This window comes from Giraffa tippelskirchi, chromosome 13 (assembly GCF_054371585.1).
Source record: "Giraffa tippelskirchi isolate mGirTip1 chromosome 13, T2T-mGirTip1v1.2.pri, whole genome shotgun sequence".
NCBI lineage: Eukaryota > Metazoa > Chordata > Mammalia > Artiodactyla > Giraffidae > Giraffa > Giraffa tippelskirchi.
The window spans coordinates 99,446,482-99,732,989 of record NC_137287.1 but is presented as its reverse complement, the minus strand read 5'-3'; the positions used below and the strand labels follow the sequence as shown (position 1 = coordinate 99,732,989).

Sequence of the window (286,508 nt, the reverse complement as noted above, 5' to 3'; positions counted from 1 at the left end):
CCACAGGCTGCAGTAAGACCATCAATCCTCCTGCGAGTGGAGCTGGTAGGTGCATCCTATTTGCTCACCACACCTTAGGGGGATGCAGAAACGATGACGGAGCACTGGGTGGTGTGGACCCCAGAAGCAACTCAGCTACAGGGTTGCTGGGAAGGACTTCAGCTGAAAAACCCCAAGCAAGGCCCTGTGCCTCAGTTTCCCCATCTGTAAAAGAGCCAGATGGACCAGACAGCCCTTCTGGCACCTTCACTGGGCTTCCCCCCTCATGCTCCCCAAATACAGAGGGGTGGTTAGGCATCAGCTCCCTCTGGGCCCAGAGATCCTGGCCCCCAGGCGGGTGGTTTCTCACCTTACCTCTTGACACACTGTCCACAGGCTGGGCACGGGGTGGAGGTTCTCCCACCTGCCTGGTCCCCTCCCTGTGCCTGCCCCACCCCCACTCTTCCTTCCCAGACTTAGCAGTGTCCTTTCCCCCCTTCTCCCACCACCTCCAGCCCCAGGGTGTCTATGTCCTTGCATGAGTTCATCTGTCCCTTTGGAATCTCATCTGCAGCATCTCCCGAGCACTCGCCCCCAGCACAGTGCCCAGTGCAGAGCAGGCTCGCCGTCAGTGTGTGTTCAATGATTAAATGGACATAGTATGGCTCTTAGGCCAGTCGTTCACAACCTTCCCAAATGGGCCTCGACTATCTCGTTGAGATAGCGGAGATTGCACTAGCTGGCTTTTGCCAGACACAACACCATTGTATTTTGATGGCTCCTCTGACAACTCTCCTTAGAGAGAGGAAGGCAAATGCTGGAGAGGTGAGAATTCAGTCCCTCCCTTTGCCTGGAGCCCTCCTGTCTGGCCAGGAAGAAGCTCCGGCTCCAACAGATCTCACCTGCGTGCAGTTTGAAGCACAGGCGGAGGGTACGACCCACTTCAGTTGGTATATCACTTTGCAGACCACTATCACACACGCCCAGACCGTGGAAACACGGGATGAGAAGGGGCGTAATGTGGAATAGGGCAGGTACAACATCCAGAGGATGTAAAACACGGAGTTCATCAAGGAAACCTACAGGGAAAGTGTTGAAGTCTGTGAGCACCTTGGCTTGGCTCTTATTTCCTGCCCGTGATCAGAGCAGCTCAAATTAGAGGGAAATGGGAGTTAAAAATACACCCATTGGACCTTCCCTAAGAGGTCAACAACATGCAGAAGAAAGAGAAGGGTCTTATAACCTGAGGGCAGTGGTCCTCCTGAAAGCCACTGACCTCCTGCAGGGTGAGCCAGACCACCACGGGGGCCACGAGCTTAATGCTGTGTGTTTCCAGCACACGCCTCAAGAATGCTTGAGTTCCAGTCACCATTTCTAGAAGCTTCTGAAAGCCAGCAGTCAGCTTGTCAACTGCCAAGTCCCAATCACTCGTTTCCTCCTCTGGGGGAAGAGAAAGGCTTTGACCAGATGTCCCTGGTGATGCCCTGGGGTCTGGCTTTGTTGTTGAAAACAATGGGAAGAAGTCTACATCTCAAAGGAAGCCAGAACAAAGCAGAGAAAACTAGGAAGACAGTGCTTTTTTTTTTTTTTCCTAAAGAATGCTGTTTTCCAATAATACCGAGTGCCTATGACCAGGCCCTTCGTCCCCACGCTGGCTTCCCTCCTCTCTGCTGCTGGAGCTGTCTGTATGGCCTTCTGTCCACATCCCAGGTGCCAGTAAACAGTCCTGTTTCCCCTCTACATCAGGGCTGTTTCTATAAAGATTAGTGCACATGTGTGCTCAGTCACGTCCGCCTCTTTGCGACTCCATAGACTGTAGCCCGCCAGGCATCTCTGTCCATGGGATTTCCCAGGCAAGAATAGTGGAATAGGTTGCCATTTCCTCCTCCGGTGGCTCCTGCATTGGCAGGTGAATTCTTTACCACTGAGCTACCCGGGAAACCCCATATCGTAAATATTTCAGACTCAGGTCATAGTGTCTGGGCCACACACTCTTGCAGCACTAAAGCACCTACAGGCCATATGTAGATGGGTGTGGCCTTATCTGCAAAGTCGGTCAGATTTGGCCCTGGAGCCACAGTTCGTTGACAGGGCTTTAGGCTGTGAGTTCCTTAAGGGGAGGGGAACCAATTATTTCCCTCTGTCCCTTCAATGCTCAGCACCTTGCCTGGCACACAAAGCACCCCTCCATCCCCCTACCAAATGCTCAGAGCCATGGAGCATGAATGAATAAAAAACAAACTGCCCAAGGGGTGTTTAAGCGTGTACTTTAACAAAATGAAAGACACTAGCATGGGTTGAGCGCTCAGAATATGTCAGGTGGCATGCTAAATGCCCTCCCATCCCGTTTCTTGTTTCTGTGCAAACCACAAGTGGAATCAACAAGCATGGCCCCCGATTCCTTGTAAGCAGTGGCTTCCCAGGTAAGCAAAACAGACCCTGGGAACCTCAGTCGCTTGTAACTCAAATACTGTGTTTTAATTGAAAATAAAATGCCAGCCGTCTGCCCAGCAGCTGTCAGAATCTGCAGGTCCAACTGATGTGAATGGGCTCCCCATCGGGCATGGGAATGAACATGGGCAGGAGAAAGCAGGCAGATGGCGCAGGGCCATGACATCCCAGCTCCCCTCACACCTGGGACATTTGGCCTGCCCCCAAAATAAAACGCGAAGACAATATGCTGAGATCATGTCGAATCAGGGAACCAGGTCAACAATCTGGGTGGATTATTTTTTTGTTTTAATGAATCAACCGTTTGCCTAGGTGCCCAGAATTCTTGGCAGCTCTGGAGAGGAGCCCCCGGGCAGCATCATGCAGGGCTTCTAGGGGAAAGCGGCATCTCCCACCTGCTGGCGCCTTCCTCCCCAGCCTTCCAGACTCCTCCACCTTCCACTCGGAACTGCTGGCTTTGTTGGCACAGTTCTGAGTGGCCTCCTCTTCCCTGCTGCGTCGTAACCTGAAAACCAAAGGGAGAGAACTGAGGGACTTTCAAGCAGGGGGACTGGGTACCAACTCATTAGCCTGTGTTATCAAAGCCCATAAGCGCAATGGGTCCATGCCATGAGCAGACACGGGTAGGGGACAGAATCAAGGACTTGACCATAAGGGGAAGGTTGTGTTTGACGTGCACCATCAGAAATCACATTTATGCTTTGCTCGGGGCACAATTGACTCCAGAAATCAATTTCTGGAAAAGAATGCATTTTCTCTGACTCTTTAGTTCTTACCTCTTCTGAAGTTTCCCAGGTATAACCTTAAGCCTGAAAGAGACACACAGAGAGAGCTCTATTTATAAAAGTATTCCTTTCTTATTGGATTTATTTAAACAGCAAACTCTAATAAATGTTTAAGAGTTTACTCATTTGTTATACTGACTGGACAAAGCACCGTTGTTATTGTTTAGATGCTAAGTTGTGTCTGACTCTTTGCGACCCCATGGACTGCAGCACGCCAAGCTTCCCTGTCCTTCACTATCTCCTGGAGTTTGCTCAGATTCATGTTCATTGAGTCCGTAGTTAAAAAAGTAATTCAAAGGGCGCAAAGGGTACACAGTGAAAAGCAACTCTCCTTCACACCTCTGTCTCCCTCCCCAAGGCAAGCACCATGACAGATCTCTTGTGCATTCTTCCAAAGATGCATACTTCGTATATTCAATAGAGGCCTGTGTGTGCAGGTATCTTTTCTTTGGACAAATGGGGGCACATTCTATATACAACGTTCTGCCCCTTGCTTTTGCCACTTGGCCTTCTAGCTTCAATCTCACTCCAGATCAGCACACACGAGGCTGCCTCCTCCTCCTCCTCTCAGAGCATCCTAGATTCTGAGACACACGGTCATTTGCTTAGTCAGTCCCCTAGGGATGGGCATTGATTCTCTGCTGGAATTTTTGTAAAGAATGAGATCAACACCTGAATGCTCAGGGAACAGGGCAGCTGAGCCAGGGGCAGCTCCTCTGGTGCACCCGACAAAGGGCATGCTCCCTGGGGAGAGCATGCCTTGCAGGAGGAATTTTAAAAAGAGGCACTCACACGTCTGGCAGGAGATGCACGTCGGTTTCCTTCCTGTTGCCGGGGGAGACAGATCACAGGGTGCTTAGGTTGGAAGTACAGCGGGGGCTGGAGCTCATATTATGTTGCCATGGCAACCCAGTCCCCAAACATCATCAGCCACCTCTGAAAACCCTCACCCCTTCACGCCATCCCAGTTGACCCAGGGAGGCCTAGGGGCCTCAAAAGAGAACCTTTCTCCCCAAGTGTTCTCCTCTCTCCACAGCAGGCATCCTTTCCAAATTATACATAATTTCGGGGATGGAGGGCAGGGTGCAGTGGAGGAAAGAGCACCCTGCTCACAGGAAGGGCCTCCCAACCCTACCCGGGGACCAACAGGCTCCCAGCACCCTTCCTTTTCTCTAAAGCTTTCACATCCCACCTTGGATACAAACAAAGCTGAGTAAAAACCAAAATCAAACTGCACGATGTTGACAAAAAAGACTATTTTACAACCCCCGGGGAGAAAAAGAATCAAGCCGTGGTATTTTGTGTACTTTTTCACAAAACATGTTAGGAGCATGGCAGAGCTTGATCTGAAAAACAGATGCAGGCCTTGAGGCCTTGAGAAGGCCACAGCCTCCCACCTAACTTTTGAGTAAGAAGGCAAATTGCTCTGGCGACGCATTGCCTTCTAAAATAAGAATTCTGCAAAATATCCTATCCTATTAGTGACTCAAATTTTAGAAAGCCTTTAAAAGCCAAGTTTCACAGCCAATGTCTTAATTTAGTTAGAGGCCAAAACGGTAAAAACGAAAATAAAACAGACCCTCAGGCCTGCAGACCATCCAACAGGCAGACGGCGCTGACCCAGAGAGTCGCAGCAAAAGCCAAGTGCACATTCCCACCCAGAAGCCCCTGGTCTGGTCTGTAGACCCTCCAGAGACACACAGAGTCTAACTTTCCCCACCAATATTTATAGAACAGCTATAGATGGATGACTCAGTGCACCGGCCTGACTCTGAGTCTGCCACTAGCACAATCTCCAAAGGCTGCCCCAGGGACAGTGGTACCTGTCAGATGAGCCCCTCCTTGTAATGGGGCTATTATGCAGGCCGGTGGTCTTCCTGAGATCTTCATTACAGTAACGACACTGGAGGATGCCTGCCAGCAGGAGCGCGGCAGGCAGCAGGAGCTCAGAAAACAGTGTGGCCGTGTGGAACTGCTGCAGGCCCCAGTCTCGGAGCCTGGAACGGATCAAGGTCGATAGGCTGCTGTTCCCTGTGTCCTGCCTGACAAAGATGCCTTCCTTGAGGGGCCTAACTGCGTTTACTCTCTCTCTGTCTCTTTTAAAAGACATATTTATTTACTTGGGGTGCTTCCCTAGTGACTCAGATGGTAAAGAATCTGCCTGCAATGCGATAGACCTGGGTTTGATTCTTGGGTCGGGAAGATCCCCTGGAGAAGGAAACGGCTACCCACTCCTGTATTCTTGCCTGGAGAATTCCATGGGCAGAGGAGCCTGGTGAGCTATACAGTCCATGGGATTGCAAAGAGTCGGACATGACTGAGAGACTAACTCTTTCTACTTCTTTCTATTGATTTACTTGGCTGTGCTGGGTCTTAACTGTGGCACACAGGATCTCATTTGTGCCATGTGGGATCTGGTTCCCTGACCAGGGATCAAACCCAGACTTCCCACATGGGGAGTGTGGAGTCTTAGCCACTGGACCGCCAGCAAAGTCCCTCCACTGCAGTTTGTCTTCATCAGTTCATTTCAGTCGCTCAGTCATGTCCAACTCTTTGTGACCCCATGGACTGCAGCACACCAGGCTTCCCTGTCCATCAGCAACTCCTGGAGCTTGCTCAAACTCATGTCCATTGAGTCGGTGATGCCATCCAACCATCTCATCCTCTGTCATCCCCTTCTCCTCCTGTCTTCAATCTTTCTCAGCATCGGGGTTTTTTCCAACGAGTCAGTTCTTTGCATCAGGTGGCCAAAGTATTGGAGCTTCAGCTGCAGCATCAGCTGCAGTGAATATCAGTCCTTCAGTGAATATTCAGGACTGATTTCCTAAAGGATTGACTGGTTTGAGCTCCTTGCAGTCCCAGGGACTCTCAAGAGGCTTCTCCAGCATCACAGTTCAAGAGCATCACTTCTTCTGCACTCAGCTTAACTCTCCCATCCATACATGACTACTGGAGAAACCATAACTTTGACTAGATGGACCTTTGTTGGCAAAGTAATGTCTGCTTTTTAATATGCTGTCTAGGTTGGTCATAGCTTTTCTTCCAAAGAGCAATTATCTTTTAATTTCATGGCTGCAGTCACCATCTGCAGTGATTTTGGAGCCCACAAAAATAGTCTCTCACCATTTCCATTGTTTCCCCATCTATTTGCCATGAAGTGATGGGACTGGATGCCATGATCTTAGTTTTCTGAGTGTTGAGTTTTAAGCCAACTTTTTCACTCTCCTCTTTCACTTTCATCAAGAGGCTCTTTAGTTCTTCTTCGCTTTCTGCCGTAAGGGTGGTATCATCTGAGTATCTGAGGTTATTGATATTTCTCCTGGCAATCTTGATTCCAGCTTGTGCTTCATCCAGCCCAGCATTTCATGTGATGTACTCTGTGTATAAGTTAAATAAGCGGGGTCTTGATAAGCAAGTGATATTTGATTGTGAGGGGTCCTGGAGAGCCTTGTTGTTGTTGTTCAGTCAGCTAACTCGTGTCCTGAAGAGGGGTAAGAACGTCTTAAGCCCTGGGCTGATGTATGGGGAGGGGGCTTTTCTACTTGGTTCTGTGCTCTCTGGGCATCTCTGTAAAGCTCCCGAGCCCCTCCAGGTCTGGGGAGATGCCTCTGGCAGCCCAAGTTTCAAGATCAGAGATCTTTGCGACCCCATGGACTGCAGCACGTCAGGCTCCTCTGTCCTTCACTGTCTCCCAGGAGAGTTAATGATGGCTAAAGTCCTGAGGCAGCTGGCTGTATAACCCCACGTGGAATAATTGTAACAGTGCTACTCTGGGTATAGGGAGAAGCAATAGGACAAAAGTTCTCCTGGATTACGGTAGACGTGTAAGACAGATGATCCAGAGAATTTTAGATTATCAGCAGGGCCTGTGACTCCTAAAATGAAAACATCATGTGGCCTATCCACAGAATCTTTGTCTGATCTAGGAAGGAGACTTCCCAGGTCCCTGGGACAAAATTGGTCATGAAATGCCTCCCAGACGTTGGTTGCATTTATGATCGAGAGGAGGCGCTGTGGACAAAGAACTCACTTGCCACACCAGGAAACACAGGATGCTGGGGTCATCAAGCTTCAGTCACGGCAGCCACCCTCTCACCCCTGCTCCAAGATACACCCTGAGGGGATTCAGTAGGGAGAAAACAGGGTGCTAGCCCTAGAATCCAGCTCTGGGCCACAATTCTGTGGCAGGTGGGCTCACATGACCTGGGGAAGCCCAGCGCCCTCACGGGAAACTCTGGCACATGTGTTCTCGGCATAAGCTCAGACTCGCAGCTAAAACTCAGGCTGCGAGCTGAGGACGGGGTTTGCCTGAGTCTGGTGAGATCCCAAGGTGGGAACACCCTGGGGTTTCATGTCCATGGGTCCTGAGACCCCGATAGAACAGGAGGGACCTGGCAGCAAAATCTCCAGGGGCTCCTCTTTCTGGGCTCTGATCTTGAAACTTGGAGCTGCCAGAGGCATCTCCCCAGACCTGGAGGGACTCGGGAGCTTTACAGAGATGCCCAGAGAGCACAGAACCAACTAGAAAAGCCCCCTCCCCATACATCAGCCCAGGGCTTAAGACATTCTTACCCCTCTTCAGACAGTCCTAGGATTTCATTGAAAAATCTAGAAACAGCTTGAAACTGGAAAGTGCAGACAGTGAAAAGGACCACCATGGAGTAAGAGACCACGACCATCCAGAAGCACTTGGAGCTCCTTCTCCAGGAATTATAGTGTATCTGTAATTTAAACATAGTCCTGATAAAGGCTAGGCAGGGTTTAGAGAGGTGAACAGGACAGGGGTGGCCATGACCAGAAGGGCCACAGGAGAGTGTACAGGGACCAGCTCCCTGTGCAAAACTGTTCTTTCCAACAGAAATCTTTGCTGCTTGAAGCCCAGGCTCATTCCTTATATACACAAATACACATACACATACACGTACACGTACACATACACATACACATACAAATATATATACATATATGGGCTTTCCCGGTGACTCAAATGGTGACGAATCTGCCTGTAATGCAGGAGACCCAGGTTTGATCCCTGAGTCAGGAAGATCCCCTGGAGAAGGGTATATTTACCCACTCCAGTATTCTTGCCTGGAGAATTCCAAGGACAGAGGAGCCCGGCAGGCTACAGTCCACAGGGTTGCAAAGATTTGGATATGACTGCACAGCTAACATTTTCACTTTCATATATATATATATATATACACACACACACATATATACGCACACTCACACATATATATATACACACACACACACATATATACACACACACACACATATATATATTAATTTATTTGGCTGCATCGGGTCTTAGTTGCGATGTGTGGGATCTTCAGTTGTGGCATGCAGGATTTAGTTCCCTGACCAGGGATTGAACCCAGCCCCCTTGCATTGTGAGAGTGGAGTCTTAACCACTGGACCACCAGGGAAGTCCCCAAGCTAATTCTTATATGAGGGTCTAGATAAGTTTTAATGAAGTTCACGCAAAGTGAACTTCACGCAAAGTGAAGTCAGAGGTCCAGGCCTTCAGTTAAGTTTCCTGCAGAAAAGCAAATCTTAGCATTGGGAAGGGTAACCCCCTGCCCCGGCCCCCGCCCCCGGACAGTCAGGCATTGGGAGTTCTGTCTGTATACTGAGCAGTCCAGGTGGTATTGGAAATTGATCTCTCCCTCTGTCTGTGGCTCCCATGTTCCACGCACTCTCTCTCCACCCATGTGTTGGAACTGCTCACGTATCTGGAGGCAGGGTTGGTGCGTCTGGTCATGGAGCAGGCTGTGTGGCCTTATTGATAAGTGTGAATGGGCACCCAGGTCAGAGGCTTGGCCGAGCAGCTGCGGGTGTGAAGCCTGTGAGCTTCGTGGTCCCCCCCACCCCACGAGGAGAGTACCAGCCCCGAGGCAACCCCGCGCAGCAGGGCCAGAAGTCAGAAAGCAGAAAGCGGAAGCAGCCTGGGGCAGAGAAGCAGGGCAGGGGCTGGGGGCTTGGGGTCCCACTGGGGTTCACCTGGTTTCAGGCCACCCAGAACAGGAAGAGGAGGACACAGACGACCCTGTATACCACCACCCTGCGACAAAGCTGACAGCAAAGAACAGGGCGGCACCAAGGCAGACCCAGTACTCGACTAGGAGACTCTTGAGGATGGTGGCAGGAACGCTCAGCAGGACGCTGCCAGGCCCTGTGCAGGGGGAGAGGCAGGAGAGCATTCAGATTTCTGGGATATCAGCCAGAATGTTCCCCTGTTCCCTTCCAACAGGAGCCTGCAGGTCTAACTCCACTGAGACACAGGCTGGGGAGGTGATATCTCCAGGCCTGGGACCCTGTATTCTGAACCACGAGGGCTCAGAGAGCTTCCCCCAAAGACCCCTCCCATCCAGGGGCATCACTCTGCTCGGGAAGGGGCTGTTGCTCATATCCCCTCTGGGGCCAGAAAGTTCTAGATCTGAACTCTTGAAGAGCAAAGCCTTGTTGCTGGGCACCTTCTGGATCACAGGCTGCCCTTGCGCCCTGCTTTGAGTTTCTGGGCGTGACCCAGGTCACCTTACCACTTGCTGTGTGTCCTTTGAGAGCCAGCAGGGGACCAGCTGAAGGCAGACCAGAAACAAGGGCCTGGAGGCTCCTTTTACCCTAAGATTCTGGGATTCCTGGGGGAAATGGTTAACTTCAAACATGTACACAAATGGCCTGAGAAAGGGCAGGAGCCAGTCCATACAGGGTCCTCACCGCTCATGTCCCCGAGGTCCCCCCTCCAGGCCTCCTCCTCCGCCGGCCTCCGGCTCTCGGAGACCTGCAGCCACAGCAGCAGCCAGAACGCGGATGCACGGAGACTCTGCAGTGGAAACACAGGCTTCCTTTACGGCTTACCCTGGACCTCCCAGAAAACAAGCGATGTGTCTCCCTCCCACCACAGGGGCTGGGGCTGGAAACAGGCTTCTGTCTCTCAGAGCCCTGTCGTCTAGGGTGCAAGAGCCGCAGGAGCTCCGTGGAAGGGGGCATCAGGGGCTGGTGCACCCTGGGCTCACATCACCGATGCCCCTCAGAGACAATGGGGGTCAGAGTGGAGGTGCTCATGATGTTCCCCCTGCATCTTGTGGAGTGAAGACAAAGGCACACAGGGTCCCCCGGAACCGGGCGCTGAGCCAAGGTGAACCCCCCTCGCCCTGCCTCCTCCTCCGCCCCCGTGCCCCACTGTCCCCAGCCCTCAGCTGCGGTCTTTTCTGAAATGTTAAATCCCTTGGCCCCATCCCCATCCCCAGAGCACACCTTGGCACCCAGGTGGAGACATGGCTGAAGGTAGGGTTTCAGGTCCAGGTCGGCGAGGAGCCAGCGGGGAACAGCTCCTCTCAGGACACATGGAGGCCCGCCACAAAACAGGACGATCAGGAGGTTGGCGTAGCTGACCGGGAAGGGTGCACTTCACAGGGCCAGGTGGCGGGGGTCCCGGGCCATCCAGATGACACAGGCCCAGAGCAGCAGCAAGCAGCCTGGCCAGCCTGTGAAGCAGATGCTCCACACCTGCAGAAAGGCAGCTCCTCTCAGAGTACATCTCAAGGACCTGGGGCTCTGAGCCTTCTTAAAACTTCATTTCCAAGGATTCCCTGGTGATCCAGTGGTTAAGAATCTGCCTTGCAACTCCAGGGCCACAGGTTTGATCCCTGGTCTGGGAAGATCCCACATGCCGAGGAGCAGCTAAGCCCGTGCGCCACAACTACTGAGCCAGTGCTCTAGACCTGGGAAGCTGCAACTACCGAACCCACGTGCTGCAACCACTGAAGCCCGGTCATCTAGAGCCCATGCTCCACAACAGGAGAGTAGACCCTGTGTGCTGCAACTAGATAAAGCCTGCATGCAGCAAAAAAGACCCACCACAGCCAAAATTAAATAAATAGATAAATCTTTAAAAAAAAAACAAAACACAAACTTCATTTCCAAATTCAGCCCCCCTCTACACCCAGCAGGAGCCCCCGTTATTTGGGCAGATAAGCAGGGCTTCTTCTATGCAGAAGCCATTAGTATGGTCCCTCTCTCAAATCCACTTTGGAAGTAAAACTTTGGATAAATGCATTTGATCAACAGCCAGAGATCCCTTTTGAGCAGGGTAGTGGGGGACTCAGGATTTCCAGCCCTACTGCCCATCTCAGAGCCACTGCAGGGAGTCACATCCCAGCACAAGAGGAGGGCTGGTACAGCACAGCCCTCCCCAGAGACCCTCTATAACCAGGAGACTTGTCCCTTACAAGAGGTGTTTCCTTCCCTTGTAACAGTGATGCAGGCTTGGCTATCCCAGTGATAAGGACAAGCAGCATTTTACCACACACACAAAAAAACCTCTCTGAGAAGGACACATGGGCCTCCAGCCCAACCCCTCCTGCCCTCAGGCCCCGATCAGGACACCCCCAGCTCACATGGGATCTTTCATCAAGTATGCCAAGTGCTTTCCAGCTCTCTGAGCTTCATTGCAAGTGCCAGGACCCGAAAATATACGATGTAGAAAAGATAGTCCCTTTAGTAAGTGGTGTTGGGAAAGCTGGACAGCCTCGTGTAAATCAATGAAATTAGAACACTCCCTCACACCATATACAAAAACTCAAAACGGTTTAAAGACCTAAATGTAAAACATGACACCGTTAAACTCCCAGAAGAAACACAGGCAAAACATTTTCAGACATAAATCGTAGCAACATTTTCTTAGATCAGTCTCCCAAGGCAAAAGAAATAAGAGCAAAAACAAACAAATGGGACCTAATCAAACTTAAAAGCTTTTGCACAGCAAAGGAGACCATCAACAACACAAGAACAACCTACAGAATGGGAGAAAATATTTGCAAATGACGCAGCCAACAAGGGCTGAATTTCCAAAATACACAGCTCCTGCAACTCAATATCAAAAAAAAACAACTCAATCAAAAAATGGGCAGAAGACCTAAGCAGACATTTCTTCCAAAGAGCATGCAGATGGCCAAAAGGCACATGAAATGATGCTCAGCATCACTAATTATTAGAGAATGCAAATCAAAACTACAATGAGGTATCACTTCACAGTGGTCAGAATGCCCATCACCAAAATGTCTACAAATAAAAAATGCTAGAGAGGATGTGGAGAAAAGGTAACCCTCCTACATTAGTAGAAATGTAAATTAGTGCAGTCACTATGGAGAACAATATGGAGGTTCCTTAAATAACTAAATATAGAACTACCGTTTGATACAGTAATCCCACTCATGGACATATATCTGGAAAAGATGAAAACTCTAATTCAAAAACATGCATGCACCCCAGTGTTCACAGCAGCACTATTTTCAACAGCCAAGACACGGAAGCAACCTAAATGTCCATCAACAGATGAATGAATATGTGGTATATATATATATATATATGTATGTACGTGTGTATATATGTATATATGTGTGTGTATATATATATATGCACCTAGTCACTTCAGTTGTGTATCTGACACTTTGCAACCCCGTAGACTGTAGCCCACCAGATTCCTCTGTCCATGGGATTCTCCAGGCAAGAATACTGGAGTGGGTTGTCATGCCCTTCTCCAGGGATCTTGTCCACCTAGGGATCAAACTCAAGTCTCCTGCAGCTCCTGCACTGCAGGTGGATTCTTTGCCATTGAGCCACCAGGGAAGGTCTCTCTCTCTCTCTCTCCATCTATCTGTATATATATAAAGGAATATTTCTCAGCCATAGCAAAGAATGAAATAATGCTGTTTGCAGCAACAGGGACAGACCTAGAGATTATCATACTAAGTGAAGTAAGTCAGACAAAGCAAAACAAGTATCATATGATATCACTGATATGTGGAATCTAAAAAGAATGATACAGGTGAATCTATATACAAGACAGAAATAGACTCACAGACATAGAGAACAAACATGGTTACCAAAGAGGAAAGGGAAGCAGAGGAAGGATAAATTAGGAGTTTGGGATTAACAGATTCAAACTACTATACATAAAACAGATAAGCAACAAGAATATACTATATAACACAAGGAACAATAATCAGTACCTTATAATGGAAAATCTTATAATGGAAAATAATCTGAAATATGTATGTGTATCACTGAATCGCTTTGCCATACATCTGAAACTAACACAACATTATAAATTATCTGTTGGTGTGTGCGTGCATGCTCAGCCTCCCTCCCCAGGACTCACCATCATGGTGATCAGTGCGGGGACATGGCTGTGGCTTGTGGTGCGGTAGCCCAAGACCGAGGCGCAGCTCAGCCCCGACTCTGTAGGGGTTGTGGTGGCAGCATGTCCTGTAAGCAAAGGGCACCGATACTTCTGGCGGTAGTGGAGGGGGGAGCTGTGGCAAGATAGACACATCCAAGCCTGTAACCTGCAGGGGGGCTGTCAGAGGGTCTGTCCTCAGCGCAGGAAGGGGTCAGATCACCCCACAGCTCCTGTGCCCACACAAGAGCAGCCTGGCCGGCCTCGGCCCCACCACCCACCCACACCTTCCCTCCAAACAGAGAGCACACCCTTTGAGTCCTGCCTGGATCTATCCATGAGCCCGTTGGCACCTTTGCCAACACCCTGAAGCCAATATGGCAGATGTGAGTGCCTACTCCTAGAGCCCCTGAGGACCTGGCAGGTGGTTGGTTCTCAGTGTATATTTCCAGAATAAGTGAACTAGATGGATGTCTCCACTGCAGCAGCCCAGTGCAGGTTTATGGATTCTCTCTAAGTGGTCCACAGTATGCCATCACTCAGGAAGCTATTATTAGGTGCCTTCTGTATGCCCAGCACAGGCTAAGCAGCATCAGCCCCATCCTCCAAGGAGTTAAAACCTAGTTGGACAGAAAGTCTTGGGAACTTGTTGGAGGACCAGGGAAGATGGCTCTTGGTAGTGAGTGTGTCTGTGCTGCTGGTAACCTCTTTCCCAAAAGGAGGTGAGGACAAGAGACAGGAACCTACCTGCACTCACAACTCAGGTCATCACGGCCTCGTGAAGGACACTCTGGAGTTCTCAATCAAGGGTGGCTTTGCCCCTCCCCCCGGGGGACACTTGGCAGGGTCTAGAGACATGCTGGCATGGGGGGAGAGGAGATGATGCTGGTGTCTAGTGGGTAGAGGCCAGGGAGGCTGCTCAATATCCTACATGGACAGAACAGCCTCCTGCAAAGAAGTATCCTGCCCGAAATGTTGCTGGTGCTGAGGTGGGGAACCGGCTCTTGGCTGGATTAAGTCAGGATTGAGTTAAGAGCAGGTGTTTTAAGTCAGCCAGACATGGTTTCCTGTGCGCCGGGGACTTAAGCGCTATGATCCCGTTTCCTTCTCGGTAAAATGAGCTGGACAGTAACACCAGTTTATGAGGCCCCCTCCATCCAGCGAGGACAGAATGAGGGGCTGAGCGTCGAGGGCCCGGGGCTCGGCTCAGACATCAAAAAAGTTGCCGTTCTCGTCATGATGATGGACCTAAAAATTGCCAGACTTGTTTCTGTTCAAGTCTGGCAGTTTTTAGGTCCATCCTGCCCAGTTTTTTCTGCCCAAAGAACGTTCCCTAAGCAAGTGTGAGGCGTGGAGTGGCATCTCCTGCGTCCTGTCTGAACTCACTGGTTTGTAACCCAGGTGGGTGAGCAGTCCATCTCCAGGGTGAAGGCTCCCATCTGACCGTCCCCCCAAAGAGGCCTCCTGTTTCCATGTTGTCTTGGAGATGATGGGCTTTGCTGCAATGTACCTAGGACCTGGGGTGCTGGGGGGTCGGCAGGTCCTCGTCTGGGATGTGGGTCTCTTACCTGAGCTTGTCTGACTCTTTTCTGGCACAAAGGATGCTGGTAGATCCAGGCCCAAGCATTGTCCTGGGGCTCCACGCAGAAGGGGAAGGTCCTACCAGCTCCCACTTGGGAGGGGCGTCACCTGCAAAGGAGGGAGGGCCACTTGGGGGTTCCTGGATGGAAGGCTGGAGGTCACAGGCACCCCGGCGCTCCCTGAAGGCCCCAGGTGAGCCCAGAGGAGACAGCATGAAGGCCAGCTTTCAGTTAACTTTCCGGCGACAACTTGTATAAAAGCCAGGTGAGACTCCGAGGCACGTGGGTGTCACACTCGAGTCAGAGTTGGGGTTTCTGAAAGCCCGTTTCAGACCCTGAACCTCCTCTCCACCTTCCCTTGGACTCCTGAACTTGATTTGACCTGAAGGATGGCAGCGACCTCTTCACTGCTCTCGGTGCACTTGACCTGGTCTCTGGTGTCACCTGCACTTCCCTGAGCTTCCGAGGAAAGAGTCCCAGAGTGTCTGCTTTACATCACCCCTCCCCAGCAAGCCCACCCTTGGCATCAACAGCCCCCAGCCCACCATGCACTCCCCACCCTGTGTCTGCATGGCACTGTTTAAACTCTGGGCTACTGCCAGGCCTCATGCATCCATCCTTTCCAGAACCTGTCATGCATCGCAGGCACAGTGAGCAGAACTACCCCGTTCCTACACCCTCGCTTTGTCCAGTGTGATGGTAGAGACAGCAGAGACCCTCACATGTAAAATGACAGCTGTGTCAGGGCCACAGCAGAGGTGCACAGTGGTCAGAGCAGCCTGGGTGGCTTCGGAAGAAGGAAGGAACAAGGGGATCACTGAGCTGGTGGGGGAAGGCAGCCAAAATGAGCCTGAACAACACTGTGTAGAGGAGGGCCGTCTTGAGGAAGGATCCTGGGGGGCTGGAGCCCAGAAAGCTGGAAGACCTGAGAGGTCACCCAGGATCCCAAAGGCTTGACCAAGTGCCTTGGTGTTTATTGCAAGAGTAGTGGGGAGACAATGAGGGCTAGTGGGGTGGGCAAGGCAGAAGATTAAATTCACTGGAAAGAATATCTCCAGCTGCCATGCAGTGAATAGACTAGAGGGGACAAGCGTGCATGGCAGACCCAAGGGGGCACTGCCAGGGTCTGGGGAAAGCAGGGGACAATGCACTGGCACGGTGAACTGATCTGAGGGGGGAAATGAATGAGTTTGGAGTAACTTAGGACAATGCAGAAGCACCTTTTTGGTGCATTCGATATGGGTTGAGAGTAGAGAGAAGACTTGCTTGCAAAATTTGGATGGACGGAAGTACTGTTCCTCAAAGCAGGATGTTCCCAAAGGAGACCAGATTGGGCAAGGTGCCCTGAGCCTTGTTTGGGGCAGGCAAAATTTGAGGGCTTTGAGGACATTCTTCCCCCTTTTAGCCCAAGCTCGTCTCAATCAGAGAGCTAGTCATACTTTTGTTGTTTAGTTGCTCAGTTGTGTCCAACTCTTTGCAACCCCATGGATTGCATACGCCAGGTTTCCCTGTCCTTCACCATCACTATGTCACACTCAATGGACATGAGTGTCCTTCACTCATGTCCATTGAGTCAGTGATGCAATCAAACCATCTCATCCTCTGTCACCCCCTTCTCCTCTTGCTTTCAATCCTTCCCAGCACCAGGGTCTTTTCCAATGAGTAGGCTCTCTGCATCAGGTAGCCAAAATATTGGAGCTTCAGCTTCAGAATCAGTCCTTCCAATGAATATTCAGGGTTGAATTCCTTTAGGATTGACTGGTTTGGTCTCCTTACTGTCCAAGGGATTCTCAAGAGTCTTCTCCAACACCACAGTTTGAAAGCATCAGTTCTTTGGCGCTCAGCTTTCTTTATGGTCTAAGTCTCCCATCCGTACATGATTACTGGAAAAACCATAGCTTTGACTATATGGGCCTTTGTCAGCAAAGTGATGTCTCTGCTTTTTAATACACTGTCTAGGTTTTCCATAGCTTTTCTTCCAAGGAGTAAGTATCTTTTAATTTCATAATTGATACTTATTTCCCACCAAAATATATAAGCTTCACCTGGGATAGTCCCCTAACCAGAAATAAACTTACCACCAGCTTCCTCTATAGAGACCCAACCCACACTTCCAAATGAGCACTTCTTCTGGCTCCTACCCCAGCCCCTGGTTGAGGCTATGTTGAAGTCCCAGGGAGGCCCAGCTACCATCTTCCAAGACCACAGCCAACAAGTATCACTTCCCTCTCCAGAGAGGGTTCCAAGCTTGCTTCTCCTCGCCCTGCTTTCCAGCTAGTCACACGCATGCCTCAGCACCCTTCCTGGGTGGTGGGTTCTGGAGGACAGAAACCCAGCCTTGTGGTCTCCATAGCCGCCACACCCCCATGCCTGGGGTCCAGCCTGGCGCTATTCCCAGCCTCCCCTCGCAGCCTTGGTGGGAGACAGCCACAGAGCCATCTCAGGGAGTACGTTCCAAACAGGCTGCAGGAGACGCTTCCTAGAGCGCCATTCCATCCTGTGCGCAGAGCCGAGGTCGAGCAAATGCCTCCACGTAGAAAATGCTTTTTAAAATGCATAACGTGCAGGGGCTTAAAGTGAGGCCCGGTGTTCAGTGAATTTCAAAAAGGAGCAAGTGGGTGATGAATGGCCTTGGCTTGCTACCAAGCTAAGGAGCGAGGGGCTCTGTCTGTGGTAAATAAACTGTGGACATATATCACCTGTGGAGCCCTGCTGGAGGGAAAGCCTGTTGGACAGGGAAGTGAGGTTCCTGGTTCATCTGAGCATCACACGATGAGGCTCTCGTTTTGGGTGAATCATGAAAGGAGTCACAGTGGTGGTGGTGGTGGTGGGGGGTCCCCTCACCCACCATGGGAGGAGGCAGGGTCTCAGCTTCATGCTCCTATGCAGAGAGAAACTTCTGGGAGGCTGCCTCAAAGCATGGACAAACGGTTTTGATTGCTTTTTGGTTTTTTTGCCTTTTAACTAGAGTCTATATTTGAACTTTCCCATCCAGGACAGTGCTATGAGATGGGTCTATGGGCTTCCCTGGTGGCTTAGATGACTGTACCATGGAAAGACCAGGGTTCAATCCCTAGGTCAGGAAGATCCTCTGGAGGAAGTAATGGCAACCCACTCCAGTATGCTTGCCTGGAGAATCCCATGGACAGAGGAGCCTGGTGGACTACAGTCCATGGGGGTCACAAAGAATCGGACATGACTGACCGACTAACACTTTCACACTTCAAGCCAGTTTTAACCTAGCCTAGCTTAGTGCAGGGGGTGGGGAATAAGAGTTTATCTATAGGATATTAATACCATTCTTTAGTTTCCCCATCTGCTGGAGCTCTGAGAGACTAAACCAGTGCGAGCTATGAGCATCAGTTATACACCATTCCCTGCATCTGGAACACTGGGTTAGGCACGGTGGGGAGAGGAGGAAGGGTGTCAGGGGGTCTGTACACACGTGCTTCCATGAAGCTGCACAGCCCCAAGTCCAAAGTGACAGGCTCGACCTGAGAAGATGAACTCAGGAAGGAGCTCAGTCCACAAGTGACGAGGCAGAGTCGGAAGATTTGTTCTTGCTTCAGGGACTACAGCTGGCTGTTCGCAAGTTTCTTTTTTTTCTGAATCACAAATCTGTCCCCAGGGTTCCTCTGGGCCCCAGGGAACTCGGAGTTGTCATGGGGCTGCACACAGACACAGAACTGAGATAAAGGATGAGCCCATCCCGCCAAGGTGAGCGCAAGTCTAATCACCCTGAAGCAAGTGATGCGGGCAATTATTCATACAGACAACTTCTGCGAAGATGGACAGCTTCTCATTGGGGATGAGGAGGCTGGGTTGGTGACCTTGGGCAAGTTATTTGCTTCTGGGATCCCTCACCCGACACCCTATCTGCAGACGAGAGGCACATGCCAACCAGTGCCCGGTGTATCTGAGAACCCTCACCATGCCTGCTACTGCAGTATTCCTACCCACGTCTGTTACTCGAAGAGACAAATGATGCATGGGTGTCAGGCTTCACCCCGTGCAGATGGGCTAGCCCCTTACTCAGCTCCCCTGGGTGAGCAACACTCACCACTCAGTGTTTGCAGGCCAAGGCAGGATTTCTGGCTGTGCTGCCCACTGGCACCATCTTGGTTTGCTGAGCTTGGGATTTTCCTGGTGATTTAACTCAACTTTGTCACCTTTTTACATTAAGACAGAAGCTCTGGTGTTGCATTGCCTGGTTCGAATTCCAGTTTTACCACCTAATACGGGCATAGGGAGTGACATCCCCTCTGCCTCAGTTTCCCTGTCTATACCAAGTGCTTTCAATGTAAAGCACTTGAAATGGCACCAGAGGGACAGCCCTGGTGATCCAGCAGTTGAGAATCTGCCTTCCAATGGAGGGGATGAGGGTTCAATCCCTGGTCAGGAAACTAAGATCTCATGTGCCACAGGACAACTAAGCCCACTAGAGAAGCTAGCACATTGCAAGAAAGAGCCTGTGCAGCCAAAAAAATAAAATTACATTTAAAAAGAAAGAAATGGCACTGGACATGGAGGAAATCCTAATAACTTCCCTTCTTATTGTAGCTGTTACTGTTATCTTGACACCATGTGATGAGGCTGCCGCAGTGGGTGTCCCGGAATGGGGCAGGGAAGGGTCTTACCTGTTCCTCCTCACTGCCTGAGGTCCACAGAACAGAGCGCAGCTCCTGGTGTTCACCTCTGCTTGGCGACCTCGTAGGGACCACCTCCCTCTCTTCCAGCTTCTGGGAGAAAACATAGCTTTCAAATCTCCAGCCATCAGCTAAATCCCATCTTTGAGACTGCTGGGTACCTAAGATGCCCTCCCCCCACAGGAAGAAGAGGCCTCACTGGGCAGGGATGGGGGGGGGCGGTGGGGGAGTTGTTCAAAACTGAGACTTTCCCCAGACTTTCCCTCTTCCTGAGGTCTCCAAGACCATTGGGTAGGAAGTGAAGTGTTAGTTGCTCAATCATGTCTGACTCTTTGCAACCCCATGGACTGTAGCCATGGGATTCTTCAGGCAAGAATACTGGAGTGGGTTGCCATTCCCTTCTCCAGGGAATCTTCCCGACCCGGGAATTGAACCCACATCTCCCACATTGCAGGCAGATTCTTTACCATCTGAGCCACCAAAGAAGCCCTTCCCACGATCCCCCCCAACTCTACTCAATGCTTGAGGCAGCGGCTGCTCTCCACCATGGCGGGGTGGGCATGAGCCAGGTGCTGTTTGAAACACACAAACACTACTCTCTCCACAGGTGAGTGGTAAGGAGCAAGAGCTGACACTCCTTTTGCCGTAGCAAGTTTTATCCCAATCTGATGCGTGTTTTTCTCTTCCAGCATATTGCAATTTAGATGCTAAATTTTCGTTGGAAGTACTCGATCTGTATTTAGATTTCATAAAATGTAAAGTGGAAAACACAGATCCACGCACCCAAGTTGTTCCAAACAAATTTCAAGTTTCCCAATAACCGAGTCGAGTGTTAGTTTTTAAATTTTCATTTTAATTAAGCAAAATGAAACATCTGCTTACCCGGTCGCAGGAGCCACAATTGAAGTGCTCAGAAGCCACACGTGGCTGGTGGCAGCTGGTGGGCTGGACGGTGCTGATGGAGAACGTTCTCTCCATCATCATAGAAAGCTCTGTTTACTGGACAGCTCTGCTCTAGATCAATGCCGTGGGGGCCCCTGGGAAGTTGCAGACCCCGACAGGCAGGTAGGGGGTGGGTGCCGAGAGTCTCCATCACTGACAAGCTCCTGGCCAGATTCACAGGCCAGGCTTGGAGTAGTGATGCTTGGGGGACACCCATGCATCCTGCTTCGGCCCTGCCTCCTAGTAAAGCTGTCCACCCCTCCCTCACTTCCCTAGGGCTCCTGCCCCCTTCTAGTCAGGGCCACGCCAGCAAGGTCTCCAAGAATTTCTGTGAACAAGTCATAAGATAGGAGGGCTTGGGACCTCCCTGGTGGTCCTGTGGTTAAGAATCTGTCAGACAATGGAGACAGTGTGAGTTTGATCCCTGGTCGGGGAACTAAGATCCCATATACCGCAGAGCAACTAACTTTAGCACGACAACTAGAGAAGTCGTCCACAATGAAAGATCCCACATTCTGCCAAAAAGATCAAAAATCTCGAGTGTAGCAACTAAGACCTGGTGCAGCCAAATAAATAAATATTTTTTCAAAAAGAAAGAGAGGGCTTGTAACAGGTGATTCTCAGTGACCTGTGCCTCCATCAATGAGCAGCTGTAACTTTTTTGCAGTCCTTTTGCACATTAAACTGAAAGATGCCTCTTTATAACTTATACCCTCCCATCTTCCTTCTGTTCCCTGGAGCTGAGTGGAGCCAAGTTGTCTCAGCTGCACAATAGCCCCTTAAACCTTCTAAGGTAACTATCACATCTCCTTAATCTTCTCTTCTCCAACTTTAAACTATCACAACTTGTCTGTTTAGGACCATGGGAGGAGAAACCAGTGAGCAGCTATCAGTCATTCACACTCTAGTGAGAATTTGCTCATCTGCTTGCTTTCCTCTGTATGTCTGGTAGGTGAACAAATGGTCCCAGTTCTCTGGGGACAACTTACCCCAGGCTGCAGGGCCTGCTGTTGCAGCAGGACGACCAGTGTGTAGTAGGACAGCAACAGAATCAGGGGGTTTACAATTTCTGGCCAGCTGAGACCAGGATGGAGGTGGAGCTTCCAGAACTCTGTGTGGTTGGTCCTGATGAGGGCAGTCATCCCCAGGAGCCTGCATGCACAGAGCCACCAGGTGCTGCCATGGACCTCCCAGGTTGGGCACCCCTTCTGGGAAGCAGCTACACCTTAGCCTTCTCTGCTCTGTGGAGCCCTTTCCCTGGGGGTGGGGGGATGATCACACTCAGGGTGGAAGGTGAGATAGGGCACTCCGTGGGGCCCTGGCTGCCTTACATCAAACCTGCCTAGACGGCCTTTCTCCCCACTGTGCCCCAGGGCCAGACCAGGAGTCCCCCTTGTGTGTTCCCTCAGCCCCCTCCCCAGCTGTGGGACTCGTCATGTTGTCCAGCAGCTCATCTGCCTCCCCCGTCAGATGGTGAAAGCCATCTGCCTTGCTTGTTGGCCCTAGGGCTTCACTGACCCCCCAGTTGTCAGTCTCCATTCTTCTGGAAGGAACTAGAAGCCCGTCTATAGGTGAAAAATCTCCGCAAGGCCACATCTCTCTTGTTTGTCCCTGTATCACCCAGGCCAGCACCTGGAATGCTATAGGACTTGATGAGGCTTGTGGAATGAATGATTGACAGCAGGCAGCCAAAAGGGAGGTAGGTGGGGCTGCTCTCTTTTTGAACAGAGGCGACTGTGGGCACAGACCTTAGATTCCCACCTAGGCGTGGTTTCCTCCCAAGCTGGCCACGGTCTTAGCATCAGCCTTCAGAACAAGGAAGCTGATGGACACCTCCTGTCTTCACTCTCTCTCATGTGGTCAAGAAGATACCAGTGGGAGAAGGCTTTGCTCGCCTGAACCTAGCCCTTTTTAGGGAAAGGAAAATGCAGCCGTGGCCATCTAAAGGGCAGTACCCACCCCCCAAGGGACGCTGGACCCTCTGCCATCCATGGTGGGGACAGTCTGGTCAGTACCTGGCGTAAATGTCGTTGGGAGGCATGCAGTTCTGGAAGAAGGGTAGCTGGTAGAGGTACAGGCCCCCCAGGTGGCTGGTGGTGAAGATGGCCATGAAGACACACAGGGTGCTGAAGGCCACAGTGCTCAGAGCCTGGCCGCACGCCCACCAGGAGCCCAGGCCCAGGAAGGCCCCAAAGTACACAGCCGAGGTCATGGAAAGGGAGATCATCCCTGGGGAGACAACCCCCACCCACATCATGGGCAGCGCCGCCTAGCCTGGAGCCCCAACCATATGATCCACGACCGAGGCCTAGACTGGCCACCACAACCACAGGCCCCAGAGAGAAGGGGAGATGCTGTAGACCCCCAAGTTTGTGTTTCCTTGGTGCGGCCCAAGCTCTTGTATCTGATCAGCAGTGGGAGTTGATAGGCCACGCCCCCATGGACATTCCACAGAGCCCGGAGCTGTGGCTCTCCGTCTCTCTTCTGCCCTGGAGACCCACAGTCCAGTCCTCAGCTGGGCCTCTGTGTCCCCTTCCTCTCAACAGCTGTGGCCCCATTCTCTAAATGCTCCCAGCCCACCACAGCCGCCCCAGGGTCTGTCCTCCCACCACAGGGACCTCCCGGTACCTGCTGCACCCAGAAGAAGGGTCACCAGGACCTTCCACGCGGCGAGGAAGAAGGGCTCTAAGACAGCTTTCAGGCCTGATGTGAAGGCAGCAACTTTTAGGACCCACTCCTCGCTTGTCCCTTTGGCCTCCGTAGCCTTCTCGTCACTGAGCTCAGAGCAACAGCTGGTGACATTGCCGTCAATATTGCTCTCACAATGCTGGAAAAGTGAAAGGAGAAGCCAGAAAGAACCACGGGGTCCTTCCCTGCCTGGCAGATGAGCGGCTCTCTGACATGGAAGAGTTTGGATCGAGCATCTGCGGTGCAAGGAGCCCAGAGACGGGGAGTAACTTGCTGATGGTCACTCAGCAGGTTCCCACTGGGATGGAAGCCATGCTCCTGGGAGCCAGTCTCAGCACAACCTGCACTCTGCTCTTCGCCTTCCTCTTCGCCCTCTCATGGTGATAACCTGACTGTGAGGACAAAGCCTTGCTGAGAGGACTTCTAGCAAATTCCTAAACCTGAGGGTGGCCTTGGGAGCTCTCAAGAGGTGTCGTGACCTCACCCAACTCCATCCTCCACCTGGGCCTCTGTTACTACCCCAAAGTGAGGAATAAAAGTCAAAAAGTCTCCCGGTCCTTCCAGAAACGTGTGTTCAGTCACTCAGTCATGTCCAACTCTGTGATCCCAGCCCACCAGACTCCTGTCCATGGGATTTTCCAGGCAAGAATACTGGAGTGGGTTGCCATTTTCTTCTTTAGGGGATCTTCCAAACCCAGACATTGAACCCACATCTCTTATGTCTCCTGCATTGGCAGGCGAGTTCTTTACCACTAGCGCCACTTCCAGGGATATCTGCCCTTAAATCGCCTCTGTGTGTGCACTCATATTTCAGCTGAAAGAATGAATCCCTAACAGTGGAACTTCAGTGGTGTGGGGAGAGTCAGGGAGCTTCAGCAGCTCAGGAGGTGTCCCTCCCAGGCCCCACCCTAAGGACCATGCCCCATAAAGCGGGCTTTTTGGGTGGCAAGGGAACCCCCCAGGCCAGTTCCCTGCTGCCAGTTCCAGCCTCATTTCCAGTGGATGCTGCTCCTCCTTTGCTACTTACTGGGCAGCTGGTCCAGGCCTGCTTTGCCCAGGTGCTGGGACACAGAGCTCAGTGGACAAGCTGCTGCCTGGGGAGCCACATCCTCCCGGGAGGGTCAGGGTGCCTATCTGCCTCAGAAGTGCTGACGAAGCCTGCAGGGTGGACCGTTTTTAACTTTGAGGAACTCTGCATTTCTCCTTTTTTTGTGGGAAGTGCTGATAAGGCCTGCGGGGCTGACCCTTTTTGAGGAACTCGGCATTGTCTGTCGTGAAGGCCACTCAGCATCTTGTGGGGCGCGTGGTCCCAGCCACCTCCTGGCACCACTTCTCCTACCTACCTCCATGCTGTCTCTCTCTCCCGCCGTCTCGTCCTCCTCGTGGTCCATGGTATCGAAAGGGGAAGGTGCTGTGGTCCTAGGAGGCCTCGCCAGCTCATGGCCCAGCCTGGAGGTGACCAGGCCCACAAGTGCCATCGCAATGTCCGGGGCCAGAAGGCGCGCAATGTCCATCGCATCCACCCGGCTGAACCTGAGTTGGGGTGGGGGACTGAGAGAGTGTCTAGCCTGGTTCCCTGCCCCCTCCCACCCCCAACCCCCACCCATTACAGTCTTGCCCCTCTTCCAAGAAGGGTGACTGTGTCCCACCTATCCTAGGAGGCTTCCCTTCACCTCTCACCAACTCCCATCCCTTTCTGGATCTCCCTGTCACTTGGTTATCTTTCCCAGATATGGGGCCCATTTCCCCCCAGGACTCAGGTCCTCTGGGGAAGAAACCAGCCTTGCTCTGCTGTCTGTCTCCAAATGCTTGCTTGGATGTGGGCATCTAGACGCTTTTCAATCAACAGGGGTCAGGGGTCTGAGTTTTCCCCTGCAGCCCACCCTTGTGCCCGAGTCCCCCTCTCCTGACGACCCCCAGATGCTGGATGGCCTCCTCCCAAACAGCACCTGAGGAAGACACGGTGGCTCAGGCTCCAGCCTCCAAGGTGCTCTGGGGGCTGCAGGGACACTGGGCAGCCCAGGCAGGGCTGGCCTCTCCCCTGGCCACCTTGGCACACTTAAGGACCTCGGCCCTCCGCAGGAGGATGGGGATGGCCTTGTCCACATTTCCTCCTGGTGCTATGGGCAGGTAGGGGAGCATCATGCCCTCATCTCTGCCCATGACTGGCTGGTTCTTGCTGACAGTCAAGCACAGAGTCAGGCATCACCCAAGGCCAGAAGGGGACCCAGGAGGGTGAGTCAGCATGGGTCTAAAGTGGGGGCAGGCAGGGGCACCTCCAAACTGAATCCTGAGGAGAAGGGTGGGGAATCACCTGGGAAGTGGTGGGGTCCCAGAAGCCAAGTGTCACCCCCGTGGATGCTGTCCCAGACAGGAAGTCAGAAATGGCCCCAGAATCATGCTCTTTAGAAATGTAGGAAGAAGGGGCTAAAAGCACAGATTAGGAACCGAAGGGTGGGATAAAGGACCATCTCTTTTGTCAGGAGCAAATGGAACTCTTCAGATTTTCAATTATGCATGTGCATTACTTTGATAAAAAGAAAGAGCTAGAGCTGTGCTAGACTTCCTGGATTCACGTGATGGGAGTAAGAGGTTCTGAGATGCCGAGATATGCAAGCAGGTCACATCAACTGCATCTGAGGGTCATTACTTACAGGCTGGTGAGACCATCAGTTGAGCATGCTGCTGCTGCTGCAGCTAAGTCGCTTCAGTCGTGTCCGACTCTGTGCAACCCCAGAGACGGCCGCCCACCAGGCTCCATACTAGGCAGTTAAAAAGAACGAGGTAAATCGGATCTACTGAACTGGAAAGTTGTCTCCAGTGCCTCACTTCCCAGAGGCTGATGGACTTAGCGACATCACGCCTAGGCACAAGCATGGGAAAACACGGAGGGTCCTACCCACACAGCTCAAAAGGGCCATGTGGTACCCAAACGGCCAGATCATGGACGCTTTTCCTTCATTTCTTACCCATTTCATCCAGGGTTTAAATTCTTTACAGTCAATGTAGATTTCTGTGGAATCAGAACAGAGCTTATGTCATAAAGAATTATAAATGATCAATTCAGGGGAAATAAATGTAATGTCTTATTTTGACTAGACCACCACGTGACTCAGGAAGCACTGGGGGTGGGTGGGTGGGAGGCAACAGGAGAGACGGAGGCACCAGCTTGGTGGTGAGGGAGGGGCTGTGAGAACGAGATGCTTAGGGGGCTGGTCCCCTGTCTCTTCCCATCCTGGTGGCGACCCACATGTCCCACCAAATCACGCTGGAATTTCAGATGAACAATGGGTAAGTTTCGGTACGTGTCTGTCCCAGGAAATATTTGGGACATCCTCATATAAAAGTGTCTTTCTTGTTTATCTGAAATTCTGATGTAACTGGGTGTCCTGTGTTTACATGTTCTAACTCCGGTGACCCTGTGACTTGGGAACCTGGGCTCTGGGAGGACGTGATGAAAACCGTGCGCCTTCCTCTGAACAAATGCCCAGCCCCCACTTTGCAAACAATTCCAGGGAGTTGACAGAACCCTTTGCAAACCCATCCACTGGTTTGGACCAGGACTCAGGAAACTTATTCTATAAAAGCACCCGATAGTAAAAATCTTTAACAAAAGCAGCGACAGACAATACGTGTACCCCGCCGGGTGTGGCCGTGAACCGATAAAACTTTATGGGAATTTCAAATTTCAGTTCCCGTAAATAATTTCCGTGGGTCAAGAAAAATATTCTCTGTTTGACGTGTTTTTTCTTTTCTTTTCTTTTTTTCTTCCCAACCATTTAAAAACGTAAAAATCATTCTTGGGACTTGACCCTGGGGCCATGGTTTGCCCACTCTGGGTCTAGAGCCCCCAGCTGACTCCCTCCTTAGCTCCCACGCCCTCCATGTCCTGCTACAGCCCTGGTACCCCTGAATGGAGAGGGCATGCATGGTGCCCCCATGAAGCGTGAGGTCTTCAGAAGTGGCAGGGAGGGCTTTTAGGGAGACAGTTGTCATGGAAGGAACAAGAGCTGGTACCACTGTGATCTTTCTAATGATTAAATCACTCGTGGGCTCACAGCATGGGGGTCCTTGCATCCAAGATGCTGGGGGGCAAATGGGAAAGTGGTCTTTACCTTTGGGTCCCAGGGAGACAAAGGCGACCTGTAGGGCACCCTGCAGCAGTAGGAAGAGGACACTGGTGGCCCACACAGCTCACAGGAAGAGCTTGGTGCTCCCTGGAAGAGAAGAGGAGTGGGGGAATACAGGGTGAGGGTGCCAGGCAGCCTGGGAAGGCCCAAGCAGCTCTCTTTCTGATGCCGGGCTCTGCCCTCAGCTCTCACTGGATCCCTCGTGATGCGACCCCAAGCAGGTTGTGGCTTAACTGGGGTGTTGAGGAGAAATGAAGTGGGCCGCCCCTCCTATTTCCTACCACTCCGTCTGCTGAACTGTAGGACTCACAGCCACTTTGCATCCAGCCCAGCCCCACTGGACCCCAGCGTGGGGCCATATTGGATTTGTGACCGTGCACATCATCATCTAGAGACACGTGACTTCCCTGTGCGGGTGTTGAGAGGGAGGGCACAGACTTGCTGGTGAGCACAGCAAAGCGTCTCCCAAAGTCAGTCCCACTCCTCAGGGACGTGAGCCCAGTGGCAACAGTGAGCTTTTCCAGAGGCTGGCCGTCCTCGGTTCAAAGGGTGGTTGTTGCAGGCAGCCGGACCTGGTTTGCCCTGAGTCCTGAGCACCTGGGAGGCGCCCGGAGAACACTGGTTGAGCGAATACATTATTTAATCAGGCCTGAGATTCAGTCCTTCTTGTTCAGGTCGCCCTCAGGGAGCCCAAATGCTCTTTCTTTTACGAGAAGTGGCCTGAGAAGGTAACTGCTTCTTAATGGCCTTTCCTGATGAAATAAAAAATGGCACTCTCCCCTCTAAATTTTTTTTTTTTTAACGGGGCTATAAAATCCCAAATCTGGGGATTGGTGCTTTAAGTGAAGAGTAAGAACAATCTCCCATGTGTTCGTTTACTGGGAAAGAGGATCCCTAGCGCCCTGGGAATATTCCATATTCATCCATCGCTCCCATCACCTCCGAAGGACTTTCTGACACAGATGCCTTGGTCCCTCCACCACCTTTGTAAAACAAGGTATCGAAGAGTGTTTGATGTTGATCCCTGGGAAGATACTGAGGAAATTCTCTGGCTGCAGCCAAGACACATTAAAAGGCTATTTTTTTTAAAGGCTGGACGACAGAGTCCATAAGTATGGCATGTGATTTTGTTCACCTCCCCTTCCCAATCTACCTGCTTGCCATCGGGGTCGGCCTACCTCTCATGCAACCAGCCGAAGGTGCCCCCAGCAGTGGGCTGAGCAGAAGAAACACCAGGTAGACCACTGAGAAGCCATTGTACCTGGATAAAACAGCTGAAGGAGAGGGGGAAAAGTGAGCTGGGTCTAAGGTACCCTAAGAGCCCCACAGTGGAAATGAAGACAAACAGGAGAGTGAGCAGGGAACAGATGTGCTGAAATCTCATTAAGGAGGTCTTGAAAATCAACCTGTCAGGATTAGATGCTTGTTCTTTCCAAGTGTTTTTTTGAATCCTTTTTTTTTTTAAGAAAATAAATAATTCTATAGATTCTTCTCCCCAATCAGTTGCCTGCCTTTGAAGTTAACCATTTCTCTGGCTCTCCTTCTGATTGGGATCTTGTCCCCCTCAGTCTTTCTGAAGTGCTATTGTGCCAGGCGCGATTCGCTCAGCCACACACAATGTAACTTTGAAATGTGATGGGAAAAAAATTAGCATTTCCAGTGAACTGGAAAGAATGCATCTGATTTCAAAATGTGTACTTAAAAAAAAGAAAAAGAACACCCAAATTGATTCTACCAACTATGGTGCTTTTTCTGCCAAGCCAAATCTGAAGTGCATTTTTGCAAAGGGACAACTTTATTTATGATTTTTTTTTTTTAGAGGAAGGAAATATGAAGATCCAGGCACAAGGAGAAAAAAAAGCATCTTGAGGATTTAATATAGCTTGGATTAATCAAAGCGCCAGCTTTTAAACTGTGTGCCCCCATGGAGGGGTGAATTAATGAGCGATTTATGCAATGAATATATTTTTTTCTTTAATTATCTAGGTATTTCAGATGAACCTGCTTTTTCTGACTTGAATTCTCCAGATACTTCTCTGAAATTTTAGCTTCACTTTGCATGTATAATTACAGCCTCAAGTTGTTCAGAGAGCAAGTCTCCAGGTGAAGGGAAACTTATTTGGCCCCCCTACCCTCATGCAAATCAAGCTGGTTGCTCACCACTCAATCTCAACTCTCCCTTGAATCCTTCTGCAATGAAGAATCCATTTTGAAATTATCTTTAGATCAGGGTTTCCAAGGCTGGCTTGGTGGGGAAGTGAGGGGAGGTTAATCAGAATCCAGGCGCTGGACCCCATGCCTGGAAACTCAGAACCAGTAGGTCTGGGGTCGGGCCTGGAAACATGTATTTCTAAAGATCCACCTAGCAGAGTGGTCGATAACCCCTTCCTGCCTCTGCACTCACACACGCAGCGAAAGCGAGAAGAAAATGCTCAGTTAGACAAGCTCGCTTGTCTGCTGCCTTCCAAGGGCAATCGGTAGACCCAAGGCTGAAGCTGAAGGCTGAGAAGATGGATTTTCCCCTCTCACAGTGCAAACTCAGTTGCAATTTAGATCTCCAAGAAATGGGGGGGGTGGGGAAGTGGATGGACTGTGGAAGCAACTTGTGTTTGCAGCCTGTGCGGCTCCCTAACCACACTGGGTCGTCGTCCTGCCTTCCAGGAAATGGGGAGGGGGCTGGTGGCACATAGTGGTAGAGTTCCCAGCCCAGGCCCCCTCAGGGGTCAAGGTCAGCCTTATCTCCCCTGCACAGCTTTGCCAAAATGGACGGCCCAGTTGTGAGAATCAAGGGAGGAGGACCACCGAGGCTGCTTGAGCTACCGGGAGCTCAGGGCGGCAGTCATTCGCCAGGGGGATGTCCCTTCCTCCCTCAGAAACAACCGAGCCATCTTACCTGAGAGCAGGGAACACGGCAGCGGGACCTGGAAGAGAAGCCTGGACATCAGCTCTGAGGCCATAGCCTCGGGCCGCCCTGCGATGCCCGCATCTCTGCAGGGCGCCCTGCCCATCCTCTCCTCGGCACCCTGCCCAATCCAGCCCGTTTTAAGCCAGAGGAGGGGAGTCTGGGAAGGGGTGGAGATCACCCTGACCCCAAAGTGCTCGGTCAGTGGAAAGAATCGATCCTTCTGCCTTCTCCCCTCTGCCCCCTACCCCCGCGGAGTCCAGAGGCTCCACGTTGATGCCCAGCCTCACTGCCCTCCACTCTGCCCCCCTTCAGAGCGGAGGAGGGGCCTGGTTCTGGGATGGGCCAAGATGGATGCTCCCGGCCAGCCTCTCTCTCCTCTCCCCACCAGAGAACTTTCGGGAACCAGAAGCCTTGAATTCAGAAACGTCCAAGAGTGGCCCCATCTCCATTAGCACCAGTGTCTCAGCCTCCAGGGCCTGGGCAGCTTCCTGGCTTGGGTAATTATTTTTTCATTAGTTCCATTCATACTCACCTGCAACCTTCACTAGATCCTGGGGCATAGAACAGTCATCTCTGAGCACACACACGACCACCTAGGTGCATGGCTCTGTCTGCCCATCCTCCACCCCATGCCCACTCCCCCACCACGCAGGGCAGGCATCTGGCCACAGGAGCCCTGCACATCCGCCCCGGACGCCTCCTCTGACGCCCCCGGAAAGGCCCCCGTGACCTGGGCATTGCGCTGGGTTGAGAGCTGCTGTGTTCCTGGGCCTGGGAACGGGTGTGGAAACATTTCATGGTTACGGGTAGCTGCTCCCCCAGCCCCAAAAGGCAGCCAGAGCATCTTCAGAGTCTAGAGGGGTCTGCCTCTGGGGCCGACAGCCTAGAGGTCAGTGTTCTAGATGCTGAAACACCACCTGTGAAACACTCACTCACCAGCATTTATTGAACACCTACTTTGTGGTGGGCACTGTTCTAATGACTGGACTTCAGCAGGGAATCAAGGAAACCCGTCTATTCAGTGATGACATGTGCTGCTGCCAGTCTTCAGTGGTTTTTGACCCATGAGGCCAGCTACCAGCCCGCTGATCCCCATCCTTGGCTCTCCTCAGGTGCCCTCTCAGGACAGCCGTGGCTGGCCTGGCCCCTTTCCCTTGTCTTGCCTCTCGGGGTGGTCCCTGCTCCTCTGACTCTGGAGTCAGACCTGGATTTGAGTTCCATCTCTATGATCTTGGTCTGTGTGGATGGGAGCAAGCTGCCCACCTTCTCTGAGCCTCTGTCTGCCTGTCTGTGAAAGGGGATCATTCCAGCACCTTTCTCGTGAGATCCAGTGGGTTGATGTGTGCACACTGGTGGTCCACACTCACCATGATGCCAGCTGGACTTATTCGCTGTTTCCAGGGATGAGCTGGAGGCCCCCTGGACACACTCCACTCGTGTCTGTCTATGCCCAGTAGCCTCCAATACTATCTCAAACCTCAAACACCTGCCAGAAACTTCTCCACAAACCAGCCAGACAATCTAGCTCCCCAAGAACCTGACTTTCCTAAGTTCAAACCTAAATCAAAGTTGTTTTCTTTGTTTTTCAATCTCTAAGTTGTGTCTGGCTCTTTGTGACCCCATGGACTGCAGCATGCCAGGCTTCACTGTCTTTCACTATCTCCCAGAGCTTGCTCAAACTCATGTGCATTGAGTCAGTGATGCCATCCAACCATCTCATCCTCCATTACCCCCTTCTCCTTAGGCCCTCAATCTTTCCCAGCACCAGGGTCTTTTCCAATACATCTACTCTTCATATCAGGTGGCCAAAGTACTGGAGCTTCAGCTTCAGCATCAGTCCTTCCAATGAATATTCAAGGTTGATTTCCTTCAGGATTGACTGGTTTGATCTCCTTGCTGTCCAAAGGACTCTCTCTAGCACCACAACTGGATTAACTAGGCTTCAGATAGAAGAAAATAACCAACCAATGAGGAGATGACCATGAGCTCATGCACAAGGACCAGGCTGTAACCAGCTCCAAGTGAGCGGGCACTTGGGGGTATTCTGAAGGTAGACAGTGGACTGGGGTCCTGTGAGACACTGTTTCTGTGTAGCAGTGACTCCACTTGGCACTCTCAGCCCGCCCTGCTGAAATTCCAATTGGGAAAAACCCTTAGGACCTTCTCCCTTAGAGCCCTCCATGGGTTTCCCAGTGTGATTTAGAGCTCACCTGCATTTAAGAATCCTATAAAACAGTATTGCCATCTCACTGGTTAACCAGTTTTTAGATCTTCTTAAGGCAGCTTTATCCCAGGACCCATGCCTGGCCCTAGCTGTCTGCACTGTCTCTGAGAATGAGCTGCAGGCAAGTGCTGATCCAGCCACATGCTGGAGTTCAATAGACTTCCCTTATCAGCTGGAGATTTGCGGCACTTAGACGTCAGAGAGCAGACAATACGTTCTAGGACAGAATGGAAAGTACCTTCTAAAACAGAATAGAAAGTGAGGGTCATCGTCTTTGAACAGAGGTGGACAGACCCAGCCAAAGAGCACAGTGTACTTTGGGGAGCCTGCCCTACCCACCTAAGCACAGGACACCTGGATTTTCTCCTCAGCACAGTAATTAAAATCTCACTGCAAAGGCCCGTTTATTTCCTCTTTTCTTGATCCTACTGCATGAGAGTCCAGGAGACCAGGTCATCAAACGTCAAACAGATTTGCAGAGGAGAAGGGGCCGTGTTGTACAGAGCTGTGTGTCCCCAATTTCAGTGCCCAGGGATCTAGCTTTGTGATTTGTGCTTTTATCTACAGGCTTAGCTGTGCTATTGTTTACTCAATACTGCTTTGCTCTTGCGTAACTTAAATTATTTGAAAGGGAACTTTGACACTCCCATAGTGGATGGAAAAATCTATACCACTTGCCACACATAGGAAATATCCATAAAAACAAGTCCATGCTTATCAGCCTAATAACCTAGCCAGATATCAGCCTAATAACCTAGCCATAACATATCAGCCAGAAGCAGGTTAAGGGGGTTGAGAGTTCTAGAACAAGTCACCACCCACGACTGGAGGCTGTTGTAGTCAACACGTTGTAATTTGAAGACATCCAAAGATCACGGCGTATTAGCAAAACAAAGTGTCTTAGAAAACAACTGCAAAATGAAAAATTCCAAGTTCCAGAGAGGGGCCCAGGTTTGCCCAAGGCGATACACTGGAGTTGGTTTCATAGGAATTCATCATCCTTTCCGCGTGATATGTTTTTCAGAACAAATTAGCATGGTGTGTGGTTGTTTTCTCTTTTTAAAGGAAACTTAATTTTATGTATTTATTTCTGAGCACTTATTTCTGGTTCAAAAAATCAAAACATAGAAAAGGGTGTGCGGGTAGCACGTCCTGTGGGCTGTCTCTCCTCCTGGCCTCCCCCTTCCCCTCCTGGGACCCAGCCAGCCCGATTCACTGGTCTATACAGACTAGGTATATACAAGCCAATGCACACGTGCATATTTTTTCCTTTCTTTATAAACACAGATGGTAGCACACTATAAACACTGTTCCCCACCGGGCCTCAACAATGTGACCATGATGACGCATCTCCTCTCACTGTGCAATGCATCTCCGGGTCTGTTTTTAGCGCAACATGGTAATTCCATGGGCAGGGGAGGAATGGGGTTATTTAACTGGTTCTCTATAGCGGGCATCTACGTGGTTTCCAGTCTGTTGCTATTACCAACCGATCCTCAATGAATAAACCTGTTTATTCATCATCGCCAGCCTGAGCGAGAGGACAGCGGCAGAACAAATTCCTGGCAGTCCAATTAGCATGTGTTTCAGAACGCCGTTTTGCAGGTGTTTGTAATGTTCCGTCCCCGCAGGATGGAGACCTGGGCCAGGGAGGTCAAGACCAGGGGACATGAGGGCCAAAGAGTTGCTTTTTATTTTCTCCATTTCAAGAAATTGTCTCTCCCAGCCAAGGTCTTCAGAGAAAAAAAAAAAAAGGATAATTCAATTTGAGCTGCACACCCCCTGACTGGGTTCTCTATGAATTATGGATTTTTAAAAAGACAGAAAGGGAGGTGAGATATTGAATTTCCAAACTGGTTTTATCTTATCAATTTAAAGTTCATCTCCTGATTCTTGTGTAGGTGCTGGCGTGCCAAGTGGCCACAGAGGCATGTGTCCCAGCGCTCTCCCAATTAGTCGGGGGCTTTGTACAGGGCCAGCAAACCCCGGTTTGCCCTGTGGTCACTCGGCTGGAGCACAGCCTGCCCGCCTGTCATTATTTTTTGAGAAATTGGAGCCCCAGGCCTCACCACCTCCTGGTGGGGCTCATCCAGGGGACTCCAGGGCCTGCAGACCATCGAGGGTTCCCTGCTTGGGTGAGGGGCTGTGTCTCAGATTGGAGAGCCACAAAGGGAAGACTTTTGAAGATGGAAAACACGAGCAGTGACTCAGAAATGCAGCAGACAAGCCTCCTGAGCCAGGAGCCTATACCACTGCTCTGAGGCCTTCTCGTTAAAACACCAGGCATGCCTGGCCAGCCCAGTGGCTCTGCACCAGCGTGATCTTCGCCCTCCCCCACTGCACCGTTTGTTCTTGGCTAGAGACATTTCTAGTTTTCACGGGCTTGGGGGAAGGAGGGGTGGGTGCTATTAGTATGTCGCTGGCCGAGTCTGGGTTTGGGGGTGCTGCTAGACACCCAACAGTGTCTCTGCCTCCCTCTCCATTCTCAGAGCAGAGAATTCTCCCACCTGAATGTCAACAGTGCCCCAGTGGAGAAACCCAGCTCTTAGCCTGGCCTTGAGATGAAATCAAAATGATCTGGGTGCTAAATGCTACCTTGGGAAGGTGGGAGCCCCAGTTCTGCCCAGCCTGATCATAAGAGATTGTGGACCCCACTCTATTTCCCAGTCCTGGGCACATAGAAGACCCTCCCTGAATGCCAGTCGCCTGAATTTCTAGGCTGCAAAAATGTACACATCACATCAGATGGAAGACGGATACATGGGAAAAGCAATAACTCAACGTTCTCGACAATTCTTCTCCTCTGGGCTCAGAGAGCCTCTTTCCAGGACACTGTTACTTTATATTCCTACAATATCGCTCAGGAAGGATTGTTCTTCTCAGTTTCCAGATAGACATATTTTCCAGAGAGCTGTTCCTGACAGCTAGTTAGTGAGGCGACCGAATCAGAATCGATAAGTCCTGGATCCCTTTTTCCTTTTTTTTACAAAATGAAAACAGTTTTTCTTCTCGGATTATTAAAATGATACATGTACCTCGTTCCTTACAAAATTCAGACAGTACCAAAAACACGAGGAAGAAAAATAAAAAATTACCCAAACCTGTTCACCAAGAGATAAACAAATGTAGACATGCTAGTGCTTATCTTTCCAGCCCTTTTTCTGAGCCTGAGCATATGCATATATTTTTACTGTTTTACCCACATCAGGGTTTCCCCACCTGGATGCTGCTGACATTCTGGGCTGGATAATTCTCTGCTGTGAGGTGTCCTTGCATCGTAGGATGTTTAACAGCATCCCTGGCCACCAGATACTAGTGGCATCTCCCCACCCCTGGGCAGTGACAACCAAATCTGTCTCTGAAAGTGAAAGTGTTAGTCACTCAGTTGTGTCTGATTCTTTGCGACCCCAGGGACTGTAGCCTGCCAGGCTCCTCTGTCCATGGAATTCTCCAGGCAAGAATACTGGAGTGGGTTGCCATGCCCTTCTCCAGGGGATCTTCCCAATCCAGTAATGGAACCCAGGTCTTCTGCATTGCAGGCAGATTCTCTAACGTCTGAGCCACCAGGGAAGCTCAAAACTGTCCCTAGACATTGTCAAATGTCCCAGAGGGCGAGAAGGAGCCAGACTGCCCTGAGTTGAAAACCATGGACATCAATGGAATCCTGTGCCCAGTGCTCTGCATACACGCAATGTTGGGAGAGAAAAAATGGTGAGGTTTATGACTTCCGTGTTCTTTGGCATTAGCGTCAGAATTGGGCATCAAAGTCCAGCTCTGGTATTTACGAGGTAAGAGCTCTAGGAAATTAGTTGGCTTCTCTGAGCCTCAGTTTCCGGTCTGCAGACTGGGACAGGATTAGGACATTGTGCCAGGGGTGATCCCGAGGGGCCCAACCACAGACCTCGTCCAGCTTGGTCCTGTGTATGCCTCTCCCTGCACTTCCTGCCGCAGGGACCCCAGGACCAGAAGAAGGCTGGCCCCCAGCCAGGAGGGGGAGGCAGGCTGAAGGGTGATTTATTGCAGGCACCTAGGTGAGGGGAGCAGTGAGGGGCCTGGTGCAGACGGCGTCATGAGGTTCTGTTTGTGGGCTTTGTGTTTTAATTCAATTCTTTTGGAAAACAGATAAGCGCACGTCTGCTTCAATCTAGTATGCTAGGTTTTTTTCTTTTCGTGTAAACTTTGGTTTCTTTTGAGCTTCAGATATTAAAAAAAAAAAAAAAGACAAATGTACTAGATCAGTGGAGGTTTAAGCAAATTGGTTTATTTCACTGCTGGGGGAATTGGGCTGGATGAGTCACTATATCCTAGACTTGTCGGATTCCTACCAAGAAGTGCATGGTTTCCATGCTGATGAGGAAGATGAGGCCTGCAGCCTCCTGTGGGCCGGGGAGTCAGGCCCTGAACCCATGGGCCCTTCGGGACCCTCCTTTCACGACCCCCAGTGGTCTTGGCTGGGCCTCTGCTCGCTCTGGTCTATGGTTGTGCTAAGTCACTTCAGTCGTGTCCAACTCCTTGCGACCCTGTGGACCATAGCCCACCAGGCTCCACTGTCCATGAGATTCTCCAGGCAAGAATACTGTAGTGGGATGCCATGCCCTCCTCCAGGGGATCTTCCCGACCCAGGGATCGAGGCTGTGTCTCTTACATCTCCTGCATTGGCAGGCAGGTTCTTTACCACTAGTGTCACCTCCCTTGTCCATAAAGTGATCCCGCAGACAGACCTGATTGTGTCCCACCCCCTCCCTCTAGCATCAGTGCACCCTCTACTTTCAGAACACTAAGCTTGTCCTCTCCAGGGGCCCCAGAGCCCTGAACTCAGCCCTGCCTGCTGTTCTGCCAGCTCACCTGGCTTTCCGTGAGCCCTGCCTGCACCCTGGTTTCTCCCTCAAGGGGCCTTTGCACCTGCTGTCACACAGCTCTGCAGGCGGAGCATCCCAGCTCTCAGCCTCGAATCACCTCGTTGGGTGGGGGGTCTGGGGACCATCCTGGCATGCACCCTCATGTGCAGTGGTCTGGCAGGTGCTTCTGCGATCAACCAGTCTGTCTCTGATTCCGACACAAGCACCCTCTGCACCGGGGGGCTGAGATTCCGTCTAGTTTTGTTCTCTGTGTCATCACCAGTGTTTCACACGATGCAGGGCACAGTCAGTAAATACAGCTGGAAGGAGGGAAAGTGACCCTCGCATCTTTGAAAAAGAGATTTTTCTTTTTTACCCTCAACATCTCACTCTTCCACATTCAAGTGGGACTTGTAACATGAGCTCTCACCATGCCCCCTGGGCTCCCGGGCCCGAGGTGAGCATCTCCCATTAGTGATGGGGAGCCGCATCCATTAAGCCACCTGCGAGGGCCGGCGGCCGCCAGCCGGCGCGTGGGCGGAGCGATGACTCAGCGCTTCCCGGCTCGGGTGTCCACGCCGCCGCCCGCCTTCCCGGGGAGCCGTCCTAGCCAGTAATGGAGAAATTATGTGAGGCGTAATTTATAGTAAAAATCAAATGAACATTAATTCTGGTGAGTCACCCATGCAGAAAGGGCACCGGCGGCTGTGGACGTGGGCTGCGGGTGAGGACGGCTGGATGTTTAATCAGAGGGAGGAGAGACTGTGCTGCTTGGTACCTAAAGTTTGGGGGGAGGGTGGGGATGGGGACTCAAGCCCCTTTCGGTGACCACAGTCCCACATCAGCACCATCTCCGGGCTCCTGGACTCGGAGGGGACGTGGCCAGTAGCCTTTCCAGCTCCCTATTTGACAGGTGAGGACTCCAAGACCAGAAGGAGACCCCAAACTCATCAGATGTCTGGCCCCAAAGCACCCTTCCCGGCCTCGCCCATCTCTGCTGTCTCCTGGGTGGTCCCTCTCAGCAGCCCCCACGGTCAGGGCTGCCTCTGCCTCCCTCTCCCCTCCTCCTGGCTCAATGCTGCCACCTCTCAAGGGGTGGCTCCAACAGCTCCTCCCCCCACTTGTGTCCCAGCTTCCCCTCCGGCCTGAAATGGCCTTCTAGAAGGAACTTTCCAAAATGCAAATGGGTTGTCAATTGTCTGAAGCACTTCGGTAGTTCTTTCTTCCCCTACCCCTCAGTCTAATCCAAGCTGGGGGACTTGGAGGGGGAGCGGCTTTGCAAGGTCAAGGCCGTCCCACTCGCTGCCCCCTCCCCCATGGGCACACTTTCCTTCTACCTAGTCATCCATTTACCTAGTCATGTACCTCATCTCAGGTACATGCCACCTCCTTCAAGAAGCCCTCCTTGCTTTCTCCTGGCCAAGACCCTGCTATTCCCATGGCCAGGGTCTGTGTCAGACCTGGGCTCTACACTCCATGAGGACAGGCTGATGCCTCCCCTGTGTCCCTGGGGCCCAAGTCAGAGCCTGGCTTGCAGTGGGTGTGCTTATGTCTTTTCACACTGTCTGCAGGGAGAGGTGGGTAGTGACTGGCCACAGAGAGCTGGTGATGGTGCTGGGCACCCCCGCTGTTCTTCTGCCTAGAAGGGAGCTGGTCCTCAGGAAAGTTGAGGGGTGCCTTTGCTCACATTGACACCCCCTGCCCCGCCATCACAGCCCCTCCACCCGGCAGCAAACTACACCCTTCCTCCCAGCCTTCCTCACATCCCAGTTAGATGTGAAGGAATAGGTCACAGATGACTGCGTTCACAGGTGGGTGCAAGTGCCCAGGACAGGGGCACGAACTCTTTTTATCAGGATGTCACCAGTCCCAAGTCAGTGAGGAGAACATCCTGCCTCTTGAGAAAGGGGAAAATTCAGGGAGGGGGGATATTGGAGGCAGACAGGGCCTCCCCTAATTTCCTTCTCCAAGCGTGTGCTCTGAGTTTTGTTCATCTTGTGGAAACTCCTACGAGCTGCCAGGAAGCCTGGCCTGATGCTGACCAGGAAGGCTCTACAGCTAGTGGTTCTGGCCCAGTGGGCCTGTGGCCTTTCCCCCAGGATGTCCTGGTGGGCATGTCGGGGGCACATGGAAGCTTCCAGAGTGCAAAATCCCGCCACACCTGTCCTGTGCTTTAAACACAGAACCAATGGCCACCCCTCATTTGCCCACTGCCTGTCTTTGGTGCTGAAGCCTCAGGAGCCTCCTGTACCCTGACTTCCTCACTTCCACCCACAGAAACCCCCTCGTAAAGGACTGTCTCCCTCACCTCTTCTACCTGGATGTCGGCTATGCACGTGCCGGGTGCCACTGCACCTGGGACTTGGGCAGAGCAGGGCTGAGCCCCACCGTGCCGCCTGCATCCTGGCAGAAAAGGACCCCCAAGCCCTGTAAACAGGCGAACTTTGAAGTGTGATTCAGAGACAGAGCAGCAGGAGCCGATTGGAGTGCAGGTAGGGTGAGGGCCTCGGGTGGTTCTCTCTGCAGCGCCTGGCTCCATCCAGGAAGGCCTGCTCCTTTGTCCCTCTTTCTCATGAGGCTGGGCCCAAAACTATCTCCATATGTATATACATATATATATATGTATATATGTATGTAGGTATGTATATTACGGTGTCATCTAATTTTATTTCTGTATTGCTTTTTTAAAAAAAAAACATTTTGAAGTGCCTTTATCTTTTCTTAAGATTTTATTGCAGTATAATTGATTTGCAATGTTGTGTTAGTTCCAGGTGCACAGCAAAGTGATTCTGTTAGATGTATACATATATTCATTCTTTTGCAGATTCTTTTCTCATGTAGGTTATCACAGAATAGTGAGTAGAGTTCCCTGTGCTCCACAGTAGGTCCTTGTTGCTTATCTACCTTATATATAGTAGTGTGTGTGCGTTCATCCCAAGCTCCTGATTTGTCCTTCTGCCTTTGGGAAAGTTTGTTTTCGATACCTGTCAGTCTGTTTCAGTTTTGTAAATAAGTTCATTTGTATTATTTTTAAAAAATTAGATTCCACATAGGAATGATATCATATGCTATTTGCATTTCTCTGTCTGACCTACTTCCCTTAATATGATCATCTCTAGGTTCATTCATGTTGCTGCAAAAGGCATTATTTCATTCTTTTTATGGCCGAGTAGTATTCCATGGTATATATATTTTATATATTCCATTTTATATATATTTTTTAATCACTAAGTCATATCTGACTCTTTGTGACCCCATGGACTGCAGCACACCAGACTTCCCTGTCCATCACCAACTCCTGGAGTCTGCTCAAACTCATATCCATTGAGTTCGTTACACCATCCAACCATCTCATCCTCTGTTGTCCACTTCTCCTCCTGCCCCTAATCTTTCCCAGCATCAGGGTCTTCTCTAGTGAGTCATTTCTTCGTATCAGGTGGCCAAAGTATTGGAGCTTCAGCTTCAGCATCAGTCCTTTCAATGAATATATTCAGGGTTGATTTCCTTTATGACTGACTGGTTTCATCTCTTTGGTGTCCAAAGGACTCTCAAGAGTCTTCTCCAACACCATAGTTTGAAAATATCACTTCTTCGGAGCTCAGCCTTCTTCATCTATATCTGTACATGATACTTGGAAAAACCATAGCTTTGGCTTTACAGACCTTTGTCAGCAAAGTGATTCTCTGTTTTTTAATATGCTGTCTAGGTTTGTCATAGCTTTTCTTCCAAGGAACAAGTGTCTTTTAATTTCATGGCTGCAGTCACCGTCCACAGTGATTTTGGAGCCTAAGAAAATAAAATCTGTCATTCTTTCCACTTTTTCCTCATCTACTTGCCATGAAGTGATGGGACCAGATACCATGGTCTTAGTTTTTTGAATGTTGAGTTTTAAGCCAGCTTTTTTCACTCTTTTCACTCTCCTCTTTCACTTTCATCAAGAGGCTCTTTAGTTCCTCTTTGCTTTCTGCCATTAGGGTGGTATCATCTGCATATCTGAGGTTACTGATATTTCTCCCTGCAGTCTTGATTCCAGCTTGTGATTCATCCAGCCTGGCATTTTGCATGATGGACTCTGTGTATAAGATAAACAAACAGGGTGACAAATATACAGCCTTGACGTCTTCTTTCCCAATTTGGAACCAGTTTGCTGTTCCATGTCCGGTTCTAACTGTTGCTTCTTGGACTGCATACAGGTTTCTCAGGAGGCAGGTAAGGTGGTCTGGTATTCCCATCTCTTTAAGAGTTTTCCACAGTTTTTTGTGGTCCACATAGTCAAAGGCTTTAGCATAGTATATATTGTATATATTCACTGCGTCTTCTTTATCCATTCCTCTCTATATTTCTTTTTTTTCCTTATTGACGTATAGTTGATTTACAGTGTTGTGTTAATTTCTGCCATATGACAGAGCTATTCAGATATAGATATGTAATGGAAAAGGATATGAAAAAGAATGTATGTGTATATATATTCTTTTCCATATCCTTTTCCATTATGGTTTATCACAGGATATTGGATATAGTTCCCTGTACTATACGGTAGGACCTTATTGTTTATCCATTCAGTATTTAATAGTTTTCTGTACACTTGTATTTTATCTTATTTGGCTGCACTGTGCAGTTTGCAGAATCTCAGTTCCCTGTCCAGAGATTGACCCAGGACAATGGCAGTGAAAGGCCAGAATCCTAATCACCAGACTACTAGGGAGCTCCCTGTACACCTATATTTTAAGTAAACTTTGTATTTTAGAAGTTTTAGACTTACAGAGAAACTGCTACTGCCACGTGCTCTGCCACTGTCACATGCCAAAGTATTAATAATTCATCACAACTAATGAGCCAGTGGGGCTTCCCAGGTGGCACTAGTGGTAAAGAATCTGCCTGCCAATGCAGGAGACATGAAAGATGCAGGTTCGATCCCTGGGTCAAGAAGATCCCCTGGAGGAGGGCACGGCATCCCACTCCAGTACTCTTGCCTGGAGAATCCCATGGAGAGAGGAGCCTGAAGGACTCCAGTCCATGGGGTCACAAAGAGTCAGGCACCACTGAAGTGAGCACACACACACACACACACACACACAGAGAGACACACACAATGAGCCAATACTGATACATTATTATTAACTGAACTCCACCCATTATTCTGATCTCACTAGTTTTTCACTCATGCCCCTTTTCTGCTCCAGAATCTTCTAGGGGACCCTACATGACACTCAGCTGTCATGTCTCCTTAGGTTCCTCGTGACTGAGACACTTTCTTGCATTTTCCTAGTTTTTGATGACCATTTTCAGGGGTGCTGGCAGGTGTTTTGTAGGGTACCCCTGACATTTGGGCCATGGGTTTGGGGGAAGCCTTCTCATCATATCCCTTCAGTTCCAGGCTCTCAATGCGGCCTTGCTACTGATGGGGGAACTCGGCTTGGATCGTCACGGTCCTCGTCCTCCTTTCTACAATGGACTCTGGGAGCAAGTCCCCTCATCCTGCCCAGACTTCAGGGCTGGGGAGTTGAAGGGGCACCTGCATGAATTCTCTGGAGTTACTAACATCCGTGTGGCCCTTGTAGATGTTGGTTTTATACATTGGGTTATGACCCAATACTACTTGGCTAGTCAGATGGTCCTAGTCTGGGTTCTACACTTATCCTGCAGTCCTGGTCCCAGCCCAAGAATAAGCTCTTTTTTGCAAGGAGCCTGGTTCCTTTTATTGGAAAATGGAATTAGAAACCAAAATCTGAGTGTAGGGTGTGGTTGTTGCTACTGGGTGTCATTACTTCTCAGAGTCCTAGATAGAGCTAGGAAACCTGTGTTTGTACACTAGCTTGTGTTGACACACCAGCCCCTGTAGACATACTGCTCTGGGACCATCTCTTCATCCATCAGTCTCTACATTCAGCTAAACATCCTCAATCATCAGGACCCTCGAAGGGCTTTTTTTCAACTTTTTATTTTGTATTGGGGTATAGCCAATTAACAGTGTTGTGATAGTTTCAGGCAGACAGTGAAGGGATTCAGCCATACATATACATGTACCCGTTCTCACCCAAATTCCCCTCTCATCCAGGCTGCCAAAGAACATTGAGCAGAGTTCTCTGTGGTCTACAGTAGGTCCTTGTTCATTATTCATTTAAATATAGCAGTGTGTGCATGTCCGTCCCAGACTCCATAACTATTCCTTTCCCTGGGCAACCATTAATTCGTTCTCTATGTCTGTGAGTCTCTTCTTATCTTGTAAGTACATTCATTTGTATCATTCCTTTTTAGATTCTACATATAAGGGATGTCATACAATATTTCTCCTTCTCTGTATGACTTATTTCACTCAGTATGACAATCTCTAGGTCCATCTATGTTGCTGCAAATGACATTATTTCATTCTTTTTAATGCCTGAGTAATATTCCCTTGTATATATGCACCACATCTTCTTCATCCATTCCTGTCAATAGACATTTAGGTTGCTTCAGTGTCTTGGCTATTGTAAACAGTGCTGCAATGAACACTGATGTGCATGCATCCTTTCAGATCATGTTTTTATCTGGCTATATGACAAGAAATGGGATCGCAGGATCATTTGGTGGCTCTATTTTTCGTTTTTTAAGGAACCTCCATACTATTCTCCATAGTGGCTGCACCAATTTACGTTTCCACCAACAATGTAGGAGGGTTTTAAGGGCATTTTCTTTACAACTCAGCTGCCCTGGGGCATTAGAGTCTAGGTCAGGTTAGAAGCAACCTAAATGTCTATTGACAGGAATGGATGAAGAAGATGTGGTACATATATACAATGGAATATTACTCAGGCATTAAAAAGAATGAAATAATGCCATTCGCAGCAACATAGATGGACCTAGAGATTGTCATACTGAGTGAAGTAAGTCAGACAGAGAAGGAGAAATATTGTATGACATCCCTTATATGTAGAATCTAAAAAGAAATGATACAAATGAAGGTACTTACAAGACAAGAAGAGACTCACAGACATAGAGAACAAACTTCCAGTTGCCATATCAGGTTTAAACAGGGCAAGAGCTGATGTGCTAAATTTTTTATTCTCTGCCAAGCAGGACAAGGTAAAATTTGTTTAAGCTGCTTGTGCAGCAGTAGTTCTCAGCCAGGCATGAATATCCCCCAGGAGGACATGGGGCAGTGTCTGGAGACGTTTTTGGTTGTGACAGCTGGTGAGGGTGGCATCCCAGGGATGCAGGTTGGGAATGCTGCTCAACATCCCACCGTGCTCAGGATGGCCCCCACCACAGAAGATGATCCAGCCCCAGGTCTGCATATTGCAGAAGGTGGAGAAGCCTCAGCGCACAAAGATGCAACTGGGGAGGAACACTTGGGGGGCCCCCATTTAAAGTCATAATCTGTTTTCTTTCTGCTCATGAAATAATACTTAAATGTGTAGAAGTGATGCATTATATTTTCTCATCTATTGTTATGATTCTTTTATTTTTATGTTTTAATTTTTTAAAATTCAACTATAGTTAATTTATTATGTTAGCTTCAAGTTTACAGCTTCAGATTGTATTTCATTATAGGTTATTACAGGACATTGAATATACTACCCTGTGCTATACAGTAAATCCTTAGTGTTTAGTTATATATAGTGGTGTGTATATGTTTATTCCAAACTCCTAATTTATCCCTCTCCCATTCCCTCCCTTGTAAGTTCATTTTCTATGTCTATAGGTCTGTTTCTGATTTGTAAATAAGTTGATTGTATTGTTTTTTTTAAGATTCCGCATATACATGATAAATAACATTTGTCTTTAACTTACTTCACTAGGTCCATCTGTGTTGCTGCAACTAGCAAGAATTCATTCTCTTTATCCATTCATCTGTTGATGGACACTTAGGTTGTTTCCATGTCTTGGCTATTGTAAACAATGTGAAGAACTGAGTCATTGGAAAAGACCCTGATGCTGGGAAAGATTGAAGGCGGGAGGAGAAGGCGACAATAGAGGATGAGATGGTTGGATGGCATCACCGACTCAATGGACATGAGTTTGTGTAAGCTCCTGGAGTTGGGACGGATAGGGAAGCCTGGCGTGCTGCTGTCCATGGGGTTGCAAATAATTGGACACGACTGAGCAACTGAACTGATGAACATTGGAGTGCGTGTATCTTTTCACACTCATGTTTTCTTCTTTTGGGTATATACCCAGGAGTGGGAATGCTGGATCATACGGTAGCTCTATTTTTAGTTTCTTAAGGAAATTCCATACTGTTTTCTGTAGTGGCTGTACCAACTGACATTCCCACCAACAGTGTAGGAGAGTTCCCTTTTCTCCACACTCTCCAGCATTTATTGTTTGTAGACTTTTTGATGATGGCCTTTCTGACCGGTGTGAGGTGATAACCTCATTGTAGTTGTGATTTGCATTCACCAATAATTAGCAATGTGGAGCATCTTTTCATGTGCCTGGTGACTATCTGTGTGAACTATGTGGTCCATACAAACCACATTTGGAAGAAATGTCGATTTAGGTCTTCTGCCCATCTTTTAATTGGGTTGTTTGTTTTTTTATGATTTTTTTTAAACTTAAAATTTTAATTTGTATATATATGAATCACTTTGCTGTACACTTGAAACTAGCACAACATTGTAAATTACTTATACATTTTTTCAGATTCTTTTCCCTTGTATGTTATTACAAGATACCAAGTGTAGTTCCCTATGTGCTACAGTAGGTCCTTGCTCTTTATCTACTTTTATATAGTAGCGTGTCTGTATTAATTCCAAAGTCTTATTTATCTTTTGCCCCATCCTATCCCCTTTAGTAACCATAAGTTTGTTTTCTATGTCTGTGAGTCTATTTCTGTTCTGTTAATAATTTCATTTCAATAATTTTTTTAGATTCCACATATGATATGATGTTAATAATTGTCTTTCTGACTTTCTTCACTTAATGTAATAATCTCTAGGTCCATCCACGTTACTGAAAATGGCATTATTTCAATTTTTGTGGCTCAAAAATATTCCATTATATATATGTACCACATCTTCTTTATTCTTTCATCTGTTTATGGACATTTAGGTTGCTTCCATGTCTTAGCTATTGTAAATTATGCTGCTATTGGTAAAGAATCTGCCTGTAATGTAGAAGACCTGGGTTCGATCCCTGGATCCAGAAGATCCCCTGGAGAAGGGAATGGCTACCCACTCCAGTATTCTTGCCTGGAAAATTCCATATTCAGAAGAGACTGGCAGGTTACAGTCCATGGGGGTGGCAAAGAGTCACACATGACTGAGTGGATGGCACTTTCACTTCCATGAACACTGAAGTGCATTTTTGTTTTTGCTTTTTTTAAAAAATTATTTTATATTATAGTATAATTGGTTTACAAAGTTGTTTTAGTTTCAGGTGTACAGGCTTCCCAGGTGGCACTCATGATAAAGAACCTGACTGCCAATGCAGCAGATTCGAGAGCTGTGGGTTCGATCCCTAGGTCGGGAAGATTCTCTGGAGAAGGAAATGGCAACCCACTCAGTATTGCCTGGAGAATCCCATGGACAGAGGAGCCTGGCGGGCTACAGTCTATGGGGTTGCAAACAGTTGGATGACACGACTGAGCACACACACACTGTACAGCAAAGTGATTCAGTTATACATATACATAAATCCATTTTTTTCAGAGTCTTTTCCCATATAGCTTATTTCAGAGTATTGAGTAGAGTTCCCTGGGCTATACAACAGGTCCCTTGTTGATTATCTATTTATATATCATACTGCATATATGTTAATCCCAAGGGTTCCCTGGTGGCTCCATGGTAAAGAATCTGCCTGCGAATACAGTGCATGAGGTTGCAAAGGAGTCTGACGTAACTTAGCAACTAAACAACAAATATGCTAATCCCAACTTCCTTATTTGTCCCCCCAAAAAACTATCCCCTTTGGTAATCATCAATTTCTTTTCTAAGTCTGTGAGTGTTTTTCTGGTTTGTAAATAACCTCATTTGTATCATTTCTTTTTAGATTCCGATGTAAGTGATATCATTTGTCTTCCTCTGACTTCACTTTGTATGGTCATCTCTAGGTCCATCCATGTTGCTGTAAATGGTATTATTTCATTCCATTTTATGGCTAATACTCCATTGTTCACATGTACCACATCTTCCTTATCTATTCATCTGTTAGTGGACATTTAGGTTACTCCCATGTCTTGGCTATTGTAAATAATACTGCTAGTTTTTCTCTGGATATATGCCCAGGAGTGGGATTGCAGGATCATAGGATAGCTTTATTGTTAGTTTCTTAAGGAACTTCCATACTGTTCTCCACAGTGGCTGTGGAGGTTACATTCCCACCAACAGTGTAGAAGGCTTCTTTTTTCTCCAAACCCTCTCCAGCATTTTTTATTTGTACTTTTTAATAATGGGCATTCTGACCAGCGGGCAGTGATACCTCATTGTAGTTTTGTTCATTTATTTATTTGCCCCAGATCTTAGTTGCAGCACCCAGGACCTACTTCCCTGACCCAGGTCAAACCTGGGCCCTCTGCAGTGGAGCACCAAGTCTTAACTGCTAGACCACTAGGGAAGTCCCTTCACTATAGTTTTGATTTGCATGCCTCTAATAATTAGTGATGCTGAGCATCTTTTCATGTACCTATTGGCCATCTGCATGTCTTCTTTGTTGAAATGTCTATTTAGGTCTTCTGCCCATTTTTTGATTGGGCTGTCTTTATGATATTTTTTAAAACATTAAAAAAAATTTTATTCACATAGACACATGATTCACTTTGCTGTACAGTTGAAAATAACACCTCACTGTAAATTAATTATACATATATATTCTTTTTCAGATTCTTTTCCATTATAGGTTAATACAAGATATTGACCGTAGTTCCCTGTGCTATACAGTAAATCCTTATTGTTAATCTATTTCTTCTGTAACTAAGACAGCAAAGAGAGAGGATTTATTATATACATGTATTATATATACATTCAACCACAACTGAGAAGAGAGCTAGTCAAGAACGAGAATGTCACAGGTCCAGGGCAAAGCCAGGTGGCTCTCCCAGAGGTGGCTGAGGTGATCAGAACAGCCATAAATGTTCCAGACCCACTGAGACAAGTTCTAGTTAGTAGGCAACAGTTTGTGCCGTGCCCCTTGCCTGTGTCGCCCCTGTTTCTGCCCCTGTGGCTTCCACGGGTCCATCAGTCTCCTCGGGCCTCTGCCTCATCTTTCTTTGGCATTTCAGCCTTGCATCCTCCTCTTCCTCCACTTCGCTTTCTCAGCGTGGAGGTTTCTCAGATGACGCTAAGGCGGAGAGCTATCTGTTTTATATATAGTGGTGGGTAGCTGTTAGTCCTAAACTCCTAATTTATCTCTCTCCCCCTTTTCACCCATAAATTCATTTTCTATGTCTGTAGGTCAGTTTCTGATTTGTAAATAAGTTGATATTACTTTTTTAGATTCCACATATATGTGATACGTAATATTTATCTTTCTCTAACTTCATTAGGTCCATCCATGTTGCAGCTAGTGGCAAGAATTCATTCAGTTTTATGACTAATATTCCATTACATACATATACACATATATATGTATATATACCACATCTTTATCCATTCATCTGGTGATGGACACTTAGGTTGCTTCCATTTCTTGGCTGTTGTAAACAGTGCTGCTATGAACAGTGGGGTGCATGTATCTATTCAAACTAATGTTTTCTCCTTTTGGATATATACCCATGAGTGGGATTCTGGATTATACGGTATCTCCATCTTTAGTTTCTTAAGCAAACCCCATACAGTTTTCTAGAGTGGCTATACCGATTTACATTCCTACCAACAGTGTAGAGGCTTCTCTTTTCTCCACATTCTCCAGCATTTATTGTTCGTAGACTTTTTGATGATGGCCTTTCTGACCAATGTGAGGTGACACCTCATTGTAGTTTTGATTTGCATTTCTCTAATAATTAACAATGTGGAGCATCTTTCCATGTGCCTGTTGATCTGTATGGACTATGTGGCCCATACAGACTATATTTGGAAGAAATGTCAACTTAGGCCTTCTGCCCATTTTTTTCATTGGCTTGTTTTTTATATTTTAAAAAGCTTTTTAAGTTTTTTAATTCATATATATATAAATCACTTTGCTATATACTTGGAACTAGCACTACATTTTAAATAAATTATACATACACATTTTTTCAGACTCTTTTCCCTTATAGGTTATTACAAGATATTGAACCCTGTGGTCCACAGTGGGTTCTTGCTGTTTACCTATTTTTATATAGTAGTGTGTGTAGTCAAAGCTATGGTTTTTCCAGTATTCATGTATGGATGTGAGAGCTGGACCATAAAGAAGGCTGACCACCAAAGAATCAATGCTTTTGAATTGTGGTCCTGGAGAAGACTCTTGAGAGTTCCTTGGCCAGCAAGAAGATCAAACCAGTCAATCCTAAAGGAAATCAACCCTGAATATTCATTGAAAGGATTGACACTGAAACTGAAGCTCCAATAGTTTGGCTACATGATGCAAAGAGCCAAATCACTGGAAAAGACTGTGATGCTGGGAAAGATTGAAGGCAGGAGGAGAAGGGGATGACAGAGGATGAGATGGTTGCATGGCATCACTGACTCAATGGACATGAGTTTGAGCAAGCTCCTGGTGATGGTGAAGGACAGAGAAGCCTGGCATGCTGCCATCCATGGGTTTGAAAAGAGTGGGACACGACTGAGTGACTGAACAACAAAAGTGTGTATATGTTAATTCTAAACTCCTGTTTACCCCCCACCCCCAGCCCCGCTATCCCCTTTGGTAACTGTCAGTTTGTTTTCTATGTCTGTGAGTCTATTTCTGCTCTGTAAATAATTTCATTTCAATCATTTTTTTAGATTCCATGTATGCTATCATATGATAGTTGTCTTTCTGACTTTTTTCACTTAATGTGATAATCTCTATGTCCATCCATGTTACTGTGAGTGACATTATTTTATTTTTTTATGGCTTAAAGGTTTTCCATAATATATATATAAACAATGTAACATATCTTCTATATCCATTCATCTGTCAGTGGACATTTAGGTTGCCTCCATGTCTTAGCTATTGTAAATTATGCTGCTATGAACATTGGAGTGCATGGGGTTTTATTTCACTTAAAAAAATTTATATTGTAGTATAGTTTATTTTGGAATTCCCTGGTGGCTCAGATGCTAAAGAATCCACCTGCAATGCAGGAGACCTGAGTTCGACCCCTGGATCAGAAAGATCTCTGGAGGAGGGCATGGCAGCCCACTCAGTATGCTTGCCTGGAGAATCCCATGGACAGAGGAGCCTGGCAGGCTACAGTCCATGACTTAGCGACTAACACTTTCACTTTCATAGTTTATTTTGGAGCAGGAAATGGTAACCCACTCCACTATTCTTCCCTGGGAAATCCCATGGAGAGAGGAGCCTGAAAGGCTACAGTTCCTGGGGTTGCAGAAGAGTTGGACATGACTTAGCAACTAAACCACAACCTAGGTGATTTACAATGTTGTTTTAGTTTCAGGTGTACAGCAAAGTGATTCAGTTATACATATATCCATTCTCTTTCAGATTCTTTTCCCATATAGGTTATTTCAGAGTAGAGCTCCCTGTGCTATACAATAGGTCCTTGTTGATTATCTATTTTACATATGCCTGCATGCTAAGTTACTTCAGTCATGTCTGACTTTTGTGACCCCATGGACTGTATAGCCCACCAAGCTCCTCTGTCCATGGGATTCTCCAGGCAATACTGGAGTGGGTAGCCATGCCTTCCTTCAGGAGATCTTCTCAACCCAGTGATTGAATCTACAGCTCCTGCACTGCAGGTGGATTCTTTACCACTAGTGTATATATGAATCCCAACCTCCTTTTGTCCCTTCCCCCCCAATCCCCTTTGGTAACCATAAATTTTTTTTCTAAGTCTTTGAGTCTGTTTCTAGTTTGTAAGTAAGTCCATTTGTATCATTTCTTTTTAGATTCCACATATAAGTGATAACATTTGTCTTTTTCTGACTTCACTTAGTATGGTCATCTCTAGGTCCATCCATGTTGCTGTAAATGGCATTATTTCATTCTTTTTATGGCTCATACTCCATTGTACACATGTACACATCTTCCTTATCTGTCCATCTGTCAGTGGACATTTAGGGTGCTCCCATGTCTTGGCTATTGTAAGTAGTGCTGCTACCAACATTGGGGTGCCATGTATCCTTTTGGATCATGTTTTTCTCTGGATATACGCTCACGTGTGGTCCTGCAGGGTCATATGCGTGTGTGTGTTAGTTGCTCAGTCGTGTCTGACTCTTTGGACTGTATCCCGCCAGGCTCCTCTGTCCACGGAATTCTCCAGGCAAGAATACTGGAGTGGGTAGCCTTTCCCTTGGTAGCTCTTCTTTTAGTTTTTTAAGGAACCTCCATACTGTTCTCCGTAGTGGCTGTATCAATTTATATTCCCACCAACAGTGTAGGAGGGTTCCCTTTTCTCTACACTTTCCAGCACTTATTGTTTGTAGACTTTTTGATGATGGTCATTCTAATCAGTGTGAGGTGATACCTCATTGCAGTTTTGATTTGCATTTAATTAGCAATGTGGAGCATCTTTTCATGTGCCTCTTGGCTATGTATATGGACTATGTGGTCTATATAGGCCATATTTGGAAGAACTATTTAAGTCTTCTGCCCATTTTTTGATTGGGTTGGTTTTTTGTGATATTTTAAAAAACTTTTTAAATTTGTTAATTCATGTATATATGAATCACTTTGCTGTACACTTGAAACTACCACTGCATTGTAAATTAATTATACATTTTTCAGATTCTTTTCCCTTATAGGTTATTACAAGATATTGAATATAGTTCCCTGTGCTCTAGTCCTTGCTGTTCACCTATTTTTATATACTAGTGTGTATATGTTAATTCCAAACTCCTATTTATCCCCTGCCCCCTGTCCCACTATCCCCTTTGGTAACCCTAAGTTTGTTTTCTATGGTTTTCTATGTCTGGGAATTTGTTTCTGTTCTGTAATTTTATTTGTCTTTTTTTTTTACATCTCACACATGATATCATGTGATAGCTGTCTTTCTCTGACTTTCTTCAGTTAATATGACAATCTCTAGGTCCCTCTACACTGCTGCAGATGGCATTATTTCATCATTATGGTTCAAAAATGTTCCATTATAGACATGTACCACATCTTCTTTATCCGTTCATCTGTCAGTGGACATTTAGGTTGCTTCCATGTCTTAGTTATTGTAAATTATGCTGCTCTGAACACTGGAGTGCATTTTTTTCTACTTTTTAAAAACATTTTATATTATATTGTAGTATAGTTGATTTACAATGTTATTTTAGTTTCAAGGGTACAGCAAAGTGATTCAGTTATACATATATCCTTTCTTTTTCAGATACTTTTCCATATAGGTTATTTCATAGTACTGAGTAGAGTTCCCTGTGCTATACAGTAGGTCCTTGTTGATTATCTATTTTATATATGCATGCATGCTAAGTCACTTCAGTCATGTCCAACTCTTTGCGACCCCATGGACTGTAGCCCGCCAGGCTCCTGTCCCTGGGATTCTCCAGGCAATACTGGAGTGGGTAGCCATGCTTTCCTTCAGGAGATCTTCTCGACCTAGCGACTGAACCTACAGCTCCTGCACTGCAGGTGGATTCTTTACCACTAGTGTATATATGAATCCCAACCTCCTTTTGTCCCTTCCTCTCCCCATCCCCGTTGGTAACCATAAATTTTTTTTGTAAGTCTTTGAGTCTGTTTCTGGTTTGTAAGTAAGTCCATTTGTATCATTTCTTTTTAGATTCCACATATAAGTGATAACATTTGTCTTTTTCTGACTTCACTTAGTATGGTCATCTCTAGGTCCATCCATGTTGCTGTAAATGGCATTATTTCATTCCTTTTATGGCTCATACTCAATTGTTCACATGTACCGCATCTTCCTTATCTGTCCATCTGTCAGTGGACATTTAGGGTGCTCCCATGTCTTGGCTATTGTAAGTAGCGCTGCTACCAACATTGGGGTGCATGTATCCTTTTGGATCGTGTTTTTCTCTGGATATACACTCACGTGTGGGCCTGCAGGGTCATATGGTAGCTCTCTCTCTAGTTTTCTAAGGAACTTCCATTCTGTTCTCCATAGTGGTTGCACCAGTTTACATTCCCACCAACAGGAGAACATTCCCCTTTCCTCCACACTCTCCAGCATTTACTGTTTGTAGACTTTTCGATGGTGACCATTTTGACCCGTGTGAGGTGTTACTTCATTGTAGTTGTGATTTGCAGTCTCCATTAGCAATGTGGAGCATCTTTTCATGTGCCTGTTGACCATCTGTATGGAATAAGTGCTCCATACAGACATTTGGAAGAAATGTTGATTTAGGTCTTTTGCCCATTTTTTGATTGGGTGGGTTGTTTTTATGATATTGAGTTGCCTGAGCTGTATATTTGGAATTTAAGCTCTTGTCAGTTGCCTCATTTGCAAATATTTTGTCTTGGTCTGTAGTTTGTCTTTTCATTTTGTTTATGCATACCTTGTTTTCTTGTTTCTCTTAGCCTGCTTCACTTTTCTGCAGAATTTATCAGTTTCTAATGAGGCTTATCTTCAGTCTTACTCTTGACCTTCCCCAGAACCCCTGGCCTCCCTGTCCTGTCCACCCAAGGCCCTTTCTGCCTGATACCCTGCTGTGAGGGCATCAGAACCTGGTTGGTATTAACTCCTGGAGCAGAAGAGGGACAGCCATCTCCCAGGCAAACCTCCAACATGAGGTGACTGGAGGCCTGCAGTTCCCCTTCAGCTCCCCTTCCCAGCCTGTGGAGCCAGGCCACACCCCGCAAGGTTTGTGAATGGGCACCAGGGCCACAGGAATTGTACATCAACTCCAATTGCTGTTGTGACTGGGGGCAGGGGGCGGTCAGTTTCTCAGAGGAATTAATTTGCTATACTGGGAACAGGGTGTCCTCCTCTTGCCTCTGCTCAGATTGCTACATCCTGAGCCATCTCTCGCCCCCACACCTCCCGCCCCTGCCCACAGTGTCCCATCAACTGTCAGGAAACCACTCTGCACTTGACACAGTCTTCAACTTCGCTGCCTTTTGCACATCCTCAAGTGTCTGAGTCTGTGTTCTGTGCATCTGTTCGTCTGCCAACCCATCCCTTCATCCAACCATCACCTCGGTGCTTACTCTGCTTTAAGTGTGCTCCTGGGTGTAGTGTTAGGCTCCACGAGTTAGGAGCACCTGCGGGAGGGCAGACAAGGATGCGTGTGCACACGGGCTTGGAGGGCTCCCATGGGTGGGGCTGCGCTCCATGCAGAACGAACAAAGAGAACCAGAGACCCATCTACTCGTTCTAAACAGGTTTATTAGGCACCTACTGAGTGCCACGTGTGGAGAAAGAAGCTGGAGGACCATTCAGTTGGCACAGCAGCTCTGGCCATCCCCTGGCTGCTCATCCAGAAGAACTAGAAGCCATGGGCAGCAAACAGCCTTCGGCAGAGACACCAGACAAGAGAGCTGTCATGTCCAAGGAAGGCTGGACGGTCAGAGAGGCTTCCCAAGGGTGAGGAGGGCTGGCTAGGCCAGGTGTGCAGCTGGGGTGAGGGAGAAAGACCCCAAAGGGGGGCGCACAGGCAGGTGCAGACTGGCCGACAGCTGCAGGCTAAAGAGTGTGAGGGCTGATGGGGAGCTGCAGGTGCTCAAGGCCAAGGCTGGGGTCGGGGGGCCTGCACTCCTGGGTTTTCATCTTGATGCTCACTGGCCGCCACAGTCAGACCTCCATCAGGGGAGCAGGCAGACACGCAGCCAGGCCAGGCTGGCCCTCCCCTCATCCAACCCCCTACGTCCTAGCTCCTGAGTACACAGCCTGTGGGTGCTGCTCTCTCAGACCCTTCAGGAAAGCCTCCGCCCAACCCTCTGAACCAAGCACAACAGGATTGGGGGGGGCCCTCCGGAAGGGTCCTTCATGGTCACTTTCCACAAGGCGGTGCCTGACGCCCCCTCCCAGCCCTGCCCACGTGGGGCCCAGGTAGCACCCAGGTGGACATGGACCCCTCTCCCCACCCTAAGTTCTCACACAATCATAAACCAAAGAACCCCTGCCTCCCTTTCAAATATGCACATGGAAACGGGCCTCCCAACTGCCCGCTTCCCCTCCCAGCTCAAAGGCGGCACCATTAACTTTGAAGAAACAGCCTTTGAACGTGGGCTTGGCAGCAGGCTCAGGGCACCATGGGAAGCAGAAGAACTTGACCGTGGCTCTGCCGTGGCCTCAGCATTTCACTTACAAAGGCTTCTCTGGAAAGGTTCTGTCACTGCCTTGATCTGAATGACGGGTGGTGCTAACGATGTCGTCCTGTACGGTAGGGGGAGGGAGAGCCATGACTATGCCCAAGCCCCCACCCAACCACCCAGTGCTGTGGCAATGGACGGAGACCCTGCCCCGAACCCAACAAAAGCTGCAAATCAAATCAGCGCTGGCAGCTCACCCAGGTGCCAAGCAAAGGCTTGTCCTTAGTGGTCACAGGAAGCCCTCTTCGGCCCGTGTTCCTGGGTCCTGCCCTGCAGGCTGGCCTCCACGACAGGTCCATGAGACTGACCACGAGGACTCTCAGGTGATGGGATGGACATCCTGCTGGGAATAGTCTCTGGGGTCTAAAGAAGAGTTAGAAACCCTCAAATGCAGCCAGACCTGGACGAGGGGCCTGGGAGCAGCTAGGGCAAGAGTGATGCTGGCTGTTGGGATAGTGGGGTGGTGGTGCTCTGCCTTCCACAAATCTGGCACCTCGGATGAGAGGGATGGAGGACAAGCCCGTGGCCATCTCAGCCGAGGTCACTGCATCCAGTGGGCTCGTTTACTATGCAGCAGTACAAAGTGTTAGCTCTAGGGCTATGCCGCTGTTAATTTTTTATTTTTATTTTTAAACAGATGGTCTGGAGTTTCCTGCTTATCAACCGATACAGCTTGGCAATAAACTGGTACAGTAAATCCTCTTGTCTCGGGTGGCTATGGGTGGGGGGGGGGGTACCATGAATTAATCAGGCCTCTTAGAGAAGCCCAGTCATGAACCTAAGGTCAGCTGTGATGAGGTTATTTCTAAGAGGCCCGTCACTGGGCCAGACAGGACCCCAGTCTAACTGATATCTGCAGACCCTGCAACACGGAGACCCTTAAGGATGGGGGGTTCTATTGGAGGGTGAAGACCACACCTTACCTCCCAGGTCTCTATTTTCTGAGCAAAGCTCTCCTTCAAGGGCAAGGTGAGATGCCCATCAAGAAAAGGTGGAAGCACTAAGATTTCACAGCAAGGAGGGATGTTAAGGAGGCTCAGTGGTACCACACAGAGTAGTGTCAGGGCTTTGTGGGGGACACAGCTGCTGATGGCTCCAAGGACACTGAAAGCACAAAGGCTTGGGGGAGAGAGAGAAAAGGGGGCAAAGTGTTAACAGGATAAACAACCCCCTCACACACCACAACGTGCCCACAACCCCCAAGGACACAACTGGATGGATCTTCAACTTCGTGTCCTTCTTCCATTAGCCAAAACAGCCCTCAGTGCAGCAGAAATTACGGGTGATCTTCAGGCTATTGTCTGCTGATTTAGAGAAGTAGCCATGATTTTGAGAACAGGCCCCTTCTCAGGTGAACGCGAGCAAGATGTAATGAAATGGGCCGAGTGGAGCTCTCCCAGGCCTCCAACATGATCTCAGACAGATCACTTGTGTGAAGTTAACTCCTGCGGGCCTTAGCCCTTCTACTTGGCCAGAGGAAGGAGTCGGAGTTGCAAGGCCCTGCTGATGCTGTGGAGCAGGGGTGGGGTGGGGAGCTGTACGGCGTGGCCTCCTTCACGATGGTAGGAAATAAGCTGTGGAACCCGTGATGCCTCACCCAACCATCATGCAGACAAGGAGACCCACATGGGTCATAACACCTACCTGAGGCCACAGGTCCAGAGCAGGTCCAAGAAGTGTCCAGGGTGGGGGAGGGCAGGCGGGCAAAGGAACCTACCCTGGAGAGTCTCCTGAGAAAGCGGCACCACCTGTTGGTGGGGGCCTGGGGCACTTTGTGCCAAGGCTCTAGTCCCGGCAAGGTCAATCACCCAGAGAGCAGTACTATGGGTGGGGCTCCAGCGAGATCATGGGGGTGTCCAAGAGCGCCCATCATAGCGGACACACGGCACCAGGCACTCACCTGCCCCCCCAGCTGACCCCCAGGTACCTGCTGTTCCCATCAGGACTAGAGAAGTGGCTCTCGTACTGATCTCTCTCTAGAATCACTTTCCTTACTGGTCAGAAAATCCGGGAAAACCTGTATCACCCTGTCTGGAAGATGAGGATGAGCGGCCTCCTCAAAGGGGGCCAGAGGAGGCGAGGCACTGCTGGTGTCCATAAGGTCAGTGGGGACACCCTCCCTACCACGTGGGCTCCAGGCCCCAGGGAACCAGCTGTGAGGACAGACTGAGCCCTAAGAGCTGAGGAAGGGCCCAGAAGTAGAGACCCTCTACTACACAGTCCATAGAAGGTCTCAGAGGGAAAGCCTCCCAGACACTGGCCTCTGGAATCCACCCCAGCTCCAGCCTGACCCACCACCTGAGTTCAAATCTGGGCTCCTCCACTTTCCAGCTGTGTGGCCCCAGGCAAGTTACCTGACCTCTCTGTGCCTCAGCTTCCCTACGAGACTACTGGGAGAGTGAGTGGATGTATTCTCCTGGGAGACAGCAGGCACCACTTGCTGTGTGTGCTCACTTGTGTCCGACTCTGTGACCCTCATGGACTGGAGCCTGCCAGGCTCCTCCGTCCATGGGATTTTTCACAAGACTACTGGAGTGGGTAGCCATTGTCTCCTCCAGGGAATCCTCCCGACTCAGGGATTGAACCCATGTCTCCTACATTGCAGGTGGATTCTTATACCTGCTGAGCCATCAGGGAAAAGACTCATCAAATAAAGAGGAACAAACAAGGCAGGAGGAGAGCTTCTCTAGGCCAAGCTCCTCAAGGAAAGATGACCTCCCAAGCCCCCAGGAAGGTGGCCCTGAAGGCTTAGCAGTAGTCACAGCTGCCGTGGCTCCTCCCCAGGGCCTGGACAAGCAATAGCGAAGTCGGAACCAAAGAGGACTAGGAGGAAATTCTGCACAGGAATAGAAATTACTCAAGGGCTGCCCACAGCCAAGGCCCCGAAGGCCCCAAGGGACCCCCCAGCGCAGCCCCCTCCTCCTCTCCCTCCCCTGTGCCTTGAGCCACACCCAGGCTTCAGCCTCGCCCCAGCCTCCTTGGTGCCTTCCTAACCATGGCTGAGAGGCCCAGAGCTGCACAGATGTTGGTGTAGCCGTGGTCACTACCCTGACCCTGTGGAGCCTGTTCAGACTGCTAAGCGGCCACCGGAGAAAACCAGGCCGTCTTGCTGGCCCCATGGGCCCAGTGAAGGCCCAGGGAGGGCTCACTGCCCCCTTCCTCACTGCCTCCTCGCCAGGGCAGGCCACTCCAGATAGGTCCATGAGCCCAGGTCTCCCGGCCCAATGTCAAGGCAAAGTCAAGGAGGCCCTGGGCAGCCACTCAGAGGCTAATTCTGATGGCCCTCATTCCTCCTGAGATAATAATAGCTCCACTTTACTGCAGGAGACAAGTGCAGATGCCTACAGAGGCCAGGCCTGCTCAGCCTTGACTGATGGGGCCAGGTGGCAGTGGGTCTGTGGCTCGCCGACAGGGGGCGGCCGCCCCTCAGCTTCGGGGCCTGTGGACAGTGGACCCCAGACATCCAAAGGCTCCCTTAGGCCCAGAAAAGTCAAATCTCCAAAGATTTGGGAAAATCTCCTATGATCGAAACATTCGTGGCTAACCGAAGTCAGACTTTAAAAAAATTTGTGTGGATGAAACACATCCTGGGTGAGTTCAGGCCTAGGGGCAGCGTCCAGCTCCCCTCTGGGGTGGCGGGCGTGCACAGATGAATTTCTGCTGTTAACAACAGCGGTGCGGGCCTGCGCGGGAAGGGAGAAAGGTCCTAGGCAGAGGAACAGTTGACCAGGGGGCACCGGGTCGGGGGCTGAGGTGGGTGCTCAGGTTTGTTCTATAGCCAAAACCAGGGCCTGAACCAAAGCTGTATCCCCACTCCTCTCTGAGCTGGGGGTTGGGTCCTGCTGACCTCCCACCTCCAAACCTGTCCCTCATCGGCGGGTCCCCTGTCCCCAGCACCCACTCAGAGTCCTCACCTGCCCCCCCTCCGCTTGCCAGGGCCTTTAGCTCACTCACATGACCTTCCCGCTACCTCTTCACATGCTGGGCTGCTTCCCAGACCTAATCCTGCCCCGCTCTCCTGACCATATCTGGCCATGGCGAGGCGGCGGCCTCCAAACCCCCCTGCCCCTCTACCCTGCCACAACTGGGCTTCCGTGTGTCCTGGGACATTAAAAATATCTGTGCAGCCTTGGCACATAAAAGCCCAGTGCCCCCAGCTGTTGGAATACAGGGCCTCACTGGCCGGCACATACCACTGCTTCCAATAAACGCGTTAGCTGACCTGGAACGCGGCGGCCAAGCCCTCCACCCCATCTCACAGCTCTTAACTTGGCTCCTGTGTCAAGGGTATTGTCAGCCCAGCCCATTCCCGACCCTACAAGGAGAAGACAGGTGCAGGCTGGGGGCCTCCGTGCCATCTGTGTGCCCGAGACACAGAGCACATGCCCGGAGCGTGGTGTGGTATCCACCACAGCTGTCCCTCTGCCTGGCTGCCGACCCCAGTGGGCCCCATGGCCCTGGGATTAATAGAGCACAAGGGGCCCGGCAGCTGGCGGGGGCAAAATCTTTCCACACGGACGGTGACAACTGACATCACGCTGATTTGGGCCCTGTAGGCTCCATGTGTGCATTCTTTTGGAAAGACCACAGCTGCAACCTGCCTGCTCACTGGAAATGTGTCCACTTTGCTGGGGGAACTGGGGACATTTCCAGTGAGCAACTGGGGGCCTTTAAGAGGGAACCCATATGTCGGGTGGTGACTTTGGGAGACTCAGGCTCACAGGAGTGAGGTCTGCTCCCCAGGCCAGGTCCCCTCGGTCTGTGCCAGGAGCACACATCTTGTGGGGAAGAAGAAGGGAAAGCAGGTTCATGACCTGACATGCTCACCCCTGGGGGCTGGAGGGAGAGGGTGGCCTCAACAGCCCCCAAAAGAACTCAAAAAGAGTAGGGGTGAAATGAGATGATTTCTGGAATTGAGATCCTTTAAAGTCCACCCAGAGAAAAGGTAGAGACAGCTGAGGGAAGGAGGGCACCGGGGCTGATGGCCATGCAGACGTGCTGGGGCCCTGGCCCCCTCTCTGCCTCAGGGTGCTTGGAAACTTCCATAACAAGTTTAAAAATATACAAGTCAAAAAAGTATTCAGCAGAAAGTTTGCTGAGGGCCTAGTGTGCGCTGGTACTCTCCGGCAGAGAAGGGAGTGGGGCCTGGCAGGTGACGGAACATCGGGTCCCCTCCTCGCGTGCCCCAGATTGGTGTCAGATGTCCCATTCCATGACGCATACCTTTTAAATTCAGTGTTTAAAAATACCACAATGAGCCTTATAACCCTCCAGCTGACCCAAGAAAGCACAGGCGGTAACCTGATCGACTGGACCCCCTGCTCCCCTGCCCACCTTCTCATGGAGGCAGAGAAGACATCACACAAGTTGATCTGGGCTGACCGTGTGCTGCTCATGAACAGCACTTCGCCTTCATTGTGCATAGACCGCTTGCTTTTGAACTTCACTATGTCTGAATACGGCCTTTCAGGCACAGGCCCGCTTTCCTGGCATTTTCTGGCAGTCAGTCAAAAACAGCGTGATGGAAGACCCCCTCCCCCACCAAACCCCTGAGTGAGAAGGGCAGCGGCAGCCCTGCCTGGGCCCGGGGGCGCTGCTTGTGAGGCAGCTCTGCTGAGGCCACGGGCATGGGGTGAAGCCCCCTGTTAAGCCTCATTCTTGGCTGTGTCTGCAAACGGAACTGAAGTATGTGAAGTGATGGCAAATGTCATGGTAAAAGCAGAGCAAGACAACTGCGTCTGTTGATGTATTATTAGAAGGCAAGTGTCGTTGAAAGCAGACCCGCCCCAGCCACTGGGTCCTGGTGAGACTCCACAGGGCGCTGCAGTGTGGGAAGAGAACTCTTCTCACTGCATGTCCACCAGGAGAGGCCTTCCCTGGTCCTGGGGTCAAATCTAACCTGTCCCCTTTGATGGTGAGGGATACAGGAAGACCACCTGTCTTCACAACCACTCTGGGTTTCACACGAGTATCTATTAGGGAGGAGAGGGCGCTGGTCTGGATGTAGGCAGTGTCTGGGCTGATTTCCAGGGACGAGGACCACCGCTATCTGTTTTAGGAGCTCTGCATTGATCTTGGCATGTATTTAAGAAACATTCAGCAAGGAGCTAAGTGATGGTGGTATAACTGTCCTTTAAAACCAAACTCATTTATGTAAAGAAAGCAAGTGAACCTAAAGAAAACCATTCCATGGCTAGAGTGTGGCAATATGGCAAAATTGTGAAGCTACAACAGCAACAAGTTTGAGCACAAATGATCTTGACACTTCTAAGAGACTGCAAAATCTTCTCTAATTTCTAAGCTACTATTGAGCTCAGAAAGTTCTGACTATGTTCTCTGCCTAGAAGTGGCCATTCCACACAATAGGCAGCCACCCTGGCTGGACTGAGCCTGAAGGAAGCCCCCAACAACAGGGCTCAGCTCTTGGTCAGGAACCCCAAGGAACCTCTTAGAAAGCTCCCGTTTTTCTCTCCTGAGTTTGCTCTTTGCCCCAAGTTTCCATAGTGACTTCAGAAAGAAAGAGACAAACACATTACTCTTCATGCAGGCGGTTCACCCAACTCCACAAGTGCTCTCAACCGCAGACCCTCTCTCATCACACACAAGCCTATTTGAAAAATACTTGGAGATGGGAAAGACTTCTTTTAAACATCGTTAAAAATAATTATATTATTAATTGTATTACTTCCTTTGCTTATGTATTTTAGTGCCACATTACTAATACTATTTTTAAGGGAAAGCCAGGGTTTACCTGTCATCTCAGCACCCTCCTCCTCCTCATTAGCACGGCCTTCCAAACTCAAGTATGGCCCACTTGGATGACAGATGACACAGTCACCCTAGTTGTGCACCATGGCGAACTTGTCTATGCCTGCAACGAGTGGCTGGGTAGGAGCAGGGGGAGGACAGAGATTCAAAGGGCCAAAGAGCATTGTTTAAATTGTGCCCATTCCCAACTTAAACTGTCCAGATCCAGGATTAGAAACAGAGGTCTACTGCTTGGGTTCAAAACGATCAGCTGCCCACTGGTAGCGGCGTGAACAGTGCTATTTCTACAGGAGCTCAGTTACCTTCAAGAACTAAAAGCGGCCCTGACCCCAGCAGACACGGCCTCTCTCTTCTCAGATCTTTTATTGAGGTTTTCCCACCCTTTGTCTTCGTGGCAGACTCTGAAATAAACTTCACTGAAGTTCAATATTTTTTCTTGACCCATTAGAGACAAGAATAATGAAGGCCAGGTCACGACCCCACAGACCCAGCCCGAAACCCTCACTCCCACCCTGGGGAGGTGTGGGATCTCCAAGCCAGAAGAACAGGGTGGTATGGAGAGTGGAGTCACATGTGCTGCTGGGGATAAAACTGTTGGCCTTGTATTGAAGGGCAGCTGAGCCAAGGCCCCGTGTCTACCTGTGACCCAGGTAGACAGTTAGATCTTCCTCAGCAGTTGCATTGCCTGAGATGAAGCCCCTGTGAACACATACACAGAAGCAGGTGCAACGACAGGGGTGATGGTCTTCTAACAGGGATCAACTGCATGGGGTGGGGGTGGAGGGGAACTATCAGCATCTTCTATTCAGACAGAGACGATGACTGACAATCTAAGAGCCAGGCAGCTTCCATGAACCAGCCAAGGGTCTCCAAGATACAGGGCCAAGTGAAAAGCCACTGAGTGGCATAGACATTACTTCTATTGTTTTCTTAAAGCAATTTTGCTGTGGAAACTGGCCAGTATGTGAAGTTGGTAACCTCAGGGGCATTCGAGAGATGGGTTATGGAGACGGTCACAAGCTGAGGTTTATTAAGGCAGACTTTGGCCTTTAGCTCTAGTTAGTATTTTAAACTTCTAGTTTAAGTACTAGTTCATATATTCCACATGTAATTAAACATTAAATTTTTAAAGTAATGCCAGGGAGGAGCTGCTGCTATGTCACAGGTTTCATGGAACAGACATCTTGAGAAAACTGACTTGTCTTTCTTGTACCTAACTTCCATATTTGGGGGACAAGCTTTAAGCAGTAACAGGTGCTTTTGGAATTGCGTGAATTTTTAAACAACCGGCAGAAAAAAGTGTCACCAAATTATCTTCACTTTAACCTTGCCCAAGCCTTTCCTGGCTGCTGGGTGGACTCTGCCAGGCTTGATTATTAAGGGCAGGTATAGTTCTATTTCTAGCTTCCAAACCACTTCTGGTCAGTTCTTGCTCTGCTCTTTAACAAGGAGCCAGCAGAATGTCAGTTCTAAAGTCATCAAGAAAAGAATGTGAAGCTGGGAACTGTCCATTTGGATGCTCACAAAAAGTAGATCTGATATCAAGGGGCTGACATCTGAGCCCTCAGCTCACGGTCTGCATCTCAGTGAAGATGCCTCACTTGTCAGAATGAACAAGGCACTGAACCTGAATTACAAAAGTTCTCATCTAAGAGATGGCTTTGCCATTCCTAGCAGGTCCCACCTCTGAGCCTCAAGTTTCCCCACCTATACAGCCAAGGAGCTAAGATTTCATCTCTCGAGGCACATGAAAACATCACTAATTATTAGGAAAATACAAAACAAAACTACAATGAAGTATCATCTCACACCAAGAGTTTACAAATAACAAATGCTGGAGAGGATGTGGAGAAAAGGGAACCCTCCTCCTACACTATTGGTGGGAATGTACATTGGTGCAGCCACTACGGATAACAGTAGGGAGTGTCCTCAGAACACTGAAAACAGTTACCATATGACCCAGCAATCCCACTCCTGGCCATATATCAGGAAAAGACAAAAACTCTAATTCGGAAAGATACATGTTCCACTATTTACAATAGCTAAGACATGGAAGCAATCTAAGTTTCCTTCAAGAGATGAATGGATAAAGATATGGTACATAAGAGGCCACTAAGACACAAGACCCAACTTGATTGGCTGCCCCAACTTTCCATTAGGTTCTTCCTGCCTCTCTGGGAGGAGCACCATTGCCTTCCTGCTTCTTGGCCTTTACCACCACCACCACCACCACCATCAACTGAGCTACCATCAATTAAGCTATCAATTCAGCAGCTCAACACCAGTTTGCTTGCTAATTCCTTTCCTCATTTGATCACCTTCAGAACCCTGGAAGGTAGGTTTCTTTGGACCCTAGAAGGACCTTATTTTGCAACTGTGGAGGCAGAAGACGGGACGGGTAGTGCCACTGGTTAGCTATGAAGCAGGAGGCAAGATGTATCTCCAGCCCCAGCTGTTTCCAGTCCGGTTTCTTGTCTCTCATCCTAGCCTTTCTGTTGAGTTCCTCTCACAGGATACCATCTTATTTCCTTTTATTTTTATTTTATTGTTATTTTTGTATACTTTTGGTCATGCCACACGGCATGTGGGCTCTTAATCCCCTGAACAGGGATGCATTGGAAGCTCAGAGTCTTAACCGCTAGACCATCAGAGAAGTCCCTGTTTCCTCTTAAAACCCACCTAAGTAGTTTCAGAGAAAAGACATTGAGAAAATCACTTTAAACAAAGAAGCACAGTGAGGATGCCCCACTGCACCCATCTCCTCTAGAAAAGAAGCAATGACTCCTGTCTCTCACATAGTCTCAGGAACACAGCAACACACAAAGGAAGGGTGAAGAAGCCAGGAAAAGAGGAAGGAAGAAATAAAAACACAAATCTAACTACATGACAAGACTAACTAGAAGAAGACAAAAGGATAAACCAAAAGTTATTTTTAAATTAAAAAAAAAGCCCAATAACACAAAATAACCAAATAACCAATAACCAATTAATCAATTTTTAAATTAAAAAAAAGCCCAATAACACAAAATGCCCAATAACACAAAATACCAAATAACACAAAAATACCAAAATATCAAATAACACAATAACACAAAATAACCAAATAACCAATTTTTAAATTAAAAAAAAAAATCCCAATAACACAAAATACCAAATAACACAAAACTGTGAAGTTCAAAAGAACATGAGTTGGAAGTTCCTGATTTTGACATTTCAGAAAATGCTAAAATGTTCAAATTAATATGGAATGCCAACTTAGGTTGCCAACGAGTTTTTTTTTAATATGCTGTCAAGTCATTTAAAAAACTAAATAAAAACCAAATTTTAAATAAACTTCTAAAAAGTCCTCTAATATCTTCCAACAAAAAGCCCCAAGTTGCTATTAATTGTCATCCAAAAAGAAATGACATTGAAATACCAAAAGGTAGGAAGCTTTTGTAGCCTCCATCTCAAGGACAGTCCCTTCCCGGAATACATTTAACCTGACAGAAACCCCACAACATCATCTTTATTTCTCTCACTCCACTGTGCATTGGCATCTGGCAACCAGTGACTTAGCGGGACTCTCTCCTACCTACAGGATTCTCTTCTACAAACCTTCCCACAGCCACCTCTCAGCATTTGCTGGAGCAGCTACTGGATGCCTCATAAATCAACCAGTTCTAAAGGGAGCAAAACAAGAGAAAGCTGCACAAAAATCAATACCATTTCTATAAACAATAATCAACAACCTGAATATAATGATAAAGCAGATTCTGCTCACAATAGCAACAAACATATATCAAACACTTGGGAAATACTTGATACATATTCATGTATCAAACTCCACAAAGGATATATTAGAATTATATAAAGAAAACACAAATCTTTAATGTGAGAAATAGAAACTCAAAGAAGAAACCAAACTTCTGGCTGAAGGCTTAACAATGCTATTTCCCAACTTAATTTATAGATTCACTCAAATTCCAGTCAAGGCATCACCAAGGTCATGACAGAATTTGGTAAGAATGATTCTTAAATTCTATAGAAAAATAAATGGGCAAAACCATCAGAGGATTCTGAGAGCACACAGAAGATTCTTGCCCCAGCAGATCTTAAACTATAGTATGACATGATAATTGTTAAGGCTATAAACCACCTAAAACACTGGGGAAAGAGACCACAACTTAATACAGCAGAAACAAATTCACTACCAATAGAAAAATACACAGGCCCCACTACTGTCCCCATAGTCTGAAGACAGAGTGATAGTTTTCAAAACCTTCTTGTCTCAATTTGGAACAGGACATTTTAGAGTTTCTAAGTATTCTTGCCTGGAGAATCCCATGGACAGAGGAGCCTGGCAGGCTATAGTCCATGGGGTCGCAAGAGTCAGACACGACTTAGCAACTAAACCAAACCAAGCAATACCAGAAAATTTCAAAGTGACAAAGATGACGATTTCTTGGCAGTCTCAGAAAAAAAACCTTTTGAATTCCTGTGTGTTTCCCTAGGGTCATCTCAAGCCCTACCTCCTCATTCCTAGGCTGAACAAATCACAATTTAAAATTCATTAGATTCATCTTGTTCTCTAATTGTGAGTGTGAGGATGGGGTGGCAGAGGTGCTGGCAGTGGGCACCAGAGAATTTTCCAACTTCTTTAGTCAGGGGCCCTGGCCCACCTGCCTGGCATCCAGCAGGCCCCACGCAGCCCTCGACTTCCCAACTACACAGATTGTTCCAGAAAGCAATTAGGAATTCTCCAAGTCCTCACTTGCCACAAACCAATCAGACTCAGACATTTGGAAAACAAGTCTTGTTTTTCCTTCTCTCACCAGTGAAGAGCTCGGGGAGGAAGTGTCGGCTCTTTCAGGAAGAAATTTCTAGACCAGCAAAGGGAAAACCTCCCAATTTACAATGACTTTTAGGCTTCCCCCTCAAAAAAAAAAAAAACACCCCAAAACAAAACACAGATGGAAGTGAGAGGGTCCAGAAGTCATCACTAGCCAAGAGTGAGTTTTCACTTCTGATCTAAGGCCTGTTCTCTCATCCTTCTAGTTCTGTGACATTTTCATTAACTCCAGCAGTTCATGTCTAACTGTGGGCCTGCTGAGACCTGTATAATCCTGGCCCTGGAAGTGACCTTGTCCATCCTCTGGCCCAACATCTCAGGACGAGCATGCACGAGGGAAGAAGGGGAGGTAGGTCTCCGACAGAAGCAGGAAGCAGAGGTCGGACCCCAGCAGGCCATGGACCTGCTCACAGGGAGCTGGTCTGGAGCACCTCCCACCCCTGCCTGGCTGACAGGTCCCACAGCCTACAGACCCTCGCATCTGTGTGGGTAGGACGCATCTGTGTGGGTAGGACGGCTCTCCCCTGACTCCCTTGGGGAAAAACAAAGCCAAGTGCAAATAACAAACAAATACCTTAGAATCCTCCTTAACTCAAGCACCACCACCATGAATGAGGCTGATTCCCTAGTTATCAGAACGGACTGATTACAGAGCCCAGCGTCATTTGCCTGAAGATAATTGCCTCAATTCTCCACTTCACTTTGCCCATATAGAAACAGTCCCAATCTACCCGAGCCTCAGTGACTAGGCGTGTAAAATTGGTCTAATCATGTCTTGAAGAGCTCCGGCTCAAAGGACGGCTCCGAGTGCCAGCCTGAACCATGACACCAGCAGACTCTCTCCCTCCTCCGGCCCGCCACTGCCTCACCCCGCCCCCTAGCCAGGACCAAGCCTAGAGGGGTGAGTCAGATCCTCAGCAGAGGAGAGAAAAACAACTTGGAGGCTCTCTGTTAATGCCAGTGGCCGGGGTACAAGGTGGGAGTCAGGGTGAGCTGAACAAAAGCAAAACGGCTGCCGAGGACACTCCTGACGGCTGAGTGTCCTCTGCCATCAGAGGTGCTTTTACCCACCACCCACCATCCCCACGAGGGGCTGCCACACAGGGCAGAGGGTGCAGCTCAGACTGCATCACCTGGGCCGTGGGCAGCGCTGGCCATGGAAAAGCACCAGGCAGGCTGGGGCAGGGCAGGTGACTGAGCCCAGTCCCCATTTCTCCAGGACAGAGCAGGCAAAGAGCCAGAGTCCAATGTGAACCTGGGACCACATCACAGGAAAGCTGAGAGCCAGAGTCAAGGCAGAGAAAGGAGGCGCCACACCCCAGGAGGCCCTGGCCACCCAAGCTTACACCCTGCCTGGGGGAGGGGCCTTCCAGACACTTCCTGTCGGATCAGGAGCCTAGAAATTGCTCCGCCCATGACAGGAGCAGGTGGGCAGTGGGTGGATGTAGGGTTGGTGGGAGAACCTTGAGAAAGCACAAAGCCAAGGCGAAAGAAGGCCATTCGTGAGAGGACGACGCCAGCAGTGCTGCATGGGGACACACAATAGAGAATTGTAATCCCAACAACAGAGCCAGCCAGGTCAAAAAGATGATGATTTCCTCCTGTTGTCTGCTTCTGCTCTGGATGTGAGTGCTCTCAAAATCACAAAATCAGGGGCCCAGACCTGTGGCCCTTTCTACTGGTGAGAGCCAGTCAATGCCAGTGCCGCTTGAGTAAGTGACATGGTGCCCAGAGAAGCGAGATAAACCCAGACCTCTGTCGGGGGCAGGCAGGAGATCTGATGCCAAATTCCCAGGGCTGGAGGGGTTGCGCCTTCTGGCTGATTGCCACAGTCAGGGGTGGGGAGCACTTCAAACTCCCTGAATTCATTTCTACCCAGAGGAAAGTTTGAAAAGCTCTCCATCTTCAAAAATAACCTTTTCGAATGATTGTCCAAAAAATATGTTGAAGAGTGATTGTACCCACTCGCCTGGAGGAGCAGAACCAATCTTTTATCTTCCGTCTCATCTTGGAAAATGTGCTGGTGTTGAGGGGACCTGTGACAATGGCCCAGCAACCCTTCTGAGAATTCCTGTGAGTCATCTGTCTCCCCAGAAGGACCAGAGCAGGGCTTTGCACACAGTAGGCACATGGCTTGAAAGCCTTCTAATGGACTTCAAACAAGAGAGAAGAAAAGAAAGCCTCAAAGTTGGATGAGGAAAAGAGCCCCCCTCCTGCAGAAATCCACCAGGTGGACACTCCCTGACATAACCACCGCCCGCCAGCTTCCCCCTCCCTGGTTTGACCATCTGGAAAGGATTGAGGACTTGCCACCTGTTGGCAATCCACTCTCTAATAATTGGGGGCATTTCCCACTGACGTGCATATTGCCGGATGGCAGGGCTTGGTCCCCTCTCAATCACCTCCATCTCTCCACGAGCCCTGGAAGACTGTCCTGGTCACAGAAGTAACTCAATGTGCAATTGCTATACAGCTAATTTCATTTTTAATTTCCGAGACAGCTCAGGGCAGGGAAGCAAGGAGGCCCAATATAATGAATAGACAGACGGCTGATTTCTCCGCCAGTGAGTTGCGGAGCAGAGAGCCACAGAGTCCCACCTTGGTTACAAAAGGCCCACCCACCATTGGCCAAGGCTCCCCGGTTAACACCTGTTTGCTTATGTCCTGAAACTGCCACCCAGACATTCCTTCCTGCCACTGAGCCACTTGCACTTTCAAATGCTTCTGAAATAGAAGCCGAGTTGGAAGAACACGTCCATTGATAGAGCCCCCAGCTCCTCTCCCAGGGCCTCCAGGCCCCTTTCATGAAATCAGATTCTGACTTGAAAAGAACTCAGTGAGCGTGGGGTTCTAATTCCACCCGGCTCAGGAGTCCTGGGGAAAACATCTCCAATATGTGGTCCTCTGTCCTTTGATTTAATGCTGCTCCTGACAAAGAGCCAACCACCTCCTGACAGCCGTTCCATTTCATAGTCCTAATTGTTCGAATACTCTTCCTTGGACTGAGCTGTTATCTCAGCCTGTTGGAACTGTGTCCCGTAGGTTCTAATTCTACCTTCCCAAGCCACATAAAAGACATCTTAGTGCCTCTTCCCCAGGATGATCCTGTAAAGGGCTGGAGACAATATTCTTCATGATGAACTGGGAACTGCACTTCCCTATCCCATGGGCTCAGGGGCCACCCTCCGGCCGAGCCCCGCAGGTGATATACATCTGCACTTTATTTACCACAGACAGACAGCCCCTCGCTCCTTAGCCTGGTAACAACCCGAGGTCGTTCATCACCACTTGCTCCTTTTTGAAATTCACTCTGCAGCAAGCACTTTTAAAGTCATACACGTAATGCATTTTAAAGAGCATTTTCTGCACGGAGCCATTTGCTTGGCCTCGGCACTAAGTGCGAGATGGAACAGTATTTTAGCGTGGTCCTCCTGCTCTCAGAGCCCGTGTCAAATGAACGCCAGAAATGTACCTGTAATTATACATGACTGGGGCTCTAAATGCGGTGCTTTGTTAAATGTTCATTTGTTGATTAAAATGCGTCTTGCAAAGAAACTGCATTTCTAATGCAGACTGTAGTCCAAAACTATGTATTATGTAATGTACATTTTTTAATAATGCAGGCAATCTAGTGTATCTGTATTAGTGGATCGGCTCTGAGCTGCCATCTCCATTACAGGCAGAAAGCACTCCTGCAAAACGAAGTACTTTCTTATGTCCACTAAAGAATCATAATCCCCCTCATTGCTGACAGCTGGCATTTGTCTCCATTGAAAGGGCATTCAGCAGCACCCACATCTGCCTGATTTTTTCCCAATGTGCCCTGAGAACCACTTGAATGATGTCTTTATGTTCCACTCACTGTCAGGGGGGCTGCATTGATTGAAAGAAAGAAAGCAGATGGGTCAATGTGAGCAGAACCTTTGGAAATGTCTCAGGTGGGGCTGAGAGATCAGAATTTGAGATCTATAGCTCCAAAGGACCCTGTCCCCTGTCCTGTAATAACATCCATATGTGATTGGTGCCATCTAGACATCTGTGACAGTAAAACCCTTTTGGTCCCTCTGGACCGAGGAGGAGGAGGGCATGACAAGAATGCAGACATGTGCCCTTTGATGAGGTTTGCAAATTGATCCCACTTTATTAGACCAATCAGTATTTTAATGCTACAAACGAACTCAATGAACTCAAGACACAAGACATGCACTGCCGAGAAGCCAGGTCAGGAACATTCAAGACCATTCACAGCCAAGACACAGATACAAAACCTCCACATGTCCAAAACAGTGGCTAGGATCTCACCAAGGTCTTAATTCTGGGCTTGACAGCTCTAAGGGGTACATGGAAGGAAAGGGGTGAGGGTGTGCCCCACCATGCTGAGGAACCACTGTGGGTGCAGGGCACTCTACTGTGGACTACCACAGAAGGTAAAGCAGAATCACCTCATAGAGGAGAGACTACCCTGATGGTCCCATGGTTAAGAATCTGCCTGCCAATGTAGGGGACACGGGTTCAATCCTTGGTTCGGGAAGATCCCATGTGGCATGGAGGAACTAAGCCCATGTGCCACAACCACTGAGCAACAGAAGCCACCACAATGAGAAGCCCAAGCACCACAACGAAGAGTAGCCCCTGCTTCCCACAACTAGAGAAAGTCCAAGTGCAGGAATAAAGACCTAGCAGAGCCATAAAGAAAAGAAAAGGCATTACCTCGTGGACTCTTCAAGTCTCTGCCACGTTGACTCAAAGACAAGAAAAACCACCTGTGCCACCTGGAAGCTTGTTGGTACTTGCACAGACTTGAGGAAGATGGTTTTGCTGAGTTGTACCACCGGTGGACCTGTCCCTAGGGCAAAAGGGATGCTCCGTATTTGAACGAGGTGGGCAGAAGCAGCAGTCAAGTTGCAACTAGAACCCCCGAGCTTCCAAAGTACCACCCTTTCCTGAGCAAGGACCACTCCAGGGACCCCCTTAAGGAGAACATGGAGCTTGTTTGATTTTCCAGGGCCAAGAGATGGTCTCATCTCCTTTGGGGTTCAACGATATGACTTAGGGGGTCTAGCTGTCCCCTAGCCTTAATACTCTGGTTGATCCAGTAAATCTTCTCAGGTAGAATGCATACTGGATTAAACAATGCTGATGGGTAAGGAGTGAGTCCTGAGTGGTTTAATGCTTTGATTAACATAAGATTAGTCCTAAAGATTCTCTCCTTAATATAAGATTGCCTTTCCTTTCCTCTTCTTCCTACTCAACTACCTTCAGCACCTAGAACAGAGGTTGGCAAGAGCTAGGCATTCAATATTTGTTGAATGACCGCACTTTGTTGAAAACCTGTTTATGAAAAGAGCTGTGAACGGTACCTGGCGGTTTCCTTGATAGCCGGACGCCCTGCAGCGCCCTCCAGGGGCGGCGAACTAGTTTACACCTACTGAACATCAGCACAGATCTTCCTTGAGGGACGTTCTGGGCAAAGAGAGACTTTCAGCTCGCGTTCTCAGCTAGAGCTCAGGGTGGCCCACCAAAGGGTTTAGGGACGTAAACCATCACCTCGTCTGTCTGTGGGTGTCCTTCTTAGCGAAGATGCTTATCTAACCCTTCCGTAATTAATTAGTCGCTTCAGATCGCATTGGAGAGGGGACTGGAAACGTCTCAAATTACAGTCTCTAGCCCAAATCTGCCAAAGTTGTCTCACGATTAATGATTGCCTGAGATTACCCTTTTCCAACTATAATATTAAGCCCTCGGAAAATGCCCTGGACTGGATAGTTAATAGTGATGTACAGATGCTCATTCCTCCAGAAAACAAAATATCTGCAAATTTTTTAGCTGCTTCAGGCTTTGATCAATTTATCAATAACCCTGGAGAAGCTGGGGAGGGGTCTGGACCCCATGGAGAACCCATGCCCTGCTGCGCAAACACTCTAACCTGTGGCTCGCTGGCTGGCTCGCTCGCTCCACGGCACCCGCCTGGTACCCCCGCCGCTCGCGTCGTCCAAAACCTTTCAAACAAGGTTCCCTCCTGCCACCTGCCGGTCCACTAGGGTCTGAGCCTCGGCTCCGCGCCACCGCGCAGCGCGCGGGGAGCCGCCCCCGCCTCCCTACTGCACATGCCCGGCAGAAGTCCGGGCGCGCAACTTTGCAGAACCTCTCAGCCCCGTCTGTCTTCGCCTCAGTCTCCTCTTTCCTCTCCCAGGCGAGAGGACCAGCGGAGGCACCTCTCCGGAGTCTTAGGCTTCAGAGTCTAAGACTTAGAGAGAGGGGCCCCGGAGGAGACGGACTTTCCCACCTCTTTTCCCATCCCTTCTTTCTGCCCAGAGAGGCAAGCAGAGGCGCGGAGCTTTAGAAAGTTGAGTGGTCAGGAAGGTAGGTGCTTCCCTTTTTCCCTGCGAGCCGAGGTGGGGCTGGGACCGCCGGACCCAGCTTCTTCCCTCGCGAGGGGCACCTTTTTCGGCTCTAGCGGCCGATGCGCTTCGGAGCTGCTCTCTGCAGAGCCAGAGGGTGGGTCGGATTCGCCGAGTGTGCGTGAGGATGGATCGTAGATCCCGACCTCAGCTAGGGCGCCGAGCTCGCCACAATTACAACGATCTGTGCCCACCCATAGGCCGCCGGGCAGCCACCGCGCTCCTCTGGCTCTCCTGCTCGATCGCGCTCCTCCGCGCCCTTGCCACCTCCAGCACCCGCGCCCAGCAGCGCGCGGCTGCCCAGCGCCGGAGCTTCCTAAACGCGCACCACCGCTCTGCAGCCCAGGTATTTCCCCAGCCCCCTGAATCTGACCACGAGGACACAGACCTCGAGCCCTCCCTCCCCGAGTGCCCAGAGTACCAGGCAGAAGAGTTCGACTACGAATCCGAGACCGAATCCGAGTCTGAAATCGAGTCCGAGACCGAATTCGAGACCGAGTCTGACACCGCCCCTACCACTGAGCCGGAGACCGAGCCCGAGGACGAGCGGGGCCCCGTGGTGCCCAAGCGCCCCACCTTCCACCAGTCTCTCACCGAGCGTCTCAGCGCCCTGAGGCTGCGGAGCCCCGACGCCTCCCCGAGTCGTGCACCGCCCAGCACTCAGGAGTCTGAGAGCCCCAGACAAGGGGAGGAGCCCGAGGACAAGGATCCGAGGGACCCCGAAGAGTCTGAGGAGCCAAAGGAGAAGGAGAAGCAGCAGCAGCGCCGCTGCAAGCCGAAGAAGCCCACCCGCCGCGACCCATCGCCCGAGTCCCCTTCCAAAAGGGGGCCCATCCCCATCCGGCGTCACTAATGGAAGACGCGCCCCGGATTCTCCTTGTGTTCTTTGACCCAGGTTGGTTGCCCACCGCTAAACTGGGGAGTCTGGGGTCGGTGCAGGACCGGCGGGAGGGAGGGAGGAGAGGCAGGTTAGAGGGAAAGAGGGAAGAGAGCCGGCTCAGTGAACCAGCCCCGGGGGGCAGGGGCACAGGGCCAAATGGGAAGGGCTCCCCAGATCTCCCCCAGGGTGCCAGTGGGCGCCCAGGTGGCCAAACGCTTGTTGGACGGTGGAGCGTCTTTGCGCCCCTCTGGAAACAGCCAGAGGTCTCCGAGCTGGTGTCCAGGATGCGCGACTGAATCCCGGGCGCACCCCAGGTTTCGAGCTGCACACCCAGAAGGCACGGTAAGTCACTTATTTTACGTGCTTTTTTCCCTCCTAGAGAAACTAGTCTCACACCAGTTGGCCTCGGCGGGTGCCAAAAACGTGGTTCGGAAGTGCTCGCGCCAACTTTCGGAAAGCAGAGCCGCCGCGCTGTAGCGACACTGTTGCAATGTGTGAAAAGTAACCAGGCTGGGATTGGGTGAGAACTCCGGAGACTTGCCTGCTCCCGGAAAGTCTCGCGCGCGCGCGGCGCTTAAGGCGCTTGGAGCCTGGAGCCCAGGACCCATCGCCGCCAATTTAGAGTCGCGGGCCCTCGGCGCCAGTGCCCCTCGCGGCTGTGCGCCAGTCCTGACCGCCACCGCCCGTCCCCGGGCACTCGCGGGGCCAGAGACCGCCGCAAAGTGCGTGCGCACCTGCCCGCGCGCTTCGGAGCCGACCTCTCCGAGCCAGCCGGCGGTTCCCCACGAGTCACCTGTGCTTGGAGGGCAGGCAGAGGAGGTACGGGAGTCTTGGGAGGTGCCCGACAGGCCACCAGGGTTGGGAGCGCGGACGTGATTGTGTGGCGGCATCGCCAACCTTTTGGCGCAGCTGGTCTGATGGTGAGGCTGGGTACACCTTGGCTGGAGAGGTCCTGGGCTTTTTGCGCAGCTGCCTAGGGATGTTAGATAATAGCTAAAAGGTCAGCGAGGTGGTCGCGAGCGGAAAGGTAAAGCGGAACAAAGAACAGTCTGGAGACGGAGTCGCGCCTATCGTCAGGGTACCCCACAAGGCACCCCCAAAGAGCGCATAGCCAAAGAGCGCATTCCGAAACGGCGCAGCACCCGCCGAGCTGGGGAAAGGTGTAGGAGCCGCCGCAAGTCCCTGGGCGATTAGTTGAGAGAAGAAAGGGGCCGGAGGCTGCAGCCTCTGGGAGGGGAGGGCAGGCGGCGCGCACCGGCCATTTTTGGCTCAGGTGGGGCTAAGTTTGGAATCTGTAACCTGAAGGCAAAGCTGGAGCACAGAAACGGCCGCAATCCGGTAATGCATCTTCGGTGCGTCAAGTGTGCCCTTCTCGTCAATCCTGGGGGGAAAGACTGGTTAGTGAAAATGTATTTTACAAAACCTCCCCCGATTTGGAAATTGATCTTTTCTTGGTGCGTGGGCGTCTCGTTTGGTGCCGGTTTGAGCTATTCTGACGAGAAGGATTTGGGGGGAAAGTGAGGCGTTTGGAGACTTGAAAAGGCAGGTCGGGTTCTTAGATTGCTAAAATAAGGTTTCGGCCTATATTCAGAACATATCTTAAGGGGTCTTTCTTCCCGGTCTCCGCCCGGGGGAAGGCATCGCGCCGCCCCAAAACTTAGCTCTGGTGGGCTGCGGCGCTGACTAATGGCTCTTGGATGCTGCTCTGGTCTTAACTAGTAAATAGCGGTTAGGGGCAGCGGGAGAAGTGTCCAGAAGTCTGGAGGCTGCCTAGGACTTGGAGAGGGGTCCGGCGTGCCCTGTCTTTGGCTTGACAGCGTTAAACTGCCTAAGTGAAATGGGGCTCCCCAAAGCTGACATTTATACTTAGCGTAAAAACGGCGGCGCAGTGTTCCTATCGGAGGCATTGAACGTGCTGGCTTTTTCTCTGGTGATGTCTTGGCAGCCTGAGCTCACCCAATAAAAGGTCTCTGGTGAATAGGCGGCTGCGGTCAGGATGCCCTTGGCTTTTCAGTGTGGGGGCTGCCCTCCCAGGTTGGAGAGTCTAGGGGGACTGTTTTCCTGCAGAGCTGGGTTTTGCATTAGAGAAACTACCATGTTGCTTTAGCATATACAAGTTGAAAAAAAAGTCCTCAGTGCGATGCCCACACCTGTCACCCCAGTCTCGGGCTGTTTTTTAAACAGAAGCCTGCGCGGGAGAGGGTGGCTTTCCTAACTATAGGCATTATACCAGGTTAGTTGGGGGGGGTCCCCCCTTCCAGGAATTCACTGTTGGCCATCTTTCAGACACTCCTCCATGAACTACCTGATTGAGAAAACCTGTTACCCTCCCCCACTCAGTTCCCTTCCCCCACCCCCTCCCTGCTTTCATCCTGATTCCAGGGTGGAAGAGTCATTAGGAACATACAGAACACCTGAGGAACATACCAAACCCCTGTGAGGAGGACCCCCACCCCACGGAGAGGGTCTTTTGCTATACACACGATTCAGAAAGCCCTCTTTCTACCTATGGCACTGGTGTTTAGCTGCCTTTCTCTCCCAGAGCAAGTTTCTGGCAAGTTCTCCAAGCATTCCCCACTCTCTAGTCTCCCAACTAGCCCTTTGTCTCGCCCTGCTGCACTGAGGCATTAGCATTTGAATGGCCTTATTTGCCCTCGCAACTTAGGAAATCTCCTCCCAAAAAGCAGCCCTTAGAGTTGACCACAGGGGTGAATTACCAGCCAGTTACAAGGTTTCGATTGGAGAGGAAAAGAGGAAGAGGAGGGGAAAGCTAGTCAAATAAAGCTGGTTAAATGGTCTGCTCCAATATTCAGCATTTTTTGTTTTGCTACATTAATCATTTGCTTAATAAAAATGTGCATTTTCTTGGACAAAAGCGTTCTTTGAACTGAACTTGAGTTGGAAAATCATGCATCAGTGTTCAAATACTGTGTGGTGTCAACAATCTGATGCAGGTTTACTTCTAAGGTTTGGCAAACAAAACATTTAATATGTGTTTATCAGAATTCGGGAATTGGGAATTTTAAAGTTTGGAATTGTTTTAAGATAATGTCTATTTAACGCACTAGAAACTTTTCCCCTGGAGCTGCTATCACCCCTTTACTCTTTAGCCTCAGTTTTAGCAGCTGTGACAGAAGGTTTAATGAGGAAGAAAGCTGAAACTTCAGTGTTGGTAAGAAATGAGCTTTAAAAAAAAAAATGCATGGATTTTACTCAGTTTTTCTGTATTATCACTGCGCTTCATGTAAAGGGAGGCTACAGAGAGGAAACTGAGCAAAAATCTTGGTGGCTGGGAAAGTATGTCTCTTAACAGAAAGGTGACCAATTACAAACAAATCACTAGAATCAAATCAAGCTTCCAGAGTGATGTCATATGCCAACTCAAGGACTGCCCTTCCCTTAAAAACTGTCCAGCAAAGAGGCAATGAGATTCTCAAATTACATCTTTAATCCCGTTTCAGAATAAGGGCTGGAATCCCTCATCCTGTTCTTCGGGTTTGCCATTAATGACGCTGTTTTCTAAATTCTGATGCCCCAGAGCTGAACAGCCAGGTCTAAGACCTCAGGCTCATCGCCCAGCCCTGCCCGCAGCCTGAGGTCAGGCCCAGCAGTCTCTGCCTCAGTTTCTTCATGTGGAACATGAAGGAGCTGAAGAACAGGTCCTACCATCCCTTTCTGCTCCCAGCACCTGCAGGGTGACTAAGTAAAGCCCAGAGGTGCCCAATTTGACTCAGATCAATGATTTTAATGCTCAAGGAGCCTCTCCCCGACTCCCCAAAAAATGAAAGGTTGATAAAATAAAAACACCACTTGTGAAGAAATCTTTCTGTTTTGTGTTTCTCTAATTTGATTTTCTCAAATCTGGTTTTGCATTGGGGCAAAAATGGTGTAGAAGCAAGTCAGAAAAAAAAAATAATCCATAAATAGGATTTAGAGAATTCAGGCAGACAGAGAATTCAGAATTCCACCACAACCTCTTACTAACAAGGATGGGGGGGTGGGGTGAATGGCCTTCTGAAGAGCAGCTGTTAAGCTTAAGAGTTACTGTTTGCTCATCTGCCCTCCTTCATCGCAGGGTCAGAAGATAGGCTTTTCAGGGTGGGGGCAGGCAGCCTGGAGATGCTCGCCGTTTTGGGAGAGAGCAGACAAATGCTCCCACCATCAAACTGACCACAAGTGCTGAGTATATGTTCTAGTAACACTTACAAGTGCCCTGATGAGGACAGACCTGAAAAATTGGCTCAGAGGCTGCAGCTAGTTAAGATAAACCAGTTTTCAACCTTTTTTCCCCTTCATTATCGCTCCCTCCCAGGAGCCTTTTCAGACATTTTTTTTTGGAGTAGTCCTCACTCATGAAATGTGAATACCACAGAGTCAGAGATAAACCGTGTGTCTGCCTCTCTATTGTGGGCTCTCGGAATAGCTAAGGTTTTTTGCACTCCGCCCGAAACCAATCTTACCTCTGTTGCAAATGCATGATGTTAAAAAAAAAAAGTGTTTAAGAAAAACTAATTTAGGTCAAATTAAGTGATTTAACATCGCATTTTTGTTTGTATTTTAACCTTTGGGGGGCTACATATGACAAGGCTATACATAAGAGGAATTTTACTGATGTTTGTTTTCTTTAAATCTCGTGTTTTTTCCCCCAAGACCCTGATACTAGTGCCAGTGCCTAGTGAATTCACATGGCAGAGAAGCCCGAGTAAGCAGCCCAGTGACTTAGTTCTCCCAAGGCCAACAATGTGCGGTGCAGGGCCACTGTCACCTGCTGACAGCGCTCAGCCAGTAAAGGCAGGACATCCGAGAGGAGCTGGCCCCACGGCACCCCCACCTCCCCATTCCAGGGCAGGCAGCGCTGCGATTCACTGGGAGCAAAGTGTGGGGGGAATCACAGCAAAAAGGAAAGATGGAGGGAGATGAGACACCTGAGAAGAAAGGAGGCTGAGGTTTGGAGATGGGGTCACAAAACCTGTGTTAGGGCTAGAAAGAACAGGCTGAAGCAAGAGATTTGGGGAGGAAAAGGTTTAGGGGAGCCTCCATGGCAGTCTTCAACATCAGCTTAGCATTAGGAAGCGCATTTTTCACAGGTGAGGATGACAGTGGATTAGTCACCCTACAGTCACTGTCCCCCTGAGTCTTTTACAGGCCTGGCCCAGAAATTTCAATTTCATAGGTGCAGTCGAGTTGTCATATATATACCTCAATTGCTTCAATCAAATGAGAAGATTTACAACCTAGGAAACCTTGCTTTATATGGTTTAAACCCTAAATCCTGGATTCCAGTTCAGGGAGAGTCCCCGAATCTCAAACTTGAGGGGTGTGAGGGTCACAGAGTCCAAGACTGCCCCCCACCCACCCCCCAAGCTGAAGAAGACAAATTTTTCCTCCCCCAGGCGAGAGCTGGCTTCTGAGTGCCCTGGTTTATGTTGCTGTCTCAATTAGATTTCATTAAGAGACTTTGCTCTGGGTAATTGAGGTTGTACACAAAGGTGAAATATACCATTCCCCTTACAAAGTCAAGGGGAATAAGTCATGCAGCCAAGTCCCTGGGGGCCTGGAATTTCCACCAAGAATTACCGAAATTTCAAATAGAGCTTCCACTAAAGCCAAATTTCTCTTCTGGGATTTCCTCCCATCATTCCTGCCCCCAACTTTTGCCCCCTCTTAGTCCCCTTCCCAGGTAGCATTGTTCCTCTAATCTGGAATAGCCACTTCCTCCCCTGGAATTCTCGGTTGCACCATCAGCCACCCTAGAGGAGGAATCCACAGCTCTGTCCAGGTGGCTGTAGAGAATGTCTGGACCCACCCTACAAACACAGGGGGGTCAGGTGCCAGCCTCGTGTCTGGCTGCAGAATGGGGTGGCTGTTCCAAGATGGGGGCCACCAAGGACAGCTAGTGAGCTGAACGAAGGGGCTAGCTGAACGAAGAGGTCTGGATTCATGGTGGGAACCCTTGTCCCTTGGGGCTTTTTAATCTGAGATCAAGTCTTTTCACACCTCTGGCTGCCACTGTCTGTAACGTCAGCTCTGTGCCTGCTCCTAAGCCTCATCCACTGGAGGCATTTTCCCTGCACTTGGCATTTGCTGAAATAGCCTGGTCACGCAGACCCTTCTGCAGACAGCAGTAGGCTGCTGCTGCCTCCACCGGCTAAGGCTGGCAGAGGAGATGCTGGGAGGTAAAAGGATGGGCGCAGCGAGTCCTAATTGAACAGTAATTAATTGAACAGCATCAAAGTCTTATTGCTACTCAGTCAGCACTCAGAAAACATTTGTCACTGGGAGGCTGAGAAACGTAATCATTGCCTGAATTCTCTTCCCTTTGTCCTCTCATTTCTGCTTTTGCCTTTTCCTCACAACTGGTGAAAAGATTCTCCTTTTCCTCACCTGACAGTAACCCACTGCCAACTAATGACACATGGGGGCTGCAGAGAAGGCTCTGCAAACTGCCCCCTGCCACCTATCCCCCCAGCCCCCAGGAGGAAATGCCACCACCAGAGGAAGAGCGATCGGTTTTTTGTCCTGGTTTCTGCTCTCTTCTCTCTTGCCTACCTCCCCTCCCTCTCAAGGGACCCTCTTCCACTTTGCTCTTTATTGGATTCAGGGATGAACTAAAACAGAAAGCTGATAGGCAGCTACTTACAGTCTGGATAGGCCATGTGCCTTTAGCAATGAGTAAGAACCTCCAGACGTAAGTACACTGACGATCGTTCACTGATTATGACGTGTGCTGCCATGGAGGCGTCAATAAAGCAGAAGACTGAGTTGGGGGGGGGGGTTTGGCAGGGAGTCATGTGGGGCTGCCAAGGAAGGGGGCCATGTCCCTGTAGGTAACACTAGAGCCGTTCAGAGTCAACAGTGAAGAAATACTGTCTTTCCATTTGGGGTTACTTCTTTACAAAAAGCCAGCTGATCACTCCCTGTGGCACCTGGGCTGTCAGGTCTGAACAGACTGACTTCCTTAGAAGTGCAGTGTTTGACTGAAACATGCGTGGTACTTCCCATTCTTTCTCAATGCATGAAGTGTAGAAACCCTATTCTTTTTAAGTAGTTGAGGATACACAATTTTCAAGAAACCTCCACCTGGCTTCTGACAACCCAGCCTTTCCTCTTCTCAGAGTACCATTTCACTGCAGACCCTAGCACAAGCCCTGCTGGATGGGTGCCAAACCCCAGCCTGCAGCTTCACCCCAGCTCAGTCTTGCTTCAGGCACCCTGACTAGTCTCTGCCTTCCTCTTCTGGGCCACATGAACCCATTAACTAATGTTCCTTCCCCCTTTGTGCTCATTTCTAGAAAATATTTACCTCTTCCCTGATAGAAATCCATCCAGAATTGGAAATCGATGCCTAAGGTAATACTTTGCAATTATAAAATCATAATGGCAGATCTTAAAAACTGTGCCCTCTGGCCACCTCCATCCAGGTCAAGGCCACATTTCTGTCTTGGCCAACAAGATCACCAGCCCTGAATGGGCTCGCCAGACAGTCCCACCAATCAGAGTGGCCACCAGTTAGCCCCTCAGCTGATCACCCCCAGCTCTTACCATACTGGTTTCTTGGGTCCCTGTGGCGAGGCTACCCAGCTGCCTTTCAGGTTAGCCAGCTCTTCCAACATCTGGCTACCCTTCTGCCAGTCTCTTAAGTCCCACTTCTGATGTGTGGTGAAGCTTCAGCTCTGATCCCCACTCATCCAAGAGATTTGGGGTTTTCAGATTCTGGTAGCCAGTCACTACAGTGAAATAAACACGAGTGGACAAAAGGGGGACACTGGAATTAAATGCTGCAATCTTTTCTTCCTGATCCTAATTTACCTTTAAATTAAGGCAATTGCTACTTGAGTCTAAGGGTTCTTTCTCAGCCCACAGCAGTGGTTTCAACTAGGGGCAGTTTTGCCTCCCAGAGGACACTTGGCAAAATTTAGAGACATTTTTAGTTGCTACAACGAAGGGGATGCTACTGGCATCTAGTGGGTAGAGGCCAGGGATGCTCCTAGACATACTCCAGTGCCCAGGACAGTCCCCATAGCACAGAACTCCCTGGCCCCAGAAGGCAACCAGTGCAGAGGCAGAGAAACCACCATCTAGATGAGCTATGCTGACCAATTCTTAAATTCTTCCCTCTAGCGTACTCCTACCCTGCCCTTCCTAGGCCCACCACTCTCTCCTGTAATGTCCTCCCTTTTCCTCTCCAGTGCTCCAAGTGTTTGAGAGTCTATCACCAAATTTATTTCTCCCCTTGAAGATTTTATCTGATCGAGTGATTTCATATCCTAATAAGGATAATTGTCACTTTGAATTTGGGGTCTTGTCTTGACTTTGGTCCCATCCTCCTAAATAATAGGCTGAAAGAAATCTCCCCCCAGACTGTACCTCCTTCTCCCCTCTGTCAGATCCAAAACCAGATTGGCTAGGCACCATGCCAGCTTTTCTCCAGGTCCTCCCTGACTTCTCCATCCCAGGTGCCAGGCTTGGGCTCCCCTGCCCCTTGCATGTTGCACCAGGGAGTTGCTGGAGGGTCCTCTGGGATCCCTCTGAGTCCCTCCCTCCAGCCTTCTTGCTTCCTTCACTGTGCCTATTTCTCTCTCCCTTAAAGGTCATGACCAGCCAGGGCCTCCTTTGTTCTCTTCATCAGGGCCATCCTCCACACTGCCTCAATCCTGCCCTAAAACTAGGCTCAAATCCTCACTTGCAGGATTAAAAAAAAAAAAAAAAAAAAAAAAGTTCAATATCTGTTCCATTTCCTACGAAAGAAGCCTCCAAACTGCTTGCCCTGCTATTCCATGGCATTCTCAGAAAAATACTATCCAGTATTCCCTCCTTTCTCTCCCACTGCTCCTCCCAGGCCCGGCCGGGTGACCTGTTCTCTTTACCCAGCCGTGTGCCATGTTTCTTACTATTGGATCTTTGTTCGTGGTAGGCGGACGTCTCCCATCCCCCCACTTTTGCTCACAGCCTAAACATCCACCCCTCCGTGGAGACCCATCTGCAACTCCATTTTCTCCAACAAGGTCCCCCCCGCCCCAGTTGAGGGGTCTTTTCTTTCATTTTTATGTTGCTTAGCCTCTAGGAGAGAGGATGCTGTCGGCCCGATCTTCATCCCATCAGTGCGTGTGCTCTCCTGGCAAATAATCCAGGTGCTACAGGCTACTGGGGATGTAGAACAGACTCTCTGCACCCATTCCTTGTTGAACGGTGCTGTGGGAAAGAGCCTGGGTGACGTGGGCTGCGCGCGAGGCCTGGCGAGTGTAAACCGTCCCTTTAGGGCCCCCATCGCGGCCTCCTTGAGGCTCCAAACCGCGACGCCTACTGACCTTCCACTTCGGCAGGGCTCAGCATCCCCACGACCTCAACTCCTTATCCATCTGGGGCTGCTCCTCTGCATCGGGGCAGTGAGCCCCCTCTCTCCTCAGGGTCTTGGCCCTCTACCTTCAGGCCCTTTCGCCTCCTCCTCGCCTCGCCCTGGCAGAGGATCCCTCTTAGGGGTTTGCCCACCGCCATCAGCGAGAACGAGGGCTGCTCCTTGAGAGACCCCACCTCCCCTTTCAGCCTTGGTGACCTGGGGCGTCAGGAAGTGACCCCACAGCGCCAGCCGGCCTCGTGGCGGCCCAGGCCTGGCCGCCATACGCCCGCCCACCAACCGCTCCTAACCACCCCAGCGGCACAACCTCTTAGGGCGTTCCAACGCGGCGCCCCCTATTGGACCTCCCACTCATATCCGGTTTCCGGTCTGACGCCCCCCGCTCATTCGCTAAGCAGCCTTGATTGGCATGACCCCAGCCCAATGGCTGACCCAGCGCTGGGGTCGGAGGGGAGTGAGTAGACTGTTGCGACCCAGTTGGCACATTCCGTGATGCCCAAAAGGTTGAGCCGTTACGCGTGGGGGTAGTTGTCCAAAGTTTGATCCAAAGTTCAGTGTTGGTACTTGGAAGTGTGTTAACCCGAAGAGCTGAGATGATACGCCCTTGGGGGGACTTCAAACGTTACCCGGGGTCCGACTTTGTCAGTTTTCCTCGGCGCAGCTCATCCACTTGGGTGGTGGTTTACGGGGGCAGTGATGCGCCGTGGCTCTGACCTCCTCGTTCAAAGAGGGATGTGTTAGGTTTAACAAGGTGGGAGTGTGGGCGTACGTGGTTCGCCTGTCGCTCGTAGATTCAGCGATCCAGGCGATGCGATCTAAGCGATGCGCCCCGCTTGCCGCAGCCCACCTTGCACATACCCCGCCGTCCCTCCCCCCGCCCTAAGGCCAAGTGATCACCTCCTTCTTGCCCAGCTACCTTCCACCTAAAAGTGGCTCATGGGTCCATGTCACCCACTGGCGAGACAGATATGATGCCTGAGTCCCGGGTCTTACGTGAACCACACGCAGCAAATTTTTCCTGGGGCTCAAATCCCTCCTCAAACCCCCAAACTTTGATCTGTGTGCATGCACACGCCAAGCCCACCCAGGTGGTGTTGGCACTTATCCCTGCCGGCTCTGAGCCCACCACGCGCTACAGCGACGGCGATGGGAGCTCAAGCCGGGCGACTGCCGGGTTTGTGGCCGGACTTAGTGCCGCCTCAGAGGGCTCAGGCATTGGAAAAGTAAAGCAGCTGCTCTGGGAGACCCATAGCGAGACGAGAACTTGAGGGGGGCTGGAGAGGGGCTAGAGGAGCTGACTGACCGACCACGCAGCCGGTGCCCGAAGCGGGCAACAGCGCACCGCGGTCGCAGCTGCCCGCACGGCACGGTGTGTATCTTTGGATTCGGTGCGCACGGGGTTTTTCAGTCTCCGAGACCACCTTAAACCGGCCATAAATCTCAACTGAAATTCCATTTAGCCCTTTCCCAGAACAGCAGGACCTCTGGAACTCTGGGGCCTTCAGTCTGTGGGGTCCCTGTGTGCGTCCCGCAACCCCAAGTTCCGTGCCGCGGCAGCTACCGCTTGGAGGGTCTTGGTAGTAAATACCCAAGACCATCTTACTCTCTTGTATTTATCATCGTCCCCATGAACGGGGAAGAACCCTGCCTGCGTCACCTAGGCCACTGCAGAGACCCCAGAATGTGGTGGGCATGGGGGACATTGATGTGCTTTGTAGGAGCCAGCCTCGGCAACCGGCAAACAAAAGCCGCAGAAGCGATGTAAAGTGCCCCCAACACATTTTAAAAACAAATTGCGTGCTCACACTCGTCAGCCCCTTTCCCCTCGCCACCTATCTGCTCCGCCGGTGGTCTCACGACCACCTGTCGCATCCCCGCGCGCTCCTGCACCCCCTTCGCACGCACCCGAAGCCTTGCGCTCCAGACTCGGGACTTAGGATCTGAGGCTGCTCAGGGCTGGGGGCTGCGGCTCAGGGGTTCAGGGGTAATTTGGGGTTACGAAACACTCCTGCAGTCCCCCCTCCCCCCGAGGAGAGTCTGTTGGGTCTGGGAGGGAGGGGTTCAGCTCCTGCGCTCCCGCAGCTCGGGGCCCACGTCTTGCGTCACGTGTCCTGCAACGCAGGAGAGCGCTCTCCCTGACCAGGGGAGAAGAGAGGAGAAACACTCCAAATCAGTCAGGGAGAGGACTGGAAGGAGCCAAAACGTCCCTGCGAGGCCTGCGCTCATCAGCCCCCTTACCCAAAGTCTGGGGCTCCCGGAGCCTGGCGCTGGCTCCCACAGCCATCTCAACACTGGACCTGCGTCCTCTGGTGGCAGAAAAAGAGCACTACGAGCGATTTTCGGACCGAATCGGCGCGCTCCTCTGATCCAAGCAGGCGGGGCTGGCCTGGGACTGAGCAAAAGAGAGAGGAGGGGACAAGTAAGGCCAAAGTTGGGGTGGGGGAGGCCAGGGGCAGCCTGAGGGGATTAAAAAGTGACCAGAAAGAAGCCAAAACTCAACCACCAAAAATAGACTTGTTTTTGCCATGGTCTTGGGTTCGAGGCCTTGAACCCCTGAACCCCTAGACCTCACTAGGGTTGGAAAGTGAGGTCGGAGAACTTTCCAGCTGGTACTTTGATTTATTTTTTGAAAATATTTTTTTTCACCCTAGTTCGGTTGGGTGCTCCGACTCAAGGGGCCCCAAGTTTATTTTAAGAAGCCGCCACCGTGTTATGGGCGTGCGCAACTGCCTCGACGGCAATAATATGTCAGGACAACGCAATAACCCCCTTGAACTCGGGGAACAGCCCGAGCAACCACCTTTGGAGGCCCCAGGGGCAGCTGCCCCCAGTGCTGGGCCTGGCCCAGCCGAAGAGATGGAGACCCCACCGCCTCACAGCGAGCCCATCCCCATCGAGACTGAAGGTGAAGCCTGTGGACCCCCAGAGGTCTCCAGACCCAACTTCCAGGACCTCAGCCAGGCCATCAAGGAAGCCGGAGCCCATGGAGGGTACAGCCCACCTCCCGAGGAAGCCATGCCCTTCGAGGTCGAGCAGGCCAGCTTGGGAAGCTTCTGGCCTACCCTGCAGCATCCTGGAGACACCACTGGGACCAGTGCAGGCCTTGAGGCCTTCAGCCCACCGGTCATGGAGCCCGGAGCCTCCTGTGAGGCCGTTCCAAGCCTGGGAAGCTACAGCCCTCCACCAGAAGAAGCTATGCCTTTTGAGTTTGAGCAGCCTGACCAGGGAGACAGCCAACCTCCCTTGCAGGTCTCAGACCTTGCTCCAGGAGGCCCAGGTTCGGTGGTCTTCAGGGCTCCTCCCGAGGAGCCCCGAGCCCTCAGACCTGCAAACGCAGACATCAGAGGAGGATGCAGCCCTCCCCGCGAGGAGGATCTGCCATTCGAGTTTGATGGAGCAGCCTTGGGGGACGACAGCCCACCCCCTGGGCTCCCCCGAGCTATCCCCCAGACCGACGGCGGTGGGGGCAGACAGATCACGACAGTCGCGGTCTCGAGTGCGATCCTCCTCGCTCCCGCCGCGAACGAGCCCCCCCTCTGGGTCCCCGGCATCATCGGCAGCCCATCTCGAGAGGCTATCAGAGCTCCTCCACACTTCGCAGGAGACAGCCCCCCGATGGAGGTCTCCAGACCCCCGCGCGAGGTTGGCAGCGCCCCCGTTGGGGTCGATGACGCTCCCGGCGACATGGACAGCCCCCCAGTCGCGCTTGACGATCTGCGCATCGAGGTCTCCGGAGCTCCCGTTGAGAGAGAGCAAGCAGAGGGAGAGAGACCCCCAGCTGAGGGAGAAGCAGCCGAGATGGAGGGAGGCTCAGCCACCACTGCCGCGGAGGGAGGCAAGGTCCCCGATCCCGGGGACCGAGCCCCTGCCGCCGCTGCCGAGGCAGCACTGGCCGCTCCAGCCGCCGAGGCAGCCTCGGCTGCTCCAGACCCCCCCGCCGCCGGAGCAGCCCCTGCCGCTCCTGCCGCCCCAGCCGCTCCTGCCGCCCCAGCCGCTTCTGTCGCTGGGGCAGCCCCGGCCGCTCTTGTCACCAGGGGAGCCCCTGTTGGCCGGGCGGCTCCTGTCCCCCGGGCGGCCACTGTCCCCCGGGCAGCCACTGTCCCCCGGGCAGCCTCCGTCCCCCGGGCTACTCCTATCACCTGGGCAAACCCCGCCTCGGGAGCCCGACCCGAGATCAGTTTCCTTAGACCCCCCAGCCCCGAGATCCAGGCTGCCGATCCGCCTGCTCCGCAGCCTCCGCGCGCATTTGCCTGGCGGGGCAGGTCAGAGCCCAGCTGCTGCTACCTCTACGACGACCAGATATCGGTCAGCAGCGACAGCGGAGACGAATCCGACGATGGGACCTTCGGATGCCGCCGCTGGTTTTCGTCCAAGCGAAACCGCCGCCGCCGAAAGCCCCGGCGCAACTTGCTCCACAACTTCCTCGTCCGGGCCTTCCGAGGCTGCGTCTTCGGATCCGAGAGCCCCCAGTTCAGAGGCTCCTCCAGCCCCAAGGTCAAGAAGGTTGCCTTGGCGGAGAAGCGCAGACAGGACCGCAAGGAAAACGCGGAGAAGCATGGCCAGAAGCGGTCCGAGAAGAGACGCAGCCAGCTCACCAACAAGCAACTCCAGAACAAGAAGATGGACAACTCGCATACGCACCGCATGCTGTTTCTAGGTAATGCGGCGGACTTTGCCCGTGGGGAGCAGGGCCACCCGGGAACCCCGGGAGCGGGTGGCAGGGCTGCCCGATGGGCCTCCGGGCCTGGCAGCGGGAGGGGGGTGTCTGGGCCGAGGCGGAAAGAACCTGCCAGAAAGTTCCAGCACGGGGCCCTAACTTTGCCCTGGGAGAGGGAGGGATCTTGGGTGGGCTTGGGTGGGGAAGTATGTACCCTTTGGGGGCTAAACATGGCGCGATACAACACTTGAGGGTCGTTTCCAGCTGGACAAACCAGTGCCAGCGATCGTAAGACCACGTCGCCGAGTCGTGGGGTGGGGGACAGCAAGAAAGGCGGGGGCTTCAGGTGAGCCAGGAACTGCGGGACGGGGGGGTGGGGTGGGGGGCGCTCAGGGATCGCTCATGCTAGCTGGCTGGGGCCGTCGGTGGGTTGGGGGTTGATGGAGAACGTGCGTCCCTGCCTCGCCCGGCACGGCTTTCTGGTATCGGACAGCTTATTGTGGGTGTGCATTGGTGTCCACATTGTGTCCGCCTGTGCATGGTATCCTCAAGTGTTCTCCAACCCCCATTCCTGGCACCACCCCCCCCAAATTACCCGCCGACTGTGTACTTGTACCGGGGAATGGGCTGTCTTGTGTTTTGCGCCATTGCGCGGGCAAAAACTTTCCGTGTACACACACTCCGGCGGTACCTGTGTGCTGGCGCTGGCGCTCTGCAGCGGGCGGCGCGAAACTGGCGGCGCGAAAAGCCTAAGAAAGTAGCGGGAGATGCCGGGGAGGATGTGGGGCCGCTAGCTGAGCTGGGGGCGGGGGCCGCCTCTGGGCGGCCTCCATAACCTATTTTCTGTCTGTCTTTCTCTCTTTTTTCCCCTTTGCGCTAAGCGTTTCCTCACTTCTTATTCGTTCGCCAAACCCTCCCGCCTTTACGGTTGAAAAACCAGACACTCAGGTATATGGGGCGTCCGGGGCTGCGCGCAAAAATTTGGTATTCTGCACACTTCGGTTTACCTGGTGGGGGATGAAGGGAGGAGGGGCAAAAAAATCCTAATTAACCCTCTGCAGGCGAGTTCGGATCCCAAACCACACCAGGGCTGGTTCCAGGGGATGGGCGTGGCTATGTTTAAAAACTATGAAATCATTTTTTTTTTAACCAAAGAAGAGCCTGAGGTAAGCCAATCCTTTACCCTTTTACTTAATACAGTAGGAGGGGCTTGATTCTAAGAGAGAGGGGTTATGCGTTGGGAGTGGAATGCCCATCTTGTGTTTGAAATGCAATTAAAATAAAACTTTAAAAAAATGCTTCCAGTGTATTTTAAGTGTGTGGATAAAATGTGAAAAAACTGTGAGACGTGTAAATGTTTACATGTGAATTTTTTCAAGCAGCTTTAGCTGGGGGCAGAGAGGCTCAAAGGTAAGACCCTCTGCGTATGGGTTTGGGATACAAAAACATTAAAAGATCTTCTGTTAATAATCCCATTGGGAGGATACCGTTGATGGCCCCAGCCTCCCCCCTCCTCCTCCCCTCACCTATGCCACCTTTAGGGGCCCCTCCCCTTTCCAACAGCCTCCTCCTCCCCCCGACAACAAGACCCTCTGCTGCATCTCCCCAGTACCCACCCCACCCCCGGCCCCGCCCAGTCCCCCTCCCTCCTTCCCCCTCCCCTAGATTCTCCTTAGCTCAAATTTGGGTCTTGACTCCTGTACCACTGTTAATCAGAGCAGCAATTAGCAAAGGTCTGAATGTGTGGCTTAAGTGAAGATTTCAAAAGTGAAACTCCCCAATCCTAATTTCTTTATTTTGTTTATTCTCTAAGCCCTCTCGAGGGATTTCAAGATTATAACTTTTCAGGCTGTGCTACATTTGCTAAATATTTTGTAATGTGCCATATAACTGTGTGCTATTGTGATGTGTGCTTCTCACGAGCCACAGTTTTAAATGTGATGGTCATTTTATTCATACCCACTCAGGGAAATAAGGACAGCATCATTTCCCTCAAAAACATCCAGGAGGGGAGGTAGTTTTACACTTCAGATGTCCCAATTGCACTAAAGGCCCAGAGCCTCAAATGACAATGTGTTCTTCTCCTGCAGACACCTGATTTTGCCACAAAAGTTCCATTTCAACATTCCAAACATACCACTGGGTAGCACACCTGTGATGGGGGAGGGGGCCATAATTGGGGGCAGACAGGAGAGCCAAGGCACAGTGGGCACTTGACACCTAATTGGCAGTGTCCCTCATATGCTGCAGCCTCAGTTGCCTCATTTGTAAAAATCTTTCAAGCAGATCTTCACTAAATTCTCCTTTGCTCCATGCCCGGAATCTCCTATTCTAGGGGTTTAGGGTGGGGAACACCATCCACTTTAATCGAGACTGGAGGCTTATGCCATAGGTTATACAAACATCTACCCTGCAGCAAACAGTCCATGTCTGGCGCTGAGCCTTAAGAACATTAGAAGTTTCTCTTGCTTACCCTTGTTTTGATGCAGGGGGAAAAATTCACCTTATAAAGAAGATTAGCTGGGATCGCCCTGCATCACCCTGGCCCTGCACCCAGGTCAAGCACCTTTGCATGCAGTGTAGTCCAGTGAGCCTTAGGACCTGTCTATCAGGAAAACCTGAATTCAGAAAGCCGGGTTGCCTCCTGTGGCAATGTGGCCCGTTGAGCCAGGCTGCAAGCTGACAAGATTTTGGGGGTTTTGTTGCCAAAGTGACAAGAGAGGTACCCCACTGTGTCTAAATGACTGATTGTGGAAGGGGAGAGAAGTCAGAGTGAAGACCCACGTACATCTAGGGCGAACATTTCACTAACATTTAAATCCTAACATGTAAAACAAGACATCCATACATGCCCACCCCTGAAAATGCAGACAGAATGACCATCTTTTGATAATTTGTGACATCCAGATTCAACTGTTTCTTTAACAATGTGTGTGCATTTCTGTGTATATACCTTCTCCATTTTTATTGCCCAAACAGCTTAACCACATTACAGAGAATCTTTAAAAGATAGGTAAATAGTTAGATACTCAATAACATGACTGAAATTCTAGAATAGCTAAAAAAAAGTGAAGCCCATCTCTTACTCAACACTATCCAATGATAGATTTATTTCCATGTTTCTGTTGCCTTTCTGAGTAATTTCAGTGGCTTAAACATGTTTTTTGGAAACCTAATTTGGGTGATTCCTTCATTTTCCTTTAAGAATTGAAGGGACTGCTAGGTTAGAATTTCTTAGTAGCTGCTACATTTATTAAAATTGTGCAGGTAAATGCTATATATAATAATGGCTATTCTGCCATGACACTTTATTTATACAGTGAATCTCAATTAACTGTATGATTATTTATGCCACCAAGTACAACAGTGAGGGATCCATCTCATCCTGCTAGAGAACCCCTTTCCTTTTTTTTTTTTTCTTTTTCATTTCAGCCCTTTTTTCCTTATTCAAAATGCCTCCACTGAGTCATTTGCTGCAGTGGGAAGGTCATGGCTTATCAGACCAAAAATCTCTTCCTTGCCTTTTAAAATCCAATTTCCTACAGATTTTCCTTCAAATAAAACCATTTTTCTATATAGCTATGTTAATTTTTATCATTTGCCTACATTACAAATACCTTGGAAAACTGGTTTTAAGCAAAGAAAAAAAAGTTTCGTCCCTTTTTTGTTTATTCCTCCCACCTCCTTACCTTCCCCACCCCCAGCTTGAAAGGAACAGCCTCACTGCCTTCAGAGTTATTAGTAACCTATAATAGTAATGATTACACATAATGATAGCACATTCTTACTGTATTTTTAAAAGCCTTTCATCCAGTCACATTTGTCCTTTGCAACAGCCTTGGGCAATAAAAATGTGATGGGACCCCATTTCACAGGCAAATAAACCTAAAGCCCAGTGATTAAATGTCGGGTACTTTTGCTCAACTCTGCAAGGTAAGTGAGGGAGTCAGAAGTTTCTAATTCACTGCTTGTCCCCAAAATGCAGTGATACACTATAAGGCATCATTTTGTGAGTGTGCTGTGTGTTCCCTAATCCCTTGTCAGATGACAGGTGTCCAGCAGTCTTCTGCTTCCTGAATTATAGCCAGAACCAGACAGATCCCTGCTTATAAATGGCCACTGTGTGTCCGTGAAACGTGAGCCTCCCCATTTCTGGAATACCTGTCACTGTTCTGGTGGTATTTTGTTTCCACATTTGTTGTAACCCATCTGCCAACACCGCAGCCTTAGTTTGTTTGATGGACTTCTTTTTTTAAAAGCAGGTTTTCCTTAAAGTCTTTTAAAAATCCCCCAGAAGTATTCGTTAGCAAGGTCTAAAGTTTTTCTCTTTACTCAGGTTTCTACTATAAAAAAAACACACACAGAAAATACACCATCAGCATCATTTAAAAATAGTTGTTTTTATGCCTAGCCCCCTCCAGTTTTAGTGTTCCAGTGTAACAGACTTGTTTAGAATCTCCTGGCCTGGATCTAATGACCCTATTAAAATAACTCTTGCTCAATATTCTTCATAGTGATTATTTTTTAAAAAGTATCCCTTCCTTTTAGTCAGGGTTAATTCCTTCTTAGTGAGAGTCAGTGCATAATCACCTTTGACTTTTATGGAGGAAGATTGATATTAAGCAAAAAAGAAAAAAATCTTTTTTAGAGAGGGTAACCTAATTGACTAGATTTGAAATTCTCCATATCAACCATGTATCTTTTTAGAGTCAATTTCCCCACTATATGAAACGTATCTCACACCCCCAGCAGAACTCTGACCCTCCAAATCCCTTACCATGAAGTGATTCTGGGGAGAGGTGTAGATTGCAAAGGCAAACTGTTCTCCACACTTCTTGGGTTCTTTAACCTGTGTCAGAGGTGGGGTTTATCCCAGCTCACCTTGTGCCTCCTGGCGTTCCCAATGGAATGTGAAATTAACATGCCCATTGTCCATTTCAAAATCTGATTCCTCTGAAAGGGTAGGGATTTTCAAAATAGAAAGGGCAGGCCCAGTTGATGTGACAGGGTCCCCACCAACAATGAAACAAGTCAGTTGAGGAGGAAACTTGCAAGCACTGGTCAGCCTAATTAACCCTCTCCAGCCCTGGTGGCCCCCCCAAGAAGAGGAACTCAGACTCGGGCCCTGTTAACACCAACCTCAACAGATTTCATTGAATTACACTGAAACAGTCTTTGTTCCATCAGATTCCTGTTCTGGCCCATGGTCACGCAGGGCATAAGATGGTGAAAGTCGGGCCGGGGTCTCTCTTTGGGATTCTGCTAAAGGGTCAACTAGTCCAAGTGGCGTTTATAAGACTGAGGAAGGCTAACGGGAAGCCCCAGATACAAACTGACCATTGGCGTAGGCCAAGGAGCCTCTGAAAAAGGAGGGGAGGGGTGTTTCCGGAAGAATCAGAGAAGGATGTTTCCTTTTCCTTCATTGTCTAAAATGGGCATCAGATACTAAAAATTGAGAGGAGCCTTTAACTAAGGGCTTGGCACATATAATTGTCCGATAAATGGCAGCCCTTATTTTTAGGAGTCTACTTGTCTTCCTGGATTTTTCTCTCCTTGGTCCAAGTGAGGGTTTTTATTTGCTTGTGTGTTTCATATTTTCTTGGCATGTGGGATCTTAGTTCCCCTACCGGGGATCGAATCCATACCCCCTGCATTGGCAACGCAGAGTCTTAACCACTGAACCACCAGGGAAGTCACTGTTTGTTTTCTTTGTTTACAGTATTCCCTGTGAGACTCACAAATTCTAAAAATCCTAGGCACCCATTCTGTCTTTCCATCTCAACATTTCCGAATACACTCTTTATACAGGTTTTATAAACAAGAGTCAACCCAAGCAGTAGACCAACACATTGCCACAGTTATGATGGTGTGGAGTCACTGTTAGGTGAGTGACAAGATGAGGTGGGAGCTTATTTTTCACCTGTCCTGAGAAAACGTTACCTATCCCCTCTCGGATCCCTCGCGCCCCCCCCCCCGCACCTCCTCCTCTTTATTAGCCCTTATCTATAAATCAGATCAATACTGTGGCTGAGCCCAGGGTCCTGAGCACTGATTGCTCTCTGCTTATTACACGTGGAAAAAAAAAAAAATAAAAAGATTGTCTCTAGTTTTCCTTCCGACAGCCAGATGGAGAAGAAGGCCAGCCACTGGGAATAGAAGATGAGAAGACCCTCCGAGAATGAGGTAGGGAACGACACCCAAAAATACCCACGTTTGACTTTTCCTGGTTGTTGTTGATGACATGCTCAGTTGAGACTTGAGACGCTCTGGCCTCTGACAAACAGCAAACCCTTGAGAGGCGCAGCCCCCTCCAGTCAGAATTCCTGGAGTAGTTTCACCCAGGCAGCAACTGGGGGCTGTAACAGAGAAGGGCATGAGGTGATTGATCTGTGACAGAGCGGTGAACATTAACGGAGCACGCGCTGCCATCCTGCCTTAGAGGAAGAATGCACTGCAGGGTAATTTGTTAAACCTCAGGAGAATTCTCAAGCCTTTTGACTCATGGAGTTCTGCCCACAGAACTTGAACATGAGATCTCACTGAACATTTCTTAATGATTCAAATTGAGGCTAGCAGGGAGGTATAAAGGCATAAATTGTTACCGGATCCCAAATTTATTATGAGTCAGTCAATGTTTCTGAAGTTGTCACACACGCTTGGTGTGTAGGACAGAGTGAGTACCTTAAACTTCCCTTAATGAGTTGATAATGGGAAGGGAAATCTCGTACCCACTTTTGAAGGCGTGCCATAGACAAGCTTTCCCAAGCTCTGTATCAGCACGCAGCGCCAGTTCTTCTAAGGGAAAAAGAACTCGATTTATCCAGTTCTCACCTCTCCCCTTCGATCAAAAGACCAGAGCACCTCACTTCTCTTTCCTCTCTGAGCAGTTTTGCCTTGCCTCAAACTGATTGCTAATTTGCAAATGACTGTGAAGATGTTTTTTTTACAGGGAACCTTCATTCAGGTAAGTTTATAGCTGTGGGATTTTTTAAAAGAAACAGTAATTCCTGTGATGAGGCACACAGACTAAAATCAGACACTGTAATATAGTCCATGGCCAAGAGATGCTGCTTGCCAGGGCTCTGCTGAAGGATACAGGAACCAGGTTCTGCATCTCAGAAAGTCTCCATCCAGGCCCCACTGACCTGGGGGACCACAGGCCTGGGCCTCAGTTTCTTTAGCCATACAAGTAGCTAACCGGTCCATCTGAAAAAGAAAACAAACCAACCTGTTGAAATAGGCCGTGTCACTTCTGAGGTACACAGCTACTGAAATTGCTGGGGCACATGGATACTCCCTTTTAAGTAGATGCTGCTTGTTTATCTGTGGTTCTGTAAGGCACCTCCTAAGTTTTTTTGGCCTTTGTAGTTTCTGAAGTTATAGAAAATGTCCGTGTTAATTCTCAATCACTGTTCTCTGGATAGGTCTGGGAGGCCCACAGTCTACTTCATTAACTTACTCATAAAATCATACGTGTCATTCAGGGGTCCTTCCACCCACTGCCCACCCCCAAATATGAATTATTTTTTTCCTGACTGAATCTAGAAGGGCCAAGAGAAGGTGAGAGTGAGTTGATATTTCAGGTGACCACTAGATGGTGAGACGGTACAGGCAGAAGAAAGGTGTCGCATCTATAGTGACAGTGAGAGGGGAAGAGGAGAACCAGCCAAGACAGAGAAGGGTCCCTCTTCCCTGCAACCCCACCCGAGGACAAAGCCCAGGTTTTGGTCAAAACCCCTTTGATTGGTAAGGCCCTGGAGCTTTGGTCAAACCTAGTCTCTTATTCTTAAACTGTGACTTCTCCCTACTGGCTCTCTGCTGGGATTTTAGCATTTTCAGGGGGCTCTGTATAACAGAGGGGTCCTTCATAGGCAGACCACTGACATGTTGCCATGGAGACCAACCTGTGCAATGTAGGATGTGTGGGAGCATCTCTAACCTCTGCCTACTAGATGCCAGTAACACACACATACACCCAATACACATACACACAGATAAACACAAAAACATATACACATACATACACATACACACGCAAATGTACACACACACAATACACATGCACACAAACATACACAGATACACACAAACATATACACAAACATGCACACATACACATACATACATATACACACAAACATACACACATATACACACATTTACAGACACAAACACACATACACCCACACACACACCCCACCCCACCCACCACCACTACATACACACAGTGTGACAACCAGAACTGCTTCCAATCATTGCCAAGTGTCCCCTGGAAGGGGGGGAGCAGAAATCACCCCCAGTTGAGAACCACTGCTCTCACATCAACATCAAATCCTAGGAAAGGCAGAGCTCATATAGATCATAACCTGACCACCTCAAAAAGAAAACTATTATCTTCAGAGAAAATGTTGCTAACTTCAGTTACTAGTAACCACTCAGAAATGTTAATTCCAGCCTTGGTGATCCTACATTATCGGGTAGAACTGATTTCCAAAAATCTCTGAGAAAAAGGTGACCTCCAGAGGTTCACTAGACGACCCTAAATGGAAGAGAAAAGGAAATTATTCCAGGGAAGGAAATAATAACTCGGTCTAAGATTGCTGATTACGCAAGTCAGTCTGTAGCTAATCAATAGTAGATCAGGGCGTAAATAGGTTTTAACCCTTCAGTGATCTCAGCTACCAGTTAGGGGTTCTTTAGGGGCCTCTGTCCACAGCAGGCAGGGGATGGGATTCTCCCTATCTGATGTGCATAAATTGATTCACTCTGCGTCAGAGAGGAGTGTGGTCAGGATAGTAAGGACTAGTACTCAGATGGCTGCTGGTCACGTAACAGCTCTAGGTGGCTGGGGCCCCACCTGCGTGTGTCCCACAAAAAAAACACAAACGGAGCCTGTGATTGGTAGTGTGTGCATTGCAGCCATAGGGTGTAGGCCCTGCTAGCTGGGTCATTGTAGTGCTAGGCCCACGGGGAACCAGCCCACTGCATGGGGGTGACCCCTAACTGTTAGGACTTGAGATTTCAAGGCAGGAAGTTGTAGGGGTGGGTAGGGGGCAGTGGAAGGAATGCCTCTGAGTGACTGTACTGATGAAGGTAAAATAAGATCTTTTAGAAATAAGACATACTTGTGCCAACAGAAGTGAGAACCCAAGGACATTTCCTGTTCAAGAGTTGCACTTGGTTTTTGGTAAGATGGTGGATACACCCACCCATCCATACCCCCAATCCTAGGGCAGATTCTATAACCAATATCTTGTAATAATCATAACAGGACTAAGTAATTTTTTTAATTTTTTACAGATTATTTTTTTACTCGAGTATAGTTGAATAAGTCATTTTATTTTTAAATAGTGGTCTAGCACCCCCCAGCTTGCACCTAACCAGCCCCCCTCCCCGCCCAAGTAACCCTTACAGAGGGAGACTTTTTGCTTCTTTATTATATTTTGAGCCTAAAACACTTACATGTTTACCCCCTTCTGGTCTTCTGATACAGCTATTACAGATTCATTTGAGATTTATTACTTTTTAAGAAATTTCTTTCATTTTCCTTAGCGAACTCGGAATTTGGGGCCCTTAAGTTAATTGCAAAGTCTAGAAGGAAAAAAAAAACCCCAAAAACCTACTTTCCATTCTACACACCTATGAGAACTTAGATTTTTGCTTTTACTATTAAGATTACTTTAGGATAAAGGGTGAAAACTGGTTGATAGTTTAATTAATTATCTACTGGACATTTAAAAAAAAAAATAGGTTCCAAGTTTAGTTAAGCAAAGTGCCCTCTAACTAAGATCTGCTTATTGCAGAATCCTCGAAACTACCCAAGGCATGTTTTTTTTTTTTGAATGTTGATTTTGACTTTTTGCCTGGGACCAAGCGTAACATCTTTCCAAGGAAATGCTTAGAAGGCTCCAGGCAGAACCCAAAACAAATGCCAGACGTTAGGGGAAAATTTTTAAAAGTTGGATTGTCATAAAACTAATAGCTGTTTATAATTCCACACTTAGGTGATTTCATTTCTTCCTTTTTAGCTGCTAACAGGGAAGCATATTAGGATCATTTTATTTTGCAAACAAATGGCTGGTTTTCAGATGGACACTTGACGGAGGGTTCTCTTTTCCAGTTGGAGGGTTTCCTGATTCCGGAGGGCTCTCGGGATCTTTATTCTTGGGAGGTTTGGTCCGGGGTGGACTTGTGGTGTTCATCCTTTGCCATGCTCCCAAGTTACCCGGCTTGCGGAGGGGGCGGGCAGAGAAGGCCTGGCTTCTCAGGAGGGTCCCAGGATCGTGGAAAGAGCGCACTGGGTGAGCATTAGCAGGCTCTCATTTCCAGAACCTTGGTTGATTCCACTGCTCTATTCAAGGATTCCGGGAATTTGCCAAGTGACAGCCAGGAAAGGCCAAAACTTGATTCTTAAAGTACTGACAATGCTCCTTGTCCTGAAGACTCTGCCATGGTCAGGGGAGATACTTAAACTTGGTGGGTGGTCCTAGAGAGAGCCAGGAGGTGCGTCTCTCAGTGTTCAACTGTATGTAGAAAGAGGTAATGACCCAAGGGACAAAGCCAAATCCCTTGCAGACATCTTATCCTGAGATTTAAGTTGACAGGTGGCAGAGGTCTCGCTTTTTATTCTTTCTGACCCTAAAACCTTGATTCCCCAGAGATAGGGTCTGACTTCCCATATTAAGGCAGGCTCCAAGCTGGGCGCTGACCTTTCATTCTGCCGGGAAGAAAGGGTCAGGAGAAAGGCCACCAGGACTGCTTCATTGGAGAATGGGGAGGGGGGGAGCTGTCCCATTCTCCCCGGAGGTCTGCCCAGCTCAAAAATGGGGTCAGAAATCAGCCTCTTAAGAGATTCCCTCATTTTGCTTTCTCTTTTTCTCTTCCTCTCATTTGAGATTAAAAAAAAAAAAAAAAAGATTCTTATTTTAGGGAAGTTTCTGAGCAAGAAATACCTTTTCTTTTTTCTTCTTTTTTTTTTTAGGGAAAGGGACCAAAACACCAACTATTTAGGGCTGGGAAGTGGAGACAATAAAATAAAGCAAGGCTGTTCAGATCTGGCTGGCAGATGGCGCTCGGCTTTTACAATTGAGAGCCTGGCTTTCCAGAATTCACAGGGAGCTTGCGCCCAAGACAGAATTTTGCAGCCCCCTCCCCTAATCCTCTTTCCCAGGGTCACAGTCCCCGCCCCCCAAGGCCCAGGGATCATTTTCTTTTTTTTTTAAGGTTTTCCAGTGGAACAATGGATCTCTAAGGACAGATACCCCTTTTAACTAGTGGTTCTGTTAGACCATGGCCAGTGCAGAAAAACACACTATCACAGTGACCTCTAACCTCCCAGCCCTTGTGCATGCCCTAGGTCTTCCGGGAACCAGTTTTGAGACCTTGGCCAAATTGCTTATCTTCTGGGTCCGTTTTTCTCACCTGAAAAATGAGAGGGCTGTCCTTTTCACTTTAAACTTCTTTAATTCTCTTCTTAAAAGTTTTAATAGGACAGGTATGCCAAACAACCACCCTGCCCCACCATACTTACACACACACACACACACACACACACTATGTCTTTCTCTCTTTTCTCTTAAAGCATCCTTTCCAAAATAGCAGCTTGTATAGGAAATTTTAGGCCTGTCTTTTGCCCTTTGGTACCTAGTTAATCATTTCTGGGTACCTGTCACTGGGAGAACCTCTGCAGGATGCACAAGAGGGTGGGATTCTTTCTCACCGTAATCAAGGGCTAGAAAAGAAATTCAGAGGTGGCAGAGGTCCTTTAGTCCATCAGAGAAACCCTGGGAGGCTTCCTGGAGGAGTTAGCATTTGAGACAATATGGGAAGATGCTGGGAGATGAGGGAATAGACTTTGGAGTAGATACTCAGTGCTGTCTTATAGAGAAGATACTGGCTGAGGGTGAATCTTTACAGTTTTTCCATTCATGAGAAAATGGTTGGGGTTTTTGAGGGTCTCTGAGATTTCAGGGCTAGTTTTACTTTTCTCCCCTTTATGACCTTTCTCTACCTCTCAGGGCTGCAAGCCTATTGAGCTTTCAGGGGCATTCTTACTAAGAAGAGTTTTCCCCATCTGAGGACCCCCACCCTCCATCTCAGGCCCAACCCTGGGCTTAAAGGAAGGTCATGTCTGTCATGATGAGGCCAAGTCCAGTGGAGGGACAGTAAGGTCCGATGGTATCCGGGGCCAAGTTCCTTGGTTCCAAAGAGAACAGGCACCCTTTCCATTTCTCTTCTCCCCTCCCTGCAGCAGCTGTAAAATCATGAGGTCATCTATTTGAGAAGGGCCACGTGAACTTCCTCCCATGCCAGGACCTACCAAATCCTGTCACAGGAGTTCATTCCTGTCCAACAAAACCTACCCTCCACACACCATTCTTAGATATGCCCTCTCCCCTTCCTCTTTTATAGCTGAAAAAAATCAATGAAACTGAATGAAATAGACTTTATGCCAATAGGTTTCTCTTAAACTCCTAATTTCCTGGGGCTCCTTTAAAAGTTTTTCTTTTTCCTCCCCGCACCTTCCAACCCATAGCCCCGAACCTTGGACAAGGCAGGTTAACAAAGCTCTCCCCCTCCCCAGGTGGGGGTTCCTCTGGATGTGGGGTCCTGGGAAAGCAGGGCAGGTGGGCTGCCCTGTTAAAGACACCTTTTCCGGGCCAGAAGAATTCCCCACCAGAGGTCAGCAGAGAGCTCAGAATGACTGGGATGCTCACAGGAAGTGGGATCACTTAGAATTTTCTAGATGAAATGTAGCAAGCCCTACAGAAAAAAGCCCCAGGTTTTGGGGGGTGGGTATCTCAGATTAGTGTCTCATCCTGTTCTGCGTCCCTGGGAGTTTAGTTTTAACACCAGTGCTGCCATTCTGTACTTTAGGAAGACAGGGAGCTTAGGTCCATTCATTTGGTGGGTTTCTCTACCAGTTTTCCCCCCCTGGACAGCACATGCCTCTTTACCTTCTGGGGGGCCACGTCCTCTTAGAACCCAGTCTCCCACATGGGGCCAAACTGCCCACTTTCGCTGCCCACAGGACTGGGAATCCACATCCCACACTTTCCCTGACCCCTTTCCCTTTTTCTTCCAGAAGTTGTACTTATTGTTAAAATGACATTATAATATTACAGGAAATCCACCCCCAGCCCTGCCCTTATCCTGTCAGGGTTTTATATCTCCTTATCTCCTCCTGTTCTCTACCCAGACATATGGATGTTTCTAAAGAGGGTACTGATCGCGGCGCGCAAACAACTTCACCTTTAACTCACCCCCCCACCCAACACTCACTGACTTCCTGAGCGCGTTTCCCACATTCTCCATTGTGTCTTTTCAGGGTTCTTTTACTTGCTCAGCGCTTTCCCCTGGGGTGGAGTGGGGGGGGTGCAGAGGAATCTGAATTCCTTTCTTTTCTGAACTTTTGTGAACTCAGAAGTGGAAAAACCAGCTCCCCTCCAAGCCAGTTCTTTCTTGATGAAAGAGAGAGAAAGAAGGTACAAAAGGAAAGAGAGAGATACAGCAACATAGAGATGAAATTAAAAGTTTGAAAGAGGAGGGAAGAGGAGGGAGAGAAAGAGAATGAAAGAAAAAGTAGCTTTGCTAAATGTAGCTCTAGACAGGAGCCATAGTCCCTGCCCTCTAGGAACTTATAGTCTGGGAGAAGGAGGAGGGGGATCTGGTTGCAAGGAATAGAAACTGCACTAGGTAGAGGATGGAGCGTTGTCAGTTCAGGCTGAATGGCCAGCACAGCTGAGGGGCCAGGCTGCCCTTGACAGAAGGCCCGGGGTGCGGGCCCAGGAATCTGAAGAAGGGGGGGAACGACACAACACATCGCTCCCTCCCCATTCCACCACCCTTCGGGACCCCACCCCAGTAGGATAGGGACTGGGGGCTGGTGCTGAACGCCAAGACCAAGGCACCTACCTCCCTTCCCCACCATCCCCTGAGCTGTGACCTCCACTCTTTCTACCACAGTTGGCTCTTTTTCACTTGCCAGAACATTATTCTCCTGACCCTAAAATGATTCCTCAATTTTTTTTTTCCTTAATTAGTAATAAGCCTCCTTCTGGCACAGCTTGATTTTCTGAGTGTTTTCACAAGCCTAACCCCACTGAGTGGTTTGATTTTTAAGAAATCTGGCACCCGTTGGACCTTTTTGACCTTAAAAAAATAAAGCCAATCTTTATGAGTTCTTTGATAATCACTCAAAACAAAGCAAAGTAAATCTTCAAGTTGAAAGTGAACACCCTGTATATTACGTATACCTCTCAGACGTTGAGGAAATCCTCAGAAGTTTATAGGTTAGTGTCCTCCAGAACTTGGCTCCTGCCAAACCCAGTATAGGCATTGTGTGCTTTTTTTTTCCTTCCTTCCTCCCTTCCTTCCTTTCTTCCTTCCCCACACTTTTGAAAAACAAGTTTTATTCTCCTGGGTATGTTCATTAGAGAGAGGGGACAATTCTGTTCTGTGAGGAAGGGGGAGGGGGCTTCTGCAAGAGGAGACAAGATTGATTGCTTTCAGCTGGGGGGGCCCTCAACCATATCACACCCAGATGCAAATCTCTCAGGCTGTTTAAAAAAAAAAATACAACACAAAAGCTGATTTTAGCTTCCTGGCATTAGTGGGGAAAATATTCCGTCAGCTGCCTCTGTGTCCTGTGCTTGATTCATTAGCTCAAGCAAAAAAAATAAAATAAAAATCTTGTCCTAATTTGTTGTAGTAGGACCCCATTCTCCCCAGTTTGGGCCTAAAGCAAAAAACAACAAAAAACATAGTCCACAGAGGCAGAAGACTTTTGCTAGGTTGAACAGGATTCGTTTGTTCTCAAGGTTTAACTTCCCTCCACCAGGAAAAGTTCACCCTTTTCCCAAGCCCCCAAGTTAGAAAGTTAGAAACGTGTTACTAATTGATTGGAACTAAATTTGCATTGCTTTGAAACCCAGCAGAATGGTTGATTAAGGGGCCAGGGGGGGGAAATATAATTGCTAGCCTAATAGCCCAGAAAGCAGCCTCACCACCAATATGCTTATCAAATGGGCCTTCTGTGACCTTTAAGAATCCTTGGCCCAGGGAGGGCAGGGGAGAGGGAGAGAAAAGGATCCTTGGGGGTAAAAGGGTCATCAGGGCTGTTCTTTAAAAAAAAAGAAAAGAAAAGCTTGTTGGGAAGTGTTTAATGGGAATTTAGCATAAAATGACACACCTAATTGAAGGAAATAGTGGTTCCAAGTGAAAACAGTTGTCACGAATTAATTTTTGACTATTGGCAGATCTGAGGTTTACCTCATATGTAGACTGTGTCCAACTTGGCAAAGAGCATGGAATACTGCCCAGTTCTCAGTGCAAATGCTCCCATTTTCTCTGACTGATAAGTCACTGCCGAATTGGGGGGTTAAATGAGATGTCGAAATGGCTGTTTCCTTTTTGCCTTTCTAGTAGCGTCTCTTAAGTTGCAGTAGCCATGGGTGTGTCTGCCAGGCCTCTCAGAAGCATGAAATCCTTGCTGGGTCGGTGAGTTTGCCTTCATTTGGGCATTTTTGTTTATCCATTCATTCATTCACTCAATATACACTTAAAATGTGCCCTTCCCCATGAGGAAGACAAAGGTATAAGGCGTTGCTGCTCTCTTTGGTCTTACAATCAAAACAATCCCAGGAAGTTAACCGTGGCCCATTGCTGCTGCGTGATTAAATAGAAAATAGACATGGCAGGTAAGAAAAGATAGAAAGTTTGTCAAAAAACACAGATGTTGGTGGCTTTCCAACCCTTCCCCAACCTAGTTGAGCAAAGCAAACCAATGGTCACGTAAAATGATTGTTGTGTCCTGATAATGAGACTGTAGAAAACCCAGAAGGATCAAAACAGATGTCCATGTGTAGATACTCAACAGGCACACGGTTCAGATTTCCACATCAGTCCAGGGCTGAACAGTTATAGGTAAACAGCAGCGGTAGGACCTTCTCCAGGCCTAGTGTGGGTCTCAGAGAAGCTACCGAACCAGGCCTTTCTCCCAGAGGTGTTGCTGGGCGAAATGAGGGGTGGACTTGCTTTCAGAAGGGACTCCAGAGGCCTGACCCTGGGATAGTGAAGCTCCTTTTTCATCCAGCTCATTTAGCCAGCTCCTTCTCTCTTCCCTGATTTGTCTGGAGCCTAAGTCTTTCAGGATCTTCTGGGACTGAAAATACTCCTGGGGATAGCCTTAAATTCTTCCACCTAAGCTTAGAATCTTCTGTTTATGTCTAGGATTTGTATTCTGAGGGGTGGGGTGAAAAAGCATTCACAGTTTGCATCTAGAGGTCCTGAGGTACTGTGAAGTGTTTTCATCTTAGCTTGGGTCCTTCATCTTAGCTTGGGTCCTCCATCTTAGCTTCTGGGCTTCCCTCCATTTTGTTTTTAGTCAGTCCTCCATTTTAGATCCTCAACTGCCCTCCATTTTGGCTCCAGTCCGCCATCTTAGCTTCTGTCCTCCGTCTTAGCTTCTGGGCTCTGGGACTCTTTTTCCTACTTTGCTAATGGAAATAGAGATACTCCCTATTCAGGTTAGTATAATTAACCCCCAGTCTTTGCGGAAAGAAAAGTGCAGAGTTAATTAGAATCTAATTTCTAGCTTTTCTCTCACAAATACTTTTCGGTCATCTCTTCAGAGCCTTGGAAGAGTTGTTGTATCTATAGGGTTCTTGTAATATTCAGCATAGGATATGCAGTTTTTATAAAAATACGTGTGTGTGTATACAGATAGGTAAATATAAAATTCTTATTTTAGATATAAGAAGAGGGAAGTGCTTTTGTGAAAGGATTGAACTGAAGGAACTCCCCAGACAACAGGGACTGGTTTTATTTCATGAGTCAAATTCAGATTTACAGAATTAATAAGTTTGGGCTTCTCCTTGTTTGTGACATTTTCATACTTTTCACCTGAGAGGCACACTTGGAAATCAATGTGAGTGAAAACCCATTTTCAGGGCATAATGTGAAGCTTGTTTACCAGCTCAGGGGGAAAAAAAAAATCAGTTTGCCAAGTCACTTTGAAAACGTCCTTTATTACAAGTGGCTGCCTCTGTAAATGAATTAGTTATGTGCAATTACTTCCCCACCGCGGCCTGATGCTCTCTTGAATCTGGACCACTCTGCTAGGATACCTTGAAAACGTTGTCCATCCTGAGAGAACTGATTGTTAAGAGATGGGGCCACCAAGGCGCCCAGAACTACAGTGAGCAAATGGTCCCACTGCTGAGACTCGGGGCCCTGTCTGCAGGGTCCCCTTTCAAAGACATCCGGACATCTGCGGCTGGGAAGACTGGATTTTGCTTCCTCCCTGCTCAGGGATGAGCCTGTGGCAAATTCGAGAAGGGGGCTTCTGGCCCCAGGCCTCCTTACCTCCCTGCAGGTGGCTGTGTTCTGTTCAGTTAATCCCATTAGCTGGCAAAGGCTTATGGGGCTACCCTTAAGGGACATTTGCATTTTAATAAAGAGCTCTGAGGCCAGAGAGCTGAAAGAATCACATTTTTAATAGTGAAATAGAATTCTAACAAGGGGCAGTGGAGGAAGACTGGGGAGGGGATATTTGGGCAGTTGACACCTGAACCCTTCCCACACCCCCAGTTCTGTGCACCTCCAAGCAGTGAATTCAGCAAACTGGCTCCCCGCCCCCACTGCCCCATGACCCCAAGGCTTGCTCCCCCCGCCCAGCTCTCCAGGTACAGCTCAGCGGATGTAGGAAGGGGCCTCATCCAAGTGGCAGAGTCAGGTCCACATCGAAGCTTCAGGTGCCTGACTCATTCCGGCTCAGGCCGGTAATAACAAGCCCTGTGTTTTTCTCCAGCGTCCACTTCTCTGACACACAGAATAGTCAGGAAATAAAAGATTTGAGTACTATACAGCTGCTTTGCTTTCTCTAAAAAGACAAAAAAAAAAAAAAAAGTCGGGGGTGGGGAGGGAGAAAGGAGCAAGGAGGCAGGAGACTAGGCCGGCAAATAATGATGCCGCAAAAACAAGCTTATTGCTGGTGTGTTACATAAACAGCCCCACCATCCTTTGCTGCAGCCCAGGGAAGAAGTGTAGTGCTGTAGTGACACTTGGGCTGGTTTCACACCTGAGCTTGGAGTTACTCAGAAGTACATTAACAACTAATGATTCAATTGAGGGAGGTCTGGATTGCCATTTTGACTTGCCACATATTAGCATTCCCTTCTAGAAACCCGGAACCTGCCAATTAAGCTCCCCGGTGAAACTCAGAAGGGGCCTTTCCAAGATGCCTGATATTTAGGAAAAGGAAATTAAGCTAATTGTGAAAGCGCCTGACATGTTTCCTTAACATCTAGGTAGTTGAAGGCTAGGATTGAATATTATGAATTCCTCACATGATACACGTTTGAATATATGTCATGGCTTCCACACATGGTTTCCAAAGGTGCAGCTCAGAAGTACTCAGGGCCCTGGCTTCCTTTGCCTTCTTTTTTTTCTTTTCTTTTTAATCTCGTTTCTTTCCTTTTTCTTACCCCCCCTTAAATGTTACTGCATTGCTCACCTGAAATGTCCTTTTCAGAAAGTTCTCTGATAGCTCACAGGCTGGTGACGTCTTCACAAAATGAGAGGAGCTGAGATTGCCAGAGAGGGCCCTGGGCACTGCAGTGGCTGTGACAGGCAGGAGTGTCACCCGGCAGAGCTCTGTAGCCCTCAGCAGCAGGCAGGAGGAGGGGGGCGCATTTCATTATGCGTGGAAGTTATAGCTTTATTTCAAACACAAACATGCAGGCCAGCGAGGATATTAAATATGCAGTCATGCTTTCCCTCTGAGCGAGAAAGGCACTCAGATTTTATCGTCCCTCCAAGCAGCTTCCTTCTGCCCCTTAGATAAGTCAACGAGGAGAATCGACCTCCAAGTGTGGCTAAATTGCGACCCCCTGACAATGCCTGGGAGGGAGGGAGCTGGCATGATGGAGCCGAGGGCACCCTTTCTGACGGGGGAGATAGCCTCACAGCACCTTGGCTGCTGCCGCAGAGAGGCTGGCTCCAAAAACATCGATTTTTCTCCCCACTCTCCCAAGGTTAGGATTCTGCTTAGAACTCTCCACTTCCTGCTAAAATTTCCATCACCAAAGGGCCTGATTTCAGGCAGAGAAAGGACCACTTTAGCAAATGAGAGGAGAGGAAAGCTGAGGGTCATTTCAACTGCAGCAAAAATCAGCCATGCCATTTTCCCTGGCAGCACTTTAATTATGATGAAAGAACAAGATGGTTTTTGGTTGTTGTTTTTTAAACCAAGGAAGCTTGTGGTAGGGGGAAGGGAGGGGGCTCTGAAAGAGATATGAGGGGAGTGCCAAGCGGGCTGTCAATACACAGTGATGGATACGCCAAAGGAGGGAGGGAAACCCCCTGCCCGTGGTCCTGGGTCCCTGCCCCAGTTGCGCTGGTCAGGCCGGCTGTTTGTAGCCAGGGCTGACCCTGGCCGGGGAAGAGCCCAGAGGAGGGGCCTTAGCCAGCTCCTGAGTGCCGGATTCTCCCTGCCCCTCTGTGGAGTGAGCTGTGACTTTAACCTCGAGCTGGGGGAATCTTGCTAGTGTTTTCAGTGGTCACACGTCTCATTGTTGAAAATGGTGGGTTTTTTTTTTTTTTGCCTTTTTAACGTCAGGTTCTAGGGCCTGGGAGCTGCAGAGGAGGCCAGAGAGAACCCTGCAGGTCTGAGGGCTGAGGCCTGAGTTGTAGCAATGGGAAGAGAGGTGGAAACCAGGTGTTAATCAGTTTCTTTCAGCTCAGGGGAGAATCAGGGAAAAGGCCCATTTCCCCTTCCACCCACCCTGCCTTGACCTTTGACCTTGAGCTCTCAGGAACTCCTCCTCTCCACTCCCCCCACTCCCCCAGCCCCTGAAGGTGGCCCTGCGATTCAGACTGGCACTATTTAGAGAAAAAGAAAAGTGAATTCTAGACTCACTCTCAGCTGAAAAGAGCCTTAGCTCCTGGACTTGGGATCCAGGCTGCCCACGGGGCCCAGGAATGGAGGGAGGTGGTGGGGCATTATTTCAGCCCCCTCCTCCGTTTTAGAACCTTTTCGTGCCCTGCAGACAGCAGGTACCAGCTGCTGGAGAGCCTCTAGGACAGAACTACACAGAGCAGGAGACGTGATGTGACCCTGACTTTGTGCCTCTGAATTACCCAATGTCTGTTACACACGCAGGCAGAACACCCCGCAGGCTGCGGTAAACACCTAGGGGCGTAGTTCCCCCAGCCCTCGGGGGTGGGGCTCTCTATGCCAGCAGGTTCTTCTAAACAGTCCATGACTTTTCCAGGGTCCCTTCTGCCCCTCACTGAACCGTCAGGCTGATACAGACCCTTCCAGTTGTGATGACAGTTACCAGGCAGAGGGTAGTGAGACAGCAGGGACTTAGGGCTCTATGGCAGGTGAATAATGGGCATTTCCCTGTGAAGCCACTTTATTTCTTGCACTTTGCCGAGAGAATTCACAAGCCAGGTGCAACACCCGCCGGATCTCACGGGAGGTGGCAGTGGTCTCAGGGTGCAGAGACACCTCCTTTTTCTAGAACAACTGCAGTGTCCCTACCTGAGCCCTGCCGAAAGGCAGATTCTTTATCTAGATGCTCGGTGACTCTGCCTGCTGCAGACATGGAGGAACTGTGATCCTGCTGATTTCAATGGACCGGTTGAGAAAACACGAGAGAAAAACAAATCTTTTTCTCAGTTTTCTCTTTTCTGCTTGGGAAACAATATTAGGGGCCAGCAGTTGGGTCTGCATGGAGAAAGATACAGGGGCAGCATCCTGACCTCCCGGTGTATTGGGGGTCTGTAGGTATTTTAGAGGGATTTTAGTTTGGAGGGGGGAAAAAAAAACAGACAAATAAGATACAGAGTCTGCGGGGTCAAAGCAGACCATGTTAGAGATTGTACCTTTTCAGTGTCAGAATAAGGACCATCTGAGAGGATTTTGGATCTCTCTTAGAAATAAATAGGCACTTTGGAAAAGGAAAATATCCTGTTCTTTGAGAAATGGGGGTGATCGGTTAACGTCAGGCGGCCGTGATCATAATCCTGTCTGAAGAATTGGTCTCGTTTTTCATGTCAGAATTAATATTGGTTGAGATTAGATGGCTTCTTAATTTATACCACTTGCATTTTACAGAGTGCTTAAAAGCGGGGCTGCCAAGCCACTTTCTGGTGGCACCAGAGCCAAATAAATAGGACCAATATAACCTTTTACAAAATCCATTCTTTCTGCCTTGTCTTCACTCTGGCAAACTTTGAGTCATTTAGCACAACCTGAAAACTCGGATTTTCCTTGCTCGAAAAATGTAATGCTTCCTACTATAGTATGTTTTTTCTTGTCGCCCACAAACTTCCTCTTCTGGTGACCCTTCTGACTTTTTGTGTTCTTGACACTGAAGCATCCAATCAATTTGGTCAAAAGTCCAGTTGTGAAAAAGCATCTGGATGTTTTGTCCCCAGACAGCCAGTTTGTGGAACATTTGAGGATCAGCTCATCTGACCCCCTCCCCTGACATTCCTGCCCCCACCCCCGCCAAGTCAACTTATTTTTAGGGATCAGAGGAGACAGACCTAGAAAGCCAGCCTGCTCTCTGAGGAATGAGGAACTAGAAGGGGCATGAATAAGACGTGAGACCCTCGTGCTTTCTCTGCAGCGGCCACCTGGAGTCTGCTGCAGAGGGCCAGAGGGTCACCGGTCTTTACAGGCAGGCACACAGAGGGCAGTCTTTGTGATTAGGCTCTTGGCAGCACCATTGTCAGGGTCAAGATTTATCTGGTGCCCGTGGCCACCTTAGCACGAAGAGGAGGCTGAAGCCACCTGCCCTCATTTTGTCTTAGGTTACCACCAGCTCAGGGAAGCTAGTGAAAGATACTGACGAGGAATATTGCTTTCATAGGAAAAATAAAAAAGGTCATGATTCAGTTTCTTAAAAAAGTGCCCCCCCAATCCTTTATTCTCAGAGTCACTAAAACTAGGACTCGATCATCAATCTCTTCTCTTTCTTTCTCATTTGGCTAGCTGATTCAGACTCTTTGGGCTCCAATTTCTTTCAATAGCCAGGCAGGTAGGGTAGGAAGGGGATGCTAGTGGGGGCAGAGGAAGGGGGAAGGCTCCTTGGCACCCCTCCCTCCTGCACTTCAGTCTCAGGCAGAGTAGTTCTATTTGCGGACAGCTCAGCCAAAGCAGAACACTGCTATTACCCCCAGATGCTGTTTCCAATCGATCTTACTCATTTTCCCTCTGGGGTGCAGGCAGGGCAGAACCCAAATCTGCTCAGACTTCCCAAGCCACCCAGCCTTGATCTTTTATTTTTATGTTATAGTCACAGAACCTTGAAGATACTTTTTCAGCAGTTTAACCACATACAGAGAATTTCAGGGGGAAAAGGTCAAGAATTGATGACTTTCATTTATTAAGAGTTCATTAAGCAGACCTCTGAATTCTAATAATGACAAATCAGTGTCACATTGCTAAGAGGAAAAGAGTGACAGCTGGGTGATTTCACAGAACTATCAGGTGTTGGGAGGAAGGTGCAGCAAGGGTTCAATTACTATAAATTAGAGTGATTTTGTTTGTTTGTTTCCCTGGGGTTTTCATGTTGCTAGTACCTTTTTGGTGTGTTTGTAGTTTTACTGAAATCATGCATATATTTTTCTCTCACTGTCTCTTCTATTTTGGCATCCATTTTAGAAACTAAATTTTTGTTGTAGAGTTCTATTCTTTAGTTTTCTTCTTATTCTTTTTTGCAAAGTTCCCTTCTCTGCCTTCTGTACCCTCAGTAAATCTAGAGGATATATAGTTATGCCAAGGTGAGGAATACACATCTATTTAGCACATTTAAGAATGTGCAAGGCAAATGAAATATAAAGTTATCTTATATCTGAGATGAAAACATTAAGTGTCCTTGGGGATCACCCTAGTTAGTTCACAATTTGGATTTTTTTTTTTTTTCTCTTTTGTATTCAACTAACTTGTGGCAGATCACTGAAATGTATTCAGGCTGATTACTGATTTTTACTCAAAACTATTTAAGAAATTCCCTTTGAAGGCTGAGAAAGACTTTCAGTTCCCCTGCTCTGGAGCGCCCCCCTGAGGCCTGGGTTAATAATAACACTATGATAGGAATTTGCAGCTAACGAGTTAGGTCTTTGTGACTAGGCTCTTGAATAAACTCAGAGAGTTGGTGATGGACAGGGAGGCCTGGCATGCTGCAGTCCATGGGGTCTCAAAGAGTCGGACACCACTCAGCAACTGAACTGAACTAGGTCTAGGTCTTTCTAGACTTTAGGATGCTTTGAATGGTTATGAGTAAACAGAGTATCCATTTAGCTTGAAGATTAGATGTCTTTGCATCCCAGGTAAGTTTTATATCAGCTTCCTCTGAAAGATTCTTTCATTAGCTTTTTGAAGCAGCTCCCAGGGAATCCAATTATGAAAGCATCCTGTACTCAGAAGGTAGAGATTTGCCTTTTCAGAATAAGGGCGCAATAGCTTCAACCATCATCCTCATGAGAAGCATCCTTATCGGAACCAGCCCCCAAAGTGGGACATTTGTCAACTTCTGGAGGTGGTTCTCTGTCCATCAGCCACCTGACACCATCTTGCCAAAAGATAGGGACCCCATGCCTTTGTGGCTGGTGGGATAGACGAAAGAAACCTTCATCTGGGCTCCTTCTTGACTTAGCCCAGCCTTCTTCTTGCCCTCTGCAAACCACTGGGACACCCTATAGGCATTTTGCTCAGGCCAGACTTCTGGACATTGCAGAGTTGCTCACTTCATGCCAGAGCTCCCAAGGTTTGGTCTGGAGCCTTCACTGGCTTTCCTCAAACATCAGCTGCCTTCATGAGTGAGTGCTGATGTCTAACCCTTGGTCAGATTAAGGGACCTAGTGAAACCTTTGCTCTGCCCCCCACTCTCAAGGTATTCATGTCTTCTATCAATGAAGGGCTAGTTTCCTATAGAGTTTTATTTCTTGGTGTTAGGTCACTGCAACCCTGGGATAAAAATAGGTGTAATTAGTCTGTTACAGATTAGACTCCGAATTTCCAGCTTTGTGCCACTTCCTCTAGTAATACCAATTTTGGTGACACATTTCCTAGAATCCCGGGCTTGCTTCATTTGCTAAAATCCTCCAAGGACAGATCTGTTTGCTTTAAAACCTAGAAGGATTTCAAATCAGACTTCTCAGCTCCCACTTCCTCTTCCCTCTGTCTTCTGTCTGTCTTGATTTTCTTGTTTTCTATTCAGGGAGCAGGAGCCCCCATCCTCCCCATGCCCAACCCAGGGCTGGCATTTTTGTTGACCGCTGAGCACACATGGTCTTCCATGGCAAAAGGCCCTTTCATGGCTGGCTCCGGAGTTGCCACCAATGAGTCGAGGGGGAAAACTTGAGTTAGGCCTCACAATTTCAGCCAAGCTGGGCATACATCGAGTACACCTGTCACTTGAACCGGTGTCCAAAATGCAGCCCTAAGGGTCACAGCTGTGGCATTATTTCAGCATGAGCAATTCAGTATTTAATGTTCCTTAGAAAAATAAATCATTCCAAGTGGCTACTGTTCACCTATTAACCCTTAGAGGATTTCATAGAAGGAGCGTGGGGATGCCATCCGTAATTTTCTTGGCCAGCAACATGCGCTTCCCAATTCTTTCTTTTAAAAGACCATTCCTTATATAATGGAGAAGAGAGAGTTGCAAAAACAGCATCCTCTTGTTTCGTGGCCGGCGCAGCCTCCCAGGGTGAGAAGTTAGACTTTCTTTTCCTCTCATTTATATTTTTACCAGCATAGTACATAGCTTTCTACACAGTGGTATTCCATTTCTTTCCTCTTTTCATGGTAACTTATATTAGCCTGCTATCACTGGCAAGTCTTATTTTACAGTTAAGCGCTGGGTGTGTGTTGCTGGTGGGGGGCGGTTCATCATTAATCAGAGCTTTGGACTTCATGTGAACGGCCCCCCAAAGCGACCCACATTTTAAATGTATCCTCCTTTCTGTCACTGGGGTCTTCATAAATGAATTGTCCATCTGCAGTTAATCCACACAGTGCAAATCGTTTTGAAGGCTGAGTGGTCCGCCTTCTGAAAGAAATTGGCTATATTTAGTTTTTTAAGCAAGCCTGCTTTGTGTTCTTTGTAAAGTCAGCGACATTCTTTCAATTTTTTCGGTGTAATTAGCACAAAAGGAGCCGTAATCTGAGAAGGTAGTAGAGACTTCAGCGACCAAGAAACAAGAATGTTCGAGAAAATGGGCAGAGGCTGCCTTCCTGGTTCTGGGCGGCAGGCAGAGACCCTGGGACGTGGCTGTGGGCACAGCTGAGGTCTGTAGCTCTTGAAAACATCTCCTTTCCATCTGATCCCAGACTGATTGCAAATGCCCGTTGTTTCAGCTGGCTAGTTCTCTCTTCCTCATAACTTCCAGAGGTCGGCAAAGACCTGAGGAAGCCGCTGTAGCATCTGGGCTTTGCTGAGTTGAGTAGCTCCTGGCTCATCAGGCAGAGGGCTGTGCACGCTGCCCAGTCCTCCATGGACTGCTGACAGAGTTGAGGGCACATTCTCTGGGCAAATACTGAGTTTTGACCAAACAGAGGCTAAATGGAGATGGAGGGGGGAGGGGGGAGTGGGCAAAGCTGGGGCTTCTCTGGGAACCAAGCATGTGTGCCCCTCAAAATAAAAACCCAGGGAAGGAGGTGGAGCTAAACTATAATTATACATTTTTCTATTTCATTTTCAACATGTGTGGGCAAACACAGAAAGATGAAAATGTACCCACAGTTTTAGATAAATGTGTGACTAATTATGTCCCATTAATTGCTTAATTCTGGGTTTACAAACAACAGATGGAAGTGGGTTTAGCGGGGAGGGTCAAAGGCAAGTAACACCCACAGCCCCATCAGAATCTCACTTGTCCCAAACTGAGGCTAGTAACTAATTGCAAGCCTGTTTGAAAACAGTCATCTATACTTGGTTGGTAGGTAAATACAGTAAAAACGCCAAGATGGTAAAAGTTGTATTTAGCAGTTATTTCCTTTATACACAAGACAGCCCTTAATGAAAGGAAATTTATTACCTGATTCATCCAGAGGGTTTAATGCTCTAAACACTTAATTATACGGGGCTAAATTTGAAGAATTGAATGCAATGAGGAAAAAAAAAACCCAAATCTTTAAAATCATAACAATTAAAAGATTTATTTTATCTCCAGATATCTCATTAGGACTTTAGGGCTCTCTTGATTGCGCCAACTTGCTTTTTGTTTTTTCCTGTTGGTACTTGTTTAATAAGATGTTGAATCAAAATGTCATTTAAATAAGACATCTTGTGATCAAAGACACAAGTGAGCTGACCCTGTACCTATTGTTAACTAGTCCTCCTTGCATTATTTCCCATCTTGGATGAAATTGTATCCTAAAGGCCAAATTAAAAGTTTGAAGCAACAGGCTTTCCCATTACCTAACAAAAGTTAGTTTGGTTTAGGAAAATTAACTCTTCTGCTATAGAGTGGTAACAGTTTTACATACCTCACCCCTCAATTAGGACCTCCAGTAAGTGGGTCCATTGATCTGTGGTTGATGTCAGTAAACCCCTAATCCAAATTATCTACCTTGAATCTTTTCAGGGCCATCATGTGTATCATCATTAAGGCTTAAGTTTGTAAAAGGAACAGTGTACACTTTACTTTATTGTGTCCCACTTTCAAAGTGTTTGGTGACTTTGTTAAAAGTCCACTCCTGGGGATGTCATGAGAAAGGCACTAAGGGTCTTGGGAACTGGGCATCATAGAGACCAGGATATTCCTCTCTTTGATGGTGTCCATCCATCAGAGTCAGGAAAGATCCATCAAAGCACCAAAAACCCAGTTTCCCTCATTTTGTGAACCGTGGTTTTAAGATGTTTGATCGGTATCCCAAAGCTACTGGCTCAAGAAATTGGGTCCAAACACATTGGCCAATGTGCCTCCATATTTTGTTTTGATTAGAGTATATTCTAAGTTAAAAATAAATTATTTTAGAATTCATTAATAGGAATCAAATTGGGAAATTTCATGTGGCCCTGTAGTTAGTTCCTTAATGTCAGCTTTTGAAAGGAAGTTTCACTAACTTGAACACCATGTTTAGTTTTGAATGCAAGTTTAGGGTTACTTTGTGGTTGTCGCTATTAACTAGTGAATGTGACAAGGAAAAAAATGCCCTAGGTAAGCAGTACATTAGATTATAAAGAACTTTATGGGACTAAGTAATAGAACCTTCTCATCAGGGATTAACTAGGAAGGCTTTTTACAATACCTGCTTCATCACGTGTATAGTACAGGTTTCAAGTCACATTCATTTGCAACAATTTCAGTCATTCTAGTTAAATAAAGTGCAAAATGTGCTTTAAAGACAGCACCATTGAAGTACTAAACATTATTATTAAAAACAGCTAAGGTTTCTGTTTTGGTGGAAACCTATTTGTTTCCTAGGCTATTAAAATAATATCATAATTTTATTTTCTCTGGAACCTCACAATGACCCATCTAATGAAAGGCCAAGAAGAACACATGCTTGTCCAAAAACTTAATTACACTATTAAGTGTAAAAACGTTTTCAAGATTCTGAGCTATAGTGAGTATATTGCTTCTAAAAGCAGACGAGGCATTCTTTCTCAGACAGGAAGATGCAAAAGAGCCAAGGAACACATCCACCCATAAATATGAAGCTTACAAGATCACTAAAAAAAAAAAACAAAAAAAACCCCTACTTGCCAATCCATCCATTGTTGTAAAGTATGCTTTGCTGGAGGGAACTGTTGATCAGTCAGCCATGTGTATAGCATGGGACCCCCCTCTGTTTCACAAAGTCATAGCAGGAGGTGACCTAGTGTTTAGGTTACCGGTGTGTTATTATCCCCACTTGCTGGCTTTGGCCAGGAGCAGGTCACCTGAACCAGGCACTTTACACCCGGGACATTCTGGCCCTTTGCCCCTCTTCAGAGCTTGAAATTTCCACGACTTCCATCTCTCCCTGAGCCAAACAAGAGGCCCCTTCCACTGGAAAACTCTCCAGTCTGGACTGTTCCAAGAATTATGCTAATGGATTGCTCCACTCTCAAAGCATAAACCAGGCACTTAAAATGGTAACAACCTATTAAAATAAATCACTAATTCATATGAAAAGGTCACGCATGGTGGCCTCTGAACCTGAAAGCCTTTTTAAAATTTTTTTTAAATTAAAACTTTTAAAGCCCTGGGTAAGTCAACTGCTAGACTGAAAACTGTAGACAGTATCAGCTCACCACGCCAATTAAGTAAAATCTCATCTTTCACTTTGTGTCGGGTGAAAACAGAAAGCTGAGCAGACCACAAACGAGCTTGTGTTTCAGAGCTCTTAGTTGCCTTTGCTTACCTGTAAACCATTGATTCCACCTGCTGTCATATATTTACAAAGTAAATGCTTTATTTGTTCATCAATGGTTGGTCATAATAAAATATAGGTGAAACCTACACTAAAAAAAAGAAAAATTTTTTTTCCAAGAATGCCCTGCCAGGTTAGAAGTTGAAGTGGCTGAAGCCTGACCTTGCTTTATACATTCTAGGACAATAGTCCTGATTGTACTTGCCTGGAATATGTGTCAGCATATGACATGGGACAGCTTTACTCCTTTCAAAGTTCAGGCGTCATATTTATCTAAAAGGGGGGAGATGGTAACCCAACTTAGGGATTTCCAAATAAGGAGACTCTTCATTATATTCTTTGTAGTAATGTGTAGCTACTGGCATAAGTATCAAGGTTGTATTGGTTACTATTTACCTTGTTCCTCTTAAATACAATGTATTTGCTCTTCGCCACATTAGAAGCAGGAAGGAAGATGCTTTGAAACAAATGGAGCTTAACAAAAATCTGGCCTGTTCCTCCTCCTTATAAGCCTTCACCAATTTTTAAAAATGACAATCGATCAATTAATCAAATTCAAGCAAGAGGTTTTTATTTAATAGGTAAAGATACAAAACTCAATCTTTAGGTAGTTTCTAATCTAGCTGGTGAATGATTGTCATAGTTTCAGACAGCCTTACTGTGGAATTTATGAGAACATTCTAGTCTATAGGGTGAATATTTTTATCCGTTTTTGTTTTGGTGGACGGCAGTTCCTTTGAGGTTTCTGTTGACAGAAGGTGTTATTTTTGTGTGGAAAGAGAGGACATATCCAGAGCATGATCAGAACCTGGCTGATTTGGGAATGGGGATGGAAGGGCAAACACAGCAACTTTTCTGCGGAGTCCTAGAATGTCTGGGAGAGGAGCAGATATAGACCATGAGAGTCTGGCGTGAAGATTTCGCTTCCTGTTCTTAATTCCGAGTGTTCTCTGCTGACTTTGAATTGCCCTCGCCATCTCTCAGGTTCATGAAGTGAGGCCCTGTAGAAGTGGGAGGTGAGGGGGCGCAGAGGTATACCTGATGGGGTCAACAACAAATAATAGGTGACACCTTCATCTGTCACACCTTTTCTTATTTTGAGTTGAGCAAACTGGGGGAAGGGGGGAATTTCAACAGTCCCGTTGAATGATTAACAGTGCCTTTCTATTTTCAAAGAAAAACTATAGGGACAATTTACTCAAGGCCTCTGACCCAACCAATCAATCACCCCACCCCCTAGGTATGTTAGCTGTGTTTCCATTTACAAATAGGCTGTTTTCCTTTCTTTTTATCACTCCAACTTTTATCCAAAGTTTTAATGACTGTTTCAAAGTGAAAGAAAGTTAAAGAAGGGAGAGAGTAGTAATCGTGACTACTTGTGAATTTTGGTTGATTGGCAGGTGGCCCGTGAACCACCAAAGGCAGTTGCCAAGGTCTTAGACTGACGTCCTGGCTACTCTTGACTCACCTGGACACCAGGTGGGCTGCTGGGACCAAACTTTTATTGAATGAATGAATGAATTGTACCCAAGCAGACACCCGCTTGACTTCAAATAACTCAACCAAGGTCCCAGGAAAAGCGAGCCGCTGCCGAGCCGTTGAGGACTGACTCGGTGTCACTGCCCTTAACCCACTGCGCTCGGTCTACCGTATCCTTAAATGGGACAGTGCTGGGGTGGGGTGGGTGAAACACTTGAAAGTTTTTAAACAATTCTCAAACAAATTCGTGATCAATAAACTACTTTTCCATCTGTTCCAGAACACCCCCAGCCACCGCGGCCCGCAGGCCCAGCTACTGATAACCGGGACACACTGGCCCACCACCTCGCCTGCCCGGCAGGACTCCGAGGGCGCCGACCCCGCGACCTGGCCACCAGCGCTAGGCTCTCGCGTCGCCGGCTTCACCTGGCGATGATGCTCGTTCTGCGCTCATATCACACTTCACATCGCCTATCGCGCGCGGCGATTAATTAGTGCCGACACCTACCTCCGCGGGCGCGCGCCGCTGGGAGGGAGGGCTGGGTGGCCGGCCCCGCGCACGCTAACCGGGAAGCGGGAGGTAAGGAGGCGCGCGGCCAGGCAAGCGCCGCCGTCGCACACTTTGCACGCCGCCCAGGGCTACACCACTCACCGAAAATTGGGAGGCAGGTCTGGGAGGCGGGGACCGGCGCCCACCGCCTTGGGCGCCCCCGAGCCCCCCAGAGCTGCGTCCCCCACACCCCGCGCCCACACCCGCGTGGTCCCCCGCACCCGCCCGCACCCCCGGGGTGCGCGGCAGCCCATTTGGGCACGTCCCCGGCGGGCCGATTTTTCGGCTTCCCCTTCGGTTTATAGGGGCCGCCGCGGTGGGTCCGTCCTCTGAAGAGAGGCTGGGGCGTCATCGGGCCGCTTAGGAGCGCTGCTCTCCGGCGGGCACGCTCAGTCGCGTCGGCACCGCGGAGCGGGCTGCGTCAGGTGGCCGGCCCAGCGCGCTGCTCGCTTGCTGGCTCTCCGGCTCCGGGCGGCGGCGCCGCGGCTAGAGCGAAGCCTCCCGGCGCGGGGCGGCGGCGGGCGGCCGGCAGGCAGGCAGGCAGGCACTGCCTTGCGTGTGAGTGCACCTCACTCACATGTAAGTCCGGGGGCACCGTGGCCTCCCGCGGAAGTGCGAGTCGCCCGGCGCGGGGCAACAGCCACCGGGGCCGGGACAGGGCAGGGGCGCCCCGGCACTACCGCCCTACCCGAGCCTTCGGGGCACCCCCCAATTCTCTCTCTTCTCTTTTCTCTTCTCCATTGGCGTGCCCAAGAGCCTAACCAAGGAGCGCCTGAGGGTAACAGCAAACTCGTGCCATCGCGCCTTCTGCACTTTTTCTTTTTTGAGTTGTTTGACATTTATTGGTGCTTTTTGATTTCTCGTATTGTTGGGTGCTTTTTGGTTTGTTCTCGCCCCTTTTTCGTTTGCTCATCCGTTTTGGCGCTAACTCTTAGGCAGCCAGCCCAGCAGCCCGGACAAAGCCCAGCAGCCGCGCTCCGCGGCCCCCGGGACAGAGCCGCGGGGATCTCAACAGACTCCCCCGACACGGGGCGCACGGGGTCCGGCCAGCCCGAGGCCGGGGGCAAACAGGGCGCCCGGGCCAGGCGAGAGCCAGGCACCCCGAGGTGGCCGAGCCGTCATGCTGAAGATGGCCATGAAACTCAAAGCTCGAGCGTTGGAGAGCGAGAGGAAGACAGCGTTGGCTGCGGCCGAGGTGGCTGCCGAAGCTGCGGCGGTGGCTGCAGCGCTGGCCGAGCAGCGCGCGTCGCGGAAGAAAGGGGTCGCCGAGAAGCCCCAGAAGTCGCAGCAAGAGGCGCCCGGCGAGAAGTTGCTGACCGAGAAAGAGCGGCGGAAGATGGAGAAGAAGCTGCTGGAGCAGAGAAGAAAAGAGGAGAAGAAGAAGGAGAAGGAGAGGAAGAAGTTGGAGAAGATGCAGAAGAAGATGAAGAAGAAGGGGCTAGAAGCCCAGGAGGAGGCCCGAGGCTCGGAGGTCGCCGCCGTGGCCGGCGCCGCCGCCGCCGTCGAGGGCGCCGTGGAGGGCGCCGCCGGGGTCGGCGTGGGCGCCGGCGCCGGGGCCACGAGTAGGATCTGGATTGAGTGGGACACGGACTCGAGTGGCGAGGACGACGACTACGACGACTTGTTCGACGCCCTGCGAGGCTTCAGGAGCGCCGTGTGGGCGTCCGGGCGGCTGGAGATCAGCGCGCTGAGCGCCCACCTGCCGCTGCTGACCTTCCTGGTCTTCTCCGTGCGCAACCCCGCGTGGGTGCTGGACTTTCTGCTGCACCCGAGCCCGGACGAGGGACGCGGCTGTGGCTTCTTTTTCGGGGCGACCTGCTGCTTCCGAATGTTCCTGGGCTGCGCCTTCTTCTCCTTCGTGGGCAGCCCGGCCAAGCGCAGAGGCCAAGGGCGCTCTGGGGCCTCGGGTGCCTTCGGGTCCGGCCCTGGCGCCCGGCACGGGGGGCGCGAGGAGCGGCTCATCTAAGTCAGACCCCCGCCCCCGCCCCCAGACACCACCATCGCTGTGTAGTGTGGAGTTTTATTGAGTATTTGTGTATGTGTGTTTGGACACATTTTCCTTTTCAGTTGCTCTGTCGTTTGGTTCGTGCTCGCCTCGCTTTTTCCACACTTCCCTGCTCTCTAGCTCTCTCTATGTCTCTCACTTCTTTTCGAAAATTTTCCTAAGTCCGGGCTCTGGCTCGCACTCCCTCCCCTTCCGCCCACCCCGGCCCCTCGGCGGCGCCCGCGGGAGGGGAGGGGGGCGCTCGGCCTCGGGGGCCGCAGGGCGACGCGGCCCGGGGGGTGGAGCGTTGGCGTCGTGCGAGGGGTCGTCACCGGCTCGGAGACGCCCCCTCTCCCCCCGGAGGCCGGCCCCGCCTGGGGCCCAAGCCAGGAGGGGCGAGGGGGCGTCTCCCGCGCCCATCCCGTCCCGGGCCGGACGCAGGCGGAGGGACCCCCCTCCCCGGGTACCCGGGGGGGCGCCTCCCTCCGCCAGCTCCCGCCCTCCCCGCCGCCGCGGCCGCTCCTCATCCCTCCTCCTCCTCCTCCTTCCACCCCCCTCGCCGCCGCCGCCTCCGCCTCCCCCCGCCTCCCCCCGCCCGCCGCGGAGCTCTGGGTCGGGGCGGCGGCGGGGCTCCGGCCGAGGCAATAAGAGCGGCGGCGGCGGCAGCGGCGGCAGCAGCGCCCGCAGCTCCGTCTCAGGTCCGCCTCGCTCCGTGGCGGCCATCAGACCCCTGGGCTCCGGCTCGAGGGGCTGGGAGCCGCGCGCTCCGCTCGGGCACAGCGACACCGCCCTCCCCGCGCGCTCCTCCCCGAGGAGCCGAGTCCGCGCCCGGCCCGCCCGCCCGCCCGGCGCTGCCCCGGCCCTCTCGGCCCGCGTGAGGCCGCCCGCGCCCGGCCCCGCCGCCGCCGCCGCCGCCGCCATGGGCTGTCTCGGAAACAGCAAGACCGAGGACCAGCGCAACGAGGAGAAGGCGCAGCGCGAGGCTAACAAGAAGATCGAAAAGCAGCTGCAGAAGGACAAGCAGGTCTACCGGGCCACGCACCGTCTGCTGCTGCTGGGTAAGGGCGGGGCGGGGGGCGCCGGCCCCGGCCCGGCCCGGGGGGGCCCCTCGGGGCGCCCCGCAGGCCGCGCGCGCCGAGCCCGCCCCCCGCCCCGGGCGCGCGCTCCCGAGCCCGCCGCCCGCCCGCGGGCTCAGCCTCCGGGGGGCGAGGCCGGAAGGGGGACCCCGGGGCGCCATTCGGCCGGGCGGGGGCCCGAAATGGGGCGGGGGGCCGTGGCGACGCGGGCGCGGGGCTCCCTGCCCTGGCCGTCCGCTCCCGGTCCCTCTCCCGTCCTCCCCGCGCCCTCCCCTCTCTCTCTCTCTCTTCGCGAGGCCTACACGGCGCCGGGGCTTCGGGTGCGTGTTGGGGAGGGGGAGGGGGAGTCCCACAGGGCTCGGGAGACTGCGACAAAAAGAGGGTTTCGGGGACAGGAAATGGGGTGGCGGGCCACGGGAGGGGGACCCGCCTCCGTGGGGTGTGTGATTTGTCGGGAGAGGGACAGGGAGAGAGCCAGCCAGCCGGGGGGGGGCGCGGGGGGACGCCGCGGTGGCGGAGGGGGCCTCGTCGAGGGGAGGTTCGGTGGGGGAAGTGGCCGCGGAGAGTGGGGGGGGGCGGGTGACATCAGCCCCTCTGAAGGGCTCCGGGTGGTAAAGGTGGTGCAGCGAGGGGGAGGGGGCGCGGGCGAGTCGTGGCGCCGGAGCCGAGGGGGTGGCGGGGGGCGGGAGGAGGCTGCGCGGCGGCCGCTGGGCGCGACTTGGTGCGTTTGGGGCAGGACACCCTGTGTGCGCGGAGCAGACGTGTCCCGGGCCGGGCCGGGCCGTGGAAGGAAGCGAAGGAGAATCGAATAAAATAAGGCCGAAAAAAAAAATGGAGTTAGTACGCTGAAGTGCCCAGTGAAGCCAAATGACACGTCATTTTACAGTATGACCTTTTTTTCCCCTTCCAGATATGCAGGCTTTTTGAAAAGCAAAGAAGAGAATTAATTGTAGCAGCTGCCGCCCCCCCCCCGCCCCGCGCAGCAGCGCCCCCCCCATAAACCATTAGCACACACACATTTTCCTGTTAGTCGGCCACATTGAGAGCGCTTTGTGAAAAAAGGAAAAAAAAGACATGCACAAATCAAAACTGGAAAATGACATTTGTCTGTAAATGGCTTCTTGGTCTGGAAATGGCGTGGTCTCTTTTTTTTTTTTGTCCTTTTTAAGGTGGGGGGGAGGGAATCCAGCGCACTTGAAGGAAAAGACTTTTTTTCCAGGTGGAAGGAGAGGAGAATACACTAATTAGTTGTTTGTCAAGTGACATTTGGTTGTTTGGTTTGGGGTTTTCTCTTTTGATTGCGGCTTTTCCTCTTTGGCAAAAAAAAAAAAATAAAAGCGTGGGGGGGGATTGTTAACTCTAAGGAGATGGCCTTTCCCCCGTTTTTCTTAAAGGTGCTGATTTGGAAAAATAAATAAAAGAAGCATAAAAGAAATTGTTGAAATGACCAGAAGAATTACACAAGCACTAATTAGTATGGAAGTTTTCCACTTCCTTAGTAATTTGGCTATTTGAGTGAATTTGCTAGGTTAAGACCTACTTCAGGGTCACATATCAACAAAACAGCTTGATTATAAAGAATAAAATGTAAAGGGCTGTTTTTCCTTTGTGGTGGTGTCTCCTTTGCTTTTGGGGGACGGGTCATGTCTTTGTTCTCCTGGGTCCAGATTTATGTAAAGCAGAAAATTATGAAGTGAAAATAAGTCTCTTTGGTGTTTATGCATTTGCAATTACAGTCATTAAATGGTACATATGATGAGCTGTTGTCAAAAACTTCTAAAGGTGGAATTGTGTGTGAATATTAATTGCGTATAATTTGATTTCAAAGTATAAGCCTAGAACAGTCTAGAATCTTTCCTAGGAACACTCTTGCTATTTGAATACTAATTTAAAACAAGTGTGATGCTAATGGTACCTTAAATTTCTAACACCTTTGCACAGTGATCATAGTCCCCTTAATTTGAGCCTGTTAACTCTGAATGCACCCAGCATCACTAGGCTGACCTGCCCCAGATGTCCTAGTCCTGTTATGATAAAAAGCCTCTGGCATGGGGCTCTGCAGCCTGGGTCAGTGCCATGCATTTCACATCTTTAAATGGTGATTCTCACCAAGCGATGCCCCCTACCCAAAAAAAGAGGAAACATAACGATGCCCAGGATCCTCTTTTTTAATTAATGAAATAAAATTTGAATTACAGGGCCACTAAAGATCTTGCAGTAGTTTTTCAGTTTCTCTGATTTCCTAAATGTGGAAACTGAGGCACGGACCTCTGTGTGCATGTAAAAGAGAAGTGCTACGAATTTTAACACGAAACAAGAATCTTGGAGATTCTGATTAATATTATGTATTCTCTTCAACAGTGCCGTTAATATTTTAATTTGTGAGAGTTAGGCTCATTAAGATAGAATGTTTGCTTTGAAATCAATGTTTCTGTGGAAACTAATTTTAACTTTTTACAGATATTGATTACAGCCTTGTGAAAAGGCAAGAGAAGGAGGAATGCTTTGCTCTCTGGGCAGTAAAATGAAACAATAAAAAGTGAAGAGGGGCTAAAAAACCAAATAGGTTTGTGTGGGAGGGGGACAAAAATTGTCCACTCAGGATTATTTGTTGGAGAGAGTATCCATTTACAGAGGCCGAGAAACTAGCAATCCTCCTCCTAGCTTGGTGGAACTGTTTTTTTCCATAAAATACATGTTTTTACAAATTTAAGGTGATTTCAAATAGGGGCATACGCCCTTTTTCTAGCTCTGCTAGTCGTGAAGGGCTTGGGATCATTGAAAATTCAGTCGTTTTCAGGAATATTTTCCCTTATGATTATAGTCTTGTCCTTTTTTAACATGTTATTAATAGGGTTGTTCTCAAGCAATGTATTTAAATATTTTTCAAGAAGACAGCAAATCGATGGTCTTCCATCTCCCCCCCCACCCCCAAATGGTTGTTATATCCAGAGAAGGTTTACCTTTAGAAAAATAAAGTTTGCAGTAATAGGAGGGAGGGGGTGTGGAGAAGTGGATCAAACGGAATATTGTGGGCCTAAGGGGGTGATTTTTAAGTAGCCCGGGGGACAAGAACCCTGCAGACAAAGCAGCTACTTTGAGAAAATGTTGGAGAGCTGCTGCGTCAGTTTAGATCTGGGGGCGCCATAGGGGTCTGGGCCTTGTCTGTGAACCCTGGGGTATTTTAACCATGAAACAGCTGACAAACAATGAATTATGTCCCCATATACATTAAGGTGTATGTTTTTGCCAGTGAACGCTCGTAGTTCAAAGATCCGCTTTCATAGTTATAACTGTAATTTTCTTACCTCCCCCCACCATGACAAAATTGCATCATTCTTTCTGTGCCCACCCCACAAATTTTAAAACAACTAAAAGAAGGAAAACACCTAAACAAACCAAAACCTTTAATTCTTGTTTGTTGTCCTAATGGTGAAATACTGCAGGTACACACAAAGTTGGATGTTTATTTCATTTTTTCTGCGTCGAAATGTCAAGGAAATTTGCACGTCTCTTATTTTGCTTGTGTTTTGCGTGTTGCTTCTATGGAGAAAACGGCAGTAGTGTCTCTCTCTCTCTCTCTCCCCCTCTCTCTCCTCCCTGCCCAAAGTGTGTAAAATGCCTTTTTCTTAACCTGAGACTTACTTTCATTTTCTAGGTGCTGGAGAATCTGGTAAAAGCACCATTGTGAAGCAAATGAGGATCCTGCATGTTAATGGGTTTAATGGAGAGTAAGTGTCAAATCTGTACCAAGGGCACGGTCAGAGTACCACATTTTATACTAACCTTTAGGAAGTTTAGGTAGCTTTTAGGGGCTGGGCAGCCAATGTCCGCTTAATTTTTTCAGCCTACATATCAGGAAAGAGCTCTTTAGGGGCTGTTTTCCTCCTTTTTCACTCTTTGGTGCAGCAACAAACGGTAATAGTAATAAAGCCCCTGCGTTGGCCCCATGACAGGTCTGTGGCAGGCTTTGGTGCAGTGGGTCTCCAACGTGGCTGACACTGGCCCTGGCCATCCCTTTGCCTGGCCACGCTGACCACTGCAGAGCAGGTCCCACCCCCCCACTCCCCAGCACATTTCAGCGCAATGCACCAGTGCAGGATGTTTTAAACTGTTAGGGAAACATTGTTTCAATAATATTCTCACATAAAACAAAGTGGGAAGAGTCAGCCCTTGTTAGTAATTCTTCATTCCCCACCTCCCCGCTTTGGAATTACCATGGGCAAATCATCATTTCCCTTTTTAAAAATCGATGATCTTGCCTAAAGAAAAGAAGATATTTAAATGATGGAAAGGCTGGGAGTTAGGTACTTCCAGCCAGACCTAGGGGCACTTTTGCCTTTGAAAAGTCCTTCAAGGCATCTTGCTTTAGGACAATGTGACAATACCGCAGTGAGAATAAAGGTGAAAAGAGAGTGCATGTATGAAGATGTAAACTATAGGAGAAGAATGCAAATAAGGGGCATAGGTCTCCCCAGACCCACCTCTATTTTCACGGGGGTGGGAGGGCTGATAAGGGTAGTTAACCTTACAAACACTTGCAGGCACTAGTTTGCAGTTACTAGTTGGTTAGCAGTCCTATTCCTTTTCTTAAACCTGGGTTCAGTTTAAAATTGCATTCCCCTTTAGTTTCCAAAGGGGAGGTTGAGTCAGAGGGGCATAGTTTTAATTCAGTTATGCACCAACCCCTCCCTCCAACGAACTAATTAACAAAGACCAGTTACTATCTCCTACTATGCACTACGCAGGGAAAAACAGAGATGAATTTTATCACCTATTAGAAGTAAAAGAACTGCGGGAGGCAGCTCTTTATGGAAAATTCTAGAATTTCTTACAGCAAATAATCACGGAGGGGGAAGATAGAAAAAAGGATGACATCATCCATACAAATGGACATTTAGTTTAGGATGCTTTTTAAGTTTAAAATTCAGAGGGATGAGCTCTTTTTACCAGTTTTATGAATGGCTCTCCCGATGAGTTACCCGTACGCAAGAACATGTTGATTAAGTCACGTTCACATGTCACAAACCAATTCTGAAATTCTTAATTTGACACACCTTTCAGTAAACCCCTGCCATCAGAGACTGCTGTCAATTAAAACAAAAAGCCATTTCAGGCTTTTTGTGATTTTTGTAATTTAAAGAAAAACGTTGCATAATTTTCCCCCCAGCAACTTTCCGGGGAGCGCTGCTTCAGGAGGCTTGTTAAGCAAAAATAATTTGACCGTGTACCCTCTAGATAAATATTTTGATTAAAACTGGATGTGGCCTGCATTTTTAAAAGGATGCAGCAGCCACTGTTTACCTTAGCTCAGGTCCAATAGAAGATAGGACATCCTTGAAATAATTCACTTAAAGTTTTATTACTCTGTGGATTGCCCTAAAATTTGTTAATCTTTAGAGAAAAGTTTCTCCCCCCTAAGTGAGCCTGTCTGTAATGCAGACGAGGCATTTAAACCAGCACTTCTCTTTTCTGGGTTGTTTTTTTTTTTTCCCGAAAGAGGAAGAGACATTCCCAGTTTGCCTGTTTGTAGAGGAAGCCATAGGTAATCTCTGAGGATGTTAAATTTAGCCTGTGAAAGTGACATACAGGGGAATTCTTTATGTGAGCCTAGAAACCTTATTTTTATCTCATACAAATGAGCCTCCTTTTTTCTTTTTCCTCACTGCGGTATTGCAACAAAGGCGGTTTCCTTCTCCACTAGGAATTCCCTGCCAAGTGAGGACATCCGTCCACCCAAGGGGGTTCTGTGTGGTGGCTCAGGGTCTCTGCCTCCTTGCTCCGTAAACGTGCGCTTTGTCAGGGCTGGGCTGAGCTATTACATTTGCCTTAACTGTCCGCAGACTGCTGTGCCGAGTACCTCTGCAGAGTAACCGTGGCATATTAATCTGACCTTCACAAACACAGAGGTCAAATGCGGATTTTCCTAACTCAACGCTAGCTAACTCTCTTCCTTACATTTGGGGGTGGGGAGGAGTGCCATTAACACTGGATGAGCTAATAAGCTAATCAATTACAAAACCTGGTAGACAGCTTAAGCCATCCTGTCCCTCCCACCTTTAAGGAGGAGTTCCTGCCACTCAGATTTGGGGAGGGAGGGACTTGGTGGTAGTGGGTTTTATTCTTTTATTATTTTTTGCTGTGTGCCTCACAGTCCAGGCACACTTTTAATTAATGACAGTTTGTGGGGAACAATTATATAGAAATAAAAACATCTTAGCTGCCCAAGTCCAAGGGAGGGAATTAATAATGCACCAGGAAATCACAGGCCAAAAATCATAGACCTTTGTGTGTTCAGTACAACACGGCGACTGAGGTCTGGGACCATCAGGGGCCTTATGTGCTGCTATGTTCTCCAAAGAACTGTGAGATAAATCACTGCGTTAGCTCCCTGATGCATGTACATTTAGTGAAAGCACAAGAAAATAATTATCTGTCCCTCTTGTACCTGACGGAAGTCTCCAGAGGGTTCTGCTAATGCTGCAGTGAAGGTGTGGACTTCTTCCCTCCATGGCCTGCAGTCTCAGTAGACGTGCCAATTTAGCCAGGAAGGCGACCTAAGAATTAATGGGAGGATGGCGGCCGTTTGTTTAGGAATGTAGGGAGGCTGTGTGGGGTTTTTGTGAAATTGCGGTGCCTTGCAGATTAGGTGAGCTTTCAATCTCTCTTTAAAAGGGGCGGCGAAGAGGACCCGCAGGCTGCAAGGAGCAACAGCGATGGGTAGGCACATTCAAAAACAGAAAAACTTATTTTTAACACACACACCTGACACACACAAAGATCATACTGGGAAACAGGACACAGAGACCCGGGAAGAAAACTAAAATCATTAAGGGCCATCAGCCATCTTGGTATATACATTTGCAAACAACACAATTTCTTGCCATTTCAGAGCAAGTGGAGTGCAAAACAGGGTTTTTTTGTTTTTGTTTTTTTTTTGGGTGGGGGCCATCCTTTAAGTATAATTAGATCCAGCTGGGGGAAAGCTATAGATTTCAGCATTAAGAGGTCAGTTTAGGATTTCAAAAATTGATGGTTTCTATCCCCCACCCCCAGCTGTCCATTTGAATTGGCTACTTGTTTTAAAAACTGGCTAATTGTTTTTAACACTACTAAATTCTATCTACCCCATGGCTGGTCTGATGTTAAATTTCAGACCTCTTTGGGAAACAAAGAATCTTTTTTCCTCTATTGAAGTATGTGGTGCCCCACCGTCCTTAATTGGGCGGGAGGAGATAAATGCTTGGCACCTTGAGGTCATTGTTGACAATGATCTCGAAAAGTCTCTGGTCTTTTTAAAATTGTCATTTTATTAAATGGACAGGAAATTAATGATGGCCTCCATCTTTTTCCATTCATTATCAAATTATTTTTTTTTCTTCACTTCCTGCATCCGCACTGCCCATCACACTCATGCGCGCACACACACACACACACACACGCATGCCAGGTAATCCTCTCCAAGCACTGCTCTGCGTATTCAGCATGCAGTGAGGGAGCAGCTCTTTGTCCTGAGAACACGCAGAGCCAACTGACCTAGCCTAGGGCACCTCAAAAAGAGCTTCTGTGGCTTGGGAGGGGAGGGGCAAAGGAGACTGGGGGGTCGGGACCAAGTAAACTGACACATGTTTGTTCATCTGTTTTTTTTAGACTATATAACCCCTAGATGATGGCTTCAATTTCTCATCTTCCCGGCTATGTCCTATCACACTTTGCATGCTGGAATTGCCCGTCTTAGGAACTTCTAATAAGAATACTATTCTGTTGTGGGGGGTGGGGGGATGGGGCCCCAACACCTAACCTCTAAAGATAACTGAAAAAAAAAAAAAATTAAAAAAACAAACAAAAAACAAAACAAAAAAAGTAATCCCTAATTGACAAATACGTAGTGTATCAACCACCCAAAGCATCTACATAAACAGTGATTGACAGCTTACTGTACCAAAAGTTGGCATTTGAGAGCTATGACCCCTCTCTATTGAACCACCTCCTTATTGAACCACCTCCTGTGTACTTCCTAGATGCTATGCTAGATCCCTAACTGAACCCTACTAATACCTACTAACGGCCTGCTCTTCTGTGACTCTGTTCTACAAGTAAAACTTAAGTATTAACAAATGTGATAAATAAAAATTCTCTGCATGTCTCAGCAATCCCTGTATCTTGCGTCTGTCTTCTGTCTTTCTTCTTTTGTCTGTCTTCCCACCAAAAAACAGAGAAAAAAAAGCATAAAGATAAAAAAAGGTATAGAAGTCAGTATACAACATAGCCTTCCCCTAACACTTGGGGGAGGGGGTGACCAGCTCTTAAAATTTGAACCCAGCATATAAAGCAGCCCTGATTTCAGGCTTTATACATGTTGGGGGGAGGAGGGTTTACAAAATCCAAACAGTACTTCCAGCCCCCACTTTTCATCCGACAGAATTCTGTATGTAGTTGATACACATTTTGGCTTTCAGTACTTCACAGACATATGAGGAACTTAACCTGAGAATGTCACAATCAATGTTAAATTCATTAAGCGATAGTACAAATTATGATAGACCTGCCAACCCCCAGTATAATATCTCCATCTACGTAGTAATTGCTTCAATGGAGGAATTTTTGTTTTAGTATTACACACCCGAATTAGATTTCAGATTTCTATTTTAGCTGTTTTATACTTGATATACTCCCACACCTATTCACATACATAGATGAATACTGAACACGTTCTCAGAATATCCGTATTTAAGACTGGAAGTTTTCCAATTACCATACTACTACTTAGACCAAAATATCAAACTGAATGAAAGAGCCAGGTTTCTGGAAATAACTTTTCTCTTGCTTTGGGCTCATTTGGGCATTAATAGCCAGACATACATAATTTTTAACTATTGTGGGACCTTAAAACCAAAGCTCCAAGGCTCTCATTACCATGGAAATGGAGCTTCTTTCTAATGAATGGGAATGGGACTGTCCTGTGGGGTTTTAACTTTGAATTCCTGTGTGCAGGTTGGGGACAAACACACGTCCGTTTAAAACTCCAACGTCTAAATACCTGATTTAGGCCGTAGCTCCAAGTCTGGACACAATTAGTTAATTTCAGAAACTCACAGAGGGGGTCAGGATGAGATCGCTTTAAATCTAGGCTGGTTGCATTAAGAGTCGGGTTTGGGGCACAAATCCCCCACTCCTGGTTGGCAGCACAGCTCTCCTGGCGTTCTCCCGCCTTGCAGCACTTTTATTAAAGAGCCATGAGGGGGTTCCTGGTACCATCTGTAGCCCCGCCACCCGCAAAACATACACCTCTTCAGCCCCTGATGAGGGCAGTACCTCTAAACTAGCTCCCCCCATTCAGATACGAGACGGGCAGGGTCTCAGGGCATTTGCACCCTGGGGAAGGGATGAAATGAGATAATTCAGAAAACGAGGGCCCACCGCTCAAAGGAATATGCAAAAGTCTTTGAAAGGATGAAAGGCCAGGTTCTCCGGGGGGCGGGGCTTTGCGACGAGCGATCACATGGCCACCCCCACCCCCCCACCCCACCCCCCGCCTGCCCAGGAGCCGCCTCCACCTTCCAACGTCACACTGACCTGGCTAGGCTGCTCTTGCTGTTAACATCCCCTCCCCGCGTGTCCTCTGCGCTCATGTCCTGTCGTGTCCTGCCCCTGAGGGGCTACGTGTTTAATAATTTCTACCTCCATCCCAGTTCTTTAGGTGAATTAACCCCATGAATACATCTACAACTGGATTCCAGAGATTTCTTTAAAAAATCCCCAGCAAGAAAAATACAAGCCCTGTCCCCCTCCTGCCTCTGTCACCGGGACCCTCCACCCCCTCCCTTGAGGACTGCACCTTCCATCTTTGTGATACCACTGTCACCTCCCAGGACCTGATACGTAGTAGGTGTGCCATGGGTGTGGTCCAGTCCCCCAGCCCACAGGTGACCACTCTGGGCAATACTGTGGCAAGATTTATACTCCGAGCAAGAGGTCCCTCACCCCTAAAAACACAACCCCAAAGAACCTTTCTTGGCTGTGTTTGATGATGGACAGTGTCTGAAGACACACGGGGACAAGCAGCGTCAGGGGACCCCAGAGCCAAAGGGCCTTTACCTGTGGCCCCAGGGACCCTGAAAGTAGCTGGTTCCACACAGACCACACCTGCCCTCCCAGGTATGCAAATTAAAATCAGAATTAAAAAACGATGAAGCCACTAACATCTACTTAACTGTGGGGCATAGGCCACACGGCGTCCTTCCCCTTCCCCCCATAAGTCCCAGATCTTAAATACTTGCAGGGAGGGGTGGCAGAATTCCATTTTACCCTATTCACATCGAGGGATCAATGTATATTAACATCAATTAGAAATATTGTCCACTGTTGCTGGCCACATCAAGGGACACACAATGACTATTCCAATAAATAAAAACAGGGCCCTCAAGTCTGTAATTAACACTACCACCTACATTTCATTCACTGCTGGTCCCTATGCTAATCCAGTGACTGAAGAAGCCCCAAGGCACACCTTGACCTTTCCCCACCTCCCTAACCCTACAATAACACTTCCCCATCCCCAGTAAAAACTCCGGGACAGGGATGCCTGGCATGCTGCAGTCCATGGCGTCGCAAAGAGTCAGACAGGACTGAGCAACTGAACCCCCAAGACGGATGCTAATAAAGACCAGTAGGAATCTTTCAGGAAGTGCCGGTATGCAGTGGGGGCCAAAAGAGGGTGGAAGCCCCTCTGAATAGTAAATAACCAGTCCACACTTCTGGTACAGTAGCCACAATCCTTATCTAGATGCTTGGGGTTCTGCCCCACTTGGGCGTGTCCTCAGGACACAATGGGTGGTTATCATTTGAAACCACCATTATTCAGGAACCTCCAACCTCAGCACAGATCTGAACCCACCACTCCTTCAAGAACAGAATACTATTTTAGTTGGAAAGTCGTGATTGAAACGACACTGTGAGTCAACGTGATGCAATATGATTTTTTTTTTTCTTTTCAATCCCACTGTAGTGAGAAGGCCACCAAAGTGCAGGACATCAAAAACAACCTGAAAGAGGCCATTGAAGTACGTGCCCGGTCCTTTTCTGTCATTTCTTTTAGCCTCCCTTTCAGACAGCACTGTCCCCCTGACCTTTGCTCCATCATTTTCAGACCATCGTGGCCGCCATGAGCAACCTGGTGCCCCCTGTGGAGCTGGCCAACCCAGAGAACCAGTTCAGAGTGGATTACATTCTGAGCGTGATGAACGTGCCGGACTTTGATTTCCCTCCCGTAAGCCAAGCCTGCACCCCCTCCCCACACCACCAGGGACCCCCCCAACTCTGCCACAAAACCCAGTTTGCACACTGCCAGCAAAACCCAGTTCTTTGACACTGTTAGGAAACAGTTAACCCATTAATAATCCTTATTCTTTAAATGACAGCCACAACTAGTAATAATCATTAGGGCTTTGGTCAAGACAGATGAGCAAAGTTCTGTCACCCCTTGTCAGTCTTGACTCACTCCTCTCCACAAGTAAACATCCCAGTTCAATACTACAATTCCCACTGCATTGGACTGTAAATTTTCACAGAAGAAAAAGTCATGAGTTGTGGCAGCCTTAATTATTCCCTTATACACATCTTGTGACAAAGTACGCTGAGATGGCACAGAAATGCTAATCGTCTAGCTGATTGAAACTATTCTGAGATATCAAGGAATGAGAAATGAAGTGCCAGCTCTGAGTTTTATAAATGGGAGATATTCTCATTTTAAACAATTTGCCATTTAACTTTTATTAAATTTTTTTCTAAAATCAGTCCTTGCCTTGGAGCAAATGAAGTCTTTTCTCATTATTATTAAGAAAAAAAATTACAAAAAGCCCTCGCCTAAATGTCATAACACAGGGATTGTCTTCTCTGCTCCCTGGCTGGCGTGCAGGACACTTTTTGCACAGATTTGTTGGCTCCATAAAGAACTATTTTTAGGGAACAGAGAACTGCCCATGCCCTAAGCATATATGTTTTGACCCTTAGTGGGGGAAGAATAGTTTATAAGAGGGGAACAGGAAACAAGATGGAAAGATGGGCAAGTTTATAAGGTCCAGAAGGAAAAGACTTGTCTACAGCTGAAACAATGACTTATTGTTGCCTTTTGTCAGGATTTCGTGGGAATTTGTGTTTGTATATTTTAAATGGGTTTGGCTGCAAACTTCTCCTATCCAGGAAGCAGTATTAATAAGTATGGCTAGGTAAATTCTTTTAAATAGGAAAAAGTAAAAGAAGAGTCAAGCAGTAAACACAGCATACATAATGCCCAACACAGACTCTTCTGTGATTCTGTAGCTCTAATAGGAGAAAAAAGGCAGCGCATTAAAAATGCACCAGGATGGTGACTCCTAAGGGTCCTCCCATTTAGCTTTTGACCCTTTTCTTGCTGCATTCACATTGCAGAAAAACCTTTTCTTCCCTTGTAGGGGAAGACTGCCCCCATATAATTAAAAATGTTTTTACGTCAAATGACATATGAACCGTGACCTACTGCAGTTTAAAACCAGGCAGAGGTCATTTGCTCCTTTGATTGATAGACATTGACTGACAAGGTCAGATTTGCCAATGGCTCTCAACCATAATATTTTTCGCTAAAATTCACATTTACCTGGAAGGAAAATTGCGGTCTCACCACATCTTCATAAATGAGATGTCTTATCTCCATGACATCAAATCATTTATTGGCAAAGTCTCCTAATTAGCTCGTATTCCTCCTAGGGTAAGCAATTGGGTGAAGAAAGAAACTTATTCAATAGTTTAGTTTGGCCCTTCATCCCACTCCCAAAAAGTATAGGATGAAAACTACCAAGACCAGTAATCCACAATAAGAGATCAGCTGGTCTCAATTTCCAAATACGTGTAGCACGTTGAAGTTCTTTATGAACACTCCCTCCTTAGTTTGCCTCGAAACGGAATAATTGCGCCCAGGGTTGGTGGCAGGGTGAACTCTGGTCTCACTGACTGGGAGCAGCCCCCGTGTCTAAACGTTCCCTCTCTTGTTCACTCTCAGGAATTCTACGAGCATGCCAAGGCTCTCTGGGAGGATGAAGGGGTGCGTGCCTGCTACGAGCGCTCCAACGAGTACCAGCTGATTGACTGCGCCCAGTAGTAAGTACACTGTCTCCACATCAGCACACACACACACACACACACACACACATGCATGGAGAACATCCTAAAAACCACAGCTCACACTGCTCAAGTTACTTCTTTTCAGAGAAGCCAGCCAGTTATTCCCACCTGCAGTTTGAAAGTTCGAGTCCGAGTTATGGGTTTTATAAAGCCCTTAATTGCACTTTTTAGTGCAGTGACATTATTTTTATACAAACAGGTAATGCCTGGTAGAGCAAAATGATAATTACCTGCAGTAAAGTGATGTTCATAATTAATTACCTTGAAGTAATTAATTGAATTGACCTTCAAGCATGTGGGGAGATAGGACAGCTTTCACACTTTGGATAAGGTAGAAGTATTATATTTTATTGCTGTACTTTAAAAACGTGACAAAGAGGAACAGTGTGGCAAAAATATGCCTCCCCTCTCCTTGGTGGCCAGTCCATTGCTTTGCTGTTTCTGTTATCAGGTAAGTGACTGTAGTAGCTGCCAGAGTCCAATATGTCTAGTTCATCTAGAGTTGGGTATTGTGTTGAATTCCATTCCCTATCCTTATTGATTCATTCACTCCGGGCTTAATTCAAGGATGCTCCCCCCATGGGGTCCTTGCTGTGTCCCTTCATGGGCTCTCTTCCAGTGGATGTGATAAACACAGCTGGAAAGCTGCCTTTTAAATAGTTTACAACCTTCCTTATCCTGTACATAATATAGCAAATATGTGATGTTCAGAGCCATAAAAGATATTTTAAAGGTATCGTTTGTTTGCTGATGTTGCACAAATGTACTCAGCGGTCTCAGTTATCATATATTCTCAAGTTGGATTGTCTTTTATGACCGGGGGAAGGGCAAGAGATATTTGTGATGTTTCAGCCTCTCTTACGTAAGTAACTGAAACACACACAATTTTGCTATTGAAAATATTAAGTAACCAGGAACACGGTACCCGGCTGGCTCACAAAAAGCTAAAATTGCATTACTTAGGAGCCCCACGCCTGAGGAACTTATGAAAACCACTTGAATAAACAGGAGGGAGGAAGAGGTGACAGCACTCCAACTGCAAACACAAAGCAAGTGCCCCAGATTCCTGTTATCTACACATCACAAGAGCTTATGTTAGGGGCTGTGAAGCCTATCAGTTTATCTCTCCCTAGCCCTGCTTTCCCATTGGAAGTACATTTGATTATTTTCAATTGTCACACATACAGCTATTTTGTGATTTCATATACAAGCAAATCTGTATATTTTTTCAATGAGTACGAAAGAAAAAAAACAGTCCATCTTGGCCAGTCTCTGTGACCCCCCCAACCCCCACCCTCTCTTCAACAAAGTCTCTGATTTTCTCAAAAGTTTGAGCTTAAAGCTGGAAGTGCTAATTATAGTAATGCAAAACAAATGGAAATCCTGGAATTGTTTGCCTTTTGTAGTTTGGATCCAAGTCAGAAGTACAGGTACAAGATTAGAAGGATTTAACCATCCCATTTTGGAGTGCTCTGGGAGGGGGGAGGGTGTAACAACTTCATTAATTAACAGTTTAGCCAGCTTTTTTTTTTTTTAATCTCACACCATTTAAAAGTTTTAATTTTTTTTTTTTTAAAGCAACACTCAATTACTCCTGCAACTTTATCTGAAAAAGGCAACATTTGCAGTTTATGGAAAGTTCTAAGGAAACTCTAAGAAAAAGAGAACACAACTCAAATTTTATAAAATGTCTTCCCCAGCCCCATGACTAAAAAGCAGCTCTGCCCCTGCAGTGACCAGTGTGTTCCTGGTTTCACTGCCTTTATGTTAAAAAAGTTGATCTCCTGCTACCGTGCCCATTTCTTAAGGTGCCTGTTTTTATTTGTTGAGCCGGGGTTTGGCTGGCCCCACTCCAGATGTCTCTCTCACAAGATTTGGTGCTGATGATCTATTTTTAGAACTGTGGTTCTGTTGCCATGGCAACATGCTGGAGGCCAGGGCGGCTGGGGAGCTATTTCTGGACTGGTACTGTAATGTAAGACTGATTGGGCAAGTTAGTATATCCTCTAAGCCAGACTAACTTTAAACTGGTAAAAAGGAAGGAGGAAAGTAGAAAAAAAAAAAAAAGGTACAGAATTTCTTTAAATAGACTTTTCTTTGTGATTTTCTTCTCTGATTAGCCCACTTTAAAATAATTCCAGACCCCTCCCCCCAAGGGGGAAGAAAAAAAAAGGCTGGTTTTAACATTAACACAGTAATTAGTTGCCTGTTTTAAAAGTCATTTTTTCCTAACTGTTATCTAGTCTGGCAACACAAGCAAGGTACTTTTTGCTTTGGGGACAGTGTATAGCTGTGGAGAGGGAGGTAGAAAACCCTGCTTTTCCCTATAAAGCTTTCTCATCTTTAAGGATGGCCCCGAAGACCTGCACCCCTCCACTGGGCAGTGCTTGCAGCCTGCATAAGGGCCCCTAACGTGGGTGGCTGTGAGGGTGTTTGAAAATGCTAAAGTTTAACATCTGAACTGTGCTATTTCATAGACCAAGTAGAACGGAAGGGAACTTTGTGTCTGTTTCCTGTTCAGTGTGGTAAGGGCCCAGCCCCTTCTTACAAGTAGAAGGAAGGGATACCCTTTCTGAGTAACTCAAAAATCTCATTTTCATTAGTCCCTTGGGAGGGAAAAAAAAATCCTTGGTTCTTTTAAATGTGCCATTTTTTTTCATTTTTTAAAACACTGCATGATACCAAGCATACAATTTTCAGACTACTTGCCATTTTAATCAAAGCCAAACAATTTGAATTTAACTCAGTCATTATCAAATGGCACAAAATCAATCAGCTGATTGATTTGCACGGAACCAGCCTTTTAAAATTAAGGCCAAGAGAGCCCACTCCTAGTTCCTGATTCCTAGACCTACTACTGCTTAGCCAAGCACATTTATCTTATATTCTCTTTGCTCTAACCTCTCTAAAGCATAAGCTTGGAATCATAAATTTAATGAACACAAGCAAAACTCCCACTGTCTTAACGCCATGTAACCGTGGGGTGATCATTTCCATTAGCTGGTCTTTGCAGAGAGGCAGGAATAGTGGGCAAAGTGGCATGAGCATGTGGTCACCTCGGTGCATCTTTCTCTCCCAGCTTCCTGGACAAGATTGATGTCATCAAGCAGGATGACTACGTGCCCAGCGACCAGGTACGCACACGTTCTCACAAGCAGAGGACTCGGAGCCCTCTGTCCCAACTAATTGGCAACTCCAGATTGGCAATTATTAATGAGTTTTAGTTGGTTTCGGTGAGATCCCTTGACCCAAGATTCTGTTTTAGGATCTGCTCCGCTGCCGTGTCCTGACTTCTGGAATCTTTGAGACCAAGTTCCAGGTGGACAAAGTCAACTTCCAGTAAGTAAATGGTTCCTTTTAAAAAAAAAAGAAAAAAGATATCTTGACGTCCCGTCTGGTAGGGAGAGTGGTAGATCAGTGTTGGCCCTTGGAGTGACCAGGTATCATTTCTCTCCTGCAGCATGTTTGACGTGGGCGGCCAGCGTGATGAACGCCGCAAATGGATCCAATGCTTCAATGGTACGGAAGCCGTGGGCTTCTCTGCTCTTTAAGGACATTTTGCTTTTCTAATTGTTAAGGATCACTTTCTCTGCTAACATGCCTTATGTTTGCTTTCTTGTGCTGAAGATGTGACTGCCATCATCTTCGTGGTTGCCAGCAGCAGCTACAACATGGTCATTCGGGAGGACAACCAGACCAACCGCCTGCAGGAGGCTCTGAACCTCTTCAAGAGCATCTGGAATAACAGGTTTGTGCAATGACGCCCCCCCCATCTCCTCCCTACTGATGTCAAGGTCAATAGAAAAGAATCTTGTACAAGTTCTTGTGCAAGCATCTCAAACGACTTGCAAAAAGAATACTCTCTTTTCCTGGGCAATAAACCCGCTTCCCTCTTTCTTAGATGGCTGCGCACCATCTCTGTGATTCTGTTCCTCAACAAGCAAGATCTGCTGGCTGAGAAAGTCCTTGCTGGAAAATCGAAGATTGAGGACTACTTTCCAGAATTTGCTCGCTACACTACTCCTGAGGATGGTACGTATGGCCTTCTGCAGTTGATTAGTGCCCAATGGTCCCACGGGGTCTTGCATATGTTAAAGATTTCTGTTCTTGATTTTTAAAATGAATGATCTCTAAGAATGGAACTCCGCTTCCCCAGCCACCACCACCATCACACTATAAGGGGTCTGTAGGGGGAGCAAAAGAATCTCATTCTAATTACTTAAGTAACAAAATATTTATATTCTTTGCAGCGACTCCCGAGCCCGGAGAGGACCCACGCGTGACCCGGGCCAAGTACTTCATTCGAGATGAATTTCTGGTGAGTAGAGACTGTTGTTTACTTAATTCTAAATCTGAGGATCAAACCATCCAGTTCCTCCATGTTATTTCACCAACAGCCAGCGTGACTCTTAGCCTTTGTGCCCTTCAGTTGGGGATTGTTTCAACATAATGTCAATAACTGGTGGACAGAGCTTGGTAGATGACATCTACTGGTGAGTTACTGGCGAGGTGGCACTGACCACCATTCCTTCTGTCCCCACAGAGAATCAGCACTGCGAGTGGAGATGGGCGCCACTACTGCTACCCTCACTTCACCTGCGCTGTGGACACCGAGAACATCCGCCGTGTGTTCAACGACTGCCGTGACATCATCCAGCGCATGCACCTCCGTCAGTATGAGCTGCTCTAAGAAGGGAACCTTCAAATTTAATTAAGGCCTTAAGCACAATTAATTAAAAGTAAGATGTAATTGTACACGCAGTTGATCACCCACCATAGGGCATGATTAACAAAGCAACCTTTCCTCTCCCTCAAGTGATTTTGCGAAACCCCCTTTACCCTACAGCTTGCTTAAATATTCCAAATTTAGAAAGCTTAAGGCGGCCTATAGGTTAAGATTAAGAAAAAAAGGCCATAAATGTTCCCTTCTCTCTTTAAGTAACTAAAATAATAGCAGCAAACAGAAATAAATGAAATAAATATCGTGTTGTGCAGCATTAAAAAAATCAAAATAAAAATTAAATGTGAGCAAAGATGTGACTCCTGTGAATTATTTGTGGTTTCGAGCAAACACGCATTGTTCAGGGTTTGGACTACATCAAAAGTTGGGAGGCCCCCATGTTTAGGTGACAAGGCCGCAAGCTTATAAGTGGGTGTAAAATCTTGCCACACTTTTTGTTGACCTAATCTTGGGTTTCTGAAAACAATTTTCAGACAATACCAAATGTCTACTCTGTCCTCCTCCCAAACCCATGCCCCAAAGAAAACCACTAAGGTCCATCAAAAAATTCTATACTTTGATCATTGCTGCCCTATCCAAGTATTCTACCAGCTTATACCTTTATATACTATCTTGTGGTATGCCTACTTCCCTCCTCTCCCCAAAATAGATGTCTGCTTTTCAGCTCTCTGTCCATCCAGCATCTCAACTGGGTGGGAGGAATTTAGTAATGCAGTTTCATATCAAGGGGATTTACTCAAGAAATAGTGTACAATGTATATTAAATCATCATACTGTACACACTAAATATATTAAAATTTGTCAATTATAACTCAGTAAAAATGGTGGGGGGTGGGAGGGAGGTAGAGGGTCGGGAGGAATAAAGCTGGTACAAAGCTATCAAATAGTTACAAATAAATAGTGTAGTGATTAAGGAAAAATTAGGCTGGATCCCTATCTCATTCCATATATAAATGAACTCAATGTGCAGCAAACATGTATGTTTAAATACAGACAGTTACTTTAAAAATGGCTATCTTTACAATTAAAATCTTGGTTTATAGAAGGCCTCTCTAAGCATGACCTAAGATTTAAAAAATTTAAATGGGGGGAGGACTGAAAAAAAAATTAAAATCAAATATGAATGGGGGCAGGGGTGGGAACTGGGTAAAAATACATAAGAAAGGATTCATTTCCCTAATAGGCAAAGAGCTCTTAAGCATTAATAAGCAAGCCCATCACAAAAATGGGCAGGGTACATGAACAAGCAATTTTACTTTTTAAGATGGTACAAATAACTAATTACCTCTACCTCATCTCATACACAGATGAACTCAGTGGGTCAAACACATATGTTTAAATATAAAAATGTACTTTAAAAATGGTGATTTTTACAATTAAAATCTTAGTTTATAGAAGACTTCTTTAAGCATGACCTAAGATTAAAAACTATAAAGCAGGGTTGGGGAGATGGGAGAGGATGTTACATAAAATATGAATCAAGGTGGGGGTAGGGGTGGAAATTGGGTAACAATATGTAAGAAAGGATTAATTATACGAATTAGCAAAGAGCTCTTAAGAATTAATAAGCAAGCCATCACAAGAATGGGCAAGATACATGAACAAGCAATTTTACTTTTAGAAAAGGTACAAATAACTATACCTCATCCCACACAAATGAACTCAGTGTTGGTCAAACACATATGTTTAAGTACTAACATGTACTTTTAAAATGGCAATTTTTACAATTAATTAAAATCTTATAGAAGGCCCCTCTAAGCATGACCTCAGATTAAAAAGTATAAAGTCAGGGTGGGGAGGTGGGGTGGGAGACGGCTATACAAAACTTAAATAAGAACAGGGTTGGGGTAGAAACTGGGTAAAAATACATAAGACATAAGAAAGCATTAATTTCCCTAATAAGCAAAGAGCTCTTATTTAATAAGCCATCACAAAATCGGGCAAGATACATGAACAAGCAATTTTACTTTTTAAAAAGGTACAAATAACTAATTATCTCTACATCATCCCATACACAAATGAACTCAGTGTCGGTCAAACACATATGTTTAAATACAGACGTGTACTTTTAAAATGGTGATTTTTACAACTGAAATCTTAGTTTATAGAAGGCCCATCTAAGCATGACCTAAGATTAAAAAAATGTATAGTGGGGGTGGGGGATGGGGTAGGAGAGGGCTGTATAAAATGTAAGATCAAATATGAATGTGGGTGGGGGTGGAACTGGGTAAAAATATGTAAGAAAGGATTAATATCCCTAATAAGCAAAGAATCCCTAAGAATTAATAAGCAAGCCATCACAAAATGGGCAAGGTATATGAACAAGCAATTTTACTTTTTAAAAAGGTACAAATAACTATTCCTACCCTCATTCCATACACAAATGGACTCAATGTGGGTCAAAAACATATATTTAAATATAAAAATATATCTTTAAAATGGCTACCTTAAAAATAAAATATTGGTTAAGATTTAAAAACCATAAAGTGGGGGCTGGCTGAGGAGAGTATAAAACTTAAATGTGAATGGGGGCAGGGGTGGAGACTGGGTAAAAATCTGTAACAACAGGTTAATTTCCCTAACAAGCAAAGAGTTCTTAAGAATTAATAAACAAGCCCATCACAAAAATGGGCAAGGTACAGGAACAAGCAATTTCACTTTCTAAAAAGATACAACTAACTAACATTGGGGAAACCATGCAACTTCACATATAATGAAGTGAAATACAAATAAAAATCTTGCACCATTGCTAGGGGAGGGAATGGGCACCAGCACTCATAGGTCCCACACCAAACTCACTGAATCCTTGATGGGTTATGGCTTGGACCCAAGATCCTCTTGGGCTTCCTAGTCCTTCATCCCCAGGCTCATCCCTTAAGCTCGTGGTCACCCATGGTGTGGCTTCCTAGAAGGTTGGGAGGGAGAGACCAGCTCACCCCCAGCATCAACCATTGCACCCTCTGAAACAGGCCAAACGGGACATCAATTAAGTTGACTCTGTACGACAGGCCCAAATCCTAATTCCTGTTCTATTTTCCAGGTCATATTAATCCCAGCCAATTAATCCTCAAGCTCAGTACTGCAGAGGTGAGCAAAGAGTGTGCCACCAAGGGCAAGAAAAGTAGCAAACACCCCCTACCCATTAACCTTCCCAAAGTTCCTATGTAACATTCATTCCACATGAAAATTGTGTGCTTACTAGTGAGATTTCATCACAAAATGACACTCAAAAGCCGCCCAAATGAACATACAATCGACATGAGTGCTTGCTATGCAAATACAGCCAAAGACCCACCCTTTAAACTCACATAATCCTCCAAAGTACCCCAAATAAACACCAAACCCTGGGCAACAACTTCGGGACCAGCCCACCATAAAAACACCCATCCAGGTAAAGTACTGGCAGAGAATAGTTCACAAGCCCCTCTTCCAAGATGGCCACCTGGCGGCCCCACCCACCCAAAGATTCTAGAACCTTCTTGGAATAATCCACATTAGGTTGCCATAGTGCTGGCCACATATCCATCACAATTAGAAAACAAACTCTCAGGCTATAGAACATGTATACGTGAAAAATGCAATCCCAGAACCCCAGGCCCTTGCTTATCAAAACTGGCAGAGACTGTGATGATGTCCAGAAGGAAGGTAATAAAAGTCATAGTTACCCAGCACCTATCAGGCACCCATCGGCGTCTAACCAGGCAGGGTCCGCTGTTTCTGCCTTTTTTAACCAATGACTAAACATGGCCTAGAAAGGCCAAAATAACTTTCCCCAGGAAAGGTTAGTCAGCAGGGAAGATGGGCTTCAAACTCAGGTAGCCAAAGGCCATTGCTTGGCTGCTCTCATATCCTGTAGTTCTAGATGATACGGGAAAAGAGAGAGGGTCTCCTGCTAGTCTTTCCAGGATGTCAGTTGTGGGGAGACCATGACCCATGACCCCAAGGGGAAATCCTGCGTGCCTCCATTGGATTCCATAGCCGGTGGTGATGGGGGTAGGGAGATTCATGAGTAGGCAGCAGAGTGGGAGGGAAGAGTGTCCTCCTCCCTCAGAGTGGCACTGGACACATGCCCCAACCCGGGGATTGAACCTGCATCTCCTATGTCTCCTGCATTGCAGGCGGATTCTTTACCACTAATAATAAACCACTAAGTGGCCTGATGAAGCTTCAGTTTGAAGAAGGTCTAGAATTTTTACCCATCTTCACTTTCAAAAGCATCCCCAAAGAAATGGCCACCTCAGCACAGCCCTTCCATGTCAAATTGTGTTCTCTTATCATAATGGTTTCTTGGACATTTTTTGGTCTTTGTATTCAATTAACAGAGAGTAGAGAATCTATGCCAGCCACTGGGAGTTCAGCTCTCATGGAGTTTACGTCTATCAGGGGAGACATAAATTTACCAAATAAATAATTGAATTACAGATGATGACAAGGCCTCTGGGCTAGTAAACAGGTTGGAGGCAATGGGGAATGGGAACTATTAGAGGGATTCCACATGAGATAGAATAGCCAGGGGGGGCTTTTTGGAGGAGGAGGCTTTTCTTACTAGAACACAAAGGATAAGAAGAAGCTAGTCATTTAAGTACGAGTTACCAGTAGCAAACATCACTCTTCTTTATTGATATTAATTATTAAAATATTATTGTTAGCATTTATGGAGCACTTTACTGGCACTTTATGTGCCAGACAGTGTCCTAGGCCCTTTATAGGGGTTATTCCACTTAATCATTTTGAAACCCTAGGAGGATGTACCCTATCATCCATGTAAGATGTGCCCAATCTGTTATCCCACTGTACAAAAATTAAAAAGGTAAAATATATCTAAAACATTGTGAATAATTTATACAAACTATGCTTTTAACACTGGTTACACTATATAGGTCATGTAATATTCACTTAATTAATATAACTGCTACTCACACTGCTAATAGAGAGTTGGGAAATTTAGTGTCTCTATGATAATTTTTCTGTGTATCAACATTTATATACTATGAACAACTAGAATTGTCTGATTCTGCCTGTCTTGTTCTCTGTATCAGTTAGGAATGTATTCAGCTACACATAACGGAACCTGACTTGGAATGGAACAAACAGAGGCTTACATCTCTCACCAAGAATTCTGGAGGTAGGTGTTTCCTGGTCTTATCTCAGCAGCTCATCAAATGGCAGCGCCAATGCCTCCACAATTCTCTTGGCTTCTCTCTCCTGGTTGCAAAATGGTATATCTTAGCCTAAAGCAGAAAGGAGAATAGGACGCCCCAATCAGCTCTTTCATCTGGAATGCACATGCTTTGTAGATGCCCTTCATTCTCTCTACCATGTGAAATATACAGAGATACCAGGATAGCAAGATAGTTAGATGGCTAGATAAATAGCTAGCTAGCTAGCCAGCCAGCCAGAAAAGTATCTGTTCAATAACACTATTGCACATTCATGCGCACACACACACACACACACACGGATTTGTAATCTTTTGTTGCACCAACCTTAATGGAACATATCCACCCAGAACCTGTTGTTTTTAAGGATTAGGGAATACAACAGGTAAAACGTTCAAATCATAAAGGACTAACTTGCATAATTATATGTAAATCAGTTTGAAAGCTTGGATGAAATAGATAATTTTTCAGAAAAATACTGGTTAATCAGAATTGACTGGAGATCAAAAAAAAAATAAAAAAGACTAAGCGGGCCATATAACATAGAGAAAAAAAATACAGAGCCTAGAGAACACCATGACCAAAGGGCTTCAGGCTCTTGTGGGAAGCTAGAGAGTGCAAGAAAACGTGAACGTGGTTTCTAGGGCACCAGGGTCTGTTTCTTGATCTAAATTCTGATTAAGCAAGCATATTCTATTTGAGAAAATTCACAGAACTATCTACCTATGATTCATTTGATTTTTTTTTCCCGGTAATATATACTTGAAAAAATAATCTAGGATGAAAGGAAAGAAAGGATTCTTTATATATAATGAGGAAATGGAAAAAGGCAGACCCAGGTAGTTATATAGGGGAATTCTACTAAACCTTTAAAGTTCAAATAATTCCAATGCTACTTAAATTATTCAAGCATATAACCAAAGGAAAATTTCAAAATTACTTTTATAAAGTAAAACACTGATTCTAAAACATGCCAAAGATTGCATCCAAAAATAAAATTACAGCCCAATCTCATTTATGAATATCAATCATAAAACTTTAAAATATAAGCAAGCAGAATCCAATATCAGATTAAAAAAAAAACATCATGCCTAGGTGAGATTTATTCTTTGAATTCAAGGTTGGTTCAATATTAGCAAAACAGTAATATTTGCCAGAGTTTAATACCTATTTATATTTTTAAATAATCCAATAAAATAGTGATTAATGGATGCTCCCTTAATATGATGAATTTATGTAACATATACATAACATTAATTATATTATATAAATGTTATATATAGATAAATTATATGTGATACATTTATAAAACATATTTTTCACCAATACTCAACATTTTACTTGATGAAAAACATCTAAAGCTTTTCCACCAATGTCAAAAATAAGAATCAAAAAAGACAAGGTTGCCTCACATTGCCATACTATATCATTTTATTGAGCATAAGAGCCAATTCAATAAGACAAAAGAAAAGAATTAGAGGTCTGAGAATTGGAAATAAGTAAAACTATTCTTTATCACAAATGATATAATTAAATAACTTAACTCCCCCAAAAAGTTCACCAAAAAACCATTACTAAAAATTGAGAATTTAGCAAAGAACAGAGTTCTAAGATGAACATGCAAAAATCAATAGCCTTTCAAGTTTGATTTTCCTTCTGAACGATCTACCCAACAGCTGACTTGGACAACATAACCAACACATAGACACTAAGACTTAACAGATATATACCACTGAATAAATATTATTCTCAAATGCACATGAAATATTCTCCAGGATAAATCATGTGTTAAGTCACAAAACATAGCGCAATGAATTTAACATTAAAATCATTCTAAGTATCTTTTCCATCTAAAATGGAATGAAACTAGAAATCAAAACAGTAAGAAAATGAGAAAATTCACAAATATGTGGACACTACACACATTCATGAATGATGGTTGAGTCAAAGAGAAAACTAAAAGGAAATTTTAAAACTATGTTGGGATAAACAAAAATGAAAATATAACATGCCATAACTTATGGGGTGCAGTAAAAGCAGCAGTAAGAGGAGTGTTTATAATGATGGCCTCCAGCATTGAAAAAGAGGAGAGACCTCAAATAAACAGCATAACTTTACATCTCAAAGATCTAGAGAAAGAACAAACTCAGCTGAAAGCTAGCAAAAGAAAAGAAACAATAAAGATTGTAAATCAAATAGAGGGCACAAATCAAATAGAGAATAGAAAAACGGGGGGAAAACTAGGAATTGGTTCTTTGGAAAATATAAACAAAACCAACAAACCCTTAGTGAAACTAACAGAAAAAAAGAAGACTCAAATTTTAAAAATCAGAAGTGAAAGAGAAGCCATTACAACAGATGCCTCAGCTATTAAAAATAAAAAGATAATAAGGGATTATTATTAACAATTATATGCCAATAAACTAGATAACTTAGATGAATATATAAATTCCTAGAAACATACAACCCGCCAGAACTAAATCAAGAAGAAACAGAAATTCTGAACAGACTAATAACAAATAAAGCAGATTGAATTAGTAATCAAATCCTTCCCAACAAAGAAAAGCCCAGGGCTAGATGGTGTCATGGATGAATTCTACTAAACATTGATAGAGGAATTCATACCAATTCTTCTTAAACTCTTCCAAAATAACAGAAGAAGAGGGAGCACTTCCAAACTCATTTTATGAGGCCAGCATCTGATACCCTGATACCAAACCCAGATAAAGACACCATAAGAGGGAATTCCCTCATGCCCCAGTGTAGGACTCTGCTTTCACTACTAGGGCCTGGGTTCAATCCATAGTCAGAGAACTAAGATCCTGTAAGCCACATGGCATAGCCAAAACTACAGACCAATATCCCTGATGAACACAGATGCAAAAATCCTCAAAACACTAACGAACCAAATTTAATAATGCATTAAAAAGATCATATACCAAAAAAAATAAATAAATAAAAAGATCATATACCATGAACCAATGAGATTTATCCCTGGGATATAAAGATAGTTCAGCATGAAGAGTAAAAATCACACGATCATCTCAATGCAGAAAAACGTTTGACAAATGTCAACATCCATTCATAATTAAAAACTCTCAACAGGGGCTTCCCTGGTGGCTCAGCACTAAAGAACCCGCCTGCCATTGCAGGAGATGTGGGTTCAATCCCTTGTCTGGGAAGATCCCACATACCTCACAGCAACTAAGCCTGTGTGCCACAACCACTGAGGCCCACCTGCTGCACAGCCTGTGCTCTGCAACAAGAGACACCACTGCAATAAGAAAGCCCGGCTACTGCAATGAGGAGCAGCCCCTGCTCATTGCAACTAGAGAAAAGCCCGGGCAGTAACCGAGACCCAGTACAGCCATAAATTAATTAATTAATTAATTTAAAAAAAATCTCTCAACAAAATCAGTGTAGAAGGAACTTTCCTCAATACAATGAAGCCACCAAGGAAAAGCCCACAGCTAATACTGTAATAAATAGGGGAAAACTGAAAGCTTTTCCTCTAAGATTCAGTATAAAACAAAGATACCCACTCTCATCAGTTTTGTTCAGCATAGTACTAGAAGTTGTAGCCAGAGTATTAGACAGGAAAAAGAAATAAAAGTCATCCAGATTGGAAGGGAGGAAGCAAAATCAATTGTGTTTGCAGATGACATGATAGTATATGTAGAGAATTCTCAAGACTCAACAAAAACCAGAAAAACTGTTAGAACTAGTATGAATTCAGTAAAGTTGCAGGATAAAAAACATATAAAAAATGAGTCTCAATTCTATACAAACAACACATTATCCTACAAGGAAATACAGCAAACAATTCCATCACAATAGCAAGAAGAAAAACACAACAACTTAGAAATGAACCAAAGAGTTGAAAGACTGGTACACTAAAAATTATAAACCACTGATGAAGGAAATTAAAGAAAACAGAGGTGAGTGGAAAGACATCCTATATTCATGGACTAGAAGAATAGTATTAAAATAGCCGTACTACCCAAAATGGATCTATAGATTCAGCACATTCACTATCAAAACCCCAAAGGCATTCTTTACAGAAATAGAAAAAAAAAAATCCTAAAATTAACATGGAACAAAAGACCTCCAAATAGCAAAAACAATTTGAATAAGATCAACAAAGTGGGGATAACACACTTTCTTTTTAAAAGTACACTACAGGGACCTCCCTGGTAGTCTGTGTGGTAAGACTGTGTGCTCCTAAGGCAGGGAGCCTGAGTTTGATCCCTAGTCAGGGAACTAAATCCCACAAGATGCAACGAGAAGATCGAAGATCCTGCGTGCTGCAACTTAAGACCCTGCACAGCCAAATAAACAAATATTCTAAAAACCACATTACAAAGCTACAGTAATAAAAATAGTAATATATATTAGTAATAGATACTTAATTATATAATATATCACTATTGATATACATAATATATAATTATTATATAATATATACAATGTAATTATTATATAATTAACATATTTATATAATATATGCCCATGTAATGTTATATAACTGTTTATTTTGCATTATATGTATTTCATATCTATGGTTATGCTTCTATGAGTCTCACTCTGTTAGATCGATCTCACACATAAGGGAGATCACCCAGTACTTGTCTTTTTGTGTCTAGCTTATTTCACTTAGCATGTCATCCAGGTTCATTCACATTATCATAAACAACAGGATTTACTTTTTTTAAGGCTGAATAATATTCCATTGCATATACAATCTTTTTTTTAATCCATCCGTAAATAGATCAGTTTAGATTGTGTCCGTATCTTAGCTATTATGACTAATGCTGCAGTGAATGAGGGAGGATTATCTCAAGACACTGATTGCATTTCTTTCAGCAAGTACCCAGAAGTAGGACTACTGGATCATATGGTAGCTCTATTTTTAATTTTTCAAAGAATCTCCATACTGTTTTCCATAATGGCCACCCCAGTTTACATCCCATCAATAGTGTGTAAGTGTTCCCTAGTCTCCACATCCTCACCAACACTTACATTTTACCTTTTTGATAATAGTCACTCTGACAGGTGTGAGGCAGTATCTCATGGTAGTTTTGATTTGCATTTCCCACATGATTAGTGATAATGAGTGTGTTTTCATATACTGTTGGCCATGTGTATGTCTTCTTTTGAGAAATATCTATTCATGTCCTTTGCCTGTTTTCAGTTCAGTTCAGTCGCTCAGTTGTGTCCGACTCTTTGCAACCCCATGAATCGCAGCACGCCAGGCCTCCCTGTCCATCACAACTCCCGGAGTTTACCCAAACTCATGTCCATCGAGTTGGTGATGCCATCCAACCATCTCATCCTCTGTCGTCCCCTTCTCTTCCTGCCCCCAAATCCTTCCCAGCATTAGGGTCTTTTCCAATGAGTCAACCCTTCACATGAGGTGGCCAAAGTATTGGAGTTTCAGCTTCAGCATCAGTCCTTCCAATGAACACCCAGGACTGATCTCCTTTAGGATGGACTGGTTGGATCTCCCTGCAGTCCAAGGGACTCTCAAGAATCTTCTCCAACACCACAGTTCAAAAGCATCAATTCTTCAGCGCTCAGCTTTCTTCACCGTCCAACTCTCACATCCATACATGACCACTGGAAAAACCATAGCCTTGACTAGACAGACCTTTGTTGGCAAAGTAATGTCTCTGCTTTTTAATATGCTATCTAGGTTGGTCATAACTTTCCTTCCAAGGAGTAAGTGTCTTTTAATTTCATGGCTGCAATCATCACCTGCAGTGATTTTGGAGCCCCCAAATATAAAGTCAGCCACTGTTTCCACTGTTTCCTCATCTATTTACCATGAAGTAATGGGACCAGATGCCATGATCTTAGTTTTCTGAATGTTGAGCTTTAAGCCAACCTTTTCACTCTCTTCTCTCACTTTCATCAAGAGGCTTTTTAGTTCCTCTTCACTTTCTGCCATAAGGGTGGTGTCATCTGCATATCTGAAGTTACTGATATTTCTCCTGGCAATCTTGATTCCAGCTTGTGCTTCTTCCAGCCCAGCGTTTCTCATGATGTACTCTGCATAAAAGTTAAATAAGCAGGGTGACAGTATAAAGCCTTGACATACTCCTTTTCCTATTTGGAACCACTCTGTTGTGCCATGTCCAGTTCTAACTGTTGCTTCCTGACCTGCATACAGGTTTCTCAAGAAGCAGGTCAGATGGTCTGATATTCCCATCTCTTTCAGAATTTTCCACAGTTGATTGTGATCCACACAGTCAAAGGCTTTGGCATAGTCAATAAAGCAGAAATCGATGTTTTTCTGGAACTCTCTTGCTTTTTCGATGATCCAGCGGATATTGGCAATTTGATCTCTGGTTCCTCTGCCTTTTCTAAAACCAGCTTGAACATCTGGAAGTTCACAGTTCACATATTGCTGAAGCCTGGCTTGGAGAATTTTGAGCATTACTTTACTAGCGTGTGAGATGAGTGCAGTTGTGTGGTAGCTTGAGCATTCTTTGGCATTGCCTTTCTTTGGGATTGGAATGAAAACTGACCTTTTCCATTCTTGTGGCCACTGCTGAGTTTTCTAAATTTGCTGGCATATTGAGTGCAGCACTTTCACAGCATCATCTTTCAGGATTTGAAATAGCTCAACTGGAATTCCATCACCTCCACTAGCTTTGTCCATAGTGATGCTTTCTAAGGCCCACTTGACTTCACATTCCAGGATGTCTGGCTCTAGGTGAGTGATCACACCATCATGAATATCTGAGTCGTGAAGATCTTTTTCATACAGTTCTTCTGTGTATTCTTGCCACCTCTTCTTAATATCTTCTGCTTCTGTTAGTTCCATACCATTTCTGTCCTTTATTGAGGCCTTTTCAAGTTATTAGGTTCTTTTTTTGAGTTTTATGAGTTCCTTACCAATTTTGGATATTAACCACTTATGTACATCTATTATTCTATTCCCTACATTGTCTTTTCCCTCTGTTGAGTGTTTCTGTGTTCAACCTTTTTGGTTTAATGCAATCTCACTCACCTATTTTTGCTTTTGTTGCCTGTGCTTTCAGTATCCAAAGAATCACCACCCAAATCATTATCAAAAACTTTTTCCTATATTTTCCTGTATTAGTTTTATGGCTTCAGATCTTATGTTTAAGTCTTTAACCTATTTTGAGTTGATTTTTTTTTTTTTACCATTTTTTAAATTGAAGTATAGTTAATTTACAATGTTGTGTTAGTTTCAGGTGTACAGCAGTCTATGGACAAATAGATAAAAGAAAATACTGTATATGCAATGGAATATTATCCAACCTTTAAAAAAAGAAGTAAATCCTGTCATTTATGAGAATATGAATGAACCTAGGTGACATTATGCCAAGTGAAATAAGCTAGACACAAAAAGCCAAGTACTGTGTGATCTTCCTTATGTGTGGGATCTAACAGAGTGAAACTCAAAGAAGCAGAGGGTTAGGATTAGTGGTTGCCATGGGTTGGGGTTATACAGGGGAGGGGAGGGATAGTTTAGGAGGTAAAGTTTCAGCTATGCAAACGAACAAGTTCTGGGGATCTGATGTACACAATATGACTGTAGTTAATACTGCCTTGTGCTTTAAATTTGCTAGGAGAGTGGACCCTAAGGTGTTCTCACTACAAAGAAATAACAGAAAAGAAAATCATAACTATGTGAGATGATGGATATGTTAATGGACTTGATTATGGTGATAGTTTCACAATGTATACATATATCAAAACATCAAATTGTACAAGCTAAATACATATATTTTCCATAGTCCATGGAACTCTTCAGGCCAGAATACTGGAGTGGGTAGCTGCTCCCTTCTGCAGGGAATCTTCACAACCCAGAGATCGAACCCAGGTCTCCTGTATTACAGGCAGATTCTTTACTGACTGAGCCACCAGGGAAGCCCAGGAATGCTGGAGTGGGTAGCCTATCACTTCCCCAGGGGATCTTCCCAACCCAGGAATTGAACCAGGGTCTCTTGTATTGTAGGCAGATTCTTTACCAGCTGAGCTACCAGGGAAGTCCTTCCATTATCTATTATACCTCAATAAAGATGGGGAAAATCAATTAGCAGGTGAAAGGTAGAACAACAAAGTTTTTGGGAGAAAACATAGGAAACTACTGCTTGGATAGGACTCACATGTTGTATTTCATTTGTATGACTTTTAAAAAAAAACAACTTTTTAAATTTTATATTGGAGCATAGGGCTTCCCTTGTCATTCAGATGATAAATAGTCTGCTTGCAATGCAGGAGACCTGGTTTCAATCCCTGGGTCGGGAAGATCCCCTGGAGGAGGGCAGGGTAATCCACTCCAGTATTCTTACCTGGAGAACCCCATGGACAGAGCAGCCTGGTGGGCTACAGTCCATGGGGCTGGATAGGGTCCGACATGACTGAGCAACTAACACACACATACACATAGCCGATTAACAATATGGTGATAGTTTCAGGTGGACAGTAAAAGGACTCAGCCACATACATACATGTATCCACTCTCCCTCATATGTAACTGTTAAATTTTGCCTAATTCATAGGTTTTTTTCCTCTCATCCTTTTTTTTTTAAACAACTCTTATTACAATTTATTTAGTTGTTAAAGGAAAAGGGTTATTTGTCCTCTAGAGTTTTCCCTAGTTTAGATTTTGCCACCCTGCAGTTCAGACCTATTTGGAATTCTTATTTGAACAAAACAACAATTATGAAAAAAATTAAAATAGAAATATAAAAAGTAATGAAATTATCAGGGAAATTTGAACAAGTGGTTATTTGACAATATTTTAAAAATTAGTGTTAACTTTTTAATATGTGACAAGGGAATTATGGTTTTATTTTTAAAGGAATTGTAATATTTTAGGTGTACACAATGAAACAAAATAATATGATGTTCCAAAAGAATCTAATGGGGTCGGGGTGGGAGTTGTAGCAGCAGGTGTCTGGTAATTCCTTAACAACAGGCTCTTCCAGCACAGAAGTGGGAGCAGGGGAGAAGGCTTGATTTGTAACATTTGCCAATTTCCGTGATGTAAATACTCCCACCGTGGTTGGCTGCAAACTCCCAGTAGTGTGTCATTGAACACAGAATTGGGAAGAGAATCTTGGGTCTTAGAACGGATAATGGAACTGTGTTTGGCAGGCAGAGCAAGTCAGCTCTAGGACATCACTGGTATCGGGCAGAGGCCAAACAGGATCAGCTTCGAGTCCATCCTGGTTGAACCTGAAAGATGAGTCCTTGGAGGGTTCATTAATTATTCTAATTTTAAAAATTGAGACATAATTGACATACAATATTATATTTGCTTGAGGTGTGCAACGTAATGATTTGACTTATTTATTGCTAAATGATCACCACAATAAATTTAACATCCATCCATCACCACACAGTTAAAAATTTTTTGTGATGAGAACTTTCAAGATCTCTCTTAGCATCTTTCAAATAGACAATTTCATTAACAATAGTCATTATGTTGTACACGACACCCCCATCTAATTCTGTGTATGCTCATTTTGTATCAAAATTTTAAAAACAAGAAAAAAGAAAGAAATATCCTAAATCTCAAGATTAAACTTTTTTTTTTAAACTTCCAGGGTAATGAGTGGCAAATAATTATAAACAAGAATTAGGACTTCCCTAGGGGTCCGGTGGTTAAAAATCTGCCTGCCAGTGCAGGGGACATGGATTCGATCCCTGGTCCACGAAGATCCAACATGCCATGGAACAACTAAACCCGTGAGCCACAACAACTGAGCCTGCATGCTCTAGATAGAGCCCATAGTCAGTAGCAATAGAAGCCACTGCAATAAGAAGCCCATGCATCGCAACTAGAGAGTAGCATCGCTTGAGAAAGCCAGCTTACAGCAAGGAAGACTCAGTGCAGCCAAAAATAAATAAGTTCATGAGAAAAAAAAAAAAGAGAATTACATGTAATCACATCAGTGGTCCATGAGAGACTTGCCAAAGTAAATTAATGATAAAAGTAAGAGCCACAGTGTTACTCAGTGCCCACAATCTGCTTGACCTTGTTTAGTGCTTTACGAGGAATAACCCAAGGGGCTATTATCATCCGTGTTTCACAAACAAGGAACACGACAACCAGAAAGCTGAACAACTTCCTTGGTCTACAATCAAGCAGCCATAAGGGGCAGTGATGGGATTCAAATCCAGATAATCAGGCCCCAGAGCCTGTGATTTTAAACTCTGACCTAAGACACTTGATTCAACACCCAAATTTGTTGGATTGGAAATAAATCAATGATGTTGCTGAAAGACAGTCAATATGTGTTGAGCTGTACTTAGTCGCATCGAACTCTGCGACCCCGTGGACTGTAGCCCACCAGGCTCCTCTGTCCATGGAACTCTCCAGGCAAGAATACTGGAGTGGGGTTGCCATTTCCTTCTCCGGGGGATCTCCCCGACCTAGGGACTGAACCCAGTTCTCTTGCCTCTCCTGCGTTAGCAGGTGGAATCTTTACCACGGCTCCACCTGGGAAGTCACTGATGCACCCTGTGGACCTGTGCTGGACCAAATGATAAGCAAGGAGCTCAAGCTGCTGAGCACCACCCTAAGGAAGTCTGAGTGCCCTCCATGTCTTTAGAGCACACATTTTGAGACACAAATGTGGTTTTGTAATTAGGGACTTTGGGTCTTGCTATGTAGATGGTCTCCAGCCTTGCATCCCAGATTTCTTCCTCTCTAAAGTGAGAAATACAAACTGACAGCCATGATTCCGGCTGGGAGGTCAGACTTGGGAGTAGGTGTAGGAAGAGAGTGAAAGAAAGAAATACTCCCATTTAAGAATCTGGAATCAATGGCCTTGACCATGCAGCCCAGAAGAGCACCTGTCATTCAAAGTCATGAAGAGTTTGAAAATGAAACACCTGGAGGAACAGGAGGGCCTTTCCATCGTCTCTTGAAATTAATGAGCTCATCACGGTGGCTCTTTCAATAATAGGAAGGTGAATGTAAGACCTCCCTGGCCCTACCTACCAAAATTTTTCTCATGGCTCTCAAGATTCTAATGCCTTAGATTCTTTAAGTTTGATGAACCCTTTAATGTAGTTTCACTCAGGTGATTTGATGATGCATTTTCCCCTTAATTTCAAGCCAAAAAATTATTTTAGTACCAGATTGCAAATAGACTGGCTACTAAAAAGCTGTAGATCAGAGAAATAGAAGCTCCTAAAGAAAAAAAAATGGTAAAAAGGTGAGGGGAAAATCAAACTGGTGCAGAAAGTTTTAAGGAGAAATTCAAGTTTTCTCGCCTTCTCAAAAAAAAAAAGAATTATTGTCACTGAAGTAGCTGGAATAGTTCTTACTTGTCTCTAGGAACCAGAATTCAATGAATACATATTGCAGAAATGAATACATATTGCACAAGAGAAGGGGCCTTTCTTTAATTAGTAACTGGAAAATCTAAAAACCAGCAGATAATCCAGGTTAAGTTCAAAATGACAGTACATGATAACAAAGCATTAAACCTTTACCCATAAAATTGTAACTCATTGTACAATTCATTGACAAATCACCCCATAAAGAATTCCACAATTGCTTCTCTCTGCAACTATAAACACCTCCATTTTCTTCATATAGAGGTTCAAATATTCTTATAATAGTTTCAGCAATAAATTGAAGTTGTAGTAGTAGCTTACCCTTTGTCTTATGGCTTTTACTTTTATTTAGTATTAATAATAGCAGTAGAGACACAATGAGGTCCCTGGTGTGTGCCTGTGATGAGTTCAATCGATCAAGGTTCAACCCTTGATGAAATCCATTGTGTCTTCAAAGTAAAACTGTTGTTTCTATATAAAAGAGGATCTGTTTTACACTACTGAAGAGAAAAATTAAACTTATGTCACTTTTTTCCCCCCAATTGGGAGTTTTAAATTTGGACATGGAATTAACTCATCCTCCCATATGACCATGATAAGGTTGATTCAGTGAATCTGCTGCAACTCAAACCTTTACTGTAAGATTTTAAACTCAGGTGAGTTTCAGGAGTCAGTTTCTGCCCTTGTGCTCAAAATAAGCAATTCTGACAGTTTTCCTCTGCATTCCATTGCGGCTTTAGGTTCATCAAAGCTGGTTCCACTAGTTGGTACCATCTGAGGAATGTTATCACTTTGGGCTTGCTTCTGCCTCCTTTAGTTCTTCCCCCAAATGATACTGATCCTTTGTCTCCTGACCCTGATGCTTGATGCACCTCTTTACAAATTAAGAGATGAATCATAGCAAACAGGATCCAGACCACAGAAAGTGGGGTTTAGGGACAGAAGGCAAAGGATGAATATCACAAATCAGTCAGTATGTTTCTCTAGTTAATAGAACAAAGGAGAAGACCCTTCAGTAACTCAATGGGAATTGAAAAGGCATTTGAGAGCACTAGGTTTCCCTGTTTGTTTTTTTTTTTTAAAGGCCTTGGCAGAATGGTAATAAAAGGACACTTCCTTAATACCACCGGTAGTGAGAATGGATCCAGCAGCCAGCAATACTCAACATTCTTGAAGTCAGGAACAACAAATTTCTATTCTCATCACTGTTATTTAATTTTGTTCTGAAAACTGCACTTCTAGAACAATTAGACAAAATAATAATAACAAATGGAATTAAATACATGAGAAAGTAGAAGGTAACATTCTCATTATGTGTGGGTGATATGATTGTATGACTTAAGAAAATCCCAAAGAAAGCTTGCTAAGTGTACTACAGTATGAAATTAACACGAGCACTGGGCACTAAGTGTTTTAATACTCACCTACTGGTATGTAGTACCGGTAAAAGATAACATCTATGGAATAGTTACCCTGGGCCAGGCACTGTTTAATTCTTTGCTACTCATAAACTATACAACTATAGCAATAAAATTTTATACTTACTGAGTGTTTATTATGGGCTAGGCCTTGTCAAAATACTTCAATACTTTTGACAATTGTAAGAGGCTTTAAATCCTGTTTGTGTCATATGATATTATAGATTAAAAATGTGTTGTTACTACATATATTTATATAACATAGCTTATAATTACACATATATGTGAATTTACACATTATCTATTAAATTATATATAATTTGTTATACTATGCATTATAAATTTTATTTTATTACCAATTAGTCATGGTTATATTTTTATATTACAACATACTTACATAACATTTCACATGCTATAATTACATATATATAAAATAATATATTGCCAATTATATAATTTATTATGCTATACTATATTTTGTTATATAGATTAATATCTACTAATATTACATTTAGGGCCTCCCATGTCCCAAAGAGACTCGGGTTCGATCCCTGCGTTCAGAAGATCCCCTGGAGAAGGGAATGGCAACCCGCTCCAGTATTCTCGCCTGGAAAATTCCATGGACAGATGAGCCTGGCAGGCTACAGTCTGTGGTGCCACAAAGAGTCAGATATGACTGAGCACACACAACAATATGCTACATTACTACATAGTTATATATTTTACATCATAATTACATGTGTATAATGGATACAATAGTACACATTAAGTTACATACAACTAAACTACATTATACTACATTATGTTTTTAATCCCACCATCTATGGAGGAGGAAACTGAGGTACAGGAAGGCATCCTTCATCTGAGGTCATGAGGCTACTGGAACTCCCATGCCACTCTGCTCTGGCTCCAGAATCACTCCTTTTTTATTTTTGGCTGCGCTGGGGGCCACTGGGCACACAGGATCTTAATTCCCATACTGGAGATCGAACTGGTGCCCTCTGCAGTGGCAGCACTAGTCCTAACCAGTGGACCACAGGGAAGTCCCCAGAACCCCTGTTCCTAACCTCTGCACTCCCCACTCTCTCTGGCGCTGCTGAGCTCTCCACTGGCTGTGGGGACTTCTGCCTGCTCTGTGCCTGGAAAGAGACAGGCACAGACAGATGCTCTTGCATCTCCTGCATTGGCGGGTGGATGCTTGACCACTAGCTCCACCAGGGAAGCCCTAATGTTTCTGCCAAGGGTCAAAGGCTCAATGAGCATGTCGTGTGTGATTTTTAAATTCCAAATGGCCCCATTCTCCCAGCTACGTGGCACTGAGGGTGGGAGGAACACAAGGAAAGGCAGGGCGTGTGCAGGACACAGAAAGGGAGGCAAGGCCATTGGATTTCTTCCCTCAGGACTGTGAGGAAAGAACCACATGGAAACAACCACTGGTGACAGATGCTGCAGAGGAAGCATGTTGCGGGGGGCGGTCAGGGAGCGGCAGCTGGACCACTTTGGAGCTGAAATGGTAACCAGGAACCAGTGGGAGGAGCCAGGTGGCCGAGCTGGGCAAATGGAGCTGATAAGCAGGTAAGCAGAGGACACCCAGGAGAAAGAAGGGCCAGTGGGCAGCATCTGAGTTCTCACCAGCCTCCCAGGTCCATGCCTCTGTGGTTGCCCTGGATTCCCCTCAGCCACCACTCAGTTTCCTACCCTCCCACATACACACCTTGATTACTTCCAGGGAGTCTATATTTCTTGGTGGCATTAGTGATAAAGAACCCGCATGCCAATGCGAGAGATTTAAGAGACACGGGTTCGATCCCTGGGTTGGGAAGATCCCCTGGAGAAGGGCATGGCAACCCACTCCAGTATTCTTGCCTGGAAAATTCCATGGACAGAGGAGACTGGTGGGCTACAGTCCATGGGGTTGCAAGGAGTCAGACACGACTGAAGCAACTGAGCAAACACACACACACACATATTTCTTGCAATAACTGGTGTGTGTGCTAGTTGCTCAGTTCTGTCTGACTCTTTGCGAGCCCATGGACATAGAAGTCCATGGAATTCTCCAGACAAGAATACTGGAGTGGGGTGCCATTCCCTTCTCCAGGGGATCTTCCCGAACCAGGGTCTCCTGCATTGCAGGCAGTTTGTTTACCGTCAATAATTAGACCCACCCTAAAAACCACCTGATGGTTGGGTACAGAGTAAATGCACTCAAGAGTTTATAGCACATGTATCAACACTAACCTCTTATAAAGTAAAACCAGAAAAAGATACCAACCACCACAACAAGAAAAATTATAAAATATTTAAGAACAAACGTAACAAGCGCAGGTTTCTATTAGATGAAAACTGTAACTTTACTGAAATACATGGAATAAATGAAAAAAAAAAAAACCCTCTTTGTGCTTGGTTAGGAGGACTCCACATTGAAAGAAGACAATTCTCTCTAAACCAACCTCTAAATGTAACACAACCTCAGAGTACACTTTTTTTTTTTTGTCACTCCATGTGGCTTGTGGGATTTTGGTTCCCCAACAAGGAATCCAACCCATGGCCCCTGCCATGGAAGGGCAGAGTCCTAACCACCAGACCTCTAGGAAATTTCCTACCCTCATTTTTTTTTCCCTACCCTGATTTTTTGAAAGCAGCAAAATTATGCTATGTAGTTCACCCTGGAGATTGTAATCATACAAAAGAAAAGCAGATAAAATTCTGAAAACGAAGGTTATGGACAGGAGACTTGCTGACTAGATATAAAAAATATTCTAAATATTATAACCATGTTATAAAGAGACAGAGAATTAGAACAAAACATAAGTCCAGAGAAGAGACTAATCTCTTCTCTGGAAATCTAATATATGGAAATCTATAATATATTATAATCTATAACATATTGGAAATCTAATATATGATCCAAGTGGCATTTGAATGCATTGGTCAGGATTCGTCAGTTACACGTAACAGAAACTCAACATGAAATAGCTGAAGCAAAGCGGGGATTTGATGGAGATTCGTAACACTCCAGGAAGATCAAGGGTGGATATCTGCATCTTGGATTTATACTCCCAGTTTTTTTTTCCCCCATATGGTGAAAACCCTGTCCCATGCCCCAGTTCTTCCAATCTCACCATCAAAACTTGAACAAGAAACAAGCAACAGACCAAGCAGCATACCTTCACACACGCTTCCATTTGTATGAAAAGCGTGCATGCATGTGGTGTTGGGGAAGCATGTTTATCTGTTTGCGTATGTTTAAACTATGCCCACCGCAGCAGGATGCCTAGTAAACAGGCAATATTGGATGCCTCCAGGGAGCAGGTACAAGGTGAGAATCTTTTCCCTTTATTGGACCTCAGGAAAAGCATTAAAGATGGTCCCCAGGTCACAGCCCAGCCATCACTGGTCTATGCAGGTGCATCTTGTTTTATTGATCTACTTATTCCCTTTTACCTGCAATTTCCCTTTCCACTATTGCCAGAAATTCCAGGATGTTAGATGTCTAACCCTTTGGTATGTGTGTATGCTTGGGGAAAATGTGTAAATTGTCTGGGGGCACATTTTTGAAAAAATGAAGCAAGTTTATATATTAAAACAGTGCAATCACAGCAAGAGGCATATCAGATGTCATTTACTTGGACCCATTCTGCATTTTCTGCACCTTCACCAAATGAAACCATTATAAATGATTGATTGTGGTTTTGAAGTCACTTATTTTGAATTTGCATGTGAATATTGAACATGCTTCTTAATAGATATATCTACAATATTTTGAAGAGAACACATACATTTGCTCAGTATTTGCATTTGTCCAATGAGTTTGTAACTTCGTTTTTTAAATTTATTTTTAATTGGAGGATAATTGGTTTACAATACTATATTGGTTTCTGCCATATATCAATATGAATGAAACATAGCTGTACATATGTCCCCTCTCTCTTGAGTCTCCCTCCCACCTCCCACCCCATCCCATCCCTTTAGGTTATCCCAGAGCACCAGATTTGAGCTTCCTGCATCATGCAGTAAATTTACAGTGGCTATCTAATTTTACATATGGTAATGTATGTGTTTCAATGCTACTCTCTCAATTCATCCCACCCTCTCCTTCCCAATGAGTTTGTAACTTTGGATTTGACAAATGTGATAGCTCTAAGAATAAGTGGAAAACATGTATGCCAACATCAAACAAGTTGATGTTTTTAGGATTAAATATGTTAGTTCCTGTGCTAGTTATCTTATGGTATCTCGTTAGTCACCCCAAAATTAGATGGTGTATCCCAACATGTACTCTGATCAACCAGAAACAACAAACCTGGATTCAGATAAACCACCAAACTAAACCCAAACATAACCCATTATTCCTTCAAATTTCACTTTTAACCTTCTATTCTTGTTTTCTTATTCTCCTTCAGGGATCACAGTTCACTGTGCATCAGTTTCCAATAATCCCAATGGGCTCTGTTTGCCTATCTTCATTCATTAAAAAAGAAAAAAAAAAAGATTTGGATAGATTGGGAGCTTCCCAAGTGGCACTCGTGGTAAAGAACACTCCTGTCAATGCAGGAGACAGAAAACAGAACTTCCCGATCCCTGGGTCAGGAAGAATTCCTGAAGGAGGGCATGGCAACCCACTCCAGTATTCTTACCTGGAAAATTACAGGGATAGAGGAACCTGGCAGGTTATGGTCCATAGAGTCCCAAAGAGTTGGATATGACTAAAGCAACTTAGCATGCATGCATGTTGGATAGATCAAATATTTTTAAGATTTTTCTTGAGGTATAGTTGATTTACAATATTGTGTTAGTTTCGGGTGGAAGAACAGTGATTCAGTTATATACATCTGAATCTAAAGAATAATATATATTATTTATATTTATATATATTGTTAGATTTTTTTCCCTTATAGGCTATTACAAAATATAGAGTATTGCTCCCTTTAGTCATTTGATTTTACTCATTGTAGCAACAGGATGGTTGCTCTGCTGAGAAGCAGCAGCTTCAGTTCTGTTCAGTTCAGTCACTCAGTCGCGTCCGACTCTTTGCAACCCCATGGACTGCAGCACGCCAGGGCTCCCTGTCCATCACCAACTCCCAGAGTTTACCCAAACTCATCTCCATTGAGTCGGTGATGCCATCCAACCATCTCATCCTCTGTCATCCCCTTTTCCTCCTGCCTTCAATCTTTCCCAGCAAAAGGGTCTTTTCAAATGAGTCAGCTCTTCGCATCAGGTGGCCAAAGTATTGGAATTTCAGCTTCAGCATCAGTCCTTCCAATGAATATTCAGGACTGATTTCCTTTACAATGGGCTGGTTGGATCTCCTTGCAGTCCAAGGGACTCTCAAGAGTCTTCTCCAACACCACAGTTCAAAAGCATCAGTTCTTCAGCACTCAGCTTTCTTTATAGTCCAATTTTCACACCCATACATGACTACTGGAAAAACTACAGACCTTTGTAGGCAAAATCATGTCTCTGCTTTTTAATATGCTGTCTGGGTTGGTCATAACTTTTCTTTCAAGGAGTGTCTTTTAATTTCATAGCTACAGTCACCATCTGCAGTGATTTTGGAGCCCCCCAAAATAAAGTCTGTCATTGTTTCCATTGTTTCCCCATCTGTGTGCCATGAAGTAATGGGACCAGATGCCATGATCCTAGTTTTCTGAATGTTGAGCTTTAAGCCAATTTTTTGACTCTCTTCTTTCACTTTCATCAAGAGGCTCTTTAGTTCTTCTTCGCTTTCTGCCATAAGGGTGGTGTCATCTGCATATTTGAGGTTATTGATATTTCTCCTGCCAATCTTGATTCCAGCTTGTGCTTCATCCAGCCCAGTGTTTCTTGTAGTGTACTCTGCATATAAGTTAAATAAGCAGGGTGACAATATACAGCCTTGACATACTCCTTTCTCAATTTGGAACCAGTCTGTTGTTCCATGTCCAGTTCTAACTGTTGCTTCCTGACCTGCATACAGATTTCTGAAGAGGCAGGTTAGGTAGTCTGGTACTCCCATCTCTTTCAGAATTTTCCACAGTTTGTTGTCATCCACACAGTCAAAGGCTTTGGCATAGTCAATAAAGCAGAAATAGATGTTTTTCTGGAACTCTCTTGCTTTTTCGATGATCCAACAGATGTTGGCAACTTGATCTCTGGTTCCTCTGCCTTTTCTAAATCCAGCTTGAACATCTGGAAGTTCACGGTTCATGTACTGTTGAAGCCTGGCTTGGAGAATTTTGAGCATTACTTTACTAGTGTGTGAGATGAGTGCAATTGTGCGGTAGTTTGAACATTCTTTGGCATTGCCTTTCTTTGGGATTGGAATGAAAACTGATCTTTTCCAGTCCTATGGTCACTGCTGAATTTTTCAAATTTGCTGGCATATTGAGTGCATATGTGCTGGCATATTGCTCCCTTCAGTCATTCGATTTCACTCATTGCAGAAACAGGATGGTTGCTCTGCTGAGAAGCAGCAGCTATAGTATCCAAATTCCATTTTTCATATTTCCAGGAATCTTCAACAGAACTTTCACATCACACCAAGAATAGTTTATCAAATAGCTTTCCATTAGGAGGTTGTCAGAACTGCCCTCTCTGAACTTTCCTTTATCTTGAGCTGCCCTTGACATACTGACATGAGGATGTGATGATGATTCCTGCTTCTGACCCCACTAAGCAACATGGGGTATGTTATTTTTAATTTATATAAATGGTGTTATGGTATAGATCTCGTTCAGTTTTTTCTCTCATCCAGCACTTTTAAAAAAGTATTTTACTGAAGTAATAGTTGGTTTACAATGTTGTTAATTTCTGCTGTATAGGAAAGTGATGTAGTCATACCTATATATACATTCTCTTTCATATTCTTTCCCATTATGGCTTATCATGGGATATTGAACATAGTTCCTTGTGCTATATGGTAGAACCTCGTTGTTTATCCATTCTATGTATACTAGTTTGCACCTGCTAATCCCAAACTCCCAACCCATTCCTCTCCCAACCGCTTCCCCCTTGGCAAGCACAAGTCTGTTCTCTCTGTGTATAAGTCTGTTTGTTTCATAGGCAGGTTCATTTATGTCAGATTTTAGATTCTACATATAAGTGATGTCATATGGTATTTGTCTCTTTCTGACTTCATTTAGTATGATAACCTCTAGGTCCATCCATGTTGCAGCAGATGGTATTTCATTCTTTTTAATATGCGAGGAACACTCTTGTATGCTTTATCCATTCATCTTGTCGAAGGACATTTAAGCTGTTTCCATGTCTTGACTGTACAGTGAAGGACAGGGAAGCCTGGCGTGCTGCGTTCATGGGGATGCAAAGAGTTGGACACGACTTGGTGACTGAACAATGACTGAACAGCTATTTTTAAGATCTATCCCCAGTGCTGTGTATGTGCCTGGTCCACAGCTTCCATTGTGTACATGTGGCCACTGTATCAGTCAGTTAGAGTAGATTACACTGCAGTAACAAATACTCCCCAGATTACAAGCATATCTTGTTTAATTGCACTTTGCTTAATTGTGTTTGCAGATACTGCATCTTTTTTAAAACAAATTGAAGGTTTGTAGCAACCCTGTCTTGTCAGATGGTGTTAATGCTTTTTAGCAATAAAGTATTTTAAGATTAAGGTATGTATTGTTTTTTAAAACACAATGATATTACGCATTTAATAGACTACAGTATAAACATATTTTTTATATGTGCCCTGAAACCAAAAAACTTCATGTGATTTGCCTTATTGCTGTGGCTTAGAACTGAAACTGCAGCATCTGAGGTATGTCTGTGTAATAGTTTAAAACCACAAAGGCTTATTTCTCATAGATGTTGCACGTCCACTGTAGATGAAAACACCGACCCTTGACTTCCATTTGCAGGTGACACATGTCCACTCTGCCCACATTCTCATGGCCTTTTACTTTTATTTCACATGGTCCCACCTACCTTACATGGCAGGGACGTTCAGTCCCACCACGTGGTCATGGAAAGAGAAAGCTGGAGTATTTGTGGACAGTCCTAATGACCACCAGGGACACTGAGGCTGCCTTCAACTCCCTGCTCCCCCAAACAGTGGCGTGATAAACATACTTGTATGTGTTCCATACAGGCCCATGGCCACTGTTTTAGACATACACCCAGGTGTGGGATTGCTGGGCAGTAGAGCACGTATTTCATTTCCCTCAGGAGTACCAGGTGATTCTCCAGACGAATGCCGCAGTCTGAACTACAAGGAGGCACAAAAGTGTGTCTATCCCCCACATCCCTCTGATGTGGTGGAAATAACCACCTTTCAAAATTTTGCCACTCAAATAGGGATAAAGTGATAGCTACTATTGTTCTTAACGTAGTCTCTGGTTTCTAATGAGTTGAAGCATCTTTTCATATACTTATCAGCATTTTAGATGTCTTCTTCTATAAAGTGCTTGTTCATACCTTTTTCTCATTTTTTTTTCCTATTAGGGTTATTATAGTTCTATTGTTGATTTTCAAGAGTTCCTGGTAGAAATTTTTTTACTATATGGGCCTTTAATATCTTTTGGACTTAAACAATATGAATACACTTCTGTCCCCCCAGAAAGTTACATATTATTTTAATGGCTCACATATCATCTCCCAATACTTTGGGGGAAAAAAATTAAAGAAAGGAAGATAGAGCAGGCTTGAATCAGAAACCATACCTGAGCCAATTGAAGGTGGCTGAGAAGGTGGGACTTATACAGTGACAACTTGTATTTAAACCACAAAGCTGAATGGAAGAAAAAAATTTTCCCAGAATAAAGGGGAGGGTTGAGGGGGAGAGGAAGGGAGGGGTACTCTTCTTTTGGGCAGACAAAGCAACAGATGATCCCTGGATTGGCATTTGATATAAAAAATAAGGCCATGCATCCATCAGGATTCTTTTGATTGCAAATGACAGAAACTCAACTGAAACTACGTTTTTTTTTTTTTAATAAATTTATTTATTTTAGTTGGGGGCTAATTACTTTACAATATTGTAGTAGTTTTTGCCATACATTGACATGAATCAGCCACAGGTTTACATGTGTTTCCCATCCTGAATCCCCCTCCCACCTCCCTCCCCATCCCATCCCTCTGGGTCATCCCATTGCCCCAGCCCTGAGCATTTGTCTCATGCATCGAACATGGAATGGTGTTCTGTTTCACATATGATAATATACATGTTTCAATGCTATTGTCCCAGAACGTCCCACCCTCACCTTCTCCCTGAAACTAAGTTTTAAAAAAGGAATGTACCTGTTCAAGTAACTCAAAAGTCCGATGGATAGGATAGCTAGATCCAGGTGTTCCAATAATATCTTCAGGTCCCCATCTTTGATTCCATCTCTCTGATAAGCTCTCTCCAAGGCAGGCTGTCTCCAACAGCCAGACACACATAAGACCTTAACAACAGCAGTATAAAGAAAGTGGTTTTTTCTTAATCTCTGGTAGAAAAACATCATAGGGAGGAATTCTGATTGGTCCAACCTACAAGACACAACCTTTTCTAAACCCATCACTGTGACCAGAGGGATGGAGTTGCCTGATTGGTCAGACAAAAGGTCAAGGATAGATGATGGATAAGCCGCTTCAGACACAATGAGAGGGTGCCCCACAGAAAAGAGGGAGAGAGTTCTTGCTAGAAGGAGAGAGAAGACATGCTGGACAAGCAGAACCCAGAAGTGCCAGATCCAAGCCAGATTTCTACCTCATTCCTTACATCAATATGCATTCCATATGGACAAGGACCGGGGTTGGGGGGGGGGGATGGGAAGAAATCAGAGGAGAGTGAGAATACAATACTGGTGACTGAAAGAATTAGAGGCTCAGCAAATGCCCTTCCAACCAAGACACTAAAATCAGACACTATGATGACAAAGACTGATGCCTTCTAAACTTCCATAGCACAAACACAAACCAAACAATCAGACTCTCCATAGGCAAGATCAAGAGACTAGTGACAAATTGGGAGGAAAACATCTGTAATCCACACATCAAAGTATTGGGATCCCATATGTGCCAAAGAGTGCTTAGAGATTCAGACAAGGTAGACACCTGCATGGAAAGCTGAGAAAATGACATGAATTCAGAAAATGACAGTGCGACTGCAATACTTGTCTGCAAGATAGGAGAAAAGACAAAAGTTTTAAAAAACTGCCAATTCTGGGTAGAAATATGAACATGCTCAGATTTCTCCCTCAGGGCCACCCTCCAAAAGCAGATGGAGTCCTGGTATGTACACTCTGAGCCCGAGGAGTGACCAAGGGGCTGGACAGAGCTTGGAGGTGTGGGCTGGGGTGCTGACACATCCATGTCCAGTCCCTTCAGGGTGGGACCTAGACAAGGATGAAAGAGAAGGTGCAGACCCAGGTACCTCTGTTTATACCCTTGCTTCCGGTCCCTTGTATGCTCAAGGGGTGGATCATTCAGAGCTTTTGAGAGCCAGGTTAGAATTAGGGACATTATCCTAAGAGCAACAGGAGGCCCCCTGAATGATTCTTGGTAAAGAGAATGGCAGGAATAAATTTGGGTTTTTAGAAGATCCTTCTGGCTTCAAGGGGGTGAACGGGTGTGACATCAGAAAGGAAGAAGAAGGAAGGTTTGGGAGAGTGCTGTTGTAATTCAAAACAGATGATGGCAATTTACATTGGAAAAACAGGAAAAAGTGAGGAGGAGAAACAAACATGGTCATGGATGCTATATGGGGTTGGAGAGAGCAAGGGATCAGGGGTCACTTTTTAGGCTTCTGGCACCTGTTACTGGTGGGCAGTGGTGCAGTCTACTGGGACAGGGAGCTGGACAAAGATTCAGCTTTGGTGGGAGGTGGGAGGGAGGGGGGAGAGGAGACCACAGACACATCGAGTTCATTGCCTTTGAGACATCTGAGCAGGGGTGCCAAGCAGGCAACTGGATGACTAGGTCCAGAGCTCTGGGGACAGGCTGGGTTGAGGAGACACATGGCGTCAAGACTAGATTTCACATCATCTAAGGTGCCACCTACTGGAAGCTTTACCATTATTTCAGACACCACTAAGAAAGAAGAAAAAGCACTGATATTCAGCTATACTATGCCCCAGACTGAATAGTTCTGATTTCAGATAAAATGAAAAAAAAAAAAATGCACCCGAGAATTGATTAAATTGATTGTTAGGGTGTAAGTTTGGTTTCTTCTGATGAATTGAAGTGACAGGGACATGGTATGATCGAAGGTCCCTTCTGTTATGTGGAGAAGCTGGAAAAGGTATTACGGCCTTGCTGCATGAGGGGTCCCAGGGCCCCTTTGCGTCTCTCCTTTCACATTATGGTGCACCCATCTCCAGAGCCATTTTCAACTTGCAAAACTAAAACTCGGTCCCCATTAAACACTAACCGCCCACTGTCCCAGCTCCCTGCTGCTGCTGCTGCTGCTGCTAAGTCGCTTTAGTCGTGTCCGACTCTGTGCGACCCCATAGACGGCAGCCCACCAGGCTTCGCCGTCCCTGGGATTCTCCAGGCAAGAATACTGGAGTGGGTTGCCATTTCCTTCTCCAGTGCATGAAAGGGAAAAGTGAAAGTGAAGTCGCTCAGTCGTGTCCGACTCTTAGCGACCCCATGGACTGTAGCCTACCAGGCTCCTCCATCCATGGGATTTTCCAGGCAAGAGTACTAGAGTGGGCTGCCATTGCCTTCTCTGGTCCCAGCTCCCTAGTTCCTGGCAACTACCATTTGATTTTCTGTCTCTGTGCATTTAACAACCTCTGGTTCTCTTTAGTACACTCATCCTCAGAACTCAGCTGCCCTACTGGGAAGAAGCCTGAAGTAGTTCATGAAGAGACCACTTGGGTCCTAGCGGACAGCAATCACCCCTCTCCTCACGTGAGTAAACAAGCTGACGCCAGCCCCTGTTCCAGAGACCACCGGCCAAAGCTCAGACACTGGAGCAGAAACAAGCTGGCCCCACTGTGCTCGGTCTGAATTCCTGACCCAAAGAAACCGTGAGAATAATCCATGTCACTAAGTTTGGGGGTCATTTGTTATGTAGCCACAGTAACTAGGACAGTAGGTAATTCTTACAAGGAGTTTCTCTGTGAAGGAGAGAAAGAAACTGGGGGGGAGGGGGTGACCCAAGAAAGGTAAGTCAAGGACGGCTGGTCTTTGTTTTGCTTCTTTAAGATGGAAGCAACTGGAGTATGTTTTACAACTGAGGGGAAAGACATACCCATGTGAGAAGGAGGCTTGAGTGACTTCCCTGGTGGTCAGTGACTGAAGACTTCATACTCTGAATGTAGGGGGGCCCAGGTTCAATTCCTGGTGAGGGAACTAGATCCCACAGGCCGCAATGAAGATTGAAGATCCTACATGCTGCTACTAAGACCCAGCACAGCCAAACAAATAAATACTTTTTAAAAAAGGAGACTTGAATATTCAAATGAGATAGGACAAGTCCATGGGTAAGTTTTTCAATGGATTGGGTTTGATCCCTGTCAGGGAACTAGATCCTGAATGTCACAACTAAAGATCTCACATGCTGCAATGAAAACCCATCACAGACACATAAATAAAATACATTTTTTTAAAGGAGACTTGAATATTCAGATGAAAGAGGCTGCATCCATAAGGTAAGGTTCCTGATGCAGTAGAGTGGAGGCAGTTCTAAACACAGGTGGAGGGCTAGCCCACCTGTGAGGAGGGACTGCTTCCTTGTTATCAGGTATAGGAAAGGTGTGCTGTAGGAGAGGACTAGGTGTTCACAAGGCTATACCTGTAATGTGGAGAATCTGATGGGGTGCTTGTGGGATAGCCGCTCTGGTCTCTGTGAGGATGTGAGTGAGGAGGGTTAAGTCAGAGGTTTGGGGAGAAAAAAGAAAGTTGGAAACATCTCTGCAAAGAAGGAGAGAATACGTTGACCAGACAAAGCAGCAGGACATGAAGACAGATGGCTTACTTGATGCTGGTGATTAGGAATCTCTAGGAAATCAGGTGACCCTGGTATGTGCTTTTTTTCTCTATAGAAGTATCTACCCAGGTGCAGGCATGGTAGAGGCACCCAGGGCTGAGGTTCTGAAAGCACATGTGATCAGGTAACAGGGCAGTGGAATCAAGGCTTTAGCAAAACAATGATTGTACATGATGGAGCATGAAAATTAGGCTGGAGAAGGACAGAAATTACGGCAAGTTGGGGCAACTGAGGCATTTTGACTCAGCATTTCCACTTCTACAAATTCATGTGGAAAAGAACATTGTGCCTGGGTGTCCAGCAGTTAAGACTCAGAGCTGTCACTGCTGTAGGCTTGGGATCTAATCCAGCTTGGGGAACAAAGATCCCATAAGATGCCCATGCTCAGTCACTTCAGTGGTATTCAACTCTTTGAAACTGAATAGACTATACCCCACTAGGCTCCTCTGTCCATGAGATTTCCCAGGCAAGAATACTGGAGTGGGTTACCATTTCCTACTCACAAGATGCACTGTGCATCTTGTGAGTAGGAAATGGTAACCCACCAGGCTCCTCTGTCCATGGGATTTTCCAGGTGAGAATACTGGAGTGGGTTGCCATTTCCTTTTCCGGAGGATCTTCCCAACTCAAGGATCAAACCCGTGTCTCCTGCATTGGCTGGTGGATTCTGTTACAGATAGAATCCTGAAAATCTGAAAAGCAAAGAGGACAGATACTGTAGTTGTGTAACATGGAATACCATGAGAAGAAAAAAAAAAGAGCAGAGAGATATTTGAAACAGTACTTTCAAGAATTTCCCCAAGTTAATGTCAGCAGGCCACCCATCCAGGAAGCTCAGAACACCAATTAGGATAAATGCCAACCCCCCTCCCCACCCCACCCCCGGATAACCCCCTACACCAAGATATATCATTTTCAAACTACAGAAAATCAAAGATGAATAGAAAATCCTGAAAAAGCTAGAGGTGGGTAGCGGGCTGGGGGGGAAGCCCATCTTAACTAAAGAGGGGAAAAAAAGGTAAGAATTATACTTCACTTCTCCTCATGCAAGCAAGAAGAGAGTGAAATGAATTATTTAAAGTGTTAAGAGAAAACCCCATTAACCTATGATTCTTTATTCTGGGAAGTTATCCTTAAATTAAGGAGAAATAAAAGATTTTCTAAGAGAAACAAGCAAACAAAAAAAGTAAGGAATTTTGTTGCCAGTAGACCTGTCTTGCAAGAAATATTAAAAGTTCTTTGAAAAGAAGGAAAATAAAGCAAAGTAGTCTACATAAAGTAAGGAAGAGCACTGAAGTAGAAATAGTGAAAATAAATACTTTCTATTTTTTTTAACTTGGCTGGGCCTCGAGGCATGTGGAATCTTGTAGTTCCCTAACCAGTAATTGAACTCTCACCCCTGCATTGGAAGAATGGGGTCTTAACTATTGGACTGCCAGGGACGTTAAAAAACTTCTATTTTTCATGTTCTTAATATAGCTAACAGATAATACTTTGTTCAAAATAATAATAGCAACAATATATTTGATTATGTCTGTTAATGTGCATATATGCTTATACGTGATCAGGTATAAACAAAATGAATGATAGCAGTAATACAGGGATAGGAGGAGGAAATCATGAATAGTTTCTTATTATAAGGCATTCACACTACCTGTGAAATGGTATAATGTTATTTGAAAAAGAATTTGGATTGGTTGTAACTGTAGCCTGCCAGGCCCCTCTGTCCACAGGAATTTCTAGGCAAGAATACTGGAGTGGGTTGCCATTTCCTACTCCAGGGGATATTTCTGACCCAGGGATCGAACCCTGCATATGTTGCAAACTCTATGACAACTACCAAAGACAGTTGGGGAAAAAAGTACAATTGATAAGCTAAGAAAATAGAGAAAATGGAATTATTTAAATACTCAATTGAATTGACAAAAGACATACAAAAATAGGAACAAAAACAAAGGCAACAAATAGAAGATATTAGGGAATATAGTAAATATTAATCCAACTATATCAATGATCACTTTGAACATTAGTGGTCTAACTGTACGGATTAAAAAACAGATTGTCAGAGTGGATAAAAGCAAACAAAAAGATCAAAGTATATGTTGCTTACAGGAGATCCTCTTTAAACACAGAGACACAGAGATTTAAAGTACAGTTGACTCTTGAACAACATGGGCTTAAACTGCATGGGTCCACTATAGGCAGATTTCTTTCACAAAGTATGTGCTATAGTACTACACGATCCAGGGCTGTTTGAATTCATTGATATGGTGAGTCAATTGGAAAGTTTACCTGGATTTTTGACTACACAGAAGGTCAGCTCCCCTAACCCCAAGTTGTTCAAGGGTAAACTGTAAATGGATGAGGAAAATATACCATGCTAACACTAAACAAAAGAAAGCAGGAGTATCTATATTTGTTTCAGACAGAGCTGACTTTAAGGAAAGCTACCAGGGATAAAGAAGGGCATTACATAATGATACACAATTCTCCAAGAAGATGTAACAATCCTCAATGTACATGTGTATCAAACAACAGAGCATCAAACAATGTGAGGAAAAAACTAATAGAACTACAAAGAGAAACAGATGAATCCACTATCATAGTTGGAGACTTAACACCCGTCTATGAGAAATCGACAGATTCAGCCAACAGAAAATCAGAAAGGACACAGCTGAACTTAACACTAGCCATCGACTGGATACAACTGACATCCTCGGACTACATCATCCAACAACTGTAGTATCTTCTCAGTTTCTCACGGAACATTCATTAAGAGAGACCCCATCCTGGGACATAAAACATACCTTGTGAAATTGAAGAGAAATCATACAATAAGACATTCAGACCCCAATGGAATTAAACTAGAGATCAAGAACAGAAAGATGACTGGAAAATCCCAGTGATTGAACAAAACACTTCTAAATAACACACGGGACTAAGAATAAATCTCAACAGAAAATTTGGAATATGTGAAAACGAAAACCCAACTTATCAAAATTTGTGGGATGCAGCACAAGCAGAGCTCAGAGGGAAATTTAAAGCACTGAATACCTACATTAGAAAAGACAAAAGATCTAAAATCAATCACCTTAGCTTCCAAATTAGGAAAATAGAGAAAAAAAAGAAAGAAAGAAATGACAGTGAGCGGAAGAAAATGAAGAATTTGAGCAGAAATAAATGAAATTGAAAACAGGGAATCTATAGGGAAAATCATGAACCCAATGCTGTTTCTTTGAAAAGATCCATTATGGCAATAAGGACTTCACTATAGATTCTATAGACATCAAAATGATAAAAAAGGAATAGTATTATTTGATAGTGATGAAATGGGCCTTCCTTATAAGAAAAAATCTACTAAAATTCATGCAAGAGTAGACAACTTGAAAGAAATAGGCAATCTAAATGAACCTATCTATATTAAAGAAATTGAATAAATAATCTTCGAAAACAGAAAACAAGAGCCTGAGAGGGGCTCACCGGTAAATTCTACTAAACCTTTAAGGAAGAAATTATACTCATTCCCTACAACCTATAGTAGATTATATATTTTAGAACTTTGTCTTCTGATGCACAAAATTTTAAAAGATTTTTAGGAAGTCCAAGTTTTGTATTTTCTTTCATTGCTGTGTCTTTGGTTCATGTCCAAGAAATCATAGCTGAATCTAGCATTGTGAAAATTTCCCCTATGTTTTCCAAGATTTTTACAGCTTTGGATCTTATATCTTACATACATTAGATCTTTGATCCACTTTGAGTTAGTTTTTTATATGGTGTTAGGTAAGGGTCCAGCACCATTTGTTAAAAACTACCATTTTCCTCACTGAATGATCTTGATAGTCTTGTCAAAAATCATTTGATGATATATGTGTGGGTTATTTCAGGTCTTTCTAGTCTATTTCATTGGTTTATAGGTCTCTCTACATGCTAGTACAATGTTAGCAAACATTTTTTTGATTTACTGTAGCTCTGCAGTAAGTTAAATTTCACTGCTCTAACATGTAAACTTTTAAAGAAAGCATCTGACAGTAAATATTTTAGGTTCTGTGGAGGAAGAGCAAACTCAATGATGTACATACTTATATAACAAGAGAAGAAACAAACTTGACAAGTTTTTAATTGATGAAATTCAAAATATAATAACTAATTTGTGTTATATAGGTCTGCTAATGAGAAGAATGGGGTACTTTTAGGGGGGGATAATGTTTGCTTAGTTGGTGATCAAAGTTAGTGTCCCCTATAATCAAATGCAAATATTCATCTGTGAATGCTGATCTGTGATAAGGTTTTGTTTTCCATCTTTGAAAATGCCCTTTCACACAGACAAGCACTGCCAAAACTGGCATCAATGCACAAGCATGTGATTTTAATCGAGCATCTTCATCACATACAAGGCAATCACAGAATTCTAGTAGGTTCTTCTCCTGACATTTCCATTTAGCACGTCATTGCATTACAGGTTAATCACTTCCCATTGAACATTGGGTAGAAGCTGCTCAGTTACAGAGTTAAATGGAGTTTTGAATATGTAGATTTCCTTTGAGTTTGCATCAAAGTCTAAAAGACACTACTTGAACTGCAGTTTGAACTCAGAAACTAAATACACTGTGTTTGTTTGAGAATTGAGATCTTCACTCATGTTTCAAATTTGAAGCAAGAGAGGTAAAACAACTTGACATTGCATGTGATTCAAACACTTTTAGTTAGTAAAGTTGAAATGACTGAACCACAGTATGTTTTACATATAAACTCTGTATAGCCTTTTAAATATTAGTTTGAGTTCATTAACAAAAAAACACACATTTTCAAGTCCACAGCAAAATTCAGTTTCCAAAGCCATTCAATATTTGTAATAGTGGTTGAAGGAAAGAGGTTCTTCTTATTTGGAAAAATTTTAGTCTTGACTCAGAGCTCAAAATATCTCGATAAAGCTGGGCTAATGATAAGCCTTCAAATTTCTGAGTTACAACAAAGTTACAATATTCTGAATTCAGCATATTCCTCTTACAGTTCCAACAAAATGTCACAGAACTGATGTTCATGTCCACAAGAAGAAATGAAGTTCACTATTGATACTGATTCAGTAATACATGATAGATTCAGATGTTTCCCTTGAAGTATCTGCTGATAAATAATACAGTGAATTACCATAGATTTAAACACCTTACATTTTCACAAGCTTTGCATGTTTCCCAGCCAAGCCAACTGCTGTTCCACCCATATTTTTTCCCATTTTATCGAGAAATAATTGGTACACAATCTGTACAAATTTAAGGCGTATACAGTGTGATGGTTTGATTTACAGATATTGTGAAATGATGACCACTGTAGCTCAGTTAACAGCATATCTTCTCATGCAGATACAACAGAAAGAGGGAAAAAAAGAAAGGAAGGGGGAGAATTCTCCTTGCGATGAGAACTCTTAGGATTTACTCTCTCACCTTCCCTGTGTGTCATATACTAATGTTAGCTCTAGTCCTCTTCTCCCTCACACCTTCAGCACTGCTTCATCTTATAAACAACTGGAAGTTTGTACAGTGTGATGCACACATATTTTAACACCTCTGGTTGTAACACACCTTACAGATTCTACTTCAGGCTGTGCTGCATTTGTGTTTTATTGTCTTTTGAGAGCTTCCCAGGTGGCCCTAATAGTAAAGAACCCACCTGCCAATGCAGGAGACATAAAAGACGCAGGTTATTCGAACCCTGGTTTGGGAAGATCCCCTGGAGGAGGGCATGGCAACCCACTCCAGTAGTCTTGCCTGGAGAATCCCATGGACAGAGGAGCCTGGTGGGCTACAGAACACGGGGTCACAAAAGAGTGAGACACGACTGAAGTGATTTAGCTCTCAGGATGTCTTTGAGTAACTACAGGTGAGACTATTTTCAATCTATTTAGAGAAGCTAATTCTGTCCTCACTTCTATCTTAGCACTGACTCCTTAAATAAACACCAACTGAGTAGTAACATCTGCCCTGTTTTAAAGTTGTTCTTGTTCCCAATGTCCTAAATTCCTCAAGCTTCTATTCTCAGTATGAGGCTAATATTCTTTGAAACATTTTGTTTCCTGGACCCATTTATTCAGCTGTTGCAATCAAACACCATTTAATTAACTTACCACTTCTAAATGGCTTCTTTCTTGGCTAAGAAATGAGCCCCTTGACAACCAACTTTGGTATCGGATTCTTTTTCATTGTTTTATGTGTGTTGGAGAAAAATTCTGTCAGAAGATAGAATTTTCTGTCACAAGAAAATTTAAGACAATCTTAAATCTTCCAATCTTTCTAATCTTCCCTTTGATGTGGGAGTATTTTGATGATTGCTTAGTGTGGTTGTGGTCCCACCAATGTATACTGTAGTTTTTAAACACAGCTCTAGTGTCATCACACAGACACAACATCTTGCCGTGTAATGTAGTAACAACAGAACCTATGACAGTCAGTCCACGTTGGTCTTCTTTTCTTGCTCTGACATAAAGATGAGCACTGGAAACTTTTTGTTTCATCACAGTATGGCAATATGTGTGGCACTCCAAGTGCCGCCGAGTTCTAACTGTGTAACTGCAATTTGCATTGTTCCAGCCACTGGCATAAAACCGCAAGAGCACCACACAGTCTCTGCTACAATTACTCACCTTTGCTTCAGTAGCAGGTAAACACCCGCAGAAAGTATGTAAACGAATGAGCACGGCTGAGTATCCTTAAAAGTTTATGTATGTTGAAACCCGAGTTTCAGATAATTTTCATGTGCTGCCAAAGAGTCTTCTTTTATTGTTTTCAACCATTTAAAACTGTTTAGAATGAAATAATGCCATTTGCAGCAACATCAATGGACCTAGAGATTATCATACTGAGTGAAGGAAGTCAGAGGACAACAACATATGATCATATATCACGTCTACGTGGAATCTAAAATACAACACAAATGAACCTACTTATGAAACAGAAACAGACGCACAGACTTAAGAGAACAGATGAGTGGTTGCCATGGGGGAGGGGGTTGGGAGAAGGATGGATGGGATTAACAGATGTAAACTTGTATATATAGGATGGATAAACAACTAAGATCCTACTGTATAGCACAGGGAACTATATTCATTATCCTGTGATAAACCATAATGGAAAAGAATCTGAAAAAGGATGTATGTGTGCATATATATATACACACACACATAACTGAATCACTTTGCTGTAGAGCAGAAATTATCTTAACATTGTAAACCGACTATACGTCAATTTTTTAAAAAATGTAAGAACAGTTTAGCTGATGGGTCACACAAAAATAGGCAGGTCAGATTTGGTTCACAAGCTATAGTTGCCAACTCCTGCTTGTGCTCAGTCATTCAGTTGTGTCTGACTCTTTGCAACCCTTTGGACTATAGCCTGCCAGGCTCTTCTGTCCATGGGATTCTCCAGGCAAGCCAACCCCTGCTATATGTCAATAAATGTACTTTTTATTTTTTAAACTTCAACTTCATTTCACTGTTTTTTTTTTCATTATTTGTATAGGTAATTATTTTCACATGATCTAAAATGGAATAAGTTCATGAAAGGCAGAGAGTATAAAATCTCCCTTCCACCTCGGCCACCAGCTCCTGATCCCCCTGGAAGAAAATCCAGGTTGCTAGTTTCTCATATAACGTCCCAGAGCTAGTCTGTAAAATAATAAGTAATTACACACGTTTATACTCTTCTTTCCTCTTCATCTTTACATAAAAGGTAACATACTCCACACCCACTGATATGGCAACAGTCAAAGGTGGACAATAACAAGCACTGACAAGGATGCAGGGAAATTGAAACCTTCACACATTGTGGGAATGGCAAATGCTGCAGCTGCTTTGGAAAACAGATCATCAAGTCCTCAAAAGGTTAAACAAAGAGTTTATATACAACCCAGAAATTCTGCCCCTGGACATAGACCCAAGAGAAATAAAAATAAGTTAACACAATCATTTATACAAGAATGTTCTTACCAGCATTACTCATAATAGCCCCAAAGTGGAAACGAATAACCATCACCTAGTGAATAAACAAAATGTGGTCTATTCATATAATGAAATATCATTTAATCATGAAAAGGAAGTGAAGTTCTGATATACAGTACAACATGGTTGAACCTTGAAAATATCATGCTAACTGAAAGAAGCCAATTACAAGAGGCCACATACTATATGATTCCATCTATAGGAAAGGTTCATAAAAGGAAAATCCAGAGAGAAAGTAAGTTAGTGGTTGTTGGGGGCTGGGAGGCGGGAGGACTAGGAAGTGACTACTAATGGTAACAGTTTCTTCTTGGGGGGCAGAGAATGTTCTGGAACTAAACAGTGGTGATGGTGGTACAACATTGTGAATATACTAAAAACCACTGAATCGTACACTTTGAAAAGGTGAATTATATGGTGTGAGCATTATTTCTCCATAAAATAAGGTAGCATCCTATACACACACCCTTTTCCCTTAACAGTATCTAGTGCGACCCCATGGCCTACACAGTCCATGGGATTCTCCAGGCCAGAATACTGGAGTGGGTAGACGTTCCCTTCTCCAGGGGATCGAACCCAGGTCTCCCGCATTGCAGGCAGATTCTTTACCAGCTGAGCCACCAGGGAAGCCCAACAGTATCCAGAGGCCAATTTAAAGGGGGTGAGAGATGTAGAAGCTGGGAAATAGAGTGGCTGCTTCTCTCAGCATCAGCAAACTTTAAATTACCAGTAGCCCAAATCTCGAGGAAGGGAATAGAATCCCGGAGCCTTTCTACTATGTTCAAAGACCTTTGAACTGACTATAAGAAGGCCCAACACCACTGAAAACCAAACCATCACAGACGGATCCTGTGGCTTGCAGGGTATACTCTGTCAAGTTCACTGTCTACAGTACATTTAACTGAAAGTTATAGCAGTAGTTGAGAAAGGCCGACAAACTGAAAATGAAATTAAAACATGCAGGAATAGTCTGCGATTTCCTGAGACCCCATCACCCTGAAACACCCCTCACTGTTAAGGGTCTCCTCCCTAAGACCCAAGAAAGACACCGTCCCCCATCCTCCTCTCTCCAAGGTTTGCTTGGCTGGGAAACAGCATCCAAACCAGTGTGGTATGGGAGCGAAATGCAGAACCAGAAGAATGCATTACACTGTGGAAGAGGGGCAGGAACTGGCTGGCGCAAAGAGGCACACACATTGGAGGCACCAGTGAGAATGGACTTGGGGTGCATGGGGAGGGAAGGTGGGGTTCTCTTTTCCATTGGAATGGGGTTAGGGGCTTGAGTGCATTCTTTAGGAAGGCATGACAGCTGCTTCTGCAGTTTGCTGTTTTAGCTAATGTTCCAGACACTCCTCCGTGCAAAGTGACACGGGGAGGCCAGTAACACTTTTGCATCAGATAGAGGAATGGATTCAAAGATTCCAGGAGAGAGGAATGCTGAAACTTGAATGAACTCCCCCAGCACCCCCATCTCCTACCCCTGCTCCATCTCCCATTAGATCTGGAAAGATCATGTGTTCCTTCACCTTGAGGAATGGTCTGGGGAGAAAGATGTTAGTCTTTTAAAATGGGCTTTAATTGACTGTTTTCCTAACTGGGGAAGGCTGGTGGTGGGAGGGGCTGCACTGGGCCTTCCTGATCAATTGCAGCAGGGATGGGCGGAACCAAGGGTGGCTGATCCAGGTGTTACCTGCCAGAAGTAAACTGGACCTAGTTATCGTAACTGGCAACAGAACAGGTATGTTTATTTAACTTCATGAACTGGTGTGGTGCCCAGTGATCTTAGCTGTGATTAATTCATTATAAAGGTCTCAGGAATTAAAGTGACAGATGACCCATTTTTTTCCCCCATAAAATAAGTCCAGGTCTAATGGGAATGTGCCCAACTTAAGAAAACCAACAAATTCTACGTAATTCTTAACGCTGCATCCTTTCACTGATTCAATCTCCATCTACACTAAAGTAGATGTCAGGTAGCCTTGAGACCTTCCGAAGCATCATAGCAAATTATAAATCTGCTTCCTCATGTTCCCTGAAGAGAAATGTGCCCCAGAGGAATGGACATACTCAAATCTTTGGTCTGCTGGATACTTACTCCAAGTTAATGCTAATTATTGGGATCCTATAAACCTTGAGCAGCACTATTGTTGGCCTTCTGGAGTGAGGGCTGTGTGGATCTAGAGATAAATGGACCAGGTGTACCTATGGCAAGTTTGTTGTTGTTGTTTAGTCACTAAGTAATGTGCGACTCTTTGCAACTCCATGGACTATAGCCCACCAGGCCTCTCTGCCCATGGGATTTCCCAGGTAAGACTACTGGAGTGGGTTGCCATTTCCTTCTCCAGGAGATTTTCCTAACCGAGGGATCAAACCCAGTCTCCTGCATTATGGCAAGTTTATCCGAAGGCTATTTTCTGTTCAAACAGAAACAGCTGAGATGGATTGTCAGTATCAGGGAGAAAGCCTAGACTGGCTTCCTAAGGCATGGAGTGTCACTATGGTATGCAGGGCTAAGAAGAAAACACCAGAACTCCTTCCTTTCAAAACAGCAGTCAAAAAGCAGTATCACCTCTTGAATAAAAAACAGATTGCTATAACCATCAAATATTTAAAAGGGGCATGTTTGGTATTTAAAAGGGGTATGTTTGGTGGTTCTCATTGACATCCCCACTGAATCCACACAGCCCATCACATAAGATGTCAGTGAATTAACACAAACTTCATCAAGTGGATTCTTCTTACCCGACAAAAGCAACAATGTTGTCTGGAAACTGGTGTGTACTTTGATTTAGCAACTGTTTTCTTAATTCCTTTACAGTCCTTCTTCAAAGCCTTCTCTCACTCTAGGGCTTAAATTGGTCCCATTAAATAAACACCTTACACTAGCTGGTCAGTTACACTGAAAGCATCATTTTTTTGTTTGTTTTTACTGTTTTACTGTTTTTACTGTTTTACTGTTTTACTGTTTTTACTGTTTTGTTTCCATGCAGCTTGCAGGATCTTATTTCCCTGACCAGGGATTGAACCCTCACCCTCAGCGGTGAAAATTCCCCTGGACTGCCAGGGAATTCCCCAAAGCCTCCTGTTTGATAAACAAGGAAGGTAAAAAGTAACAGCTGCCCTGAAAATTTCTTTGGGGTTTTTCTGCACTAAGAGATCCTTGGAGGGGCAGGAGTATGTTCATTCATCACGTAGTACATTGGTTTCTGCAGCAGGACGAGTGTTATTCAGACACGATCAAACCAGTCAGCCCTAAAGGAACCAATCCTGATTATTCATTGGAAGAACTGATACTGAAGCTGAAGCTCCAATACTTTGGCCATCTGATTCGAACAGCCGATTCACTGGAAAAAAACCCCTGATGCTGGAAAAGATTGAGGATAGGAGGAGAAGGGGGCAACAGAGGGTGAGATGGTTGGATGGCATTACCAACTCAATGGACATGAGTTTGAGCAAACTCCAGGAGATAGTGAAGGACAGGGAAGCCTGGTGTGCTGCAGTCCATGGAGTTGCAAAGAGTCAGACACGACTGAGTAACTGAAAAACAGCAACAACAAAAAGCCGTGTGTGTATCTCACCCAGAGAACCCAGGCTTGCAGCTGTGTTTTAATTGGCTATGACTTTGCATTATCTTCATTTGGAAAGTAAGCAAGATTCTGGAATTATCTAAGAGATGGACATGGAGGAATTTTAAACGTTATACGGGATTATGAGCAAGTGTCTATGCAAACACACATGTGTACATGCACACATGAAAGCTAACAGGTGGATGCAGTCAGCAATTACTGGTTTGGCCAGGCACCCTGGTGCCTTTAGGGAATAGTTATCTCCAGCTCCATCCAGTGGTGTGAAACGGGTGCCAATCAGAGGACCTCATTCTGTGTTCTAACCAGGACTGGAAAGTGACTCAGGCCAATCATAATTCTGTATTGGTAGGAACACTGTAGGTATCAATACATAGAAAACCCAACTAACATGCTTTTGAAAGAAGAAAAACTAAGGTGAATTGATAGAACACTCTACAGAACAAGAGCAGAACACATTTATTTCAAAGACACGTGGAACACTCACCAAGCTAGACCATACCATGGGAAATAAAGCAAACCTCAACAAATTTGGAAGAGCTGGAATCATACAAAGTATATTCTCTGGCCACAAAGGAATTAAACTAGAAACCAAGAACTAAAAGTATTAAATACCCTCAAATATTTGGAAATTAAATAATACACTTCTAAAAACCCACAAGTCAAGGGAAAGTCTCAAGGGCAATGGAAAATATTTTTTTAATTCAATGAGAATGAACACACAACTAATCAAAAGTAGAATGAAGCTAAATAGTGCCTCGAGAAAAAAATGATAGCATTAAATGCTTATATCAGGAAAAAGGAGTCAGTGATCTATCACCTTAAGAAGCAATAAAAAGAGTAACTTTAAACACACAGTAAGCAGAAAGAAGCAAATAATACAGATAAAAGTAGAAACCAATGAAATTGAAAACAGAAAAATTATAAAGTCAATTAAACCAGAAAGTAGTTCTTTAGATCAATACAATTTATAAACCTCTAGCCTAACTAAGGAAAATAAAAAGGCAGAGAGAAGACATAAATTACCAACATAATAAAGAATGAAAAAATAAAAAGACTGAAAGATCTTACACTATAGATTTTAGACACTAAAAGGATAAGGAAGTATTTTAAACATTATACCTACAAATTTGATAATTAGATAAAATGGACGGATTCTTTGAAAGATATAAACTTCCTCAGCTCACCAAAGAGGAAACAGGTGATCTAGATAGTCCAATATATAATCTAGAAATTGCATTCTAGTTTAAAACCTTCCCCTCAAAACTCTAAATCAAACCAAACCAGAAGTCCAGGCCTAGATGTCTTCAGAGGTGAATTCTACCAAATATTTAAGAGAGAAATAATATACATTCTCACAAAATCTCTCAGAAAATGGAAGAGAAGCAATTGCTTTCTAACTCTGAGGGCACTACTTACTGTCAAAACCTGAGATAAATATTACAAGAAAAAACAACCTTCAGACCATATCCCTCATGAACACGAATACAAAAATTGTAAACAAAACATTACCAAATTGAATCCATCAATAGATAAAAAAAATAATGTAGCCTGAAAAAGAAAAGGAGACTGGATTACCCAGGGTTCCTGGGTAATTATTGGTTCCATACTCAAAGATGGATTAATTTAATATGGAATTCAATAAAGCAAGGAAGAAACTCCATATGAACATATCAATGCAAGTGAAAAAAAAATTTTAAAGCATTTAACAGAATCCAACATTAATTTGTCATAAAAAAATCTTTCCACAAACTAGGAATAGAATGAATTTCCTCAAACCAACTGAAAGCAATTACAGAAAACCAACAGGTAATGTTACATTTAACTGTGAAAGACTGACGCTTTTCTCCTAAAAACAAGAACAATGCAAGAATGTTCTCTCTCATCACTTCTATTCAACATCATTTTGGAGGCCCCAGCGAGTAGAATAAGGTAAGAGCAAGAAATAAAGGTCATGTAGGTTGGTGATAAAAAATAAAACTGAGTTACAGATGACATGATTGTCTATGTGGAAAATATAAAGATTCTATTTTTAAAAACCTTCTAGAACTAATAAATGCATTTAGCAAGGTCACAATATTACAAGGTCAATTTAATCAATTAAATTTCTAGACACTAGCAATGAACAATTAACAAAATGGAAATTTTTAAAGTACCATTTACAAGGACACACAAAAAAATCATGAAATGTACAGGCTAAAATCTAACAAAATATGTGCAAGACCTGCATGCTGAAAAATACCAAACACTGATGAAAGAAATAAGACCTAAGTAAACAAAGAGATATTTTTTGCCTTCATGGGTTGGAAGGCTCAATATTATTAAGATGTAATTCCACCAAAATTCATCTATAAATTCTGTAAAATACCAATCAAAATCCTAGAATGATTTTTGTAGGAATATATGTGCTGATTCTAAAATTTTATTGGTAAAGGCAAAGGAACTATAAGTGCCAAAATAATTTTTTGCAGAAAAAATATGGGACTCCTGGTTTCCTGTCTGGCATGTAAGAAGCTTAGAAGTCACCACTCCATCCTAAACAAGTAAAAACCTGAACAAACTGAAAAATCAACCAGTCTTGGCTCCCAGGTTAGAAAGACAACAGGCTGACAGAATCATAACTTACTCGAGCAGAAACCTCCACGGGAACCAGCGCCTAGGCAAGTAAAGTCGAGTTCGGAAATTCTCAACTTTTTTGGACAAATTGCTGGAGGCTCAGTATAGACAGTTCTGAGAGTTAAAGACTTCAGGGGGACCCAGTGATATGAGAACACCCAAGCTCTCGTGGTTTTGCCTCCAGGAGCTTCACTGGGGTCCTCACAGTGACCACCAGAGAAAAGTTCCCCCCTCTTACCAGGCAGGTGGAGGCGAGTAGCCAGGTTTAAATATTCCAGAGCATTCTGTACCTGACAAGGCATGCCCTCAGGAGAAACGACTTTAGCAGAGCCCAACCTTCTAGGCTTTTACCAGGCGTAGCCTGCAGGGGGCGGGGGGCGAGAATACACAGCTCCAGCCCCCTCCAGCCCACCTAAGAGCCGGAGGGGGCGCGGGGCGGGGGGCGGAGCTGGAGGCAGTGGTAGAGATCTTAGGCCAGGAACACAGGCTCACCCAAGACCAAGACCAGACCTAGGACTGGAGAACCCTTCCTTTACCCCCACGTCATACCTCAGCATTACTGAAGGAAGTGCAGGTCCCTTACCCAGGACAGCATGTTGAAAGTTGACTTACTTTTTTTGTTTTTTTAACCACATCAGGCAGCATGGGATCTTAGCTCAGGAACCAAGGATCAAACTCACAGACCAGGCATCAAACACACACACACCCCAATGCATTGAAAGTGTAGAGTCTTAACCACTGAACCACAGGGAAGTTCCCTGAAAGCTGGCTTTCAACAAAAAATGAAAAGGCATACTAAAAGGTAAAAAATGCAATATAAGGAAACAGAGTAGACATTAGAACCAGAGAGATGGCAGGGAGGTTGGAATTATCATATCAGGAGGTTTTTCTTTCTTTTTTTTTTTTAATCTGCTAAGGGCTTTCATAAAAAAAGAACTAAATAATGTCATTTGCAGCAACATGGATGCACCTAGAGATTATTGTACTAAGTCAGAAAGACAAATACAAATACTGTATGATATCACTTACATGTGGAGTCTAAAATATGACACAAATGAACCTATCTATGAATTAGAATCATGGACATAGAGAACAGATTTGTGGTTGCCAAGGAGGAGGGGGTTGAGGGAGGGTTGGGATTAGCAGATATAAGCTATTATATATGGACTAGATAAACAACAGGGTCCTACTGTATAGCCTAGTAGGGTCCTACTATATAGTATATATACCTATATATATGCGTATAGTGCCTATAGTAGGGTCCTACGATATAGATGTTCTTGGAGAATCCTACTATATAGCTATACCTGGAGAATCCCATAGACAGAGGACCATGGGGGGCTACAGTCCATGAGGTTGCAAAGAATCAGACACAACTGAGGGACTAACACACACTATATAGCATAGAGAACTGTATCGAATATCCTATGAGAAACCATAAAGAAAAAGGATATTTAAAAACATATATATATGTACAACTGAATCACTTTGCTGTACAGTAGAAACTAAGAAAACATTGTAAATGAACTATATTTCAATTTTTAAAAATATTAAAATTTTAAAAATAGGCTAAAGGCTTTAATGAAAAAAGTAGACAGCACGCAAGAACATAAGAATAGTGTAAGCAGAGAAATGGACACTCAAAGAGTAAAAGAGAAATGATGGAGATTATTTAAAAAAAAAACCCCAACAGAAAGGAAGAATGCTTTTGATGGAATCATTAGTACACTGGACATAGCTGAGGAGAGACTCTCTGAGCCTGGGGTTATGACAATAGAAACTTCCAAGACTGAAAAGCAAAGAAAAAACACTGGAAAAAAAAAAGAACAGAGTATCCAGGAACTGTGAGACACCTATGAAAGATGTAATATAGTCATCGATGGGAAAGCCGGAAGGAGAGGAAAGAAACAGAAGAGATACTTTAAAAAATGATGATGACAATTTCCCCAAGTTAATATGAGACAAAAAAGCACAAGTCCAGGAAGCTCAGAGAACACCAAACACAATAAAAACAACAACATGATGACCCTAGGTATATCATATTGAAACTTAAGAAAATAAAAATAAAGAAAAAGGGAATTCCCTGTGGTCCAGCGGTTAGGACTTGGCGCTTTCACTCCTGGGGCCAGGGTTCAGTCTTTGGTTGGGGAAATAAGATCCCACAAGCAGAGGGCAAAAAATGATTAAAAATATATATATATATATATATATTGGAAAGAAGCCAGAGGAATGAAACTACATTATCTATAGAAGATCAAAGATTTCCATTCACCTTCTTCTCAGAAACCATGCAAGCAAGAGGAGAGTGGAATAAAATATGTAGTGTTTAGAGAAAAAGAAACACAAACCTAGAATTCTGTACCCTCAGAAATAATCCTTCAGAAGTGAAGGAGAAATGAAGACTTTCTCAGAAAAACAAAAATTGAAGATATTTGTAGATCCTGTAGACCTGCCTCATAAGAAATGTTAAAAGTTCTTTAGAGAGAAGGAAAGTTATATAGGTCAGAAACTTGGACACACGTATAGAAAGGAACAGCACTGTAGAATAAATAAGGTGAAAAATCCAAACTTTTATTTTTCTTATTTTTTATTGATCTAATGAATCCAAATGATTAATCCAATTGACCTTAATTAATCCAACAATATCAATAGTCACATTAAATAGCAATGGTCTAAATATGCCAATTGAAAGAACTAGTCACAGTCGATTAAAAACATTACTTATGTTTATGTTGTCTGCAAGAAACCCATTTTAAACATAAAGACATATAGATTAAAAGTAAGTAGCTAGAGGGACTTCTCTGATGGTCCAGTGATTAAGATTCCATGCTCCTAATGCAGGGGGACTGGGTTTGATACCTATTCAGGGAACTAGATCATGCATGCTTTAACTAAGACCTAACATGGTCAAGTAAATAAATATTTTTTAAAAAGTAGATCGATAGAGAAAGCTATAGCCTGCTAATGCTAATTTACAAAATGGGGGCAGCTATATTAATTTCAGACAAGGCAGACTTCAGAGTAAGGAAAGTTACCAGAGATAAAGAGAACGTTAGTGCTAGTGTTAAGTCGCTTCAGTCATGTTCAACTATATGGCATCCTATGGACCACAGCCTACCAGGCTCCTCTGTCCCTGGGATTTCCCAGGCAAGAATACTGGAGTGGGTTGCCATTTCCTTCTCCAGGGGATCTTCCCAACACTGGTAGTTCAGACGGTAAATAACACTAGGACCTAAGAAAAAAAATCTCAAGAGAAAAAATTTTAATTTTGGCCTAAATGAAAATACAACTTTTCAAAATTTGTGGGATGAAATGAATGTAGAGCTTAGAGAAAAACTTACAGCATTGACTAGATATATTTGAAGAGAACAAAGATCTAAAATCAATCATCTAGGGACTTCCCCGGTGGTCCAATGGTTAAGACTCTATGCTTCCACTTCAGGGGCATGAGTTCAATTCCTGTTCAGGAACAAAGACCCTGCATGCCACATGGCCAAAAGAACAAAAACAGAACTACAGATCTGTCTCTCCCATAAATATGGATGCAAAAATCACCAACAGAATATTAAGACATCAAACCTAACAATGTATAAAAAGAATTCTGAATCATGACCATGTGAGATTATGCCAGGTCTGCAAATTTTGGTTCAACATTCAAAAATAAATGTACTCCATTGTATCAGTGGTGCTGCAGTCCATGGGGGTCAAAAAGAGTCGGACTGAAAAAACAACATCATCAACAAGCTAAAAAAGAAAAATCACGTGATCATATCAACAGATGCAGAGATAGCAGGTGATAAATCCAAAACCCATTCATGATAAAAACTTTCGGTAAATTAAGAACAGAAATTGAGCTTCCTCAATTTGACAAAGAATATCTACCAAAAAATCACCCTTTACAGCTAATGTCATAATTAATGGTGAGAAACTTGAAGCTTTCTCGCTAAGATCAGGGCTAACCAGGTGGCACAGTGGTAAAGAATCTGCCAGCAAACGCAGGAGACACAAGAGATGTGGGTTCGATCCCCGTGGGGAAGATCCCCAGGAGTAGGAAATGGCAACCTACTCCAGTATTCTTGCCTGGACAATTCCGTGGACAGAGGAGCCTCGTGGGCTATTGTCCAGTCGCAAAGAGTTGGACATGACTGAGCAACTGAGCACAGCACAGCACTAAGATCAGATTCTAGGCAAAGATAACTTCTCTGTTTTTCAACACCTGCAAGTGCTAGCTAAGGTAATCACACACAAATATAAAATAAAAAGGTATACAGATTGTGAAGGAAAAAATAAAATTGTCCCTGTTTGCAGATGACATGATTGTCTATAAAAGAATCGACAAAAAACTCCTGAAACTATTAATAAAAAGCGATTAGAGCAAGATTGCAGAATTCAATGTTCAAAAGGCAATTGCTTTCCTGTATACCAGCAATGAATGAGTGGATTTCGAAATTAAAAACACAATACCAGTTGCATTAGCACCAAAAAAAGAGATGTGTTTTGGTAGAAAATGAAAAAAAAAAAACATGTACAAGATCTATATAAGGAAAACTAAAGACTGTGATGATCAAAATCAAAGGATTAAGTATGGAGAGATATTCCATGTTTATGGATTGGAAGATTGAATAAGGTCAAGATATCAATTCTCTCCAACTTGTTTGAAAGTTGGAGATCATCTTGATTTTGATCAAAATCCCAGTAATTCAGTTTGTAGATACTGACAAACTGACTCCAGAGTTCATGTAAAGAGAGAAAAGACCCAGAAGAGGCAACTCAATATCGAGGGAGATAAATAAATAAGTCAGAAGACTGACATCAGCTGACTTTAAGACTTACAGTAAAGCTATGATAATCATGCAGTGTGATATTGGCAAAAGAATAGATGAGCAAAGTGATGGAAATGAACAGAGCGAGCAGAAATATACCCACATAAATGTGTCACCCGATTTTTAACGAAGGATGAAAAGCAATATAATGGAGAAAAGAGAATGCTTATAACAAGTGGTTGGTACTGAAACAACTAGACATCCACATGCAAAAAAAAAACCACAACAGTCTAGACACAGCCTTTACACCTTCACAAAACTTAACTCAAAGTGGGCCACAGACTCTGATGTAAAACACAAACTATAAAACTCCTAGAAGATAACATAAGAGAAAGTCCAGGGATTTCCTCTTGGGTCCACTGGTTAGGATTTTGTGCTCTCAATGCAGGGGATACAAATTCAGTCCTTTGTCTGGGAACTAAGATCCCACATACTGCACAGTGTGGCAAAGAAAAAAAAATCCGAATGACGTTGAGTTCAGTGATGTGAAAGAAATAATTGATGAGCTGGACTTTATTAAAATGAAGATTTCTGCTCTGCAATAGATGGTGTCAAGAGAATAAAAAGACATGCCACAGACTGAGAGAAAATCTTTGTAAAAGACGTATCTGACAAGGACTCTTATCCAAAATATGGAAGGAACTCTTAAAACTCAACAATAAGAAAACAAACAAACAAAAAGCCCAGTTATAAATTGGGTCAATGACTTTAACAAACTTGCCACTAAAGGAAATGTAGAGATGGCAAATTAACATATGAACGATGCTCCATATCGTAGGTCATTAGAAAAATGCAGAGATAGCAGGTGATAAAATCCAAAACCCATTCATGATAAAAACTTTCAGTAAATTAAGAATCGAAATTGAGCTTCCTCAATTTGACAAAGAATATCTACCAAAAAATCACGCTTACAGCTAAGACAAGGCGGTACCACTACACACCTGTTAGAAAGGCCAAAATTCCACACACTGGCAATGTCGACTATAGGTGAGGATGTGGAACAACAGAAACTATCATTAAGTGCTGCATGCTGAGTTGCTAAGTCATGTCTGACTCTTTGTGACCCTATGGACTGTAGCCCGTCAAGCTCCAATGTCCATGGGATTTCCCAGGCAGGAATACTGGAGTGGGTTGCCATTTCCTTCTCCAGGGGATTTTCCCAACCCAGAGATTGAACCCTCATCTCCTGCATTGGCGGGCAGATGCTTTACCACTGAGCCACATGGGAAGGCCCATTAACTGCTGAAGGGGATATTAAATGATACAGCTTCTTTGGAAGACAGTTTGCTGGTTTCTTACAAAACTAAACATACACTTACCATACATTTCAGCAATCAAGTGTTAGTGTTAGTGTTACTGAGTTGTGTCCGACTCTTTGTGACCCCATGGATTGTAACCTGCCAGGCTCCTTTGTCCATGGGGTTTTCCAGGAAAGAATACTGGAGTAGATTGCCATTTCCAGGGTCAGCAATCAAACTACTTGTTATTTACCCAACGAAGTTGAAAACTTGTGTATACACAAAAACCTGCATACAGTTGTTTAAGCAGCTTTATCAATAATTGCCAAAACTTGGAAGCAACCAAGATGTCCTTCAGTAGACACATGGATAAATAATAATCTGGGGTACATTTCAACAACAGAATGTATTCAGTACTAAAAGGAAATGAGCTATCTAGCCATGAAAAAACATGGAGGAGATTTAAATGCATATTACTAAGTGTAAGATGCCAGTCTGAAAAGGCTACGTATTGTATGATTCCAAATATATGACATTCTGGAAAAGGATAAGACTATGGAAACACTAAGAGAAGGGCATGGAAACCCACTCCAGTGTTCTTGGCCTGGAGAATCCCATGGACAGATAAGCCTGGCGGACTACAGTCCATAGTGTCACAAAGAGTTGGTCGTGACTGAAGTGACTTAGCACGCACAAACCCATGGAGACAGTATAAAGGTCAGTAGCTATCACGGCTAAAGGGAGATGGAGAGATAAGTAAGTAAAGCACAAATGGCTTTTAGGGCAGTGAAACTACCATGCATGATACTGAAAAGGTGGGTATGTAATTATAAATTTGTCCAAACCTACAGAGTATACAACAGCAAGCGTCAACCTACAGTGAATTATGGACTTTGGATGATAAGGATGTGTCAGGGTAGAATCATCAATTTTAATAAAGTGCCACTTTAATGGAGGATGTTGATGTTGCGGGAGTCTACACATGGGTGAAGGCAGCAGAAATGGGAAATCTCTGTTGTACCTCCCATTCAATTTTTTAAAAATGAATGTATCTTTGGCTGCTCATGGGCTTTCTCTAGTTGCGGTGAGAGGGGCTACTCTTTAGTTGTGGTGCATGGACTTCTCACTGTGGTGGCTTCTCTTGTTGCGGAGCATGGGCTCTAGGCCACTCAAGCTTTAGTAGTTGCATCTCCCTGGCTTTACAGTACAGACTCAATAGTTGTGGTACATGAGCTTAGTTGCTCCACACCGTGTGGAATCTTTCTGGACCAGGAATTGAACCTGTGTCCCCTTAATTGGCATGCAGATTCTTAACTACTGGACTACCAGGGAAGTCGTCCATTCAACTTTACTTGGAAACTAAAAAATAAATTATATTTAAAATCAAAAGGTAGTGATTTAAAAAAAAAAATGCTAGTCAGTGGTCAGGCCCAGGAAAAGCCTTATCAACACTTAAGGAGACCAGATCTTATCCTCAGAACATTAAAAAATGGCTGGTGGATGTTGTGTTAGTTTCTTATGACTTCTGTACCAAATGACCACAACCTGGGGACTTAAGAGAAATTTGTCCTCTCATAGTTCTAAAAGCCAAAAGTCCAAAATCAAGGTAGGGGCAGTCCTATGCCTCCTTTGAAGGCTCTAGGGTATTTTTTTTTTTTTGCCTCTTCCATCTTTGCCTGGTGCCAGTATTCCTCGGCTGTGTCTACCAACGAATCTCTCCATCTCTGCTTCTGTCTTCATGTGGCCTTCTTCTCTGTGGATAAGGAAACTTGTCATTGGATTTATGGCCCACCCTGCTAATCCAGGATGATCTCCTGGATTAAGTTAAGATCCTTAACTTAGTTGTATCTGCAAGACCTCTTTTGCAAATAAGGTCACATTCACAGATTCTGGGGATTACGACATGGACCTAGGTTTTTGGGGGCCATCACTCAACCTACGGTGATGTAAAGCCACATAACACACATCCATAGGGTTGCTGTGTTAGTTAAGGCTCTTTAAGTGCCAAATGAAATCTACTCCGGCTGAACCAAGCCAAGAAAGGGAGTAGGGAAAAGAGGTTATTGGAATACTACTGAGGTCACAAAGTTGACGAGAAGTGGACAAGAGAGAGGTCCATCCAGAGCAGCTCTAAGAATCTCATCAGTGAGAATTCATGAATTATGGTTTAGATCAGGGAATGTCAAGTATTTGCTATCAATGACCATTGTATATATTTTCAGCTTTGCAGGCTATGCAGTGTCTGTTGCAACTATTCAACTTTGCTGTTGTTTGTGAAAGCAGCCATAGACAAGATGTAAATTAATAAGTATGGCTGGTTTCCAATATTTATTGCATGTTTATTAATAAAACTTTCCAACTTTATTTTCAAAAACAGGAAAGGATTTGATCCGGTTCAGTTCAGTCACTCAGTCATATCTGACTCTCCAACGCCATGGACTGCAGCACGCCAGGCTTCCCTGTCCATCACCAACTCCTGGAGTTTGCTCACACTCATGTCCATCGAGTTGGTGATGCCATCCAACCATCTCATCCTCCGTCATCCCCTTCTCCTCCTGCCTTCAATCTTTCCCAGCATTAGGGTCTTTTCCAATGAGTGAAGCTGAAGCTCCAATACTTTGACCACCTGATTCAAAGAACTGACTCATTGGAAAATGATCTGATTAGTCTGCTGCAAGTCATATGACCACAGCAGAGTAATGGAGGCACCCACCTCTCCTACTTCTCCTCCTCCTCCTCCTTTTCTTATTAAGGACTTTGTTTATTTATGATTTCCACATGTGGCTTGCAGGATCTTAGTTCCCCCACAAGGGACTGAACATGGGCCCTCGGCAGCGAAAGCACGAAGTCCTAATCACTGGACTGCCAGGGAATTTCCTACTTTCCATTTCCATGAACTCAATTATTTTCAGTACAGTTCAGTCGCCCAGTCACGTCTGACTCTTTTCAACCCCATGGACTACAGCATGCCAGGCCTCCCTGTCCATCACCAACTCCCAGAGTTTACCCAAACTCATCTCCATTGAGTCGGTGATGCCATCCAAACATCTCATCCTCTGTCATCCCCTTCTCCTCCTGCCTTCAATCTTTCCCAACATCAGGGTCTTTTCAAATCAGTCAGCTCTTCGCATCAGGTGGCCAAAGTATTGGAATTTCAGCTTCAGCATTAGTCCTTCCAATGAATATTCAGGACTGATTTCCTTTACGATGGACTGGTTGGATCTCCTTGCAGTCCAAGGGACTCTCAAGAGCCTTCTCCAACATCACAGTTCAAAAGCATCAATTCTTTGGCATTCAGGTTTCTTTAGGGTCCAACTCTCACATCCATACATGACTACTGGAAAAAGCGTAGCTTTGACTAGACAGACCTTTGTCATCTATTTGTCAATTACTTTAGCTATCTCCTGTAAATAGAATTATTAAGTGTTTGTCTTTTTGTGACTGGCTTATTTCATGTAAGTGCTTTGCTGGTGGCTCAGATGGTAAAGAATCTGCCATAACGTCCTCAAGTTTCATCTATGTTATAGCAGGTGATCAGACCTCCTTCCTTGTGAAGGATAAGTAATATCCCATTGTTGTGTAGACCACATTTTGCTTATTCAGTCATCCATCAGTGAACACTTGGGCTGCATCCACTTCTATTCTTCACTATTGTGAATCATGTTGCTACAAACATGAGTGTACAAATATCTCTTTCAGTTCTTTGAGATATATACTCAGAAGTGGAATTTCTGGATCATATGGTAATTCTACTTTTAATTTTTTGAGGAACTGCCGTACTGTTTTCCTTAGATGTTGCTGCACTTTACAATGCTACCCTTGCTGACTTTTTTGTTTTTTGGTCCACTTGTCCACCAATTGTCAAGAGTGAGGTGCTGAATTTTCCAATGATTGTTGTTGAATTTTCTATTTTTCCTTTCAATTCAGTCAGTCTTTCCTTCATTTACTTTGGGTTAACCAATAGAAGTTGACATGTACATATATATTTATAATTGATAATCTAACTCTTGTATTGACTCATTTATCATTATGATTTATCTGTAAGACTTAAAGTCTCTTCATCTGCTACTGATAAAGAAACTCCAGCTCTCTTTGGTTACTGTTTGCATGGTATACCTTTTTTCTATCCTTTTACTTTCAACCTATTTGTGTCTTTGAATCAGAGTGTTTCTGCTAAAAACAGCACACGGTACAGTCTTGCTTTTTCATTCAGTCTGACAGTCTCTGTCTTTAGAGGTTTTTAGTCTTTGCACATTTAATGACATTCCTGATATGATTGGACTTATGCCTATTATTTTGCTATTTATTTTCTATTTGTCTTATGTCTTTTTTCTTCTCCTTTACTGCCTTATTTCACATTAAATGTGTTTTCATGAACTACTTTAATTTATTGCTTCATTCTTTTCTACTTTAAGTTATTTTTTCAGTGATTGCTCTGAGGGATTATAACCTGCATCTTAATTTAGCACAATCTGCTTCAAAATAATATTAACTTCATTTCAGCAAAATCTGGAAACTTTGCTTCAATATGTTTCAACCTCTATCTTTTGTGCTATTGCAAACCCAGCCATATAGTGTTACAAATATTGCTTTGTCCAATCATATATTTTTTAAAAAAGCAAGAGAAGAAATGGAATCTATTTAAAGAACCCTTTATATTTGCCATTCCTGCTTTACTTCCATTCTTCTTGTGAATTCAAGTTATTGTCTAGCATCAATTTCATCTTGAAGAACTTCCTATAGTATTTTTCATAAGGCAAGTCTGCTAGCAACAAATTCTCTCGGTCTTTGTTTATCTGAGAATGTATTCATTTCACCTTCATGCTTTACATTTGCTAAGTAGAGAATTCTTGTTTGATAATGTGTTTTATTTCAGCATTTCGAGTATGTCATTCTGGTCCCTTTGGTCTCCATTGTTTCTGATGAGAAGTTAGTCATGAACCGTATTCCCCTTGTTGCTTTCAGGCATAGAAGCCTTCTCAGGCAAAAAAAAAAAAAAAAATCTGATTTTCATATTGTTCTTACCTGAACTTTGGTGTGTGTGTGTGTTAGTTGCTCAGTCGTGTCTGATTCTTTGCGACCCCATGGACCGGCTCCTTTGTTCATAGGATTCTCCAGGCAAAAAAGAATGCTGGAGCAGGTTGCCATTTCCTCCTCCAGAGGATCTTCCTGACCCAAGGATTGAACCCAGGTCTCCTGCATTGCAGGTGGATTCTTTACTGTCAGAGTCATCAGGGAAGCCCTAAATCAACTACACTCCAATACAAAATGAACATTTTTTTTAATTAAAAAAGAAATATGAACATAGAAAAAAATAAATAAAATCTTCCTGTTTTGAATTTCAAGAAAACTTTATCAGCACTTCTGTCACAGAAAATGTCAGTTTCATCGTCATATTTAAATAATCTCTCTCCTTAGTAGATTTTCAGCTTCTTGATGGCATATGTCATAGTCAGCTTGGTCACCTTGCTTCCTCTGTGGTGTGTAACCTTGCATCTAGAAGTTCAGTAAGTATTTGTTCATTTTAGTTGCATCATAGGGCACAAATTATAAGGAAAAATGAACTTTTTGCAATCTTTGGATTCTTTTCTTTATGGTAAAGTGATTCAGCAGAGTTAAAAAGAAGTAACATTGTGGATGTTTGGAGAATAGACTAAGTGAGGCTCCCGTAGTGTCTAGGTGAGAGTGGAAACCTGGACAGTGGGTGGCAGTGGGGATGGGCAGAAATGAGAGATGTGAAGTGTATTTTTTTTTTAATAAATTTATTTATTTTAGTTGGGGGCTAATTACTTTACAATATTGTAGTAGTTTTTGCCATACATTGACATGAATCAGCCATGGGTTTACATGTGTTCCCCTTAAAGGGGGAATGAGGAACTTTCCCTGGTGGTGCAGTGGTTAAGAATCCTCCTGCCAATGCAGAGGAAACGGGTTTGATCCCTGGTCTGGCAAGATCCCATGTGCTGCGGAGCAACTAAGCCCCTGCTCCACAATTACTGAGCTCATGTTTTGCCACTATTGAAGCCCACTTGTCTAGATCCCATGCTCTGCAACAAGAGAACCCACCTCAAGGAGAAACCCATGTAGCGCAATGAAGAGTAGCCCCTGCTTGCTGAAACCAAAGAAAGCCCTTACAGCACAAAGCCCCAGCACAGCCAAACATAAATAAACAAGCAAATAAAAAGTAATAAAGTGGGACTGATAGAGGGTTTGCCTTTGGATTGGATGGTGGAAGGGAAAGAAGTTAAGGATGACTTGTAGGTGTTTGGGGTTGGTAACTGGAGCTGGTGGCCCCATTTCTTGAGAGGGGATGAAGGCAAAAGCACCAGGTTTGGGGTGCTCATGGAGATGCTGAGGGAAGCCTAATGGTGAAGTCAGGGGGCAGTTGGGTGGGTAGATACATGAGTCTGGAGATGAGAAAAGACACAAGGGCTGCAGGTACAAATCTGAGAGTTCCCAGCACAGCCATCTATGGGGTCGCACAGAGTCGGACACAACTGAAGTGACTTAGCAGCAGCAGCAGCAGCAGCAGCACAGATGGCTTCAAAGATTGAGGGTGGAAAAGATCCCCTTGGGGAAAGTGGGCAAGGGAAGAGTCCAGGCCTGGGTCCTGAGGCTCCATGGTGCCTAGAGAACTAGTAGAGGGACTATAGGGGGAGAAGTCTGACACGGAGCAGCTGAGGAGGAAGAGGAAAACCAGGAAAACGAGGGGCCACCAGAGCCAAGGAAGGACAGCATTTCAAGGTCAGAGCTGCGCATGCCAATTATTGTCAACAGATCAAACAAATGAAGTCAAAGAAGTGTTCTTTGGGTGGGAAAGAAGGGTTGCCATTGGCAGGTGTAGTTCAGTGGCATGAAGAAGACAGGAAGACAGAGAGGGGACTTCCCTGGTGGTCCAGTGGTTAAGAACCTGCCTCGCAATGCAGGGGACGAGAGTTTGATCCTTAGTTGGAGAACTAAGATCCCACAGGCCTAGGTGTGCGCCACAACTAGAGACTGTGCACTGCGACAAAAGATCCTGTGTGTTACAAGGAAGATCTAGCATACCACATCTAGGAACTGACATGGCCAAATTAATTAATTAATTTAAAAACTCACATTAAAAAGAGAGAAGACAGAGGAGTGGGCTGAAGCATGACTAGAAGATGAAGAATTTAAATATTGGAGTGTTTAATATATACTCACAGGATAAGACCATTCACTCTCTACCTGTCCAGCTTCCTAAGCCTCTCCCAAGTGTACTCACTCCATCCCCATGCCTGCCTCACTCTCAGGTACCGTCAAGCCTCACCTGGACATTTCATCCACAGTATGCTAACTGGTACCCAGCCTCTACTTTGCTCTCTTTAAGCCCTTTCTCTATGGGGCCAGAAGAACCTTCTGAAGACCCTACCTTTGATCATGTCACTCCTGTGTTTAGACACTTTTGATGGCTACCCATGACCCTGGGATAAAGTCCAAACCACTTGTAAGTTTTTAGGTCATCTGGCTCCTGCCTAGATCTCAGTATCTCTCAGTATTTCTCTGTCTCTCTCTCTTGCCATTTCATCTCTGCTCTTCAATCATTTTCTTTTACTGTCATCTTGTATTTTCTCTACTGTGCCCTACTCTATTGGTCCTCCAGGTTCAAGTCTGAAGTCTCAGATTAAACATCATTGCCCTAGAAAGGCTTCCCTTGACCCCTATGAGGTCAAGCCCTCTCCTCTCACACTTCTATTATCAGAAATGACATTTCTTTTCTCTTTTCCACCATTAGCGTTAGATAAACTGTTTCCACAATTTATAGCTACATCACAGTCCATGACACTGAGTAGGCACTCAGTAAATATTTCTTTAATAGATTAAGTGAAACCACATTCTCATTTCTAAGGAAATTCTCCACCAGAATTTTTCTGAAATAGAAAAATCTCTTAAAAGACTGTAGAGCCCTTATTTTCAGTAATGTAAGCTAATTTGGACATTTTAGACGAGGCTTTTCAAAAACAACTGGTCAACAATATCTTAGGAGGTAAGACCTACAGACTCAGTTATTCTAAATCATCACTACTTATAGACTGAACATAATGCTTTCATTAGGGGTTGTTTGTTAATCCACTTAATAGTGAGTAACCTTTTGGTTGACAGAGAGATAAATGAAATAATCCCTGATTCCATAGAAGCAATTAGTTATACATACACTAATTTGCCTGCTTTCAACTCAGGTACTATTAAAAAAAATACAAGAGGAGAAGTAGTGGGAGTTCAACAGCCATCCATTCTTTGTGACATTTTCAGAAAGCAAATGAAAATAAACCCTGAAACAAGCCAACCACAGGGACACTCATTAACTTAATATGCTTTAATCTTGTGAATAGAAGCTGGAGCCGAGTCACTGACTCAAGAACTGCACATTCCCAGCTTTGGATGCCTGCAACACATCCAGGCATGAGTGTTCTGACTGCACCTCCAATCAGTACGACCCAATCTGAAATCAGTATTGGGCTCGTGAGGGTCCCCTGCAAAACCTGCCCAACCCCTGGACTCCCTACCTCTGTGGTGCTCCATGCCTGGCACCAGGCTCCAACTCTCAGCAGCATCTTCCTGGGCAGGCTCCTTGGCCATTCCCAAAGCTGCTGCATCCTCAGGACTTAACCCTGTGCTATATAGCAGGTCCTTGTCATTTATCTATTTTATATATCATTGTGTTGTTCGGTCACTAAGTCATGTCCGACGCTTTGTGACCTCGTGGACTGGAGCATGCCAGTTCCCTTCCATCACCAACTCCCGGAGCTTGCTCAAACTCATGTCCATCAAGTCGGTGATGCCATCTAACCATCTCATTCTCTGTCACCCCCTTCTTCTTTTGCCCTCAATTTTCCCCAGCATCAGGGTCTTTTCTAATGAGTCAGTTCTTTGCATCAGGTGGCCAAAGTACTGGAGCTTCATATTGGAGCTATATATTTTATATACAGTAATGTGTAATTTGAATGCAGAATTCCAAAGAATAGCAAGGACAGATAAGAAAGCCTTCCTCAGTGATCAGTGCAAAGAAATAGAGGAAAACAATAGAATGGGAAAGACTAGAGATCTCTTCAAGAAAATTAGAGATACCAAGGGAACTTTTCATGCAAAGATGGGCTCAATAAAGGACAGAAATGGTATGGACATAACAGAAGCAGAAGATATTAAGAAGAGATGGCAAGAATACACAGAAGAACTGTACAAAAAGATCTTCATGACCCAGATAATCACAATGGTGTGATCACTCACCTAGAGCCAGACATCACCTAAGCCAGACATGCCTTAGGAGGCATCACTACAAACAAAGCTAGTGGAGGTGATGGAATTTCAGTTGAGCTATTTCAAATCCTCAAAGATGATGCTGTGAAAGCGCTGCACTCAATATGCCAGCAAATTTGGAAAACTCAGCAGTGGCCACAGGACTAGAAAAGGTCGATTTTCATTCCAATCCCAAAGAAAGGCAATGCCAAAGAATACTCAAACTACTGCACAATTGCACTCATCTCACATGCTAGCAAAGTTATGCTCAAAATTCTCCAAGCCAGTCTTCAACAATATGTGAACCGTGAACTTCCAGATGTTCAAGCTGGTTTTAGAAAAGGCAGAGGAACCAGAGATCAAATTGCCAACATCCGATGGATCATCGAAAAAGCAAGAGAGTTCCAGAAAAACATCTATTTCTGCTTTATTGACTATGCCAAAGCCTTTGACTGTGTGGATCACAACAAACTGTGGAAAATTCTTCAAGAGGTGGGAATACCAGACTACCTGATCTGCCTCTTGAGAAATCTGTATGCACATCAGGAAGCAACAGTTAGAACTGGACATGGAACAACAGACTGGTTCCAAATAAGAAAAGGAGTATGTCAAGGCTGTATATTGTCACCCTGCTCATTTAACTTATATACAGAGTACATCATGAGAAACGCTGGGCTGGATGAAGCACAAGCTGGAATCAAGATTGCCCGAAGAAACATCAGTAACTTCAGATATTCAGATGTCACCATCCTTATGGCAGAAAGTGAAGAAGAACTAAGGAGCCTCTTGATGAAAGTGAAAGAGGAGAGCGAAAAAGTTGGCTTAAAGCTCAACATTCAGAAAACTAGGATCATGGCATCTGGTCCCATTACTTCATGGCAAATAGACGGAGAAACAACGGAAACAGTGACAGACTTTATTTTTCTGGGCTCCAAAATCACTGCAGATGGTGAGTGCAGCCATGAAGTTAAAAGACGCTTACTCTTTGAAAGAAAAGCTATGACCAACCCAGACAGCATATTAAAAAGCAGAGACACTATTTGGCAACAAAGGTCTGTCTAGTCAAGGCTATGGTTTTTCCAATAGTCATGTATGGATGTGAGAGTTGGAGTATAAAGAAATCTGAGCGCCAAATCTGAGCTTTTGAACTGTGGTGCTGGAGAAGACTCTTGAGAGTCCCTTGGACTGCAAGGAGATCCAACCAGTCCATCCTAAAGGAGATCAGTCCTGGGTGTTCATTGGAAGGACTGATGTTGAAGCTGAAACTCCAATACTTTGGCCACCTCATGTGAAGAGCTGACTCATTGGAAAAGACCCTGATGCTGGGAAGGATTGGGGGCAGGAGGAGAAGGGGACAACAGAGGATGAGATGGCTGGATGGCATCACTGACTCGATGGACATGGGTTTGGGTGGACTCCGGGAGTTGGTGATGGACAGGGAGGCCTGGCATGTTGCAGTCCATGGGGTTGCAGAGTAGGACACGACTGAGCAACTGAACTGAACTGAACTGAATGTGTATATGTTAATCCCAAATTCCTAATTTGTTCCCTCCCTTTCACCATGTTTGCTTTTTATGTCTGTGAGTCTACTTCTACTTTGTAAGTAAGCCCATTTGTATCATTATTTTAGATTCCACATATAAGTGATATCATAAACCATGTTGCCAGATAAGGCGGCCCTTCTCTTAAGCCCAGGGGTCACGTGAGGAAAGTGATGCTCAGAGGACCAAAAGTCCTGGTGAGAAAGACAAGGAGCTGGGACCAGAAACCAGGCCCTGTATGAGTCTAGTTTGAAACTTCTACCTATCTAGAGGCAACATCCCTGGGGCCCAGGCAGGTTGCCTTGGGGTATCAATTCCAGCGCTTCCCTCTGCAGCGTATAGGCCGCCCTCTGCGCCCCGCCCCTTCGCTCCGACCACGCCCCTCCACCTGGCCCCGCCTCTCCGCCGGGACCCTGCGCTTCCCGCCTGGGGACAAGGCGCGCGTCCGCAGGGGGCGGGGCCTCGGGGCCGCGCGTGCGCTCGCCCGTCCACCGTGCGCATGCTCAGTGTTGTCGCGCGCGCACGCGAGAGAGGATGGCGGGGGCCGCGCCGGGCGCCATCATGGACGAGGACTACTTCGGGAACGCGGCCGAGTGGGGCGACGAGGCGGAAGGCGGCCAGGTGAGGGGGGGCACCGGGCGCCCCCGACGAGGAATGTTGGTCCCCGAAGCCGGCTGGCCGCCCTTGCCCCCGCCGCGTGATCCAAGCACAGCCCGCCCCGCCCCCTCCCCCCGCGCGCTTCGCCCCTGCCTCGAATGCGCCCCTCTTGTTGCCGTAGCGGGAACCCACCGCGCGGCCTCTCGGGGGCGCGGGGCGATGACCTGGTCCCTGCAGGGACAGGCACTGGCGCTGCCCCCCAGTCGTGACCCGAGCTGACCCTCGGACCGTCCTGGAGCGGCCTCGGGGGCGGGTCCTGGGAATTCTTAGCCCCCCAGGCGGGGCGGAAGGATGGGGCTCAGACAGTTTAAAAAGTAGTCATACTTAAAAAAAAAAAATCCAACTCAGCATCAGGAGGGGGGAAAAGTGCAACTTTGGACTTTCTCACACGTGCTTTACTGTTTATAAACTACACTCTCGGCGCTCTGGCTCATTCAGTCAGTCCTTGGCCTAAGTGATGACAAAAGGATCGTCCATCCTTGACTTTCAGAAGTTTGCTGTGGATGGTGAGGGGGCGGTCACAAGCTTCTCTTCTGAAGTCAGGGTTGCAGGTCCCGAACTGGGCGCTCTCGCTCGGCCAGAGGACCCCAACCTGATTCTGATCCGAAGACCCTCCTGAAATGGTGTTTGAAGCCCAGCTTCTCAGGCTCCTCCCCTGGGGACTGGAAAGCAGTTGGTGGAAAGCAGTTGGTTTAGAGGGCAGGAGGCAGGAATATGCCTTTTATTTATCTGTTTATTTAATCTTTATTGAAGTATAGTTGCTTCCATGGTGGCTCAGCGGTAAAGAATCTTCCTGCAGTGCAGGAGATGCAGATTGGATCCCTGGGTCTAGAAGATCCACTGGAGGAGGGTATGGCTACCCACTCCAGTATTCTTGCTTGGGTAATCCCATGGACAGAGGAGCCTGGTGGGCTACAGTCCATGGGGTCGCAAAGAGTCAGACACAACTGAAGTGACTTTTAATGCAGGGGGGTCTAGTTTTTTTACAGTGTTGTGTTAGTTTGTAGAGTGGAACCTGCCTTTGAACAGGAGTCAAGGTTAGGTGTGTGTGGGACAATCGAAGTTATGTTTTGAAGGAAAAAAGCCTGCTGCGGCATGTGCTCCCTTGAAAGAGGCAGGTGGGGCACAGGAAGACATTGAAGCCAGGGTGCAGGGGTGCAAAGGTGGGCACTCTTTTCCAGGACCTGAAAGGAGGCCTGTGTGCTTAGTTGTCTGGTGGAAGCAGTGGGTTCTAAAGGGCCTTTGAGAGCTGCTGAAAAGCATGACTTGTTCAAGAGTTGGAGCAGGGAGTGACACTCCCAAGATTCCGGTATTGGCTCATTCCATGGTGTTGGAGGCTTAGAGTGGAAGGATAGAGTCAGATTTAGCTAACTGAAAATCTGGGCTGGTCAGATGCTTTCTTTCATGCATTATCTCATTCCATGGACAAGATACTGAGTTGGGTATTACTCTGCTCATTTTGTAAATGAAGAAAGTGAGACAGGAGGACCTGGTCCTGCCCACAGTCAAGAAAGTAATACATGAAGGAAGAGGATCCCACCTACATCCTTTATCTCCATCACCACTTGAGCAGATCCTGGATCACCGAGATGATCTAGAAGAGAGACACGTAGGGCATCAGTCAGTTCAGTGGTGGGTTGGTGGTTCAAACATCTTGTTCAAAATGCCCTAGTATTTGTCACATTAAGCCTTCCAGTCATAGTGATACACCTGGGGCATGTCTGAGGGCTGTCCAGTCAGTGCCCTCATTTTATTTTATTTTATTTTATTTTTTGTTTTTTTAGTGCCCTCATTTTATAAACCAAGGGCTTATGCTATTTTGAATAGCAGAGCCAAGCCTGGACCCCACAGACAGAGGCTGGGGAGGCTCACTTTTGGGGAACTTGAAGCACAATCCTGATCTGACCCTGCTAGGCTCCCACAATGGAGGGGTGGACTAGATGTTCATTTCATGTTCGGTCTAACCGTGGCTTCATGGAGGAGGGAGAGAAAGTCAGCCAGTTTGCTGATCCCTGGCCCATCTCTTAACGCAGTGCGTAAGGGTCAGTTGCACTGAGGTGGGTCTCTCCTACTAGTTTGTAAACTCCTTCAGCAGAAAAAAACTGTCCGTTGTCTTTCATTTTCTTAATTTTCCCAGTGACAAGTACAGTGCTCAGTACAGAGTGAATGTTCAAAAACCATCTGCTTGTTGGTGTAACAGTGTTAAAGCTGGACAGACCCTGGGGTCATTGAGTCCATCGCCGTCACACCCTCATCCAGCTTTGCCCTTAGATTCAGTGACTGGCCTAAGGTCACTTCTGTGCAGAACAGGGACTAGAGTCCAAACAGCAAATGGATGGCTTGTGTCTTCAAGAACCGTTTCATCAGTCTTTGTTGGGAAGCATTCTGTGGCACATGAGAGAGAGTAATAGTGAAGACAGTAATGGTAGCTGACATCTGCTGAACTCTTACTGAATGTCAGGTACTAGGCATGGCTTTTCCAGAAATCAGCTTGTGGGATCTGACAGCAGCCCAGTGCGCAAGGGCACCGCTCTTACCTTTGTTCAGGAAGAGAGAAACAGGTAGTGGGTGAGATGCAGTAACTTGCATGACCACCATACACGTGTGGAGTCGTGCTGTAGGCCCACTGGTACGATTCTCAGTTCCGTTCTCTTGGCCACTTGTTACTTGAAAGTCAAATGAAATGATAAATGTGGAACGCTTGACATGGACAGCGTTACATGGGCTTAAGGTGAAGTTTCAGGGTGTCTGTGGTAATGAGAAAATAACCTGGCTCTTTCTGCCAACCGCAGGAGGATGACTATGGAGAGGGAGAAGATGACGCCGAGGTCCAGCAGGAGTGCCTACATAAGTTTTCTACCCGGGATTATATAATGGAGCCCTCCATCTTTAACACTCTGAAGAGGTACGTGAGAAAGTCTGGCTGCATTGGGAGGAGAAAGCTACATAACAGACCCAGAGATGACATTTAAAGTCAGAGGGACATGATGCATGAGTGGAAGGCTTCCAGGGGTCCCCACTTTAAAAGCATGAACAAACGTCTTCCTCCCCCCAACCCCGCCGTGGCTGTCTGTCCCCATGCCCTCTGCGTCCATTCGAGTGTCACAGCTTGTCTGTCACTTTTCTAGGTATTTTCAGGCAGGAGGATCTCCAGAAAATGTTATCCAGCTCTTGTCGGAGAACTACACGGCTGTGGCGCAGACCGTCAACCTGCTGGCCGAGTGGCTTATCCAGACAGGTGCTTTGTGGGGGGCCTAGGGCCTGTCTGTTTTCCACCCCGATCTTTCCAATTAGATCATTTTTTTAACTTTATTTTATATTGGAGTATAGTTGATTAACAATGTTCTGTTGTTTCCAGGTGTACAGCAGATTCAGTTATACCTATACATGTATCTTTTCTTTTTCAAATTTTTTTCCCATTTAGGTTGTTCCATAACATTGAGCAGAGTCCCTGTGCTGTACAGTAGGTCCTTGTTGGTTATCCATTTTAAACATAGCAGCGTGTGCATGTCGTTCCCAAACTCCCTAACTGTCCCTTCCCCTACTCTCCATTCTGTGAGCGTGCTTTGTAAATAAGTTCATTTGTATCATTTATTTTTAGATTCCCCATATAAGCTATATCATATGATACTTGTCTTTCTCTGACTTAGTTCGCTCAGTAGACAGTCTCTAGGTCCATCCATGTTGCTGCAAATATGGATCATTATAATGCTGATGAACTGGAAAGCTTTTCTTTGTTTTTCTGGTTGTAAGACTTCTGTAAGTAAGAGGGACTTCCCTGGTGGTCCAGTGGCTAAGATTCCATGCTCCCAGTGCAGAGGACCTGGGTTCAATCCTTGGTCCAGGAACTAGATCCCACATGCCTCAACAAAAATGTCATGTGCTACAACTAAGAATCGGTGCAACTAAATAAATAAATTTAAATAAATAAATACTTCTCTAAGTAAGAGTTGAACTTCTTACCCATTTTCATATGCTTGATTCAGTAATTGAGGTTTACAGAGAGCTTGCAAATGTAATTCTCATTGAGCTGTTCCTGCCATGTTGTAGAATTGGAAGGTGTATGTTCACTGTGTCATTTTTAAGAGGTCTGTTATAGCGAGCAGTGGATGATGGGTAATTGAGGACTGGGTATGATTATGGCTTTTAGCTAATATGATCAAAGTAGGGCCTTACTGGAAGTAGGCTCCTTTGAGTAGGGATGACATGGTGGGGTAAGTGCTGCCCAGAAGCAAGTCGACTTGCTGCTGTCATGGTGACCACACAGGAGTGCCTCTTGGCCGGCAGCGATCTGTTCTGCTGTGGGGGCTGTTCTTCTGTCATCCTCCCTGTCTATTTTGGCAATCTGTCCTTGTTCCCTGCAAGCCTCAGAAGACGTCACCGTGCTTTACACGTAAACAAGCATCCTTGTCTGTTTCGCCCTGGTCTCCTTTTGGGGTCTTACCAGTATGTTAAATATGTGTAATATTAATTTTAATAAGAAACTCCAAGTCCTAAATGGTTAGAAGCAGTTTTGTAATACATGATTTGCACATGGAGTTTTGATCTACTTTCTCTGAAGTAACGCAAATTGAGAAGTAGCCATCTTCCATCTTGTTGCATTCATTTTCTTCCAGGTGTTGAACCAGTGCAGGTTCAGGAAACCGTGGAAAATCACCTGAAGAGTTTACTGATCAAACATTTCGACCCCCGCAAAGCAGACTCTATCTTTACTGAAGAAGGAGAGGTGAGGAACTTCCCCTTCCTCTACCTCAGCTCCTAGAGTGCGTTGCTGATTCCACATGTACACCGCCGCCTGGCGTGCTAAGTCATGAAAGAGTTGGGGGCAGAAGTCAGACTGGGAGACCCAACTTCTGAATCGCCCACTAAATGCCCCTGCTTGGGGTGGGAGAGGCTGGAGCTTCTAAAAATTGGGGTGAGGGGGGCATCCCCTGGCTCTACCACTCAGCCTGGTATGACCTCACCAGCCCTGGGCCTGCTTCCTCCTGCACAGGACACCACAGCTGAAGCCAGGAGCCCAGAGGCTCTTCTGTGATTGTTGGCACAATGTAATCTTCACTTCAGCTAGAGCCAGGCCTCTTACCTTGCTATTTGTTTGTTGTCAGACCCCTGCTTGGCTTGAACAAATGATAGCACACACCACCTGGAGAGACCTTTTTTACAAGCTGGCTGAAGCCCACCCAGACTGTTTGATGCTTAACTTCACTGTTAAGGTAGGAAGGGTCCTGGAGTCAAAGAAAAGATAAAAGTACTTATGAATAAGGTTTACTTTGAGTTGGTTGGTTGGTGATCTGTTCCCTCTGAAAAGATCCTATGTGCTTTTTTGGTAAAGGTCTTCATCGTTTCACTTGAGTAAGTCTTGTTAAATGTTGAGAAAGAAAAGCACAGAACGTGTTATGTTTTGGGGTCGACATGGACTGTTTTAGGGTTTGGCAGTAATGTGTTACAGAGCCCAGTGTGTTCTGAGAGGAGCCTTTACAAGTGTCTGGTCTGTCTTCTCCGTCTCACAGATTAAGCATCATGGGTTTGGGGTGGGGGGTTGGCTGGGGCCACCAGCCTAGTTAGTGGTAAAGCAGGCACCCGAGTAAAAGTTTGATACCCGAAACCAGTGCACGTCCCTCCTCACCCCAGACCCCGCCATTGGCCACCTTTCTGTGGACCTGTGACCATGGCTCATGTGTTTGGCTTCTTATTTCCGTGTTGTAGCTTATTTCCGATGCAGGATACCAGGGGGAGATCACCAGTGTGTCCACAGCGTGCCAACAGCTGGAGGTGTTTTCTAGAGTGCTCCGTACCTCTCTAGCTACAATTTTGGATGGAGGAGAAGAAAACCTTGAAAAAAATCTCCCCGAGTTTGCAGTAAGTTCTTTACTTTATGTGGCTCAGATTAGAAGGAGGCCATTTGGGGTCATGTGTTTTCAAAAGCGAAATGCTCTTTACTCTGGAGAATGTCTGGGTCAGAGGTCACCTCCCCAGAAGGTGCAGAACTGTTGGCATCTGACTCCCATCTGCCTTTGCTGTTGCTGTGGTCACAAAGCCCAAACATGCTTTTCTCTCCATTCTGCAGAAGATGGTGTGCCACGGGGAGCACACGTACCTGTTCGCACAGGCCCTGATGTCCGTGCTGGCCCAGGAGGAGCAGGGGGGCTCAGCTGTGCGCAGGATTGCACAAGAGGTTCAGCGCTTCGCCCAGGAGAGGTGAGAGGTGCTGTCTCTGCTTTCTTACCCCCACACCATTGCCCTGTGTCCACGACTGAAGACCCTAGGTCCTTCTGTTTTGATATAACTTCCTCTTACCCGTAGACCTGGGAAAGAGAGCTTGCGTTCTAAAGTTTTGCTTTGATGAGTATTTTGTAAAGGATTTGCTTATGGTTTAATTCACTGTAATTATGAATTTATTTATTCCCAATATATTGGGATTCATCAGTAGCAAATGACAGTAGTTTTGAAACAGTTCTTCAGTAGTCCGATTGTTAGATTGTGGTCCATCTTTTACAGAACAGAATTATTAGCTTTGTTAGGTAATAAAAGTTTATTTTTACTAATTAGCTTTATTTTCTACTAATGGAGTCTTAAGATACTGAAAAGTGCATGGTTCCTTTTAGGAAGCCTGTAAGCTGCACTGGCTCCTTCTTTCCCATTTAGCTCCAAATGTTTTCATGGGTCAGTAGGTAAAAAAACACCAGTGGATGAGAGAAATATGAAAAAACAAAGAGACTCCAACAATTCAAAGCATAAATGTGAAAGGCAGGAGGGAGAGAAGGCAGGAGAGGGCCGGGCAGGGAGCCACCTTATCGATGACGGGATATGTGATATTGTTTCATCAAGAGGCCACGACGCCAGTCAAATCACACTGGCACTGGGCACAGCTGCCTCCTACCCCCGGGCGTGCCAGGCCCTCGGGGCCATGCTGTCCAAGGGAGCCCTGAACCCGGCCGACATCACAGTCCTGTTCAAGATGTTTACGAGCATGGACCCGCCCCCTGTTGAACTCGTGAGTGGCCTTTCATTTTAACCATAAGGTAGGACACCCTCAATACCGACTGGAAGTATATTCTTTTGGAACATTGGTGCTCCTCTTAGTTCTCTGAAGTTAGGGAGTGCACATGCCTGTTGAAATGTTCCTGTCCTCTCCCTGGTCCTTCCTTGTCACGTCCTCGGCCCCCACGTCCCCTGGAGCACTCTCAGCGAAGGACCCGAGCCGGCACTGCTGCGTGGGCATGTGTGGACTCACCTCCCATCTCGTTCCTGCTTTTGTTTTCACTGAGTTGTGTTTCTTTTCAGATCCGGGTACCCGCCTTCCTGGACCTGTTCATGCAGTCACTTTTTAAACCCGGGGCCAGGATCAACCAGGACCACAAGCACAAGTATATCCACATCTTGGCATATGCAGCGAGTGTGGTGGAGACCTGGAAGAAGGTAGTGTCTATGCTGAGAGCGCACGGGCTTTAGGGAGACATGAACCACCTCTGTTTGGTGTTATGCATGAATTTTGGCTGTAGGGAGTCACAGGCCCAACTAGTGTCTGAAATGTCTTTTCTGGTGTTTTTGCATAAAATAGCCAAAGTGCTAAATGTCTTAAGGAAATGTGCATCGCATCTATGATACTAATTCAAACTGTAATCTGAAGTGTGTCTAAAGAAACAAAACTGATTGTCTAAGACACTGACAGACTCAGGTCCCCCTGCTCTGCAGTGTGTGTTCGCTGTGTGACAGGGACACTTGACTTCAGAGACGGGTTTGGAGAGGGAAGGATGAAGGCTGGGTTACCCCGACTTCAAGGACACGGATGCCATCAGGATTCACCAGCTTGCTGTGTTTTCAGAACAAGCGTGTCAGCATCAATAAAGATGAGCTGAAGTCCACGTCAAAAGCTGTTGAGACTGTTCACAACCTGTGTTGCAACGAGAACAAGGGGGCGTCGGAGCTCGTGGCTGAGCTGAGCACCCTCTATCAGTGCATCCGGTGAGCAGATGAAGATTCTAGATGTAATTCTCTGGGGAGGAGCTGATTTGAATATTCATTATTAACAGCTCAAAATATATTACAAAAGATTCAGAGGTACTTACTCATTTAATTTGCCCTCTTTTGTAAATATAGAGAGAGAACTTTGTTTTAGGAGCATGAGTAATTTTCAGATATTTACCTGCCAGAAATCTGTTCACAAATTAGACTAAGAAGAAGGAAGACCAACCAGAATTACAAAAATTGATTTGAAGAAGAGGGTCTATTCAGAGTAAAAGTTAGACCAACAGACTTTTGCCTGGATAGATGTGTGTTATGCCAGTTCTATAAGTAAGCACTCACTAGGAAAGCTTACACACAGGTGTCCTCTTAGGCATGTGAATTTTCGTGTATTAATTTGTACTAGAGACTAAGGGCTTGATTCAACCCAGTCCACCAAGCTCCCAAGTGCTGCATTAATGGCCTTCTTCTAAACCAGCGAAGTTGGTCTAAAGTCAGCAGAGCATGGGATTTGGGTTCTGGCGCCCGAGTCTGAGAGGGTGCCGCTCTCATCAGACTGTTTGCACTCAAGGCGTCTCCCTGGCAGAGCACGTCGAAGAGTGAAGTGATAGGCTGGACTGAGTTGTTTGGTTTTGGTGTTTGCATTCTGCCTTGTTTACTGGTAGGTTTCCAGTGGTGGCCATGGGGGTGCTGAAGTGGGTGGACTGGACTGTGTCAGAGCCGAGGTACTTCCAGCTGCAGACCGACCACACCCCGGTGCACCTGGCGCTGCTGGATGAGGTAGGGGCCTCAAGGCTCTCGCAGCAGCTCTTGCGTCCTCATCTCCCACATGTCTATTCCGTGCTTTCAGAAGACAGTCTTTTCAAAGCTAGTGATTTCCACTCCAAATGGGGTTTCCTTTTAAGGGACTAGTTTCATCGACTCTGTAGACTTCTGAGTTTCTATCAAGTGTTCCTGAGGATGAGGAATGGGACAGAAGTTGACTGGCCCCAGGAACCACTGTCTCCCGCCACAAGCCGTGTCTGGTGGCGCTTCCCGGAGGCCGATGCGGAGCCCAGAGCTGCAGCCATGCGGCTCAGGGTGGCTCCCTCTGGACTCTCTGTAGATCAGCACCTGCCATCAGCTCCTGCATCCCCAGGTCCTGCAGCTGCTGGTGAAGCTCTTCGAGACAGAGCACTCGCAGCTGGACGTGATGGAGCAGGTGAGTGGCCATTTGGGGTGAGCTGGGCAGCGGGGAGACGGCCCTTCTCAAACTTGTTGCCCCACGCCCGCAGCTTGAGTTGAAGAAGACCCTCCTGGACAGGATGGTGCACCTGCTGAGCCGGGGCTACGTGCTCCCCGTGGTCAGTTACATCCGCAAGTGTCTGGAGAAGCTGGACACTGACATTTCCCTCATTCGCCACTTTGTGACCGAGGTCAGTGCCCTGGCAGCACCCTCTGGGCTTGATGTCATCACCTTGCACCCAACAATAGTCATGGTGATGACAGTGATTTGGATACTGGTCTATCAGGCACCTCCTATCCCCAGGAGCTGTTATACCTTTATGACCCCTGCCCATCTTCATGTTGGAGTTTGGGATGGTCTCCAGGAAGAAGAGGGTGGGAGTGGGGACTGAGGTGGGGGTCCCTCCACACTGCTGCCATCTGACCAGCTCACAGGCTATGTTCCCCACAGGTGCTGGATGTCATCGCGCCCCCCTACACCTCTGACTTTGTGCAGCTTTTCCTCCCCATCCTGGAAAATGATAGCATTGCTGGCACCATTAAAACCGAAGGTGAACATGACCCCGTGACGGAGTTCATAGGTAAGGCTGGCGTGAGCATCTCTGGGCTGCAGTTTTGATGTCATCGTTTCCCTCTTGTTTCTAACCCAGGTCCCTTCTGTTTGTTACAGCTCACTGCAAGTCTAACTTCATCCTGGTGAACTGACTCAGAGCATCCCAGAGTGGAGCAGGCCCCTCCGGGAGACCCCTGTGGAATAACCCTTTGCAGAAGCCATTGTTGGAGGCCCCGTCAGCGTCTTGGAAGTGGGCTCTGATGGGAGGAGGTGAAGGACTTCTGTGTAAAGGAAAATGTTAGCAGTTTAAGTGGAAAACTTGGGAATGGGCCCTCTCCTTGTAAGTCCAGGACTGCCCCCTGGATCCCGTCTACAGTGTCACTTCCCCTGGTAGTGGGCTGGGCTCCCAAGACCCCTTAGGATGTGGTCAACCGTCAGCCCCGGGGTGGTAGAATTCAGAGACTGAGACACTCAGATGAACTGTTTTCAAAGTTGACTTTTGTTTTTGCACAAGATCTGATTGGTTAGGTCATATTATTGTGATTACTTTTATTTTCCAAGAACATATAAAAGCTTTTCTGTGGTGGGAAGGTGTATATCCCAGTGTCATGTCGTTCTTATGTGTAAATAAAGCATTCAGATTCAGTTCTGGTGTGAAGTGTGCATTTTATTCATCACTTAGGCAACTTGAAATTGCCATCTCCCCCCTGTGTGCCCCGTTGATTTCAAGGTGACAAAGGAACTGGTGGTGAGTCCAAGCTGTTTTACCTCGCAGACCACAGCTGCCAAATCATCTGTTATGGAGGTCACATCGTTCACTGCCCCTCGGATCCCTCTTCTTGTCCTCGTGGCAGGAACCCGTCCAGTGCAGGCGCGGAGCCGGCCCCTCCCTGGCTCTCCCCTCTGTCAGCCTGTGTGGCATTTCCCCCCGTGTCTGTCCTCGGCGCTCAGGGTCATCACTGGCTGTCACAAACGTGAACGTCAACCCCCAGTTCCTTCAAACCACGCCAGCGCTACCCCAGTGCCTGTGACAACGGGATCCCCTCTGGTTCCGGCTCTAGCAATCCTTTCTGTAAGGGCTTAACGATGCCTTAAACGATGGGGTCCCCAAATGTGCAGCTCTCCTCGATGGCCAGGTTGTAACGGGCGCCCTCCCCACCTTTGTAGGTGCTGGTCACGATCCGCATCCAGCCGTGCTCGCCCTGTGAGGAGTGGGGCTGTGCGTGAGGACTGGGGACCCTCCCACACCCTGCATCTCCTACCTCCCCTGTCTGCTCTCAGAGCAGACACCCTCTCCTCCCTCTTCAATCCACCTCGAGCTCAGGGAACCCGCGGTGTCCAAGCCACCCGCTCAGCTGCCCCTCCCCTTTCCTAGGACCCCCATTCAGACAGTGCTTTTGTGAAATATTTAAACTTGGTTAATCCTTAACACAAGGGGTACATGGGTCTGTATACCAAGAGCTAATTAATGTAGCTAAAATGTTGCCTCTTTGAACCAGATGTCTGGACTATCTATTATTACCCCCATTTATAGTCATTGAAAAAAAATACTGACATTTCATCACTTTGACATAAATCATCTTCCCTGGATTTCACCATAATGAATTAGTGTCTGAAGCTGTAATCGTTAATACGAGGTCTCAGAAATGAAAATTCTGGCAGTTGATGTAACTCTCCTGGGTTTTTAACCCAACTCAAATAGCGTTTTGAACTTCCCTGGTGGTAGAGTGGATGAGAGTCCACCTGCCAATGAAGGGGATGCAGGGTTGATCCCTGGTCTGGGAATATTCCACACGCTGAAAAGCAGCTAGGCCTGTGTGCCACAACTACTGAGTCAGCTCTAGAGCCTGGGAGCTACAACTACTGAGCCCACGCACCACAACTACTGTGAAGCCCGAGTGCCTAGAACCCGGGTTCCACAGGAAAAGCCACTGCAATGAAGAGCACCCCTTGCTCACTGCACCTAGAGAAAGCCCGTGCAGCAACAAAGACCCAGCACAGCCAAAATTAATTTTTTTTTAAAAAGGTATTTTTGAGGAAACCCCGGTTATTACTTAGGAGATTAGAAAATATGACAAGAGAAAGAACGAGATGGTTGTAAAGGAATAAAGCAAGCTAAATGGAAACTTAATGTAGGGCTCCTCAGCCAGGGTCTTCCCCACCCCCATGAGATGTCTGGGGATGTTGTGGTTGTCACAGCTGGGGAATAGGGAGAAGGACCACCTGGCATCAAATGGGTAGCGGCCAAGGAGGCTGCTGAACACATTGCGATGCCCAGGGCAAGCCCCCCACCCAACACCATGCAGTGCAGCAGCCCTCCAACCCCATGTCTAGAGCCTGAAGCCCCACTGTTCAGGGCTGCAGTTCTCAGCTACTAACCCCCCAAAATCATCCACGTGAGAGCAGTCCCAGTAGATTCGTCTTACCCATGGTTCGCCCCACGAGTTCCGGACAATCCAGTACTCCATGCCGTCGCTGACACCCCACCCGGCCACGGAGACGATGTGGTTTATATAGGCATGGTCGTTGTATTCGGAGTAGATGCCACCAGTGTAGTTAGACATCCTGTCTGTTGCCATTATGCCACAGCTGAGAGCAAGCAGGGAGAGAAGGTGCACTTTTAGAGAATGCGCGCTTTCAGTGGCCACTGTTCACCACGGTTAGGAACAGCTCAGATAATTCACACCTGACGGTTCTGCCCAAACTTCTATTGTTACTCACCTGGCATCCCCACTATGGTTGCTGTACTGGCAGCCCCGCAGCATGGGCTGGGCCCCGGGACCTTCCCACACACATGTGCCTCCTTCCCAATAATCCTACCAGGGCACATAGACTGCTAAGCTTTACTTTTCATTAGCTGCTAAGTTGTTTCAGGCTCTTTTGTGACCCCATGGACTGTAGGCTGCTAGGCTCCTCTGTCCATGGGATTTTCCAGGCAAGAACACTGGAATGGTTTGCCATTTCCTTCTCCAGGGGATCCTCCCAGCCCAAGGATCAAACCCACATCTCCTGCATTGGTAGGCAGGTTCTTTACCACTGAGCCGCTGGGAAAGCCTTGAGCTTAATTTTGAGAAAACTCACATGGTAGCTGTTTCTAGCCTTGCGGGTCAAGTTGGCCAGAAGAAAAGGGGTGAAAATGACCCAGGTCCCCTTGACCTGAAGCCTGCATGCCCACCAAGGGCAGAGGTCTCAGCTTCATACCTGATGGGGCCATTGGCGTAGATTTCTGCCATCATCTTCTCCCTCCCCGAAAGGGAGCCGTAGTCACCGACCTTCCAGAGGGTGTAGTTCTGGATGACGTGGCACTCTTTGAATTCAGTGCACGTCCCGCACTGGTTAAACTTGTCACACTCTGGGGACCACATGGAGAGGCAGCGTGAGACCCTTTCCTCGTTAACATGGAACAAAGCAGCACGCCCAGACCCCAATCTTCACTTTTCTAGCTGAGTGCTCCATCCACTAGCTAATAACATAAATCACCTTGCGCTCAGGTGTTTAATAATCCTCTTCCTTCAGCTGCAGGAGTCACGATAACCATCCCTTTCCCAGCTCTCAGCAAAAAGACGACACTAAGCACCAAGCAGGCGCTCACAAGCTTGACTTTTCCTTAAAGCCAGATGAAAGGCCTTTGCATAATACTCTATAGCTGAGAATAGAGGGTAATTAAATTCTTAATTTTTAATAATTTTTAGTAATTTCCTTTGATTTCCAAGGGGAGCAGCCTTTTAATAAGATTATATTGTTGGCTAGTGAATAGGTCAACACATCTGGGGGGAAAGTAAGCATTTTCTTCATTTGAGGAGGCATCAAGAATTAGGGTTCAAAACAAAGTACGGCTGTTAGATCTGGAAGACTCCACACCGTCTCGGGCATTCTCACCTTGTCCATCCTGCCTCTGGCCCGCAGCCCCACTCTACTGCTTTCATGTTATCTATTTCTGCCATAATTTTCATGTCTGTCCAGATTTCTCCCCCCAGGACAGTAAACTCTTTGAGGATTAAACTGTTGGTTTACTTCACCCCTTGGACACCAAATGCCCAGGACAGCCTGAAACATGGCGGATCTGTGGCCACATTTGCTAACACAAAGACAAGACCACTTAACTGCAAACAACCAGGGGCCCTACTGTTCCAGGTGGGCTCCAGGGCCTGGCCGAGGACGGACACGACCAGTTCTGGGCAGAGCGGAGCCCCAAGACCACCTGGGTCCCCAATTCTCTCCTTTTCACCCTGGGCATCTCTCCCTGATCCTCTGACCCCTGTATCAACTACTGCTTCAACAAGACTCACTCGACCAGTCTGGGGGGATGCTTTCTGGCTGGGAGTATGGCCAGGAGGCAAGGCGGGGGCACCCGTGGGCGTGGGATGGCGCCTTCAGAAGGCACAGGGGCGGGAGCACACGTTTTATAGATGGGATGGGGGGAGGCAGAAAAGTCCCTTCCCCGGGCCCCTGTTCATCCCCATCCTCTCCTTTCCTGTCTCAGAAGGCCTTTTGAGTTGGCCCCAGCTCTGTGCTCTGGTTACGAGGGAGCTCAGATAGGAGACTTAAAACTACCCACTGTGGGTATGGGGTTTGGACTCTTTCTCTCCTTTGGTCTCCAAGGGGAGCAGGTTGAAAAGAATGTGCCAGCTCCAGGGACTGCAGGCCAGCTTGTGTCCACTGGTCCATGCAGTGCCCTCAGCCCAGGGTCGTGACTCAGGCCAGGCCCTCTTGCTGCTTACTGGCTCTCCCCACCCGGCTCCTGGAAACACTCTTCCCTGGATCCACGTTCCCCTTACAAAGGCTGTGAAACCACTAAAATGTCAGATCCAAACACCAGGGCCCGGCCTGGCCACCCTGAGCGCAGGCTGGAGAGCCCCGCCCCAAGTTTTTCTCATCGGTCTTCTCAACAAGGACACCAGGCCCCCACTTCCTGATCCCCCAGCCCCACCCAGGGGGCTCCATCCCATCCTCCCCCGGGGCCGGCCACAGGACCTGAGAAGTGTGTGGGCCTGGGCCCCGGACCACACCTGCCCTGGGAAGAGGGAGGCGTGCGTGTGCCCATGTGCCTGTGTCTGGGGCGGGGTGAGCGGTGCCTACCTTGGTCCTTGGCCTGGTAGTTGTTGCAGGTCTCGTCGGGGATGCCGTGCCGGTGGGCGTACTCCCACACCAGCAGGTCGTTGCCCCCCTCACAGGAGCCCGCGCCGCCGCAGTCAATCACGTGTTGCACTGACAGCAGTGTGGATGGCCATGCCCCCTTTCTCTTGATGTTGATCCGGTCTGCGGGGACAGCAGCCACATGGGTCGGCACCCACCCGCTTGCCTGCCGTTCGGGGCTGGGTGGGCCCTGCATCCCTCTCCTCAGGGCGCTCCCCTCCTCCCCAGGGGCCTCTGCTCTCTCCTCCATGCCCCTTCTCAGCACTGATGCCGACCCCCACTGCCAACTACCAGGACAGCTTCAGGGGTGTCCTGCCTGAAGGCTGCTAGAGACCAGCCCCCTCTAGGGCACTGGAGAGTCCAGACCAGGGGCCAGTGGGGTGACCCTTCTCATTCCCCACGCACCTAGGCCCACACACCCCACAGGCAGCTGAGGGTGGCCACGCCCCTTTCCCTGCACACGCAGAATCCTGGGGACCCTATAGCCAGTCCTACCCTAGTCGGCCACCTCATTTGCCACCTCCTGGGGTGATGATCCCACAACCATCCACGCCGGCCCACACCTTGAGCTCCCACCTCTAAGTCGGAACTCACCAAGCCAGCAGCCAGGTCCTCCACCCCCCAGCAGCCCCCTCCAGGCGCTTCCTTCCTTCCCTCCCGCAGTCCCATGCCCGCCTACATCCCTGGGGTCACCTCCCAGGCTCTGGGCCCATAGGGCTCTGCATCCGCCCCTGTGACCTGCCCTCGGCCTTTTGGAACCCACAGCCAGTCACCAGCAGTGCCCCAGCTCTTTCCGCAGTGCCCAGACCACACTCCCCCAGGGCTCTACTGCAGACACCTCTACAGAGCCTCATGTGGCCAACCCCCTGCCCCCGACAGGTCTCCCCAAGCCCCTGCTCAGCACCCTCCCACAGCCGTCTGCCTTCAACCCTCACAATCCCTCCCCAGCCTTGCTGACCCTCCAGCTGACATCATTTCACCCATTAACCCTACCCCTCAGCCCCCTTGTTAATGGCCCATCTCCCTCCCGCAGTGCTGGCATAGCGTAGCTCCTATGCTGCCTGGCACGTCGTTGGTGCTCAGTAAATAAATGCGTTCAGTCGTGTCCAGCTCTTTGCGACCCCATGGACTGTGACCCACCAGGCTCCTCTGTCCACGGGATTCTCCAGGCAAGAATACTGGAGTGGGTTGCCATTTCCTACTCCAGGGGATCTTCCTGACCCAGGGATCGAACCCACGTCCCTTGTGTCTGCTGCACTGGCAAGTGGGTTCTTTACCACTGCATCACCTGGGAAGCCTGCTCAGTAAATACCAGCTGCCTAAATGAACTCACTGAGGTTTTACTGATTGCAGCCTCACCTTGGCTGCTGACCCCTGGAAGCCCCCTTGCCATGAACGTGGAGGTTCTCCATCCTGGCCGCACATTGGGCAAGGCCTGGAGGTGGGATGAGGGCCCCCTTCGCCCCCACTACTGTTTCCCAACCAATCTCCACCTGACCCACTCCTGGAGGGTTGCACTTGGCACTTCCCCTTTCTGCCCCTCATCTTCCCTGCTCATCCACGGCTGCCTGGTCACCTACTGTGCGCCAGGCCCTGTTCAGTGAGCAAAACAAAGCTCCCATCCTGTGAGCTTCATGTGGTCGGGGAGATGAGCCACGGCAGCACTAGATACAGTGCTGCCAGGAAAAGAGGGGAGAGGATGGGGAATGCAGACAGACAGTGGGGGGGCACCCATGGGAGGGGGCAGGGGCTGGGCCTGAGGGCACCCTCCCATTCTTCAGCTCTTGACATCCAAACTGGGTCCCAACACCAAATAAGGAGTCAGCTAACATACGGTCTGCGGGCAAGTCAGGGTTTTGGCTAATCTGCCCAAAATCTTAAAACAGTTTCAAGCAAGACAGAAAGGGCCCCAGGCCAGCCTGGGTCGGAGCTGTTTGAGGCCCGAGGCGGGGCGGCAGAGGAGCAGCAGGGCCAGGGCCCAGTTCCAGCAGAATCCTCGATATACCTTGAAGGGAGAGCCCAGCCCTATGGCCTGATTGTCCGAAGGTAAAAAACAGGTGGCCTGCCTACTTCTGGGCTTCAGCCGGAGTGAGGGAAGGAAGGCGTTCTCCTGGAGTGATCAGGAGGCTGGGGAAGAACTGGTTTGGTGAGGGTGGTGGTGGAAAGGAGGAGCAGGTGAGGTTTGAGGTGTCAGGTGTCCAAGCGAGAGGGAGAGCATCAGGTGGACATGAAGGCTAAGTCCAGATGTAGGGTCCTGGGAACCCAATGTTCAGAAGTTAAGTTGGGAGGATGAGGAGCCAGTAAGAGGGTCTGAAGCGTCCAGGGAAGCAGAGATCAGGGGCCTACTGTGACTGAAAGCCAGGAAAGCATTGGGGTGGGGGGTCACGGATCAAGCACAATCAGGCAGGGCAAGGCCAGGGGGCGACCACCTGGCCTACCCATGGCGGCCCCGTGCTGGAGACCTTGGCAAGGAGCTGGAGGTGTGGCTGGAGGGGTTTGAGGAGGCAAGAGAGGAAGTGGGGGCTGCAGGCACCTCTGAGAGCCCAGAAGTGGGGTGGCAGCTGGAGGTGGAGTGGGGTTCAGCGATGGGCAGGGGTGGGTATCGGCAGGAGTGGCCTCAGCCAGGGGCTCAGATGGTGGACGCCCAGGGATGGGAGGGCAGGGGAACTATGACTAGCTGTGGTAGGCGGCAGCTGGGCCGGCACCCTGGAAGTCCCCTTCTGGGGGCTTCTGTTTTCTCAGTGAAAGAGGAAGAGGATGTCTGCTGCTAGGGAGGACATTTGAGGGTTGGGAGGGGGAAGCCATTGTTTGTCTGCCCAGGAGGGTCCACTCCGGTCAGTGGAGGTTTGACCTCTGAACAGGGAAAGGTCAATGGACCAGACAGCCCTTCTAGGCACTGTGTTCCTTTATAGATGCAAACTTTGGCTTGTGACTCCCTCCTAAGATCCCTCAGGCTTCCGCCAGGCCCCTCCCCTGGGCACAGGGCCCCTGGTGACCTTCTCAGCTTCCCCTGCCGCACCCTCACGCCCCCACCACAAAGGCCCTCTCAGTTCCTCTAGGCCAGTGAGCGCCATTCTTGCCAGGCCTTTTCCACGAGCTTTGGGCTCAAGGCTGCCCACACCCTCCCTGCCTGCCCAGCCTAGACGTCTCCCAGTGGCTCCTTGGTTAAGACTCTGGCTCCACATTCTCCAGGGGCCCTGTCCATCTCCATCTCAGTCAGTGGGGGCCTCCCCAGCTAAAAATGGGGCTCAGCCTACCAGCCCCTTCCCTCCTCCTTTCTGAAGGGTCAGAAGTACCACCCAGCCCCCAGAAGAGATGGGGCAGGGCCACCAAGGAGACCCACCAGCTGCCCCTGCTACAGTGGTGGACCCTGGGGTCCAGATCCCCCCACTCTTCACCCTCAAGGCAGCCCAGCTTCTGGGCTCAGGTCCCGGCTGTCACTCACGCTCCCACAAAGGCCTAGTTTCCTGACCGCTCAACCAGGAGCCTTGGTTTCCTCATCTACAAAGTGAGAGCAATCACAGGGCAGTCAGGAAGCTTCAATGATACGCGAAACGTTGGCCGGTGGCAGTAGCCACACTGTGGTCAGTCTGCCGTGCACACAGTGCCTCAGGGCAGGAGTTCCACAGATTCTAGTGTGGCAACCCCGGGTTGCCGGAAGGCCCAGGCTGGTGTGAAGTCTGCAGCCCACCCTCCCAGGCAGGCTCAGCAGCCTGCTCAAGTGGTGTGAACCTCTGATGTCCCGTCCTTCCAAGCCTCAAGCCTTCGGGCCCTCACTGTGGCCAGGCGGCTAAGGTCCAGATGAGAAGAAAGCTGGCCTTGCTAAATAACCCCAGCCCAGGACAAGCATTCATTTCAAATATTAACTACCCTGAAAAGCAGCTTCACGTTCACATGCTCAATTCCAGCAGGGGGTTGAGCGAGTCTGTGGTTTGGGCCCCAATGGCCCAGGTTACAAGCTTTGAGACAGATAAGGGCCCGGGAGCCATTTGTCACCGGGCTTCAGTTCTGTGACTGCTGGGCACGCACAAGGCCCCAGATCCGCTCCCCGAGGCCTGACACAGACACCCCCCTCCCCATTCCAGGTTGAATCCCCAGGACCCTGGGCTGCAGCCACCCATGCTGACAGGAAGGCAGCTGGATGGGCCTTGCTGGCCCTTGACCTACCTGCCATGGCACTGGTGCTGCCATGTGCCCAGCAGGAGCCGCAGTACTGGGGAATGTGCTGGTTTCTGGTGACACTGGCGTAGTTGACCCCATTCACGCTGCGCCAGTCCCAGCTCTTGGGGAGATCCGATGGGGACAGGTACTCATGAGGCCGGGGGTACGTCCTGGGAACAGACACCACCAACAGAATCAGCACTGGGCACCTCTCCCCTCTCCTGGGGTGGGGGTGGGGGGCCTAGACATCCTCCCCAGTGGGAGGGTGAGAGGGAATGGAAGAGACCCATCTCACGCCCTCTCAGACTCTGAAGCTGGCAGGGTACCCCCCCACCCCCACCCCCACCCCCAATGCAGGAACCAGACTGCTCCGGCCAGCAACGCCCCAAATGCAGGTCGGCGAGGTTGGCCTGCTTCCAGCACGGGTGAGGCCCGTCCAACCCCGCACAAGTGACAGAGGGCGCCCCCAAAGCCTAGGGGCTGGCCCTGACCCCCAGAGGTCAAGGGAAGCAGGGCGCCCTGGTTGCTGGCACCCCAAGGAGGCGGCAGGGTTCCCCAGGCGGCAGAGTGCGCGCAGCCCCAGGAGATGAGCAGGCCCCCCCCAGCCGCCCCGACCTGCGCCCCAGCTGGGTGAGCCGGTCCCCCCGCAGAGGCCAGTAGCAGCCGCGGCCAGGGCGGAAGTGGAGGCCGGCCCGCGCTGCGCCCGCCAGCAGCACGAGCAGCAGCAGCAGCGGCTGCACCAGAGGCCCGGACGACGCCATGGCTCCCTCAAGGGTGCGATCGGACCCCGACTCGAATCCTAACTCGGATCTCGCGCCGGTCACCCCTCCGCAGGCTTCCGCCCCGGCCCGCAGGCACTTAATGTGTCTGCGCCCGGCGGGACACTCCCCCGGGGCGGGGCGCGCGGCTGCCCCCGGTGACCCGGCCCCGCCCCGCCCGGCCGCCCGGCCCGTCTGGGCTCGGGTCACGCGCCAGGCCTCGGCGGACCCCGCCCCGACCCCGCCACCTGCGTCTTGCCTCTGATCTCTCATACCTCATTCATTCTTAGGCACCCCCCGCCCCTAGCCTTGGCATGTTGGGACCCTTTGGTCCGGAGAGATGCCTGGGATCCCCGCATCCCGCCTAGGTCCAGCCTCCAGGGATGATGGGCAGGGGTCTCCCCCACAGAACTGCGCCCTATTCTAGCTTCCTGATGGAGGAGGGCATGGCAACCCACTCTAGTATTCCTCCCTGGAGAATCCCATGGACAGAGGAGCTTGGCAGGCTACAGTCCCAGAGGTTGCAAAAGAGTCAGACACGACTGAGCACCCTAGCACCCTAGCTTTCCCTGAGGCCGAGATCCTTTCTGGAGAGACGTTGCCCCTACACAGAGAAGGAAGACCGGATCCTTCTAGAAAAGGCCCCTCAAGGAAAATTTCACTTGGAGCTGGAATCTTTCTCCCTGCCAGCTTCCAAAGCTGCCCGGGGAGGCTTCTGCTAACAAAGAATTTCACCTTCAACCGAAAGCAGAAGTGTGACCCCAGGGGCCTGGGTTTCCTAACTCAAGAGTTTCCTCCTCCTCCGGCTCCTCGTGACTGGTGGTCATCTGAGCCAGCCACAGAATGGCCTCCCTGGTCTTGGGAGAAAGGGTTCAGTCTTTTTATTCTAGGGTCCAGTGTTGGTATAGGGTCCTCCAATGTGGGGACCCTGTTCTTACCACATGGACACCTCCCCCTCCCCCGGTCCCTGTCTTTTGCTCTGCTGGCACCAAGCCTGCACACAGAAATCACAGTAGCTGCCTTGCGGACCTCCAGCCATTTCTGTGGCCACCCTTGGAAGCCCTGAGGTGCCCATGGGATCTCAGGAGGGTTTGGTCCCTGCTCCTGAGAGGCTGTCTCTGAGGCGACATGTAGACATGGCCTCTATCCACTGAGGTGTCCTTTATCTTCTTGGAAAGTTGGCTCCTTGGTCCTTGCCCCAGCATCTGTCCTGGGCCTGGTCCCAAAGCCTTTCCCTTTCCCCGGGTGCAGCAGGTGTGGGAAGGGAGTTTCCAGCCGGGGTTTCCCCATCCCTCATGTCTCTCCTCCACAGCCAAGGTGAACCAGCCCATGGGTCCTCCATCCATAAGAGGAAACAAGCCAGCAGGGTTGTCCCAGGTGACCACAGTGACGTCCACCATCCAAGTGGGGTCTTCCTAAGAGGTGGGTTATGGGTCTCCTTTAAAGAAAAATATGAGCTTCTCGGGTAGTGCAGTGTTAAAGAATCTGCCTGACAATGCGGGAGACATGGGTTTGATCCCTGACCTAGGAAGATCCCACATGCCACGGGGGCAACTAGGCCCATGAGCTGCAACTACTGAGCCTGTGCTCCAGAGCCCGTGCTCCTCAACAAGAGAGGAAGTGAGAAGTTCGTGTGCTGGAGAGTAGCCCCCACTCGCCACAACTAGAGAAAAGCCTGAGCCAACACGAAGATCCAGCACAGTCAAAAATAAATAAATAAATAAACATTTTAAAAAATCATAAAAGCTGATAGTTGCTGAAGAATGTCCACAGTGGTCCCCCTGTTGTAGGGTGATGAATGTTGTGGGGACCTCCCAAGTGCCCATAGATGGTCAGGGCCCAAGAGGTGCAACACGGGACACAGATGGCCCCTTGGCCCCACCTCAGGTGAGTGCTATGAGGTCTGGGGCTGCATCCCTGATGCTGGGTGGAAATGTGCCGGGTTATAAGCTCTTCCGTTCCTGCAGTGTTGGGGGACCTGGATGCTCTGAAGGTGTTCTGGGCTTCTCGTAGGAGGTCCACGCACATTGGTATTATGGTCAGGGCTGGTATCGTGGGCATGTGACACCTGACATCAACAGAGCCCTGAGCACTTGGTGAGATGCTGGTCTGCCAACGTCCCGCATTTTCATTTTGAGCTGCACATTCTGGAGCTGGGCCTGCCTGATGATGCAACCTCTGTAGGCCAGGGTCTGCAGAAGGGTCAGAGTAGGGCAGTGGTAATGCATTGGGCCCTGGAGAAGGCAGGTTAAAGGGAGGGACAGTGACATTTTCAGGCTGACAGGTGGTGGTATACCAGGGTTTCCCTGCCCTGGAAGCTATGCAGACTCAGAGGATGATGGGAAAATCTAGCAAGTGGAGCAGGGAGGGAGGCCAGACATTTGAAACCACAACTTGCAAGGCAAGAAGAAGTGAGTGAGTTCTGAGACCTGCTCCGCCTCTTCAGCACCTGTGATGGGTGCACCACGTGGAGTCAAGCCTCTAGCCCGTTTCTTCCCCTGAAAGTTGGCTCTGGTCCACGGATTTACGTCTGCCTGGCTCCCAGCTCTGAGGGATGAGCTGGCCGCGTCACTTTGGGAGTCCCTCAGGGCTGCGGTCTGTTGAGGGAGGGCGTTTGACTCCAGGAGCTCTCTGAAGGTGCACAGATGAAACTCAAAACCTGCTGGGACTGCAGAGAGGAACGAGTTGCTGGACTGGCTGCCCCGCCCACCTGCTCATCTCTCCCCAGAGCAGGTGCACCTGAGTTGCAGGTTTGGGGACCCTGCAGATATGAAATTTCTGTCTCTTCCTGACGCCACCACTGCTCTGCATGTCTGGGAGGGTGTTTTATGGATAATGACTCGTCTTATCTGCCTTATGGACACAGGCTCAGGAATCCGGCCTGTAACTGAGTAACTGATTCGTCCCTGCCGCTCAGCCGTGCCCGAAGGCAGATGCAAAGTCAGTCTAGACAGCTCCTGTCTGGGAAAGTCTTCTCTCATTTGATCCTTGGCACAAGCCTGTGAGATGGGAATCTGATGCTGTCACCCATTTTACAGGTGGGGAGACTGAGGCTCCAGAGAGGACGAGAGACCTGTACTCAGACCGAGGTTCATGGGTGGCGGGTTTGAATCTAGGCTGTTCTTCTTTTTTATTGCCCCATAAAGTCTCCTGGCAAACATGTGATGCAAGGTCATGACACAAAAGCCTATTCATTTCTAAAAATAAGGTTGATTTGTCTCCTCATCCTGATAAAGAAATCTCTCACACCTTGCAGCCAGGCGGGGGCGACCCAGCCTCCCCACGTACACAAGGAGAACACAGGTGAGTTTTCATTTACTGGACTTGCCTCCGAGCCCTCTGCTCCTCCTTGGCTCATGCCATGCTGCCTGCCCTCCACTGGCAGACGGCAGACACTTCCTATTCTCTCACCTTCCTGGGCTGAACCATGTCTTGGATACTGCCTTTATTGTGATGGGTGCTGGTGTGCTGGGTGGCATGTCTGGCTCGTGGGCAACTTGGGTCCCTCACCAGCTGCTCCTCTGTCCACACAGTCACTCGGTTAGATGTTCATGCTGACCCTGTGCCGTGAATGTGGTCCCCAAACGCCATTGCCACCATACCCTCTGCTGGTCACACAGACTGGCTTGGGAGGGGACTCGCCTCCTGGGGGTCACATTTGTGAGACTGGCCTGTCAGTCTCACCTTCAGAGCATGCCACCCACTGTCCACCCGGCAGGTCCCATCAGACCCACCCAGGAGCCTGCCCAGGAGCCCTTGCAGTGTGGCCTGCCTCGTTCACTGGATCCAGTCTTCTGGGACCCAAAAGGGATGTTGGCAAGTATGCTGAGAACCTAAGTTGCGCCACATCATTGTCCCAGCCCTGGGGACACAGGAGTGTCACTCCCCGTCTGCCAGGAGTGGACATTCTGGTAAGGGGCCACGTGGAAACAGGAAGAGTGTCCAAGTAGAAAGAGCTGGATCCAGAGACGGGGCCTCTGGGAGTTTGCTCTGGGGTGGTTCTCTTAGCCATTCTGCGAGTTGGGATTGACTGACGAGGACACAGCCGTGGAAAGTGCTGGACTTTTCAAGCATGCGCAAGGACCTTGAAAGGCGGACACTCTGGGTAGGTGTGACCAAGTGGCCTCAGAGATGGCTGGAGAAGAAGGAGGCTGGGCGAGGTCCCTGGGTTGTAAACGCACCTCTCAGCTGCTGTGCTCTGGGATCTAAGGCCAGCTTCCTGCTTCCCAAAGGCCACTGTCCTCAAGTACAGGGCTCCTCCTCCGCCGCCAAGTCCCACCCAGCCCTCCCTCGTCCCTCCCTTCCTGGGCCAGGCCTGTGTCTCCGCCTCCTGTGACTCCCTCCCTGTTCCCCACTCACCCCAGGGGTTTCCCCATCAATCAGAACAATATATCAGCTGCGGTGAGAGGGGTGGTTTTACCCTGGTGGCCGCTAGTTTCCTGGGGAGCAGTGGTGAGGTCTTTATGTTCTATGAGCTCCCTCTGGGGAGAAGGATGGAAGGCTGGGGCGGGGGGGTGGTCAGTTAGAGGCTATTGTGGTTGTGGGCGGGAGAGCTGCTGCTGGTGGTGGGTTACTGATTCTGCTGGAGAGATGCTGAGATGGGCGGCAGGGCTGGCAGGACCCAGTTATGGACCAGAGGTGAGGAGGAGGCCTGGATAAAGGCTGTCTGGCCGACTTGCCTCTCCACACCTGGAATCATCTTTTTAGAACCATCTCTGGTTCTGCCGTGTCATCCTGGGACACGTGTCAACCTGTCAGGTCCCTCTCAGAGCTTCAGTCTCTTCCACCAAATGAAAGAACCATCCCCTGACTTGTTGTTCAGTCGCTAAGCTGTGTCCGACTGTGACCTCATGGACTGCAGCACACCAGGCTCCTCTATCCTTCACTATCTCCAGGAGCTTGCTCAGATTCACGTCCATTGAGTCGGTGATGCCTTCTGACCATCTCATCCTCTGTCCCCCCCTTCCCCTCCTGCCCTCGATCGTTTCCAGCATCAGGGGTTTTTCCAATGAGTCGGCTCTTCGCATCAGGTAGCCAAAGTATTGGAGCTTCAGCGTCAGTCCTTTCAACGAATACTCAGGGTTGATTTCCTTTAGGGCTGACTGGTTTGATCTCCTTGCTGTCCAAGGGACTCTGAAGAGTCTTCTCCAACACCACAACTTGAAAGCATCAATTCTTTGGCACTCAGCCTTCTTTATGGTCCAACTGTCATATCTATACACGACTACTGGAAAAAAACCATAGCTTTGACTCTATGGACCTTTGACCGGAGGTGGGTGCAGCAAGAGAGATGGTGGCAGAGCACTTGGTAAAGAACAGAGAAGGGAGGTTTGGCAGGTGAGTCTCTCCTCCCTGGAGGGCAGGGACCACATTTCCTACATTTCTGAGGTCCCTCAAGCTCTTCTGAGTTCCTCAAAGAGTACTCAGCCAACATTTGTTGGCTAAACAAATAGATTTCTGAGGCTTGTACAGCGGAGGTTTCTTGGACAAACACTGGGCTTGAGGAAATATATATTTTTGTTTGATTTCATCCGTGTTGTGCTTATCTCTTTTTCTGCCACTGAACATGGCTTATCAGGAGCTGCACACCTTGGGAGATGGGAGAGATATGAATGAGGAGGTTAATGTTTCCGTACACCTCAGAATCATGGCGGCTCACGGGAAGTGTGTGTGTATTTCCTCCTGCAAATCAGAGGTGCCACAACCCAGGATGCTGATTCTCAATGTACCTAAGAGATGGCATGTCATCCCCATTCTGGACTTGAGGCTGGAGAGGGATGGGGAGCCATCGGTGTGGGGCACCCAAGGAAGAGAAGGTCTCAAACTCCTCCGTGGAGCTGGGCAGCATGGCTTAAAGAAAAGCAGTAACTAGTTTCTTGGTTACTTTTTCTCTTTTTGCAGTTACTTATTCATTCTCCCAGAACTTTCTTTTACAGTAGGAGAATGCTCGAGGAGGAGAGTACAGGCAAGTGGAACTCAGTTCATCTGATGATCTGCCCACATCCGTTGAGTCACTCCTAATGGCCTCTCAGATGTCATTTTCTTACTAAGACATTTGGAAAAATTTCTGCCTCTGAATCACAAGCAAACACTGTAATTCACCAGTGTTCTCTAAGTTATGCAAGGAACTTTGATGCACTCAGAAGTGGAAGCTCAGGGCGGATGAAATCAATGAATTCGCTGAGAACTTTGTTTTTCTCTTACTTGAAGTTCATTTGCCGAGTGGAGGATGTGGGGAGCTCTGTCAGACCATTGGGGTCACCTCCGCAGGAAGTCTGGGAGCAGCTGATGTGGGGTTTCTTGATGACACTGGTTTTCCTTATCATCTTGGTCCTGTTCCCATAATAGACCCGAGTGTCATCCAGGAAGGGGCTTGCTGCCACAGCATCTTGTTGAGGGCTGCTCCTCACAATGAAGGGCTGGCCTGAGGGTACTTAATCATCCCCAGGGTCCTTGGGTGTGTGGGGTCACCCCCAGCGTGCAAGGAGCTCCTGCCCTCTGCCCCCCTGGAACTCGGTTCAGGCCCTATCACTGCCACCTGCCTTTGTCCCAGCCCTTCTTGAGGGAGAAGATGGCTTTGTCACTCATCGCGGAATCCCTTGCTGTGCTTCAGGGCAAGGGGTCACCTTCTGCCTGGCAGGAGAGCAGACCTTGGGTCTCCCATGGGGGCCTGTTTACCTGTGTGTCAGGAAGGGGGCACTCCTAGGGGCCTGAGAAAGGCATTGTGTCTTCACTACCTCACTGGCTCTCGATAACCTAGCAGCCACAGGGGCGCGTGTTCCCCAGGGGAGCAGGTACCTTCATAAATAAGGACAGAGGGGCAGAGACAGGCTGGTGTCAGCCCCATCATGTGTCCTGCCTCTTGGTGCTACCCGACATGTTAACTCCTGCACCCGCAGCAGCTCAGGCCAGACACATAGTAGGCACTCAGGACCCAGGCCCAGGGAGACAGTGGCGTCTACACAGTCAGTTGCATCCCTGCCTTCCATCATGTGAAGCTAACTCAAAAAACGCTGCCAGTGCAATGGTTGAGGGCTGCTCAGTCCTTTCCGCTGACTTGGGCTTTCCAGGTTTGAGGGAGTGGGCCCCCAATCCCAGCCTCCTTGCCTGGCATCTGCCCCCCGCCATCAGCCCCCACCCCTGACAGCGCACGCCGCCCAGGCTGAGTAAACACCGCTGGCCCCACTGGAATCAGAGCAAACGGTTCCTCTTCTTCCCCCTTTTTGCCACCATTAACAGAAAAACCTTTTAAGCACTCATCTGGAATTCTGGCAAACTCAGGTGACCCAAGGAGGGTGCTCCAGGGTGGAGGCTGGGGGCGCCCAGCTTGCTGGACTGCACTCCTCCGGCGCGAGTGAAAACACAGATAGAGGACACCCCCAGACCCTCCCAGCAGCTCTGCCCCCCGCCGCCTCCTGCAACTTCCCAAAGTAGGTCTGTGCTGACTCCATGTACCATCCCGACATCCCTGTTCCCTGGAACTGTTCACACGTTCAGCCTGGACCACCTCCTAGGGAAGGAGGAGAGAGTCCTGCCCCGCCCGTTAGGACACACTCCTGAATAAACACATTATTGGCTGTGGGGAAGCTTGCCCTTCTGAGTGGGGCTGCTCACCCTTGCCCAGCTGTTGGTCTGCACTCAGCAAACATTGACTGAGGCACTTTGGGTACTCGAAGGTGAAGCGATGCAGCAACTCCCAGGCTGTTGGGGAGATAAGGAAGGAATATAAGTGATGAGCAAACAAGGCTGAGTGTTGGAAACTGCCACCAAAGCTCTGGGGCCACCAGAGGGTGGGTGTCCCTGACCCCCCAGGGTCTGCCTCCTGCTCCAGCCTCAGAGATGCAGGGGCCTGCTGGGCCGGGGAGGGCGGGCAGGGCAGGTGGGGGCACCGAGGGAAGAGGAAGGAGTAAAGGTGAGTGGGGTGACGTCCATGGGAGTTGAAAGGCTCATTCTGTGTGTGTGTGTGTGTGTGTGTGTATTTCTTAATATATATTTAACTACATTGTGTTAGTTTTAGGTGTTTAGCACAGTGATTTTTTTAAAAATAAATATCTATTCTTTTTCAGATAATTTCCCTTAAAATTTATTACAAAATATTGAGTCGAGTTCCCTGTGCTGTACAGTAGGTCCTTGTTGGTTATTTATTTTATATATAGTAGTGTTTATCTGTTAATCCCAACCCCCTGGGACTTCCCTGGTGGTCCAGTGGCTAAGACTCCACTCTCCCAATGCAGGGGACCTGGGTTTGCTCTCTGCTCAGGGAAATAGATCTCATATGCTGCAACTAAGACACATCGCAGCCAAAAGAAAGGAAAACTCAACTTCTGAATTTATCCCCCCTGCTGTATATTTTTTAATTTGTGAAAAATACTGCTAAGCACATGCATATTTCTTCTCTTGTATTTACACCACCTCCTCTTTACCTTGGGGGCAGCCAAGTTTGGAGCAGACACAGGTGTGAATGATGTGGTCATTCAACTTGGAGTAGAAAGAGCTTTCCAAACGAAGAGACATGTCGCAAGAGTCCTCATCTCATTTCCAAGTTTGGAAAGATTCACCAACTCTTAACACGTCCCAGTTTGCTTAACCTCTCTCTCCATGAGTCACTCAGTCATCGTTGCCCTGCTGTTTCAGAGAAAGTTGCGTGGTGACCTTGAATACCTCAAAGTGTCTCCTGAAAACAAGGGCTTGCATGCACGCAGTCCCCAGGCCAAGATCAAGTTCAGGAAATATAACGTGGCTGCAATGTTATTATCCTATCTACACAGTCTGTGCTCAAATGTCCACAATTGTCCCCTTCATGTCCCTTACAGCAACTCTTCCCTGGTCCAGGACCTGTCCAAGGGTCATAGAACTCTTAGTCTGCACGTGACCGGTGAGATCACTGGACAACAGACAGCAGTGGTCCTGAGGCTGGCACCATGGGACAAAGTCCTTCTTCCCCACCTGTGGGTTTCCCTCCCAGTGCTCAGCTCAGCTCTTGGCTCTGTGGTTGAACTCCTGGGAGGACTGGAGACTCTTTTCCCCAGAAAGTCCACTGGAGACAACTCCCCTGCGTATGTCACTGACCTCACATTGGGGGCCTCCCCAGGCCTGTAGGAAGGTACACAGTTTAAGAGCTGATGGGTGGATTTTGGGCTTGCAGGGTGAGAGGTGATGGGCAGCGGGCTGGTGGTGAGCCTGGTTTGCTGGGAGCATGGGGCTGAGCATCTCCTGTGTGGCTGGCCCTCACTGGGTGTCAGGAAACTGTGGCTGGGACTCTGGGTCTGAGGGACTACCTTCATCGTTTGGTAAAGGAACCAAAGTCAGTGAGACCCCCATGATGAGAGCAAAGGGGCAACAGAGCACAGAGTTGGGGAGGGTACAAAGGGGCAGCCAGGCTGTGTCCTGGGCAGAAAGGTGGGTGAGGCAGTCACAGGCTTTTACGTTAAAAGGGGCCTTGTCATGTCAGGGAGGGGCAAGTGACCTCCAGTATGAACAATGTGCTGGGAGAGAGCAGTCTTGGGCTGAAAACCCCACGGCCAAGTGTGGAGGAGGGAATATTTCAGAACCCTGACCACACAGGACCAAAGTCTGGAGGGGGTGCTGGGACAGAAGCCTGGAGTCAGGTTAGCAAAGGCCTTGATGGCAAGCCGGAGAGTTTAGATCTTACGTCTCCACTCTGATTTCCCCAACTCCCAAGAATCACATCACCCATACAAATTTGGCCAAGTTGAAAAAGCAAACTTTCTCTTATCATTTTACTATTGGGCTTCCCAGGTGGCACTAGTGGTAAAGAACCTCAGGAGACATAAGAGACTAGGTTCGATCCCTGGATTGGGAAGATCCCCTGGAGGAGGCCATGGCAACCCACTCCAGTATTGTTGCCTGGGGAATCTTCATGGACAGAGGAGCCTGGCAGGCTACAGTCCATAGGATTGCAAAGAATTGGACATGACTGAAGAGACTTAGCAATTTTTTTTTTCTATTAACATTAAAATATACAACAAAAAATAAGAACTGTTCATCCATGTTCCACCTTGGTGCCACCAGTGGCTTTTAGACAAAGCACAGCTGAAGACGAGGGAGCTATGGCAGGTTCTTGAGGGAGGGTGGGGTGATGTCTAATTGGTTGTATGTATGGCTGTAGTGAAGCCACTTCATGCTCTGGAATTTGTGGACTCATCTGTCATGTGATGCATTTAGACAAAAGGATTTCTAATAATACAACTGGCTTGGGTGGGAAAGGTCTCTGGAGGTGGTCCTGGTCGCCCCAGTGAGCTAGGAGTCTGAGCAACTGGGGGCCTGGAGCCAGTGCTGGTGGCCAGACTCCATCGTGCAAGGCTGAGGCCTGGTGCCAGTCTTGTAGGCACCGCGCACAACAGCAGCCTTTGGTCTTGAACTCTAGGAAATGATCGGGCAATATTCCGTGTTGGGAGAGGAAGAACTCCCCCTATACAAGGATGACAGAGCAGAGAGGGGCAGGGGCTGGGCCTCCAGGCTGGACACACCCTTGGGTCACTGTGGGAGGCAGCCTGGTCAGTGGGTCCTATCACTGTGATGACCAGAGTTGTGTAAGGCTTGTGGCAGTGACCAGCAGCTCTCCCAGACTGGGGACTCGCTCCAGGCAGGTCTGATCCTCAGGCGCAGAGCAAGGATGCGTGAGATCGTACACATCCAGATTGGCCAGTGTGGCAACCAGATTGGAGCCAAGGTAAGGAACGTCCAATTACTAGTGTTGGTCTGTCCATGATCCACAGCATAGCCAGCTCAGAAAAGCCCCTAAGGTAGCAGGGAGGATCTGAGGCCAGCAGATCTACGGGCTTGCCCAGTGTCTGACTTATTGATGTCAAATGATGCCTGTAGTAGTTAAAGAGACTGAGGGCATAGGAAAAAGGCTTAAAGGGTAAATCTAACTCCTGTTAATTTTGTGGACAGTTACATGTGTATAAAACACCTGTCAATTGTTTTAACTTTGATCACCTCTGCATTCGTATCTAAAACCAGTAATTTTGTCTCAAAATAGTTTTCCAAAATTTCTTGGGAAAATTTTTCCACTGTATCACTAAGATATCTTTCCTTCCCCTCCTGTATTTATGTTCAAGTTAAAAAAGATCAACTACTATTTTATTTTGAATGCAACAGAAAATTAAAGTGGTAAATCTAAAATTTTTTGGGTTCAGCAACAGAAATAATTAAAATATATCCTTTGCGATATAAATAAGTTCTTCTCCTCCTCCATCACATTTTTCTAAAAAGTACTTGGTTCTATTGACCAATGCTAAAAAACAGATACCAGAGCCCAATACCTCCAAGTCTAAGTTTTTTAAAATTTATTTTTTAAAAGATTTATTTATTTATTTTTGGCTGCGGTGGGTCTTCACTGCTGCACGTGGGTTTTCTCTAGTTGTGTCCAGCAGCGGCTACACTTCATTGCAGTAGGGGTGGGTGGGGGAAGCTTCTCATTGCAGTGGCTTCTCTTGTTTTGGAGGATGGGCTCTTGGGAGCCTGGGCTTCAGTAGTTGCAGCTCATGGGCTTAGTTGCTCCATGGGATGTGGGATCTTCTCAGACTAGGGATCGAGTCGGTGTTCCTTGCATTGCAACGTGAATTCTTAACCATTGGGCTGCCAGGGCAGCCCTCTTCAACTCAAATTTTAAAGTGATCAGTTCTACTATGAAACAGCTGTCTGATTATTCTCTTTACTATTTTGAAATTACTTCTACTAGTATGAATTGGATTAAAAACTTTATTGTATTACAACTTAAAAGTTTATATGTGATAAGATGATGTAAAATTTACCATCTGTAACCATGTTTCAGTATCTACTTCAGTAGCGTGAAGTATATTCACACTGTCATGCCTCCAATCTCCAAAATGCTTTTGTTGAAAAACTAAACTTAAAATGCTTTTTTCTTGCAAAACTAAAACTTGGTATATACCATTAAACACTACCTCCCCATTTCCTTTCCCCTACTCCTGGTACCTGCTATTCTACTTTCTGTCTCTATGAATTTCATTAACATATAACAGTATTTGTCCTTTTGTGAGTGGCCTGTTTCACTTAGCATAGTGTCCTCAGGGTCCATCCCTGTTGTCGCACGTGTCAGAATTTCCTTCCTTTTTAAGGCTGAATAACAATCCATCTGTATAGATAGATCACATTTGTTTATTCAGTCATCTGTCCATGGGCATGTGGATTGTTTCCAAATTTTGGCTACTGTAACTAATGCAGCTATGGAAAAAATGAGTCTTTTAATACAGGTGTTTAAAACCCGGGGCAAAGAAAATGACCGCTTACAAGGAAGATGTCATCCTTCCTTGCTGGAGTGATAAGACGTTCAAAACTAAAACACACAGAGAAGGGAGGCATGGGCCCCTACTGCTCTGAAGTTGGAAGATAAGATGAAGATAGGATCCAGGCAGGGAGTGCAGGGTCTCAGCTCTGGGTCCAGAATGGCCCTGCCTGATGGTTAAAGACCCAGCAAAAACTTATTATTTGGGGCCATAAGAACTTTTAGGACGCATTTTTTTGTTAGTCTCATTCCTGATTTTATTTTATTTTTTGGTATTAAAAATTTTTTTTAATTGGAGGATAATTGCTTTACAATGTTGTGTTGGTTTCTGCCATACAGCAATATGAATCATCCATAAGTATACACAAGACATTTAATTTGTGGTTTCAGAGGACTTTCTTTTTTTCTGCTGATAATTTACTATAAAATAGAGTCTTATATTAATAAGATCAAGGCCGAAGCAGAGCTATCATTTACAAATGTGGTTGGAAACACAGCCTTGGGGATTGAACATAAATGAATACATTTTCATGTATATTTGTGCTTCTCCGGGGTAATGAAAAGGGGCCATTTCAGTAACTGTATCCATAAAAGCCCGGCACATTGCTAGATGAATAATATGTGTATGTGACTGAAAGTATAATATGTTTCAAATAGTTACCAGAAAATGGCTATGCATAATTTTGAATTGAGTGCATATCTGATCATCCAAAACGCACACTGTTTAAAAGCATTCATAGGTGTCCTCGTGATGGGCTTTTGGGAAAAACTGCATGAAAATAAATCCGCAAAGTTGAATGAGATGTTATCGTGCGGTCGATAAGAATTCAGTTTATTTTCACTTAATGGGATCTATACTCCGCTAGCTGGATGCACTGTAAGGCTGAACTAGAGATACACTGTCTGATGTGCAATTCTAAAAGAAACAGCATTAATGTACACGAGGGCCTGAATTTCACAGGAACAAAATCCAATTTGACATTTTATGTGTTGACATTGTATTGAAGCAGTTCAGGTGGATATAAAACGCAGTCTTCATCTTCATGGCTAGCAGCAGGGACAAAGCATAAATTTAGGAAGGGGCTGGCAGGTAGGAAAAGGGCCCCAAAGATAAATCTCAGGGAGGAAAGCAGACCCAGAGCCCTCACTTCCTGTCTTTCTGCTCAATCTGCTGGCTCCAACCTGGCCTTCAGCAGGATCCCTCTGGACACTGACCTTCTCTCCTTTTGCTTTCAGTTCTGGGAGGTGATTGGAGAGGAGCATGGGATAGACTGGGCTGGGAGCTACTGCGGGGACAGCGCTCTGCAGCTGGAGAGGATCAGCGTGTACTACAATGAGGCCCACGGTAGGACGCTGCCCTGTCAGCCACGGTCACCAGCCCCGGGGACACAGCAGAGAGAGGAGGGCCTGCGAGACCAGAGGGACAGGCGGGTGATGTTCTGAGAGCTACCGAGGGTAGCCCTGGAAAGGCTGTCTCTGCTCACTGGAGGGCCATGCTGCCGACACAGACTGTTTAGTCCCTGACCGTCCTTTCTGGTTTTTATTATTTTATTTTTTCCCTTATCTTCCTTTTCTGGTTTTTATTTTTTTAATTAATTATTTTATTAAAATTTTTTTTTTTTTGGCCATGCTATGTGGCCTGTGGGATTTCAGCTCCCAGTCCAGGGATTGAACCTCAGCCCTGGGCAGTGAGACTGCAGAGTCCTAACCACTGCACAGCCAGGGAACTTTCCTTTTCTGGTTTTGAAATAAAAAGTAGAGTCAGTTCCAATAGGAACAAAATCCTTATCACTGGCAAGAGAACAAACAAAACGGACAGTGGTGGAAGAAGTGATTTCTGAAGCTTTTTACAGATTTCTATGATTGTTGTCAGGGGCCAAACTATCACTGCCAGTCTTTCTACCCAAGACACTTTCTAGAAGGACATTTTCCCCCCACCCAGGTTCTACTTTGATGAAACATGAACCTTCAGAAAAACAAGTTAGAAGTTTGCTAACTTCGTATCTTTCTACGCAGGTAAGAAATACGTGCCCCGAGCAGTCTTGGTGGATCTGGAACCCGGGACCATGGACAGCATCCGATCCAGCCGAATCGGGGCCCTCTTCCAACCGGACAGCTTTGTCCATGGTAGGTTTTTCTGGAAGGTTCCACTGGGGAGAGAGCAAGAGCGCCTCCTGGAGGTGTGCATCCTCCCCAGCCCCCACGCCTGACCCTGGGCGGGGGCGGGGGATGACTGAGTTCCCTGTGCCTGCAGGTAACTCCGGGGCCGGTAACAACTGGGCAAAGGGCTACTACACGGAGGGCGCCGAGCTGGTGGACAGCGTGCTGGACGCGGTGCGCACCGAGGCCGAGGGCTGCGACTGCCTGCAGGGCTTCCAGCTAGTGCATTCGCTAGGTGGGGGCACGGGGTCGGGGATGGGCACACTGCTGCTGGGCAAGATCCGCGAGGAGTACCCTGACCGCATCCTGAACTCGTTCAGCGTGATGCCCTCACCCAAGGTGTCGGACACCGTGGTGGAGCCCTACAATGCCGTGCTGGCGCTGCACCAGCTTGTGCTCAACTCCGACGCCTGCTTCTGCATCGACAACGAGGCGCTATACGACATCTGCTTCCGCACGCTGCGGCTCAGCACGCCCACCTACGGGGACCTCAACCACCTGGTCTCCCTCACCATGAGCGGCATCACTACCTCTCTGCGCTTCCCGGGCCAGCTCAATGCTGACCTGCGCAAGCTGGCCGTGAACATGGTGCCCTTCCCGCGCCTGCACTTCTTTATGCCTGGCTTCGCACCGCTCACGGCCCAAGGCAGCCAACAGTACCGAGCGCTGACCGTGGCCGAGCTCACCCAGCAGATGTTTGACGCCCGCAACACCATGGCCGCCTGCGACCCCCGCCGCGGCCGCTACCTCACCGTGGCCTGCATCTTCCGGGGCCGGATGTCCACGAAGGAGGTGGATGAGCAGCTGCTCAATGTGCAGACCAGGAACAGCAGCTGCTTCGTGGAGTGGATCCCCAACAACGTCAAGGTAGCCGTGTGCGACATCCCACCCCGGGGGCTGAGCATGGCGGCCACCTTCATCGGCAACAACACAGCCATCCAGGAGCTGTTCGGCAGGATTTCCGAGCATTTCTCCGCCATGTTCAAGAGAAAGGCCTTCGTGCACTGGTACACCGGCGAGGGGATGGACATCAATGAGTTTGCTGAAGCTGAGAGTAACATCCAGGATTTGGTGTCCGAGTACCAACAGTTTCAAGATGCCAGAGAGGATGTAGAAGAGAAGGAGGAGGTGGGGGGGGAGGCAGAAGTGGAACCGGCAGACAAGGAACATTAACGGCGAGAGGCCCTGCCTGAGGCTGGCTCGTCCGGAGCGCTCTTAGGATCAGCTAGTCCCCCTGGGATCGCAGGCCGGTTCTGTGCTGCGACACAGCGACCCACGCGCAGCCACGCAGCGTTAGCTTTGATGGGAGACTTCCGGGGGTGGGGGGTGGGGAAGTAGTGATGGGCACTAGGGTCTTCTGCTGGCATTGACTAACCTTGAAGAGTGTGGTATTCTGTGCACAAGCTTGGTTTTATTCTTTTTAATAGGTAGGTGAATTAACTGTAAAGTGCTCCCTTTGTTTAAAGATCTGATTTGGCTATTTGCTGTGTGTGGAGATGGACTGGGTGGGGAGTGTGGGGGAGCCCCTGCAGGTGAAGTTAAGTATAGGCATTAGCTACCCTGGTAAGCGCATGGGGACCGGTACTTGTTGGCATCTTGGGACTGTTAAGGCTCTCACTGTAGGTTCTCTCTTAATGCATGGCCCGCTGCCCACTTGTTCACACCTGCTGACCTCCAGGAAAGTCAGGTGACTGCTTGGTGTTTGGGAGCCACGCAGAGGAAAATGGGAGTCAGTGACCACTAGTAAATTGTGGAGGTTGTGTGTACACTTCAGCGTACCAATTGCAAAAGGGACAAGGGAGAAAAGGAAAGTAGCAGTCCTTCCCAAAAAAATACCCAGGCAAAAAACTCCACAAAATGACAACTCCAGTCTTCTGATCTTTATGTCTGAATAGCTACCTTTTAAAAATGTTTTTTAATTGGCTGTGCTGTGCAGCATGTGGGCTCTTTAGTTCCCAGTCCAGAAATCGAACCTGCATGCCTTGCATTGAGACCAGAGTCTTAACCACTGGTCTACCAGGGAAGCGCCCTGTATAACTAGCTCTTAACATATATGTAGATACTTTAAAGTTTCTTATTAGTGTTTGATTCTGGGAATTCATTCATCATCTTTGGTTCTTCTTGTAAAGGCTATTTCGAAATGCCCTTTTCACTTTAATGCAGCGACCCTCCTGAAAGGGCTCTGCAGCCGCCCTGCTCTTTAGAAAGGGCACATGCACGCCCAGCAACCACTGAAATGGAGGAATTAAGCAGCGGCGGCTGTAGTGTCCTTCGAGGTTGTGGAGGACACTGTCTCATTAGGGAACTTTTACAGTTCAAATTAATTTGCAGAAGTTGCCATAAATGTTTGCATGATGACACAGCTTTAGCCATTACACAATTTTAATCTGTTCACATTACAACAGGACCAAAATACACAAGAGCGTAATCAAATCATCCATAACTTCTTAATTACAGTTTACCTATTTCTGACAGAGAGCACTGCCATCCCATCCAGCGCCCGAAGGGTTTTAATGGCTTTCTAGAATTACCACGGAGTTATCCAATTGGGTCCATGGGCAGCTGGTGATGGGAGGAACTATTTACTTGCAGGCAACTGGGTTTTCATCTCCTATTTGCTTTGTAACCTGCAGTAATAAGGCAGCCAGTGGATGGGTCATAGTAGCTCATTTTGAGAAACTTCACTCTTTTCATGTGCATATCATGAGGAAATAGCTAAAATATGCACCAAGAGAAAAACTGTCGATGTTTGTATCGTGACATGTCTTTTATTTACACACAATTTAAAAAAATAAAGTTTTAAACACTTTCTACTTGTGGTTCAAAAAGCAATAAAACCGAAAGCAGATTTAATAAGAAATTGCACCTGAATTACTCTTAGTTTGAGTTCATAACTTCTTTAGATGCTAAAAAGACTTATAACCTGTGATTACATAAGAATTTATACACATGCTTCCTCTGGCACTTTTTTCACTTTCTCAAATCTAAAAAGGCAATTAAATAGATGCAGGAAAGGATACAGATCTAAAGTAAAAAAAACAACAAACCCTGCTGATTTATATTACTGTAAAGATTTTTGTTTGCTCAATAGTAATCATTAAAGTACAAAGAAATTCAATTTTCAATGGCTAAATTGCTTTATTTCAGACTAAAGAAATTCCTTTTCTTGGAGCCTAACTGCCCAGACTTGTTTAGTAGTTAAAAATATTTCAAAATGCACCCCACTATCCTACTGTTTTGTATGGTGAAGTGAAAGTTGCTCACCTTCACTTCTGACTCTGCAACCCCATGTCCATGGAATTCTCCAGGCCAGAATACCGGAGTGGGTAGCCATTCCCTTCTCCAGGGGATCTTCCCAACCCAGGGATCGAGCCCAAGTCTCTCGTATTGCAGGCAGACTCTTCACCAGCTGAGCCACCAGGGAAGTCTAAGAATATTGCGGTGCGTAGCCTATCTATTCTCCAGGGGATCTTCCTGACCCAGGAATTGAACTGGGGTCTCCCGCATTGCAGGCAGATTCTTTTATCAGCTGAGCTAAGTAGATAGAGATTTAAAAAAAAAAAAGCGAAACACACTAAAACCAAAAATCTGTCCCAATTTTGAAAGGCCTCTTCCTTTAGCTGTACAGTTGCTGCAGCAACATTGGTCTCTCCAAGACTGAGATGGTAGACTCAGGATTTTAGCACGTGTTTGATTTCTTCACTTCACACACAAGAACCTTGTGTGAGTGAGGAGACTGAATCCCTCCCAAGTCACGCAGGTGGTTAGTGAAATACCCACAACTAGATCTGACCAGGCCCCCTGGTATTCTGGACATAGCGGTCCTGCCAGCTACCCAGCGGGGCATGACGCAGGGCCTTATGGTACCAGTTTAGGATTTTTTTAATCATGGAGAAAGAACCGCACAGAATCTCTACTGAGCAGTGAATCTCTCCTTTACTCAGTTAACTTTAATCCTTTCCTTATCACAAGGCCTGTCCCTAAGTCTCGCCTCTAATTATTCCATCTGCCTCCTGAATAAAATGACTTATCTCTAATTAACTTGGCTGGAAATGATTCAGCCCTTTGCCTATCAGTTACTTTATTCGTCTGGTATCAGAGGCCCCATGGCCTTGTGACGCATTTGTTTCTGTCCTGGTAATGAAAGATGCCTCCTGGTACCTTAATTGTGGGGACTGAAGCATGACAACTGAGGGGCCCTGACTTCAAAAGCACAGGACAAAAGCCTCAGGCACCGGGCTCAAGGGGCTCGTGAGCTGCTTCTGTTCAGCACCCCCGCTCCTCTTTGTGTGCCCTGTGCCGGGAACGAGATAAAACTTACATACAGGTCAAGAGTCTGGGGCAGGAAGTCCTCTCCAGAAGCCAAGAACAAAAGCGTTCTCTTGGGCCCGTCCTCAGTGTGGCTGAGTGGCCCTGATAAATTATATAGTGAGCTTAAGTACCAAGGTGAGAGCCGTTCCTGGGGCAGAAGCTGAAGTGTTTCAAAATTTCCTGTCCAGCTGTATTTCTCCATCCTCCAGAAGTGGTTAACAATCAAGCAGTTTCACCTTTGCAGTGGGATTTTACTTAGGCAAGTGCTTTCAAGTTTCAAAGAGAAACACTGCACTTGCAACAATTCTTTATCTCTAAGTTTTAAAAGGTAAATGAATTACCCCCCAAAGTACAGAAGACGGCTGTCATGATCACGCCTGAGACCTGCAGTCCAGAACCTTAGATTTTCATGTCAGTTCAGCCATCAACTCCATAAGCAAGTTACTGAGTGGTTTTGTCTAGTTTCCTGTAAGAAACACTCCCAGGATATAAAAGTTCATTTATAAGACCAAGTGAAAGGTATTTTGTGCTTGATAATTTCAACGTTATAAAGTACTTCTCTATAGGTTTGAAGTGCATAAGAAATGAATATACAATTTAGTATTTTGTCTTCTAATCTATGCTTTTAATAATCATTCTCAGCCTACTGGCTAAGTGGCACCACTTGGATACGACAGGTGCCTGCAAAGGAGGATGAGGCCAGCAGACAACCCACCTCCCCTCCCCCACCACTGGCCACTAGCTCTGACATGATGTCTGCAATTCGAAGATAAGGAGTAAGACAGCTTTGATGACAGAGCCCAATTCTGTCAATTAATGCCATGAAAAAGAGCACTATTTTGAGACATTTTCAAAATGTCTCCTGGATCCCTCTGGTCACTAGATATGACATCTCTTCTTCCTTTAACTTTTTGGGTTTTTTTGGCTGCTTGTGGGATCTTGGTTCCCCAACCAGGGATCGAACTCATGCCCCCTGCAGCTCAGAGTGCTAACCACTGGATAGACAGGAAGTCTCTGTTCTCCCTTTATCATATTCCTGCAGCTGTGCAGATGGCTCCCATAAAGAAGTCTGACAGAAACCAAAAACCAACAGCTAGAGTGAATGTACTTTAATTTACTGGCATTGTCAATCTATGAACAAGACAGGTATTATTTATTTTTTTTCCATGAAGGGAGGTGGTTTCCAATCTGCTATTATATGTGCCCACAGCTTCACCTTGAACATGCAGCATTCAGGCTGTACTCAGGGTCTAGGAGGAAAAGAGAAAATCCAAGTTGCTGGTCCTTTTATGTCTTCTTAAAAATCCAACACAAATAGGGGAAATAACTTCCTTACAGTGAGCTGTATAATATGATTGTGGCTTCAGTTCACTCAGCTGGTGATAAACTTTGGCTCTCAGATGTAAAAACTGTAGGTTCACATGAGCGGCCCTAGCCAAAGAGGCACCTCCCTGCTAAGTAAAGCCAAACATTCTCCCCACAGTTAAGAAACACTCTGCCTTTACAAGACGTTGAGGCAGTGGGGACTCATTCCCTGCACGAGGTATAGACAATGGTCACTGTGCTGTTTACTGGGGCCAGACTCTACTTCCTGGCCCCAAGGACATCGCAAGGTCGAGGGCATTCGATGCAGGGTTTGGCTCGGCCATGCTGCAGGCAGAGGAGGGGTGATTTTTCTTAGTTAGCTCACTGTTAAAACAGAAACAACCCAACCTAAAGGTCTCATTCCTCAGAATGATGAGATTAGACAGAGAGCCCCAGCAGAAACAGGGCTCAATTCAAAACACCGCTCATCTCCAGACTTGTAATAAAATATTTACTAATTTAAAATGAAAATGAAGAATGCTTAGGGGAGACAGTTCCAGTAAGTAAAATTGCTCATAGCCACAAGCTGCCAAAGGATTAATATTTACCGCATTTCCTTGCTACTGCAGATCTGAAGCTTTTTTTTTTTTTTAAAGCAAAACAACAAAATTAAATCTGAAAAACATCTCTCTGGTAATTTGCCTCACTTTATCTTTGAAATAATAATGTCAAGAAAGTGGTTGAGAGATCAAATCACTTTAGTAGTTTGAACTTATCAATTGTACAAAACTGTCTTACTTTGCAATGCCAACATCAGAGGTGAAATGAACCAAACTCTGAAAGCATAATAAATTTAGCAAAACAGTATTCACTGCAGGGTCTTGATGATTTTAATACTTGATAAGAAATCAGGATCCTTGCCTGTACTTGTAGCCCTTATGCTTGAGAACATTAGCAGATGTGGGGAAAATAAACTCTCAGAGAAGTGTAATTTTTCAAGCTTCTGAAGTAGTTTCATAACTCCAATAACAATTATAAAAGCTGAGAGTTTATCCTCTGAATTATTTGATTTTGTGCAGACAAATGAAACAGGTTTAATTAAAATAAGATAGCCGAAGGCTCTTTACCTAAGCTTTGCTAAATGAACTGAAAATCAATGTGACAATTACTTCTGCTTGTCAGGGCCTCCCAATGACATTCTTTGATTAAGCCATGAGACTCTACAACCTGTATGCCTCAAATGATCATCCCATTAACTCTAAATGTACCAACTGACCAAACATGGACAGTTATTTCAGAAAGCTGAAATTTGATTTTTAAAAGCTTTCTAAAAACTTATGGTGCAACTGTTTTTCTAAATGTATCCGTAACTTACATATTATTCCTTTTTCACTTTCACAATTTTTATGTTGCTGCCAGCAGTCTTCATGGCGTTTGCTTTGAATTCGGTCTTCAGTGCCTCTCTGACTGCTTTTGCACAGATCTGGGAGTATCGGATGTAGCTGGGAGGAAATGAGAAGAGCAAGAAAGCTAATAATCAATGATCCAGCCAGATTGGTTGTGTGACTGTGCTTTTGTTTTCCTTCTTGTACTTTTGGTTTCGTTGTACATTATTGTAGAACTAAACTTTAACATAAATGACTAATGCAAAAGGAATCTATACAAAGAGAAATAAGACCAGAAAGAAATGTATCAAAGCCTTCACTGGTATTAGAATGGGAGATTTTTTAGTTTTCTTTGCACTGTTTTCTCTTCAATACATATTAATTTGAACTAAAAGATGCATAGATTTATTAGAGGAAAAAACCCACAGCACAGTCCTAAATGTTAACAGCGGGTATAACATGACTGTTCTTTTTCCCATTTTATTCAACATTTTGTCTTTTATTATTCTTACAAGATAAAGCATACAAAATTAAAAGAGGGGAAAAAAAACCTATTTTGAATGAAAACAGCTCTACTTCTGATTATTTAAAGGTTTTCCTCAGAATACTGGATTCTGATTCACAGGTCTGCCATTGAAAATAACTTCCCAATCAAAGTTTCTAAGTTAAACTGAGAAGCCCTTAGAGAACATTATCAATTCGAGCAAAATATCTGACAGCCTGCTTCCTGTTTGCTACATGGGACTCCCATCAACACCTTATTTTCCAGGAGACTAAGCTCACTTTTCACACTTTTTGAAAACAGGAAGGGGAGAGTTTGTTGCTGACTATTTTCTCATGTTTTCAGGTTTGTTTTTTGGGGGGCCAGAGGTAGGAGTTCGATTCTTACTTGCACTCCTAGGAACTGGTGACCTGTGCATCTTTTTGTCTAATTTGCTCACCTGTAAAAACAACAGGACAAAGCAGAAGGATAACAATATTTGTCCCACGGGTGGCTGGGAGGATGAAAGACCAAGTGAGATGAGCAGGTTTGCTCCACCTGTCTCATGGTAGGTGCTGCCTCTGAAGGGGACTATCATGCCTCCAATCCCACAGTACTCTGCTTGACCTTGCAAACCAGGCAACTCTTGGGTTGCCCAGTCACATACCCACAGGTCACCATTAGGAGGTGCTACTTAATCTAGTCAAGTAACAAGGTGTGTTAACCTGAGCCAGGTGAGCAGCTCAATTGGGTGTACGGGCAAAGAAACCAGGTGTGACACCTAGATCCATGGTTTCTCCATCTCACCAGAAGCCGTGGCCTCCAGTGTGTTCCATATTCTGGCTTCCCAGAAGCCACCACTCACCTGTGGTAGAGCTCTTGACACCTTATCAAGGGCTTTCACCCGTTTTACCGATAAACCTGACAACAGGAGTTAATTTTTAATGATGCTGGGAAGAAACGCCAGCTATGTTGACTGTGGTTACACCCAGAGAACCCCTCTGCTCTCTCGAGCTCTGTTACTTCTAGAACCTCAACTGAGTGAGAAGCGCCATCCTTGAAAAGACATGGCACTTGTCGAGGGCGCTCCTGGAGGCACGCAGGCGCTCGGCGACACTCCGGCAGACGCAGGCAGGTGCTAGGGGCCCGGCGGCCGTGACCCTGGCCCAGCGTCCGCAGGCCGCCATCTTGGGACCTCACTCGCCGGGCCGACCCCCATCCGCGAAGCGCCCGGCGTGACCTCCGACCCCGAGCCGCCCCGTACCTCCCAGTGCCCCACGGGTCCGCCCTTCGCGAGGCCTCGGCCTACCTGAGTCCAGCCTGTCGCCAGTACGCCACCATGATGTCGCGGGAAGGGGCGCGTCGGGCCGAATCGCGAAGACCAGTCAATGTCAGCACAGCGCGCGGCCCGGCTGCCGGAAGGTCAGGTCTGAGAAGCGGAAGGGGCGGGGCTCCGAGCCTGCCAGTCCCGCCTCCTCCTGTCTCGCCCCGCCCCCCCGGACGGCCTCGCTGCCTCGTTGCAGAATGCTCCCAGTGCCGTGAGCCAATAGGGGCGCGCGACCCGTGCCGCGGTAGCCAGTGCAGGTGTGCCCCGCGGGCTTCCGTAGTAGCCTTGGCGGGGCTAGAGGGGAGGCGTGACCGTGTGGAACCGGTAGCGCGGGACTCTGAACCGCGTCAAGGCCGGTGTTCTGGGCGCACCACCCCTTCCCCGCCCCTGGACCCGACGGCCGGGTCCGGACCTTGACGACACGCCAGCACGACCGTCCCGAGTTTACAGTTAACTATAGCGAGCCGACCTTCGACAGTTCTGGGGTTTCAGGCCGGTCCAGAGTGGGTAACCAGACCGGACAGCAGAGTCCGGCCGTGGGGAGCAGACTGGACATCGGAGGAAGGGAGGGCCGAGGCGCTGCGCGTCCAACCTAGAATCTCAACCTTGGACGCTGAGCCGGCTCCAGCACGTGGCAATTAGGCGAATTCTTACAAGGATAAAACACTTCTTTTACTCCTTGCAGTTATTAGAAAGAAATTATGATCAGGAAAAACATCATAGTTAAAAGGAAGTTTTTATTAACAGGAAGTTTTTTCTTAATTCATATAAGATCCACCTTTAATATTAAAAAATATTCTACATAGTCTGAGAGCCTTAATTCTAACCCATGAACAGCAGTATTCCAGTCGTCTCAAATGCTTACTTTAACAGATAAAAGCCATTAACTACCAGCTACTTTACTAAAAGTAACTACACTGGAAAATGAAAATTTATGGAATTATTATTAGAATAAAAAAGTCAGGATAACATTTTGTTTAGAAATCTTTTTATCATTAGGCTATTCTGACACTTTCCAGAACAAGTATAATTTTCAGAAATTATACAAGGCAATTTATTAAATATCAATATTTAGCAATGTTTTGTTTAGTTGAAATGTTAATTGTAAAAAATGTTATAAAAATAATAAACTTTATTGGCTTTAATGAGCTTTTACAAATGTCCTAAGAAGCTTCAAGCTAAACGGTATTTTAAGTAGAAAAACACTAATTTTTAAATTGGTATATGATTTTTGTAGTTTATGTACCTATATTAACTGGTTTCTTTTGTAGGAAATCTGACTAGAAGTTGATAGCATTAAGTACTGTGAAATAAAAGCAAGAGCTCATCACCTTTTAATAATACTCTGTATGCAGCAATTCCAAGGATCAAAGATATTCTTATTTAGTGGTGGATAATTAATTGCCTGCTACAAAATACACATACTGACTGTTCATCCAAAGCAAGGATTTCCTATAAATAAAAGCTGCAAAGCAGTTCACAGGGTGCTTTGGGCCAATGCTTTTTTTTTTTCACCCTATTATTCTTTTTTTCTTCTCCACCGCCCCCATCCCCCGCAGTGACACAGTATTAAAAGCAGTAAGTCCCTGGGATTTATGCTTCAGATCACGACATCATTTGAGTAATTTCAAGTGATGTACAGCTCTTCATGGAACAAAGATGTTTTGTGGTCATAATTACTTCACAAAGTAATTATATTCAAATAACCTGACATATCATGCTTTAGCAATTACAGAACCATGATTTTGACACATGGCAATTTATAAGTTAGGCAAATGTGAAATGCTAAAAGATGTGAACAGCTGTTCTTCTGTTTAAGTTTAGAGCGCTGCAAAATTCTGGTAATGACTATTTTTTCAGTTAACATAACCAGCCCACGATACAGCATACTAAATCAAAAAGTACAAATCCAAGGAAGGTAATACCTTTACTAAGTTACAAAACTTTGGCAAATCAGTACAGTACTCTTTATAACACAATAAAATGTACTTTTGTTGGAGTCATTTATTACTTTTGTGATAATTTTTACTCCAAAAAATGTTATTTGAATATGAAATTAAAGCATTGTGATTTTTAATGGTGGTTTATAGCAGAGCAAATTATTTCATACAATTAATATCTTTTTAAAACGATAGTTTCTCCTTTAAAAGTGAGTTCCCTCATGTAAGCTCTCCAAGTTTACTGCAGCAGGGCAGTCGTGCGTATGCAGAAGGGGCTCTGCTTGGTTCTGGGGTTGGTCCAAAGCCAGGTAGAGTTCCAATGCATGAAAAGCTTTAAAATTCTACCTTAAGGAGGTTTCATCAGCCAATACCAATTTCCAAGCATATTTTTCAAAAAACTTAAAATTTTGCACACATACTGGAATCCTCAAAATCAGTCATTTCAGACAATACTAGTTTCAGCTGATCCCTTTTATTTAGAAACCCTGCACCTCTTTGATCAAGTTACATAGCTTTTCTTCAGCTTATTAAAAGAAAAAAAAATTCTACCTAAAATAGAGTTGTATTTTTTAAATAACAAATAAATATACTGTCAGCTTGTAGAGACCTGGGGAACTGGGTGCCATCTATCAACCTCCATTATCATTTCTCCACAAATGCTGCCGCCGCCATCGGTGTCCGTATGCTTCCTCTTGCTGAAGCTGTCAGTTCCTCAATTTCAGCATTTAATTTATGTATTACCCACTCCATTGCTTCTCGGCCCTTAAAAAAAAAATCCAGTATGTTTACTGATACCAAGTGAGAGCAAAGGCATGCATGAATAGCACGTCAGGAAGTCACAATGGACGGGACAAGCATAACTAAGCCGCACCAGGACAGTTTTCTATTTTCTTCTTTTAATGTTATTTACCAAATATCAAATACTTTAAGAAACTGGCTTGATCTAAAACTGGTTTTTATTTTGTTTGCAAAAGATGTTCTAAAAAGAATCTACAATTATATGATAGTGATGTTTTACTTTATGATTAGAATGGTCCCCCTTCTGGTGGTGAGGTCAAACTCCATTTCTCTTTTTATGTCCCTATTTTACACCAAAATCCTGCCCGCAGCTCTGAAGGCTCTGGTTGGTCTGACTTCCTCTCCAACCCCTCTCTTCTGGCACTCTGTGCACTTCCCTGAGGGACAGAAGGAGGAGCACTGCCTGCTTCTGGCCTCGGGGGCTTTGCACGTGCAGCTGCTCCACCTGGACCACTCCCTAGCAGAGCCCTCACGGCCTACCCACCCCTCGCTCAGAACTGGGCAGCAACACCCCTTACTCAGCACTCATGAAGCACTCTCGTACCTTTCTGTACTTTTCCTTTCCTAATGCCGTGTTGTATGATTAATGTCGCCTTCCTCTTAGTTCCACGAGGGCAGGCACCACGTTTGTTTTGCTCCCCGCTGTGTCCCCAGTCTAGCCTAGCACTCTGCCTGACACAGAGAAGGCATCTATGAATATCTTTTGACTGCTGAATGATATTACACATTATAAAACAGTGCATTAGACATCTCTTTCTCTAAACTTACTTTATTTTAAATCATACATTCTCAATGGGGCAAAAATTAGTTGGGGGGTAGTGGGGAAAAATCTCATTCTTTTAATGTATGAAGCACAGACACAGACCCATATATCTCTGTATCTATAGACATAATGTTTGGCATTAAATAATTTCTCAGGGTGGGGATAGTTAGGAGAAAATATCTACAGTGGATCTGGGGGTGAAAGGAGATGATAATGAGAAATAGGCTGAGAATCTATGCTTTCAACAGTGACACACAGCTTCGCCTCCCCCCGCCCCCTCAAGTGCTGGGCCCCCAGCCACAGATTTCCCATGATATCTCATTTACTCTTCACACCCAATCCTGTAAGGTGGGTAATTAGTCTTCACTTCGCAGATACGAAACTGAGGCAGAGAAAGGCTCACTTAGTTAACTGCCCAAGATGATCAGAGTTACAGGTGGAATGTGAACCCAGACACACTAGACCCCAGTAACAGCCCACATGGCGTCACACTGCAGTGGCTCAGGCAGCTCACAAGGACAGCTCCTCTGAAGAAATGACCCAGGAAGAAGAGCAAGCGGGGAAAGACTTCCCAGGTGACCCAGTGGTTAAGACTCTGTGCTTCCACTGCAGGGGGCCTGGGCAACTAAGATCCCACAAGCCTGCACCCCACCTCCCACAGTAAGCGAGAGCAGCCTTACTTACTTTATTAGCATTTGATGATATCGTACTTGCCATCAGCCCTTCAAGGTAACTGCCGAGACTGACTCCTTTCACAGTAATTATGGCTTCTTGAGTCAAAATAGTTCTAGAACAAAACACATTCGCACAGCTTCAGGATGATCTAATTTTCATTTTTCATACTTAAGAAAAATTAAAATATATTGTAAAATAAGCTTGTTAAAATACTTTTCACTTACTTTTCTGGGTCTTGAGGATGTGGTTTGTATATAAGTCTCTCATCTACTGAAACCATATTTGTAAATGAAATCTACGGAATTAAAAAAAGAAGTCAAATAGTGTTGGTAATCAAGATTAAAAACATTTCCAAAATTAACTCACAAACCAGAATCTTGATAGGTAAATATGCAAAACAGTATATAAACCACTTTGATATTACTATGTAAATAGAAGTTTTCAATATTTATTGCTTACTTTTTATTAAAAAAGTAATACATTTGACAAAAGCACCATAATAGTAATAATATACACTGATTCCAAATTCATTTTATTGAGTGCTATCTCCTAGAAGTTAACAGGCAGGCTCATTAGAGCTCTGAGGCTGCAAACAGGCAGAGATGGTCCAGCATCTGAGTATGAATTTCTTAGACCAGGCTGAAGAGTGTATGTCCACTTTTATATCAACTACAAGAGGGAATGGAGAAGGAAATGGCAACCCACTCCAGTATTCTTGCCTGGTGAATCCCATGGACAGAGGAGCCTGGTGGGTTATGGTCCATGGGGGCACAAAAGTTGGACACGACTTAGTGACGGAACAACCACCACCACCACAAGAGAGAAAAAACTAAGCCAGGTAGTTACTTACATTTGTAGATTTAAGTTCCATTGTTTTCTCTACGGGATCCACTACAGAATGTTCTTGTACATATGTTTTGGTTCTTGCTGCACCAATAATCTAAGTAAAACATTTGGAATTAGTTATCAGGGGAGGATTTCTTAACTAATGTTATCAATATTTTATTTGAAGGTAAAGATGTGTTAGTATTTTGAACCAAAAATGTGTTTTCATAAAAAACACAAGGAATGAGGCAAAGGTCAGAAAGGAGGCCCATTTAAGGGAGAAGATGAGACTCCCAGACACGAAAACCCTCCGCAGAGACGATTTAGCCACAAACCAGCTGAGAACATATGCAGGACAAGGCAGGATGCGAAACTGCCAAGGCTGACATGGAGCGGTGAGCCTGACATTCGGGGAACATAGATGGAGAGAAAGGAGCGCTTCAGAGTGTCTGTCAGGGTTTCCCTGGTGCAGCCCAAGGGGAAGGATGTGGTGGCTCTGCTCTCCATGCAGAAAACCAGCCACTTCACGTCGAAGACACAGCACATCCAGAGGCACTCCCACACTCTGACCCCAAGCCCATCCCAGCCCTGCTCACTTCTTTGTCCACATCATCTAGTGCAGTAGTTTGTACAAAGGAAGCAATTAGCACATTCCTGGTGAAAAACATGTACTTTCATTTTCTGTGTGGGTCCACCTTCTATAAAGAGAGTTTCTACAGGTAACTTGGGTCCACTTATACCAGGATTCTCTCCCATCATGACAGACTGGCTCCCTAAAACCTGCTCCCTTGAAAGAGCAGAGAATTACATTTTCCAATGTACAGGCAGAAGCACCAGATCTTGGAACAAACATGGCCACGGCAAACTGAGATTATGCTTCACTTAACGTTGCAGCACCACTGACCCCAGAAGCTGCCTGCTAACCACCAGCACCAAATCCCAGCTGCCATAGCTCAAGCTGCTGGCAAAGTAGGAAAAGCAGAATAAAACTTTCAGATCACAGAGCATTAGCTGGCTTCCTTCAGAAGGTTTTATCAGGTGACTTCATGAAGACTGTAATAATATTTCTAATTCATTATACACTCATAACTCAAGTTTATTATAATATAATTTGAACTGATGCAAAAATGACATTCAGATTCAGCTCCCACAACCTATTTGAAATTATAATGTGGTTTAGAAAACTTCTCTACAGCAGTCACATTGCTTCAGGAACAAAGGCTCACTTACAGATTTCACAATGGAAGGCAGTCCCCACTCTGTGCTGAGAAGTCTATGGCTGTGCAACTTTCCAGAGGTATCTATGTGTCTGTCCAGTACATCAACTCCAACCACACTTGGATTCATAGGGTTTGGGTATTTCTGCATTGCAGCTGTTGTAACTGTTTCCCATGGATGGCTGCAGACACGAATCAAAAATCAAACCTTTAACAACATGCATATAAATTAAACCATTTATATAACTCATCAAATTATTCTTTACAATTAAAGTTTACTTAATTTGCCTAGGGAAAATTATTTTCTGAAATGTTGACTGGAAGATGATTTCGGGGGGCTCAGTCTACATTATGAACATGTACAGATTTGTCTTTTTTTCAGTACACAGGATATGTGCCACAGCTGATGCCTGAGAGGTTAAAATAACTTATAGAACACTCCAGTAGTTTCCTGAGTCATATTTTCCACTCACCAGTATCCTCTTACATGTAAATTTTGTTTCTAGGAACACTGATTCATATTAAACATGTACTTGCCTCTAATAATGTAATAAATAATCGTGACCCCTCCAGCCAATCTTTTTATTCATTACTTTCCTCCAAGGAGTGGTTCTGACATCTGTTTTGAAAAGGTCACTCAATACACTGTTTTTTTTCCAAGGTACTCCTAATGTGCCATTTTCTAATAGTCTCTCTTCATCAGCCTTTGCTTATGAAGGATTAAGATGGCAACAGCATCATGGAACTTGCCGCATCTTTAAATTTCTGAAAAAACACATGTACTTGGGTGATTTACAACATAATGTGCATTTGTTCTTTTCACAACTTACCTGAACAATATACTTATACAAAAGATACACCTTTCAAGTGAGCCTCTGACTAATTACAATGAACATTAAAAGTGACTGGTTCTATGTCTTCACTGAAAGGAAGGACAAGATCTGGAGATGGTGTTTCAAACCACACTTACTGATAAACGATACTGCATGGCTTTTTATTTTTCTAAATGCAAAACAAGTAGGCACTAATCTATTTCAACTTTTCGGAGAACTAAGCCTGATAACTTTTTGTGGACACAAGGAAAATCTCAATCCCACTTGCTTTGCAAAATCCTGGACAACCAATACCAGTTTTCTTTTTTAAAAAAATTTACTTTTAATGGAAGGATAATTGCTTTACAATTACAATATTGTGCTGGTTTCCGCCATACATCAGCCATAGGTATACATATGTCTCCTCTCTCTTGAACTCCCTCCCACCCCATCATTACTCTTAATGCTTTCATTTTTGCTATAATACTATACAGAAATGAATCCCATTCTATTTTTAATCTCAAGCCTTATTCAGCATTAAGTGCAGGCATACAAGTGAAGCTATTTCACAAATCTAAACAGTCCCCACAAAAAGAAGTGATAGGGGTCAAGCACTCTGACTGTTACCAAGGAAACTATCTAAAATGAGAATAAGATGAGTGAGCCCTTCCCTGTCTCCATCTAGTCAGAGACTCTGGGTAGCTGGCTTCCTGGAATTTATCTCTTCCCTATCTCCTCTAAAAAATTAGCAATTGCAAGGTTTCAGGATGGTTGTATGTTATTTGTAATTCAGTACTTCTCTCCTCTCTGGGCCAACCTGAAAACACTGATGTTGACTTAGCTTTATAAAACATGTCTAGCTCAAAAATCACAAAGGATGCATATTACAATTAACAATCTTCCAGAAATTAATTTTAACTGAATTAATGTAATCATGTGAAAAGATTTCACACTGCAAGACATTCAAAGATAGTGCCAAAGGGCAGTCAATCAGTGGAACTGGTACTGGCTCAGTGAACTGTCCAATTTTTTCACCTATAAAACGTGGGGAACACTGTTCACTGAGGCAGCAATGATGTCTTGATTATTTACCAAAGTGGAATCGATCCAAAGAACAGCGCCTGGTGCCTAGTGGGCTTTCATATTTGGTGTAAGAATCAATGAATGACTTCAACCAGATACCAACTACATCCTAGGCCTCAGAAGGAAGTCTGGCAACTCAAAGATGGGAAAGACACAGAAGGTAACCTAAGACGACTTAGATGTTACTTAGTAACATCCTTAAGATGGGAAACACTGGGAAAGTGTAAAATTTGAGAGTGGAGATAAACAACTTCATCTTCAGGGATGCTGAGTTTGAAAAGCCCGCAGAACGCTGGAGCAGAGACACATTGCTGAAACCTGAAAATAAGGATTTTGAAGGTCAAGAGAGGCTGGAGGCCTAGGTACAGATTTGGCTTCTGGAAATGCATATGTATCAGCTGGGACCTTGATCGAGAAGTCCAGATTATCTGGGGAGAATCAGGGCTTCTCCCAGAACATGCAGAGCATTTATGTATTTCCATGTTCTGGGAGCAGAGTCTCAGAGCCTCCATCAAATTTCAGAGAAGTCTGCGACAAGAGAAAGATTAAGAATCTCTGATGAAATGCAAGAAGGCCAACATCAGAATCTCACTGAGCATTTACACTGAAGAGGAAGAAGAGAGGGAAACATTAAAGAAACGGGCAGAATGAGTGGAGAGGAGGGGTGGGGAACAACCTAGGGAGAAGAGTGTTAAGGAAGAAAGGTATAAGACATAGTGGAAAGAACTTAAGCATTTAAACCCAGAAGAAAACTGAAAAGAAGAAACCACCCATGATCCTAATGCTTCAAACAGAGTAGACAAATTTGACCTGGTTAAAGAATATAAAAAAGACTACAAATTTAGGGTCTCCCCCCTGAAAAATGGTAAACATTAGGGAGAAAAGAAACCTTCCCTCTGATTCTAACATTCTCTGCTTTCTAGGATCCAGCGAACTCCTGTATGTGTCTGATTCGATGAGAATGTAAAAAGTCTACAACCTGTTTTAACATTGCCTCAGAAACGCTGTTTTGTTTTTGTTTTTAAATCAAATGGTTAAGCTAAAACATACTACCAAAGCTATAAAAATTAAAACAGTGTGGCAACAATAGCAAGATCAGTGGAATAGGGCAGATAGCTCAGAAATGGATTAAAATATAAATCACAGCAGTGTTTTAGGATGAAGGTGGCCTTTCAAACCGGTGAGAGGAAAAATTATTAGTCAATAAAGAGTGACGAGATAATCGATCAACAATTTGTTCAGGCAAAAATGATACAGGGGATTCAAGGCATGGTTCTACTGTACAATGAATCATGGAAGCAGCAAAGAATTTAATTCCCAATATCCAACTGGTTTAAGACCTTTTTCCTTAGTAAACATTTCCCCCTAACAAAGAGATGTTAATGAACATGGCCTCAAAGACACAGTGCTGGCAGGCCCTGACAACACCGTCATCTTCCATGTCTCAGACGACGAAAATGGGTAACCCAAGGTCACACAGCTTGTCAGAGTCAGGGCTGTACCTTGGACTCCATTTCCAAGGCCATAAATTGCAATTCCTCAAGGCAAGAAGCTGCTGGAAAAGTTCCACTTCCTGGTCGCCTGAGCTCACCCTAAATCCACATTCCGAGGTTAAGAAACTCTACCTGAAGGTGGCGGGGCGACCAGAATCTCGACAGCCCACGCCTTTCTCCCGGATCCTCGGGGCTACGGGGCTCTCCCACACCGAGGGCTGTCAAGGACCTCGTGCTCGGCGCCGCCCCTGCCACCCGAGGGGGCGTCCCCCAGAGGAAGGCCGCAGGGGCCCCGTCCCCAGGCCCCTCCCGTTCGGCCATGTCCCCTGGGAGCCCATTCCTGGGGCGTCCCCGGGGTCTTGACCTTGGACCCCACGACCCGGGCTCCGAGGCGCTCGGGCCCAGCTCCCCCAACTAGGCCCGACGCCCGGAAGCTTCCTGAGGGGCGCCGGTACCTCGCCGCGACTCCGGGCCCAACCTGCCCTCCTACCCCCAGCTGCCCCGTGACCCTCGCCGACCTGCTTCCACCCCAAACTTACTCAAAGACGTGCTCCGAAGTCCAGATCTTCATGGTGTCGGCAGCCAGCACGGTGTCCGGGCGGCGCTAGGGCACAAATGAGGCAAAGAGGCCACTCTTGCCCCCGCCCCGCCCCTCAGCCGCCCAGCCGGCCACCCAGTGCGCACGCGCCGTCGGGCCCGACGCGAGAGACGTCCCGACGCACTGCCCCACGCCCTATCCCGGCCCGGGTTTTGTCCCAGCCTTGCGCGCGGCGCAACGGAGCACCGCCCCTTAGCGCCAGGCGCACCGCGCCGGCGCAGTTCGAGGGCAGCGCTCGGGGCCGCCAGCGCGGGCGCTGTACTGCGCAGGCGCGGCACACAGCCTACGGTCAGCCCCCTCGCGAGCGTAGGCGGGAGCGCGGACGTCTGGGCAGAGTTGGGCCCAGCCCAGCCGGTTTTTGGGCGCGCGGGCAGCTCCCCTCACCTCGTTCCAGCAGGGCCAGTGCTCGCCTGGAGTTCTGAGACCTGTTAACTGGTTCAGTCTGGCCGCTTACGCTGACTGTGCCTGTGCGTTTGAGCAAATGTTCATGGTGACCTATTAAGAGCTTCCTCCTACCTCCTATCCCATTGCACCTGCCTTCACGGAGATTTTGCCCCTGGACGGGGAGCAGATACGCAAGGTGGACCTGGAGACGCTAACATCAGGCAGCACAATTAGTGCCCAGTGGAAGGAGGGTGTTAGGTTAGGAGATTAGGAAGCACGAGTGCTCGCGGAAGAGATGGAAAGCCGCCTGGCCCTGGCTTAAAGGATGGATCTCAGCTCAAGTGTCACCCCCATCCCCCCGCCCAGAGAGCCCTTATACTTCATCACCTTCCTTCATCAGCTTGGCAGTTCCTCTAGCCTTAGATCCTCTGTCACATAGCCTGTTGTATTTTTCTTAGCACTTCTCACTCTTTGAGATCATCTTGTTTGTTTAACTTCCACGCAAACATAAGCCCTTGAGTACAAGGATCTTGCCTGTCTTGCTCAATAATGATTCTCGATAAAGACTCAATGGTTATTTATTTAAAAATGAAAATTATTTGTGGAATGAATGAATTACTGAATCGTCTAGTTTACCTGTTTGGCTTCCTCTAGACTGTGAGCTCCTGATGGGGAGGGCCTTGCCAGACTTGTCCAGCAGTCCCCCTACACTTACATAATCATTGTTTGTTGTATAAATGATTGAGTAAGACTTGAGCTGGTGGGAAGGAATGCCATGCGGTTTCATCCACAGAAGAGCCTCCTTCAGTGGCTTGTCCTCTCTTCCTAGTCCCCACCACACTCTGCAACCTGTACCCCCTAATAGAACAATTTGCCGTTTTAAATGATGGCTCTGTAGGAAAATTTTTACATTTAGTTTCTTAGAAGCTAGTTAGAAGCACCGCCTCATTCTTGTTCTTAGCTCATTTGACTGTTAAAAACAAAAGTCAGGTTAATTTAGGAGTGAGGATAATTTTTTAAAATAGTCGAGGTCCTTTATATAAAGAAACAGAAAAATTACATTAGACAGGAAGGAAATAATATGGTTGCGTAGTTGCTAAGTGCAATTTGTGGTATCCAGGACTTTAAAAACAAAACCTACGGTACTTAGAGGGAAGTCTTGGGGAGGTAATTCTTTATCCGCTGCTGAGAGTGCCTCAGCCTCCATTAAGATGCAAAGTTAATGTTGCTGGGTGTTTAAAATACTGGTTCGGGACCCATCAGCACAGAACAGCCTGTCTCTGCTATTCCTGGAGGTCCCTGAAGCTGTTCACCATCCAGGATCCCTATGCTGTTTATTTTAGAGAAGGTTATTCTACCCCTTAGTTCAAAGATTTCTTGTTTTTTTGAGTTGTGAAAATTAAATGATGCCTACCTTCCTTCCCCTCTATCAGTCTATCGATTTTACTCACTAAAGCTGGAGTGATGGGGGTGGGAGTGCGAAAGGAAGACTAGAAGTCTGGGTCCAAGTGTCTCTTCTGTGTGGAAGTAACACCGCCTTGTACTTGGGCTTGGAGAGCCTGACCTTTACATAGGTTATCTGCTGGAGACTCACTGAGAAACACACAGAGGAAACTGACTCAATGGACATGATGAATTTGACCCAACTCTGGCAGACAGTGGACAGAGGAGCCTGATGTGCTGCAGTCCATGGGGTCACAAAGAGTTGGACACGTCGCAGTGACAACAACAGGAAAGCGATGTGTCACTTACCATGCCTCTCACAGAAACAGGGAAGTCATTAGCAGGTCATTAATTTGACTTGCACTTAAGTAGGTGACTGGCTCTTATGGCACTTAATTACTGGAGTGACATGCAATGCCCAGAGCCTCATGCCCTTCCCTGTGCCTGGGTTGGGGTGGGGGATTCCTGTGAACCAGAAGCTTCACACCTGGCTGAGCCAAAACACGAGTCAGAAAATAACTAAAAGATCAACAACAAGGTGCTTTTGTATAGCATAGGAACTATAGTCAATCTCTTATGATAAACTGTAATGGAAAAAATCTGAAAAAGAATATATGTACAGTTGAATCCCTGATGTATGCCAGAAACTAACACAACATTGTAAATCAGTTATATTTCAATAATTTTTTAAAAAAAAGTAGAGGGCATTTAAAGTGGGGGTGGAGGGATTAGGTGTTCAGAACAGAGGCCCCTGGTTGTGAAGATAGCTCTTCTTGTGAGATGATGGGTGGAGCCTTGTCCTGGGCTCAGATCAGGGGCTAGGAAGTGAGGTAGCCGGCACCCAGCCCCGTGGCAGCAGAGCCCCCTTTGTTCTTTTGTAGGGCTCAGAGACAGGCCTCACAGGAGAAGTGGGTGGAGTCACGTGCTCCAACTTCAGCTGGGCGCCAGCGCCTTTTATTCCCAAACTTCAATCATTCTCATGCCATCCTCACAACGTGCCCTGTCTTCCTACCATCTGTTCCATTATTAAGTTTCTTATATCAGCATTCTTACAAATACACTTTAAATGAAACTTTATGTAACTACCATCACTAGAAAATCGTTTTCTTTTTTCTCCTGGTTTTCACTCAACACATAACTATTAAAGCCAAACAGTAAGTCGGTGGGCTCCCCACCATCTTTCACAGAGTCCAGGAGTGGGTGTGTCTCACATTGGGGTCAGTTTCCAAGCTGCTTTGTTTTTTTAAAGATTCTTTTTTTTTTTTTTTTTTGATGTGGACCATTTTAAAAGTCTGTATTGAATTTGTTACAGTTTGGCCCAGAGGCGCATGGGATCTTAGCTCCCCAACCAGTGATCAAACCTGCACTCCCTGTACTGGATGGTGAAGTCCCCACCACTGGAAGGCAGGGAAGTCCCCCTAACTTCTTAACTGCTCTTCAACTCTCACCTGTTCTCTTCAAACTCCAAACCCACTCTGACCTCTGACCCTCTCAGCCATGATGTTTGCCTCTGAATTTACTGAGAGCTTCTTCAACTTGTATCCCCTTCTCTTGAAAATGTCTTGTCATCTCATTGCATGCGTGCTGTGCTAAGTCACTTCAGTCGTGTCTGATTCTTTGTGACCCATGGACTGTAGCCTGCCAGGCTCCTCTAGCCGTGGGATTTTCCAGGCAAGAGTACTGGATTGGATTGCCATGCCTTCCTCCTGGGGATCTTCCCGACCCAGGGATCGAACCTGCATCTCTATATCTCCTGCATTGGCAGGTGGGTACTTTAATCTCATTAATACTCTTTATTTCTCCGCATTCAGAGAACATTTTCTTCCCAACCTTTTTGCCTCTGCTCCTTTCATTTCTTTATTCAACGAATAGCCACAGGTCACCTATTCTAGGTCCTCCCTGCACTCATGGAGCTGACGGTTCATGATCGGGGTGATTTTCTCCAGGAGACACGTGACAATGTCTGGAGACCTTTTTGGTTGTCACAGTGAGGGAGGGAGGTGCTCCTGGCATCTGGGATGCTGTTAACACCCTGCAGGACACAGGACAGAGACAGTCCCCCCCGCCCCATGTCTAAAAAGTGCCAGCCTAAGTGTCAGTAGTGTCCCGATGTAGAAATGATGAGCTGCGTCTAACAGAATCTTAGTCTACCTCCCTGGACTCCATCCATCTGTGTCCTTCCAGCCTCCAGGTCACCTGAGCCCCACAGCGATTACTAGCTGTCCCTCAACAGGCCACACAGGCCACACCCTTGAACTCTGTACATGGTGTTCTCTGCCCAGAAAGCACTTTCCCCTTATTTGCTCTAAAGAGTCTTGCTCCCATTTTGAGGCTGCAACTGCTCCCCGTCCACACCCAGTCTGCCTCTCCCCTGCACCGCCCAATGCTTTGTTTCTTCTTCTGTGCTGTTGGCATTTAATATAGATCTTAAGATCACAGTGTGTGTGTGTGTGTGTGTGTGTGTGTGTGTGTGTGTCCACAACTGCAATGTAAAGTACAAGGTGGTGTATGTTAGTTCAGGCTGATATAACAAAATACCATAGACTGCTTGGCTTATAAACCACAGAAATGTATTTCTCACAGCTCTGGAGGCTCCATGGAAGTCCAAGATCAGGATGCCTGCAAGGTTGGGTTGCTGATTTCTTGTTGGAGCCTCTTGGCATATACTGGGGCAAGGGGGCTCTCTCGTGCCTCTTTTGTATCAATCTCATTCATTTGGGGACCTCCTAAAAGCCCCACCTTCTAATGTAAGCACATTGGGATTTCAACATGAATTTTTTTTTGGAGGGTGGAGGGATGGGACACAAGCATTCAGACCATAGCAGCCTCTGTGTTAGAGGACGAGAGGGCCTCCTTATCCAACCCTTTATTTTTCAAGTCCTTACTTTAATGTGGCCATATTGGGTAGCGAGACTCATCAAAACATGAATGTATTTGCTCCTGAGCCAAACACTTAGAAACTTAGCACCCTCTGAAAACACTAGCCTAGACCCTGTTGAGCCCAGGTGTCTTCTAGTTAGTCTCTCAGTACTTGTCCATGGCTGAAAGTGCACCGCCCATGGCTGGAAAGTGAAGTGGCAATTCTGAGGAAAGATGCAGGATTTTTATCAGGTTTGTGCAGGTGACCCTCAAGACCCCCTCCATCACATGTGAAACCACCAGTGGATGACTTCCTGTGGAATCAAGGCAGCTAACAACTGAGAAGAGAAAATTTATGAGAGATGGTTCCTAAAGTAAGTGTGTCATAAGGCAATGCTTTGAATAGCTAAGGAGTAGGAGGGACCCATGGGAAAACTAATCAAGTCTTTGAATATTTCTGCCAACATCTTCATCCCTATAATTGGGCTGTGAAATTCAAACATATTGTGTAGCACTTTTTCCAGTTTGGAGGGGAAAATGATGGCAAAATCCAGCCCTTGATTCATCTTATGTAGAAGAATTTGCGTAGAGTTACAATTTTAACCTAAATCATGCACGTATGTGTCTCATACAATATATAAACATGTGTTAAATATATATGTATCACTTCATATATGCATATGTATACATGTGCCTGTGTGTGTATGTCTCATTTTCCAGGATGAAGTCCTAGCCACACTTTTTTGCTGTTCATTCTTTACTATGAAGCATTGGTATTGGTTGTAAGTGAACTCAGTGGGTTGACTGACACCGGCTGGACGCTGAGAATGAGGGCTTCTGTAAATCTCAAGAGCTGAGACTTCTAGGGTCACTCAGGGAGATGGTTTAGGAGGAAAATGCAGAAGCATTCAACACTTTGGGTGAGAAACAGCAGGAGCAGAGGTGGAAGGAAGAGAAGGGGTTTTAGGCTTGTCTAGGTCATATTCTCACCTTTCCATTACGTTTACAAATGGAGAGGAAGGGTCTGCGTGGCCAGGGGATAAGCGGGAGAGAAGCAAGCTGCACAACAAGCCCAGGACTTCACCATCCCACGGCCTCTGCTCCCTGGGGATTTCACTGGCCAGGAAGGAGAGACCAGAAAGTGGGAGGGACCCAGAGGCCTGTGGGGACCCCAGAGACCACCTGCTTGACTCTACAAAGGCACCTCCTCGTCTCAGGAATCTGTCGTTACTTTTCATTCAACAACTATCTTGAGTCCAATTCAATTTTGCTCCCATTAGTGATTGCAGATTTTAGTTAATTGTCCAGAGCTTCCTATCTATATGATTTCCAGCACCGCCCCCTGGCCCCCACTCTCTGTTTACCTAAGTACCTAACCAAGTTATCCCTAAGTTCTTATCATAAGAAATGAATCCCTTCTCCTGGGAGGACTTGGACTATTCCAGTAATTCCTCATCCTGAGAAATTAAGGATAATTTTTTTCAAGCTAAATCAATTTGTCTTATGAGCTATCTTTCCATAACTGGGCAATCCATGTTGAAATTAGTTTCACTCTCTTTTTGTGCTGAAACTTTTAACTCTGAAAAGACTCCCTCACAAACACTCTCACACAAAGACATAAACCTGGCCAGAAATCCTTCCTGGGATAATAAGAATGTCACCATCATATATGTCTCTGAGATGAACAGTTGTAGCAACCATTCTTTCATGGTCATTTAATGGACTTTGTTTGTTTCCTGTGACCATATCAGGAGATGGAGAGGTGGAAGGAGGTGCCCTAACTGATTGCCAAGTGTCTGAAGACCAGAGAAGGTTCATAGCAGTGTCTACCTCCATGTAGGTAGGGGCTGTGTTATCCATTTTTCTTGTCTCTTATAAAGGACATTTTTATTTGAAGTCACCCAGACCATGACCTGCTGTTTGGTGATCACAGTCAACATGGCAAGACCATGGCCAACATAACTCAGCTCTGTGCCATCAAGAGAGAGGGAGTGGGACTTCCCTGGTGGTCCAGTGGTTAATAACCTGCCTGCCAGTACAGAGGACACAGGTTCGATCCTTGCTTCGGAAAAATCTCAAATGCTGCGGAGCAACTAAGGCCATGCACCACAGAGCCCAAACTCTGCAGCAAGAGAAGCCACTGCAATGAGAAGCCTGAGCACTGCAACTGGAGAGTACCTCACGCTCGCCACAACTAGAGAAAGCCTGTGAGAAGCAATGAAGACCCAGCACAGCCAAAAAGAAATAAGTAAATTAAATTTAAAAAAAAAAGGGGGTGTGTGACAGTCTGCACTGAGACCCAACCTCTTAGTGAGAAGAGTTACTAGATTTACAAAAGAGGGGTCAGCTATACCTTAATTAAAAAAATAAAAATAAAAAGAGGACTAAGCGTTTTCTTTGCTGGCTGTTGAGCTTGGCAGTATCTTCCATTTTTCTGGAGGCAAATTAGTTCTTTATCTTTGCTGGTGGGCTTCCCTGGTGGCTCACATGGTAAAGAATTCCCCTGCAATGTGGGAGACCTGGGTTCGATCCTTGGGTTGGGAAGGGAATGGCGATCCACTCCAGTATTCTTGCCTGGAGAATTCCATGGACAGAAGAGCCTGGCAGGCTACAGTCCATGGAGTTGTAAAGAGTTGGACACCACTGAACGACTAACACTTCACTTCACCTTTGCTGGAGGCAAATGGACCAACCAAGTCAGAAGCAGAGGGTCCTTATTCAGAACTCCCTTTCCTCATCCACAGGGGACCTTGGAAACGGAATTACAAATGCAGCCACATACTGGCCCTGGGATGGATTCAGAGCTTCTTTTTGTGTGGTCTATTCTCACTTGACTTTATCTGGATGACCTTTTGGATCTAACATTTCAGTGGCTGACAGCGTGAACACCGAGGGAGCAAGCAATTACTGCCATGATACTCTTCCTGAAAGAGATCCAGCTGACTGCAGTTTCAAAGGATCAAGCTGGCACCTCTTTCAACCCCTTGGGGTCCAACCCATTCAGTAACGAGTGTTTGGCAGAATTCTGGGTTGAATAAATATCTTGTCTTTCTCCAAGGCAGCTCTAAGCCATCCCATACATCCTCTCATTGGTCAATGTGACATCTTGTAAAGAAAGGAAGTAGGGACTTTCCCCTGCTTTACAGCCAGAAAAGAGTTGGCAGTGCTTTTTCCATCACACGTGCCTTCCACTGGCCAGCCTTGTCCTCTCATCACTGGATTGTGTTGTGGGGACCAGGGAGGCAGGGCAAGGGGGCAACTCAACACAAAACTTGTGCAACGTACTGACCTTGTTTCCCAGGTCGGAGGTGGCAAGATCAGCCACAGCAGAGCTGGGTGGTGTGAAATCGCAGCATCTGACCTGCTTGGTTACTCCTGTTCATTTGGTGAGGAGGTGGGTGTGTTATAATGTTCTGAACATAAGCGGAAGTCCAATAAATATTGACTGGATTCTGTTCACAGAATTTTGGGTAGAGCCAGCTCTTATGGTCTTCCTGAGAGCTCCCTTCTGCAGAAAGGTGACATCTTATGTATGTTCAAGAAACTGTGTGAAAAGCAAGTGCAAAACTGTGGGAGGAAAGTCAGTGGTTTGCCATGAAACATCTTGAAATGACTGATGTGGATCTTTTTTTTTAAAGATTTATTTATTTGACTGTGTTGGGTCCTGGTTGTGGCATATGAGATCTTCGTTATGTCATGTGGCATCTTTTGTTGTCGCACGCGGACTCTCTAGTTGTGGTGTGCAGGCTCAGTAGCTCTATAGCATGTGGGATCTTAGTTCCCTGACCAGGGATTGAACCTGCATCCCCTGCATTGCAAGTTGGATTCTTAACCACTGGATCTCTAGGGAAGTCCCTGAGTCTTTTGAAAAAAATACATAACTTTATCATCAAGACTCAACTCCCTAATACAGAAGGACCACATAATACTGTGGGCCACACTGAGGTGCTTCACAGCATGTGGGTAGAAGGTTCTGGAATATGGGTCCAGGAGGAGTATTTGACGATTCTTTTCCAAGACCCTGAGTCAGGAATACTAACAACAGGTACCTGTGGGAATCAGTTGCTTTCATGTTGACATGATCCCCAAACTAGGTGATTCAATCGGTTAATGAAAGGAAAAAAGCTGGATTATTGGCATCCAAGATGGAAATCAGGATACTGGGTGGTCATCCTCCCTGGTGGTTTGTGGGCTCAGCCTGCTGCCCCCGGCATCAGGTTGGAAAACCTCTAGGAAGAGACAGTACACCAAGATGTCAGCTTCCCTTCCCACACTGTGTTCTCATGCCTCCTCCCAAACAAAACAAAACAGTGTATCCTTCCTATCTTCATGTGAGCTTCTCCACTGAGAAAATGGGTCTATTCACATCTGTATACTCCAGCATGATGTGGGAAATTTGCCAAGAGATCTTTCTATGGAGGATAAACTCATAGTATTCTAGATTATGAAGCAAACCAGACCTCAGCATTTAGGCTCAGAGGGACTTGGCAGCCTATAAGAACCAGGGTTTTGATCTTCTTAGTTCCAAGGGACCCACTTGGACAGAGGGAACAGTCCAGAGAGATGGTCTGTCTTGTTCCGAGCCAAGTCCCCAGTGCCTACCCACGACCTAGCACAGTGCTAGGCACATAGTAGCTGCTGAATAAGCGTTGGTTGAATGAATAGAAGAATAAATGGAAAGCAAGCCAACTCCTTGCCTTGGTGACACTATGCGTCATGTATTAATGTCTCCCTTGTCCTTGGAATTTTCCAGGCAAGAGTACTGGAGTGGGTTGCCACTTCCTTCCTGGGGATTGAACCTGGGTCTCCCACATTGCAGCCAGACGCTTTACTCTCTGAGCCACCAGGGAAGCCCCATGTATTAATGGATGTCAGTAATAGTGTTGACAGCTTTATGAAGTTGGATAATTACAAGAATTTGGAGCTTGCAAGGCACAGTATGAAGGTAGAAAGCTAGAAAGAACACAAGGGAACTAGGAGAGAACCAGCAGGTGCCTGAGTCTGAGCAGTGCTCCCCAGTGCTCTATGATGGGTCAGTTGGGGGCGCATGGTCTTGGAGGCTGGAGCAGGGAGGAGCAGGGGCAGTGTTCAGAGCAGGCCTGGAGGGAAGGATGTGCCTGGAGCCCAATCTGCTGTCGTTTGAGAACAGCTGTAGGGGAAAAATGCTGAGCCATGTGTCCTTATTAAGTCAATGCCAGCCCACTTAGAGAAAGTGCCCAAATGATTGATTAGAAAATAATCAGCTGGCCCCTGCGAACTGCTTTACTCGTATGCTGTGAGGTAGTTTAATGTCAAACTGCACCAAAACCTACTCAACTCCATCCACTTCCAGTTTTCATCAAAGAAATGTCTGACAAATGCACATACTGTAACCACCAGGGAAGAAAGGAAAGTCAGACAGTCTCTGAAGGGCTGAGTTGGGTGCAGGAGGGAACCATCAACTCCAGCAGAAAACATGCCCTTTTACGGATTGTGTCTTGACTTTAAACAAGATTAAAATGTTTATGAGTGCCTAAAGACTGATATATCATGATGGAATCTTACATTTAAATAAACTTTCCTTCTAGATGCATCAGACACCTAACAAATGGGGAAACAGAGGCACCAGAGCCCCTGTGTTGAGAATCTTTGGAATGCACTCGAGTAAGACCATATTGGCATGTCCAGGCTTCTTCCTTTCCTGACATGTCTGTTCACTAAAGAATAATGTAGAAAAAACCTGCTGTAAGAAGTCATTTCAGTGATTTCTAATTTCTTTATTGACTAACTCTGAATAAGACAAAATCCTCATATAGCTTTAGTTATTCCCATCAGCTGACCCGGTGCTCAGCACAAATACATACAGATGTTTACATTTTTAACAGTTTCAATCAGCACGTAGAATTGGTTGTAGGTCCCCTAAAATTATACTTCAGGTAACTGTGATTTATTTGAAAAGCTAATATGAAATTGTTTTCATTTAACTTATAACTAATCAAAAAAATAGAAAAGTCAATAGCTTTCTTTCATACCAGTAATGATTACTTATAAGCAATAATGAAAATTTTCCATTCAAGATAACACCAAATATGAAATACCTAGGAAGAAATCCTAATGAGATGTATAGGATTTACATACAGAGAATCATGAAGTTTTTCAGGAGAATGTAAGAGGAAACTTGAATAGAGGAAGAGCTACCATGCTTCTGGGCAGGAAGATTGAATGTTTTGATACGGTCAATTCTCCCCAAATTAGTTTAATGAAATTCCAATCAAAAGCCCAACAGGAAGCTTTTGAAACCTGACAGAGTGATTCTAATGTTCATTTGGAAGAAGAAAGAGTTGAGAATTGCCAAGAAAATTTTGAAAATACAAACAGGAAAATTTGATGTACCAGGTATTACAACGTTATTATCTAGTTACAGTAGCCAAAACAGCATGATACTGGGCAAAAATGGGTGGGAGGTAATGGAGAGCTTTTAAATTAACCTTAGTATATATGATATTTTAACATTTGATTTCTTTTCTTTTTGCTGAACTCTGTGGCATGTGAGATCTTAATTCCTTGACCAGGGATTCAGGGATTGAACCTGTGCCCCTTGCAGTGGAAGCATGGAGTCCTAACCACTGGACTGCTGGCAAGTCCTATCATTTGATTAAAACCAGCATTTCAAACCCAAGGGGAAAGGACAGCTTAGTACATAATGGTGCTGGGACAGTTAATTAAGTATTCAGAAAAATAAGTTATATTAGCTCAGGCTACACACCTAAATCAGTTCTTAATTAACTAAAGAGATAAATGTTAAAAATCTAATTATTCATCTGTACAAATAGCACAGACTCACAAAAGTAGAAATCATCAAAAACAAAACTAAAAGGAAAATATTGTATGGAAATAGTTACCACAAATATGGTGGGTTAAGTATTAATTTTCTTAATATGCGAAAAAACTTACATAAACTATTAAAGCTCCACTAAAATCTTTTGGAAAATAAAAACACCACAAACAGACAATTGGTAGAAAAAGAAAATAGTGATGAGATGTGAAAAAATGCTCAATTGAGCTAGTGATCAAAGAAATAGAAACCAAGACAGTATACAATTTTATTATTATTTTTTTGCCTATGAAGTGAACAATGATGAAAATATAGCTTTTATTCAGAGGTGATGAGTGTGAAGCAAAACAGGCACTTTTATCTGCTTCTGTTGAATGTATAAATTGGTACAGTCTCTCTGGAGAGCAATTTGGCAACATCTCTTCAGAGACTTCTTTGTTCTTTGTGATTCCTGATGCAGGAATCTACTGTGATGAAATATTCCAAGACTGCACAAAGATCTAGATCACAGAATGATTTGTGATAATGTAAATTTGGAAAATCTTAAATGTTCATACAATTATTCCCTGGTTGGATTGGGAAAGAACACAAGCTTTTCAAGGGAAGGGAAGAAGAAGATGGGGTGGAATTCTAGGGAGAAAAAAGAGCTTGGCTGGTGTCAGGGGTGTGTGAGAATTCAGTGCATGGCTAATTTGAGACCGTCACATGCTCTGTCCTGACGAACATGGGGCATGTGGAGGGGTAGGAAGGGGTGAGGCTCAGAAGCTCTTATGCAGTTGCTTGTCTCTCTCATGGGTTTCCCTGGTGGCTCAGGTGGTAAGGAATCTGCCTATAATGCAGAAGACCTGCGTTAAGTCCCTGGGTCAGGAAGATTCCCCTGGAGAAGGAAATGGCAACTCACTCCAGTATTCTCTTACCTGCGAGAATTTAAGATGTAGGGATTCCGTGTTGGTCATCTTTTTCTTTCCAGTGTTTTTCCTTTTTTTATGTTAGTCATCTTTCTGTCCTCCCAAGTTCCTATTAGGTGCTTAATAAATGTCTGCTAGTTTATAAATAAATTTCTTTCAGATGATGAGTGACTTTTGTCAGGGAACATTTAACAGGAGGCTTCCTGTGTGCTGTTTTTGATCTCTCATGAATCCTCTGGTCCTTATCAGTTCCTGGCTACAGGAATGAGTGGAGCAGCATGCTGTTCCCAGGACTGAGGAATGCATGCATTTCCTTCATTAGCTTTTCCATATGGTGAAAGTGATTATTTATGACCCTCTTCCTTTTGATATGGACCATACAGTAAAAGTGATTATTTACAACCCTCTTCCTTTTGACATGGATTGTCTTCTAGCTTTATGACCCCTATTACTCCTTGTTTCCTTGGTAGTTTGTAAGACTGGGCTTTTGATCTTTATCTTTGCTGAAAAAGCTACCTTGTAAAACAGTATATATACTCACACAGTGTTGAATAAAGCATCCTTGTTCCATCAGAGCTTGGGTCCCCATGTCTTTCTTTCTCTCTCTTTCTATCTCTATCTCTCTTTTTCTCCGGCTAATTCTCTGGAGCGTGGAAACCCGCTGAGCTCACTTTCTTGACCAGGCTTTCAAGACCTCTTCGAGAGGACGCCCTGTGCCTTCGTGAGTGGTGCAAGCCCTGTTTAAGGGTTTTATTGGTTCTCTGCGTAAACCAAGGAATTTTAGCCTCTTTCTCTCTTTTACTTTCTTATCGTAGACTCCGGACTACCAGGTTCCGGTCCATTAAAGGACCCCAACAACTTTGAGTTCCATGTTATTGAGTCGTGGTGTTACTCTACCAACAGTGAAGATACAGCAAAGTTTCTTAGGAAGAAAATTGATAAACTCTTCCTAAGTAACTCTATTGATTTATTTTTATGACGTGCACTAAATGATATTTTAAAATAAATTTATTTGAACTTCAGTCAGTAGGGGGTGCACCTATGCTGGAAATTCTAATATTAATACAGAATAATGCTTATTTGTTAATTTTATGGTTCTTTATTCTTGGTTACACTCTATTTCCTCTGTGCCCCCTCCCCACAATTTTTCTATCATATACATACATAACTATTAGATAAATAATGCCGCAAAACCACCAGCTACAAAACTGGGTTTTAAAAAGAGCTAATTTAATATTGATATTTATTATAGTTGTTACAGGTAAGTGCAAGATTTAAAAAAATTAGTGCCATAAGGAGAAGAGTTTAAATTGTGTTTATCATTTACTCAGGACAAATTTTCCATAAGAATAGGTGGGAAAGTACTAGGGAAAAAAATGGAGGTGGTATTTTAATGGTCCATGTGAACAATAATACTATAATTGGAGCAAGAATAATAGTGACCACTAGAGAAAGAATATTTCATAAAGCATTCATTAAAAAAGAAGGAATTGGCTTTTGAGACTTTTTTTCTCAAAGTTTTTCATGAAACAGAATTAATAAAATTTTATGGTTTATACTGAAATTTCAAAACAAAAAAAGGAAACTGTTGTGTAGAAGAGTTGAGAAGAAAGTAAAATGAGGTTTGTATACAGTATTTTTGGTACAGAAAGGAACTTAAATGACATATTTGAAATTTGAAGATGATACCTAAAACCATTGGACCAGAATAATACATCTCAAAATCAAAACATAAGAAATAGGAATCAGCATTTGAAGACAAATGAACAATTATAGAATTTAAGAAAGCACAATCTCAACACAAAAAGAGAGCTACTTGTGGTGGTGGGGAGTTTAGAAACTTGGAGATGCCTACATTTCATTAGTCAACGCTGTGCTCTTTTGAAATGATGATATAAGGAACACTAGGGATCTTCTCTCCTTCAGTTCCTTCAAAATGTTTATAAAGTGGCTTAAAACAAAGAAAAATATTAGCTATGAAAATGATCACTCAGATGAATCAAATTCAATCAAAGGTTTTAAAACTTTTCTAGAAGGAAAAAGAATGAAACTAAAAGAAAACGAAAAACATCAAGTGGAACCCCCCCTAAAAGGCAAAGATGCTCAGAAGGAATTCTAAAAAATGGTTTGGCATTGTTCTGCTCACAAATAGCATACATATAAAAAATAATGCAGACAACCTAAAATTAAAAGTATCTGCAAAGATATAGCAATGATAATAAGTACAGTAAAGTTTGGAATAATAATTTCAAATAATTTAAGATAAGATATATTAAGTAAAATAAATGGGTGGTTATACAAAGATAAACATAGTACATAATTAAAGGTATAATTATTGTGAATTCATATGCACCAGTTAACATCGCAACAAAACACACAAAGCAAAAAGTGTAAGAATTTCATGTAGAAACAAAAATTCAGTTATAGGGAAGAATTAAATTCCTTATAACCAAAACTATAATAAGTAGGAAAAATTCTGTCATATATAAATAAGATATACTTCTTTAAAGAATTACTCCAAGAACACTTATCAATCTTACCTTTTGGTGGTTTACATAAAATTAAATGAATAAAATTCACCAAAGGTTTTATAGGCTACATTCTAACCAAAATACAACTAAAACTTAAAATTAGAAGCCCTAAGAATAAAAAAACAAAATCGTAAATTACTTTGATATTTAAAAATAATCTCCTAAAGAACAACTGGGACAATGGGAAAATCAAGAACTCAATAAAAGACAATTTAGAAAATAATAGTGATAATATCCTGCATACCAAGATCAGTGCTTAGAGAAAACATCAATAATAGTTTTAAATGTTTTATTGCTAAGATTAAAAAGATAAAGCAAATAAATTATTCAGCTTAATATCTCAGAGAAGAAAACACACAGTGAAAGAAATTAAAGATAAAGTCATAAGTTGGAAAGCAAAAGACAGAGTGAACAAAAATAAGAGATGATTTCTTGAAAGTTTAATTATATAAAAAAATTCTGATATTTCTAATTAAGAAAAATGGAGAAAGTCACTTAAAAGTCGAAATTAGAAAGGAAAAAGGAACTATTGAAATAAAAACCATAAGAAATAAATATTTAAAGTATGCTACTGTATTTGTAGTTCTCAAAGAAATTTCATATACAATAAAGATTTCTAAAGTTGATGCAAGACAAAGATAACCTTTACAGATTGATAAGAGAAGAGAAAACCAGAAAAGTCATCAAAGAAGAATTACAATTTCATAAAAAAGTCTCTGAATAAGACTGAATTTTTAAAATATTTAGAAAATAGATAACACTATGTTACAAAGTGTGCTCTTGACTAGAACTACTTAATACAATACTGACAAGGATAAGCACTCCAAACAAATAGCCAATGTCTTAAATACAGACAGGGAAATCAGAAACAAAGCCCTTTAAAAGGGGACTTCGTTAGAAAGTAAAATGTACTCCTGGAATTCAAGGATGGTTCAATTGCAAAATCTAAGACATCAGTGAGTTAAATGAAAATTCACATATGGTCATTTCCATAGAGGTTAAAAAAAATCTGAAAAAATTAAATACACATTCCAAGCACATATTTTCTTAAAAGGACTAAACATATTCTGAAACTTTTTTTGTTTTTAAATCAAGTGAAGTGAAGTGAAAGTCGCTCAGCTATGTCCGACTCTTTGCAACCCCACAGATTATACAGTCCATGGAATTCTCCAGGCCAGAATATTGGAGTGGGTGGCCTTTTCCAGGGGATCTTCCCAACCCAGGGATCGAACCCAGGTCTCCCACATTTCAGGCAGATTCTTTACCAGCTGAGCCACAATGTTAAATCAATGGACAATCCTAAAGATAGTTCTTTAAAAACAGAATTAAATTAAGGTGCTGCCTTTGTTTAATATTGTTTTTTTCTCGTCAATAAAATTAAAACATAAGAATAATACATATTGGGCCCATAAAAACAAAATATTCAATTTCAGGTGATTAGAAATGTAAATAAATCTGCAAAAAGTTGCCAGATATAGAAGAAATATAAAAGTCAATAATATTCTTGTGTAGTAGCATTAAAATCTCTTTAATTATAACAAGAAATAAATTATAAAGAGAAAATTAATTATAAGTCTATTACTCAGGAATACATTTAATAAAGGATAGATGTATGAAAATAATAAAGAACGTACTGGAAAGTATAAAGGGAGATAAGGGCTTCCCTGATGGCTCAATGGGTAAAGAATCCACTTGCAACACAGGAGACGTGGATTCAATCCCTGGGTGAGGAAGATCCCCTGGAGGAGGAAATGGCAATCCACTCCAGTATTCTTGCCTGAAAAATCCCATGGACAGAGGAGTCTGGTGGGCTACAGCCCAAAGGCTCGCAAAGAGTCGGACACGACTAAAGCGACTTAGCACAGCACAGCACATAAAGGGATATGATGGAAGACAGAGCAATCTGTTCTGGAAAATAATAAATTTTCTAAGAATGATAATTCTCTCTAACCAGAGATTGAACCTGTGTCCTCTGCAGTGGAAGCGAAAAGTCCCAATCACTGGATCACCAGCGAAGTCTGCTAGACCACTTATATAAAATAAAAATTAACCAAACAAAAAAGGAAACAACCATTTGGGAAAAAATGTAGGAGTCAAAAATGACAAAGAGTTAATATCTAAAGAAGCCACTTCAATACACATCAGTGAAATGATAAGTCCAATAAACAAAGAGACAAAGTTCACAGGGAAACAATGTACAGAAGAACAGATTTATGAAAAAGTACTGGGCTTCCATGTGAATTAAAGAAATGCTAAATAATGTACAATAGGTGCTATTTAAACAGTTTATATTAGCAGAAATACTTAAAAAGATAATACCTATTGCTAGTATACTGATAACTGTATATGTTACAGGTGATATTTATGAACAGAAATAAAAGGAATATTTGCAATATTGAAAATAGAATAATAAAAATGCTTCTACCTTTTAACTCCATGATCCCACATCTGAGAAAAAGCACAGTATCAGAAGAGACTGCAGAATTTTGAGCTGGAAATTCTAGGTCTGATTTCTGATTCTAATACTTGAAAGCTGAGTGACCCTGGGAAAGCTGTTTAATTTCTCTCTGATGCTCAGTTTCCTCTGAGGGTTTGAGTGATGCAATCGTGCGCATCAGCTAAAAGCCCTGTGTTCTTGTGACAATTTGTACCTCTGTCCACGAGACTGTTTCCTTATCTTATCTGTTGAGTAACGATGCCTATCTCAACAAGCTTGTTGGGATAGTGAGGTCAGATAAATGCATTAATTCATTTAGCTGCCAGGCTTGAGTAGTTACAGGGCGCTGACCCATGCTGGCCACACTGGGATAGACCAAGTGTACCCAATTGGCCATTCTGTGTCCAACTGGAGCTGAGTTCAGGGATGGTTTTGTCCCATGCTGCAGTTCTCAACAGACACGACCACACTGTAATTAATTAGCAGTTCTGGCTGCGAGGTGCAGACCACACTCAGGGCTCCTTAGAGGGGATTTCACATTTGCATTCCATTTTTGCACCCTCTGAAAAGAACAGGGGCTTCACTTAATATTCCATCCATTGAGAGGATGTATGCATGCATGCATGCATGTGTTTACAGGAGGGTAATTTGTTTCAATGAATAATCTGGAGTCACCTAGATGTCCAATACAAGAGGAGCGGATAAGCAAATGATGTTGTAATTACTTAGCAGAAGAGTTTGCAGCCATTAAAATGGAAAATCATGAGGGTCATGAAAAACAGGAAAATATTTGATATAATATTACAGAGGGAACAAAAACAGAATACAAAATAACATCTATTTCCCAGTCACAACTATAGGTCCAAAATGAGAGCAGATACTGAAAAACAAACATTTCTATTATAGTCAGGAGTAACTGGTGGATTTTAAAAATTCTTTTTTAATTATTTGAAAATATTATTTTAGCAACTGAATTACTAACATTGAGAAAGAAAACGGCTGCTGTGCAGAGAGGAAAAAATAGGTGATTTTACTTAATTCTTGGTTGAGGTATAAACTTACAAAGAGTAAAGTGCTTTTAAGTGTTTTTACATATGTATTATTTTACATACGTATACAGCTGTTTAATCTCCACCCAGGTCATTTACAGAACATTAGCAGTGGGTGACATGAAAAGGAGAAAATGGTTTTTTGTGTGTACTGTGGGGTGGACAGAATACTAATGGTTGATATTATTTCGCAGAAACTATCCTAATGTGGAGATGAACTGTTAGAATGAGTGAACTGAGCACAGACTCGCAAGCCCATTTTCAGATGGAGGTCAGAAGCTGACAGTTTTTCCAAGGTAAAACAATGTGAGCAGACTTCCCTTTTACACTAAATGGCCCAAATGGAGGAAAATCCCTTTAGAATGATTGCATACAATATGCATAAGTACAAATCTGACTCCCTCAAAACAGATGCAGAATCTTGGTTTTCCTTCCAGTAGGATAAACAAAGCCACACAGACAAATCCAACTGGAAATATGACCCTCAAATGCTACACTCCAACCCCCGCCCCAAACTGGGAACTGGGAAAAGAGGAGAGTCTGAGAAGGAAGTTGGAAACCGGAAGCCTAAACCTGTCCTGTTTTCTGCCTTCATCCTCCCCCGCCGCGTCCTTCCAAGATGCGAATACTCATTTCTATATTCCTCTCACAGCCATCCTAACTCCCCAACCGCAAACACTGACGCCTTCTGTAATTTCACAGTGTTTTCTTTTCGGTGGGTAATTTATCTGAAGTGTTGCTTGGCTGCTTTATCTTCCTCTCCCTGCACGGCCTCTGAAATTGCTTGAGCAGATCTTAACCTCCCAGGAGACGGGAGGCAGGCACGCAGCTCTGCGCGGGACGGAGCAAGGCCCCGCGTCCGCGTGGGCGCTGAGTGATGCTGCGTGATGGCAGCGTGAGTCACTGAGAGTAGGGGGAGTGTGGAGGAGGGCGAGGATGAAAAGGGCTCCGGCACCGCGGGAGATGAACGCAGGTCAGGAATCCTGACGTCAGGCCCAAAGCCGGGCTTTAAAAATAGTGAAAATTCACTGTGAATCAAAATGATTCTATGGGGGAAAAGAAAAAAAAAACAACAACAACTAAATGGACGATGCAAGGTTTTGTTGCTTCGTGAAAGTAATTTATGCTTGACCTCCAGACAAGCAAAAGTTACCAATCAAAATAGATTCAGAAGTGCTTTAAGTATTCAGAAACTTAACAAAAAGAGTTGGAGTGAACTTACTGTGTTCTGTACAAGTGAAGATGATTAGAGAGTCTTGAAGAGAGAGATACCTGATTCTCTTCTCACTCCCTCTTCCCCTGGGGTCACCTGCTTGCGTGGAATGACTTGCTTCTGCTTTAGGGCAGAGAGTATGTCTCTGCTGGGTCCTTAAGAGAGAGAATTCAGGATGGGGGTTATCAGTGGGTGTGGATGACAGAGCCTGAATTGCTGAAGTAAATCCCAAAGAGGAAACAAACTCAGTCTGTTTGAGGGTTACATAAGACACCCAGACTTGAACAGTCCAGGCTGCTTACTGGTATCTACCTACAATCTTCCCTGGTGGCTCAGATGGTAAGGAGTCCTCCTACAATGCAGGAGACCCAGGTTCGATCCTTGGGTTGGGACAATCCCCTGGAGGAGGGTATGGCAACCCACTCTAGTATTCTTGCCTGGAGAATCCCATGGACAGAGTCTGACAGGCTATATAGTCCATGGGGTCACAAGGCCTCAGACAAGACTGAGTGACTAACACTTTCACTTCACTTTCATCTACCTACTCTGTCAGATTCAACCTGACTTAAGAAGGGCCAAGCCAGCTTTAATTTGATTTTCCTCTTTTGATGGAAAATAGAAATGTATTAGTAATTGTTCCAAATTACCCCCATCCCTGGAAAGTCTTTGTGAATTCTCTATCATGAGGTGGTTAAGTTCTTTAGTGAATTTTTAATCACAAAAATAATATTTTTGACACAAAGCTGGCATTTAATAAATCACAAATAACAAGTCAGACCATATCAGTGGTTCTAAATTTAAAAATCTATTCAGTGCCATTAATAATAAAAGCAATCACCTGTGGGAATTAGGTTTTTTGTTTTCTTTTAGTGATTCACAAGCTTGTGGTAATAAGTGCAAAAATAGGATTTACCTAAAGGATAAACATGTTCTATTCATAAAAACCAAGCAAGACCAATAATTAAACCCTATAGTTCTTTAAAGTAGCATTTAAATTTTAGTCTTTTTGTAATATTAGCTCTAATATTTAAATGATAAATAGTAGGAGAGACTAGAGGACCTATTTTTTTTTTTTCCCCTTAAATAGACTGAAGCAGCTTAGGGACAAAAATTAATTTCAGTTTCTGTTGTTAGTCTTTGTGTACCATCAAGCTGGGGCCATAAGTTGTGAGATGACAGGGAAATGGTGGTTTTAATGAAGCACCCTTGATTTTTCCTGTTTCCTTTCATGTACATTTTGTCCACATGACAAAAGATCAATGTGGAATTAAATATTATACTAGCAAAAAAGGAAGTAAACATGCTCTCAGTTCAGTTCAGTCACTCAGTCATGTCTGACTCTTTGCGATCCCATGGACTGCAGCATACCAGGCTTCCCTGTCCATCACCAACTCCTGGGGCTTACTCAAACTCATGTTCATTGAGTTGGTGATGCCATCCAACCATCTCATCCTCTGTCTTCCCCTTCTCCTCCTGCCTTCATTCTTTCCCAGCATCAGAGTCTTTTCAAATGAGTCAGTTTTTCACATCAGGTGGCCAAAGTATTGGAATTTCAGCTTCAACATCAGTCCTTCCAATGAATATTCCAGACTGATTTCCTTTAGGATGGACTGGTTGGATCTCCTTGATGTCCAAGGGACTCTCAAGAGTCTTCCCCAACACCACAGTTCAAAAGTATCAATTCTTTGGCACTCAGCTTTCTTTATAGTCCAACTCTCATATCCATACATGACTGTTGGAAAAACAATAGCTTTGACTAGATGGACATTTGTTGGCAAAGTAATGTGTCTGCTTTTAATATGCCGTCTAGGTTGGTCACAACTTTTCTTCTAAGGAGCAAGCGTCTTTTAATTTCATGGCTGCAGTCACCATCTGCAGTGATTTTTGAGCCCCCCAAAGTAAAGTCTGTCACTGTTTCCATTGTTTCCCCATCTATTTGCCATGAAGTGATGGGACCAGATGCCGTGATCTTAGTTTTCTGAATGCTGAATTTTAAGCCAACTTTTTCACTCTCCTCTTTCACTATCATCATGAGGCTCTTTAGTTCTTCTTCATTTTCTGCCATTAGTATGGTTTCATCTGCATATCTGGGGTTATTGATATTTCTCCCAGCAATCTTGATTCCAGCTTGTGCTTCATCAAGTCCAGCATTTCTCATGATGTACTCTGCATGTAAGTTAAATAAGCAGGGTGACAATATACAGCCTTGACATACTCCTTTCCCAATTTGGAACCAGTCTGTTGTTCCATGTCCAGTTCTAACTGTTGCTGCTTGACCTGCATATAGATTTCTCAGGAGGCAGGTCAGGTGGTCTGGTATTCCCGTCTCTTGAAGAATTTTCCACAGTTTGTTGTGCTCCACACATTCAAAGACTTTGACATAGTCAATAAAAGCATGCTCTATTTTACCTTTCATTTTCCCTCCTTGCGCTTAGTACTATCAAGGTGTTACAAATAAGGGATCGCTACCAGGATCAGTTTATGCTGTTGACTACAGTTCTAATAATTTATATCAGTAAGGGCTGATGCACATGGCTTTAGGGAAATCAGGTACATCTACAGAGAAGAAGATGTGTGCACGTGCATACTCAGTTGTCAGTTGGGTCTTACTCTTTGCGACCCTCTGGACTGTAGCCCTCCAGGCTCCTCTGTCCATGGAATTTTTGTCATGGAAACCTGAGTTGGGAATTGCAAAGTGAAAAGAGCATGAAACATAAAACTTTAGGCTTCATTATATTTTTCAAAGAAAATCACATGGATATCAAGAAAGGTAAAGATTCTGACTCTGGAACTGGACTCTAATTCTCCGATTACCATAAAGATAATGTAAGTGGCCCCAGGGGATGAAAAAGAATTGTTTCTTCAGATGAAATCTCATGACTTCTCAGAGGGAAACCACATCTGTGTCACATTGAAGAAGAGACAGTCACTGTCTTCTTTTCCTGAAAGGATTCAGAGTCATAGAATACATTTATGATGAGTCGGCAGCTATTATATTGGAGTCTGAAATGATTTAGAATGGTTTAGAAACGAAATATGTTTAGGAATACTCTTGAACTCTTCTCCAAGCTATTCTAAACAACTGATTCTATAGATTGGATGAAAACTGTCAGCCTAAAGGATAAACAACAAGGATACTGGCTCAGAATAAATAAGTTAAATATTCTCCCTTATAACAGAGTAATGCTTTTACTTTCATGATTATAAAAATTAACCAGAAATATTTTAAAAGACATATTTAAGACGAAGGTAATCCAGAAACTGCAATATGTTATCCAGAATGTCTGGCATATAGCAAGAAATTAGCTGGTTTGAGAACAGACAAGAGATGTGACTGTTCAACTGGAAGTTCAAAGAATCAGTAGAAGCAGATCTGGAGGTTATTCACATACTGGTGTGAGTAAAAAAAAAGTACTTCAAAAGAACTGAGTAAGAAAATAGAGACAAATGTGGATAGATGAAAAGATGAAGTATTTAAAAATAAGTTAGAATCTATCCAAAAGCTTATAGTACTGGCTACAATCTCCAACACAATATTGACTAGCTGTAGTCATGATAATCATCTGTATCTTGCTCCCAATCTTAGTAATGATGTTAGCAAAAGGGTTTTTGTTAGCTGAACCCTTAAGATTAGAGTACTGTACTACTGTAAGTTATACCACAATACAGAAGAAAAAGAAAATAAATATCCTAAGAGGTATTTTCACTTGAGTGTTAAACTGTTCTGAATGGGTCTAACCTCTATCCTTTATTTAAAATATGCAAAAATGCACAATCTAATCTCTTTCTAGTTACTGAGAAGTGCAGTTTTAGGATCTTGATGGTCTTCTTAAATTATTAGGGACATTTATCTGTAAATAAAACAGGAAGCAGTTGCTTGGAAACCTCAAAACTGATAAAATTATTCCAATCAAAATATTTTTACTGAAGTTTTATTGTTTCAAAATTTGGCAGTTGGTTTCTTGTCTCACCACAGTGCCAAGTACTGGTAAAAGTTAAATATTCAGTGTGTTTGGAGGAGGAGTTGTCAGTTAACATTTTGCTGTTCAGTTGCTAAATCATGTCCGACTCTTTGTGACCCCATGAACTGCAGCACACCAGGCTTCTCTGTCCATCACTATCTCCCTGAGTTTGCTCAAGTTCAAGTCCACTGAGTCAGTGATGGCATCCAACCATCTCATCCTCTGTCGCGCCCCCTTCGCCTCTTGCCCTCAATTTTCCCCAGCATTATGGTCTTTTGCAATGAGTCAGCTCTTTGCATCAGGTGGCTAAAGTATTGGAGCTTCAGCTTCGGCATCAGTCCTTCCAATGAATATTCAGGACTGATTTCCTTTAGGATTGACTGGTTTGATCTCCTTGCAGTCCAAGGGACTCTCAAGAGTCTTCTCCAACACCACTGTTTGAAAGCGTCAGTTCTTCAGTGCTCAGCCTTCTTCATGGTCCAACTCTCACATCCATACATTACTACTGGAAAAACCATGGCTGTGACTATATAACCCTTTGTTGGCAAAGTGATGTCTCTGCTTTTTAATACACTGTCTAGGTTTGTCATAGCTATTCTTCCAAGTCAATTAACAGACTTAAAATCTCTATTGCATGTCCACGTTGCTACAAATGTCAGCAGTTTAGTAACTGTGTGATTGAAAATGGGCTAGGGATATCATTCAGTGATGATCTGACTCCATTCCCATTCTCTTTCTCAGCTCAAATCAGAACCCAGAGGAAGCAGAATACTCTCAAATCCAGATCGGGGGAGGTGTCTTCATCTCTCAGCCTCTAACCCAAGAAGCCACGAAACTCTTCATTTATTGCTTTCATTAGAAGACTCAAACACGGGCTATGAAACTTGCAAAAGATTTTTTCACATAAAAGATTTCTGATGGCCATTTCATAACTTGTTTCAGTTTCCTGTTCCTTCCACACACTGCTGTCTGGGAGAAGCATTTAAATGTAAGATATCATGCATCCTCCTCCCCACCCCAAATATCTTCAGCTACCTGATGGGATACATGATGGCTTATTCTTTTAACTGAGCAGGGCTCTTGTTTCCTTGGTTTTCAATGCTGTCTCCAGCTTTTCCATTTTCTGAGTATTCAGAAGCTTCCACTGACTGATTCTCCCTTCTTCAAAGATTGTCAGGGCTGCTGCAGGCCTCAGATGCTGACTTTCTGCAAATTGTTCTGCTTTCACATAATAGACAAGGATTAGATTCTTGCTTCCTGCATTACTGCAGGCATATTTTGCAGTTGTATACCTCCATGTACAGAAGTCCTGTGGGAAGAATATATACAGATGCTTTTAAGCATGAGTGGGCAAATCCAGCCAGACCCGTTTTTACACAGCTCATGAGCTGAGGATGGTTGTTAGATTTTTGAGTGGTTGGGGGAAAAATTAAAAGAATAATACGTTGTGACACATGAAAATAAGAGATTCAGATTTTATTGTCCACAAAAAATGTTTCATTGGAATGGAGCCACCCCCACTCATTTGCGTATTATCTACCAAATATTTCATGGTGTAGCCACAGGCAGGAGCAGTTGCTGGAGACCCCACTGCCAGCAAAACCTCAAAGACTTACTGTTTGGCTCTTTATGGAAAAAGATGCCCCACTGTTACAGATTAAACTATGCTCCCCAACCCCCAAAGATGCTGAAGTCCTATACCGGCGAATGTGACCTTACATGGAAATAGGACTTTTGTAGGTCATTTGGATGAGCCCTAAACCAGCATGTCTTTATAAAAAGGGGAAATCTGGATACAGACATGGACCTACAAGGGAGAGTCACATGAGAATGAAGGCAGAGATGAGGTGATGCTTCTATTAAGCCAAGGATGTCCCAGATGGCCAGCAAAGCCTGGGAAGCTAGAGGAGAGAACAGATCTTCATATGGAGCCCATGGAATCCTTCTCCAGTCTCTTTACGGTACTCAGCTGCATCCCTTTTTCGAGGTGCAGCTGAATTAATGTCCATTTCCTCCCCAGGGTTTCATGACAGCTGAGAGGACCTTGCTCAGAATATCGACTGCACGTTTAAATCTTTCCATCCATTTAGCCCTTAACTGTATAATTTTCTAATCTCTGCAAGCAGGCTAAAAATGAATTCCATAAATTTATTGAGGTCAAAGTTTATGTCTCAGTACATTTTTTCCTTCATTGCACCAAATTTAGAACTGGGCCTCTAGAATTTTCTCAGTCAATCTCTTGCTTGATTATTTGATTAAGAATTGGAGGGTTTTATTTTTTTTTTAATAGATGTGCTCTGAAATAAGGTAAAACAGTGAAATAATTTGCAAAAGAATCCCAAAGCCTTATTGTTAAAGTGAATAAATCAACCCTTTTCTTCTAGCTTATATTTGATACCCATGTCGATGTTCATTAACAGCTTATATTTGTATTGGAATGCCTTCCACAAATGATTTAAACATTTTAAAAAACTAACTAATTGTAGAACATAGATGGGGAGAATTTATTGTTTATTCTCCATTGTAATTTTGCTTTCATCAACTATTGCAACTGAAACCTCTTTGGAAAGAGGGTTTGGTTCCTTAAAATGTTTTTTAAAAGGAACCCCAAACATTTATTTCCTTGTTTTGTTATTCAGGGCATTTAAATGAAAAGTTGAAAGTTTCCCTGTGTCCTAGGATTTTACTGGGCACTTCCACTGGAGAATGTTCTCAAAAATATTCGTAGAAAGAATATCACACTCAGTCATCCTTGTTTTATCTTTTAAAAGAAAGCCTCCTTGTAAAAAAATTAATTTTTGAATAGGAGGCTATGAGATGTTGGTTCAGGTAGGAGTTTAACTGTCAGTTCTTGATTCATTTGTTATTGGGAAAAATAGGTTCATGTCACATGTGGGGAGTTTGCAGGTGCACAGAGGGGAGCCAGGCATTACGGAGAAGCCTCAGGACCAAGAGAGAGCCTGGGTCACTCAAAGTGGGAGGGAAGGAAAGACTTGTCCATGGTGTTGTAGAAATCAGATGCTCTTAAGAATACTTCCAGTGAGCAACCTAAATATCCATTGGCAGATGAATGGATAAAAAAGCTGTGGTACATATACACAATGGAATATTACTCAGCTATTAAAAAGAATGCATTTGAATCAGTTCTAATGAGGTGGATGAAACTGGAGCCTATTATACAGAGTGAAGTAAGTCAGAAAGAAAAACACCAATACAGTATATTAATGCATATATATGGAATTTAGAAAGATGGTAACAATGACTCTATAGACGAGACAGCAAAAGAGACACAGATGTAAAGAACAGACTTTTGGACTCTGTGCAAGAAGATGAGGGTGGGATGATTTGAGAGAATAGCATTGAAACATGTGTATTATCATATATGAAACAGACTGCCAGTCCAGGTTCAATGCATGAGACAGGGTGCTCAGGGCTGGTGCACTGGAATGACCCTGAGGGATAGGATGGGGAGGGAGGTGGGAGGGAGGGTCAGGATGGGGAACACATGTACACCCATGGCTGATTCATGTGAATGTATGGCAAAAACCACCACAGTATTGTAAAGTAATTAGCCTCCAATTAAAATAAATCAAAAAAAAAAGAATGCTTCCAGTGATGGGAAAAGGACATGAGCATCTTTCAGTGGATGATGTTATGTTTTTAGATTGAAAGTGAGTGTTTCTGATTGCTAGGGTTGCCATGAGAAAGTACCATAAGCTGAGTGGCTTAAACAGCAGAAATTTATTGTCTCATGGTCATGGCATCTAGAAGTCCAAGATGAAGATGTTGCCAAGGCTTCTGGACAACCCTCTTGTCCACCACGTAAGAAAGGGGAACCACTCCCATGGGCTAGCAGCTATGGTGCCACTGACCAAGAACTGCCTGGGGAGTGGCTTCTGAATAAACCAGAGGGCAGGTACAGGCTGGGGCAGGGACTGGAGGGCCCCAGAGGACAGGAACATGTTAATACAATAGGTGGGTTGGGAGGAGGGAGGGATGCCCATCATCAATTAATAAGATGTGCAACTTCAAAGTTACCTTTTCCGTGGCCCTAGGTTTCACCCAGGTGATAAACTATTAACATCTTGCCCTCGGTTTCCCAGGCTGGGGCCCTGGTTCCTGCGACCCCCTCTCTCTCCCTCACTCTTACCTACCTTCATCCCATCAGTTCCAAACTCTAACATGAAAGTAACATTGCTGCTGTGGCCGCTAAGCAAGTTCAGACTTGAAGAAAAATTCAGCTAAGGTCACACAGCTCATCACCAGCAGGTCTACAGGCTTCAGACCCCACTCTTCTTCCCTGACAGCACCGGATCTCCTCCCTGGTCCATGAACGGTTAAGCCAGCACAGCTCCTGGTTCAGAGCAATGCTTTGTCGGTGTTTCCTGACCAAATGAAGAATAGTATTTTTCCTTGTAATTCTACTTAGTAGCTTCTTCCAAACAGGATGTTTTCAGATTTTGAGGCCTGTCTTGTTGTTTGGTCACAGAGGGCTTGATCTCCCCCATTGCTTTATGTTGCTGCTTTTAAAGAGAAACAGGGCGTAAATGGAATTGCACAGCAGTCTTTGGAGTACATGGAATTGTTCTTGGGAGTTCATTAATCTCTTTCTTGGGGAGGTGGGTGGGAGAGGTATGGGCAGGGGAAGATCAGCTTAGGACATACAGTTCTTAGATCAGGGAGCATGGGATAATGAGTGTGGGAAGGCTTCCATCAACTGGTAATGACAATGATGAAACGTACAGACACCAAACAAGTCACTTGGTGATACAAATGAAGAGAAAAGTGACCAATGAACCTTTCTACCTCTCAGAAACAAGTGAAGGGCAACTCAGATCAATTCAGAAACACTCTACTGAAAAAGTGGATATCTTTTCCTCCTCAGGCGCTCTGCCTAGAAGGCATTGTTATTTGATCCTATGGAGTCTTAAGAAAGAAGAATCAAAATCAAGCCGAATTCAGTGAAGCAGTACGTCAATGTATCGAGTAAGGAAGACCGAAATGCATTAAAATATGAGGTCACATAAAACTCCCATTTCACTGCTTGACACACAGTAGCACCCCACAGAGTATGCATCTTATCTGTAAGATGTGACTCCTCCAAATATGTACTTTTATGCTTGAAATTCAGTATAAATTTACTAAATATACTTTATTCTGATCAACTCCTTTGCTCTTCTGAGATAGAAAAATTTGCTAACTATCCTCCCAGCTCTCAGGCACCAATGGGGAAAAACAACTTTCAGAATTACCAGGTTGAACTTGGATGCTGCTCAGAAAGTTCCTGCTTAATTCTACAGCTCTTATGCAAACTGGGTGGCACACTATTTCATTTCAACTTATTAAGTCAATTACCTGAAAAATAGACACCAAATTACAATGTATACTGTTTTTTTCCCCACTCTATAGAGAATCAAAATGTCACAGGTAGGTGGGATACAACAGAATTTAAAAACTTTTCTGCTTATGAATGATACATAATTTCAAATGACTCATAGCACTTGTTGAAATAAAGTATCCAACCTGGCTGACTCATAATAACACTGACACTGGAGTTTCAAATAGAGTTTCATAATGACAAAAAAAAAAAAAAAAAATTTGACCCAACATATGCATTACAGAGAGTTATCTTGACCATAAGAAATCACGAATGATCAGGCCATCAATCATTAAAAAAAGCAATACTATTCCAAGATAATGCACTTAATTATCTAACCTCATCTGGAAGTTCCATAGGTACCACTTTCATAACTTTTACAGAATGCAATGGGATACACTGAAAAGTCTTTTTAAACTCAGGCTCTATTGTCAAGCTCTAATGAGAAAGGAAGGCTCTTTATTCGCCTATAATTTTGAAAATGGCCTCATTTATTCTCCAAGAACAGTCAAGACATTTTGGATAATTTAAGAATACTGTATTTTTTGAAAGCACGGTGTGAGAAATGTCAATGTCTGGGAAGGAGAAATTTGGGTGGCTTTATTTGTTTCATCTCCTTTTGCACCGACGGAGCCTGGAGAGATGGCACAATGGGTTTTTCACTTTGGTGTCTTTTCAATGACAGGGTATTAGAACAGAAAAATAGAGCCCGAAGTAATTAAGACTGATTCACACTCACCAGCTTGCAACCATGTTCTACTTGCTTCTGCTGACTAATTTATAACATCTTTATGAAAAGTCAGACCCCCTCCATTTCAGTTTCCTGCTCCAATATGGAAGATGGAGATTTCACTTTGGCAGCAAAACTTCAAAGCGGGAAACTTCAGAAACAGACTGAGTGCTCTTTGCATTGTGTCTTCGTTTACAAAGAGGAGAGAGACTAATGGATTTATGCGAGGAAGGTTAGCAGGTTAGCTTTGATTCAAGTCCTGTATTCATATCATTCAGCTTCGCTGTCATTATAAACACTTTCTCCATGTGAAAGCAGCACCTGCTATTTTTTTTTCCCAAAGGAAATTTCCATGGAGGAATTAAGAAGTTCTGAGGAAACAGTATGAATCTCCCGAGAGAGATGATTTTTTTAAGACTTTTCTACAGTTCTAACCTAGGCATCTGGAGAAGGCAATGGCACCCCACTCCAGTACTTTTGCTTGGAAAATCCCATGGACGGAGGGGCCTGGTAGGCTGCAGTCCATGGGGTCGCTAAGATTCAGACACGACTGAGCGACTTCAATTTCACTTTTCGCTTTTCACTTTCATGCATTGGAGAAGGAAATGGCAACCCACTCCAGTGTTCTTGCCTGGAGAATCCCAGGGACGGGGGAGCCTGGTGGGCTGCCGTCTATGGGGTTGCACAGAGTCAGACACGACTGAAGCGACTTAGCAGCAGCAGCAGCAACCTAGGCATCTATGCATTCAACCAGTATTTATCTAGTATCTACTATGTGCCCATTGAAAGGGGAAAGGTGAGAGGGGAGTCGTTCAGTCATGTCCGACTCTTTGTGATCCCGTGGACTGTAACCTGCCAGACTCCTCTTTCTGTGGGATTTTCCAGGCAAGAATACTGGAGTGGGTTGCCATTTACATGCCCATTAGAGACCAAAAATGAGAGATATCTGACCTTATGGAGTTTTCCCTCTAGTGGGGGGGGGGGTTGATTATTCTCAACAAGCAAGCATTTTGTTAATTACAAAGCATGGGAGAGCACGAGAGATACAAATATGGTCAAAAAAGTGAGGATGTCATGTGGGAGCAGGGAGACAGATGGCTACTGAGGCAGGTCACTTTGGCTACCTGAGCCTGACACTGAACCT

At 46.0% G+C, this 286,508-nt stretch overlaps 7 protein-coding genes and 3 long non-coding RNA genes across 41 annotated transcripts; 5 read left to right on the top strand and 5 right to left on the bottom strand.

Annotated features, from left to right (window-relative positions):
- Positions 1-69,711: 69,711 nt before the first annotated feature.
- LOC145533038 (uncharacterized) lies at positions 69,712-84,192 on the bottom strand. The gene is made up of 3 exons (XR_014073776.1): positions 83,819-84,192; positions 82,053-82,237; positions 69,712-72,075 (listed from the first exon to the last, which is right to left on the bottom strand). It is a non-coding gene; the product is annotated as an uncharacterized LOC145533038 (long non-coding RNA).
- On the top strand, positions 73,464-74,534 carry LOC145533037 (neuroendocrine secretory protein 55). Its single transcript, XM_081559406.1, has one exon. It carries the CDS (start codon positions 73,758-73,760, stop codon positions 74,481-74,483), a length of 726 nt encoding a protein of 241 aa, XP_081415532.1. The 5' UTR covers positions 73,464-73,757; the 3' UTR covers positions 74,484-74,534.
- A 143-nt stretch (positions 84,193-84,335) lies between the features above and the next one.
- Positions 84,336-140,180, top strand: GNAS (GNAS complex locus). 19 transcript variants are annotated; one of them, XM_081559395.1, is made up of 14 exons: positions 121,552-121,971; positions 125,648-125,720; positions 128,665-128,709; positions 131,876-131,878; positions 132,998-133,052; positions 133,139-133,258; positions 135,026-135,123; positions 138,227-138,281; positions 138,413-138,486; positions 138,608-138,666; positions 138,775-138,895; positions 139,049-139,179; positions 139,398-139,465; positions 139,691-140,180. In XM_081559395.1, the coding sequence occupies exons 1-14, from the start codon at positions 121,833-121,835 to the stop codon at positions 139,835-139,837; spliced, it is 1,188 nt and encodes a 395-aa protein (XP_081415521.1). In that variant the 5' UTR covers positions 121,552-121,832; the 3' UTR covers positions 139,838-140,180. The 19 variants fall into 19 exon arrangements, 17 of the variants coding, with proteins under 17 accessions (XP_081415515.1, XP_081415517.1, XP_081415516.1 ...); XR_014073773.1 differs by lacking the exons at positions 121,552-121,971; positions 131,876-131,878 and adding an exon at positions 84,336-88,522 and having other exon boundaries at positions 138,775-138,899; XM_081559389.1 differs by lacking the exons at positions 121,552-121,971; positions 131,876-131,878 and adding an exon at positions 84,336-88,522.
- On the bottom strand, positions 117,450-118,977 carry LOC145533039 (uncharacterized). The gene is made up of 2 exons (XR_014073777.1): positions 118,888-118,977; positions 117,450-117,938 (listed from the first exon to the last, which is right to left on the bottom strand). It is a non-coding gene; the product is annotated as an uncharacterized LOC145533039 (long non-coding RNA).
- Positions 140,181-143,415: 3,235 nt separating the features above from the next.
- On the top strand, positions 143,416-195,983 carry LOC145533033 (uncharacterized). The gene is made up of 4 exons (XR_014073772.1): positions 143,416-143,533; positions 144,928-145,013; positions 169,525-169,628; positions 193,335-195,983. It is a non-coding gene; the product is annotated as an uncharacterized LOC145533033 (long non-coding RNA).
- Positions 195,984-202,282: 6,299 nt separating this feature from the next.
- Positions 202,283-212,800, top strand: NELFCD (negative elongation factor complex member C/D). Of its 4 annotated transcripts, none has more exons than XR_014073771.1 (15): positions 202,283-202,377; positions 205,206-205,318; positions 205,542-205,651; positions 207,030-207,139; positions 207,519-207,626; positions 208,120-208,272; positions 208,481-208,611; positions 209,242-209,407; positions 209,698-209,832; positions 210,239-210,378; positions 211,044-211,158; positions 211,484-211,579; positions 211,653-211,797; positions 212,054-212,183; positions 212,273-212,800. XR_014073771.1 is itself a non-coding variant. In XM_081559385.1 (15 exons), the coding sequence occupies exons 1-15, from the start codon at positions 202,291-202,293 to the stop codon at positions 212,305-212,307; spliced, it is 1,770 nt and encodes a 589-aa protein (XP_081415511.1). In that variant the 5' UTR covers positions 202,283-202,290; the 3' UTR covers positions 212,308-212,800. The 4 variants fall into 4 exon arrangements, 2 of the variants coding, with proteins under 2 accessions (XP_081415511.1, XP_081415510.1); XR_014073770.1 differs by having other exon boundaries at positions 209,698-209,835; XM_081559385.1 differs by having other exon boundaries at positions 211,653-211,793.
- A 4-nt stretch (positions 212,801-212,804) lies between these two features.
- On the bottom strand, positions 212,805-230,954 carry CTSZ (cathepsin Z). 2 transcript variants are annotated; one of them, XM_081559387.1, is made up of 6 exons: positions 229,825-230,954; positions 221,459-221,622; positions 217,235-217,414; positions 215,357-215,507; positions 214,582-214,744; positions 212,805-213,357 (listed from the first exon to the last, which is right to left on the bottom strand). In XM_081559387.1, exons 1-6 carry the CDS (start codon positions 229,857-229,859, stop codon positions 213,247-213,249), a joined length of 804 nt encoding a protein of 267 aa, XP_081415513.1. In that variant the 5' UTR covers positions 229,860-230,954; the 3' UTR covers positions 212,805-213,246. The 2 variants fall into 2 exon arrangements, with proteins under 2 accessions (XP_081415513.1, XP_081415512.1); XM_081559386.1 differs by lacking the exon at positions 229,825-230,954 and adding an exon at positions 222,068-222,284.
- Positions 230,955-232,740: 1,786 nt separating this feature from the next.
- Positions 232,741-239,504, top strand: TUBB1 (tubulin beta 1 class VI). Of its 9 annotated transcripts, none has more exons than XM_081559372.1 (5): positions 232,741-232,903; positions 235,721-235,829; positions 236,501-236,611; positions 236,739-236,764; positions 236,837-239,504. In XM_081559372.1, exons 1-5 carry the CDS (start codon positions 232,847-232,849, stop codon positions 237,815-237,817), a joined length of 1,284 nt encoding a protein of 427 aa, XP_081415498.1. In that variant the 5' UTR covers positions 232,741-232,846; the 3' UTR covers positions 237,818-239,504. The 9 variants fall into 9 exon arrangements, with proteins under 9 accessions (XP_081415498.1, XP_081415505.1, XP_081415502.1 ...); XM_081559379.1 differs by having other exon boundaries at positions 236,739-236,830; positions 237,437-239,504; XM_081559376.1 differs by having other exon boundaries at positions 236,739-236,868; positions 237,115-239,504.
- Positions 239,505-242,049: 2,545 nt separating this feature from the next.
- ATP5F1E (ATP synthase F1 subunit epsilon) lies at positions 242,050-245,551 on the bottom strand. The gene is made up of 3 exons (XM_081559383.1): positions 245,436-245,551; positions 243,636-243,762; positions 242,050-242,205 (listed from the first exon to the last, which is right to left on the bottom strand). Exons 1-2 carry the CDS (start codon positions 245,465-245,467, stop codon positions 243,639-243,641), a joined length of 156 nt encoding a protein of 51 aa, XP_081415509.1. The 5' UTR covers positions 245,468-245,551; the 3' UTR covers positions 242,050-242,205; positions 243,636-243,638.
- A 622-nt stretch (positions 245,552-246,173) lies between these two features.
- On the bottom strand, positions 246,174-255,741 carry PRELID3B (PRELI domain containing 3B). Of its 2 annotated transcripts, XM_081559381.1 has the most exons (6): positions 255,599-255,741; positions 251,685-251,853; positions 250,480-250,569; positions 249,854-249,924; positions 249,639-249,741; positions 246,174-248,155 (listed from the first exon to the last, which is right to left on the bottom strand). In XM_081559381.1, exons 1-6 carry the CDS (start codon positions 255,628-255,630, stop codon positions 248,036-248,038), a joined length of 585 nt encoding a protein of 194 aa, XP_081415507.1. In that variant the 5' UTR covers positions 255,631-255,741; the 3' UTR covers positions 246,174-248,035. The 2 variants fall into 2 exon arrangements, with proteins under 2 accessions (XP_081415507.1, XP_081415508.1); XM_081559382.1 differs by lacking the exon at positions 250,480-250,569.
- Positions 255,742-286,508: the final 30,767 nt, after the last annotated feature.

Excerpts from the sequence above, each read along its gene's own strand:
- LOC145533037 (XM_081559406.1), top strand. The coding sequence starts at position 73,758 with ATGGATCGTAGATCCCGACCTCAGCTAGGGCGCCGAGCTCGCCACAAT.
- GNAS (XM_081559389.1), top strand. The coding sequence starts at position 86,578 with ATGGGCGTGCGCAACTGCCTCGACGGCAATAATATGTCAGGACAACGC. Across the intron at positions 88,523-125,647 it reads GCACCGCATGCTGTTTCTAG|GTGCTGGAGAATCTGGTAAA; the intron begins GTAATGCGGCGG and ends TTCATTTTCTAG. Across the intron at positions 138,896-139,048 it reads AAGAGCATCTGGAATAACAG|ATGGCTGCGCACCATCTCTG; the intron begins GTTTGTGCAATG and ends CCTCTTTCTTAG.
- NELFCD (XM_081559384.1), top strand. The coding sequence starts at position 202,291 with ATGGCGGGGGCCGCGCCGGGCGCCATCATGGACGAGGACTACTTCGGG. Across the intron at positions 208,273-208,480 it reads AAAATCTCCCCGAGTTTGCA|AAGATGGTGTGCCACGGGGA; the intron begins GTAAGTTCTTTA and ends TCCATTCTGCAG. Across the intron at positions 211,580-211,652 it reads AGCTGGACGTGATGGAGCAG|CTTGAGTTGAAGAAGACCCT; the intron begins GTGAGTGGCCAT and ends CCACGCCCGCAG.
- CTSZ (XM_081559386.1), bottom strand. The coding sequence starts at position 222,213 with ATGGCGTCGTCCGGGCCTCTGGTGCAGCCGCTGCTGCTGCTGCTCGTG. Across the intron at positions 221,623-222,067 it reads CTCACCCAGCTGGGGCGCAG|GACGTACCCCCGGCCTCATG; the intron begins GTCGGGGCGGCT and ends GTCTGTTCCCAG. Across the intron at positions 217,415-221,458 it reads CAGCACCAGTGCCATGGCAG|ACCGGATCAACATCAAGAGA; the intron begins GTAGGTCAAGGG and ends CTGTCCCCGCAG.
- TUBB1 (XM_081559371.1), top strand. The coding sequence starts at position 232,847 with ATGCGTGAGATCGTACACATCCAGATTGGCCAGTGTGGCAACCAGATT. Across the intron at positions 232,904-235,720 it reads GCAACCAGATTGGAGCCAAG|TTCTGGGAGGTGATTGGAGA; the intron begins GTAAGGAACGTC and ends TTTTGCTTTCAG. Across the intron at positions 236,612-236,738 it reads ACCGGACAGCTTTGTCCATG|GTAACTCCGGGGCCGGTAAC; the intron begins GTAGGTTTTTCT and ends CTGTGCCTGCAG.
- ATP5F1E (XM_081559383.1), bottom strand. The coding sequence starts at position 245,467 with ATGGTGGCGTACTGGCGACAGGCTGGACTCAG. Across the intron at positions 243,763-245,435 it reads TGGCGACAGGCTGGACTCAG|CTACATCCGATACTCCCAGA; the intron begins GTAGGCCGAGGC and ends ATTTCCTCCCAG.
- PRELID3B (XM_081559381.1), bottom strand. The coding sequence starts at position 255,630 with ATGAAGATCTGGACTTCGGAGCACGTCTTTGA. Across the intron at positions 251,854-255,598 it reads ACTTCGGAGCACGTCTTTGA|CCATCCATGGGAAACAGTTA; the intron begins GTAAGTTTGGGG and ends TCGTGTCTGCAG. Across the intron at positions 249,925-250,479 it reads TGGAACTTAAATCTACAAAT|ATTTCATTTACAAATATGGT; the intron begins GTAAGTAACTAC and ends TTAATTCCGTAG.